We start from the raw sequence: 285090 nt of genomic DNA, 5'->3' as shown, positions 1-285090 counted from the left end.
CTAACTGCCGGGTTGCATGCGTACGTTACGAGCCAGATGGTGCTGGTGCCAACAAACTGGTGCGGTCGGATAGACTGGCTACAGAATAAGATATTCTATAGCTGGCTATAGACTGACACACACACACATTTGAGCTCAAAGGAGGTAAAAAACTAGCATTTCAATTACAAGTAAATATTGGTTTAAAGTTACTGATTTATAGTGCTATTGGCTATATTTTAAGTCTATGAATTCAACTTTTTTTATTACATATAAAAGTAGGAATACCCAATATTCAAATCGGTGACGCAATGTCTCAGACAACTTCAACGTTTAAGTGCATTGGAGATCAACAAACACGTGGTAGCAATCCATACCGTGGGTAAAGTTGGCAATGGGTATCCGTGACCCGAAACCCGATAGGTTTTTCTCTGTTAGAGCAGGGGTATGAGTCGCTCTTTGTACCCGTGGGTTTGTTAATGGGTAAAATCTCATACCCAACAGGTTTATGGGTACATATACGTTCCTATTGTACCCATACCCGCGAAGCCGTGGGTAAATTTTACCCGGCTCCATATTATGATTCTTTTATTAGTTAATTATTTTATATGCTCACTAAATATATTTACAAACTTTTGGATAGAAGTGAAATATTGAACAATTGTATAGACAAAAAAAAGAACAAGCCAACTCTTCTTGCTTGGTGGCCGAACCATCGGATCCTATTGTGGGCCGGCTTGGCCTCCTGGCCCAACTGCTACAACGTTTGCTCTACATGCTCTATGCTAGTGCCAAGCATATTTAGGCCTTGTTTAGATACGAAATGATTTTAGATTTCGCTACTGTAACATTTTCGTTTGTTTGTGATAAATATTATCAAATTATAGACTAACTAGAATTAAAAAATTCGTCTCGTAATTTACAGGCAAACTGTGTAATTAGTTTTTATTTTTGTCTATATTTAATGTTTTATGCATATGCCGTAAGACTCGATGTGACGGAGAATCTTGAAAACTTTTTGGTTTTTGGAGTGAACTAAACCAGGCCTTAGTATCATCTCGCTGCATTAAGTGCACGTGAAGCAGCTCACATTCTATAAAACTAAGGGAAAAGGGCTTCAACTATAGAGCTGAAAAATATTCCTTGTTGCACATGGGTAACCCGTGGGTACCCGTTACCTATGCAGGTACGGGTATGGGTACAACCTGTATCCGTCAATGGGTATGAGTTTTTTAATGTGCATAATTTTTTGTCGTGGGTATGTGTTGGGTTCATTGTACCCAGCTGGTATGTGCCGGTTGCCATCTGGAACCGTGAGCCCGCCAGGAGACAGTAGGACGCTGGCCGTGTCCAACATCCTACATTAGAGCGCCGACGTTTTCACTAACACTTCTGTTTGTATTTAATAAATATTTGTCCAATTATAAACTAACTTTAAACATTCGTCTCACATATTATATCCAAATTATACAATTAATTATTTTTTAAATCTATGTTTAATGTTTCATATATGAGGCCTGTTTCAATATGAAAAATCTAAAAAATTTTACAAAATTTATTGGAAACCAAACAAAAGGTAGATCCGACCGAATCCAATAGTTACGACCGTTTTCTTAATTGGTACTGTAGTAGCTCTTTGGTATTGGAGCAACATTACCTATTGATAAATCCTTAACTTTAGGTCTTTTTTAGTTTAGGGATTTACCGCAAAGTCCCCTGCATGAGTATCTAGGAAATAGTTACTTCCAAGAATCTTCCCCAGCAATGCACTGCCGCGCCAGAAACAAATTGAAAGGAACTACCGCGCCAGAAACAAATTGAAAGGAAGAGAAGTACAATTTGAATAGTACTTCCAGAATTGTTCACCACTTCCAGAATTGTTCATAATTGTTCACCCGGCGCACTGGGTAAAACCCCTGCTACTTCCGGCTACTTGTTCATTCCATACTTGTTCACCCGGCGCACTGGGTTAACCCCTGCTACTTCCAGCACATATCATACGTGTTATTCACATAATACTCAGATTTGTTGAGACAATGTTCAAATGCATTTACTGCCCTAGATAGGCCAGAAAGGCCCTGCGAACAGCTTTCTCGCGAGCCTTACGCAGTGTCTTTGGGCTGCCTGCACGGGCGTTATCACCTCCTGGCAAAGTGAAAACAGGACATTCAGATAATAACATACAATTGCTTAATCAGAACTATAAGCAGATTGACTTTTATTGAAAGAACAGTAAGCCACAAATAATGCAGATCAGTGCTATGTTTGATATCATAGCCATGTGACCCTCTGACTATGCTATGGACACCTTTCAACACAGAAAAAAAAGAGACTATGCTATGGACACGTTCAAAGAGCTCACCTTTACAACCGATGAGCTCTTGATTGATGTTCTTGAGTAATTCCTTGTCAGTGGACAGGTCAAAAGTGCCAGCTGCACAAAAAATAAGAACAGTGCAATTGCACATGTTATGAGTATATGCACATTTAAATAATATTATCACTAGGAAGACAACCATAATACTTTTATGTATTGGCACACAATACTTGAGGGAAACAGTGTTATGAGAAATTAAAAGAAATCTATTTGGTTACATCAAACATGTCAAACAAGGACTAAATAAGACACCTCAGATACTTGAAGGAAACAGTGTTATAAGAAAACAAAATTATCCATTTGAGGGAAACAGTGTTATGAGAAACAGTGTTATAAGAAAATAATCTATTTGGTTACATCAAACATGTCAAACAAGGACTAAATAAGACACCTCAGATACTTGAAGGAAACAGTGTTATAAGAAAACAAAATTATCCATTTGAGGGAAACAGTGTTATAAGAAAACAAAATAATCCATTTGGTTACATCAAACATATCAAACAACAAAATAATCCATTTGGTTACATCAAACATATCAAACAACAAAACAGTCCATTTGGTTACATCAAACATATCAAAATGATATTCGATATGCATGTTGGACTAAATAGGTCCATGATCATCTCTTGCTGCAGAAATTTCAATTTACCTAAACCATGCTATTTCTAATATCTAACATAACACATGAGTCACATGAGTTTATTTACAGAAAAACAGGGGACTCGACTCCAAACATGAGTGTATTTACAGAAAAACAGGGGGCTCGACTCCTCACCTGGGGGCATGGGGTACACAAGGTATCCAATACCACCATCCTCACCAACAATAGACCCCTTGGAGACATTGACATGTTTTTGTGCATCAAACGTGACCTCCACAACAGCAGCCATTGTCAACTGAAAACAATAGACAGCATCATGAGTTTTGATGATTTGATGTGCCAGCAAGTATCAATCTGAACAGAGGCATCAATCAAACAGTTCAAGCAAGTATCCATCTCAACAGAGACAAGCAAAGTATATACCATCTAAATAGAGGCATCAATCAAACAGTATCCATCTGAACAGAGGCAAACAAGTATCCATCTGAACACAGGCATGAATCAAACAGTATGCATAGGGATCTGTCCCAGCAAGTATATACCGTAACCCTAATAATGAAAGACCCGACCAGCTTCTCTATATCCCTTCCAGTCAGGCCCCACCCATCGGCGACCTCCCTCTCCTTGCAGGCCCACGCGTCAGGTGCATCACCTTCCCACCAGCTCCTATCTCTACCTTCCAGGCCGGCCCACCAGTCGGCGACCTCCCTCTCCTCGCGGCCCCACGCGTCAGGTCCATCCCCTTCCTCCGGCTCCTTCCTATCCGCCCGCCGTGACCGGCACTGACCGAGCCCCGACCACGTCCCCCGAACCACCGAGCGACCCGCGCAGAACCCTTCCTCCGCGCCGCAGCCACTCGCCACGCCGGTCAAGGCCGCCATAGACGGCATGACCGAGATCCGCGGTCCTCCCTCTTCCACTCGTCTCCACCCTTCTCCCCGCCATAGACGGCATCCCAGGGATTGGGGGATGCCCTATAAAACCCTCACCCCGGGAAGCCCTATAAAACCCTCACATGGTCCGCATAAGCACGCCGGCGAAGCAAGGAAGCACGACGGGGAAGCAAGGAAGGGGAAGCCAGGAATTGGGAAAGGCGAGGATAAACGAAACCTTTAGGATGCGCAGGCCGTGCGAGAGACTCTAGGGTTTCTGCTCCCGGCCGCCGTCCTCCTTGCTTCCCTAGGGTTTCTGCTGCCGGCCGTTCGAGAGAAGAACTGTGTCATCCTATCCCTATATCTCTACAACTAAAAAGACTCGGATGATATCGTCGTACCGATCCATCGGCCTGCCTCTCCCGCACTGCCCTTCCCGCAAGGCCATTCCTCTCTCGTCCAGCTCCACCACGAAACTCTCCTACCACTTCCTCTCTGCGCGCGACAACCGCCGCGGAGCTCCCCCACGCAACTCCCCTAACCCTTCCTCTCCGCGATTGCTGCTGTCGCCGCCGCCGGACGGCGCTATCCGCCGCGCAGCTTCCCCACGGACCTCCTGTATCCCGCTGCCGTCGCGGCCGCCGAACGCACGCCGGGCTGCCCCACGGTTCAGGTCAATCCGCTCCTTCGCGGCCGCCGGACGGACGCACGCCAGGCTGCCCCACGGTTCAGGTCAATCCACGCCCTCAATCCGCCGCACCGCCTGGAGGGCGCACCGGTGACCAATCCGCGCCTGCATCGGAGCTTCGAACCGTCGGTGCTCTTCTTGCTCGAGGTAAATCCGCCCCCGCCCCCGCCCTTCCTCTTTGTGCGCGCTGCCGTCACGGCCGCCGAACGCACGCCAGGCTCACCCGTGCTCGGGTCAGCCCTGGTCGCGCGCCCTTCGACTTGGTCCCCACCTTTGCACCGGCCGCCGTCTCTCGGATCCGCTGCCAGGCCTTAACCCACAGCCAGACCCACGCACACGGCAGATCCTAGCGGCAGTGCAGCTCCATCCACAGTCCACCCCTGCGCTCCAACATGACACACCTCCGCAGATCAAGCAGAGTCACACAGCTCGTCACCGGCACCAACAGGCAGGCGTATGCATCTCTCATCCTTCCCTGTCCTTCTCCTAATTTTCCTCCCCTTCTTGCTATGTTTGAATCGGTTGGTCCTATGCCTGATCTGCAGCATCCGTGTAATTCTAATATGTGCTTCTTAAGTGTTCGATGGTATTCCGCTAAGAAGAGGCTAGGTCCAATCCCATGTGCATCTTGGAGGCATGAGATGTATAACCAGGTCTCTTGTTTGCCTGTAATTGATTCTTTAGACTGCCAAACAGAACGTATGTGAAACCCTGCAATTAATGATAATTTCTCTAGAACTATAGTTTTTATCCATACGAATTTGCAATACAAACTAATGTTTAGTCATAAAAAAAGATATATCCTTTTGCTTTTCAAGGAAAGTAGTATTATCTTTGGAAATAAATTTTATTAATAAAGTGTGTGTTAAAATTATTCTAGCATTTTTCAAAATGCAGATAGCTTTGCAAAAAAAAAAGATAAAATGGGTTTTGTAAATGGTCCTATATGTATCCTTTTCCTGGTAAAGATGAAGCACGTGTGTATTCTGAAAGTTTTATATGGAAATCAAAGAGGTCGATTGAGTTTTGGTCCGAAGCGATTTCATTTGACTCCAGAATGCAATTTGACTCCAAGGCGATTTCATTTTTCTCTAAACTTCACTAAACTCCTGGTATAGAGGTCTTTGGAAAAACTGGGGACATATATGAGTAGCTGAAAGATTATGAACAAAAGCAATATTACTATTATATGATTAAAGCATACATTTACTGATATATTTTTTCGTCCATGCTGGCTGCAACGCAGATGCCTCAGGAGGCTGCTGGTTGGTTTCAGGGCACAATAGATGTTGTTAGAAAATTTATATGGGTACTTAAGGTAATATATTTTATTTTGTAGGCTCATTGTTTCCAAACTATAACTGCTGTACTTTGGAGGTTGTTGAAATGACTCTTCATGTGATAGATTTTTTTGGGAGCTTTGTCTAGACTCTGGAACAAAGTTTAGACCATGTAAGGTGATCTAAGTATCAACAATGATCGTCTGGAGCTGGCCATAGATTATTGTTATTTAATTCATTCCTTTAATTATTTTAGTTGGTAACTGACAGGTTGCAGATATACAGTATTAGATTAGATGTGTCTGATCCTGAAGACTGGTTTCTTTTCTCCTTTTGTGAAGCCTATTGCTGCACTTTGTTGATTGTTTTTCCTTCATGGTTTGCAGTTCGTTAGCATGGAGACACACTATCTACTCTCATGATGTGCTGATGGTACTATTGTAGCTAGGAAGATCGGTCTAGCAAAGGAGAGGTAACTTTATTATTTATTCGCCTTATTTAAATTGTATATACTGTATTTTGTACTTACATGGCAGTGCTCATTGATTTGTTGTATGGCAATTGATCGCAACCTTCCAGTATACTTGCTGGGAAATATTTGCCTAAGAAACTTAAAAGTGGACTCCAATGGATATTGATGCCTAATTGTTTCATTTACTGTTTACACCTTCTTTGAAGGGGTCTCTACGTTGCACCTCTAGGATGCATAAAAGGGATCACCTGCCGGAAGGATGGTGTACGATACTATTGCAATTTTTGCTTGTACTTCTTCGGATTGTATTGTTGTTATTTGGGAGATGGCAATTCAGCCCACCGCCACTTGTAAGATTTTCTTCCTTGTGGATTGACATTATTACTATTAGGAGCCAAAATTTTTGCGGTGCTGGTTTCACTATTCAAACTCAAATTATTTTTATTTTATGATTTTGACGGTTCTTGGAAATATGGACTGCATTTGTACCTAACTTTGCTCATCTCAGGAGAGAACCACTCGGATATGGAAAATGACTTCACAAGCTGCTTCTTCTGGCTTGCTCTATTAGCCAATGAAAATGTTTGATCTCAACACTATTGGACCATATACTTCATATTTTAAGTGGTGTTTACCCTTGCCATGAAAATGTTCTATATCTTCAGTACTAGATATTGTGTTCCCTGATATGCTTTTTTCTTGACTTTGAAAATGTATACTTTGAGAAAAGGTATACTTAATATGGCATAGGATTCATAAGTTAACTTTAGATTTAATATAGTCGTAGAGTTAGCACGGGCAGTATACTATTAGACTAATCAGTGACTGTCCCCTAGGATTAGCAAGAAAGAAAAAGCTTGCATAATTTAAGGGTTCTGTGAGTACTTTGAAGACAAGTGGATTGTGGACATGATAGGGTTTGGCACTTCGTTAACTGCATTTTTTACAATTTCATATATTGTTTTTGACTGGAATGTTATATATATCAAATTACACTAGATATGGAGATATGGAGAATGTTATAATATATATGCAAAGCCATGATTAGTCACCAGGAACCACTTAGTGGCTCCTAGAAACTATCCACGACTTAGGCAACTGACCACTAATAACTATGACCAATCACCCACTAACACCACACACCTGTCCTCCTAAAGACTAGCTAGGACATTGCTACCTGTAAAACTGAAACAGACAACTATTTACACTTTACTCTATCTACTGCTATTGAATAATGTGCATGGAGTACAGCCGACAGATTGTTGCTGAGCAGAGAGATATTATGAAGAAAGCATAGTCCAAGCAAGGAGTTTCTCAGTGCTCAAGATTTACAGATTTGCAAGATATACATTTGCTAACCATATTGGTCAATGTTATCAAGTTGTTTTCCATCTAAATAGTATCAATTTTGTTAGTTAAAGGTGCTAAGTTGGGCACATTTAGAGTATTTAGTCACATTGCAGGGATTGATTTGGTAGAAAGATTATCCTACTGTCTTTGATTAAAGGATGTAATGTTGAAACTCTTAGCTGGACAGGAGTAGGGGGGGAGTAATTAGATCCTTGATATAGTTTAGTGATTTCTTGTGGAGGACAAAAAGAAATGGTCTTTTAGCGTCAGGTGAACTGAAGTGTTATACCAATGAGTTAGTATTTGCTTTTTTTTCTCGGGTTCAATGATGAGGGAGTGAACTACATGATCCACCTTTTAATTTTATTTTACTGCTTTGTCATTTTTTGTGAGACTTGTAGGCTGAACTTGCACGGTGAAGTGTAGAAGTTGTTCTCATGGTAAAAATATGTTGCTCTTGAGTTCCTTGGTATATTTACATTGGCAAGTATATGATATGCAATATCTTATCCTTCGTTTAAATGAATACATGTCTATCACATATATGATGTTGTAAAAAACAGAACCACGGCAAAGTTTTTTTTAATTAAAATACTGATTCATGCATGCATATGCGATGACCCGTAAGTGATTCCCGTAGCAACGCACGGGCACTTAACTAGTATATATATAAAGATTGGAAGGAGGGAGACTTCGATGCCCTCCATTCCACCCAATCGGACGGCTGATAAAATAACAAAGCCGACACCACCTTCCCTCTCCCACGCGCCCGTTCCTTTCCTCACCTGGGCCGAGGCCCATTTCCCCAGCCGAGCAGCCAGCCCGCGCCGGCTCCCTTCCGCTCACACTGACAGCCAGGCCCTACCAGCGCCTGTCCCTCTATCTCTGCCAAGCGGGTCCCACACGTCAGCCCCGTCCCAACCTCCAGCCAGCTCCTCCCCTCCGCCATCGCCGGCGGCCGCGCGACGATGCGCGCCACCAGACCATGAGACCAGTCCCCGCTCATCCCCGCTCATCCTCTCCCTATCCGTCCGCTATTTCCGGGCAGGCGAGCTCGAAATCCGCTCGGACTGAGCCGCTCCACGTCCCAAGCCACCCGAGTCACCCGCGGGGACCTTGCCGCGCCCACTCAACCCCGCTCCACCATGGCTTGCGACCCAACTCCCCCTTCCTCCCTCACCGCTCCCTCTTCTGCCTACATCATTGGCCCAGAGGCCTTGCGCGCTCATCCCGCATCCACCGCGCCCTCTCTGACCGTCTCCCGCACCGCAGCGACGGCTACCGCCGCCGCCGGAGCCATCGTCGAGCTCCAAATCCCGTCGTCGATCTTCTCGGTTAGCCGTCTCAACTTCTGGTTATCCCTTCGTTGGACTCGCAGAGAGTCGCGCTCACACTTCAATCATCTTTAACAAGGATCCGTGGCCAGTTGTGCAGGAACCGTGCTCGCCGGAGCCCTTCGGTCACCATCACCTGCCTCCGGTCGGTGCACACTCTCTCCACGCCCCTCCCATCTACGAGATCACCTTTTTCGGATTCGCGTTTAGCTCTTATTTCCAGCGCACCGTAGCTCGAGTTTGAGTTCACGCCGGCGAACTTTCGCCGTGTTGGCCATAGCGCCGCCGCGCTGTTTGCTGCCGGCGGTGACCAAAGGGCAGCGACGCTCCGTGGGCTGTTCATCCAGAGATCTATGGCTCAGATTAGATTTGCCACCCCAACCGGTATACACCCAGTCCACAGAACTGTGGACTCGGTCCACAGTGCCCGCGCCCCGCGTCCACACACACCTGGTGCACCATACCTCTCAGCGCGCGTTACATGGTGCACACGTCAGCAGAAGCACCGCGTCCCCAACGTTTTACATAAAAGCCCTCCTATGTTTACTTAATATCGACGAACCATCCACCCCACTATTTTATCAGTCGTGCTATTCTTCCTATCAAATCTGTTTTCTCTAGTCCGCAGTCTAGACCCTTATTTTTTAGTTTATTTATTTATTATTTAAACCAAAAATAAATTTCTTTTATTTACATCGTCGGTCGTGCAGAGAAAGTGCTTTCGCTGCGGTAGATGGCCAACGGGTACGACATCAAGTCGTGCCATAACGGTGATCAACGTGCCGCCACTAGCCACCGTGTCTGACAGGTCGTGCCTGGCCTAAAGGCACGGCCCGTGAGGGCCATGCCGCCTGTTGGGCATGGCAAAAAATCATGCTGGGCCAACCTGCCAGCACACTAAACACAAAAACATCTTACCAAATTCAGAATCACAAGTTCATAATCATTTTCTCAAAATAATAAAAACAAAAAACATAACCAAGTCACGACACCAGAATCATCATTCATAACCAAGTCACCACTTACCAGAATCCTCATTCATAAGTCATAACAAAAAATCTCATCTCACAGGCTTAGAAGTCAGAACACACACAAGAGATAATATGAAAATGATAATCAAAATGAGTTGTTTTGTGCAATGCTGCCTCACTAAAAATCTTTCTAGGTAAAACTCATCCTGTGAAAAACTCTAGAAAGAAAAAAAGAGAGTGCAGCCAGCTCTAAGTCTTAGTGTCTTACGATTACAATCCATAGTGGCATGTTCAAATCGCTACACAAAATGACGTTAGTCCACATCTCTCAGACTCTCACTCATCTCACAGGCCTCCAGCACAGGCGCTTTGGTGGCATGGGCATGTCTACTCTAGAGGAGGAAGACGCGATGTCAAGCACCAACCTGCAACGCGAAGGAGGAGTGAGAAACAGAGAGAAAGAGAGAGAGCAGAGCAGAGCAGATCTAGGGTCAACACCAGGCAAGAAGGCTGGAACTTCCTCCTCGAGTTGACCAAGCGATGGTGACACCCTCTTTTTCTCGCTTTCTTCCTTCTCTTTCTTCTCTTCCTCTCCCTCTCCCATCTTCTCCTTCTTTTCTTCCTCTCCATCTAACTTCCTCCTTTCTTCATCCTCTTTCTTTTTCTCCTCCTCGGCCACGCGAAGCCCGATGGGCCATGGTGCCCACCCCTCAGTTCGAGGAGCCTCGACGTTCCTCGCCATGGGATGCTCTTCTAGCGAAGGCGATCCCACCATCTTCTCACTACCAACATCGGGCAAAGCGACCTTTGCTCCTAACTTTGGGGCCTTGGGAGCTCCTTCTGGGCGCTCGGAGTGAGAAGTCTCGGCTTGACTCGAGACGGAGGGGTCTGGCATCGAGGCCCTAGGGATGGCCCCACCTTCTGACGCTTATGGCAGAGCAGTATCACTCCCGGTAGCAGGCCTCGAGTCGAACGGTCCTGCGGCCAAAGTAACACCCATTTAGCTCGCCTCGAGCCAAAACATCCCGCACCAGTACGTTTCTAATCAAAGCGCGAGAGAAAAAGAAAACCATACCCTCGAGACCACCACACGTCTTGGCGTCCGCCCCCATCTTGAGCCTTTTAGTGGGAGAATGCCGCGCCTCCTCCAGTTGTCGTTTGAGCCTAAACCATGAGCAAACAAGCAAGTCACATGAGTATCAGAATGGAGACCCAGAGGCAAAACGAAGATAGCAGACTTCGAAACCTTACCCCATAGGAAGAGCAATTCTCCATCTAGTGTCATGAGAAGCGTTGGGGGGCCTCGAGGAAACGCCACGCGTTGGGCCTTGTTGAAGGCCCGAACCGACGATGGGCGCTGGCCTCGATCGCATTCCACGGTGTGCTTCAAGGCTCGAGCTCTCCCTGTGCGCCTCCCCTTGGCTTTAGGATGTCGTAATCCAATCCTCTGAGGTGGCCTGGCCTCGAGTCTAAGGCTGTGGCGCTGAGGTCTTAGGCGGACGCGGGGGCAGCTCGGTTTGGTCTTGGATGAGGGCAGGAGGAGTACTACCATGCGGGCGACGAGATGAAGGGTGGAGCCGCCTTGCCTCTCTTCTCGTGGTTCCACGGGGACGTCTCCCTGCATGGACGACATAATAGCCCGAGGTGGAGGTTGAAGGAGATGCTTGAGGCGCGCCACCATCCCCTCGACATCCTCGCCATCGTTGCCACCATCGCCCTCGTCCTCATCATCATTAGGGGATTCCTCTTTAGGTTTGCCCTCACGCCTCTACTTGGAGCGACGTTGCTCGAGCTCCATTCGAGCAATGTTCTTCTTCTTCTTCTCACTGTCCAGCTCCCTTTCACGTTTTTGAGCGGAAAGACATCTCGCCTGACGCTCCGCTTCGTCCTCCTTCACTGGCGGCCTCGACGTCTTGAAGTCAATATTCCCCTGCACGGAAATATCTAGACATGAAAAAAAGGGAGCGAAGTAGTATGGTAAACTTGGAGAATGTAGCTCGAAACATTGTGGCTCGAGCCACCCACCAGACCGAGATGACCCTCCTCAGACATCATGGGGATGCACTTGACCCTCTCAGCTTGGAAAGCGCCAGCGACAGCGGCTCTGACCCTTGTCGCGATCTCCTTGTCGAGTAACACCCTCCTCGACATGCGGCATGCCTCGAGATCCTTAGACGCCTCGCGCAGCCCCATCGTGTCCAACCTCAGTGGGTGCGCCATCAACGGGAGCACCACTGGTGATGGACGGCCGAGAGGACGATGGTCGTCGTCAACCCTTCCTCACAAAGCCTCTTCAGAGCGTTGTGGAGGGGCCGCAGCCGAGATCGGTGCTCCACAACCACGCCGTACTTCCAATGTTCCGAGCACGCTGTGTTGACGCGTCCGGTGTAAGGGGGGAAGAACCCCTCATCGTTATGGAGATAAAACTACTAAGAATCCCACTGGGAGTGGTTTAACGTCAACCCAGTGGGGATGTACTCGCGAGGCTCCCCGGTGCGGCCGGTCTTTAGCACTAGGTTGAGGCAGCCCGCCCGGATAGACTTTTTCACACCTCGCTACCTGGTAGGGGCCTGGAAAAGCTCACCCCTAAATAGATGGAGCCACAGCTCTAGTGCGACATTGTCCCCAGATAGCCCTCACAAACCACGACAAAGATGGCAGCGTTAGAGATGGCATTGGGGGGGAGATGCTGGAGCTCGACACTATAGTAGTCGACGAGCGCCCACATGAACCTGCTCGGGGGACATCCGAGCCCGTGGTGGTGAAATTTGACGAAGCTAACCACGTAGCCTTCTAGCGGGCATGGTTCCCACTCCTCCCCCAATGGCACGATCCATTCTGGCCGACTTGTTGAAGTAACGGGATGGAGAAGTCCCTTGCCTTTTCTCTCTTTCTCTCTCTTTCTCTCTCTCGCACGTGCAGGAGAATAGAAGGAAAAGGCAAGGAGGCAATGGCGAAAAGGAGGAAGTGGAGGCAGCGAGCCCAACCCCTCTAATTTATAAAGACCGGTCACAACGGGTAGATCTGACATCAAAGAAAGGTAAATCCCCGCATTAAATGTTCCTAGATTCCCGTGACAGGTAACTTGCCATTTCCGCCTGAAGAAAATCGTGCCACAACAGTTCCCACCTGAAAAGGCACGCCCAACAGGCAAGGAGGCAGATCGCCACTACGTTTCCTTACGTGGGAAGGCAGGGCAGGCTCCGGCCCACACCAGAATCTTGAGGGATCGGGGACTGGCATCCATGCATCCGCGAGTCTAGCGTCAATGGGAATGCCTCAAGGCCAGCAGCCAACCCCCATCGAACGGTGCATGGATTCTCATTTAGATTCCCCGCTACCAGCTCAATGAGAACGTCAAGGCTCGCCCGATGTAGCACTGTGTTTCTCACCTCACATCCATTCGAAAGGACTCATGGGATGAACGTCAGAATCGGTAAGGCCCTGGACATACGAGGCTCGGGGGCTCCACAAGGTCCGACGCCCCTCGACGAAAGAGGGTCGAAAATGCCAAGGCTCGACGTCCCAAGGGACCCGTTAGGTAAGGTGCGATGACCCCAGTTCATGCTATCTAAACTACAAGGAATCACAAAGAAGTCCCAGAACCGAGAAGCATCCCTAGGAAAAATAAACACAGCCCTCGAAGGAGTCTATCGACTCTTCCGAGGCCTCGGGGGCTACCTCCGTGGGGGACGCTCGCGCGTCCCCCATGGAAACTTGATACCCATAACTCCGATTCGTGACCATGACCCCCTACTCGAGCACTAGTGCTCAAACAGGGGCTCGAGGGCTACTATCGATGATATCAATAAGGGGGTAGCCATATTATATACCAAAGGAAATAAAATCCCCACCCGCTATGACAGGTGAAAAAAGCCCAGCGTGCAAACCATCATGGGCTGGCCCAGGAACAGGTCTCGACATCCCAGACAGGTGTATACCTATTATATCCTCTACTCGAGGTACCGTGGACACAGTCAGTACGCCACTCGACATACGCCTCGATGACGGAAAGTGGCTCGAGCAAACATGAGGTCCTCGAGTCCATGTACCTCTCGAGTATGGGATCAGGGTCGAGCGAGTCACGCCGCCTCGAGCGCGGGACGCGTCTCGACTGCCTGTCATCTATACGGGATCTAGGGCATTTAGTGTGTCTGATAGGCTCCCACCTAACACCATGGTAGCCACAGCTGTGATGATATGTCATACCCCCATCACGTCCTGTTTTTTACCAGCTTTGTCGTGGAAGTTGGGGAAAAGTACAAGGCAGTTTTGTAATGCCCAGTGTAACATCTCGTCGAGCGACCCCTCGAGACGTAATTGTTAACGCTTCCCTATACGAAGCCTGTCCAATCTGCCCGGCCCTCGAGACCATTGGATGCCCTTCTAGGAAAGACCCCTCCAGGCCAGTCTACGCTCCAACTGCTCCTGACGCGACGCCTGAGTCTGTATGCGCATGCGTATGAGTACAAGACTGTTGCCAAGTGTTATACAGAAACTCACGCAAGAGAACACATGCACCATCATCGCCAAGTACACTGCAACAAGACCCGTCGAGCCACGCCGGTACGGAGGCCTTGGATTGACCCGTGCACTCACCTCTATCGTAACCTACACTAGCCCATGCACCGTGTAACCCTAAGCCTCCCCTTGACCTATAAAAGGGGACACCAGGGCCTAGAATAGGGCAAGCACTTCACGTGAAAGCCACGCTCACACGCGCAACACTACCAATACCCTAGCCACGCACTGCTAGGTCCTGAGGACTTAGAATCTCATGCCCTTTCATACTTGTATTCACCCCCTGTACAAGCCCTTTGGTGCAAGATAATACAGACTCCTTCCCCCGCTGGATGTAGGGCCTTCTTTTGCCCGAACCAGGATAAATCACTGTGTTTTTCTTGCATCACCATCCGGAAGAGAGAGCACACACATAAATTCACTCGTTGGTGCTACTCCGGGTAAAACACCGACAAAACCAAATGGGGCCTTACTACTGGAGTACTACTACTGACCATGCTGGAAGCTAGAAAGCAGCAATTCACCTGCTACGAAAGAACATGCAATTTAAGTCTCCCTCAATAAACACATAATCAAAGAAAATCGACAGTAGGGAGTGCCATCTAAATTGGCATTTTAAAAGAACCGAGATCAATGATTTAGTTATTTTGTTTAAACAAGATATTCAGTGTGGCAAGCCAGAAGCATGCGTAGCATGTTTACAGTATTCTGCAGAGTGCAATTTCGTAGATCTATGTAGCATTTGCAGTAATATAAAGATAAGAATCTTGGAAGCCATAGACTCAAATTATACTCTAGACTATCATCCTATTGATCTAGATATAGTAGCTAATGAGGTACAACAGAGATATATTGGAGGCTTAGTAACTCTCGTTTTTATTAAATGTTAGTAACTCTGGTTAAGTATGGGTCGTAATTTGATGTTGTCTTTTTCTTGCACTTAAAATTTGAAAATATATCCTACTGTAAGTAGGATATCCAAACAATTCCAATGTTTTGGGGAAATGAAGAATTTTTTTACTTTGTCAACGAAACCATGAAAGAAAGTGACATGACCACTAAACAATTCAATTAAGGAAATGGTCCTGAAGAAACCTATAAACTGAGTAGAGATTAAGACAACTGCACTAATCAGCAATGCCAATAGCGAGGGCCCTCACCATGCATGTTTATGGACCAAAACATATATTTTCCTTTATGGACTAAAGCATATATTTTCCTTTCACCTGTAATGCTCTGCAGGTACACTAAAAATAACTTTTTCCTCTGAAAACAACTTTGAGGGGACTAAAAAAACTCATGCTTCTGTAATCAGTCATTTGTAAAATTTTCCTTATAGACTATCCATACCTTCAGTTCAATAAATAGGAATAAAATCCATCTAACCCCTGCGCAGTTGCGCGGGCTAGCGAGCTATAACATATATAAGTGTACTCTTGAAAGCAGTAGAATATAGTAGATATATTAGAATTTGCGGCACTGCACCAAAGGGAGCAACACATGGTATAAAAGGTAATGGTTTCAGGTGGAATTTGGTTCTTAATTTCTTCAAATAATGGATTAGTCACATATTGTACAATCAACCACTATCTTGAGTCAACAGGTAATTTGCTTCCCCGAACTAACAATGATGAATCATTTAATTGGGAAAAGAAACTTCTGCACGATTCACTTATCTCATCAACTGAATCGTGAAAGAGAAAGTAATGCTGATCTTAGTCACAAATCTTCATGGGAATAGGTCTCGTTCTGAACCAACCATGGCATTTCTTTCCTGCATTGAGTTCTATTCCGTATAATGTAGAAGTCTATGTATATTCTGGCACCAAGGTCCCAGTCAGCAATTTCAGAGCTATGGGTGTCCAAGGCACTTGTGATCTTCGAGACCTCCTGATGGTTAGCTGAGCCAAAATAACAATGAATAAAGTGATTGCATATTCAGACCAACAATGGCATGTTTATTTAAACAAAAAGAAGAGAAATGAAAATATAACTACAGCAAGCATATGCTGAAGAAAGGATGCAAATTAGGCAACTTATAAAGCAATCAGAACCTGTGATTTTAATAGAAGAACATAAGGGTTTAGTGTAAAGTAACAATGTATCATTTTATACCTTGTAAGATAAGTTGTTTGACTTAGAACAGAGGTTTTATGGAGTTGTGGTGGCAGGCACAATCTAAAGATAAGAGAACGTGTGGCCACGACGCTGTCCGAGGGTGGCCACGTTAGTGAAATGAATGAAGGCCGTTGGATTTGGCGATCGACGGTGCTATTGTTTCCTCCTATGTTATATATATACCGGCTCTAACCCTAGCTCTCTCACTTTCCTCCCATTGCATCCTCTCTGCAGCGGCTAGTGCTGACCTAGTGCGCGGGCTTCCGAGCAAGGGCGCCTGAGAGCCAATAGGTCTCTGGATAGTAGATTGATAATCAAGGGTACAGGGTACATATATAGGCAAGGATCCCCTAAGGGTTTATAGAAACACCCAGATTACGGTGATCCTTGTCTTATCAATCTAACTTAACCATTAAGGCATTAGGCCCATAACAGCCCAAAGGGCGCCTATTCTAACACACCCCCGCAGTCCAAACGTCAGCCACTTTGCACGTTTAGACTGGACCGAAACTCCGTGAAGACTGAAGAAGGCAACCCTTTGGTGAAGATATCCGCATATTGTGAAGAAGTAGGAACATGCAGGACACGAAGATCACCAATGGCAACTCGCTCTCGAACGAAGTGAAGATCAATCTCAATGTGCTTTGTACGCTGATGCGGAATTGGATTGGAGGACATGTAGACTGCGCTGATGTTGTCACAATACACCAGCGTGGCGCGTCTGAGGGGCGTGTGCAGCTCAATGAGAAGCTGTCGCAGCCAGGTGGCTTCTGCAACTCCATTAGCCACTGCGCGATACTCAGCCTCAGCACTGGATCTTGATACTGTGTTCTGCCGCTTGGATGACCAGGAAACCAAGTTATCACCGAGGAACACTGCATAGCCCGAGGTGGACTTACGAGTGTCTGGACAACCAGCCCAATCAGCATCAGTGTAGACGACAAGATCCGTAGAGGAAGATGGACGCAACAGTAAACCAAGATGAAGTGTGCCTCGGATGTACCGGAGAATTCGCTTCAGAGCAGCAAGGTGAGGCTCTCGAGGGTCATGCATGTGAAGGCACACCTGCTGAACGGCATACGCAATGTCCGGGCGGGTGAATGTCAAATACTGTAAAGCACCAGCAAGACTGCGAAAGTCTGTGGCATCAGACACTAGGGCCCCGTCAGCTGCAGCAATCTTCGGATTGGTGTCAACTGGAGTGGAGCAAGGCTTGCACTCTGCCATACCGGCGCGATCCAGAATGTCCAACATGTACTGTCGCTGGGAGAGGAGTAAACCAGCACTACTTCGTTGAACCTGCATGCCAAGGAAGTGATGCAGTGTACCCAGATCTTTCATGGCAAACTCTCGCTGCAGGGCTGAGATGATTCGCCGGAGGAGACCAGCGGAGGAAGCTGTGAGGACAATATCATCCACATAGAGCAACAGGTAAGCTGTGTCGGAGCCGCGGTGGTAGATGAAGAGTGATGTATCTGACTTAGCTTCAACAAACCCGATGGACAGAAGGTAGGTAGCCATGCGAGTGTACCAAGCACGGGGGGCCTGCTTGAGACCGTATAGTGACTTCTTCAGCAGACAGACAGCCTCGGGACGAGTAGGATCTTCAAATCCAGAGGGCTGCTGGCAGTACACTGTCTCATTCAGAGTCCCATGTAGAAAGGCATTCTTGACGTCGAACTGGTGTATAGGCCAGGTGCGAGAAAGAGCCAGCGAGAGCACTGTGCGAACAGTAGCAGGCTTCACCACCGGACTGAAAGTCTCAGCGAAATCCACTCCAGGGCGCTGAGTGAAACCGCGAAGTACCCAACGGGCCTTATACCTCTCAAGGGAACCATCAGACTTGAATTTGTGCCGGAAGATCCACTTGCCAGTGACAATGTTGGCCCGAGGGGGGCGAGGTACAAGATCCCATGTGTCGTTCTGCAGAAGGGCATGGTGTTCTTCTTCCATAGCAGCTCGCCAGTTGGGGTCTGCAAGGGCACTGCGGAAGGTCTTCGGCACTGGAGAGAGGTAGCCAGTGTGGTAAGCAGCCGGCATCCGAAAACCACTCTTTGACCGCGATCCCATGGCATGCTGGTTACTCACTGGGCGAACAGGAACGGCTCCCTTGGGCAATGGAGCAGCAGACACCGGTGGTGTGGGCGCGGGCACAACTGAGGGGGCTGGTGCGGGCGCTGGTGCGGGCGCAGCCAAGGGTCGAGGTCGGCGGCTGTAGTGGTGCACGAAGAGGCGCTCGGGTCGAAGAGGTGGAAAGCCAGGCGGAGGCCCACGGGGCGCCAGAGGTGGCGCTGAACCTGTCGTCGTCGGGGAGGCACCAGCACGAAGGGCTGGTGGGACGTAGAGGTGACGAGGCGAGGTCCCCATCTCTGGTGCCGCGCGTGGCGCGGGAGAGGAGGAACTCATGGCCGCGCGTGGCGCGGAAGGAGGCCCTGGAGACCGGAGCGCCGGTGGGACGTAGAGCGCAGGCACCGGGGCGTCATCATCAGCAACGTCAGGCGCCCCAGGCACAGTCACAGAGGGACCGGCAGGGGCGCTGGTAACACCAGGGGGTGTCCCAAGCTCAGCCACACGAGGACCGGCAGGGACAACAGGAGCGCCGGAGGTGCTGGGAGACAAGCCTGCAGGAAACAAAGTGGGCGAGTGTCCAATAGGAGCTGGCACCACATCATCAGTAAAATCAAGAAATTCCAGGTCGGCTGGGGTGCTGGGACCATGACGCTCAGCAAATGGAAAGGCGGTTTCATCAAAGATGACATGCCTAGAGATGATAACTCTATTGCTGGAGAGATCAAGGCAGCGGTATCCTTTATGGTGAGCAGAGTAGCCTAAAAAGACACAAAGAGCAGACCTGGGAGCGAGTTTGTGAGGTGCAGTGGCAGATAGGTTGGGGTAACATTTGCATCCAAAGACCCGAAGATGATCATACGTAGGCAACTTTGTAAATAATGCAAAGTGGGGCGTAGAAAGCTGGAGGGTCTTGGTAGGCAATATGTTTAGAAGGACAGTGGCGGTGGAGAGGGCCTCCACCAAATAGGAGGGAGGCATGGAGGCCTGAAAGAGCAGTGAGCGAACGACATTATTAATGGTACGAATAATGCGTTCAGCTTTACCGTTCTGAGCTGAGGTGTAGGGGCAGGACATGCGAAGATGGATGCCCTGAGCGAGGAAAAAGTGACGGGTACTCGAGTTGTCGAATTCTTTCCCATTGTCGCACTGGACCGACTTGACACGTGTGTCAAACTGAGTGGAGACATGGGCGATGAACTGAGCCAGCGTGCTGAAAGTGTCAGATTTGAGTCGCAAAGGAAATGTCCACAAGTAATGAGTGCAGTCATCAAGAATAACCAAATAATATTTATAACCAGAAACACTGACAACTGGGGAAGTCCACAGATCACAGTGAATAAGATCAAACTTATTTGACGCACGAGAGGTGGACGCAGAAAAGGGCAAACGAACATGACGCCCTAATTGACAAGCATGACACAAATCTGAACAATCACTAATATGACACGAAGTGCTGGACGCAAGCTTGGACAACGCTTCATGGCCGGGGTGGCCAAGTCGCCGGTGCCACAGCGGGGAAGAAGCCTGGGCGACAAGGGAGCGAGCTGGAGGTAGGCGCAGAGGGTATAACGGCCCGGAGCTATTGCACCTGACGATCTCGGTCCGGGAGGGAAGAACCTTCACAGAACAACCAGCCGGGTCAAACTCCACAGAACAATTATTGTTGATAGTAAATTGACGGACAGAGATGAGATTCTTAATAAGTTGTGGTGACATAAGAACATTATTAAGACGCAAGGAAGGAGACAACTCTATAGAGCCCGTGGCAGTGACAGGCATGATCGAACCATTACCTACGACAATAGATGAAGGAGTAGGATACCGCGAAGGAAGAATATGTGAAAGAGAGGAGGACTGAGAGGTCATGTGGGAGGTAGCACCTGAGTCGAAGTACCAGTCGCTGGACGGTGGTGGAGTCAGGGACGTGGTACTGAAGGCGGAGGCAAGCGTCGTCGGATCCCAGGAGGGAAGGCCAGCCACGGGGTTGTAATACCGGGGGCAACCCAATGTGCAGCGCCGTCGGAGGCAGCAGCAGCCGGGTTGTGGTTGATGAGGGCCTGCTGTTGCTGCTGCGCAAGTAGAGCCTGCTGCTGCGCCTGCTGTTGCACCTGCTGCTGCGCTGTAGGTGAGGGGGCACCGGGATCGGTGCCAGCGGAGGACGGGGGCCTCCTGGTCACATCTGCATGGAACCCATCCATGGATTGTAGTAGCTGGGCCAGGAACGACCACCAGGAGCAGGCTGCTGTTGCTGAGCGCTGGAGGACAGCTGCTGGGCACCACCAGCAGGGGGTCGCTGCCCCTGGCCACCTCCACCATTGCTGCTGCCTTTGTTGTTGCCGCCACGTTTGTTGCGACGGTAGTTGGAGGACTTGGAGCCACCCCCAGCGCCACCAGAGCCCGACGCAGAAGTGGTGTTGGAGGTGTTCGGCGTAGAGGTAGCAGTGAGAGCGGTGGCAGGGGCATCCTTCCTGGTTGCCAAGGTGAGCTCTTCTAGGATGAGGTCATCACGAGCCTCCAGGAAGGTGGGGAAGGGTCGTGCGCGACGAAGGAGCGTGCCGACGTGACTGAAACGCTCGTTGAGTCCGCGAATGACGTTGAGGACAAGAGTCTGGTCAGGCACGGGCTCGCCAAGAGCGATGAGGTCGTCCGCCATCTTCTTCAATTGGCGGCAGTACTCGGTGATGGAGAGGTCGCCCTGGACGAAATTCTGGAAGCGTGTCTCCAGGTGGATGGAGCGGGCCTCCCGATTGCCAAGAAACTGAGACTGCACAGCAAGCCAAGCATGGCGGGCGGTGGAGCCTTAGGCGGAGATGATCTCTGCCAGGTCGTCGGTGAGGGTGGCGATGATCCAGGCCTTGACGACGCAATCCATCCGGTCCCAGTCAGGTGACATCGGGACTGGAGGCTCCTCGCGGACGTGATCCCGCAGGGAGAACTTGCCGAGGATCAGCAAGAACTGATCCACCACCGATTGAAGTTGCCGGAGTCGACGTCCAGAACCGTGGTGACGTGATTGCGGATGTTGTTGACAGCGACCGCCTGGGAGTGGAGTTGCAGCAGAGCCACGGCTTCATGATGAAGCATGGCGGCACGGAGATCAGGAGAGGGCGCACCATCGGCTGGAGGAGGATCAGGGGGCCCCGTAGGTGCAGCAGCGGCCTCAGCGGCAGCGCGGGCCTGGGCGGCGCGATCCAGGGCATCGCGGGCGCGCTGGGCGGCCGCATCGCGCTCCTCGGCGGCAGCAGCGGCCTCTGCCTCGGCCTCCTGGGCGCGAGCAAGAGCAGCGTCGCGTGCGGCCAGGCGCTCGCGCTCCGCGCGTTGGGCTTCCGCGGCGGCGGCGTTGGCCAAGTCGTCGGCCTGGCGCTTGGCGAGAGCTTCCGCCTGAGCCTGGGAGGTAACGGAAGATTCATCTGCGGCCTTGGGGGAGGATGAAGGCGTCGCCATGGAGAGAAGGCGCGCGCGAGGGGAAGAGGTGCGCAGCACGGCGAGAGCCGGCGCGCAGGCAGCGGAAGAATAGGTCCTTGACCTAGACGGCTGATACCATGAGAGCCAATAAGTCTCTGGATATTAGATTGATAATCAAGGGTACAGGGTACATATATAGGCAAGGATCCCCTAAGGGTTTATAGAAACACCCAGATTACGGTGATCCTTGCCTTATCAATCTAACTTAACCATTAAGGCATTAGGCCCATAACAGGCCAAAGGGCGCCTATTCTAACAGCGCCGTAGCCCCCCAGTGAGAGAGACCGTGCGCGCCTCTCCCCCTCCACCTCTTCTCCTTTTCCATCCCCCTCTCGACATTAGGGTGCGCTCCGTTGCACACGTCCCGGCAGGCGGACGGCGGCGCGGCGACGCCTCGGCATGGCGACCCAAGACGCGCGGCTGCCCCTAGCCCGACCTCCCAACGGCGTGGCAACCTCAACACGGGCGGCGCCGTGGCGGCGCTGTCTCTACTTGGCTTCCATCCTATTTGTCTCACAGCCTGCTGGAGCTGCTCCGGTGAACCCACTACTGGATCTGGTACCTCCGTGGACGGATCAGTTGATATGCCCACCACATCCAGAGGTGGTGCCGGTGAGGCTGTCGCCACCTCATCCAGGTCAGTTGTCACACCATCATCCTCCTCGTTCTTCTCTACATCATCTTCCTGTTGAACAAATTACTGTGCTTTGGTGATGTGGTTTTCTTGTTTGATGTAACGACGGAAGATTAGCCGGCAACGATGGCCTCATGGTCTGCAGTGGAAGGGCATGCCATAATGTATGGCCAATAAATATATCTTCTAATTTGTTATTGATGATTTGAGTAATTAGGTATGTGTTGCTTAACTGACTCTGTTCAGTGTCGCATGTAGAACTACAACCAGCAGAGGTCATTTCAGGAGCTCAACGCCAAGGATCTACACGACACGGAGTGGAAGTTAAGACATATCTACCGAGCTGCGCGACGGAGTTTGTATATATTGACTGAGTTAGCTTGGCTTAGGGACTCATTATTAGCCATACGGTTCTCTACATTATGTTACTTAGGATTCTCTCAGCAAACATGTGTTCTATTTTCTTAGCATATTATTCAGGCTTAAGTACTGAATGATACTCGATTTATTAGGAGGGCTTCAGTTCTGGTCAGTTGAGACTCTGCATTTTTAGTTAATAATAATTGACCAGATATTGCCTTTAGTTTCCAAGTAATGGAGGCTATTGCATTTCCATTTAGTCTATAATTTAAGCAAATTTCTGAAAAATATATATCCAACCTAATCTAAGTGGTGAGGAAAATCAACTAATGCTTCAGGAAAAGATCATGCAACTTGCTGACAACGAAACTGATGTTAGTAATTGTATGAAAGATAGAAGAGGATTAATAATATTGGATTTTGAATATCTATCTTTAGCAATTTGTGATCCTGGGTTTCTAATAGACTTCCACTTCTACAGGCTAGCCATGAAGGCATCTCTAATAGAGCGCATTTGTTAATAGGAAGCTTGTTTCTGAAGATGCAATTTTGTTCCTTTGGTCTCTGATTGTTCCTCAACCTCACAACATTTTGAATCTTCTGAAAGGCTACTGAAATATATTTACTCCAGTGTCCATGGCATATTCTGGAAGTTGTTTAGTTTTCATCCCTACATTTATAGCTCATTTCCAGTTTTCCAAGAGTGTGGAATGGTATCTGCTATCTATATGAAATTGTCATATTCGGCGTCTTTGTTTGTCTTGCATGTGCCTAACATAGCTCTCTTTCAGAGTTTATTAATATTCAAGTTTTTCAGGTCTTACATTTTGTTGTCTCATTATCTTTTCTTTTTCTGTTCCTGATATTGCCAAGGGGTATATTAAATACTTACCAGTTGCTTAGAGGTTCGCAATTTTTTTATGGTGTTTTATATTGCTTTTTGTTTTTGCAGCACTATTGGCACGACATGTGAATTCCTTGTTTTGAAGCCTCCCTACCTTCAGTTCAGTTTTTTTTTCTTACCTACATGCTTCCTAAACCAAATATGTAGTGATTTTGCTCTGTCATAGTATATAATACATGTATCAAGAGGAATATTTTTGGCAGCACTGAAGATTAGAGTGCAGATTATCTGCTACCAGAACTAACTGAACATGAAGGTACTCAGAGCTACTACGCTTACTGATAGTGCCTAACATGATTCATACTTTGTATTCTTACCATTTGATGATAAATAGGAAATTTGACCTAGGACAGTCAGGCATACATTAGATGAAAACATGTTCAAAATATACTCTTCAGGTATATTGTTTACAACACCAATTCACTATTATTATGAGCTATGATGTTGCTACTTTCTATAAGCTCTACTGTCTCTGTATTCATGCAGGCAGCTGAGAGATTTAGACCTTGAGAATGATCTGGTAGCTAAAAGGTTTACTTTGACTTATAATACCTCCATGATTTTCTAACATGAGGAAACTATTTATCTAAGTCACAGTTAAGAAAATTGCTCACATGCTCGATGGAAGAAGAAAACGTTATGCCAACTCTCTAATGTGTGCTGGCTGCTATCAACCCATCCTTGTGTTTAGCTGCAAACTGAAGCTACATTTATGTTAGTTTCCTTGGAATAGAATGGGTGATGAAGAGGGAACCTTCTACAATCCAAAAGCTGCAGCAAATATTGTAACATTTTAGACATCTATTATAGGTCATTGTATATTTTCTGCCCATTTGTAGTGGCGTCATCATGTTCTTTATCATTCCAAACAGGAAGTATATACTCAGGATGCTATGGAGCTACATGGTCCAGAATTTGATGCGATGAATGCCTCCATTGACAAAGTTAGTGTGTACAGGGCTGGGTATGCCCAACAAATGTATCCTGTACTAACCATTCAAATTCTTGTATCGACATGCTACCTTCTGAAGAACTATAGCCTATCTATGTTGGCTTATTGACAAGTGCCTTGTGTAACGTGTGTTTAAGTCAAACTATTATATATCAATGTAATGTGCTGGCACCAAAATATGTTTTTGAGTCATATCTATTCTTTGTTATATCTCATATGTATATCTATTATTCTATTAATCAAATAGTCATAAAACTATCATGTAAAATTATCACGCGCACATGGGTGTGCACAAATTTGGACCCGTATCCAACTAAGGATTGCATTATTGCAGCGTGTGTTCTCATGTTAGGTGACTGCGGTGGCTAGATATCTTTACTGGTATAGTCCTCCAGCCTTATGATCACATATCCAACCGGCTCTGTTTTGTTTCAATGGTCTTACACACGACTGGCCAATTCCCTGCGCGCATGGGCGCGCGCAAAAAGACTAGTAGAAGTCATGATGACACTATACAGAGGTTGGCAAGCTAAGTTGTATTTCTTTGTTTTAATTAGCAGAACCATCAATCATTTAAGTATGGTATATGGAGTATTGCCGAAGCTTTAGGCGGTCCACATAACATTAATGTGTTATGCAGACCACTTGCAAAGTTTTCAGAGCCTAGACTAAACATCACTGTCGTACATAAATAATTAGAAAGTTTGGATGGCTCGATCCCCTGGGAAAAAAGTAACTGGTTTAAAGAAAAAATAATTGAGGCTGAAGGAAACTAACAAAGTTAGGTGATTGTGCTCTAATAGGACCAGTTAGAAAGGTTTATGGAAAAATATTACACATTTTGTACTGAGTTATTGAGGTCAAGAACTTTTTTTGTAACGAATCAGTTGAAATGGCAACTATTGTTCTGCATTAGTTGTCAACACTGCATGCAATAAGTCTATATAAAGGATTGCTGGATTGGTATCAAACCGGAGTAAATAATTAGCAGACCAGTTCGGAGTTGACAAATTGCAGGCAAAAAGATTAAAAGAACTCCAGATATTGTGTAGATGCATAAGCCATTCTGTAGGAGATAGGAATATTTGGTCTTATCATACCGATGTACTTTGGTTTTTTTATTTAAAAAAGAGGATAAGATGAGTATGAGGCTTTCAGCTGCCTGTTCATGCAAACCTTCTTGGAATTTAGGCATACAGAATTCTAATGCCATAGAACCCCCACGTGGTAATGCAGAACAGCCAACATAAACTTAAGAAGAGGAAGCTAGAAATATGGTCGGACATATTGAAGATTATTTAGGAAATTAATAAATTACTTGAGTCTAATAAACCCAAAAGAAACTGTTTGCAAAGTATGAAAAGCACTTAAGGAATCCTAGGGACTATCAAATATGTTGAAGAGATTAGCCGAAATAGCAATCCCTATACAGACAAGAACAGATAATTAAGTAAATAACCATATATGTCCTACGTAAGACAAATAGCAACAGCAAATCACTAACTGAATACCAAACAGTGTCGACAAAATGTGAGTACAAAAGCATGTTTTTTCTCTCCATTCTTCTAGCTCAGAGAGTTGTATCTTCTTCTTATCTCCAACTGCTTCTAGGTCCATGTTCTATCTTTTGATGGCCCAATGATCTTTGAATTCTAGCTCAACTGGTAAGTGACAAGTCTTCTCATACACTAGCTCATATGTGATATGGTGACATCCCGATGGGTGTCTTGTATGTTGTCTGGTATGCCCAGAGTGCATCATGAAACTGGTCCTTCCATGCTGCCCTCATCTCATTCACTGTCTTCTATAGAATATTCTTAGTTTGTTTATTTGATGTCTCTGCTTGACCACTTGTCTGAGGATGGTAAGGAGTAGTGACGTTGTGATGTATCCCATGCTTTGACAAGTATTGCTCGAAGCGTTTGTCGATGAAGTGTGAACCTTTGTCACTTATCACTATCTTTGGAACTCCGAATCTTAGAAAAATATTTTTTCGAACATCTTCTTTGAATGTATGCTGTTAGCATACCTGCATGGCATGGCTTCAACCCATTTGGAGACATAATCCACTGCCACCAGGATATACTCATATTTCTTCGATGGCGGAAATGGCCCCATGTAATCAATCCCCCAGACATCGAAGAGCTCAATCTGAAAATTATTGACGAGTGGCATGGCATCTCTAGAATTGATATTACCATGTCTTTGACATGGGCCACATCTTCGGATAAATTCTCTTATGTCTTCATACATTGTTGGCCAGAAGAATCCGCACTGCCATATCTTTGCATGTGTTCGGAATGCCCCATAATGCCCTCCATATGGTGATGAATGACACCTCTTAATTATTTTGATTCCTTCTCCAGCTGCACCTATCTTCTGAGTAAAGCCATCAGAGCATATTCGGAAGAGGTATGATTCATCCCATATGTGGGAACGACTCTCTTGGATGAGTTTTCTTTTATTGCCTCCTAGTGGTACATAACCTGTAACCATAAAATTAACAATATCTACATACTAGAGGGTCAGATCTGTTGATTCTTAGAGCATGTCGTCCCGGAGTGAGTTATCGATGGATAGTTCCTGTGGATTCTCAAATTGCATTCTAGACAAATGATCGTCAACTGAATTTTCTACTCTCTTTTTATCTTTTATTTCTAAGTTAAATTCTTGGAGTAATAAAATTCATCTTATCAAATGGGGTTTAGCATCTTTCTTAGTGAGCAAATATTTTAAAGCAGCATGATCAGAATAAACAATTACTTTAGCTCTCACTAAGTAAAATCTAAACTTATCAATAGCAAAAATAACATCCAGGAGCTCTTTTTCAGTAGTAACATAATTAAGTTGAGGTCCTGTCAGAGTTTTGCTAGCATAAGCTATTGCATGGTGCTTCTTATCCTTAATTTATCCTAATACTACCCCCACAGCATAATCACTGACATTACATATAATTTCAAAAGGTAAATACCAATCAGAGGGTTGAATGATTAGTGCCGAGATGACTGCTTTCTTAAGAATTTTAATAGCTCGTAAGCATCCATCATCAAATTCAAAGGAATATCCTTGTCTAATAAGTGAGTAAGAGGTCTAGCAATGAATGAAAATCTTTTATAAACCTACGATAAAAACCAACATGGCCAAGGAAACTTCTAATTCCTTTTACATTAATAAGTGGAGGCAAATGCTCAATTACTTCTATTTTAGCTTTGTCTACCTCAATGTCTCTTTCAGACACTAGGTGTCCTAGCACTATTCCTTCTCTTACCATGAAACGACATTTTTCTCAATTAAGGACTAAGTGCTTTTCTTCACACCTTTGCAAAACTTTATCTAAGTTTTCTAGACAATCATCAAAGGTTTTTCCATAAACATAAAAATCATCGATGAAAACTTTCATAATCTTTTCAATCATATCAGAAAATATAGGCATCATATATCTTTAAAAGGAAACTGGTATATTACATAGCCCAAAAGACATTCTACAATAGGCATAGGTTCCATAGGGACATGTAAAGGTTGTTTTGCTTTGGTCATCTGGATGGATAGCGATTTGGTGATACCCTGAATATCCATCTAAGAAACAAAAGAAGGAATGGTTGGCTAACCGCTCTAGCATCTCATCAATGAAAGGCAATGAAAAGTGATCTTTCCTAGTTACCTTATTAAGCTTTCTATAGTCTATGCACATCCGCCATCATATGACACTTCGTTAAGAGATTAACTCATTCTTCTCACTGGACAACAGTCATACCTCCCTTTTTAGGTATAACTTGGACAGGGCTTACCAACTTGCTATGCGGCACAACATATATAATGCATGCATGCAACAATTTTTGCATTATTGAGTCTACGTTGGGGTTCTCTAGATGGTGGAACATCAGAATCTATGAGAATGCGATGGGTGCAAAGAGTATGACTAATTCCTTTGAGGTCCTAGAGTGAGTAGTCAAAGGTTGAGTGATGTTTTTCTAAGACAGCCATTAGGCGAAGAGTCTATTCCTGAGTGAGTTTATCACTTATAATAATAGGAGACTCTGGATCATTGCATAGAAAAGCATATCTAAGACTGGATGGTAAAGGTTTAAGCTCATTAGGAGGTTTAGGTGATATTGCAAACTCATCTAAAGGTTGATCCTCAGAAGGGTCAACTTCTTCTTCTATGAAGAATCTAGCTTCATCTTCTAATTCTGGTTTGGTTAAAAAGCCTAAGAAAGCAGCTCTAAATTCCTCCAAAGGATCATATTATGGATAGGGTTCGGTCCTAGAGTTTAAAGAGTGTGAAATGGACATCGAGAACTTGAGTTTCTTGCCTAAACAAATGTTTAGCTTCCAAATTATCCTTTATAGAGAAGTCGTCTAAATGGTTGTTCTATCAACAGGTCAAAGTCTCATGTGTTAAAGATATAAAAGCTTAAATGCACTGGGGTTCCTTCTGCCTGAATGGGTAGGACATATAAGATTCCTGAACTAGGGATAATTTGTCCTGAGAGACTTCTCATGAATTTCACTGTTGCGGTTAATGTCATGTCTTGTAATAAATATTTTGCAAGAGACATATACATGGTATTTATTCCCACAACTGGATTATAGAGAGTATCTATTTGATGTGTATTGATTATGCAACGAATCAGAATAGAAGATGAATCCAAACGGATTACTTCAGAGGAAAGCTCTGATTCTTAGAACCATTTATTACTCATAACAGATACTAATTCTTCTGAGGTTCTTCCAAAGGGAATGTCCTCGAGGGTATTAAAAGACTCTAAGATTTCTCTATGGCTCCTTCACAGAGTAATAATTCAAAACGTTTCCAAATCAGAAAAGAGATCGGGTTCTATATCTAGCATAAAATCTAGAAATGGAATTTCTTCCTTTTTTGCTCAAGACATGTGTTAGCTGAAATAGGTGGTATATCTGGCAAAGAGTTGGTTTCAGCTACGTGAGGTTTTGGCTCTATGTCTAGGAGATAATCTAATTCAGTCGATAGGATTTGATCTAGGATTAGTCTTGCTTTTCTCAGAGGAGACATGCAATAAAGATCCTCCTAAAGTGGTGTCGAGCAACTTTCTACTATCTCTACTCAGACCTTTATAAATGTGTTGTAAAAGAATAGGGTCTGGTAGACTAAGGTCCAGGTCTGATGCTAAGAGTGTAGTAAAATGATTCCAGGATGAGGTCAATGATTCTCTAGGTTCTTGCTTCATAGTGAGAACCTTGACTCTAAAGTTGATAATTTGGGAGATGAGATAGAAATCAAAACAAAAGTTGGAACGTAAGGATCCCCCAATCTCCTTGTTGCTTACCTACAGCTCTATCATATCATTGTCTAGCTTTTCCCTTTAATGAGAAAGAAAATAGCTTCCAACGGAGAGTTTCATCGGACATGCCTTCTATTTGAAGATAGTCACATATTTGCTCAAAATCTCTAATGTGAAGGTAAGGATTTTCATCTCCTTCTCATGAAAAGGATAGGCTTTGGACCAATGCAATCAACCGCGGACTCAGCCTATAGCTAGGTGTTTGTATGGGTTGTGATGACTCATGTGGCACTAGGCTGGTCTCTGTGGGTACAAAAATTTAAATGATAGGAATGGAATTTTAATTACCCATAAGGATAGAAAAAGGTAAGATGAAATAACATAAAAAGATAAAAGTATAGATACAAGGAAGAGCAAGACTTAGGTTATCTAAGTAGACCGTCTTTCTCCCCTGCACTGGCGCCAGAAATGCTTTTTGTACTAGATACGCACACAGAAAAATAATCCGCAAGCGCATGGATATTGGTGAGCACTTCACCCAGGAGATAATTCCAGAGTATCGTATTTGTTTATCCGTAAGGAGAAAACGTGCAAAAGACTAACCCGGTCTTAACTACTGTAACACCCCTGGTGTTACGAGCTCGTTTAGCACCTTGTTTAAAACTTAAACAAAATCAACGAATCAAACTCTAGTATTTTAACTTTTGGTTGTCATGAAAAGCAATTTCTATAAACCAAAAATACGACATAGTGCATGATTAGAAAGTTCAGTTTTTAGAGAATTATCTTGTGAAAAATAATGAAATAATGTCTACAAGTTGTGCTTCCATCAGTTAGTAGGGAATGTGAGCTATGTCGTGAAATGCTCGGTAGTTAAAAATAGCAATGTTTAAACCTTTTAAGAAATTGATGCGAAAGTGCTAGCGTATAATATGTTTACCTGCATATCTCGAATTCGTTAAGACCGAGAAGATTAATGGCAATGCTTGTTTGGCGTCTAGTTTATGAAGAAAGTGCTTAAGTGCTAGCTCCATGTTCTTGCACCGTTAGTTGCATCAAGGTGAGTACTCGAGCTTGGTATAATCTATGGTTGTGATGGGTGGGCTGTTGATCTCATAGAAATTGCTCGAAGCTAGCTAGAACGCGCCATAACCCCATTTGGGCTCCCTGTTCGTGAACCAGGGTATTGGTGTCGAGCTCAAGTTGACACTCGTGTAAATCCCTCCCCGATCACTCTTTTGGTGAGGAGAGAGCTTCTGTGTGTAGATGGAACTGCCAGCTTAGATGTAGGTAAACTCGTGGAACCTCAACTGCGGTCCTCGGCCTTTCCCCTCTAGCTTTAAGAGTCGTGCACGTCACCTTTGGCGTCCGTTTTGCTCGCGTCCGTGATCACCGTGTGCTCTCGCTTCGTTGGCACCTGGCTTAGTCCTTGAGTGACTGTGGTCGCTCCCTTCGGGCCAGCGCGCTTGCGGTTGTCGTTGCGGTCGAACCATGGCGAGTCTCTACATCACGCACGAGGTCCGGCCATGGTCACGGTAGAGCCGAGTGCTCGACGTGGCGCTCGTTCCTCCAATTGATCTACCGATTCACTAAGGCCTTGTTTAGTTTGCAAAACTTTTGGGTTTTTTGGCTACTGTAGCACTTTCGTTTTTATTTGACAAATATTGTCCAATCATGGAGTAACTAGGCTCAAAAAATTTATCTCACAAATTACAGATAAACTGTGCAATTAGTTTTTATTTTTATCTATATTTAATGCTCTATATATGCGACTAAAGATTCGATGTGACGAAGAATCTTGAAATTTTTTGCGAAAACAAGACCTAAATCGTTGTCTGCTATGTTGTCGCATCGCGCTTGTCCTCGTTTTAGGCCTTGTTTAGTTCCCAAAATTTGCTAAAATTTTTTAGGATTCTCTGTCACATCAAATCTTTAGACGCATACATGAAGTATTAAATATTGATAAAAATAATAACTAATTATCTGAAATTTACGAGACGAATCTTTTAAATCCAATTAGTCAATGATTAAATAAAAATTACTAAATACAAACGAAGTATTACAGTAACCAAACTCAAAAATTTTCTCCAAATCAAGGCCTTAATGTCGCCGTAGTACTCTCGTCGTTTGCGCCTTGGCTTTGTGCGAGGAGCCATGTGCGGTCGCTGTTCCCCTACCGTAGCCGCATCCAGCCAAATCGAGCCGTCACCTCCGACTCCGAGCACCCCACGACGAACCCCCTCTGTGACCCTCGTGCGCGTGCCAGGGTCACCACCGAGCTGCCTTGCCTTAACTCGCCCCGCTGCCATGCGTTTCGCGTCATGACCCAGTTAAACGTTGCGCCCTCCGCTCTTCAAATTCGCTCGATTCGCAGCATCGCAGTCCAATTCCTTGCACCCACAAGCTCGCCTTGATCCTATTGTGTCGGTGCTCGCCCTAATTCCAGTGTTCGTCTCGCTGGAGGGGTGCGAATGCGGCCGTGCCACCCGCGGAGCACCGCCGACTCTTCGGGCCGCGCGTGGTCGGGTCGCTGTGGTTCTTCACGACCTCATCCATTGCCACGGCGCGACTCGCAGTGAGTCCCTGATTCTCACACGCTACCTCTACCATCTCCAAGAGCTCGTAGGCCGCTAGAGCCGCAGCGCCACCGCAACGATTAGCCGCTCTCCGTTGCGGGGCACCGAAGGGCGTTCCCCAGGGCTCTTCCGCTTCCTATCGTCCCCACGGAGTCTGTAGGCGGTGACCGACCCTCTGGTTTGGGTATAGCAGGGCTCCGCTGCTCGGCGCTTGCACCAATGTCGTCGGCCGCGGCGCCGTCGTGCCTGGGTGCGTCGTGGACTGCCCCGTGGTGAAGAAGGCTTCTTTCAGGGTGCTTAGTGCAAAGATTGAGTCTGTGGCAATAGGGCGCCTGTGCATTTCGATTAGCATTTAGTGCGGGTACTCTTTTGCAAAAGAACACCATGCACGCCAGGCCTCCCCTCCATGGACCGCTGATGGGCCGGCCTGCTGCGCGAGGGGGTCGACTGCGCAGGCCGAGTTGGGTCACTGGGCTGAAAGTGCTGCACCAGCCCATTTTGTTTTATAAATGCTTTTCCAATTTAGTTTACGAATTAAACCTGTAAAATCTATATCAATTTGTGTAGATGTCTACAAATAGTGAAACAAATTTTTTTAGCTTCCTAAAATTATGATCTATCCACTGGTATAGTTATTTTACATGTTGTTCTAATGTTCTCAGAAGCTACTTAATTAATTAAAAGTGCTTATTATTGTTAACATATGAAATTGTGGGAATTTTCATAGTTAATATATGTTAGCAATAAATCCAGAAATTTCACAGTAGGTTCCTAGTATTAATATACACTCTCTGTAATTTTTGTAGCTCTAGAATAATTAATTTGTCATGGTAGTAATAAACCCTGATATGAATACATATTAAATAAATAAAATATAGTAAACTACGTCTTGGGTTTGTTGGGATAAATCGTTTAGTCCTATAGCGTGGATCCACAGCCTAGTACGTTAGTCGTTACGCTAGTTCGTTAGCACGAGAGGCGAATTTGTTTCTAAGTTGTGATTTCCGTTGTTATTTACGTTTCTGCGATTGTCTCCGCGAATGCCATAATAGGAATATGTCGGATCGTGGAAGTCATCTGGAGTAGGAGAAAGGTGATGTCTTGCTGATCATGTTGCCATGATGAGATGCTAACTTTGGTTATAAGTTACCCAGACAAGCCCCGGTTCATAACCCCTATTATTCTGCACTTTATTTTATGCTTGTACCTTAAGTTTTAAGGAGTTGAATGAAACCCACTTGCATATATATCTTTATCCCATGAGTCTTACTAGTATGACAGGATCCTGTAGCTTACTATGCTATAGGATCCTCGGCAGAAGTCGAGTGATTATCTGTCACTCGCGAGAGATAGGAAATTTATATTAATGTTGTTATCTCATTATATATATGGATGATAATTGGAGACCGGGCGGAACGGTATTTGGATTTGGATTGTGAACTTGAGCGAGGCTCTGGTTGCACGTGTTCTGCCTAAGTCGTTTGAGGACCGTCCGTTGCTGTTGATGGTAGTCAGGTCATAGACTTATTATCCTGGGCACATACTTGCTTATAGGAGTGGGAAGACTCATTACTCTCTTATCGTGGGTTCCGGCTCTTTTCGGACTGACTGATTGGAGGCGGGGACAGGTGAAGGCCTAAGCACCGTAGTAAGGCCGGGCCTTATGTGCGGGGGCTTAGGGTCCAAGTTTGGACGGGGTCCTGGACCCCTCGACACGAGTGGAGTGGGTTGGTCTTGTTTGTACCTAGGGTGCAGGCGAGGCATGTGTTTCGGGGTACCGAGCCGGGATGCATTGATTCGTGAATCGCTGTTGTTATCAACAGTCCGACTTGGCTATGGTCTAGCACCATAGTAAGAACTGGAACTTGGAAGATGGTAAAATGGTTCTGATTGCTCAACCCTTACTTGGAATAGCATAGGTGCTTACATAGAATGTTTATTTAATGAACAAATCATGACTGCTAATAAAATGAGCTTTAAGGATGCACTCTTAATAATGCTTCTGCTATGCAAATAACCCACAAGCCAGATAGCCTTGCATAATCCTTGGAGTCTTTTATTTTCTCCTAACGGGTAAGTCTTGTGGAGTACAATTGAGTACTCAGAGTTTGTTCTACCCTGTTGCAGGTGACAGGTGCTGTGAGCTAACACTTGTGTGTGCGGGTTCCTCCTGGTGGGCTCAGCGAGGATCTCCTTTGCGATACGGGTTTAGAATTTATTTCTTATCAACCTTCACCAAAAATGTTTTACAAAATAAAGAACTTACACTCTAATATTATCTCATGCAAATAAATGATCATCTTGTTGATACTTAAATTGCCATTAAATGAATTATTATTTCCACTCATGTAATACTCTGATATTGTAATACAAATGATGTAAGAAATGGCTAAGAATGTTGTAAGACTGTTCTCTCATTTATGATCTTGCCGGCAAAATGTGGTATATCGAGTTCTCCCACTGGGTGTGCTCGACGGAATTGAATAGTTTAATGGTTTCTCTAGAGTACTTAGTGTCTAATGGAAGACGAGTACTCTTGGGAGATCATTAAATTAGGTGGTTCTGCCACAACAACTACCCGCAGGTTGCAAGACAAGATAGCGAGAATTAAGCGATATAAAGAGAATTCCTTCGTCAGTCTTCCTCTAACCTATGGTAAGTTGTGTGGTTATTGTTCTAAGAGGGTACCTAGGAAAAAGAGACACCTAGAGGATGCTTAACCCTAGCACACTAATTTCTATCGTACCTCCTGATGGACGTGGATTATGGAGACACCAAGGAGACTGTCACTTCCCCCCACTGTTATCACAAATCCTGTCAGATAGGAAGTATCTACGAGTATTCCTAGCCCAAACACCATGCTTACACTATGAATAATTACTTTATTCCCTATACGAAGCGAATAAAGTAAACCCGTGAACCAAAGAACAATAAGGACAATAAACTTACTAGTATCAGAAGTTGAATTGCCGATTGATCCTAGAACCAAGCCTCAAGTTAGGAGACTTTGATCCCGTACAATTGGAGAGAAGACATCGACAGGCTGGGCTTCCTCCACTTCTACCTCCACCCTATACTTTCTCAATCTCTCTTGTTGTTAAAACCCTAAAGAGATAGATCCATTCAAGGGACCCCTCTGTGGCTAATTTTTTCTAAAAAATATGAATTAGGGTTTCTGAATTGGTACTGATCCAGGGGCAGGGGCTCTGCTTATATAGCCCTCTTGAATGCAACACAACCCTCGGATTAAAATGGCCTAAACAGGTGGTCAGGATTACTCGTCAAAATCGATGAAGGCAGGATCTACGAGACTCCCTTGATTGGTCCAAGGGGAGGGGCGACCGCCCCTATGGCCTTGGGCGCTCGCCCAGGCTCACTGCCAGGTGGGCCTTGGCTTCGTGGTGCTGCCTTCCCGAGTCTTCTAGATTGTTCTTTGATTACCGACGTGGTCTTCTCTCTATGTAAATCCGACATGTGGGTTATCTTTGGTTGTTTTTTTAGCTGACACCCTACATAAACAGATATTCACCAAAGCTCGTAGAATTCTGTTAGTGATAACCCTATATCTACTAGGTGTTTGCATATAGATCTATTTTCTTGTTTAGTTGACGGTTAAAATTAGGAGTTATCTACCGTCAATAATGTTCTACTTTTTTTTTCTCCAGCAGTTCCCAATATCTTTCCCTATTTTTGGTGACCATTAATATTTCTTTCATCTCCCCTCAGAAAAGGAGATATAACTCTCATAATAGCATGCAGACCATCCTAACTATGACTTTTTAATCATATTTCTCTTATATTTCTGTAGGACCCACCTTTCATATGATTATTGAAGGAGATATATATTGATGTACTGCTACAACATCTTTTCAGCAAACCTAAAAAGTAATACTTACTACCCATGCCTACTATTTGGCAACGGATCTAGTGCAAACTCATCTTCCGTGCAAACTGTGTAAACTCTAATCTGGACCACAAGATGTTGATCCAAGGAGCGCGGAGAGATTGAGTAATTTTGCACTTAACCGCCCCGCTCTTAATCACACTTTTACAAATCCCTCCTTCCACCTCTCTCATGCACCCCCTTAGATCAACATCCGGTGGTCTAGATTAGAGTTTGCACAGTTTACACGGGAGATGAGTTTGCATTAAATCCTTTGCCATACTATTTTACCGGAAAAGTTGTACTGTAGGACTCATGGAATGCTATAAGCCCCGGACCCGCAAATGGTAAACCACTAAGGCCTTGTTTAGTTCCAAAATATTTTACAAAATCGACACTGTAGCTTTTTCGTTTGTATTTGACAAATATTGTCCAATTATGGACTAACTAGGCTCAAAAGATTCGTCTCGTCAAATTCGACCAAACTGTGTAATTAGTTTTTATTTTTGTCTATATTTAATACTTTATGCATGTGTCTAAAGATTCGATGTGACGAGGAATCTGAAAAATTTTGCAAAATTTTTTGGAACTAAACAAGGCCTAAACCAAGGTAGAGAACCCGTTTCAACCCATCCAAACAAGCCCTCAGCATCAATATATCCCCACGCGCGAAGCGAGGGCCGTCCTGTTGACTCCCCATGTGGCGCGCCGGACCACCGATCCGCCTCGATCTGCTTCGATTCCTCCCGCTCGCCCTGCTATGCGGGCTGGGGCTTCGCCTGAAAACCCTCGAGCCGTCGGAGTTGGCCGCCGGCGACTCCCCTGATCCGCCGCCCCACCCCGCCCCGCCCCCTTTCTTCTCTGTAAGATTAACCCTAGCTAATCTCTCTCCATGCGTCTCTTGCCCTTGTGCCTCCAATCCAAATCTAGACTAGGACGAACCCGACTCAATCCAGAGTCCGCGTCCGCCTTTTCCCTACTCCTCCTACTCCGTTTTGGAGACGGAGGAGGAGTAGTTGCCCGTCCTCCTCCGTTTTGTAGACGGAGGAGGAGTTGTCCGTCGGCCCGGCAACGTCGTCTTCTCCTTATATACAGGAGGAGCTGACGTTCACGTTCAACTATCCATCGTAAACAATAAGCGCTACTGCAATAAACAACCAAGGAAGTCCAATTCATCAGCCAAGCTAACACCATGAAGAATAAGAAGGGTAGTCGCCGCAACCGCAATGTAAGTCACTTGCCTTTTCTTCATTTTGCCCTTGCGAATTCTTTTCCCCCCTCAATTTACTTCTTGTATTTGTATTCCTGCCACATGCATATGCACTGTTTAATTTTGTTTCGCAATTATATAGATGCAGAAATCAGCAGCTCACGATAACCACTTACTAGTAGTGGATAGGTTCACAAAGCTTCCTGATGATCTCCTGCTCAATATCCTCGACCGCCTTGACACGCCCGACGCTGTCAGAACCTGCCTCCTTTCTAAGAGGACGCTCTACCTCCGACATTTGCTCTCAAAATTGCACATTTGGGTCACTTCCTTTGTGCCTGATTGTGGTCATGCCACTTTCAAGGATACAATTCAGATGAATGCTGCGGTAGCCGATGCAACAGACAACATTCTCACTTTCAGAAGCCAAGAGATTCCCCTTGGCCAACTCAGCGTAGGCTTCTACTTGAAATACTACGACTGTCTCACCATTGGTAAAGCTGTTGCCCGAGCCATGGCCACCCACAACCTCCACAGTGCTGAATTCATTATTATGCCAGAGAAGAAGCTACAATATTGCACTATTGATGATCGCCGCCGCAGTGGGAAGCTTCTCATGTCCTTTTTTTATGCCTGTACTGATGCATTTGCTGGCCTTACACGTCTCTATCTACGCAACTTAAAGCTTGCTGAAAATGACATTCCCAACATCATTGCCACATGCAAACGACTAGAGTATCTCCGTTTGTCCATGTGTGAAACAGAAGATAGTGTGTTGCACCTGCAGGTGGAACACCCACAGCTTGTTGAGCTTGATATCTCCGATGCAGGCTTAGAACTAGTTGAGCTCAACTCCCTACCGAACCTCAAACGGCTGGTTTTTAGTGTGTGGGTCTGTCCCCAAGAACCCTTGTCTTTTGGCAACATCCCATTGCTTTCAAGCCTAAGCCTCACTAATGTAAGCATGAGATGGCAGAAGGTTATCAGATTAAGTCAGTTCCTTCCTAGTGTCCCCTCCATAAGAGACCTGCACCTCAGCTTCCTAAGTGAAAAGGTAATTACTTTAAAGCAAGCCCTCTCAGCATCTTATTTGTTCCTCATTCTCAACTTAATCTGCATCCTTCCATTATTACTTGTATTGCAGATTTGGGTTCAGCCAGAGTGTCCGAAACTTTTGTCGCCGGTTCTCCAGAATCTGCAATTTTTGAATCTGGAAGAACTCCCTGAAGGATGTGATATAGCTTGGACAAGATTCTTCCTTGAGGCTGCACCTAACCTAAAGGAGGTATGCATCACAGTTTGGGACCATTGGTGTGATATGGAGACAGACAAGGTGGAGCGGGAAGAACAGGGTTACTGTGACAAAAGAAACGTGGAGTGGGAGTCATCTGCCCCTGATGGTTTCAGGCATTACAACCTGACTAAGCTCACCATTTATGGTTTTCAACCAAATGAGAACTTTATGGGATACACAAGGCACGTCATGGAAGCCGCAGTTAACCTAGAGGAGATATCCTTATACGACAGGAAGGTCCTCCAGTGCTGTGAAGACTTGGATCCAAAGATCGAGGTTGCTCCATCAAGATATCCCCAGACCGTGGAGGAACAGGAATTGCTGAGGGAGCAGATTACAGAGGGATTGGTGATGGCGTCACCTCATATAATTCACTTCCGGTCTTAATTCCTCAGCGCAAGATGTGATTTGCCGAGTAGCAATAATATATGCTGACTGTTCTGAATTTTTTTTGGCAATGAAATACTTTTGTTTCAAACGTTTGAACGCATAATTAATTTTCTCTTGTTTCCTGCAACTTGGTTTCAGGCCATATGTAAGCATGGTATACAATAGTAATATATTTGAATGTTCTGAATATTCTGGTTTCCTTTGTTTTTTGTTGCAATGAAATATTTTCCCTTATCCTTTGCCGTACAACTACAAGTGAGCTTGCCATCCAGCTCAGCTGAGGCAACTGTTTTGTTGACAAAGGAATTGTCGTTCAATCTCTTAATTGGTTAAATCAGAGAAGTTTGGACTTTGGTCCAAGCCCTGGTGGCGGCAATAAAGTTTGGCTTCTGAACAAAGGATGCTCTTTCTGTTTCTTCTGTCCCAAGAGATGCACTTCGGGTGCGTTGCATCGATGGTTCTGCTGATTGCTAGAGTTCTTGCCAGTGGTCGGATTTCTCCCTCGCTGTTTAATCAAGAGGGGTTGTACTTGGTGGCAGTAGGGCGATTTGACAGGAAATGGAGACCAGACTCCTCAGGTGAGGATGACAAGCAAATATCAACTTCAATGAAGGATTTGAGGTTTGCAACATTTGGAGCTTCCAGCAAAAATATGTATATTTTTTGTTTCTATTTCAACTGGGATCATTGCCCGTGCGTTGTTACGGGAACGTAATGATACTGTGACCAAGCTCATCAGAGCCAGGCCGCCACCTGTGCCAAGGCCGCCATTGTACTCACGCTGAACTACCCCTGCCGAAACCTTCACCCACGCAAAGAGGGATGGAAGACAACAAAATGACATTGCTTAGGATGACCGCGCACCTCACCTTTTCAGGGATGTCTGGGTCACCGCCTTTAGGGACAATTCCACCCACCGTATCTTTAGCATGCGTTGTAATAGAAAAAAAATATAATGCCACAACAATTCAAGTTGAAAGTATTTTATACTTTTACACAAAAAAACAGGTACTTCAAATTGATTTTTGCAACATTTTGTTGTAGCTAGTCATTAATATTACATGAGTTTTCACAAAGCATGAACAATTAGAGTAGTAGAAACACATCTCTAAGAATTGCTTCATCTCTAAGAATTGCTTCTTCCTATGGATGTTTGTAAAAGAAAGGACTTCAACCTCCAAGAGAGCACATGCTCGCCGTCTCAGTGGGTTCCGTCAGAAGATCAACACAGTCTTGCATTGGTCTATCTGCTACTATTGACATTTCCTGTAGATAAGCTGCAGGCACCAATGCAGCAGCCAGCAGCTCTGCGGCGCTGATCATTGGGTAGTTGCTGGACAACATCGTGTTCTACAAAGTTGAATGATGTCATGCTCTACAAAACTTTGCAATATTGCTGAGATTGGTGAAAGTACCAGACAATTAATATGTTCATCATGTGCAGCTGCAAAAGCTTTGCTCTAAGAGGGACTTCATTCTCAGCGTCACCAAGTGTATCGCCCTTGATGGTTTGATCACTAAAAAAAGTCTTCTTATTTTAGAACACCAATTTCAGTCCCACTTTAGACAAACAAACATGAGAAACTGAAAAGCAAACATGCCGCCACTAACAAAAAAGTTCTTTTTCTTTGAGAAGGCAATAAACCAATAGCTCCCAGATGGCCATTGCCAAAGCGAATACAGCTTCTTCTTTTAACATCCCATAACCTCACCTGAGTACAGATGATCACTCAAAACACGAGAAAGCATTTGACAGCAATGGGGATTATCAAAATAAAGCACAATCAAAAGTTATGGAGAAACTACCAATATAAAAGTTGTAGATCTTGAAAAGTTATAAAACTTTGTAGTTGACAACTTTTCCATTTGAATCTGTTTAGAACCTCAAATAATCAATGTTTGCTTAGTTTAGGATAATATGTGGGGAACTAAACTCTTAAGTATAGATATGTTTGAGTGATAGGTGGAGTGGTAGATGAGGTTATGCGTGAGGGCGATGTCTCAGGTTCGAATCCCACTAGCAGCCGCGTAGCGCGTGATTTTACGTGAAAAAAATGCACGACTTTTCTAGAATTAAATCTTTTTTTCTATTTTTAAAGTACGATTTCATATTTTCTATAAAAATAATTTCACAGACGGTTGAAAATTACCAACCGCCTGAGTCTATCTCTGTACTAGTGAGGCGCTCCTCGCGCTCTCCGCCTCACGCACACTGCGCCGCAGGGCCCTCGTCACGCTCTCCACTCACGCGCAGACCACCAGGGGCGCTCGTCGCGCTCGCCACCACTCCACCTCGCGAGCTGGCCGCCGCGGACAGGCTCGTTCTAACTTCTAACGAAGGAGACGGGGACTTTGACGTCTATACGCTTTGTTGTATGTATATGTTACTGTAAGTAGGTCCATATGCGCTGCAGACGTATAGCAGACGTATAAAATGGCATGAAGGAGGGGGAGATAGAATTGTAATGGTAGTTCTATGAATAGATGAATTGTAATGGTGTATCTCTAAACTTACAAAATTGCAATGGTATGAATCAAAAAAACCCCATTTTGTTTGTATGCTACAGGATAATAGTCAAAGGTAGAAGAGACAATGACAAATTAGAAGCATAGAACTATAAGGGTGTCGTTGTTTGTTTAGTTTTTCTAAAAAAAACAATCATAAGCTGTATGATCTCTGAACATATGTAAGTAAGAGCATATATAAACTCTGCATCGTGTATTGGATTGAAACTAAATTCACATGACGTTATATATTTGATAGGGATTTGCTAACACCTGAAACTGATATGGATCAACATGTGTTTAATAATGTCAGGTCATGATGAGGGAACTTTATTTCCTATGTTAGTTCGTCCTATCAATTCCTTTATTTTCACATGCATACTGATAGAAAACTAGGACACAAGAAACATACAATTTCTTCTTACCTGAAGCTACTCTCAAAATATCTGTCAGATAGAAGGAATCATGATGTTGTCACCTCTTTCATCTTAGATAAATATTTTAATTGGACTAGGTAAATTAATCCCTACTGATTTTCTAAGAAGTTAACCAGCAGCGAGAAGTTATTGTGGGAACACCGACTACAACCCTGGGGTGAAGTTTAGTTAAACTTTTTTGTGTTTAGGTCAGAAGCAAATCAATTCCTCCTCACTTTATTTTTGTGTTCCCCTATGTGTCTTCTTCGGGAATACAACCAATCTAGCATTGATATGTAGTCTGATAATTGTTATATCATATTCTATGGTCTCACTTAGGCCTTGTTTAGTTCTAAAATTTTTTGCAAAATGGGCAATATAGCACTTTCGTTTGAATTTGATAAATATTGTCTAATCATAGACTAACTAGATTTAAAAGATCGTCTCGCAAATTACAGATAACTATGTAATTAATTTTTTTTCTTTTATTTATATTTAATGCTTTATGCATGTGCCGCAAAATTCGATGTGACAGGAAATCTGAAAAATTTTGCAAAACTTTTTAGAAACTAAACAAGGCCTTATCTTTGAAGACTGGACCAGTATTCCAACAGATAACAAGCCCACCACGTGTTTGTTGAATTTAAGTTTTGGTGACAAAAATTGTTAATTCATTCCTAGCATGAAAAAACATTATTCCAATTTTCCTTGCTATTTATCGTGATATACTCCCTCCATCCTAGTGAAAGTGTCATCTACTTTTAGATTTCTTATTTGATCGTTTGTTTTATTCTTTTTTATATAAATAGTAAAATAAATAAATCATTGTTAAATATTTTTAGTGACAAAGCAAGTCATAACAAAATAAATAATATTTATATAAAAACTAGGTTAATGCCCATACGTTGTTACGGGTTTTAAAATTCACATACTCCTAAGTAATTTTCAGCTAACACATGAAAAAAGAAATGTCTTATGGCATTATGGTTTTAGTTTGGGTAACCGAACACCTTACATAGTCAAACATCTTGAAACACCTTGTATGGACAAGCAACTTGCAAGCGAAGAGCTTAGTGCCGCCTTGGAAACCAATGATTTAAAGACTACCATCAACACCTAAGTTGTTTAGATTGTAGTGAAGATATCACCTCTATGAACTACCAACCTTCCAGATCCAATCTTCAAAATTTAATACTCAAGTAATAATAAGTAAAATACATGAGACATGCAATGTTATATAGACATAAATGCTCAAGTAAGTCTAGTTTGTAAGATATGATCTTTTACCTGGGCCATGATCAATCAACTAAAAATAACTGATTTACTCAACATAAATGGTTTGTTAAATTCAATAGGAACACACGCAAGGGCAACACTTTTTCTTTGGTAGCAATTTACATATGCCACATGCTCATTTAACCTTTGTCTACTTATTTTCATTAGTTTTTTATTCACCCCTGCATGCAGCTAGCAAAGGACAAATTGCCTGACATGCAAAGTCGAGAAGGCATCACTAAAACTTTAAGTGGGTTATAGCAAGGCCAATGACACCTGAAAATCGAACCATCCAACATAGGAAGAAACACTTCATGAGACACTAAGGATAGAACCGGATTAAAAAAAGGTACAAGATTATTTTTTTAGTTTAAACCTCAAGGTCCCCTTAATACCCTATAAATTTTCACTGAAAAACAGAACCACAAGGTTAGACATGCTCATTAACAACAATAATTAATGCTTAATAGGCATAACTCCTACATCTACATGTCATTAAAAAATCACAAAATTTCATCAGGAGTTAGGTATTATAATACTGATATCAATAGTTAGTCATGCAAGAAACCAAGATGGAGTACAATTTCTGAATTTTTGGCACCCCACCACAACCATCATGGTTCTTTTTTGGATAATTCACTCAAGAATCATAATCAATACACATCCCATATCTAGTTGACGGAAAAGCCTATTGATTGACTAACCATTGCCCGTTTAATAAATTTCAACACATCTAATGTATGGCTGCACAAATTGTGAAGGACATTGGAAAAAATAATTACTTTGCAAGAGATTGTCTTAATGTATTTATTTTACTGGAAACTTGCTAGCTTAACTGATCTTAAAAACCAGAATGTTAACATAGTCAATGGCACATAATAACACGTACTGAAGTGATGCACCTAATACGCCGTAGATGTGCTACCTCATGTTGTGGTGAGATGCAAGCCTAAAATGAAGCCTTTTGTAATAGTCTAAAACTATATTTACGATATTTGAAAAGTAACATTTTGTTATTATTTAAAATTTTTCTCCATTATGTGTTTTATTTTTTTTCATATGTTTTTTGCTCTAGTTTTTTTATTTTTATGTATATCATGTATTTATTTTTTTATGTATATTGTAATATCAGTTTTATAAACCTAAAACCAAAATATTATTCTTCTAAATTGATAATATTTTTCTTACAAAGACGAAACATTCTCTATTGAACCTAGAATTGTCTCTACTTAATAAAAAAAAATATTTATCTTTATAAGATAAATATTCATTAATAAAATTTTATCTAAATATATCCATGGGTGATCTTGTGTCAAAGGATTTATTATAAGAAATTTAATGGTGCAATTGGAATTTAATTTAGATATCTGATTTAGAAGTTATGATTTTTTTTAATTCGTTAAAAAATGTGTTTGCACGTGTGGATGAGTGGGTCCTGCTTTGATGGGATAGTCTATCTCTTCGTAATTTTTATTTGTAGAGATAGAGATTTTGAATAAGACGAACGGTACAAGAAAGTCAAAAATAACACTTTTAATAAGATGAAGAATATATATGTTCCTATTGTAATGCACGGATATTTACCTAGTTAATATAAATGTTTAATTGTCGCGTACCGACATACTATATAGTATATACACAAGCCACCGTCGCCCTCTCATCGTCGTGTGAGGGGTAGGCGTAGATCGGGGCCTTGTTTAGTTTCTAAATTTTTTTAAAAAAATTTAAATCTTCTGTCATATTGAATCTTGCGGAGCATGAATAAAGTATTAAGACATTGTTTAGATCTAAAAAGTTTTTTAAATTTTAACATTGTAGACATTGTTCAATCATGGAGTAGCTAGGTTTAAAAGATTCGTCTCGTAATTTATAGGTAAACTGTACAATTAGCTTTTATTTTTACTAGTAAATATACCCGTGCGTTACAACGTGATCCAATGCGTTTTGAAACTGGATTTTATATTTTCGCTAAATATAAATTGTTCTAATTCATACGAGCATGAGTTATTCACTTCTTCAATTGGGAACAGCTTCCCAAGCGGCCACGCTAGCCACGTTAGCGTTTTTTTCCGGACCGTTCGATCTTTGTTTCGGTGGCTAGATTCATATGTATATTCTGTTCCTGTCCAAAGTGGCTCTTTGTGCGTGTGTGTCCCGATACGATGTTGGCAGACTCTAGTCAGTTGGTAGGGTCGCTGTGCAGAGTGAAGGGTCGAGATGGCGGACTAGAGGGGGATGAATAGTCATTTCTAAAACTTATCACGCCGGCTAACCGAAACAAATGCGGAATTAAAACTATCGGTCTAGCCAAGACTATACCCCTCTATCTAAGTTCTCTAGCACCTTAAAAAGATCCTAAACAAACAAGCAAGGTGCTACCTTAGCAAGAGCTCACCTAACCAAATCTAGAAGCAAGGTCACACAAACCTATGCAACTAGTACTTTGCAAACCGGGGAAGCTCCTACACAAACTAGTAAGCAAAAGCACAAAGCTCCTAAACTCACTAGCAAGCTCAATAACAAGGCAACTAATGTCAAATTAGAGAGCACAAGTTACTTAGCTACCCAAACTAAGCAATGTGACTAACAAGGTTACACAAACCAAATTAGTCACGCAAGGGAACTACTTCTAGCTACACAAGCAAGAAGGTAACTAGAAAGCTACACAAACTAACTAATTACAAGAGCAACTACACAAGCACAAGTATATGAATGTAAGAACAAGCTTGTGTTAGGGACTTTGCAAACCAACGGGAAGAACAATGTTGACACAATGATTTTCTCCCGAGGTTCACTTGGTTGCCACCAAGCTACGTCCCCGTTGAGACAAGCTCCAAGGTTGCCGCCGATCCTCTTGCTAGTGGTGACCCGCAAGTCACACTCTCCCACGTGGAGTGCTTACCACAAGCTCTAGCACATGACCCGGCCGGACCACTTGTCGCTCTTCACGTCTCGCTCAACTAGAGTTGCTCTTCGCGATCTCCGCGGGGTGAGCACCGTACCTCTCACAATCTCTTCTCCGGAGCACCGCACAATCTCCTTGCGTGCTTCGACGGAGTCACAAGCCACCAAGCCGTCAGGAGGTGGCAACCTCCAAGAGTAACAAGCACCACCGGCTTGCAACACAAACACCTAGTGCCACTCGATGCAATCTCTCAATGCAACGCACTAGAATCACTCACTCGCTATTGATTCACACTCTTGCAAGCACAAGTGAGTTAGAGGCTTTCCTAGCACTCTCCAAGCATCGACACTAAGTTCCAAGGGTGCTCAGCACCAGCCAAGGCCGGTCACCACTTCTATTTATAGCCCCAAGGGCTAAACTAGCCGTTGCCCCTTCACTGGGCAAAACACGTGGGCACCGGATGCTCTCAGGGAGCCACCGGACGCTCAACTCCTAGCGTCCGGTGTTCAGGCGTCGGCCACGTGTCACTAACCGTTTGAACTCGACCGTTGCCGCCAACGGCTACTGCGCACGCGCGCCTGCACAGCACCACCGGACGCTCAACTGCGTCACACCGGACGCGTCCGGTGCACACCAGACCCGTGCGCAGAGAGCTCTGCAAACTCGCACGGTCACCGGACGCAAGCCACCGGACGCACCCTCAGCGTCCGGTGCTCACCGGACTCATGCGCAGATAGGGTCGCCAAACCGCCCGCACACCGGACGCTGAGCACCGGACTCTCTCCGGTGCGTCCGGTGCACTCTGTTGCACCCGACAGCACACCGGACGCTAAAGGCCAGCGTCCGGTGCCTCCGCGCAGAGCGTCCAGTGAGTGTTTCCTACTGAGAAACACTCCCGCGACTTCTCTAAATTTTCCACCGGCGTAATAGAAAATGTACGCTTAATTTTCTCAAAAGCGCCGAATCCCGCCGAGCAATTCATATCATATCACATACAAGATGTATAAGATGTGATGACAGTTTAAGAAGTAAAAAAGCGGATCCCCCATACAAAGATGCACAAGCGCAGCTTTATTACAATTAAAAAAGTAGGTTCCTAATACGTCTTCGATGAATGCATCGCTATGTTGTTGGACGCAAGTTACTATAGCTTATATGAGCACGAGTCATGTGAATCCGAGTGACACATATGAGACATGGAGATATATATAACAATGTTGCTAGTATATGAGATACCTAATATGTTTTTTTACCAGAGCTGTATTTTTTATTTTGTTCTCAGAAAACTCACCTAGCACCTGAAAAGCTTAGCTTCGTGAGGCTTGATTACTTCACCGCTCTCTGATGCTCCTCTCCCAATCCTTGCTCCGACCTTGCCTTGTAACGCTTTCACGTGAGTAGCAACACTCAATCTCTCTTATGGTCTCTATTTTTTAAGTGGAATTAAGATCAACCAGATCCACGATAAATATACGTAAAATAAAACAGTGCAATAATTAAAAATGAGAGCTAATTGGAAAATATATAAGAGAATGAAAGCTTATTCGGCCAGTGATTTGCTCTGATCCAGCTGAAGACAAACTGAAGAATTAAAAACATAACCTGGGCCTAGATTGGGAAAGCTCCTTTGAGCCTTCTAAACCGCAGGCCTAGCTGAGTCACAAGCTCCCTCAGCCATTGATCTACGTCCGACGGCCAAGCTTCTCCTCTTCGTGAACAAAACCACTGTGCAGCCGATTTCTCAGAAACCCTAGATTCATTTGTTTCTTCTCCCTGCCTCCCTCGAGCACACCAGCAGCCACATTGCCTCCTCGCCATCCCTTTCTCCTTTGGCCTTCATCATTCTCCCCAGGGCTTGCAGGCTACACGGGTGCGAGCTGCGAGCGTGCTGGCGCCAGCGTGCTAGCGTTGGGGCACCATCAGCCAAGGGACTTGGGGACACCTGCCTCGGGGTCAATCGCGCCGCGCATGCCGGCCGCGGGTACGCCGGCCTTGGGTTCAAGCGTGTCGAGCACAGGGACACTGGCCTCGATTTCGAGCGCGCCTGCCGCGGGATGCCAGCCTCGGGGTCGAACACGCTGGCCTTTAGAAAGCGGCTGTGTGCTACAAGCCCCGTCTCTCCCCGCCTGTGGGGGTATAAACCCCTATACCCTTACGGCTAGACTTCAGCCAGGAAGCTTGACCCACTACGAGACAAGTTCAAGGCTCGATCCGACAAGCCGAGTTTCGCGCAAGGAAACAAGACGTGGAGATCAAGCAGGATTCTAGTCGGTTAGAATAGGAATTGATATCGAATTATCTATGGCAATTGTAACCGACTAGGATTAGTTTCTAGATCTGTAACCCTGCCCTCCAGACTATATAAGGAGGGGCAAGGGACCCCCCTAGGATAGATGATCTCTCAACACAATCCAATACAACCAGACGCAGGACGTAGGTATTACGCCAACTCGGCGGCCGAACCTGGATAAAAAGCTTGTCCGTGTCTTGCGTCACCATCGAGTTCGTAGTTTGCGCACCGTTTACCGATAAACTACTACCGTGGGTATACCCCAAGGTAGACTGCCGACCAGCTTTCGTCGACAGTGGCGCGCCAGGTAGGGGGTGTGCGTGCAACTTTTCCGGCGAACAAGATGGTCACGATCCCAGCTTCCGCGACCGTGCCCGAAGGCCTCACGTTCACCGTCGGCCAGATCACGTGGACGACGTGCAGCGGCGGCTTCCCGACCACGGTTCCGAAAGAGATCCAGATCCAATCTGAGATCACGCCGTCTCCGACCACACGCATGACGGCACCAAGCTCCCGACCACCGTTCCCACTCTACAAGGGAAAGGAGATCGACTGCTCGGACCTCCTCCAAGCGCTCGATCGCGCCGACTCCAAGCTGCTCGAAGTCTCCCAACTAATAGATGGAGTTCTGCCCCGGCCCGACCAAGCCACTCGAGCGGATTTTTCGAAATCCCGCCGGCCAACTCGTGTCACCACACACGAACGGCTGGAAACGTCCCTGACGATAACCTCAACCCCCTCAGGACGATCCGTCAAGCTCAAAAAGGGAGACCATCCTTGCGGCCTGAATAACTCAGCCTCTGTTTACTCACAGCATGTTCAATCCGTTTTCAGCAAAGCGGGCTGGTCGCCGACAAGAAACAATCGTCACCATGTCAACATGGTGACAATCCGAGAGCTACGGGACGGCCAGGTTTCCAGCACCAACTCAAGCACCGGCTCCGTCCCCACCGAGGTTATAAACACCGAAGACGAGGGCTACGACCTGGATTTTCCTTCACACCCTCCGGGTTTCGACCGATTCCCGATATTCCCCCCCCCCGGCGAGGGGATATCGTGTTCAATGTCAGCGCCGACGAGCCGGTCGTCGACGGAGAAACAGATGACCAGAGGCAACTCCGCGAACAGCGTAACGCCGATCGCGCCCGTCGGCGTGCGGACGAGCAACAACAGATGCCGCCAAGCAACCTCAACGATGCCTTTGACATGGTCGGGGACCAGCCGGTCTACAAAACGCCAAGCGCCAACGTGGCTGTCGCCATGGCCAACCTGGATCGGCTTCCTGACACCCCCGAATGCCAGGGAGTCCGGACCAGTATCCGAGCACACCTGATCGCCGCAATGGGACAGACAGCCACTCTGCTCAAGAGAGTCCAGGACGTCTCTTATACGGAAGCCGCCTCCGACCAGACTAATCGCAGCCGGGCCTCACCCAGCAGGCGCCGCCGCAGCCGCTCCCCCGACAACCGTCGAGGGGACTCACGGCGCGACGATGGTGGTCGGGACGCCGATGGCCGCCGCCAGCAGAACCGTGTACGCGGCCAAGAAGAAGAAGATCAACACAGGGATCTCCGCCACAACATCCCTCCCAAAGATGCCCGGGATCGCATCAACAGGCGCGCCGCAGAGAGAGCAGTCCACGAAAACCTGCGCCGCATCGAGTACGACACGACCCACGGTCCCCCGGGCCTAAGGCAGTTCTCCTCGCACCTCCGCCAGGTCGTGTGGCCCCGCAATTTCAAGCTCGAAAAACTTAAAAAATACGACGGCAAGGAAAATCCAGAGAACTGGATCACTCTTTATGAAATCGCCGTCCGATCAGCGGCAGGAGATGAGCACGTCATGGCTAACTACTTCCCCGTAGTCCTCGACCAGGCTGGTCATCAGTGGCTTCTCGGCTTGCCCGAGGACTCCTTCGAATCTTGGGAAGAGCTACGACAGGCTTTCATCGACAACTTCATCGCCACATGCGAGCAGCCCGGGAACAAGTATGACCTTGAAAGGATAAGAGACAAGAAGAATGAACCTCTGCGCGATTACATCCGACGATTCTCGGATATGCGCCTCAAAATCCCGAAGATTTCTCACGACGAGGCCATATCAGCGTTTATCAAGGGCTTGCGTTTCCATGAAGCGCTGAGGAACAAGCTGTTGCGTAAACGCCCATCAACGGTAGCAGAGCTCCTCGTCACGGCTAAAAACTACGCCGATGCTGATGACGCAGAAAAACTAATCCGAGACGACGCGAGAGGCCCCGACCAGCCTTCTCGGCGGGATGACGGTCGTGGTCGCTACGACAACAGAAATCACCGCCGCTCCGACAACCGCGATCACCGAGAGGGTTGGGATCGGCGGCGCGACAGCCGCGACGACTTCAGAGGAAAGCGCCCTCGTGAATACGACCACGAAGTAAATACGGTCAAACGTCCCAACGGACGACGGGACTACCAAGACGATTACAACAAAACATTGAAGGGACCGTGCCAGCTACACCCGAAGTCTAACCATACCATGGAAGAGTGTCGCGTCCTCAAAAGTATCTATACACGGCGGGCCGCCCAAGAGGACTCCGCCAAGAAAAATAACAAACACGACGGGCACGACCACGAAGATGAGGATGAGGACCAAGACAGGGACCCCCGACACCAATACGTCAGCCCCACCGACGTGGTCCACTCCATTTTCGGGGGCAAGGTCTCCACTGAGTCCAAGCGAGAAAGAAAGCTGTTAAAGAGAGCCTGCCTCAACATAGACAGCACGGACGGGCTGATCGCAGATCCAAAATTTCCCGCGTGGTCCCACAGGGAGATCTCGTTCAGCAGGAAGGACCAGTGGGCCGCTATCCCAGAGCCGGGACGTTTCCCACTGATTCTTGATCCCTGCATCAATAGCATCAGATTCGAGCGCGTGCTCGTGGACGGGGGAAGCTCCATCGACATTCTCTTCCGCAACAGCCTGCCCGCCCTAAAGATATCACCGGCGCAACTAAAACCTTACGACGCCCAATTCTGGGGGGTTTTGCCGGGTCAAAGTTCTGTGCTGTCACACCCTGGCTTTTAAAATAAGACCAGAGTTGTCATATGTGTGCCCAGGAAGTCCACACATACAACAAAGAATAGAAATATCAGAAACAATGTTATTTATAGCGGAAAACATATTTATATTAACACTTACAAAACATCAGAGTACGCGGAAACAGTAGCTAGAACTTCTTAGGCTCCATTCTTCTCAGGGACGGTTGACTGGGGGCTCCGTACGCCAAGCACTTCTCATAAGCTTCTAGAAAACTCCATGACATCTTTATCCTTCTTCTGAGCAGCACTTTACTACACACTGGGGGTGTGGAGGAAATAGCAAGGGTGAGTTCATGTCGAACTCAGCAAGCACAGACGGAAAGTAATGACATGCAAGGCTTAAAACAAGGTAAAGCTGACTTGGTTTGACTGCGGTAGCATTTTAGTTGATCACTTTTAATTATGACTATTATAAGAACAACCTATTACTAATTATGAGTAGCATAAACCCAACCCTTAATTAGTGTAAGTAGTAATTAGCATCTTTTAAAGGACTATCCTAATTAATATAGAAGCCTAGGGATTAACCCCAATTATTAACACAGGATAGCAATCCTACCAACACGGAATAGCCATTCCGCCAAAACACGAGGTAGCAACCTCGCCAAGTTCCATCTCCAAGTATCCAGTGAATCCAATTTGCTCATCAAGTGAGGGTCTGGGCCGCTCGTGACCGTGAGCACGGCTGATATATCAGTTTTACACTCTGCAGAGGTGTGCACGTTCACTCCAAGTCGTGATTCCCATTTGCCCGGGGTCGCGACTCCCCAAAACACTACCAAGGTGAGCAGGCAGGGTTTCACTACGAGACCTTTCACAGGGTCCAACTAATAGGATGCCACTCGTAAGTTTTTGCCGGGGCGCGCGGCAGCCGTGCCCATAGCAATGGGCCCCCGAACTGACCGACCTCTTAATATGAATACCCAAGCTACATTCCTTACGCCTACCCGGAAAGTAACACCCTACCAGCGGAGGTCCTGATAATTAGTCAAGCCAGAGCCCATATAGCTTGGAGCTGCACTGTAAGTCCCAGGGGGCCGCTCCCTGACTAAGTCCTTACGGAGAGCAGAGACGGGTACGCCCGGCAAACCGGACCACCAACGGTACCCGCTCCCCCTGTCACCACCATCATCACGATGCTCATAAGCATCCAACATCACCATCACCGCAGTGACCAAAGATTCAGCACAATTTAAGCATCAAGTTGAGTAGAGAGTAATTCTTGTTTAAACATGTGTATAGGATGAGTAGAGCAGCTAAGCAAAACTAGTATGGCCTAGTCTACCCATATACATAACCCCAGGTGAACAAGGAATAATAAGTAGAGCTAGTCATGTCCTTAGGGTTTGCATTCATTGGACACATGCATAAAAAGTAAATGACATTAATGAGTAGGTTCAAAATGATCAAACGGTGTCTGCACTTGCCTTTATTTCCAGTGTATAACTGCTCAGAATTCTTTAGCTTCTTTCTCCTAATCTCCAACTTCTGCTTCGACTGTCGGTCCTCAGCTCCTGGTCTTCGGCGCTAACGAACACGCTTCTTCTGCTCGTAGCAACCAAGCGACACAAACAGACAAACAACAATCACGACTAAGAACAAACGACAATAAAAAGAGAAGCTTAGAAAGAGCGCTCTAACGACACGACTTATTGCTATGATCGAGACAACGCAAGAACGTTTAAGAACGGAGCTATAGTTTATCGGACACGACTTTCGAGGTTCGAAGCGCAACGAAGAAGACCAACTATTCGCTTGATCTATTTTATTTGATGAAGAGAGGTGATAGACTTTTTAGAGAAACAACTCAAAAAGTGGAATTAAACAAATTATAATTATAAAAAGATGAAGTATAGTTCTAGTCATACTCTATTTATAAATAATTATAGAAAGTATTTAAACTATTTTAGCATTCATAGCTTAGAGAATATAAAACGAGTGATAACAACTTAATTAGAATCACTATTTATTTTCAAAGTTAAACGGAGCAAGTCATAACTAACAAGGCATTTATGTTGATATTATATAATTAATATGATTTATGAAAGATCGGAGATAAACCTAAACTACTTCAAATTCAAAAAGACATTGAATAACTACTAATTAAATTCATTTAAAACAACTTTATATGATCATATTTGAACAAGGCAAATTAATAATTGATAAATACATATTTAAGTTGACAAGTAATTATAAAAAGGTCAATATTTTCATATGTTACTTTTATTTAGAAACAAATATGTGCAATCATTAATCAAATTATGTTGAATTATAAAAACCAGAGTTAAACTTTAGTTATATTTTAATTGTAGATGATTATATATCATTTAAGCCTTTACGTCTTTGTAATTTTAGAAACATAAAGCAAGTGAGAGCAACTAATCAAATCCTAACATGCTTCCATTTATACTAAACAAGTTATAATTAATAAAGAATCATTTAAGTTGATATTAATAATGTTATCATTTATTTATTTATAAAAGATCTAAATTAGAAACATAAGTTATTTTTAATCAAAAAGACATTAAATAAATATTAAACAAATTATATACTTTATGTCTAACTAAAAGAATTATAATTAATAAATATTTAAGTTAACATTAATCAAATTAATAGTAGATTATAAAAAAATACCGAAGTGTAAACCTAAATTGTTTTTTTAATAATTAAAAAATGGCACTCAATAAATATTAATTAAACTAATTATATTTATAAACATGGGACATGGAAAACAGTATCGCTAACAAGTCATTTTCGTTGCCATGATCACAAAACAATAGAAAACATGATTTTAACTGTATAGTGCATTTAATTATAAAATTAAGTACATATATTAATTAATCTAATATTCAACTAAATATATATCAAAATATATGACATAATAAAAGTTAGCACTACTGCGTAGAGCGCGACGTTACGAAACTAACGCAATTGAAACGGAATGAAACGGAGTTAGAACGATTAAATAGCGAAGGATTAATGACCAGTGGCAAACTTGTAATTAAGTCGTCTTCTACCTTGGTTCACCGTGTTCACGTATGCATCTATGGCTGTCCGCTGCTGCTCTTGTCGAGGCGCTTGTGCAGGGGCACAGAGGCCTCGGGCGTGGGGCCTTGGCCTGCTGTCCGGCCAGATGGAGGGCTCGCACGCGCCCAAGCTGGGCCACGCGCCCTCGCCCGTGGTGCTAGGCCACGCACGGCCGGTGCATGAGCACAGCGTGTTGCTGCCCTTGGCCTGCAGCCACGCGTAGGGCCAGGCGACGTAGGTTGCGCGGGGAGGTGGCTAGCAGAGGGGAGGCACGAGGCTTGGCGCCGCTGGCCTGAAGGGTAACGTGGCCGGCCGATGGAGATGATGAACGAGCTCGTCCATGGATGACCTCGCCGGAAAAGAGAAGAATAGATTAGGGAAACGATGAACGAACACGGAATCGCGAAAATAAGGGCGTGCCGGTGTAGAGGAGATCGAGACGAACCTCGGAGTGGTAACGGTTTCTGCAGAGGACGCCGGAGTTGGCCGGAAAAGCTCGCCGAACTTTCACCGGAAAAGTTCACCGGAAACGAGATCCGAAACTTCGGTGATGGATCTACGGAGCTACGAGCGGCGGCTCGGAAAAAGGGTCGTACTTCTGAAATCAGCGCGTCGAGGGCTACGCCGGCATATATATAGGTCTAGGGTTTGGAAAAGTTTTAGAATTTCTTAATTTCGGGATTTTAAATAAATTATTTTCAGTTCTAAAACAATTCTAGAAAAAGCTGAAATCATTTTAAATTCCTGAAAAATATTTCCAAAATTCTAAAAATTAAAGGAAAACTTTTAGAGATATATTGAGAGTTGATCAATCCAAATAAAGTTTTTGGTGTCTATAAAAAAGAATTTTAGAGCATCTAAAAAAATAGTTTTTGTTCTAGGAAAAATAGAAAAAAAAAGCCCGAAAAAGTCTAGAAAATTTCTAGGAAGGATCTATCAACGTCTAAACGTATTTTTGTAACTTAGCACATACAAAAACAACCAACTCAAGCAACAAAAAAGCTTCACATCAACTAAGCTCGTCTAATTAATTCCACAATATTTAAAAAGCACTATTTTTCTTTGATAACCGTATATGAAAATCTAAACAATTATTGGCAAATTTTTATCCATATATTAAAAACCTTCATTTTATTTAGTATTTTCTAATAACAACCCAAAATTGAAATTTTGGGGTGTTATAGATCTACCCCACTTAACATGAATCTCGTCCCGAGATTTGAAAAGACTTGGGAGAAAGATAAAGCAGATCATCAAGGTTGTTTCGAGGCTTTTGACGAGATGAGATAGAGGATTTCAGATTAACAAAAGTTGCTAGGAAAGTCAAAGTTTGACCTTCAACTTCTTCTTTAAGATTTATGGTGCGACGAGGAAGGAATTATGTACTAACAAAAATTGATAAGAAGGATATAGGTAGGTCACAAGAAAGACTGGTCTTTCGTTTATCTTTTGCAGAGGCTAGAAGAATGATAAGGTTGGGGTTCAAGTCTTGACATTATGAGGTGTAAAGACAAGAAGCAAATATTAGCAAAAGATGGTATAAAAGATAAAGATAAATCCAATAGTGCCTACAATTTCCCTCATTCAAGATTTATGGGATTTATGATAAAGAATGAGAATTAGCCAAGCTTGACCAAGATGAAGATTAATCTTTAAGGTTATTTTAAGCTCTATGGTAACTAATGAGAGATGATAAAAGGACTATAGATTGACAGTGGTTGATAAGAAAATAAAGGTTGTTCTTTAAGATTGTTTTGAGATTTTATGAAATTTAATAACCATCAAAGATCGCAAAGGGTGATAAGAGAGATGAAGAACGATAAGTGAAATGATAAAGAGAGATTGACAAGAACGATAAAAAAATTGATGACAAAAATAGTAGAGATAAAAGATAAAGATTGATCTTTAGTTCTTAGTGTCTTGAAACTAGAGATACTTGAGATAGATGACGGTAGCAGACGCTACCCCACTCTGGCAAAGTATGGCTTATCTTCGAGAACATATATGTGAACATCATCTTGTAGGAAAACTAGCTTAGGGGATTCTCCACTTGAAACAACATGTAACACCCTCCAAGTTAACAAGAATCTTGTCTTGAGATTCGAGGAGGCAAACAAGAGACAATCTTCAAACTTCCTTTCGTTCAAGATATCAAGAGTGGCAGAGGATCATGATTGACAATAGATGGATAGGATAAGAGAGATTACTACCCCACTTAACAAAGGTCAAACTAATCCCCAAATGATTTTCTTCCAGACCTCCTTCAAAACACTAGAGCAGAAACAACACACAAAACACAAACCAAGCAAGACAAGCACACATCACATCAACGATGCTACACGTGCTTCTTCAACGGTGGTGGTCATCCTAAAGGGTAATTCCGATATGATGAAGGGTCATCGAATTTTGGAATAAATAAGTTTTCAAAACTTAAGTAAAACAACTAAATAAAAGCCAAGGAGATAAATAGAAATAGCTCAAAGGAAGCTATTCAAGGAGAGGATACAAAATGACAAGGGGGAGGAAATAGTCAGAATCAAATAGTCAAGGGATGAGAAAATAGTTTTATATTAAAATATACTTTAGAAATCGACCAGTGCTATCTAGGCATACGTCCTACACTCAACATCGCTCTGATACCATTCCTGTCACACCCTGGCTTTTAAAATAAGACCAGAGTTGTCATATGTGTGCCCAGGAAGTCCACACATACAACAAAGAATAGAAATATCAGAAACAATGTTATTTATAGCGGAAAACATATTTATATTAACACTTACAAAACATCAGAGTACGCGGAAACAGTAGCTAGAACTTCTTAGGCTCCATTCTTCTCAGGGACGGTTGACTGGGGCTCCGTACGCCAAGCACTTCTCATAAGCTTCTAGAAAACTCCATGACATCTTTATCCTTCTTCTGAGCAGCACTTTACTACACACTGGGGGTGTGGAGGAAATAGCAAGGGTGAGTTCATGTCGAACTCAGCAAGCACAGACGGAAAGTAATGACATGCAAGGCTTAAAACAAGGTAAAGCTGACTTGGTTTGACTGCGGTAGCATTTTAGTTGATCACTTTTAATTATGACTATTATAAGAACAACCTATTACTAATTATGAGTAGCATAAACCCAACCCTTAATTAGTGTAAGTAGTAATTAGCATCTTTTAAAGGACTATCCTAATTAATATAGAAGCCTAGGGATTAACCCCAATTATTAACACAGGATAGCAATCCTACCAACACGGAATAGCCATTCCGCCAAAACACGAGGTAGCAACCTCGCCAAGTTCCATCTCCAAGTATCCAGTGAATCCAATTTGCTCATCAAGTGAGGGTCTGGGCCGCTCGTGACCGTGAGCACGGCTGATATATCAGTTTTACACTCTGCAGAGGTGTGCACGTTCACTCCAAGTCGTGATTCCCATTTGCCCGGGGTCGCGACTCCCCAAAACACTACCAAGGTGAGCAGGCAGGGTTTCACTACGAGACCTTTCACAGGGTCCAACTAATAGGATGCCACTCGTAAGTTTTTGCCGGGGCGCGCGGCAGCCGTGCCCATAGCAATGGGCCCCCGAACTGACCGACCTCTTAATATGAATACCCAAGCTACATTCCTTACGCCTACCCGGAAAGTAACACCCTACCAGCGGAGGTCCTGATAATTAGTCAAGCCAGAGCCCATATAGCTTGGAGCTGCACTGTAAGTCCCAGGGGGCCGCTCCCTGACTAAGTCCTTACGGAGAGCAGAGACGGGTACGCCCGGCAAACCGGACCACCAACGGTACCCGCTCCCCCTGTCACCACCATCATCACGATGCTCATAAGCATCCAACATCACCATCACCGCAGTGACCAAAGATTCAGCACAATTTAAGCATCAAGTTGAGTAGAGAGTAATTCTTGTTTAAACATGTGTATAGGATGAGTAGAGCAGCTAAGCAAAACTAGTATGGCCTAGTCTACCCATATACATAACCCCAGGTGAACAAGGAATAATAAGTAGAGCTAGTCATGTCCTTAGGGTTTGCATTCATTGGACACATGCATAAAAAGTAAATGACATTAATGAGTAGGTTCAAAATGATCAAACGGTGTCTGCACTTGCCTTTATTTCCAGTGTATAACTGCTCAGAATTCTTTAGCTTCTTTCTCCTAATCTCCAACTTCTGCTTCGACTGTCGGTCCTCAGCTCCTGGTCTTCGGCGCTAACGAACACGCTTCTTCTGCTCGTAGCAACCAAGCGACACAAACAGACAAACAACAATCACGACTAAGAACAAACGACAATAAAAAGAGAAGCTTAGAAAGAGCGCTCTAACGACACGACTTATTGCTATGATCGAGACAACGCAAGAACGTTTAAGAACGGAGCTATAGTTTATCGGACACGACTTTCGAGGTTCGAAGCGCAACGAAGAAGACCAACTATTCGCTTGATCTATTTTATTTGATGAAGAGAGGTGATAGACTTTTTAGAGAAACAACTCAAAAAGTGGAATTAAACAAATTATAATTATAAAAAGATGAAGTATAGTTCTAGTCATACTCTATTTATAAATAATTATAGAAAGTATTTAAACTATTTTAGCATTCATAGCTTAGAGAATATAAAACGAGTGATAACAACTTAATTAGAATCACTATTTATTTTCAAAGTTAAACGGAGCAAGTCATAACTAACAAGGCATTTATGTTGATATTATATAATTAATATGATTTATGAAAGATCGGAGATAAACCTAAACTACTTCAAATTCAAAAAGACATTGAATAACTACTAATTAAATTCATTTAAAACAACTTTATATGATCATATTTGAACAAGGCAAATTAATAATTGATAAATACACATTTAAGTTGACAAGTAATTATAAAAAGGTCAATATTTTCATATGTTACTTTTATTTAGAAACAAATATGTGCAATCATTAATCAAATTATGTTGAATTATAAAAACCAGAGTTAAACTTTAGTTATATTTTAATTGTAGATGATTATATATCATTTAAGCCTTTACGTCTTTGTAATTTTAGAAACATAAAGCAAGTGAGAGCAACTAATCAAATCCTAACATGCTTCCATTTATACTAAACAAGTTATAATTAATAAAGAATCATTTAAGTTGATATTAATAATGTTATCATTTATTTATTTATAAAAGATCTAAATTAGAAACATAAGTTATTTTTAATCAAAAAGACATTAAATAAATATTAAACAAATTATATACTTTATGTCTAACTAAAAGAATTATAATTAATAAATATTTAAGTTAACATTAATCAAATTAATAGTAGATTATAAAAAAATACCGAAGTGTAAACCTAAATTGTTTTTTTAATAATTAAAAAATGGCACTCAATAAATATTAATTAAACTAATTATATTTATAAACATGGGACATGGAAAACAGTATCGCTAACAAGTCATTTTCGTTGCCATGATCACAAAACAATAGAAAACATGATTTTAACTGTATAGTGCATTTAATTATAAAATTAAGTACATATATTAATTAATCTAATATTCAACTAAATATATATCAAAATATATGACATAATAAAAGTTAGCACTACTGCGTAGAGCGCGACGTTACGAAACTAACGCAATTGAAACGGAATGAAACGGAGTTAGAACGATTAAATAGCGAAGGATTAATGACCAGTGGCAAACTTGTAATTAAGTCGTCTTCTACCTTGGTTCACCGTGTTCACGTATGCATCTATGGCTGTCCGCTGCTGCTCTTGTCGAGGCGCTTGTGCAGGGGCACAGAGGCCTCGGGCGTGGGGCCTTGGCCTGCTGTCCGGCCAGATGGAGGGCTCGCACGCGCCCAAGCTGGGCCACGCGCCCTCGCCCGTGGTGCTAGGCCACGCACGGCCGGTGCATGAGCACAGCGTGTTGCTGCCCTTGGCCTGCAGCCACGCGTAGGGCCAGGCGACGTAGGTTGCGCGGGGAGGTGGCTAGCAGAGGGGAGGCACGAGGCTTGGCGCCGCTGGCCTGAAGGGTAACGTGGCCGGCCGATGGAGATGATGAACGAGCTCGTCCATGGATGACCTCGCCGGAAAAGAGAAGAATAGATTAGGGAAACGATGAACGAACACGGAATCGCGAAAATAAGGGCGTGCCGGTGTAGAGGAGATCGAGACGAACCTCGGAGTGGTAACGGTTTCTGCAGAGGACGCCGGAGTTGGCCGGAAAAGCTCGCCGAACTTTCACCGGAAAAGTTCGCCGGAAACGAGATCCGAAACTTCGGTGATGGATCTACGGAGCTACGAGCGGCGGCTCGGAAAAAGGGTCGTACTTCTGAAATCAGCGCGTCGAGGGCTACGCCGGCATATATATAGGTCTAGGGTTTGGAAAAGTTTTAGAATTTCTTAATTTCGGGATTTTAAATAAATTATTTTCAGTTCTAAAACAATTCTAGAAAAAGCTGAAATCATTTTAAATTCCTGAAAAATATTTCCAAAATTCTAAAAATTAAAGGAAAACTTTTAGAGATATATTGAGAGTTGATCAATCCAAATAAAGTTTTTGGTGTCTATAAAAAAGAATTTTAGAGCATCTAAAAAAATAGTTTTTGTTCTAGGAAAAATAGAAAAAAAAAGCCCGAAAAAGTCTAGAAAATTTCTAGGAAGGATCTATCAACGTCTAAACGTATTTTTGTAACTTAGCACATACAAAAACAACCAACTCAAGCAACAAAAAAGCTTCACATCAACTAAGCTCGTCTAATTAATTCCACAATATTTAAAAAGCACTATTTTTCTTTGATAACCGTATATGAAAATCTAAACAATTATTGGCAAATTTTTATCCATATATTAAAAACCTTCATTTTATTTAGTATTTTCTAATAACAACCCAAAATTGAAATTTTGGGGTGTTATATGTGCCCCTCGGACAGATAACATTGCCTGTCCAATTCGGCACACCCGATCACTTCCGGACGGAGTTCATCAACTTCGTAGTCGCGGACTTCGACGGGACCTACCACGCCATACTGGGCCGCCCATCGCTGACAAAGTTCATGGCAGTCCCGCACTACTCATACCTAGTGCTTAAGATGCCCACGGAGAAGGGTGTCCTAACCGTCAGAGGCAACGTCTACACGGCGTACACCTGCGAAGAAGAAAGCTTCAAGATCACCGAGGCAATTGACCTCTCAATCCGCATGGCGGAAACAGCAAGCCAAGCCGCACAGCTGCCTCCCGACCAGCTCCGATTACCTGAGCAGGAGACATCCAGAAAGAATTCGAAATCCAAGGAGTACAAAGAAGTGCAGCTGGTCGAAGGCAACCCCGAGAAGACAGCCCTCATCGGGGCTAACCTGGATCCAAAATAGGAAGACGCGCTCGTCAGGTTTCTAAGGGACAACGTGAGCGTTTTCGCATGGAAACCCGCAGACATGCCCGGTGTCCCACGAAACCTGATCGAGCACTCCTTAAACGTCTCGAAGACCGCAAGACCAATCAAGCAAAAACTGCGACGGTTCGCTCGTGACAAAAAGGAGGCCATTAGGACAGAAATAACACGGCTTCTAGCAGCCGGATTCATAAAAGAGGTGTATCATCCCGATTGGCTCGCCAATCCGGTTCTTGTACGCAAAAAGAATAATGAATAGAGAATGTGCGTTGATTACACCGATCTCAACAAACACTGTCCTAAAGATCCTTTTGGTCTTCCTCGCATCGACGAGGTGGTCGACTCAACGGCCGGATGCGAACTCCTCTCCTTTCTAGATTGCTACTCTGGTTATCACCAGATCTCGTTAAAGGAAGAAGATCAGATCAAAACATCCTTCATCACGCCCTTCGGCGCATACTGTTACACTACCATGTCTTTCGGACTTAAAAACGCCGGGGCCACTTATCAAAGGGCCATCCAGCAATGCCTCCACGACGAGATTCGCGATGACCTCGTCGAGGCCTATGTGGACGACGTAGTCGTAAAAACAAGGGACGCGAGCACCCTAATCGACAACTTAGACCGAACCTTCAAGGCACTCAATAGGTACAAGTGGAAGCTCAACCCCAAGAAATGCATTTTCGGCGTCCCTTCCGGTCTACTGCTCGGCAACGTCGTCAGTTGCGACGGCATACGACCAAACCCTTCAAAAGTCAAAGCCGTACTCGACATGCGACCACCGAAGAACGTCAAGGATATTCAGAAGCTAACCGGATGCATGGCCGCCCTCAGTCGTTTCATCTCAAGGCTGGGAGAAAAAGGCCTCCCTTTCTTCAAACTATTGAAAGCATCAGAAAAATTCTCCTGGACAGAAGAAGCCGACGCTGCGTTCACTCAGCTTAAGACCTTCCTCACTTCACCGCCTGTCCTCACAGCGCCTCAGCCCAATGAAGACCTGCTCCTTTACATTGCTGCAACCGACAGGGTTGTTTCCACGGCAATAGTGGTCGAGCGAGATGAACCAGGTCACGTCTTCAAGGTCCAGAGACCCGTTTACTTCATAAGTGAAGTTTTAAACGAATCCAAGGCCAGGTACCCACAAATACAGAAGCTTATATACGCCATCCTGATAACGTCCAGAAAGCTGAAGCACTACTTCGACGGCCATCGAGTCCTGGTGACAACCAGCTTTCCTCTCGGGGACATCCTGCGCAATAAAGACGCCAATGGCAGAATCGTGAAATGGGCAATGGAATTATGTCCATTTTCCCTAGAGTTCCAGAGTCGCACCACTGTCAAGTCTCAAGCCCTGGTCGATTTCATTGCCGAATGGACGGATCTCAACGAACCTTCCGTCCCAGATGTCTCAGACCACTGGTCAATGTTCTTTGATGGGTCCTTGAACATCAACGGTGCAGGCGCTGGGATATTGTTCGTATCACCAAACAAGGACAAACTCCGCTACGTCCTTCGGATCCTTTTTCCGGCGTCAAACAATGTCGCCGAATACGAAGCTTGCTTACATGGCGTACGACTAGCCGTTGAACTGGGGGTCAAGCGCCTCTATGTTTACGGCGACTCCGCTTTGGTCATCAACCAGCTCAACAAAGAGTGGGACGCAACCCACGAGAAGATGGATCTCTACTGCAAAGAAATTCGCAGATGGGAAACTAACTTCTATGGCATAGAGTACATCCACGTGGTCCGGGATAAGAACCAAGCAGCAGATGCGTTGTCAAAGTTAGGCTCGTCTCGGGCCCAAATCCCGCGGGGTATTTTCGTCCAGGACATCCATGAGCCGAGCGTAAGCTCCCCCCTGGTCGACAAGCAACCCACCGAGGCAATGCTCATAGATGACGCCACTCCGACAACCGGTGGGCGTGACTGGCGTATCCCGTTCATCAAATACATCTCGGACGGGACAGGTTTTCAAGACAAAACAGAGAACGAACGTCTCATCCGGCGATCAAAGAACTACATCCTGGTTGACGGAAAACTCATGCGGAAAAACGCAAGCTCCGAGGTACTGCTCAAGTGCATACCCCAAGACGATGGTATCAAGCTCTTAGAGGACATACACGCCGGATCCTGCGGCAACCACGCCGCATCTAGAACGCTGGTCAGAAAGGCCTTCCGAGCAGGTTTTTATTGGCCAACCGCGGTTAGCGACGCAGAAAAACTGGTTCGACATTGCGAAGGATGTCAGTTTTTCGCTAAGAGGACCCACGTACCTGCCCATGAAATTCAAACCATCCCGTCGTCTTGGCCCTTTGCTTGCTGGGGGCTCGACATGATCGGACCATTCAAACCAGCCCCGGGCAACTTCAAGTTTGTCTTCGTGTTAATCGACAAGTTCTCCAAGTGGATTGAATACATGCCCCTGGTCAAGGCAACCTCCGAGAAGGCTGTGGAGTTCCTCAATCAAATCATACACAGATTCGGCATCCCGAACAGCATAATCACCGACCTGGGCACTCAGTTTACTGGCACCACTTTTTGGGATTTCTGCGATGACAGAGGCATAGTCATAAAATATGTGTCAGTGGCACATCCACGTGCCAACGGTCAAGTTGAACGTGCCAACGGAATGATCGTCGACGCCCTAAAGAAAAGATTGTACACCGAGAACGACAGGGCACCCGGTCGATGGATGAAAGAATTGTCGGCAGTGGTCTGGGGCCTCCGAACTCAGACCAGTCGAAACACAGGGGTGTCTCCCTACTTCATGGTGTACGGTGCAGAGGCGGTCTTGCCGTCCGACATACACTTCGGATCTCCCAGAATCGAGCACTTCGACCAGGCGACCGCCGACAACGCCAGAGAACTCGAAATCAATTGCATGGAAGAAAAGCGTTTAGTTTCATGTCTCCGAACAGCAAAATATCTCGCGGCAGTCAGGCGATACTACAACAGGAACGTCAAGGACCGTTCCTTCGTGGTCGGCGATCTGGTACTCCGATGGAAAACAAGTCAGGAGGGAATGCACAAGTTATCCACTCCCTGGGAAGGACCCTTCGTCGTGACCGGGGTCACACGACCTACGTCCTACAGATTGGCATACCCAGACGGAACACGAGTACCTAACTCTTGGCACATCGACAAACTGCGACGTTTCTATCCATAAAGTTTTAATGACTTTCTTTTGTAAGTATCTTATAATTTTTGATAATAAGATTTTCTATTTTTCGCCTATACCTTGTCATACACAGCACTCGGCAAAACTCCTGCAATGGATGCTCTTGGCGACAACCAAGACAAATACGGTGACACGTCACTCAGATATTGTACAGCGCTCAAAACAACAGTCATGACAAAAAAGAAAACTTTATTACAAACTTTACATACAAAGTTTACAATAAATACCCTGACGGGCAGATACTAGTCTATTCCTACAGACTACTTTATTGGCCTAGCTGCTCGGGCTGATCACCCGCCTGGCCCTGCTGCCCGGACGAAGGGGTCGGGGCCACCGGCGCCTGGCTGGTCGAGACCGCAGGCGTCGACCGCCCATCTCCAGCAACGGACGCGCCCGACAACTCCCTGGCCGACCTATCTGAGCTCGGCTGGTCTGGAGGAGTGGCCGTTCCGCACAGGTTGATGTCGCCGATCACTGTCGACGACAAGTCCAGCAGACTACCCCGAAGTTCGTCCGCTTCCTGTGGGCCGACTTCCTTCGGGTACCCCTTCTCCAGCCTGCTCAAGTCGACCAGGGGGTAGTGGGCGCGTACCATGCTGAGGACGTGCGCGCCGGCAAACTCCCCGGCATCCTTCACAAACTGCTGGAGCCAGTCCCACGCCCGTTGCGCCTTCTCGACCGGGGTCAACTGCGGCACGCGGGGCTGGCTCTCCGGGAGCTCGGGACTGATCAGGTCCAGGACCGGGGACACTCCCTTCCAGATCCTGCAACAGTTGACCTTCCAGGAGTCCCGGTCCTTGATCAGGTCATCCAGGTGCTTCTTGGTGTTCACCTTGAACACTGCAAACGAAACGAAACGTTACTTTCGGCATACCAGACAAGCAAAGGGGCAGGCAGCAACCAACAAGGCGGCACCCATTACCAGCTAACTCCCGGTCTTTTCGACCCAATTCCTCTTCCGCTCGCCGCTCGGACTCCTGTGCACTGGCGAGCTGTTGGCCGAGCTGCTCCTTCTCTTGTTGGAGGCTCGCCACCTCCTCCTCCAAGTCTGCGTGAATCCTAAACTGGTCAGCAAAGCAAACTATACAAGTATGCGAAACTGCTCGGAGCGTGTGACTAACCTTCCTGCAGTCGGTACTGGTCGGCCAGACGACGAGCGAGGTCGAGACGACGCTCCTTTTCGGCGCTCATCTCGACCACCTTCTCCCCGACCTCCGCCCGCAACCGGTCTACCTCCGCGGCAAGGGCCTTGTTCTCGGCCATGACGCCTTCTATCTGGTCAAAGCACCGTTTCCGGTACTTTGCCGTTTTCATTACGTCCTACAAAGCAAGCATGTCACGATCAAGCAAGACAAGGCAAAAGAATGCGCAGTAGCACAAAAGGCCGCTTACCTTGACTTCGTCGACAAGGCGCTTGGCCGCGCGCTCCACCCTGGCGGCCTCTTCGGACTCGGCAAGCTCCTCATGACCGATAAAGTGATCCCCGCGTTGGCGCCACACATACACGTGTTGGCGGCCATCACGGGGACGACCCTCGATCTCTTCCACCTCGTCGTCGGAGGCCGCCCTGGTCTCCTCCTCCTGGGCTGCGTCACCCCCGGTGGTGGTCCCAGGCATCACTGGCCCTTGGACCAGACCTGGGGAGCCCGCAGCCGGAGAGGCTCCTGCTCGGGGCGGCGGGGGGACTTCACTCCCTCCGGCAGGAGGAGCGGTCGGAGATCTTCCCTTCTCCGAGGAGTCAGTTGGGGGAGCCTCTCCAGCCCTGGTCGGGCTGCTTGTTGTAGTCGGCGCCGCGCTCGGGAGCCCCTCGGTGCCCCCAGGCGCGACTGCAGCTGTTGCCTGCTCTGTGGTCTGGGGAGCCGCATCCCCAGAACCGCGGGCAGGCTCGCCCGTTCCCTGGCCGGCAGTTTGGCCAGGGTCGACATCCGATGCCGCACTACAGGACCAAAAGTAAAAAAAAAAAGAGAGAGTCCAAAATTCGTAAGTCGAACACTTACAGGTCTGACCGACGATGGGTCGCGGTAAACCTCCTCCTCGCCCGGCCGGTCGGCGCCTGTGCCCCCACCTCGGCAACCTGCGGGGCAGCGGCGCCGCTGGCCACTCGATCAGTGGCGACCGGCGCAGTGTCTGGGCGGTTCCGAGGCCGTCAGACCAACGACGGCGCAGCCTCCTCGTCGTCGTCGTCGTCGACGATCCGCACGAGCCGACGACGCTTCGGCGCTTGGCTGCTCTCCGCCGGTAGGTCTGCCGGCAGCTCCGGTGTCGGCAAGGGATCCGCCGGCAATGGCCTTTTCCCCGCTACCCTCTCCTCGGAGGTCGGGACGGGGCGGGCTCGGTCTTCCTCACTGCTGGTGTAACGAGTACACCGAGCAGCGTCCTCCTCCGGCGGAACCTCTCCCACAGGATCTTCCATTCCCAGTGCCAGTGATACATACACTGCGCACCGGTCGACATCACGGACCTGCAAAAGCAACAGAGATGAGTTAACTGCAGACGATATACGAATGATCAAACAGACTCTGCTACATACCTTTGGTGCTGGTCGTCCTAACTTGAAAGCTTGCACCCGATCACTGCCACGGATGAAGCCCCCATCTGCGAAGTTAAACAGCTCGTTCAACAGCTGTTGTACCTCCGCTTTCTCCAGGATCTCCGACCGCATCCTGGTCGGGTCTGCGCTTCCGGCATACTCGTACGCCGAGTGCACCCTCTTCTGGCAGGGCATCACCCGGCGGCAAATGAAGTTGCCGACCACGCCAAGCCCATCCAGGCGCGACCAGTCGATCAGCTTCATCAGATCCGCCACTTGACCGTCGAACTCTGGGCGGTCGGTCCAGCTCGACCTCTTCTCGGGAATGTACCCCACGTCGCAGAACGTGGAGCTGCCCGGTTCCTCCCTCACGTAGAACCACTTCCTGTACCATTCGGTCAAGGAAGTGTTCCATGGGCAGTGCAGGTAGCGATTCTTCATCCCATCACGAAGGTTGAGGTATACTCCACCTGCAACCTTGGAGCCTCCAACTGCTCCCTTCTTCCTCAAGCAGAAAAGGTACCGGAAAAGATCGAAGTGCGGCTCTATGCCAACATAGGCCTCGCACAGATGGATGAAGGTGGAAATAAGGAGAATTGAGTTCGGGTGCAGATTGCAAATCTCGATCTCATAGTACAAAAGAAGTCCTTGAAGAAAAGGATGGACAGGAACACCAAAACCTCTCTTAACGAAATCTTCAAAAACGACGATCTCACCGGCGCGAGGGTCGGGGTAGCTCTCCCCCTCCGGTGCCCTCCAGCTGCCGAGCTCTGCGTCGTGCAGAAGCCCCATATCGACGAGGTCACCAAGAGATTTTGTGGTGCTGCGAGACTTCTTCCATTCCTTGGCCATCAGTTCGGCCCTCTTCCTGGAGTCGCTCTTCGCCATTAGAGGTGCGAATGTGGGCTGGAGTTAGGAAGATGCAGGAGATTGGAGAAGATGAGAGCGGAAGGTTTGAAGGCAATGGCAGGAGAAGCGGTACAGGCGGTCCTATTAGGCCCTTATAAACCCGCGACCCCACCTCTCCCACTTCCTGTATTCTCGGGAAGTGGGCAGGCCATGCGGCGGACGCGGCGTTTCAGTTTACAATGATTATAGACAATTAATGCGGCGGAGTTTTCGTACCAATTGATGGTTTCCTTTTCTCAAACCATGCAAAGAGCGGTTGTACAGTTGCCAGGTACAGCTTTTCATGCATCCGTCTGACATATCGTCAGGAGACCCCGTCACGTCAACTTTAAATTTGAAAGACCTTTTCAAAAGTAAGAAGACACATGCGCCAGTGAGTCAGCAATCCGGGGACTGCACCGACCACCGAGCACTCGACGCTCGGGGACTGGTTGCCCAGTCTATCAACTCGGAACTTCAAGGACTGCACCGACCACCGAGCACTCGACGCTCGGGGACTGGTTGCCCAGTCTATTAGCTCGGAACTTCAAGGACTGCACCGACCACCGAGCACTCGACGCTCGGGGACTGGTTGCCCAGTTTATCAGCTCGGAACTTCAAGGACTGCACCGACCACCGAGCACTCGACGCTCGGGGACTGGTTGCCGAGTTTATCAGCTCGGAATTTCAAGGACTGCACCGACCACCGAGCACTCGACGCTCGGGGACTGGTTGCCCAGTCTATCAACTCAGAACTTCAAGGACTGCACCGACCACCGAGCACTCGACGCTCGGGGACTGGTCGCTCAGTCTATCAGCACAAAGCTTTAAAGCATGCTTAGGAAACTGAGCACTCGATGCTCAGGGACTGGTCGTACAGTATAGTAACATATAATTCCAAGCAGCACACTAAGTGCCTGGGGACTGGTCGATTGGTCTTTTCGATTGCAGACGAGCATGACATGCTCGGGGACTGGTAAATTCAATTTTTTAGACCTTGCTACAAGGCACATACTTCGCCTTCCAGCAAGCTCGGGGACTACATCGGTACGATGCATCTAGCGATGCATCTCAGTCTCAAAACTACTTTGGGGAATTTTCTTTTGACCCTGGCACTACGTGCCTACGCCACCTACTACCAGGCTCGGGGACTAAGTGGGCACACTTCACCTAGCGGTGAATTTGCTTGCTTTTTTGATACTTCTACCTTTCAGAAAGGCAAAGTGGGCACACTTCACCAGGAAAGAAATTTTTTTTAGAGCACCATGCATTCTTCGAACAACCTGCTTCTTCGATGTCAACATTGATCAACTGTCTTTCGAGTTGGACAAGGAACCGTTGCAACTGCTTGGGCGATTTCCCCGCTTATTGAAGACGACAAGCCTCGCTGATCGAAGAAGCTCAAGACGGCGTGTTGCATCACAATACATGGCGCTCGGGGACTAGCTGTGGGGGTATAAACCCCTATACCCTTACGGCTAGACTTCAGCCAGGAAGCTTGACCCACTACGAGACAAGTTCAAGGCTCGATCCGACAAGCCGAGTTTCGCGCAAGGAAACAAGACGTGGAGATCAAGCAGGATTCTAGTCGGTTAGAATAGGAATTGATATCGAATTATCTATGGCAATTGTAACCGACTAGGATTAGTTTCTAGATCTGTAACCCTGCCCTCCCGACTATATAAGGAGGGGCAAGGGACCCCCCTAGGATAGATGATCTCTCAACACAATCCAATACAACCAGACGCAGGACGTAGGTATTACGCCAACTCGGCGGCCGAACCTGGATAAAAAGCTTGTCCGTGTCTTGCGTCACCATCGAGTTCGTAGTTTGCGCACCGTTTACCGATAAACTACTACCGTGGGTATACCCCAAGGTAGACTGCCGACCAGCTTTCGTCGACACCGCCCGACATTGCTGTCCTGCTTCAGCGCCTACCGAGTACCCACACCTCGACGCTAACCTCGTCTACGACAGCCTCGCTCACGCCGTCGTCATCTTCCCTCCTCGCGTCGTCGTCGTCACCCTCCTCGCCCACGCAGCCCTCTCTGCATCTCTTGCCATGTCCGTCTTGATTTTGTGCTCGAGTTTTTATTATGTAATATAATATATGGTTGGTGTCCTTTATTTGATACGTGATTTTCATGTATGTGATTTCGTTTTGGACTTGATCTTGAATTTAGATTTGGTTTGGTGCATTGTTGGGTACCAGGTGGTGTCATTTTCGCGCTGGATTTGATGTTACGAAGGAGATCCCAGAAGATCCGGGTGCTTCCTATGTTTTTTATCCTGGTTATCTTGGCGGACTCAAGTCTCCACCGAGGTCTGGGTCCAATCTCTCCATCCTTATAAGTAGGCAGACCAAAAAAAAACTCCAGACCAAAAAAACGGCTGGAATTTTACCTCTTTATTATTAGGTATAGATATAGATTTATATTTAATGTTCCATGCATATACCATAAGATTTGATGTGACAGAAAATCTTGAAAAATTTTCAGTGTCCATTTTTTAAAAATTTCCTCCTTTGTGGAATTCTGCTAGTTCAACAAAGGTAATTTTGCTAGTTCTCGATCATGGACAATCCCATGAATTCTGCTAGTTCAACAAAGGTAATTTTGCTAGTTCTCGATCATGGACAATCCCATCAGATCGAACGCATCAGCCTGCAAACAAACACCGATTCGCATAATCCGTTCAGAACCGTGCATGACTGGGCATGCTACTCGATGTACAATTCCGCGAATCCGTTCAGAACAACTACTGAATCTGGGGCAGTCCTACGGACGAACCACGGATCCTTGCCATCCACTGGTCAGCTCACCGTCAGCCACACCCTCATCACCACCTGCGTGCATCCCCACAAATTAGGAATAAGCTCGCAAGTCGCAACCCTCTCGAGATATCAAATTGACATGGTAGGAAGCCGAATTGGGAGAAGAGATGGATGGCACGGTATAGCTGTGGTCGTTGGCACTCACGTCTGTTAGTGAGACAGCCCAGGCAGCCGCCCAGAGTCGCGGGCCCTAGGTCTGCCTATTTTTTTTCTAAGGCCTTGTTTAGTTCCGAAAAGATTTCGGATTTCGGTACTGTAGCATTTTTGTTTTTATTTAACAAACATTATCCAATCATAGACTAACTAGTCTCAAAAGATTCATCTCGTGATTTACAGACAAACTGTGTAATTGGTTTTTGTTTTCATCTATATTTAATGCTTCATGCATGTGCCACAAGATTCGATGTGACGGAAAATCTTGAAAACTTTTTGAATTTCGGTAGGAACTAAACAAGGCCTAAGTGCTCCTAGTCATCTTTATCAAAGAGCTACTCAATGGACACAAGTGGGTACTCTAGTGCAGAAAATGGAGGGAAGAAATCAATGAATTTGTGTTTATATGCTTCATCTCTAGGCATAGGTCAGCTTCTTGCAATACTACTAATGAAGGATGTAATTAACTAAAATATTCCCTGCCACTTAAATAGGCAAATATAGTAGTAGTTTAGAACAGGAATTCAGAAAAGCAATCAACTTCTTGCAATACTACTAATGCAGGCTGTAATTTTAGACTGTTACTTTCATTTGTTCCAACCAAAACGAAGAAAGTGTTACCATGGTCTTGTTTAGTTCCGAAAAATTTTGGAAAATTGACACTGTAGCACTTTCGTTTGTATTTGACAAATATTGTTCAATTATAGATTAACTAGGCTCAAAAGATTCGTCTCGTCAATTCCGACCAAACTGTGCAATTATTTTTTATTTTCATCTATATTTAATACTTCATGTATGCGTCTAAAGATTCGATGTGACGGGGAATATGAAAAATTTTGCAAAATTTTCTGGGAACCAAATAAGGCCCATGTGCATTTTTTAAAAAAATTTCAGAACTAAGGCCTTATTTAGATGCACCCAAAAACCAAAACTTTACAAGATTCCCCATCACATCGAATTGCGGCACTTGTATGGAACATTAAATATAGATAAAAAAGATAACTAATTGCACAGTTTACCTGTAAATCATGATACGAATCTTTTAAGCCTAGTTACTCCATAATTAGACAATGTTTGTTAAATAAAAATAAAAGTGCTACAGTGTCAAAATCCAAAAAGTTTTTGCGTCTAAACAAGGCCTAAACAAACCCCGGCCTCACAGCTCGCAAAGTACTGTCTCGGTGCAGGTGGGCTACCTGCACGGCCGCGCCACCAACCTGTCCCCTACCCCCTTTCCCGGTGTGATCTACCACTCCTCGTCAGTGCTCCCACGTGACTCTCTCACTCTCATTCACACTCATCATCGTTCACACTAACAACCCCGGTCCCCCGCTCTCTAAAATCTTCTTCATTTCTCACAGTCTCCACCACCACCGCGAAAGCGAGGAGAGAGAGAGAGCAGGCAGCGGCAATGGCTGGCGCTGGGGACGAGTACTACTACGGCGGGCCAGGCCCGCGCGGCGCCCCTCACGGCCTGCTGCTGGCGGTGGTGGTGGGCCTGGTGGTGGCGGGCCCGCTGTTCCTGGGCGACGGCGGCGAGGTGCTGACGGAGGCCGTGGCGGAGCTGCTGAGCCCCGTGAGTCTGCTCCTCCTCCCCGTCTGCCTGTTGTTCCCCTCTCCTCCGACCGCGGCGCCGCGACGCTCGCCGACGTCTTCGCCTTCGGCGGGTCCCCCGACGCCGTCCACCACGTGGGAGGCTCCCCCGTCGGCGTCGCCTTCATGCTCCTCATCCTCGCCCTGCTCTACTATCGCTCCTCGCTCTTCGGCGGCGACGGCGGCGACGACGAGTAGAGCAGGAGCCGGCCGCGGCGGGTTGCTTTGCAGGGGCCAGGGGGCGGTAGTCGGCGCGATCTCCGGCCGGCTGTGTTGGGTTTGTTACGAGTGGAATGCCAAAGTACGAGAAGAGAGAGGAATAAAATGAACTCGGTGTTTCTTTATTCATTGATCACGGGTATTTATACAAGTCGGGGGGAGAGGAAACTCTCGCCCCAAGTAAACTCGAGCCCACGATGAGTCGTGGGTGATATCCCGTAGGCGGTCGTGGGGGATGTCGTAGTTAGGATAGATCTCCCGTAAGAGGATCCGAGGAGATGAGATCACCCCGGATAAAATATCCGTAACAGGGTTGTATTAGGGTGGTACATAAAACTGCTATGGATAATTTTGTATCAGGGTGGCCTTAATGTGGATATTGTTCACTGATACCTTGTTTTAATGTTGAACTCATGGATTTGGTAGGTTGTACTTGGTGGGTTGACAGGTCTCGGCAACCCTTTCTGGAGTTTGGTTGAATACTTCCAGCATATGTTCCCTGCTGTTGACCCAAGCACTGTAAGTATCGGATGATAGCATCATGATGAAACTTAATAATGTCTTCTTTCTGGCATAATCAGATAATTAAACAGTATTTTGCATAATAGGTCAAGCTGGCAACATGCCAAAGGATTCTGTTGTTAAAACATGATAAAGAGAAGATGTTATTGAATTCCGGCATTACTCCATCAAGCTCCAGCCTGTTGGTGTCAGTCACAGGATTAGAAAGCTCATGCAAAACAATCAAGTGCCTGATCTAGGAGAATATAAAGATGTTAGTTATTTCGTGACAAAGTAAGCACTATCATGCCATTTCACTATTATATTGCAATGAGATATTTTTGATTTCTGAGAAAAGATGATTTGCATAGACGTGAAAGCTAAGAGCACAGATTTAAACTAGTACATGGGATGCCAGTAAATGCTGTGATAAATTAATGCTCCTTCTTGGGGGCACAATAGAAGTTCAACATAACAACAGTCAGAAGTGCAGATGGTTTAGTGAAATAACATGAAATACACCATATTATGTTAATATCATTATCATCTTCCAAATATTATGTCAGTGCTCTCTGGTTTGTTTGTTTTTTTTTTTGTTGAGGGTTGGGGGTGGGGGTGTTTTTTTTGCTTTAGCTTATTTATTAGCATTTCTCTCAGCTAAATAGGCAATAGTAACCCTCATATATCATCTGAATAATGCTGATAATATTATTTTCATACTATACACTCGTTACTAATGTTTGTGAAGTTTGTAGTAGTCAACCCAGTTAAGTCCGAAAAAGGGTAGAGAGCAAGTTACTGTAGAGCATAGAATTTGGGGAATGTGCTGTGCTAATGCAGCTCTAGTTTTATAGTAGCACAACTTGCTGTAAAGGAACAACTGAGATGGGCTCTGCAACTTGAATAAGTTGGTGTTTTAGTTTACATACAAGTTGTTATAGCACTAGAAGGGTTGCACTTAGGCCTGGTAATGGATCATGAGCCAGCCCTAACCCCACCTCAGCTCTAAATATTTTAGAAGTGCCTTGATCCTAATCCAGTTCATATTTTAATGGGTATATAATCCGATCCAGTTCTATCCGTTTAAAAGTATATCCTGCTCCCGTTCTGGCCCTTTTAGATCCTTGGGCACGATCCTTTTCTAGTGTTTGGGTCCAACCTTTTACAATGTTTGGAATCCATCTAGTCTGCACTCACTGGTTGATGTGTCGCTAGGGCTGGCCACATACTAGTAAATCTATGCATCCGTTGAGCACCTGTGCAGCGCATTGACTGCCTGCTTTCAGTTTGAGTAGTGCTTACTTTATTAGTCACAAACAAAAATACAAAAGTGCTTATTTGCTTACATTCACAAATAATATTATGAAATTACTACAACAGTCTACTTAAATTTTGCATAAATCATAATAGCAAAAATAGAAGAACGAAAGGCCATGAATGCTCAAAGTTTCACTCCTCCTAAGCTCCAATTGAAACTGAAGAAAGGGAAAATAATTAAATAACAAATTAATACTTGCTGGCTAGTGGCATAAATAAGGCACGGATTGCCTGAATGTATAGTAAGGCATACCTTTGTCCTTAGAAAAATGACCAGTAGTGAGTTACAATGTTTATTGTATTAGTAGCATTGAAAAAGATCAGCAAGGCTGTGCAAACATACACATCTTCTCCATGACCATGAGTGAGGTGGCAATTGGCTCCATCAACAGCAACAGTACATAACATGTAGTATTTATTAAAATATTTAAAAATATAATTTCTAAACAGCATCCAAAAGGCACCAGGGAAACTGCTTTGTGGTTTTTGAACTCCTGGAAGGCTGGAAGTGCTAAAAGCGAGCTCCAAAGTCTGAACAAATGAGCAGCAAAGAACAAAGACAAGCTGGAATGTATTTTTATGGACACATGAATATAATACAAGACCCTGAAGGAAAGATATAGCTTTTAAAGAAAAGTATATGGGAAAAGAGTACAAGTACTTCTTAGACATCACCAGATCTTGTTTTAACTTTTGTGCCAGCACTAGAGAGGAAAATAGTCTCCCAGCTCTAAATTGCTAACACATGGTCAGGGGATCAAGAACACGCAGTTGGATTTTGAGAGCAATTAGTCTCGGGATTGATTGATTGATTGAAGAGGTACAGGGGTACATTATATAGGCAAGGATCCCTAAGGGTTTATAGAAACACCCAATCAACGGTGATCCTTGCCTTATCAATCTATCTTAATCCCTAAGGTGCTTAACCGCACCAGCCCATAACAGCCCATTAGGGCGCCTATTGCTCAAGATGGCAACGGGGAATTCCCCGTCGGGTAATAAGCCACCATCCCCGTCCCCGCGGAGAAGAATTTTCCCCGTCCCCGTCCCCGTGAACATCAACGGGGGATATTTCTTCCCCATCCCCGTTCCCCGCCGGGGATTTAGTCCCCGTGGAGATCCCCATCCCCGAACACGGTGACAAATAATTTCCCAGAGAAACCAAACCACATCAGAAAATAAGAAAGTTTACTCACAGATTCACAGTACAGATTAGTCTAAGCAATCCATTCCAATAGCAAGGCAACAAGGTTTATCAGTTGCATATAGTTGTTGAGGCGTCCAACACATACGCAACAAAAAAGCATGGCCATATGCTCACAAATCACAAGTTTTCATGATACATACACAAGCATAGGACACAAACACTAAAGAACAAAAGAAAACACACTTTTTTTTCTCGAACAGCGCAGGAGAACTGCGCGTCATTTCATTAAGGTAGAAGAAACAAAGTCCAAGGGTCAACAGACCCACACACAAACACAACACACACACAAAAACACACAAACACACCCACAAACACACAAATACAACGCCACACACACACACCCGTCACCTCACAGGCCACCCAGGCCAAGGGTCGACCAACATCCTTCAAGCCTTAAACTTCGGAGGACAGCAACCTGATGACAAGTTCCTAGAGCTTACAAGCACCAGCTGAGCACCAAAGGCTCCCCTCTGCGCTAATAGACCTTAGAACATCCTGGACACTTGGTTGCCCATTATCGAAGACACATGAGTTTCAATGCTTCCAAATTTCCCAAGCCACTAGGATTATCAAGGAATTGAAGCCTTTTCTCACTTCTTTTGGGGCAGCAGCAGAGGACCTCTTCCACCAACCCAAAAAACGGTCAACAACAGGTTGTGGAGCCAAATGAAGCAGGCCAAATTGCTGCAGAACTTGGGCCCAGACCTGGCGAGCAAAAACACAACCCACAAGCAAATGGTTTATGGTTTCATCCTCTTGATCACAAAGGGGGCAGGATTCAGGATGTGGCAGATTCCTCTTCGCAAGACGATCGGCAGTCCAGACATGTTTGTGAGACACAAGCCAAAGGAAGAACTTGCAACGAGTAGGAGCCCATGTTTTCCAGATTCTTCTCCAAGACCCAAATTTGATGGATCCTACAAAGAAAGCTGCATAAGCAGACTTGCTGCTATAGGACCCATCCTGCATGAATCTCCAATCTGGGTTCTCAGGCTGTAATATGATTCCATGAACCAAATCCCAAATGCGGAAAAAATCAAGCCAGACCTCCACCGTGAGAGCTCCTTTAATATCCTGGACCCAACTCATATTATGCAGGGCCTGCGCCACGGTCCTTCTTTTCGTTGTACGTTTTGGCACAGCACTGAACAAGTTAGGAGCTAACTCATTCACTGTGTGCCCCTCCAAGCCACCTGTCAGACCAAAATAAACTATCTTCTCCATTTCCAACAATAGCATTGTCAGCAATATTGAAGAGGGCTTGAGCCTTTGGAGGAACAGAAATAGCGAGGCCAACCCAAGGTCGATCAGAGTTTGTTTTTTGCGCCCACAGCCACCGGATTCTAAGAGCCCATCCAAGGAGCTCAAGATTTAGGATTCCAAGGCCTCCAAATTCAACCGGCCTCTGAACTTTTTCCCAGGCAACCAGGCAATTGCCCCCATTAGCATTTTGATGACCTTTCCAAAGAAAACTTCGTCGCTTTTTATCAATGGCTTTGAGCACCCATTTTGGGAGGTCCAGAGCAATCAGATTATAAATAGGGACAACAGTGAGAACTACTTTAACCAATGTTAGTCGCCCAGCCTTGTTCAAGAGGGAGGCCTTCCAACCAGGGAGATAGTCTGCCACCTTATCAATCAATGGCAGCAACATCTCCTTCTTTGGTTTACCAAGAGAGAGAGGGAGGCCAAGATATGTACAAGGGAAGGGCCTTATTGAGCAAGAGAGGATGCTAGCAGAGAGCTCCAAGTCCTCATTGGAACAATGAATAGGGGAGGCCGAGCTCTTGACCAGGTTAGTTTTAAGACCAGAGGCATGCCCAAAGCCCCAAACATCTCCAAGAGCTGTCTGATAGTGAGCAGATCCAAATTCTGGGGCCTTAAGAAAATGACAGCATCGTCAGCATAGCAGGAAACCCGGTGTTGCGCCTATTGAATAGCCAGTGGCTGCAAACTAGTCCAGCACTCCAGCTCCAACGCCAGTACACATCAAGCATCTGACGAGGTAGAGGCAACTTCCTGCGGACCAGCCTCCAGCATTGCTGGCAACCAGACACGGAGAGGTAGGAGCACGGCGGCCGAACGCGTCATTCTCGTCAAGACTCAAGAGCAACTGCGTATTGTTGGCTAGAGTAGAGATCTAGTGAAGACGGACTGCAGACAGGAGAGAATGGACAAGATAGGATTGTTGGGCACCGCACAGCCACGCAGGGAGAGCGGCGGCTGATGGAGAAAATGGATAGGATTGGGGAGTGGGGAATTAGGTTTAGAAGATGCTGCGTATATATACTCTGAGACAATAGTTGGGCCTTTACATGGGCCTGGTCGCCTGGTTGCTGGTGCGCGGTGCCTTGATGCCTGCTTGACGGAGCGGGTTTACGGGGATCGGGGATGGGGACTAGCATACCATCCCCGGATCCATCATCCTCGACGGGGATCGTTTTTCTACCAAATTCATCCCCACGGGGAATAATTTGGCCCCATCCCCGTCCCCTAATAGGGGAATTCCCCGCGGGGAATCGGGGATCGGGGCCCCATTGCCATCTTTACCTATTGCTAACACTCCCCCACAGTCAAAACGTTAGTCACTTTACACGTTTAGACTGGACCTAAACTCCGTGAACACTGAGGTAGGCAGTCCCTTGGTGAAGATATCAGCATACTGCGAGGAAGTAGGAACATGCAGAACTCGTAGATCACCAATGGCGACTCACTCCCGGACGAAGTGATGATCAATCTCAATGTGCTTGGTGCGCTGATGTTGCACTGGATTGGAGGTCATGTAGACAGCACTGATGTTGTCGCAGTACACCAGTGTGGCGTGCGGCGTGCCTAAGCGGGGCATGCAGTTCCAAGAGAAGTTGACGTAGCCAGGTCGCCTCTGCAACTCCATTTGCTACTGCGCGATACTCGGCTTTAGCACTTGACCTTGATACTGTATTCTGGCGCTTGGAAGACCAGGAAACAAGGTTGTCACCAAGGAACACTGCATAACCCGAGGTGGATCTGCGAGTGTCAGGACAGCCAGCCCAATCAGCGTCGGTGTAAACAACAAGATCAGCCAAAGTAGTCGGTCGCAGCAGTAGACCGAGGTGAAGTGTGCCCCGAACATAGCGAAGAATACGCTTTAGAGCAGCAAGGTGAGGCTCTCGAGGGTCATGCGGAGCAATTAGTCTCGGGATTGATTGATTGATTGAAGAGGTACAGGGGTACATTATATAGGCAAGGATCCCTAAGGGTTTATAGAAACACCAAATCAACGGTGATCCTTGCCTTATCAATCTATCTTAATCGCTAAGGTGCTTAACCGCACCAGCCCATAACAGCCCATTAGGGCGCCTATTGCTAACAGATTTGTTCCCGTCTCAAGAACATGGGAGCAATCATGTGTACCTGGGTCGGTCACTAATGGTGAGAATCTGATCCATGTAGAGTCCTTCCAAGACAGTCTGATCCAATCCAGCCCTTTCTTTGTATGGCCATATATAATTCATAAAAGGCAGTCCATGAGTTGTGGTTCGAGTTCGGCCCTCGGATTTTGACAGCCCGTTACCAGGCCTAGCTGCATGGTAGATATTTGACATTGCCCAAACAGATACTGATCAATTATGTGCATTCACTATATTTGACATTGTTCCATAACACACCCAAGCTCTTCATATAAGAAGTCTTGAAGGCCAAGCAACTGAGCAGGCCTTCCATTCATTAGCTACTGTGGTGGCATGTTAAGGGGGTGTTTGGGACTGCTCCGGTCCACGTTTTTCAGCTCCACTCCATATTTTTTAGCCAAACGGTTTCAGCTCCACGCACTCTGTTCGAGGAAAAAGGGTGGAGTTGTGAGAGCACCTAAAGAGGTGCTCCACAAACTCTATTTTTTTGTGAGCTGCTCCACGGTGGAGTTTATGGAGCAGTCCCAAACACCCCCTAAGCTCTACATGTAAAACTACAATTGATCTCAACATAGAATGCAGAAGGCTTCAGTCAAAAAGACTAAATTGTGTTCATGAATGCGACGGAAACTATCAAATGCATTTGTTTTGAGAATACAATATTACTGACACCTCCATAATCTGAACTTATGATCCAAATAGATTTGCTATAACCACTTATTGTCGAATTCTAGAGCTATATATGTTGCACCCATTGCCTGAACTTTAAGAAATTGGATATGTTTTGTTTTTAGCAAAGAACAGAGGAGTAATGAAGTAGAAAAAAAGGAGTAAATTATATGCCCAACATGATTTTATAATAATCATTCCATTCAGTGGAGGCAAATTAGCATGCAAAATTTATATTTAGATTAGACATGATAAAATATTGGAAATACTAAAGTAGGATCATGTCAGTGTATGAGATGGAAACTACGAGGTAATCACATGGCTAACTATGTACAGTTGAGCATACATTTATGAGCCAGAAAACTAAGTGAAAAGACTGACTAGGCATCGGACTTGGCATCTAGCAGGCATTGAACTTCAGATAGTGGATTTTATGTTTTAGAGAAATGGTAGTGAGTAAAGATCTTTTGACTTGAGTCAGCAAGTGTCTCATTTTTCACCTGAAATGCTCTCTGGCTGTGCATGTCCTATAAACCATTAATGCCATTATCTTTTACCTTTCAAATTTTCATTTGCTAGTTTTCTGTCCACAGATTATTTTGGTCCAGGTTGTTACTTTTATAGTTTCAATAACTGCGATCCAAATATCATCACCTGGTGTTGTGTTTTTTATAAATAGCAGCGCACCAATATATATTGTTGCTCAGATTTAATTTTGTGTACACATTTGCCAGAGCTGGGTATGGATCAGAAAGTGAAGTAGATGATGAAGCAGCAATGGTAAGCCTGCCAAGTGATGTTGACAAATTAAACCGGGCATCGAGAAAAAGTGCTGTCAGACTCCAGGAGATTGGACCAAGGATGACTATGCGCCTAGTTAAAGTTGAAGCTGGGCTATGTTCAGGAGATGTCTTATACCCATGGCCTGGTGAGTTCCACTTAATGCTTTGAACACCTTAAATTATTCCAAAGTATTGATGCATTTTTTTTTGTTGACTGATTTCCTTTTTATGATACAGCGGAGAAGGAAGTGGTGGGAAAGAACGGAACAGAAACTGGGGAAGAAGTAGGACAAGAAGATGAGGATAATGCTGAGGCCACAGATGAGTCTGAGGATGAGATGGAGGTATAGGAATTTACATGTATCGGACAATGCAAAGGCAGACGCAGGTGTTTTGACAATCCTGGATGTTTCATGCTGAAACCAACGGGCCTTGTGCCCTATAACGTGATGCATTCATGTCAATTTTGCGACTGAAGGTCCATGCATTCTTTGCAACAAAGTGTAACATTGTTTTGCGGATGGTTACGACTCAAGTTTGGGAATAGTTTTTGGTTCGCGGTCTAAGATTTCTTATTCTTGTCGGGGGTTCACGGGGATGGACACAACTAAGGCCTTGTTTGGATGTAGTCGGATTCACATCAATCCACATGTGTTGAGGTGGATTGGAGTGGAACATTCCACCTCAATCCACACCAACACACATGGATTGAAGTGAATACGACAACATCCAAACAAGGCCTAAGGCTTTGTTTGGTTATGCTGGTACTGGACTACTGATAGTGGATTGGCATGATGTTCTTCCTCATGTTTGTAGGGTTTGTTATGGCCATATGGTGGGCCTTTTTTTTGCTGTATTCTCTGATGAGTAGGCTGAGTGGGGTGCTTTAGGGTCTGTCTGGGACTTCACACCAAATTTAGTTCTGCTCAACTCCACCATGAGCAGCTTTAGAGTATTTGGAGTACCATTAGATGTGCTCCATAAAGTTCTTAACTCCAGCCTTTTTATAGAGCAGTTGAGCTTATCCCTGTTTGGCTAACGAAATTGAAAGCAGAGCTCAAAAAGATAGAACGTTAGCAGTACGTGTTTAGCTGTCATGTATTGTTATGTTTTTACCTCGAGAAGCGCTAGGGGCGACGAGGCAAGCTCACATGCTGGAAGCTGAAACTGTGAGAGGATCCGAGATCTGAAATGTCATGCTAATTGTCGGCTGGTATGACAGGTAAGGGCTGCTTGTGCAGGCAATGAGTAGATTCTCAAGCTTGAAGGCCTGAACTGTCATCACTCCTCAGGATTAAGAAATGCATGCAGTGTAACTAACCTTGGGATCAGGATTCAGGGTGCATTGACGATTTGCATTTTCCTCCTACTTATTTTTTTTGAAAGATCTTGTCCTCCTATTATATTATATAGGGCCTATTTAGTTCTTGGTTTGGGCCAAAAAAATTTAGATTTTGGTCCACCATTCTGCAAAATGGAAGTAAACACCATCTAAATTTTTTGTCAAAATAGTTGCCATTTTGCATTTTAGATTTTACCTCAAAATAATAATAAAAAAACTCAAAAGAGCAGCTCCGGGCTTGTTTAGTTCCTCATGGAATGCAAAAATACCAACTACTTAACGATGAAGGGCTTGTTTAGTTTTCCATTTGGGCAAAAAAAAGGTTTTGGTCTACCATTCTGCAGAATAGAACTAAACATCATCCAAAATTTTTAGCAAAATGGTTGTCATTTTGTATTCTGTATTTTGACCTCAAGAGCCCCTAAAAAAACCAAAAGAACAACTTCATATATTTTGGACTCTCAAAATTTTGGTATTTTAGATGTAACTAAACACACCATTCATGTATTTTGGACCCTGAGAAATGGGCTGGCAGCTCGCACCGCCCCCGCCGGCTCGCACGCTGTCTCACTGCGGGTGGGCTACCTGCACGGCCGCACCACCAACCTGTCCCCCCTTTCCCCTCGTCCCCGTGTGATCCACAACTCCTCAGTCCTCCCACGTGACTCTCTCACTCTCATCTTCTTCACTTCCCAGTCTCCCACCACCAACACCAACGACAGAGAGAGAGCAGGCAGCGGCAATGGCTGGCGCCGGGGACGAGTACTACTACGGCGGGCCAGGCCCGCGCGGCGCGCCTCACGGCCTGCTGCTGGCGGTGGTGGTGGGCCTGGTGGTGGCGGGCCCGCTGTTCCTGGGCGACGGCGGCGAGGCGCTGACGGAGGCCGTGGCGGAGCTGCTGAGCCCCGTGGGGCTGCTCCTCCTCCCCGTCTGCCTCCTGTTCCTCATCCGCGTCCTCTCCTCCGACCGCGGCGCCGCGGCGCTCGCCGACGTCTTCGCCTTCGGCGGGTCCCCCGACGCCGTCCACCGCGTGGGAGGCTCCCCCGTCGGCGTCGCCTTCATGCTCCTCCTCATCCTCGCCCTGCTCTACTACCGCTCCTCGCTCTTCGGCGGCGACGGCGGCGACGACGAGTAGAGCAGGAGCCGGCCGCGGCGGGTCGCTTTGCAGGGGCCAGGGAGGGGGAGCGGCGGGGCGGGGCGGTAGTCGGCGCGAGCCTGCGATCTCCGGCCCGGCTGTGTTGGGGTGTGTTTTTTGTGTAATGCGTGGTTTGCGAGGGGCGTGGGTGCAAAAGTGCGTGCGTGCGTGCGTGTGTGTGTAAATCGTGTGGAGCACTGGAGTAAAAGTAATTAATCTACTGTTTGCTTCGTCGGTTTGTGATGAGGGGTTGCTGAAGCTTCTGTGCCGCGTTGGACCATGTGCGTGCTTGTACTCTTCTCTTCCCCACTGCCTCCCCTTCGTCGGTGGCCTCTGTCTCTGATCAGAAGCAGTTTACGCGTACACAAAACACACTATACGAGTGGACACCAATGTGTGCCCGTGAATTCCATTACATAGGAGTACTCCGTATAGTACAAAACCAGCAAGGACCGCTCCTATAAAGTGTGCCTCAGAATTTCAATCAGAAAACAAAAAGAAAGCGGTAAAGTTGTCCTGGTCGGTGCCTCCACGGGCTCCATGTAGTCATGTCCCCTAAAGCTTTTAGTACTTGTATACTAATAGTACTGTCCTCTGATGTGTTTTTGGTTAAGCTGAAGCGAAATCATCAACTGGTGCGAAAAACTGCCGATCATTTCTACAGTACGTTGCAACTTTCGACCTTATGTTGCATACTCATGGTCACGTGGGACGGCTGAGGTGCATTCGGTTTTGCTCTTCTTCTTTTTTTGTCCATTCATTCACGCCTACATGTATGTTTCATCTGCATAAAAATTGGTTTATTTGCCCTCCTACAATTATGGCATTGTTTAGTTTAAAAAAAATTTGGATTTTGACACAGTAGCATTTTCGTTTTAATTTGACAAACATTTTCTAATTATAGAGTAATTAGCTTAAAAGATTCATCTCGCGATTTAGAGACAAACTGTGTAATTAATTTTTATTTTTGTCTATATTTAATATTCCCATGTAGCACGAGATTTGATGTGACGAAGAATCTTGAAAAGTTTTTGGTTTTTGAAGTGAAGTCGATCACGATTTACTTTCTTCCTCGTTTACAAATTGTTACGTTTACTCATCAGTGACCAAAGATACTGTTGAGTGCAGACAACGGTCTTGTTTGGTTTCTGCTTCAACTGCAGTCCCACCGATACTCGATGGTCGTTGGAGCTTAAACCCAAAAATTTTCAAATTCGCCGTCTCTAACTTCGATCCCACCGGTCAAGCGGTGCCGAGTGCATCCTTGTTTCGGTGTATGTAGTGAGAGCGGTCGATCTCTTCCAGACTTACCTGTGTACTTGCCAATAAAAACCGTGTTTGATGTGTGATTGAAATATTGCTTCTTTTTCAGGCAACAGTTATCAGCCCTTAAATTCACATTAACGATAACAATCTCCACGACGTAGACTGTGCAAACGTATATGGCATACGTGTCGCAGCTGTGGCACAAGTGATACGCGACCACCTACGCATGCGTTGCCCATGCCCCCTCCTATCCTTAGGTCTTGTTTAAATCCATTTTTTAGATTTTGATACTGTAGCAATTTTGTTTTTATTTAACAAACACTGTACAATTATAAAAAAAACTAGGTTTAAAAAATTCGTCTCGCTATTTACAGGTAATTATTTTTTATTTTTATCTATATTTAATACTCCATATATGTGCCGCAAATTCAATATGACGGAGAGTCTTAAAAAGTTTTCAATTTTTAGGGTGAACTAAACAAAGCCTCAGTGTCCTTGCGAAGATAGTAGCCACCGACAAACACAAACGTCGCCTGAACACAACACACAACAGCCGGCTGACGAATAGGAATTGCGTGGATCTATTGCTCTATTGCCGTGTAAAAAAAAATTTCATGCATGCTCGCATGACCATCTTATGTGATAGATTCAACAACGAATTTGGTCTCCTATTCTCCGTCCATAGTTCGCTCTAGCAAGCTGAATTGCTGAACCTCCTCCACATTTCAACATTGGAGATGTTTTTGCGAGTTTGCATTGAGGACATGAATGCCCAGTGAACTGCGAATGCCTAATCAGTGGTAGAAAAAGAAGCAAGGATATGTGGGAGTGTCCGGTGGGCCTATTCGGTTGAGATTAAAGCCAGCGGCTGTAGCCTTATTAATTATTATGGAAATACTTAAAAGAAAACATGCGGTATTTGAGGGAGACGCCCATAGACTCCATTGACGCCCAAACACCTCTCCCCCTCTCCCCCAATCTTTCTCTCTCTCTCTCTCTCCGGTGAGCACCTCATTCTGCCGCGCCCTACCACTCCACCATGCCCGTGGAGATGGTGGATTCAGCGGCGACGGCGGCGGATCTGCGCAAGGTAGGCCTTCTTCTCCTCTCCTCCACTGTACTCTCTCAACTGCTTTTTCCTGTATCAGTGAGCTAGGATTTCGACGAGCTCTCTCTATCACCTTTTCCAACTCTGATGGGCTATAGAATGGCCGACCAGGGGGAGGCAGTTAGGCCAAGTGATGGGGATGATCGATGGGCGGTTTAGGAGGCTGGCAGTGGGAGCTAGGGTTTAGCTTGCCGCGACAGGGCGGTGGTGGCGTCGGGGGTGAGGGCGCCATAGTCAGGGAAGAATATGAGTTTTTTGTTCCACTAAAAAATGGTGAGGAGATGTGCATGATGAAAGTCCAAAATCCTGCGCGTGGACACTCTACAAGCGACCTACTTATTATTATTAGTTTGGTCTAAGTATTTTTGAAGTTTGAGGCTAGAACCTTGTTCTATTATCTTATTTTTTCTGAAGGATGCAAATCGTGGCCGTAGCTGCAACGAACACACCTTGTATCGGTAGTTTTTTCTTCTCCAAATACTGAATGTAAATGCTCACACCCACGCATTCAAGCTTTTAATTTGAGTTCTTGTGTCACGTCTGAACCATTGTGTACTACTTTTAACTAAATCGATTTTTGGGCTTAATAAGCAATACCAAAAGTGACATATGAGAGGCATACCTTCACCTGCTACAGAACTTCATTATGGGCCAACCTGACGTGCCCACGGCCCATACACAGAAACGAGCCCAAAAAAATCCAGAAAAGTGAAGAGGCGAGCGGGCTTGCCGTACCTGGCCCACAGTCATAGAGAATTCGGACCCAAACTGGATGCGCTCCGGTTCCGGTCGTCTCTCTTTCTTTCGGGTCTGCCCACTTCGACTTCGAGTGGTCATAAACCCCCGCCTCCCTTGTGTCATCCCCATCCGCCTCGACCTCGCGGCCGCAACAGCGAAACCCTAGCCTCGACCTCTATCTCCTCCGGCCACAGCTGTTCAGGTAGGAATCTCCTTTCCTCTTGGTTCCTCGGGTGGTTCATGCCCCGCGCCTCCGCTGCTTTCTGGATTTGTTTTGATTTTGAACCGTCTCTTGTGGGGGTGCTGTGTCGGGTTGCGGAGATGCGGACGCGGACGCGGTGGGGGCTAGTTTGCTGATTGATTCTTTCTTTGTTGGTAGGTCAGCGGTGAAGGATGAGCAGGCGCTGGAGCCGCACGATCTACGTCGGCAACCTCCCCGGCGACATCCGGGAGAGGGAGGTGGAGGATCTGTTCTACAAGGTGGGGAATTTTTTAATTGTTTGATTGATTCCTTGCTACCCTATTAGTCCTACCAAAGAGCGCAACCCGTATTACTGTATTAGGCCGGGCTCGGTTACCCTGTGCTTCTTAGAGTCAGTATCTGATGCCTATACAACTTTCCTAATGCAATAGGATGCGATGCACTGCTATGCTCTTATGGCCATGCCCATAAATCGCAGAAAACTGGTGGCTTGGATAACCTTGTGCTATCAGGGCCCACCTAATTTCACTGCTATATTTGCTTATAGTTGTTGTTTATTTGAAAGGTCACATGATTTTGTACTAATAGTGTTCAAATTTATAAAACTTGTGAACGCAGTATGGTAGAATTGTTGACATTGACCTGAAGGTCCCCCCAAGGCCACCTGGTTATGCTTTTGTTGAGGTAAGATTCACTTGAATGTGTTGAATAACATAGTTATCTTTTCCGCTCAAAGATGATCTTGGTTGGTTGATGACTTAGTCACGAACAGCAAACCTAAGGTAGTTAGCTAATCTTGTAGTTTGAAGATGCTCGTGATGCTGAGGATGCAATTGCTGGGCGGGATGGATACAACTTTGATGGACACCGTCTAAGAGTAAGCTAATCAGTGCTTTGCTAAGCTACATGCTTTTGCTCTCTTTCCCTTCAATCTGTTGATCCAATGCCTACTTTTGTGGTCAGGTGGAGGCTGCTCATGGTGGTAGAGGTAATACTTCCTCGTATGATCGTTCAAGTGGCTTTGGTGGTGGCGGTGGTGGAGCACGTCGTGGTGTGTCGAGACACTCAGAGTATCGTGGTATGGTTTCTATTCATTTTGAACATCAGTGATTGCTTCTCTTCTGTCTGCAACCTTTAACTTGAATCACTGCAAACAGTTCTTGTCACTGGACTGCCTTCTTCTGCATCATGGCAGGATTTAAAGGTCTGTGTCAACTTTTTCCCTCGTGTTCTTCCCTAAGACTGCATCTTTTATCTCATTAACACAAAATATTTTTTTTCCTAGGATCATATGCGGAAGGCTGGTGATGTCTGTTTCTCTGAAGTGTATCGCGAAGGCGGTGGTAAGTAGCATTTTGGGTTAAAAAGCCACAGCCTTTATTACAATTTTAAAATGTTCATCAGAAATCTTTATAAGCACGGGTGCACAAATATATTGGGGGTGCAATTTTTTTTTCAAAAGCAATAAGGTTTGATCCTTTTGCCCCTTTGGTGCTATTTTCATGACAGAACTAACGACACATATCCTCTTACATACTGGGACTACATGAAGTGCCCTGTGTTCAATTTTTTTTTCTCTCTTAGTATTCTCATTTCCCAGAACAGAAAAACTAATAGCTCTTTGATATTATTAGGTATAGATTGATAAAATACTACTCCCTCCATGTTCCTAAAGAAAGTTGTTTTGAGGTTGTCTTAAAGTCAAATATTTTAAACTTTGACTATAAATAAATTCTTTTCGGCCGAGTTTGAAAATATGAAAGTGATATAAGTAGATTCGTCTCGAAATGTAGTTTTATAAAATTATATATTGACTATATTCTATAAATATTTTATAACAAAAAGTAGTGGTCAAAGGTGTTTTTTGTAGACGGTGTCGATGTCCAAAACGACATTCTTTATGGACATGGAGTAATTATTTATAAAAGCTAATTTAGGAACAGTTGAAAAATGCTTGGGATTGCAAGAACGATATTGCCACAAGAAAGTTCAAACTTGCTTGGGTACGTAGTAACCAAATGTACTACAGTAACAATTTTAACATGCTAGCACCATGTGAATGGATCAAATGTATTGGGACAATAAATAAATCTCATAGCCATTAATGAAGTAATGTGCCTGCCATACTTAATCCCTGTGGTTCAAGCAAATCGAGAACTGAATTCTTGAGTTAAAGGATATTGCATTCGAAATTTGCAAATGGACCTATTTAGTTGGTCACATCTGTAAGCTGCACATACTTTATAGGGACATTCATCGCACATTCTATATTCTCAATCCCAATAAAAGACCATCTGCCTCCTATAGCTATGACAAGTTCAGTCATGATTTATATGACAAAAAAATCCATTCATCAATAGTCTCTCTCCCCTTGATTTGGAATATGGACAGCCATTTTGATGACTTCTTATCAATTCTTGCAAAGAGCACCTACTTAGCCTTCCCATATCTAGGATTGGGCGCATATAAATGCTTCATAACATAATACTACCATCTCTTATTATTTATGGTGAAGGTTTATTTCATTTGGTTGCTTGTTTTTCAACCTTATTTTCTTCAAGGAATGTGATGTAAAGCTATCTTTGTTCATACAGTTATTTTCTTTGGCAAATTCGTATCATATATTTCTATTTTGTTACAGGCACCGTAGGAATTGTGGACTACACAAATTATGATGATATGAAATATGCTGTAAGTCCATAATACATTTCCCTTCTGTCTTGTGGCATTGGCTGGTCAATTTGTGTTAATCATTTCATTCTATAGTTTTTTCCCTGTGGATCTACTGTTTGACCTTCTACAATACTTGATCTTTGATTGTTTCCGTATCTGTCACCATTAGTTCGATCTCTTCTACGATAGCCATAAAAATGTGCTCTTAATGCTTTGAACTATCCTCTTGGCATTGACAATCCATTGCAGATAAAGAAGCTGGATGATACTGAATTCAGGAACGCCTTTGGGCGAGCCTATATAAGGGTAAGCATTGCATCCTGTTACTGGTTTAGTCCTGGGGATCACTTGTGTAGTTTGTTGTTAAGTATGCACCTTATTATTCTTTACAGGTGAAGGAATATGATGGCAAACGTGGTCGCTCCTACTCACGTAGCCGAAGCCCAAGCCGTAGCTACAGTAAAAGCAGGAGCCCGAGGTATGCTGCTGTACTGTGATGTCAGGTAACCTTGTTGATAACTAATAACTAATACTGAATATGCTTTGCAGCAAATCACCCAAGACTCGCCGTTCATCATCTAGATCCCGGTCGAGGTCTGTTTCTTCCCGTTCAAGGTCTGCATCAAAAGGACGTTCTCCGTCAAGGTAACATACACTGTTCCAAAGTTTGAGCTTTGAATCCTTATATATGTCAAGTTCTTTTCTACTGTTTTCTCCAAAGCACAATATATATGCATTAGTAGAATATCTGCACAAATTACAAATATACCTACTTCTGTTTTGTATAATTATTTGTTGCCTACTCTGTTGGCCTTTTTTTCTTTCCAAAGATTGCTTCTGTTTTGTAGTCTAAAACAGTGGTTAACAATCTTGATTAAAGTATCGTCTTTGTTCTGCGACCTTCATTGGTCTCAATATTTGGTATCTAGTCATTCTCTAATAAGCAAATCAGTTAAGTTCAAGTTAACACAGTTACACTCCCAGGCATGTATACAATGATGATGGCTTGCTGTACAGTCTGATTGCTTTGGGGTCCCTTCTCAAGTGCTCGGAGTCTCTAATGAACGATATGAACTGCTTAGTCTGTTCTGTTTTGTTTTTGAAGACTCAATTATCTCGCCCTTTTAACTGGGATTGTGTGGTGATCTGGGGATTGCGCATTAGGATATTGAGGATGGGATTTTCACAATTTGCTACAATTCAGTTGATTTTATAAGGTATGGTTATTAATTGAGAGCTTGTATGGAAAGCTAAAATCGTCCCATTATTTTACCTAATGTCCTGTAACTGATTGACATCAGAGCTTGGGCATAAGCGCATTGTTTGGAATACTGGACATAGGAGCGTTAAAGATTGGTGGTCTGGATTATGGTGGTACAGTGACTAGGAATGTACTTGGAGTTCAATGCTTGGGGAATGAGTTTTCTTCCTACCTCGGGCACACTTCAGATGGTTGCTGTAGTTCGTATATGCACTGTTGACATTATTATACAACATTCTTACAGTTGCATGGAACTGAACACTTCTATTTTCATGAGCTTTTATTGCTTTCGTTCGAAGCGGCGTCATGGCTTTTGGAACCAAGTTGTTAAAGCTGCATTTTGGATATTGAATCAGTTGTTTGTGGAACGTTTTGCAGATCACCAGCAAGATCCAAATCTCCTAATGCTTCTGTAAGTTCCCTTCATCATTTTGATAATAATTTTTTGCTATTTTTGTTGCTTCATTTTATATCTGCTAAAATGTCTATGCAGCCGGCAAATGGTGAAGCAGCAAGCCCCAAGAAGCAGAGCCCAAACAGGAGCCCATCTGGCTCACGCTCTCCTGATGTAAAATGATTCTGCTCTTATTTGCTGTACTTGTTAATATCAAACACAGCTGAACTGACAACAATCTATCAAAATTTGCAGGCGAAACCTGAATAAAATTGCTATGCTATTAAAGGATTGCAGATGGAGTCCAGAGCTCTTCTTTTCTGGACACTTTTCCTCCATGTTGTTCTAGCACCATCTTTGTCTTAGCAACAGTACGAGATTGGATGATATTAACTATCAGTATCAGCTTGTATCGATGGATCCCAACCCCATTTGCTTTTGCTTAATTTTTCTATTGTTAGTGATTGATGAATACATGCTGTGTGGATTTGTGCTATGTTGACTAAATCATGTTCTGGACCTCATACATGTTTTCTTCGTTTCCGTTATTTAGTTTGGTGGTTGCTGCACAATTTTGCACCTTGTGAAACACATACGCTCGTTGGGCAATGATGCTGTCCAATCTTGAGCTTTATTTGATTAGTGAAATAATGCTGTCCTGTCAGTATAGTTAAACAACATTTACTTGCACTTTGGGTCTGTTCTATTCATTCACTGTTGCATAGTTAGTTGCTAGTCCGATTTGCAGTTTGCTCAGTCTCCGGCAGTCGGATGAAAATGAGCTAGTGCAAACTTGATGGGGGTTGTTTGTTACGGTGGGCGTGATTGGTTCCTTGAACATCGTAGCCTGTCTGGTTGCAGTCGTGATCGGTTGGGAAGTAAGGTACGCGTCCCCTCTAGTCCGCACAGCCTACCAGGGCTGTGTTTAGTTACGAAATATTTTGTAAAATTGCTACAGTAGGTGTTTTGTTGGTATGTGACAAATATTGTCCAATCATAGCCTAACTAGGCTTAAAAGATTCGTCTTGTATATTTCGACTAAACTGTGTAATTAGTTTTTATTTTTATCTATATTTAATATTTTATACATGCGTCTAAAAATTTGATATGATAGGGAATCTTGAAAAATTTTGGATTTTGGAGTGGAAGTATTACACAATACCGGCCAGGCCAGACAGTTTGGAGCAGCACTTGTGCACCGGGTGAGACAGGCCCAGGTGCCAGTCCAGGCCTGTTCGTTTCCTGATGAAGCCAGCCGTTTGGGCAGCTGCGGCTATAAGGTTTATTTACGGTGTTAAGTGTTCTCGTAGTCAACTCATATAATGGTGAGCTTATTATTATTACTTCCTCCGTTCACAAAAGAGTTAATTTCTAAAGTTGTCAAAAATTTTAAACTTTGACCAAATTTTTAGGAAAAAATCCTAAAATTTATGGTATCAAATTAATATCATTAAACTTATCATAGAATATATTTTCATATGATGTGTATTTTATGTCATAGATGTTGTTATTCTTTCTATAAAGTTAGTTAAAGTTAAAAAAGTTTGACTGACACTGATTCTAAGAATTGATTATTTCGTGCACAGAGGGAGTAATACATGGTCTACTTATCTCTCTCATAAACTTATTTAGTTTTTGTGTCCACTTTTAGCCGGTTTACAACCTGCTATTATACTTGCTCTTAAAAAACTCTTTCATCTTTACTACTTGAGAGAGATGCAGACAATAGTTGTGGTCCCAAGCAACCAAACATCATTGAGATTGTCACTCATCGTCCCAACGCATGCTTGAGGCCTTGTTTAGTCTGAGGTCCAAAAGCTTTTGGGTATCACATCAAATATCATATGAGGGTATAATACAAGGTTTTTAGATACCAATAAAAAACAAATTATAGAATCCATCAGCAAAGAGCGAGACAAATTTATTAAGTCTAATTAATCCATCATTAATATATATGATTATTGTAGAAATTAGTGCCTAATCATGAATTAATTAGACTTAAAAGATTTGTATACACTTTATGCATGTGTCTAAATATTTGATGAGATAGGATAAAAAATTTTAGATAGAAACTAAATAAGGCTTGAATTCTATTTCCTTTCAAGATTCGGATTGCAAGGCCGCCGCTCGTCGCGACATGGATGTACATTGCAAACGTGGAAGTTGGGGGCAGCACGCCATAGTCATTGGCGAAGTCCTATAAAACACTAGCTAGTAGTAGGAGATAGTGTTCTAGTGGGATTTTATGTAGATTTCATTTGCATTTGATATTAATAACATAACATATCAACACATTTAATGTCTTGATTGACTAATTATGAAGAGATAGAAAAAGTTTTATATGGATAAAACCATTGTCACCAACACATAAAAGCTGACGTGGTAGTGTTGAGACTAACCTCTAATAAGAATCCCTTAAAACTAATCACTGATACAGAACTAATAAGAATCCCTTAGTATTTTTTTTATAAATAATCCCTCAGTAATTGAAATTTGCTTCGGACAAGACAAGGAACGAACTCGTGCGATCCCCGCCCATATCCCTGAGGTCTGGGCCCACCTGCAGACTACAGCGTTCCCCTCCTCCCTCCGCTTCAAAGCCGTGCACTGCACCGCACGCCATCGTCACCAAGAGGAAAGCGGCAAGCCTATTCCGTCCCATCTTCCGCCGTCCGGTTCCGCCGAACACGCCGCCAGGTCTCCTTCCGCCAGAGCACGCCACCTCGGATCCCCCTCCCTGCTCACGTGCCCGGCGACTCGGCACCTCCGCCCTCCGCCCTCCACCGACCACCTGCCCCCCACCCCTCCTTGAACGGCGTCGAGTGGGGCATTCATCATCAGGACTGGTTGGTGAGCCCTTGACTCGCTCGGATCGTTCTAATTTGTTCTGATTTTTTCTCTCTCTCGTTTGCTTGGCCGCGAGCAGTCGACTCCGATTCTTCCATCGTAGGGGTTTACTCCCAACTCCAATGCATGCAGTTGGTTAGTTGTGGAGTTCTGGGGTACTAACCTGATCCTTCGACGGTTAGATTCGGCTCGTCTCCTTTGCACAAGATCGTTCTGAGTGTTCGAGTTCACGGATTAGGGCGCCAATTGCCATTACCTTAGAACTAGATAAACTTTGTTGTTGGTTTAACTGAACCCCCATGCTCCACGGTGATGCTGCACCTACCAGTTTGTGTTGATTTTCATGGCATTCTATATTTGGCAATATGGTGTTTACTGAGCATTATGTTGAGGAAGCCTCAGCAGTGACAATTAGTTTTATCCCCACAAAGACCTTGTTTGGATGCACATGTATCCATCTCAATCTATGAGTGTTGGAGCAGATTGGGAGTGGAACTTAGTTTAATTTCCATCCCAATCCACTTCAGCGCACGTAGATTCAGGTGAATGCATGTGCATCCAAACAAGCCTTAAAGATGGATATTCAACTTTTATCATGCAATCTGCATGTAGAATCGGTGTGGAAACCACATGTAGAGCAGTGGGCACTGGGCAGTGGGTGTAGTTTTCTTAGTTAACGGAGTGAAAATTCCCAACCTTCACATCATGAGATGTTTGGCCGTTTCTTATCACAATATCTGCACTTGCAGCAAGAGCAAACACAGATCATATAGAACAAAACACTGAATAAAGAGATCCATAGCCTTAGTTGTTTGGTGTGTCATATGGTTGCTTTTTGCTCCTGTACCTGGAACTCCTTTACTGATTGTAGGTTCTGTTTTTTACTCTTGGTATAACTGGAACATGAGATCCTTCAACAGTCACTCATAAGCCCTTTGTGAATGTTACCATTAATTTGCCTACTACAGTAGAAATACTGTGTTGCTGTTCACTGATGATTTGCCTGTACCATCTTCTATTACATAAATGCAGATTTTTTTGGCTAGTTTTTCTGTAGACATTTATCCAGGAACATTGATAAAATCTTTCAGCCAGAAGGGTTTATTGATTACCTCAGCTGTTGCATCGTTGTATCCGTCAAAGAATCCAACTCCTGCTTATACTGAAAAAGAGCAAACTCATATACTTCATTCTTGCGTTTTTTAATAGAAATGCACATCTACTAACCCATTATTTGAAGAATAAACCATAGTCATTAAAATACGTTAACATATTAGGGAACATGCAGTTATTCGCTGACCTCATTGTGAGTTTCCATAGAAATATAGCATTTCCAACAATTTGTTGGCCATGTATGTTTCAAATCCTATAGGACTACAATATAATAGGACAGACTATCTTGGCTGGAAGAATTGTTCAATCTTATATGCATCTGCTTACCAAAGATTCTAATATGCTGCATTTTTTGTTGTTACACTCTAGAAAATTTTAAAGAAATCTGCTTTTCTATATAGGGAAGGACCAGCATGCTCTACAGAGAAGTGTTGCAGAGCATTAAAAGCAGTTTGGGAAGACTACAGAAATACCAAAAAAGATTGCCCCTTAGCTTCTGAATCCTTCAATCATCTAGCCTGTAAAAGAACAAAACCAGGAGTAGCTAAAGACGACAATCCCAACACTTTGTTGTTATCTTTACTGACAGTATGGCACTGAAAAATGTGATCCGGTTCATTTTGGTGCTGGCCCATGTGATCAGTTGTCTGGCTCGATCAGGGAACGTGTTCTTTCCTGGCTTCGTTTCAACATCAAAGCCATTACCAAGCTGGCCAATTTTGAGTGCAGGAACATCTGTAACTGTGGCTCTTGTTCTGTCGTTGTTTCTAACCTTTGAGCATCTGTGTGCATACCATCAACCTGAGGTACTTTGCTTTCATACCTTGGCTTTCATTTATTAATATTGTCCTAATAAAGATTTTATACTTGTGCAAGATGTTCGACTATTCGCCCTGTTTTCTTATCCATTTCACTTTCTGATTCAGTTAATCACTATGCATATTTCAGGAGCAAAAATTCATGATTGGTCTGATTCTGATGGTTCCAGTATATGCTGTTCAATCAGTAAGTAGATACAGCAACTTTTGCTTTCTAACCCAGCATTTCTGCCAATAAGTTGCCATCACTTCCTAAATTAGTTTAATCTTCATATCAAAATTATGATACTTGGAGAGAATCTAAGTGCTGAATATATTTGGATGGTACAAAAATTCAATCTTGTTATTTTTCATCTTACGTAATTTTTTACAAAGTTGTCTGTTCTCCTTTTGTTTATTGATAGTCATACTATTATGTTATTTGGTCCACCCCTCTTTAGTTTTTTATATATAGTGATATAAGATGAGATCACATTAACGTTTACATACATGTTCAGCTACTGCAACCCTCTTTAAAAATATGCTGTCTTTGATACACTTTATAATACTTGTATTCATTTATTGTAACTTGTTTTGTCTTTCACCAACTTGAACTTATATATGTAACTAATAAGCAACTTCGACTGAGCTTTTGGAGTAATGCATCTGTACAAAGTTACAGACTATTGAGATATTGTACACTTAAAGTTGTTCCCATAGCAAACTTATAATGGTATACTATTTTCATAACATGCAGCTAAATATTTTCTTTATATATCAACGGTCAAAGTTTGTCTGCTGAAATTTTTAGACATCATATATTTCTGAGTAGAGGGAGTAAATTCTGAGACAACCTTGATTTTGTTTCTTCAGTGTTGGCAGCATTCTTATTTACTGCTGGAAATATATAATGTTTCTTGTGTTTTTTGCAGTTCTTTTCATTACTGGATTCAAATGTTGCATTCATCTGTGAACTGATGCGTGACTGTTACGAGGCATTTGCCATGTATTGTTTCGAGAGATATTTGATAGCATGCTTGGGTGAGTATTTAAATATCTGTTGGAATTCTGCACAAGTGAAATATCTTCAGTTAACCAATGGTTGAAAGTAAGGCACACCAATACTTCCATTCTCAGCAGCAGAATAAAGAGGAATTTCGCTCTTAAGCAGAAGGTTCTTATTTGTGTTCTCATCTGTGGTAACGACCAGGAGCAGCAGCTGTACAGTTGTGGTGTGTGGCCATAGGCAGAGCTTAAAATGTGGATCAAGGGTCCCTACTATAGAAAGTTGTTTAGGAAATACTCCCTCCATTACAAATTATAAGATGTTTGGGCTTTTCTAGATGCATTTGCCTTTCCTATGTATCTAGAGATATTGTATATCTAAATGTATAGCAAAAGCTATGTATCCATCAAAGCCAAAACATCTTATAATTTGGAATGGAGTACTAGTTTACAAATTATGTGATGTTTCATTTTTACTGGCAGTCACCCTTCAGTACGATGCAATTTCAGATTTTGCTTTGGTTACTCTATTTCTTAAATATTATGGTCCTGTTCATGTTGAATACTTGCTCTTAATACTTAGGGCACACCACTAAGTTGTCCTGATGCAAGATAAGCCTTTTCACTTCAAAAAATTGACTGGTCAGGTTCATGTTATTTTCTTTCTTATAAAAATAAAATAGCTGATTGTTCTGCATCTGCTATATTGTTTCCCGCTATCTGCTATCAAACCACTTCAACTTGACCCTTGCATTATCTGCCACATAAAACATTGTGGTGTCTTCTCCATCACTTGGTTAATGTCACAACTTACAAAATGTATGTGATCATAAAAGAAATATAACTGTATCAAAGTATTCATGTGGAATGATAGCCTTTACGTTCTTTAACTATTCAAATTTACATAAATAAAAATTTGATCATAAATAAGTATGAGAACTTGGTGAAACTTCTAAGTCTATTCCCTGTTTCAGTTTGAATCATGCATGGGCCTGCATAGTTTGAATGATGGTTGGCTCAAATCTTGTTTTCTAACTTATGTATTATATTTTTAGCTTCCTTGTTTCCTTTATCATATTTATATGACCATTTTTTTTTGTCATTTAAGGTGGGGAGGAAAGTACCATTAGGTTTATGGAGGGTCGGCTCCAAATCAGTGAGAGCTCACCTCTGCTAGATGTTGATTATGATTATGGCATTGTGAAGCATCCTTTCCCATTGAGCTGCTTTATGAGAAATTGGTACCTTGGTCCCGACTTCTACCATGCTGTGAAGATTGGTATTGTGCAATATGTATGTATGCATCAGGGGTCACATTTCTCTAATTTGCTTAGTCCTGTTTAATCTGTTCTGATTGATTGTGGTTTCCTACTTTCTAGATGATCCTCAAACCTATCTGTGCTGTCTTGGCAATTTTCTTTGAACTTCTTGGAATCTATGGAGAAGGAAAGTTTGGGTGGAAATACGGGTACGAGTATGAATCAATTACATTGCTTGTGTGCTATTGTTCTTTTGACTACTTTATTTTGGAATTATAAGTATACTTCTGTCAAGAACAGTCTAACACCTAGTCAATACTTTCTTAAACTTTTCAAAATTTGTACTCAAATGACTGAAAGATCTCAAGTTTTGCATCATCATGAATTTTGTCGATTCATCTGCAGGTATCCATATTTGGCTGTTGTCCTAAATTTCAGCCAGACGTGGGCATTATATTGTCTTATACAGTTTTATACTGCTACCAAGGAGAAGCTGGAACCTATAAAGCCCCTGTCCAAGTTTCTTACTTTCAAATCTATTGTATTTTTGACCTGGTGGCAGGGTGTTGCTGTTGCGTTTCTTTTCTCAACTGGGCTTTTTAATGGACATTTGGCACAAAGGTTTCAAACACGTATCCAGGATTACATTATATGCCTTGAGGTGTGTTTTATCTGACCTTTTCTTTGTCCACTGTCATGGTTTAGCTTATGCCCAATTTTGGTTGCTTCACTTTTCCACCAGAACAACAAAGAAAAAAACTTTAATGTTAACTTGTTAGGTCATTCCATGCTCTCTTTTCTTAGCACGGCTCCAACTAAATGAGCTAGCACTAGCTCTAAGATGATAAATATGGAGGAGAGAGAGACCATAGCAAGTAGCCCTGAACATTGTGCTGTGAGAGAAGGATGCATCGTGAAATGTGTGTGACTATCTATTGAGTCTATGCTAGTCTCTTGCTTTTTGCACTATTAAGTGATTAAAAAATTGATTCAGCTAGCTCTAAGCTAGACCATTAGAGACGCCCTTACGAAGTTATATCTATCCATTAGTTAGTTATATGAAAAATCTAGATCAGTGCTAATACTCGTGTACCTGCTTCTTGCCTGGAAAGATAAATACTATATACTTGTGCCAAGTATTATATTGAATTGTCTTATGTTATTCAATTTAGTCCGTTATCCTGATATTAGCTGTACTGTGTCGCTGTTAAAATTTTGGTGTGCCTCCATCTCAGTGAATATTTGCTGTAAATTAATTTACACAACTTCCTTTTATGCTCTGTGCAAACATTGTGAAGAGAGAGGCTGCGAAACCTGCTAATTTCATGTCTCAATATTGTTGGGTTGTTTTCCCTATGAATTTCTTGTCTTAAGTAGATCTTGTCACGATAATACTTCTGTTCATCGTATTGATGATTACTATTGATGCTCATATCCTGGCCTGTTTAAGTTCATTCCTGTAACACAAATCTCTTCAATGACAGATGGGGGTTGCGGCAGTGGTCCATTTAAAAGTGTTTCCAGCTAAACCTTACAGCCGTGGGGAAAGAAGTGTTCGCAATGTTGCTGTCATGTCTGATTATGCATCACTGGGAGCTCCAGATCCTGAAGAAATCGGAGGAGGGATCGACAGCTTAACAGTCTTGCAAACTCCTGCCACTAAAGACAGGCGGTTGAGTTTTTCTCAGAGTGTTCGTGATGTTGTGTTGGGCAGCGGTGAAATCGTATGCTTCTGACACTCAAGTCGCTTCATCCTGACATATTCAACCCATCCTAGCTATTGACTCGTTTGTTTATGTTGCAATTTTTCAGATGGTTGACGACGTCAAATATACAGTTTCCCATGTCGTGGAGCCTATGGAGCGGAGTTTTACAAAGATAAATAAGACAATTCATCAAATCTCAGAAAACGTCAAGCAGCTTGAGAAGAAAAAGAGGAAGGCAAAGGATGACAGCCATCTTATTCCTCTGGAACCATGGTCAGAGGAATTTTCAGAGGCTCATGATCATGTTGTGGGCGGTAGCGTCAGTGATAGCGGATTAGCTAAGACAAGGTACAACAGGACCTCAAATAGGCCCCGGAGGTCATTCGAGTCCAGATTGCGCAGATGGTTCTAGCCGCAAGTCGGTGCTAGTGGGTTAATTGATTTTGATTTTTGGTCAAAAGAGGGGGTTAACCTTTTAACTCCGGTGGTCTATACATTATACATTAGAGGACATAACGAGGACAAAATGATAGCAATTCTGACAACTGGTAGTTGGCACGAAGTGGAGGCAGTAGCTACTTCCTGTTGTTTATAGCTGACCCTGGGCTCTTTCCCATTCTGGAGGCAGTAGCTATATGAGTTTTTGAAGTTAGCGTCCTTGTTTAGATCTTAGCTCTTAGGACCCTCAAATACGGATGTAACCCGTTGCTTCCCAGAGTTAGTGGAAAGTAGCATGCATTAAACTGAGACTTGTTTAGAACTTACCTTTTAGGACTGGCAAATACGGATGTAACCCGTTGCATCCCAGCGTTCGTAGAAAGTAACAAGCATTAAGCTGAGAGATTTGTAATACGTGTTAAACATGGTTTCAAATTGAAATAAGGAAATCAAATCCTCCAGTGGTTTAGTGCTGTGCATAATGTTTTTCTAAATGTTAAACGATAAGTAGTTGGGCATCTGCTGTTTAGCCTATTTTTAAGCTAAACAGTCCACCACTGCGTAGCTTTTATATGGTGTTTAAACGGAAAAAGTCTACATCCCCTAAACTATAAGGTGGTGTCTACTTTACCTTCGGAACTATGAAACAGTCTAATTTACCCCTTGAACTATCCAAAACCGTTCAAATCAACCTTCGGACGGTCTTTTATGGCGGTTTTGCTACAATAACAATGGTTTTGCTGCTGTAACTGTGGTTTTGATTTTTTCTTTTTTCCTATTTATTTTCATATAATCTTTGAAAAATCATAGTGAATCACAGAAAAATCATAGTAAATCATAGAAAAATCATAAAATAGAAAATCTAATTTTGTTAGACTCCGCATGAGTAGGTCTACGCAATGAATATATAATATGGTATACTTTAGTACAAAATTTTTCTATAATTTTAAATTAGTTAGAAAAATCAAATTTTATCTATAATTAATTGGAATAATTCATAGCTGCAACTTCTATGGTCCAATTGTGGTGAAATTTTTATGGTGGACTAATTATTCTATGCTTGAACTATAGTAAATAGTTCATACTCATCGGATCATGTATAATTTAGTTATAGATTTATTTATATTTAATAAGCATAAACCTAAATAAATCTATAACTAAGTTATATATGATCAATGAGTATGAAATTTATACTAAAGTATACTATATTATATATTCATTGCGTAGATTTACTCATGCGGAGTCCAATAAAATTAGATTTTCTATTTTATGATTTTTCTGTGATTTACTATAATTTTTCAAAGATTATATGAAAACAAATAGGAAAAAAAGAAAAGTCAAAACCACAGTTACTGTAGCAAAACCGCCGTAAAAACTGTCCGAGGGGTGATTTGAACGGTTTTAGATAGTTTAGAGAATAAATTAGACCGTTTCATAGTTTGGGGGTAAAGTAGACACCACCCCATAGTCCAGGGTGATGTAGACTTTTTTCCGTTTAAACGGTTTAAAGTAGGGCACGACGATATTTACGGTATGGTTAGTTTAGTGCCTCATTTTGGCGTGTCCGCTTTCATTTTTCTTTAGAAATATATTTTTTATTGGAGCGTTCGATATTTTTTTTGTTTTTAGTTTTTTTTCTAAAAAAATCTCAAAAGCAGCACTGATTTCGTTGTTGCCTTGTCTAAATTCTGGCTCTGATCACGTTCAGTTCAGCTAGCCAACCGACTAAAGAATAGGATCGAACGTCTCTAATACTATTGGTGCCCAATTTTGCGAAACCATCATTGATGTTAGGGGTGTTTAGTTTCCTTTTTTTTCTCAAAAAATTGGTTCATCATTTTACAAAATAGAACTAAACACCATGCAAGATTTTTGGTAAAAATATAGTTATTCTCCGTTTTGGATTTTGGCCTCAAGAGGCCAAAAAAACCCAAAATGAGCCTCAAGAAGCTCTTATGAGGACAATAAATTCTACATTTTGGGTGGAACTAAACATGACCCTAAAATTTTTGGCATTTTACATTTCATCACTCCAAAGGAGTTGGTATTTTGCATTTTAGATTCTATGGGGAACTAAACACCCCTTAGATATTTTTTTTAATCTCTCATTTCAATGAAAATACATTTTTCAATCTTCCCTTAATATATAAATGATAAGCATATTTGACTGAAGAAAAAGTCATATAAAATAGTTTTTATCTTTAACTTATCATCTTTAAATCTATTTATCTTGCATATATTTTGAATCATTGTTAGTCAACGTTTATCAGGTTTGACTCGGACAACACATGAACACATCGGATCGGACACCGCAAAAGGAAAACGGGGACGGACTCGAGGGTCCTCAACACCGACGGCCACGCAAGGCCGCGTCGCGTCCGAGTCCGGCACGGCCGCCTGGCCAATAAAACTGTACCTCCTCGCCAGGCCGTCTCATCATCAATCAAACGGTACCAAAGTCGAAAGTTGTTCAGCTCCATCTGACAACGTAGTCGAGATGGGGCGCATGAGACACACGGCGACGCTTCTACTCGCCGTCGCCCTCGCGCTCTTGCTCCCGGCGTCGTTCTGCGCCGCCGAGCCGATCAAGACCACGTCCACGCTCTGGAGCTTCCGCCTGCCGCTGCCCGACGGAGTCACCGGCGCCGAGAGCCTCGCCTTCGACCGCCGCGGCCAGGGCCCCTACGCCGGCGTCTCCGACGGCCGCGTCCTCAAGTGGGGCGGCAGCGCCCTCGGCTGGACCACGTTCGCCCACAGCGCAAACTACCGGAAGATGCCCCTGTGCACGGCGTCCGTGGTTCCCTCGGAGCAGACGGAGAGCATGTGCGGCCGCCCGCTCGGGCTGCAGTTCTACGCCATGACCGGCGACCTCTACATCGCCGACGCGTACATGGGGCTCATGAAGGTCGGGCCCAACGGCGGCGAGGCGCAGGTGCTGGCGACCCAAGCGGACGGCGCGCCGTTCCGCTTCGCCAACGGGCTCGACGTCGACCAGGGCACCGGCGACGTGTACTTCACCGACAGCAGCGCCACCTACCCGCGCAGGTTCAACGCCGAGATCATGATGAACGCCGACGCGACGGGGCGGCTGCTCAAGTACGACGCGCGGACGAAGCGGGTCACCGTGCTCAAGGCCGACCTGCCGTACCCCAACGGCGTGGCGGTCAGCAGCGACAGGACGCATGTGGTGGTGGCGCACACCGTGCCGTGCCAGGCGTTCAGGTACTGGCTCAGGGGCCCCAAGGCCGGCCAGTACGAGCTCCTCGCAGACCTGCCTGGGTACCCTGATAACGTGAGGCGAGACGCCAGGGGCGGCTACTGGGTAGCGTTGAACCAAGAGAGAGCACGGCTCGACGCGACGGCGCCTCCGGCAAAGCATCTCGTTGGCGTCCGGCTTGGCGTAGACGGTGACGCGGTGGAGGAGCTGACGGCGGCCAAGGGCGTGACCCTGAGCGACGTCGCCGAGAAGGACGGGCAGCTGTGGCTCGGATCCGTAGAACTGGACTACGTGGGCCTAGTTTAGATTACTAGTTTACTACACTACTGTTTTTTTTTTTTGAGAAGTCTACACTACTGGATTAGATAGTAGCTACAGTTATTTGTTTTGTTTTGAAAGGAATATCCTAAAATTCAGATTACACAGCACCTTTAGTTAGACTGTACTCTATTTAAATAAACAATATTATTTTATATTTAAAGCTAAGGGAGTATCTTCTTATGTACAAACTTGTTTATGATGTTAGATTTTATAAGCGGGAATTTCATGTTTTATCTGGGTTTGTTTGCTTTTGTGTTTTTTCTAAAAAAAGAATTCTTTTTTGCTTTTGTGTTCAGTTCAAGTTAATCCATAGCATAGAGGAGCGAACATGATGAAAATTTGCCGAAAAGCAGCTGCGCAAACAAAAAACGCAGAACAATCAGTGCCATATACACGGGTAAAGGCGGGCTACGCGTATACGATAATACGAAGGGCACGTTAGGGCCCAAATCAGTAGACGGGCCTAAACTCGATCCCTTCGACAATGAGCCCGCGCTTCGGGTACCACCCGAGCACCACGAAGCTCACCACCACCACCTCCTCGTCCTTGCCCGCGACCGCGGTCTCCCTCTCGCCGTCGCCGGGCGTGCGCAGCCGCCCCATCTCCATCTCCGACCACCCGTTCTCCGGCAGCCTCGGCGGCCTTGGCTCCTCGGCGCCGGTGCCGCGGGACACAGCCCTGAACTTGCGCTCCTCGGCCTCGTCGGGATGGAGGCACACGGCGTGGCGCGCCGCCCCCGCCACGCGGCCAGAGCCCAGCGCCACCGTCGTCTCCTGATCCGGGAAGCTCAGGCCACGGTGCCCGTCCGCCAGGCCGTACACCAGGTACGCGGCGTAGACGGTTGCCGGCGTCAGTTCGGCGACCGGGAGCCGGCCGGCGACGTGCACTCAACCAGCTGGGCCACGTCCTGGTCCTGGAACCTGAAAAATTAACGCGTACGTACCCGGTTCTTGCGTTCAGTTCTTATTATAGTATCGTATAATCGTCAAATCAGAATAATTAGTAAACCAATCGGATCAAAGATTAGCAGTCTAAGGCGATGTGTGTGTATATACACATAGTTATCCACATTCACCAACTAAGGTCTTGTTTGAATGTAGTCGGATTCATATCAATCCACATGTGTTGGAGTGGGTTGAAGTAGAAATTGAACTAAATTCTACCACAATCCACTCCGACACATGTGGATTGAGGTGAATCCGATAACATCAAACAACACCTAATGGTGATGATATTACAACTTTTTTATGGTCTGATAGCAGACGAGACACTGATGTCAACGTCGTCGATAGAACACGAGGACAAAATTTGTACATATTGAATTGTTTTTACCAACAGCATCTCGAAATTTAACCAGCTGCTCTATCGAGCTTAGTGCAAGGCTAGAGGCTAGTAACCGTCCATCCTGCAGGTTGACCTGCTTGCTTGCAGACCCGTGCCGTGCGTGTTTATCACTTGTTATTATTTAAGCGCAGTAGTAGTTCGTTTGCCCGGCGTTGCCCGTAATTTCTACACGGTTTCAGTAATTTCTTCTGAACGATGTGAATCGGCTGAAAGAACCTTTACATGCTGTTCATGCAATTAGTCCAAGACAGAGGCAGGGTTAGGCGACGTAACCACATCACATCAGCACTAGACATGTACTTGCCGTACAAGAACTTCATGAACAGGATAATTATTTCTAAAGATGATCTTTAACAATGGTTTTATGCTTGTGGTCCTTAATAATGATGATTCCCCCAAACAAACATGTAGCAGAGAGTCTGAACTGAATTTCGCTGGAGGAGAGCGAGCGATAGATGCTCGTGACTCGATCCTGAGAAGGAAAGGAAGGAAGAACCTGGAGAGCGGGTGGGGCGTCCATCTCCAGCTGAACTCGCCGTCGTCCCATGGCAGGCTCAGCGCCCTCGCCGACAGCACGTAGCACTTGGCGCCGCTCGCCTTGTCCACCCACATCCTCTGCACACACGCACAAGGTCGATCGGGCTCGTGTGAATTGTGATCAATTAACCATGGGAATGAAGGGAACGGAAGCTTGAAGCGGCGGTGCCGGTGCGGCCTTTCATTTGTATGATGATGATGATGATTACCAGGCGTTGCCTTGGCCGTCGACGAGCACGACGCCGGTGTCGCAGAGGCGGAGGTAACCGTCCTTGCTCGTCGTCGACTTAATTGTCGGTCGCCACCTGTCCCTGCGGGAGGAAGCGGCGCCAGACGTGGTCCGAGTCCGCGGCGGCGCGGAAGGCCGGGGAGACCGCGGCGCAGCGGCAGGCGTCGCGCGGGGAGGTGAGCGCGATGGCATGCGCCAGGCAGACCTCCGGTCCGGGAGGTCTCCCACCTTGGTCACCTCCTGATGATTTCCGGCCATCGCCGATTTGCCGCCGTATGTCTATAGGCTTTCTGCTTTGCAGTATGGGGGTATGGCTGTATGTTTGCTGTTTTTGCGCCGTGGTGACTGAAATGACCAAGCATGTAATTACTATGCCTGCTGATAGTGATCGAGAGCACTGTTGTGTTGGTTTGACTGAAAAGCTACGACTGTTCACTAATGCAGCTGATAATCTCGAGCGAACGGTATGTGAGTCTACATACACTTAAATAAATATTCTCTACAAACTAGCAACTGTATGTGAGTCTTATGTAGTACTCCCTCCGTCCTAAATTATAAGTCATTTCAAGAATTTTAGAGAGTCAAAGTTTTTTAAGTTTAACTAAATTTATATAGCAAAATAATAATATTTTTGGTACCAACCAAATATTATTAGTTATATTTTTTATAGTGTACCTATTTTATAATATAAATCTTTATATTTTTCTCTATATTTTTTGTCAAACTTAAAAATATTTTGACTCTCTAAGATTTTTAGAATAACTCGTAATTTGGAAGGGAGAGTATATGAATTACCTTACCCATATGCATTCCGTCGTCCTCATCCTTACGCCAAGCGCTAGGTAGACTTGCGGAGCCTGGTTGGTGAGAAATAAAAATGGAATCCGCTTGACTCGGCCTTGTTTAGTTCCGAAAATTTTTGGGAAATGGACACTGTTGCATTTTCGTTTGTATTTGACAAATATTGTCCAATCATGGACTAACTACGCTCAAAAGATTCGTCTGGTCAATTTCGACCAAACTGTGCAATTAGTTTTTATTTTCGTCTATATTTAATACTCCATGCATGCGTCTAAAGATTCGATGTGACGGGGAATGTGAAAAATTTTGCAAAATTTTTTGGGAAGTAAACAAGGCCCACAAAGCGAGGCCTGGCCGCGCTGTTGGCTGGGCAGTCTAGGGGCCTGTTTAGATTGAGAACGAAATTTTTTTTTTGTGTCACATCGAATGTGTCAGAAGGATGTCGGGAGAGGTTTTTAGAAACTAATAAAAAAACAAATTACATAGCTCGTCAGGAAACTGCAAGACAAATTTATTAAGCATAATTAATCTGTCATTAGCATATGTGAGTTACTGTAGCACTTAAAGCTAATCATGGAGTAACTAGGCTTAAAAGATTCGTCTCGCGATTCTTAACTAAACTGTGTAATTAGTTTATTTTTTTATCTACATTTAATGTTCCATGCATGTGTTCAAAGATTCGATAGGATGGATGAAAAAATTTTAGGTAGAGAACTAAACAGGAGGCTATCCACATACTACGGTAAGCAAATCACGCCATAAAGTTGCCCGGCAGCCACGTCGCGGGACCTCCACATCCACATTGGCCTACGTGCCGCAGGACCGCAACGCGGGCACCGCAATGGCCGTCGCATCCGCTGCGATGTCAGGGCGCACTTGCCGTGGAAAAAAAAATTGGTGCATACAGTATGCACCGTGCCTCTCTACAAGTCTACATGTGGTTGCCTCGTGTTCGGTCAACACGACCCAACGCCCGACGCCACTATTTCACGAACGTTCAGTGGAAACAAAAACAACGATCAATTTCCGACAGCACTGATATAACCCCATTACTTCTCTCGCTTCGTTCTCCTACTTCTCTCGCTTCGTTCTCCTTCTCTGGCTATAATGTCAGCATTGACATAACCTACAAAAGCTATTTTTTAAAATGCTATAACTTAAAAACGGTGTGTCCATTTTTAATTTCGATGGCACTAGTGTGTTCTACACGATGAGATGAATAAAACTAGACCCCACTTACATATGTTTCGAAGAATTTTGTTCTACAAATAACTTATATATACTAACTTAGGATATATAATTTAGAACATATAAGTTAGAACACACCATTTACATGTAATAGCTTATGTGTACCAAATAATCAGATATAACTTAGAAAGTATAACTTAGAATATATAACTTATAATGTATAACTTATAACTTATACGAAACCTTGAAAAAGCAAGAGTTATGAAACACATTTTATTTATAAAAAGTTATTAAACACAAAGGAATGAACTAAGTTATATCTTATGACAAAATTTGCAAACACAAAAGTTATTAACATACAAAGGAACGAATTAACTTATAACTTATATCAAAACTTACAAACACAAAAAGTCATGAAATCTAACTTGTGTACACAAGTTATTCCATGTAACTTGTGTATATAAGTTAATCAATACAATTTATGTGCATAAGTTGTAAAGTTATATGTTATTATAATTTAACACATATAAATTTCTACGTAAAAAAAATCTTCGAAATATATGTAAGTGGGATCTAGTTTTGTTCATCTCGTCATGAAGAATACATTGGTGCAAACAGAATGAAAATTGGATAAACCGTTTGGAAGTTATAGCAATTTAAAATAAATGGTTTGCAATTTTGAGATGACGTCAGTGGGACGTCAGCGGCGTGGAAGACGCTGAGATCGTTCGCTGGATTAATTTCTAATGAACGTTCTCTAGAATGGATCTGGGCCCAACGCCTGTGGTCTTTCTCTGGCCAATTGCATAGATCCTTTGGCTCATAAGTCAGTACTTTTATCATACTTTTTATATCAGCCAGTAATATTTCTCTCTCATAATAAATCAGCTAACATTACTTGAAGACATAGTCGCTAATGCCTCGTAGGCGGCCCTACTCCAAGTTATTAGGACCGGACTGGAAATCGAACCGACGAGACCGTCGGTTCAATGGTTCATTGGTCCAACCGTTTAGAACCGATTGAACCGTCGGTTCAATTATTTTAGACCGGTTAAATTGAACCAGTCACATATACTTTGAACCGGTATATACAAATATGATATAACTAATAATTGAGCACTGAATCAATATATTTATATACATGATATAATTTAATAATTGATAAATAAAACAACATAATTTAATTGCACCGCCATAAGGTGCATACATCATGTAAATATAGAATGAAAATGGTCTCAAATTGAAAATACAAAGTGTGTGGTAAACTGATATCGTAAGGTTCATCTTCACACACACAGTTCGTACATCACAGAAATATATAATCAGTCACAGTCTCACAGATAGCAGACTAGTATACAAAACCCAAAACCAAAGGTTAAATCTTGAAACTAAAAGCTCAGGCTCAGTAGCTTACCATGGCCATGTTCTCTAGAGCCATGTAGCCGTGGAGGTGGAACAGAGCAACTCGTAGAGCAGAGTAGCAGCCTGCAGTCGCCAGCCGTAGTAGTCCACAAGCAGAGCACAGATCCGCCCGCCTGCTCGCCCGCAGCGGCAGCCCCCGCCAGCGCCCACTTGCTCACCAGTAGCAGCGGTCTCCACCCCAATGGCGCCCGTCTGCAGCAGGACCAGAGTAGCAACCGCCGCCAGCCTGCCGCTCGCTTGCAGGCACCCTGCAGGCCGTAGCAGCCGCCCCCGCCGGTGCACGCGCAGCAGCCGCCGGCTCGCCTTCCGCTCGTGCACAGGCCGCAACAGCGGCTCCCCACACGGCCGCCGAGCCTGATGCGCCGGCGGCCCACCCCTGCTATGCGCCGCCACCACCCAAAATGCAAAAGGCACAATTTTTCCCTCCCTCACGCGCCCAGTAGCCCTGAAGGGGCACATTGACACACTTTTCCATTCGTACCCCCGAACGGATGATCTTCTCTTGTGCAGGCAAAAGGTATTTTTGGGTAATTTACAAAACCGCTCCGGTTCATATGGAACCGGCCGGTTCACCGGTTTCATAGAAAACCGACAGGTTTAACCAGTTTTTAGCGGTTCGATTACATGGACGGTCTATTAAGTAAACCGGACCGGTGTAGGCTCTGGTTCGGTCTTTTATCGGTCCAACCGCCGGTCCAGCCGGTCTAAATAACTAGACCCTGCTGCCGTTCGTGCATGCCACATCGGGCGAGCTTCCTGCTGCGCTACCACAGCCAAGCAAGTGGCACACCACACCACTGGAAGCACTTGTCACCATACTACATGTGCGTCTACAAAGTTACCAAAGTAACGATAGAGTTTCTGATGACCTGGGTGACCTACCCTTTAGCGCTAAATTAGATTTCTGATACACCCATTCTCCAAGGAGATCGAAAGGTAACTTATCAAGTTAAGTAATACAACCATGGATGCAATCTTGTCAAAAAAAAACATGGCTGCAAAATAATACCCCTTGAACAAAATAATCTGAAACAACCTATAACCAACAACGAATATCAGTGTAGCTACACCTATTTCCCCCTCACTGCTTCTCCAAGCCAAATCCCTAAACAAGATTTCTCTACAGAAAATCTATGGTATTTACATTATCAGGGCCACATTACCAATCTTCTCAGGTACATGACCCCGTGACAAACAACCAATAAAGGGTTTACAGGTTAGAAGCATGCTCAACAATGCACATTGCCTTGATTTAGCAGCTTTTATTTATTCTAATTCCCAAAACACAGTATAAAAAGTCAGCTTCTATTCCAAAAAGAGATGGATGTCCATCCCATCAGTCAGCTCTTAATCTTAAGATCTCCTTCGCTGTCCTCTTCCTAAAATATTCCATGTGTTCCTGTGCAGAAAGAAACAATTCTTTTGGGTAAGTATCATTCTGCATAATCACACCAAAACAGACAGATCTTTCAGGTGGGCATGTGGTTATACAATGTTGATAACTAAAACAAGCATCTTCATGCAGGTAAAAAAGGTTGGCAGAATAGTCATTTTGGTCCCTCAACTATTACTCCAGGCTCAATTTTGTCCCTAAACTTTCAAAACGACTGTTTTAGTCCTCAAAGTATACTTTTAGGTTCAGTTTCATCCTAGAACTATGAAGATGGTCGTTTTAGTCCTCAAACTTTGTATTCTGAGCTCAATTCATTTTAAAACTATTAAAGTATATTTTGTTCTTTAAACTTTTATTTTTTTTAACTCAACTTCGTCTACGTTGTACGTGGAACGCTGCACTATTGCACATCATTAGCTCCAACACCACCAGCAATTGAAGATAGAAAAATAATATTTATCCAAAAACTCTTTCATGGCCATTGATAATTCCAAGCTGTTATTTTTAGTGTTACCTTATAATTGTACCATTTATATATATCCAACTAAATTGATATTTGTGGGAGCAATTATAGTTACATCGAACACTATTTATTCTTCAAGAATACATGGATATATTGAAACAATAGCAGATCTATAATTTTGATGATTTATGGATGAAATTATGCTTAAAATATAATGTTTTATTTTTGAATAAACAAAATTGAGTTGAAAACAAAAAGTTAAATGCACTTTGGTAGTTTATGGATGAAACTGAGCCCAAAATACAAAATTTAAGGACTGAAACGATCATCTTCATAGTTGTAGGATAAAACTGAGCCTAAAACTAAAGTTGACCAAAATGGCCGTTTTAAAAATTTAGGAACGAAATTGAGCCTCGAGTAATAGTTGAGGGACCAAAATGGCTATTGTGCCTAAAAGGTTCGTATGGTCAAGTGCTAGACCTAGTCTGCTAAAATTTTAGTAAGCATGTTCACCCACCTGACTAAAAGACAGGGGCAGTCCTCTGCTGTGGAAATCAATGTACTTGAGCATAAACATACCGCAGTCCCACCTGTTACATGAAAAGGTCATTTCGTCACCTACATTTCCATCACATGTTACAATTCAAAAAAAAAAGCTTCTGCTAGATATAGTTATATATTTTTTTGCATCTTTTTCCATCAACACAACTCCATAAGTTTCCCTATTAGTACTTGGGTCACAGAAAATACTCTACATATGTCTAGTGGAAACCACATTCAGTGGAGGTATGGAACCATTTTGGTGTGGCACGCATCTTAGCATGAACTACTATTTCATAAATAAAATGTAGTCGCATAATCACACACACATACCTTTCAATTTAGGAAGATGCGCGAAAAAAAAAACCCTTCAAGTACAAACTATATATGTTGACAGTACTAAAAATGACAAGACCAAAGTAAAATAGAACAGCATAAAAAGTTTTTATTCACTTAAAACTACCCATACCATTGCTTCTAACACATTTGACTCTATAGTTAAATTCTATGGGTGCGACGAAATTCCATAGTTCCATGAAATACATGGAATGAATTCATAAAAATTACACTAAGTTGAAGTCATCTAAGCAAGGAAGCCACACACTAACTAGCCTACTGAAGGGTACACGAGTTAGAAGGAAAGAATCATCATTACTATAAGCAAGACATACCCATTCTGCTGTAAAGGAATACCATCTACTAGCTCTTCATGCCACGAACTGGTGTTGATTACTCTGTTACTTTTGTCCTTCACTTCCTCTGAAATATATCGAGCCTACATATGAAAAACACATGTATCATTAACTCACCACGCTGATTTAACATACAAGCCTACCAACATACCCAGCTAATTTTTACTTTGATTTAGAATAGATTAGGTTGGAGAACAAGGACTAGAGGTCAGGCTGGGCAAAAAAAAAAAGACCGAAAAACCCGAGACCGAGACCGAACTACCCAAATTCTCAGTTTTCGGTTTTCAATTCAGTAACAGATTTTCATAGACCAATCTTTTAATCTTGTCGGTTCCTTGTCTCGAGTACCCGAAACACGAAAGTACCCGATTTCCAATACCTATCCCTCGTATGTTACCTGCTGTCCCTATCTCCGAAGCATCAAATCCTATGTTAGGCAGGCTGAGCCTCATCCTTCATCCATCAATCACCGTGCCTATCCTGTCTCTAAGCGGCTGCACATGAGGACCAACCTTCACGCAGGAGCTGGGGCACAGGTGAACACCACCACCCCAGGCCCCCAGCAGCACGGCGAGCCATAGCAAGCTAGCAGCACACGGCGGCTAGGCGCAGGTGCAAAATGACGCCAGCATGCAGCAGCACAAGGGGCCAGCCTTGAAGGGCGAGCAGCACAGGGGCACCGCCGCACCGACGGGCAGCACAACGTATTGTGGGCGTCGCAATGCCCAGTGGACCGCAGCAGCACAGGATTCAGGTGAAGACGGTGCACCTGCGAATCTAGCGGAGACGGCGACGGGAGCCTATTGCGCGCTGTCTTGCTTCTCGGTGTTGTTCGGTTAAACCCGAGAAACCGAACCAATAGCTCGGGTCGGTCCATTGGTCATCGGGCACAACTTTGGTTCTCATTTTGTAAAACCCGAAATAAAAAACACCAAAAAAAACCGGACCGAAAATTCAGTTAAAGCCGAATGCCCACCCTGAACTAGAGGTCTCAAGGATCATGTGAAAGTGCATAACAGATGTGCCGAAGTCTAACAAACAATAGATGTATATTGCACATCGGTTAAAATTGGTGAATTGCTAGACTTAGATGGCTATGGACTTTGGCGCATCTATTAATAGAAAGAAATGCTCACATAAATAAGGAACAATAGATGTGTAGTTAACAACACTTCTCAAAGAATTAGCATGCAAGAATATAAGATCTAATGGGCACAGTTATCTTGCTGTCAAAGCTGGAATTTATTTTTTAGGCCAATTTTTATTCTGGACAAATCAGTTATGCTTACCAGTACTCTTGGTACATTATGATCCATGCCACCAAGGGAATCAAGATACTGAAACGTATTTTCCTTCATGTTTATAATTGCTAAACACCAATGTACATCTTTATGCACAGGGACAAATATCTATAAAAAAAATCAGAAAGCACCATGAGATACATGCAAGCCAAACAAGAGTGGAAACAAGTAACAAAAGAAAAACAAAGTAACATTTACATTACTTTATCGCATTCAACGAGTTCATATCCCAACTTCTTATGGGAGGTCCATCTTTTAACAGATTTGTAGTCATAACCATTTTTTCCACAAGCAAGCTGAGCAATATTCAGGAAGTCAGTAAGGATCAACATTCATAGGGTAACAAATTTTGTCCATGAATAAAAAACCAAAGGCACAAATGCAAGGCAGAAGTCCATGTTATCAGTGGAAAGGGGTTTAAACAAAAGTGAATATAGCTGACATACAGAGAGGTCCAAAATGTGATTTCATTAAATACAATTTGGCTACACCCAAACCAAAAAAACAAAGATACATCAAATACATCAGTCTAAGGAACCAAGAAGGCAAAGTGGCAAACAACTCAGAGGTTCAGGAGGGCAGTTATATCTAATTTCTATATCCACAAATGTATGCCACCATGACAAATATGTAACCAATTTTCCTAATTAGAACGACCACATACCATTATAGATTGGTCACAGTAAAACTATAGCAACTACCATGTATATATAGTAATGCAAGTTCATAACTGATATAGATTTGCGCAGAATTAGCAGTCAAAGGTACAACTTGACAACTAATTCTCCAAGCGCTACAATATCCACACATTTATAAATATAAGAGGGACTAATACTCAATGTAATATATGAATCACCACAAAACTAAACTATAATATGGTACCATTCAAACTTGATTATGTCATCTATAATTCTTATTCTTATAAGAATTAATACTGAAAATTCAAATCAACAATTCAATGTCAACTAGTTCATGAAGAAAAAAACAAAAAACTTCTACAGGGAGAATATATGCAAACACATGCCGATCTTAGTATGGAAAAGAGATGTAAACATCCTGCAGATGCAATATTGAAGCATAAAGAAGAATACAATCTAACCTTCTTATAAAAGAATGTATTAAAGAAATGGCATTTCAGAAACCTTATTGGTTCTCTTATCTCTCTCTCCTTCAACAATTCAAGGTACAGGTTAATAACCTACAAGTATGAGAATATTTATCATGATCAAGCATGGAAACATGTAATCACTCAAACTTGTCAAGGATAGAATCAGTGAAGTGTGTTTAGGATATACAGCGGGAGTATGACCTCATCATTCAACCAGCAACGGGGCCTCAAGCACTGGAATTTCTCTTTGCTAATCTCAATGTTAGATGGTTCATGCAGCACTAGGACTTTGCTACTGAAATGAGGAAACCAGGGCACTCAGTTAAGCTTATATGGAATATAGAAAGCTTTAAAAACATGCAAGCAAGGTCGTGAATAAGTACCTCGGGCCTCTACCATAGAAACAGTCATGAAGTTCCTTTTCCTCCTCAGCAGTGAGAGGTTTAAACAGATCCTAGAATAGTCAGTAGTTAGATAAAGCATAGAAAATTGGTGCAGAGCTGCCATCAAACATGTGCATAAAATGGTCAGTAGCTTTTTATATAGGTAGGCAGTTTCATCGAAATCTTTAAAAAAAATCATTCATGCCTCTTCTAAGTTATTTATCAATTAAAAGACCATTTAATCATAGAATTGTTGAAGCTTGCAGCTAGAAATAATTTCAAAGCAACTCAATGAATTTTCTGTTCCAGAGCACCAATTCCATATAAGCCCCATTATCAGTGCAAGATGGAAACTTGATCACACTCATCTTTTTTTTCTTCCAAGTCACCTAGCATGACAATAGCAAAGCAGAGTATAAAAGGGCCAAATTACCTCCTTGACAGCCTTGTCTGACTTCCGTATCTCAGAAAGCTTCTCCCCATAGAACTTCACATCGGTCCCTATTTCCTCCAACCTCCTATTGCGCTGTGTAGCCGCCTGGTGTGCCTCCTTGTAGTAGGGCTCCGTTTTCTTCGACTGCTGAGGCTTCACCGCCTCCGCCTTCAACGTAGCCTTCCTCGGATCCGTAACCCTCTTGTCCACCAAATGCAGTCGCGTCCCCGCCTCCTCATCCATGGCCACCGCGAGACCCCGCCGCGTGCTGACCCAGCGACTGAAGAGCCCCAGCCCGTCATCACTGGGCCAGCCGATGGCGCTGGAGCTGGAGATGTAATTGCCCATGTCGAAAGCGAGGAACCTCGCCTCCGGTGGTAGCTGCAAGAACCGGTGGAGGCGCTGGCTTAGGCGGGTGTGGCTCTGCGGGCCGTTGAAGTGGCGGGGCAGGGGGGGAGCGTCGAGCTGGCGCTTGCGGCTGTAGTGTAAGAGCGCGGAAGCCGAAGCGGTCATGGCCAGCAGGAGACGGCTAGGCCATGGAAGGTGGTGGCTACAAGGAGATCATGCCCGGAGCGCAAACCCTAGCAGGGGGTTTGGTTTGGTTTGAGCCCGAGCTCGCAGGGAGGAGGGGAGAAGGCGACCGGCGAGGCGGGGAGAGGAGGGAGGACGGACGGGGGCGGGGGGCAGACGGGGCGACGGGCACCCGATGCTCCGTTTTTTTTTTTCCCCACTCGAGAATTGGGAAATGGCAAATAAGTCCTCGTATATGGGAGAGGACGAAAGTTTTTCCTACACGGCCCGTGAGGCCCGGCCCATGAGTTACATCACGCGACTGTCAACGGTCAGTCGGTCACTCCTGTGTGGGCTCGTGGCTTCGTCCCCTCCTCCACGCGTTCCCGCGTGTTAGGCCCTGTTTAGTTTCCACCTAAAATTTTTTCATCCATCCCATCGAATCTTTGGACAGATACATGGAACATTAAATATAGATAAAAAAATAAACTAATTACACAGTTTAGTTGAGAATCGCGAGACGAATCTTTTAAGCCTAGTTACTCCATAATTAGCCTTAAGTGCTACAGTAACCCACATATGCTAATGACAGATTAATTATGCTTAATAAATTTGTCTTGCAGTTTCCTGACGAGCTATGTAATTTATTTTTTTATTAGTTTCTAAAAACCCCTCCCGACATCCTTACGACACATCCGATGTGACATCAAAAAATTTTCGTTCCCAATCTAAACAGGCCCTTAATGAACGGGAAAAATCCGTCCTTGACAACTTTTAAAAATACATTGTCAACCTTAAATCGACTGACGATTTTGTATAGGTTATTTTTAAAATCTAACTCGTGTGGTCACACCCTCTTTTTAGGATAGGTTTTTTAAAAAAAAATATTGATAACTATATTGCGCCGCGTGCACCGGTGCGCAAATTTGCCATGGTGAAGGTGTGTGCTGACAAGGCTGCCGTTCTCGCGCTAGCCGGAATAGGGCGACAGCCACAACAGTTGGCGTGACAGGGTTGCCACAGGTCTTCTCCAATGTTGTTTTCTCATCTAAATAAATACTAGTAGTTCAACTCTAAAATTCACAAAACTTGCGAGCCAAAACATAAAAACCACAGTACATAGAAATTATATAAAATTATAACTGCAACATAACAACAAATATATCACATGTATATTTATAATAAATAAGAAAATATAGGGAAAACTAAAAGACACTAAAGAATAAGACACATACATTCCACTTTGCTAACATACACAATGCAAATTTATATATATTTTTATAAAAAAATTTGCTCCCCAAAAGTGACCCTTAAGAAATCAACACTCTAATCTAATTTGAACTTCTTACATGGTAATAAACTTGTTTTTTTTTTTGCAAAATTGGTAATAACTTATATGATATTACTTCTTCCATAGACCATATATCGATATTGATGAAGAGAGTCGATGTATGCTAGTATGAGGAGACTTTTTTTTAGAATTATATAGTTATAATGTAGTCTGTAGATGTCCACAACACTCTAGAACAAAATGTAAGATCGACTCTCTAACTCTTTACATCATAGTAGAGAGTCAGTACAGCATACACCATCACCTTGACAACTTGTAAGTTGTCGACTCTCTAACTCGCTAGCATGATAACGATAGCCTCATCATCATACACCATCACCTTGACGAATTTACCGTGTTAGCGCATATGGGTATGATAGTGCTATCTTATCACGTCATGTTATGGCGTGACTAAACCGATTAGATTCAAAAATATTTTTTAGAATAGATTATTTTAGAAAATATTATTTAAAAAGGAAATAAAAAATCACGATTCCAAAACTATAGAACAACAATAAATCATTCTAAGTGATAGGTTTCATGAATCTGTTCCCTTCCATAAGTATAAATCCAGTATGATCATGTATCGCTAGGTCATACAGTTATTTATTTACCATGCATATAAGGAACCAAACAACATCTGTTTTTTTCCTTAGCTCATGCAATTTCACCAAAGACTCTTTTTTTCTGAAATATGATTCCACTCGACTTGCATCGTATGCAACCGAACCCCTGTCCAGCAATCAAACACACGCTATACACCTCGTTGCTGTACTCCGGTTTTCAGTCTCGAGCACTAGACACTAGCTGTTGGTCGTCAGCTCATCACATTGTCACAAACGGCATACTCCTTCAGGCTTTACTTTCTCTTTTCCTTATTGGGCTAGTAAGTCAGCATGTGGGCCGCTTGGTTATATCGGGCTAAAGCCCCAAGACCTGTGAACTATATGACATTGCTGTGTGGATGGTTGGGCGGACAGCAATAATAATAAACCAAATTTCACTTCTCTTCTTCCTCACGAGCTCTCCCTGCTTGAGGCGGCTCCGCGTGCTCCTGGCGGTGCCTATACGCCGGCAAAACCTCCCTTCTTCCGGCCGAGATCGCCACAGACATATATGCATGGGGGTGTAAAACGAGCGCTCACAATTTCAGATGGACGCGTGACGACCGAAGCGAATCGAATTGAATAGGCAAATTAAAATACTGTTCCTAGATGGTGACACACACACTACAACATGGATGGCGCCGGAGTATATATTATCGTTGTATCTAGCTGGGTATATCAAAATAAAATATCATCATGCTGAGAAACACACGGAGTTAGGCCTCGACGACAATTAGTTGAAAAGGGCACTACTAGCTAAAAAGGGAAAAGAAAAGGGCACTAGCAGTAGATATATATGCATGTATGGTGACGAGAAAGTTACAAGGAATGGTACGAAAGGAAAAGTTCACGATTAGGTTCTTGAATTGTACCACGTTTGTGCATATATATACTATATGTCTATATATGTGTGCATGGTGACGACATGGACAAATATTTCTAGTCGATCCAGAGCTAGCAGTGCCTGGCTCCATTGTTTTGTGTTAGCTCGCCGTACGGCCGGCTTGCTTCAATTAAATTGTCTTATCCACCTGTTTCCGAGATACTTAAGTTCACTTTGCACATAATTAACGCGCGAAAGTGCAAAAGAGTCCTTGAAAGGTTTCGAAAGTAAGAGTTTAGTAGCAGTGTTCATCATCAGCATATATATATATATATATATATATATATATATATGCAATTATCCTTTTGTCCTTTCAGAGATGCCCCCACATCTGATCAAAAGTAAGAGTTTAGTAATAAGAGATGTGCAGTACGTGAGCACACAACTATCGTCGGTTAAGTTCTTAACACGTACTGTACGTACGGGCATGCTTGAGCATCTCAGCTGGGCCAATAGTTTCAACGGTGTGTCCTATACTATACTGCTAGGATAAGAGTAACAAATTTGGCAACTGACATTATAGTGTTGGGTTCGTCAACATCATCTCAGAGCTCCATGTTGCTCTAGTTTAATATTTTGCCGCGCCCAAACGATGATACCAGAATATTAATCTGCTGTATATATAAAGCCATGTATCTCAGCCTATTGTTCGCTAATTTTTGCGAGAGAAAAATATTATTGAATGATTGATAGATTTGGCAGATAAACTCAAGCGAACAGACTTTGAATCACTTCGACACAGTAAGGGATGAGCACAAAGTATATACGTAGAGGAGCATAACTGCATATAGCTAGTACAGTATCTCTGAATGTACTTTGTGCAGCAACGTAAGGACTAATAAGCATAGCATAATTAGTCCCTCACAATTGCCGGGTGCTCTTATTAGCTGACGAGATATTGCAGTTGATTGTGCGCACGACGAGCACCAACGTCTTATTACCAACTTACCATACAATACAATTTATTACTATATACAAGTGCAAATGTTAGGTATCATCATTTGGCCATTCGCACTTGCGAGCAAACATTGTGTCCCATAAAAATACTTTAGAGCAACTCCAATAGTTTGCTAAAAGTACTTGGCATTTTAGGATTTTTGCCAAAACCATAAAAAATAGTCTCCAACAAGTTGGCAAACCTACTTGGCAATTTTATGAGCTTGGCAAAATTCCCCCTTCACTTGGCAAATATGCCAAGTCCTCCATCGCTTGGCATTACGTGTATCCCAATTTGCCAACTACTTTTGCCAATTTGTTGGAGGCTCAATTTTGTGATTTTGGCAAAAATCCTAGGATGTCAAGTTCTTTTGCCAAGCCCAAATAGCAAACTGTTGGAGAATGCCTCTTTTTTTCACTTGGCATTTGGTTTTGAGACTTGGCAAAACTATAGATTTGCCAAGTGAGTTTTAGCAAAGTGTTGGAGTTGCTAATATCGTTGTCCAAAACAACTTAATTTTTTAGTAGGGAGGAAAAACATCATAAAACACTCATCGCTTCGGTATCGATATCGTATACAAATGTAATTTTTAATCATTATTTTGAACGCTAGTATAAAGCAAAATTGCAATAATGTTATGAAAAACACCTTTATTTTCATAATAAAATTAAGAGAATTTTTATAATGGTTGTAAGAAAATAGATTGCTCACGAGAACCGATCCGATGGCTAAAAAGGCAAAGGAATCAAGAGGAACCAATCGAATAGGCACCAAGTGCATACTAAACGGTGGGGCCATATTCACTAATTGCGTACTAAAATTGGTGGGAGGAACCCACTAGGATAATTCTATTTTTGAGATTTGTTTATGTAATTAAGGGTAGAATGATAACCATATACTAGAAAAATAATGTCTGACTAGTATACGGATGATTGAATTGAATTGAAGTAATATAGTTTGTTTTAATTCCTACAAAGGGAGTTCATTTCACGATGGAAAGGACAATGGAAACTTGCAGAATCGCCTCAAACTCCAAAAATATGAGATATATTTATTCTATTTAATTCCTTTTACAAGTACGTAGCAAAAAAATATGAGATATATTTATTGAGATTCTAAAGATAAATGGGACTGTAACGTGACATGGCTATGTAGCGAAAACTAGGTTCAGCAAGATGCTCAAGGATGGTTCTACTTGCAAACTGTTGTTTGATTTTAGAAATTAGATTTATAATTTGGTTGCATAAATCTTCTTGCAGTAGTCTGACATACAAAGCATAGTCAGAAATCATCATAAGTTGGCTCTTCTCGAGGAACTCCATGTTCGTCTCCGAGTACGACTCTAGGCAGAGGTACCGGGTGGCGTGCTAGAACGCTTTAGAGCGCGGGTGAGGGCAGGCCACCGGCGGCGTCGCTCCACAGGGACGAGGGCAGGCCGACTGCAGCGGCGGCGGCACCGCAGGAGGACAAGGCCACGACGCGCGATGGCGAGGGCAAGGCGGCTACGGTACTACGTGAGGGCGACGGGCGGCGACGCTATGGGAGGACGAAGACAGACACGCGATGGTGAGGGCGAGGGCGAGGCGGCGGTGATTGAGAGTGCGAGGGCAGGGCGGCAGCCTCGCCTCTATCTCCTGGGCGAATGTGTCCAGGTTTAGGTGCGTATGGGCGCTGCAAGGGGTTGCGGGAGGAGGAGAAGCATAATTATCGTATTGAACTTCCACTTCCACTTATAAAATTAATTAGAGCTAATTAATTATTTAGGAACCTATGTATCGTCGAGTTTTGATATAGTCTAGGAACTAAAAATATGCATGTAATGACGGAGAGAGAAACGTTGGACGCTTTAATTTGCTCTCCGTTGATTCTTCGAAAAAAAAAGAAAGAAAAAGACAAGAGATCATCGGCATGTACCTGCAGTGAACGGCCACCGTAGTGAGTCCTACTCACCCATGCATATCCAATACGGTGATATGGTTGTAACTGCATAAAAAAAAAACGGTGATCAACGGTGGATCTGACGGGAGGCTGGTTTCAATTTTCAACGGTCGTGTGCATGGTTTCAGTTACTCCGGAGTACTTCCCAGCCGGGATTAGCGATCGTTCTCTCTCTTCGTCTTGCTCAGCCAATGAGATTGCGCAAAGCAGCCAGAACCGCACAAAGCATTGACTATATGCAAGCCAACTTGATAAGCATGCATGAAACCCCAATCAAATGCGGTAATTCACGTATATTAAACAGCCGACGAAAGCGATCCCCTATCTACCAAAAAGAACACATTATTTAGCTCCTCGACGTGTATGTCATCTCCTACAAGTGCACTTTAACTAACCGAACAATTTAGTACGTAAGCCTAAGTGTGTGCAAATTGCAAAGCTCTCCTCTAGTCCTCCCCTGTTTAGTAGTAGTGAGTTGTATATATATACATAACTCATATACACATAGTTGCAACTTGCAACAGCGCTCGATAGTCAGCTAGCTAGCTGCTAGTGGTAGCTAGTACAATCACATTTTGAGGTGCAAGTGCAATGTGCACCAGCAGCTTGAAGCTGTGGAGGGCGATGGTGAGGGTGCACTCGGCGTCGTCGCAGGGGCTGGGCCTCGGCGCGGCCGGGCCCGTCGCTCCACCACCTGATCATCACCAGCCAGCGGCAGCGGCAGCGGCGGCGGTACGGCCACGGCCACGGCGGGTGCACGGGCAGCCGGAGGTGTTCACCATCTGGATGAAGTCGCTGGTTCTCAACGGCAGCGGCTGCACCGTCTACGACTCCGCCGGGAGCATCGTCTACCGCGTCGACAACTACGGCGCCCGCCGCGCCGCCGACGTCTGCCTCATGGACGTCGCCGGCAACGTCGTCCTACAGATACTCAAGAAGAAGGTGACCAAACTTATATTTATTAATTAGATAGCTAGAGAGCTCTTCAAAGAACGTAATAAATATAATCTGACACGCGAGCTTTGGTCTCTTATTTGGTTGTTGATTGATCTGGCAGAAGCTCGGGTTCGGGAGGAAGTGGGAGGGATACAGGTGGGCCGGCGACCAGGAGCAGGAGCAGGAGCAAGAGCAGGAGCAGGAGCGGCGGCGGCCGTGGTTGAAGGTAGCCAGGGCATGGGCGTGGCGCGGGCCGTCGTGCTGCACCTGCGACTGCGAGCTCGGCCTCGGCGGGAGCGAGTCGACGACCACGACGACGACGACCGTGCGCTACAGGATGGACGACGGGAGGATCGCGCCGGCGCGCGGGGCCAGGATCGTGGACGGCGCCACGGGGCTCGCCGTGGCCGAGGTGAAGCGGAAGACGACGGCCGAGGGTGTGGCGCTGGGCGCCGACGTGCTCACCCTGGCGGTGGAGCCCGGCGTGGACCGCTCTGTCATCATGGGGCTCGTGCTCGTGCACGGCCTCATCAACCGCGCCATGTGATGTGAGACACAGACACTGATCAGCAGATGGATACTAATACGTACAGTATATTTTCATGAGAGGAGGAGAGTGGTCCCGTATTTGACTACAAAAAAAGAGAGATAGCCACTTAAAAGAAGTAGTAATTACGGAAAGGAAGAGTGATTATGTATAATAGGAGGTGATCGTGATATTCACTTCTCTTTAGGCGTTTCTTTGTTTTTGGGAGTACTGCATTGTAGTTTTCCAGTTTACTGTACAAATGGATGTAGATGATCAAAGTAGCAGTAGCTTGCAACGGGTATGATTTCTGCGGGTTTGCATATATCAGCCGATTCTGAGGGATACTTCCTCCATACTCATAAAGAAAATCGTTTTAAATAAGATTTAAATTTAACATTAAGAATATAAATTATGAACAACTTCCAAATTATTAAATTTAAAAATATAAATAGATTTGCTTTGAAAAATACTTTCATAAAAATATACATATACTACATTTTGATAATTTTTTATAAAAACAAAAGGTTAAAATACCTTTAGAGACCGTGTCAACGACATTTTTTTTTTTGAGTATGGAGGGAGTAGCTTTTTTTTCCACCGCTGCTGAGTTCGAATTCTCAAATTTAAAAGGCCACCACCCACCAGGCAGCATTTCCAGCAGACTTGCAGAGTACGGCCATATGTTCACAAGACCATTTGGAAAAAAGGAAAGTATTAAAGAACAAAGATTTGCGTTTTGCGCTCTCGACAGCGCCGGGATTGGGCATCGGGCTTGCAAACTAAGTAAGCACTTCTGCACTGCAGGTGCACGTCTAGCATACCCTAGACCTAGTATAGAGCGTAAAGGCAAAGATACAAGGAACAGTAACATAGGCAATGTATTAATAACAGTTTACATTGCATACATCCTTGGTAACATGATATAAACGCATGTAGGTACAAAATAATCATTGCATGTTAAACGATTCTAATTAATAAACTGGGATTAGGCATAGACCATCACAGTACGTTAATAGCCCTGATGCTCATACTGTACACTTGCACAGGCTATACTGACTACATCTTATACAACCTAAGGAATGAATTGTTTCTAAGAAGCGAAAAGAGTGGTTGTGGCAAAAGGATCGCTGTCGTCTCCGTGCTTCCTGGGGATTGGGGAAAACACAACTGATATATTTTCTTTTCTTTTCTTTCCTTGATGGTGATCCGTTGCACTCAAAACTGCAGTAGGGCAACTGCAAGCCAGACCAGCCGTCCTGTCTAGATGCATGATGCATGGCCCAGAGTGAAGGCAGCAACCAATGTGTACTATTCCATTCCAGTCCACCTGAACCATCAATTCTCTTGATATGTATGGCTGGCAGATGAGCATAGCTCTTTTCCAACTATGCACCAAATACAAACCCAACTGCCTCCAACCATTGCTGCTTTGTACCAGGGCACCTCTATTATATTTACAGCATAAGCTACATGAAGTAGCTTAGCGTTGTCTTTTTCCTCGACCCGCCTTCTCCATAGAGATCATTCCATTGCACAAGCTCGTTCATGTTACTGGAATCTGAGGAAACACTTGCACACACCTACAAGAAAGTCATATTGTGTGAGCAATTGACCAGCTCAAATGGGTAAATCACAAACACTACAAAATTTCATATCTCATTCGCCTCAAATGTAGACAATGAAACATTGGAACAGCAATGATAGCATTGATATGGAGGTTGAAATATCCTACATGATTGAAAGAAAAAAGGCACAAACCTTCTATGTGGTTAGGTTATGCGTGCCCTTTTTAAAGAAATTGTAACAGTAATTTTCTTTTTATAAAGAAAAGGAATGATCATGTGGCCCATCCCCTCTCATAACTTCAGTAAACTATAAATACTTTTGTCCACAAATACATATTATCATTCTAGATTAGGTACAATTATCATGCAATGTTTATATCATAATAAAGAATTTCAACTGACAGAAGCACAAACTAGTGTGTTGAAATAAATGAAAACAACGTTAATACTTATATAAGATCATACCTGTTCGTGTGCATGTATGAAATCACCTAATCTTAATGCGCGGACATCATTGCTAGTGTGTGACAGAGGCAACGATCTATTTTCTGCTTCTGCTGAAGCTCTCTCCTGCAGATGGACAATGCACATGAAACTCAATTGCATTTTTCATATTAAACAAAAAATCCATCCACGTATATCAAATACAACCAGTATCAAAATAATTCTGATCCATTGATTTTTGCTACTACTAACTGATAATACAGGGGAAACTCAAGAGGTTAAAACAAACCTTCTTCTCCTTTTCAAGAATCTCCCTAATAGGACGATGAGCAGCAGTAACACACAGGTTCTGAAAATAATCAGTCAAGAGGTTAACAACAATCAATATTTGTTTGCAAAACTAAGTACCATAAAAAAAGCATAGCATTAGTAGTATCATACCTTGAGATCACTACCAGAGTACCCTTCTGTCAAGTTAGCTATAGCTTCTAGATCAACGTCATCTGCCAAATCTTCCTTGGCTAGTATTACACTAAGAATTTTTCTCCTATTTGATGCATCTGGCAAATTCACCATCAACCTAGAGAAACCATTGTCCCACAAGACTGAGGTCAATAAACTATTGACAGGTGTGTATTAGGCTATAAACAAACAATAAATCACCTCCTTGGAAGCCGCCTAACAACAGCCTCATCAAGATCAAATGGCCTGTTAGTTGCAGCAAGTACTAATACACGTTCTTTCTCCTTGGTTCTTAGACCATCCCAGTTCACCATAAACTCATTTTTCATCTTACGCATGGCTTCATGTTCTCCAGGGTTCTCCCGCCTTCCCAGCATGCCATCAACCTAAAAACAAGGGCAGGGGCAGGATAAATGAGCAGGAAAGTATGCATCAATACGGGATTAACAAACTACAGCTATGGTGGTGCCCTGGTACAGTTGAAATAAAATAGAAATGTTCACGGATCACGACACTACTATAACTTACCTCGTCCACAAAAATTACACTTGGAGCAATTTTACTTGCCAGCGAAAACACAGCTTTCACAAATTTTTCTCCTTCACCAAGCCACTGGAAAATAGGTTATTTAGATGCTATAATGCAGATACTCAAACTGCCCAAAAGAACAGAGGCTTATCTAATTGATAAGTACCTTCGAAGAGATGCTTGACATTGATATGTTTATGAAATTAGCACCAGCCTCAGTTGCCACAGCCTTAGCAAGCATTGTCTTTCCCGTACCAGGTGGGCCAAAAAGTAAAATTCCTTTACATGGCTGGTATAGAATAGAATATAAACAACAGAAGTTAGCTTTCTATCAGCTCAACGTAGTCTTCCAATTGCTGGCCCACAAACCAGGTGGGCCAAAAAGTAAAATTCCTTTACATGGCTTGTATAGAATATAGAAATTAAACAACAGAAGTTAGCTTTGTATCAGCTAAAGGTAGTCTTTGATTACTGGCCTAGCATTAAAAAAAAACAAAAATATTGCTATTATAAGAACATTCCACCATGTCCAAAAACAGAAAACAATCAGTGATAAGTAACATGCTATAAAAATGCACTTGCTATTCTTTTTTTTTTCTCCAATCAAACCTCATACAAGGCAGACTTCATTAGGCTCATCTGATGCATTACTAAAATGGATGTCCTCCACAAGATACTACAATGATGTTTTTCATGGTCAGTTTCACCTCATTTAGCAAGAATTGGATTGTCTAATTCAATCCAACAAGATGGAAAAGTAGTGAAGTATTGTCATGATAATGAACACATCCATAGAAGCTTGTCATGATAGTGAAGCTAAAATTTTGAAATATAAAGAATGCCTACCTTCATAAGTTGTCCTCGGTTGAAAAGTTCAGGTCTTTGCAAAGGAAGCATCACTAACTCCTTCAGAGTATCTTTGACACTTTCTAAAGCTCCAATGTCCTCAAAGGTAACACCAATTTCATGTGGAGGGATAACATCAGCAAGAAGCCTCTTTTCAAATTCGTTTTCCGTAACAATATCCTGACATTGTTAGAGAACAGTAAGCTCCATGCAGTAAAACCAAAACTCCAAAAGATCAACATAGAGACTGAACTGGATTAACAACAGGCTCGAATCATAATATAACAAAAGAAAATAAGTACCTTCAGTGATTTCCTTTTGGTGCTACTCTTCGAGCCAGACTGGATACTTTCCAACATGTCAACACCATGCTTAAGGCTGCAATGGTAAATAGTGGAACAATAAACATTTCTCTTGAGAAGAAGTAATCTTATAGAAAAATTGGTGAAGCACTGGACTAGATCTGAAACCTTTCACTGGATAGAGCAAACTGCACACTGCTCAAAGAGGGGTCTGGATTTGTACAGTTCTTAAGTTGATGGCTCAAAGCAAAACCAATAATTTTATCAATGCCTGAAAAATAACACAATTGGTATCAATGACACCGGCAAATTTGATATCTTACATTAAAATGAATATGAATGGCACTCACACTCATTTGTAAGAATGCGATCCTTGACCAATATTGCCTCAAGGTCAGTGCATTCCAGACCAACCCTTGTTAGAAACTGAAAGCAATGGCAAAAGGATGTAATGAAACCGATAAAGTTATTGTAAGTCCTATGCAGTTACAAGACCAAGATGCAACCATAGTCAAGCTAAGATGCAAGATGCAACAAAACCATTGAACTGTGCACTTCAAAATAGCAAATTTCTCAATTCAGATATCATTAAGTAAAGTCAACTTCCTCTAGCTCTAAATGAAGTTTCTAAAGCTTGTAAAGTACAACACAAATCAAGAAATAAAAAATAACTGTAATGCATTTGATTCACAAAACGAGAAATAAATATAACTGTTACGCATTTGACTCGCAAATCAAGAAATAAAAATAACTGTAATGCATTTGACTAGCCAAAGTATTCCCTCCAGTCAATAATAAACTACACTATCATTTTTTTGCAGTCTTCGAGACATGATTTTGGCTATTTTCTTTTAGAATATATCTGCAAAATCTAATAAAATGATGAGGTTAGGGATGTATCCCTATAATTAATTGATCAGGTGATTCGAGGACTTTTCAAAACAAATCTACAAATGATTATCCATTTTTTTGTAAGTTTGGACCCAACCTTACTCTCCCCCCCCCCCCCCCCCCACCCCAAAAAAACAACTTCAAGTATTTGTGACTAGAGGGAGTAAAGCTCAGAGATTCACTATATCACAGTACACAATATTAACTAGTTAGAACAAAGAAAGAGTTGGCATTGATTAGAACAGTCATGTAAAAAATTACACAATTCACTAATAATAACAGAATTTGTACATAGCTAAATATAAGCAATGGGTTTTAGGCTTTTAGCACTAATACTTACAGAGCGTAATTTTGAAATGTTTGCATTTCCTTTAAGGACTTCAATATCTCGGTTTAACATCTGGTTCCACCGCGAAAGCTCCGTTTCATCCTGCAGCATTTGTCCCAGGTATATTGAAATTGAATGTCAGGAGCTACTCTAAATTAATCATCTTGGAAATAAAATTGAATGTCAGAGGAGCTACTCTAAGTTAACCATCTTGGAACTACTACAAACAACATACTTGTGGTGCCTCGAGTGTCACTTTATTCGGGAAAAGTTTGATCAAATGCTTCATTGCTTTTGAAGTTTCTTTATTATTATCATTTCCCCCATCAATGTCCTGCATTTCCATACATTAGATTATAACATGAAATGCACCGATAAAGTAGAAACTAGACAACATATGATTAGTGCAAATAACATGACTGCACACAACCTCCAGTAGTACAATAATGGAAGTCACAGTGGAAGACAAATTGATACATACGAATATAAACCCTAAGCTGGGAGTACAAAAATGGATATCTGGGTATGAAATAAATAAAATTTTATGTAGTTCTCTGCGTATAAGACAGCACGTAGGAGCTGTTTGGATCATTGCCTGGCAGGCAGCTTGCCAGCCAGGCAACGATCTCAGCCCCAGGCGACCGAAATAGAATGCTGGGGAATCGTGCCTAGCAAGGCAGCCTTGCCTGGGGACACAACAAATCAGGCCCTAGATTTGTAACACTATGATGGCAGCATGCCAACAAATGGTCATGCATTCTGGTCATAATTTATAATCCAGACTAGTCAGTTGGACCATACAGTACTACATATACAAGCAATAATTGCTCATAAGATCATAACCAAATTGGTAGGAGTAGACGTCCATCAGAAACCTTACAAAATATAAGGCTCCCTTTGCTAGAGCTTCGGATGGCTCCGGCTCTGGCTTCTTCGTACATTATAGTTGGTCTGGCTCCTCCGCAAACTATAGCAAGGAGACGCCAGAGCCGTTTGAAGCCGTACCAAACATGCCTAATAACAAAACTAATGATATACTCCTCTTGTAACAAGTAGTTTATTTTTTAAACAAAATCAGGTCAAAGTTTTGAAACTGACTATATGAAACTTTTTGGACATTTTTTACGTGTATGAAAATTGTATGCGTTGATTTTTCAAGAAAATAAATACTTCCATAATGTCACAAATTTATTGGACCATACTGGATTTTATAAATATTCAAGAGATCATGCCTTGTCCAAAACATCCACATATTTATTACCAAAGGGAAAAATAATGTATAAGCTTCATATTCAATATAATTAAGATTACCTGTAATGCGAGGTCAAGTATAGCTTGGCTGTACGGGAACTTCGAAAGAAAAGGAGAACTACCATTTGCCTGCACGTAGAAATAAAACTTAATTAGGTAAAAAGTGATAAGCAAACAAGACAATATTGCATGGAACATCTGTAGTCTAGTATCATCGAATGTGCAAAACAGTACCTTCTCTTTGCGATTGTCAGGCTGGATTTGAGATCCAATTATAAAAGCACCAGCTGGAAAATGTTTTAACTTGCTCTTCAGACCATGATAGGAATCATTATTCCCACAAATTTTCTCTGTGTCCTTAAGAAAAAGGATTAAAGGACCTTGCCGAATTTCTTCAGAGATGAACTGTATAGCACAGCAAGTGTAAGGAAAGCAAACTAGCATAATATCAAATCCTGGGAAAAAATAGAATACAACTGTTAATTACCTCAACTATCACATCAAAGGGATGTTTGGATGTAACCTCCCATCCTGGAATGTCGGGGCATAATGAATCAACTGAAAAACAACAGGTACGAACATTACCCAGACAATTGAAGTGTTAACATAACAATGAAATAATTTGAGTGTAACTGCATAAGTAACATCATGTAATTTGTTTTCATGAGAACTTGCTCAAGACAGCAGAATGTACTAACCTGGACAGAACAAACCATGATCAACTTCACAATTGCCTCCAAGATCATTTCCTCCCAGAATTTTTTTATCAAACCTTACACCAACCTTCGATGATCTATTTTCTTCAAAAGGAAGAAATATTTCACCCTGTGAACCAAAATCTGGAGGGCTGCAGGTTGAACAATTTAACAAAAGGCAGAAACAGATATTAATACATCAACGGAGTTGTAACATGAACAACAATCTCTGTTTGATTTCAGTAACAAAAAACCCCAAATCTTTGCCAACAACACAAATCGCAAGTCATAGTCGGACTACTATGGCTCTGTTTGGCTGCCCGGCTTCTGAGCTTTTACTTTTTTAAAGCCGCAAGACGTCCCAAACACCACACTCCTTGTGCACATTAAAAACCAATGATTTTCTCATTTAATGTGAAACCAGATAAGCTGAGAAGCCACCCCCCACCCCCACCATTTGTGGTTGTGGGAGATGGGTCTGGAATCTGAATGAAAGGAATGACGAGACGAGCCCACTCATAAAAAAGCTAATTGGACAAAGCTGGAAGCCCAAAAACCTAGTTTTTTTTTGCATAGCTATACCTAAAAAGTGGCTTCTCCACTGCTAGAGAAAAGCATCTTAGGCATAAGTTTAAGCTGTGCCAAACAGGGCTTAAATCGGATAAAATGTCAAACCCTTTTCTTTTACTTGACAATACAATTTAAATTCAGGCAATATCATTTGAAAAATAAAGTTTATAAATTCAGTCTCAAACTGCAAGTTGTACCTCTGTCCATCAAGGATAATGCCTGTCGACTGTAATGAACCAATATACCTCACTCTATCACCTGAATAAATAATAACAATAAAACCATTTATTTAGACAACATTACAGAATATTAGAACCTTATCACTGTGCCAGCTAGGCTAGTTTGTGGGCAAATATATGAATGAATTTTGTCAGCTCTTTCCTACATTGCCCGTGGTAATGGTCAGTATTGTGGATAAATGCAAGCCCACTAGGAATGCATAAAAAATGAAAAGGGGATCACCAAAAATCTGAATTAAATTTCAACTAAACATGAAAATCACAAAGTGTCAACATTCGTACCCTTTTTGTAGGACTCTGACTCCTTGGAAGTTTGCCCCTGAACAAAAAAATATAAATGAGTACCAAGTACCAGCAAATAAACAGAGTACTCATAGAGTGCACAGTCAAAGCAGGTTTTTTTTCTTTTTCAAAATAGTAAAGTAAGATGGCAAGACCATGAGTATAGATAGAATTATTTATAAGATAAAGAGCACAGAATGATAGGATAAAGAGAGTACAGCCATGTCATGAACTCATGATGTTAAGCCATAGATTTGGAAACATCATAGTTATGATTGTCACAAGTAGAACTCAAAAGAATAAACATAATAGCTCAGGATCTTACACCAAACAGCATGGAAGAATCTACAGTGAGCAATCTAGCACCAAAATACTTTGCAAGTGCCTTCACCAGATATTCTTGATAGATATCAGTTCCTATAAAAGTTACAACGCTTAATAAAAAAACAGAAAAATTAATTACGAGTTTCAAATAAAGCTAAATAATACACATGTATATACCTGTTGGGCCAGATAGCAGCACTCGTTGACTAAGAGAAGATATATCTTTTGTAAACTTGAAGTAGTTCTTGCAGTGTAAATGTACATATGCTGATGACATGAGAGCACATTTGGTATGCTCACTGTGGGGAAAATAATAGAAAACAATTATTAACAAGCACATATACATCAATCAAACTTAAATACTGGAACTTGAATGTGAGCAGTAAAGTTTCAGAATTTCCACCATATACCAAAGTATTTAGATTTCTAGCATAAGGACAATATCAAAGATTTATCATAAAAAATATTTCATAATTACTGAGATTTTGACAATTTTCAATCATATGTAATGTAGCAGGTGCTAGAAGACTTCGTCCACATCCTAAATCATAAATAACAAAGTAAACCAGACCAAAGACAGTAAACTACTACTTGTCTACTGCAATGATAAGCAGTATCAGAATGCTATCTAGTACAACTATTATTTTGAGCACTATCACTTGCAATTTTCTGAAGACTAAAAGAATTTGAAGCTCTGTGCACAATGAAATAATTGTTCACAAAATATTCAAGAAATGGAATACAGGATAGAGAAAGCCAATTGGGTGAAATTGGCTGAAACCATGAGTTGTAATATATTTGTTCAACAGGCAATTACGGTTAATCAATAATTATTTCCAGAAGAGAAAAGCAACAGAAACCAAAAAAAAATAAGGAACTACAATCTACTCACTGCACTTCATAGTTCCAAACAGTACAAAGACTTTTTTTAGAAATCTTATAAATCCTGCAATCTTCAGGTACAGACATACAAAATTACAAATACAAATGTATGCAAGATTAAAACATGAGTGCTGAATGAGCAAACATCTTGTTAAGAGTTCAAATTATGATAGAGATGACAAACTCAATGCACCTACATGGGAGGAATAGTATCACGTCTCTTGGCCTAACAAGTTTCAATAAATCACAAATAACACAACAGTCTAATGAGACAGCTGATAGCTGAATGTATGCTTACCTTAGATAATATGGGCAACTATCAAATGACTCAGAGATGTCACTCGCATCAACCGTTGCATTGATCAAATCCTCCTTTACTAGCTGACACCGACCAGATGAAATATTATCTTCAGAGCTAAACTGGCATCGACCCTCCATAGTTTTACATGAATTAAGCATAAGTGGGTCTGCTGATGGACCTGCAACAGTGTTTAAATAATAAATGTTAAATCAATTGCGAACAAAAATTACTAATCAGCAAGCACTAAAGAATACTTTGGGGGTGAGGGGTATGTCTGTACTATCCTATAAACAGCAGTGAGTTTCAAAACTCTGGGACTAAGAATCAATAGTTTACAAAGAAACAATGATGACAAATATGAAGTCTCACCACTAGGCAACAATGAAGACCGACCTCTTCCAAAGTAAAAGGTTGAGACTTTGCGCCCTTTTGATGACAAAAGATCCTGAATATCTTTGAAATGTGAGCGTTGCCCCTGCTGTACACTGCAAGTGGAGGATAACACTGGAGTGCTAGATTTCTCCTGATGAAGTTGCTCAAATATCTACCATCACATTAAGGACCTTCAATGCCAAAATGTTACTTCTCTGACCATCGTTACATTATATTTATTACAAATAAGTCTAACAAAAAATAAGGTTCATTTGTGTTTAGCCGATTAGCCCGAATCGTAAAAGTAAGATGCTCCCTTTGTTTTAAAATATGACATTTAGGACATGGTACTTAGTTCTTTTTTAACTATTTAACCTGTCCTAATGTCGTATAAACATATGGAGTATTCATTAGATAAAGCAACAGGCAATAGAAAAGGATACATAAGCATGCCTCACTGGTGAACGGAATATAATTTCATCTCCTCCATTCAAGGTAACCTTGGCAGCCTTGTCCAAAGATTTCCCATTTACACGAACAACTTTGGATTCAAAGACTTCAAGGAGTGCACCTCGCTAATACACAATGTCAGAATAAAAGGAGAACAAATGAAGGGAAGAACTAATATTAATTTCACAGTACCTTAGCCTGCTTCAGTCTACAAACAGGTGAGGCAGTGGATGACTCGCCCAGTCTGAAATCATGATGCGCTCCATGACCAATAGTGAAAAGCGCACCATAAATAGAAAGGGTAGGGTGCTGTTGAAAAAAAAAATACAGCAGATGACAAGCCATTGGTATATGATAGAATGTTCAATCATTTTAGTTGCTCAAAGAGCAATAATGAAGTTAGTTAACTCACTGAAGGGCACCTTAAATCCTACTTTTATACAATAGCATATGCACACAAGCACTAACAATGGAACATTGAAGTTTCCCAACAAATGCAGCCAAACGTCACATCACATACAGCCTATCAAATAAAGAAAAATGAAACACAAAACATCTTAATAACCTTAGCATTGAGATGGAACTATGTATGAAATTATTTTTCCACAAATAGAAGGTAAACAGAAAGCGCATATTGCAATTGAATGGGGTTGGATGGTGCTTTCTTCTTTAAGGTTACACAAGAGTTGGGGCAGATAGGGAATAGGTAAGGTTCAAGGTACTATTGCATATTCCTGAGTGTTGATATGAGGTTTTATATAGCATTTCTATAGTAATTAGACAGAACACGATTAGCATGTGCCATAAGTTCTTGGTAATTAAGGTCTCATCCAAAGCACGAGAGGTCCTGGGTCAGTTCTACTGATTGAAGGAGAAGTGAAAGGACATAAGAGAAGTCGCACCATGGAATATTGTGAAATTAGTCTGCACCAGGGCTCCTGACGCTTGCTGGTGCCTGCAGCCTGTGGCTTATTCAATATCCCAGCCACCTTATCCTTGGTTTTCTTTATCTTCGCCGATAAATCCTCGGACAAATCCATGGCTCTCTTTATCGCGGATACATCTTTATCATTATTAGTGCCCCGTTTATGCCCTACACCAACAAGAGAACCCATCAAACCCTAAGGCCCCAACGAAAACCGAAAGAACGCCTTAGGCACATCGTAGGGACAAGGCTCATACCTGCCTGATTGGACTGAGCCTCCTTGGACCTCAAGAGGGCCTCCAGCTTGTCCATGGCGCCGGTCAGCGCCTGCAGCCCAGCCGTGTTGGGCAGACCCACAACGGCGCCGGCTGCTGCCGGCGCCACCGATGGCTTCACGGTATCCGCCTCCGCGCACCCAACCTACCACCATAACAACAAAAACCAGATCAAAACCAAAGACCTGAAGGGGCCACATGCATGGAGGATGGAGGGAGATCCGGACCTTGGCGCGCTTCGGGGGCTGCGACGACGCGACATCGTCAGCCGCTCCCGGACCCGCCGCCGGGTCCTCCGTGGGCGCCGGCGCCGGCGATGCCGGCGCGCCCTTGTCCTCCTGCTCCTCCCCCGCCGCCGGGCGCTTCGCCGCGGCGCTCCGCCTCGTCTCGACCATCTCGCACCAGCGGCGACGGCGACGCGAGAACACGGAGAGAGAGAAAGAGGCGAAGGGGAAGACGAAAGGAAGCAGAGAAGAATACAAAACCGAAGGATTCGTTGGATTAGTAGCAGTAGTAATGCAATTAGCAGGGGAGGAGGAGGAGGAGGAGGAGGCGGAATAAAATAAGGCGGCCGCCGCGACCACCAATCGCACGGCAGCGGCGCGACAGGTGAGACTGTGCTGTCCAGTCGATACTCGATAGGGAGGGAGAGAAAGAGGCCGCCTCGTGCAATTTGTTTGCCAAAGGGGAAAGATGGAATAGGAGATGGGATCACGTTTCTTTCTTCTCGGATTTGGATTTCATAATAACACGGCACGAAGTCACAAACCGACTGTCCAAGGGGGGCAACCGGAAGAGATGGCAGAGGGATATAGGATAGAGCGTTTGTTTGGTTCGTGTTCTATTCCAAGTCTGGCTAGCTTTTTGAGCCCGGTCACATTTAACTAGATTCACACAAGCTAATACCTACTTGTTTAGTTGGAGTGATTGCTGAAGTCTGACTAAATTTTGGTTTGTTTGGTTGTTAGCTTTGACTTGTATAGAATCACCCTATCCTAACAGCGGTAAGTTTACCCCGTTGACACATTTTGTCAAACGCATTACCTTCGCCATGGCCACTGCAACATCTCCAGCATGGATCAAGGCACCACTGTGCACACGCGCATCAATCAGCGAGGCACCACCCACCACCGCTCTTGTCTGCTTCGTCCTGGGCTCCACCTCGCTGGCGGCATGAGATCGATGAGGCAGCGGCGAGGCGTCCTTCGTCCATGCACACTGACGACGAGGAAAGCCAAGGACCCCGCTGTCCACCCGCGGCGGCGAGCCGTATTCGAACGCAGACGCCGAGGACGCTCGGACTCGGGCACGGACAACCATCGCCGCTAACCTTCCTACACGGGCTGAGGAGATGCAGCAAGGGTGGTGTGGAGGAGATGTGCGGGGCGGGCGGATGAGGAGGGATAGGGTGAGCACGGAACGCCGGGAGGGGGAAGACCTACCGTGGCAGACTCGGAACGTCGGGACCTTGCCGCGTGGGTGAGCATGCCTTCCATGGCAAACTCCATAGGTCGCGACCCACCCGCCGGATCTGGAGAAGGAGGAGGAGCCCTGCCAGCGGCTTGGGGGAGTAGCGCGAGCGTGCCCTGGCGGCGTGTGGGAGCGGCGCGCCCTCTCGACGATGTTGGGGAGCGGCATGCCCTCTCGGCGGCATGGGAGAGCAGCGCCCTCTTTTTGTTGAGGAAGAAGGGTCATGAGGAAGAAAGAAGGGAGGAGGAGGTGAGCGGATGCGGCAGTGGGGACTAGCCAAGCCAAGCTTGCGGAGAACAGTCGAATCGGCCGTTTCCAGCAAGCCACCCAAATCCTCCAATTTGGGCTTGCTGAAGCCTGGCTAGCAGGCTATCCAACCAACTAAACAAGTCCAGGTTGCATTCCACAAGTCTGGCTAGGCCCTTATGTAGTCAACCGAACACTCTCTATATGCTCTCTGCGTCCTAAATTATAGAACCTTTTAACTTTTCTATAGATATATAGATAAATATAGTATATAACAAAAGATATGTATCTAAAAAATCAAACTATCTCATAATTTAGAATGAACAAAATAGATTAATAAAAATACAACAAAAACCAGAAATAAAATATAAATGCATGTAAAAGTTACATGATTAAAAATAGGATTTTTTTAAGAGTAATAATTATTAAACACTAGAATATATGACTATCTATTCTGATCCCACACTCTATTGTGTCTCAACCAGCAAAAGCAAAGCCCGAACATATACCTTTTTTCGTCTGGCTTGCTCCTCTCTTCTTCTCTCCAATGTTGGACAATTCAACAACTTATGGCCTTATCTATCTCCACCATGGATACCATCTAGCTCAACTCTTGGCGTGGACTTCACCAAACTTAATCTATACCTAATAATAAAGAGACAAAATTTCAGTTCACCACGAAATTCTGTTCACCAGTTCATTCATATAGGACTATGATTATATATAAAAAGAAAGTAAATGTTACATAAAAGTAGTATCGGAGTATCGGATTCAAATATATTAACATATACTATATGACGTCAAGTTGTTCCGTATCAGCTTTATATGCAGTTCTATTGAGGAATCCAAGCCTATCTCTAATCTAAAATCAAATAGATTTTTGATCTGTCTCCCTAATAAATTTAAACAAAAAAACATAATCCATATTTATTTTCTAAATATATGCAAAGAACGACGCAGCCGGGCAACTAGCCGGGCGGTTGGTTGGTGTTCCAGAAGTACCTTGAGTACATAGTCACAGAGGACAAAGGACGTAAGACACGTTCAAGAAGAGCACGTCCATGGCCTTCGTGAACACGGCCACCGCACGGTCCGACGTGACTACATTAAGAAGTTCAACGCTCAGATAGGGCATGTGCCTCCTTGGACATGTATTGTGTCAATGAATTCGTCATCACCGGTAGGGAGGACTACACTATCGACGAGGTCGGCCACTTCAAGCTCGCGACCGGTATTATAATACTACCCGAGAGGTGGGCTCATGTTGTAGTACCTGGATTCAGCCTGTTCGTTTGAGCTTATCTGCCGAATGTGTTAGCCAATCATCGGCATTTTTTTGTTTTAATAATTTGTACAATATTATTGCCAATATAGATATATTTAATATATATTATAAATGTTGTGGTCCTTTCAAAATAAATTGTAGCTTCTCTTTAGGAAGTGTGAAACATAAATAGATATGTAACATTCTTAATGACTTTTTCTTTCCATAACAATGTACGGACATATTTGCTAGTCAACACTTAAAGCAAAAAAAGTTACTCCACTAGTTGTCACTTAATTACCAAAATCAGAGGCTTTTCGCACCATTGGTGATTTGTTTTTTATTTGTTTCTCTTGGATTCTTAAATACTAGCCGACAAAGGTGTTGTCTGTTGAAGCACCCATCCCTCATAAGAAGTTTGTATCACCCACTTTGTTCTAGTGAATTTTCTGACTTAATCTTTGTGTTTGCTTAGCAAGATAGGAGTTCAAAGAGACTCTAAAGACCTTTGTGGTTGCCTGAACAACAGGGACATAGGCACAACTTTATGGTGTGGTTGAACCTCAAATAAATCTTATGTCTATATGTGATGTGCTTGTGTTCCTGTGCTCTTTATTTTTTGTGTTATTTCATATTTTCATGTAGATACTCGATCTATGTTTGTGTTGGTGTTGATGTAAATCTTGGTGTGGAAAATATGAACTTTGTTAATAAAATTCGTACATCTAGATTTTCACTCTCTAACAGAGCCCATAAAATCAGTCCTTCCCACAAATTCTGCACAAGAAATTTCAATCAGGATTGGAATTGCTGGTACATGGGGTTTTAATCTGTTGTAAAGTTTTAAATTTCAAGTTATGCCTATTCACCCCTCTAGGCATTGTTGATCCTTTTAATATCGCATTTGTGTGAGATTAGGAGTGATTTGCATTGAGAGTTTGGATCTTGTGGCAGTAGAAGATCGTTGTTTCTAATGTGTTCTTATTACTCTTGATAATTGCTACCACCTAGCCAGCTTGGAGCTGTGATGGATCACTGGGCACTGCTTGGTCACTGTGCTAGCTCCGCTCATTGGTCTGTGAGAGGCTTGGTGTTCATCCTTGTAGATATTACAAAAGCAACCCTTAGTGGGATCAAGAGGCTTGTTGGAGTGCCTTGGCAACTTAGCTGGCTCATATATATAAGCACTTATGTTGGGGCCAAGCTTGAGGGCTTGCTATGCTTATTGTGAAGGACCGGCTTGAACGGACATAGGTTGTAGCTTGTGCTTGACTAGTTGCTTGTGTAGCCCTCTAGTCGATTAGAGTAATTCTATTAGCCGCTTATCTTGTGTAGTTCACTTAGTAGTTTAGCTAGCCTCAGGTAGCTTGTGCGTACTAGTGTAGCTTGTGTCTTTTTTGCTCACTAGAATCATGTAGGAGGCTTGCCTATTTGTGCTAGGCTACACACGTAGAAGTATCAGGGATCACCTCCCTTATTAATAAATATTGTGCCTAGTTGTGTCCTCATCTTTAAAGAAAACTAGTTAAGCTATTCACCCACCCGTCTAGCCTGCTAGCGATCATTGCGAGAAAATACTAAGACCCACTACTTTCCACCTAACTCTCCAAGTCACCAAGTTGTCATCCATTATGGAGCTTCATCTAGAAATGGGTCTCCTTAACCCCCACCCCACAAACACTCGCACTGTCATCGTGCTCCATAACAAGCTTGGAGTGTTGACGTCATCAGGGAGATGTCAAGGCTCTAAGTGCTCTAACTCACAGAGATTACAAGGGCACACATCCTATGCACTCAAACTCTCAAGCTAAAAAGCCTAGCTCTCACAAATGTGAAGTCTATGCACCATCTTATGCCTTCAATTTCAATGTAACCAATGTGCACTTATATGGTGGATAGAGTGTTCCAACACTTGCTCTAGCTTCTCATGATCTTAAGGCACTTGAATAATCTCCAAACAGCCGGTGGAACTAAGTATATAGCCCATTCACCTTATTAAACTGTTGCAAAGAGTGCGAAAAGGTATAATTGACCAGGTGGTTAGGCACTAAATATGTCAACACTAGATAGTCGAGCTCATTAATAATTATTGAACTAGTCGTTGCCTTCTTGTCATTTGTCCAACACTTCCATTTACTTCATCATTAAACCATCCACCTTGTGTATTTGCTCAATACTTCACCTTCATGCTTCATCGAACTACAATGTGACTATCCGACGCTCTCATTTACATGAGATGTGGGCTATCCGGCCTATTAGTCTCCACCAAGGTCGCCAAACATCGTTCTATGGGTTGTTCAACCAAATATTGATTCTTCGTCGCTCGATTCCTTCACTGCTCAATAGTTCAGTCCATTCAAGTGCAAAATTCTCTTTAGCCATTGTATTAGACGAACTCTAAAGCCATTTGTCTGATGCATACATTTCCCTTGTCATCGGCCAATAGGCCCTTCTTCATTGTTTTTTCTGATATCATCATGGTTTCCTCTCCAATGTGCGCACCCTTTGTTTCCTTGCATCCATAAGATCTAGGTGAATCTATCTAACACATGTGTTAGCCATAGTTATTGAGTTGTCATCATTATTACCAAAACCACAATAGAACATGGACATGAACACATGATCCTTACACCATCAACATTTGACCCCATTCTAGCTCAACCGCCTTCTTCAACCCAACATCATCACCACCTCATTGCCTCGCCTCGCCACATCTATGCTCACTCGTCGACAGGTTGCCATGTTGCAGCCTACATGCTTTCTAATCCTATCTCTTCCCACTAAAATCTCACCATCAAACCTTTGAAGCCCCAGCATAGAATGTGCTAAACCCTACCTTGCGAGGCTTCTCACCAAAGTTAGGGAAGACGACACAGTTGCTTAGCGATCGGTCCCCAAAAAAAAAACATAAAAGTGGCAAAGTAAGCTTAAACAGGTCAACCTTTCCCTTTCACTTCAAATTGGTGACACAAACTGTGATTGCAGTCTAATGGATTATGGATAACCTAAGTTTAATGATAATCTTTTCAATCCCCGGAAGACTGGTATTATGGACATCAGGACATGTGATATTTCCCATGTCACTTTCTCAATGGATCAAATAATCAGTTGATGGCATCCAAAATGCCAACCATTTGAGGCCCCATCAGCCTATTTTACAATTTTTCAGTGTTCGCGAAGGGCGACATGGTCCCACGCCCCAAGGCCAGAATTGTTTAGGTTTACGTTTAATCTGTGAGCAACAAAATTTACATATCTCACGTTGCGGAAAGCGTCCATTAGGAGAAAGTATCCATGCATTGCCGGAACCAGAAGCCAGTCACATGTCACATCCAAACATCAACAGCAGCAACCACAACGACATTAGCTCAGTTTATTCTCCGTGTCTGCCTGAAGCTATCGGTGATTTTGGTGCAACTTGGGGTGGCCCTTTCGGAAGGCCAAAGGCCAGCCGGCTCAGCAGGACCGCCAATAATGCAAAACTCTGGATCAACAAGAGACTCCTTTTAACAAAGACAAGCTGCAAAGCCATGATGCTACCCGTCATCCATCAAGAAACAGCTGCGAATGAACCTTGTTACTCACATAATATAATGTCGAAGGTTTCTAGTTTAGCTAAAACACCACAAAAAAAAAGATGTCTAGTACTTTGATGGTTTTTTTAGAGTATTGAGTGCTTTGATGGTTGAAAACCATATATGATCCATACATAGGATTTCCAACGTCCAGAACACAAGGACAAAGGGCAACCGCGCAAGGGCCATGTTAATTTCAACTACCATATGCTCATCGCGTCACGTGCTGATAAAGTGATAATACTATGAACTTGGCTAGTTCAACCACTGGGTCGATCAAAATATGTGGACTATATACTAATAAATACCAAAATCTGGGCTAGAATTGATGTGGGGAACAACAATAATTCATGAGAAACACGTGCTTGCTCTCATCCAGAGACCATTAACAACATCTTGATGGCCCAGCCCCCGTCACTGAGCTCTAAGTTAAGTTTACCTAGTTAAACAAGTATCCCTTGGCTCTTACCAACCATTATCATTGATAATCAAGCATTATTGTTCAGCGCCAGCTGTTTCTGTCCCCTGCAAGCTTTGAGCCTAACCTGCACAATGTCAAACCAGAAGTCAATAAATATTTCATAATCTTGGTGACCCTGAATCGAAATGAAGACTGTAATAACAACCGCAGAGCAGTGTAAAATCTTACTAAATGTTGATCTTTCATGTATAACATCACATTGGATCAGGACGTCTGACTCCAGCAACTTTGTCCCACTCATCTGGGGAGAGCATGTCCGCCATGTACTTCTCCTGACCACGCCAAAGGATCTGACAAGCACAAAACCTTAAAATCAACACGTTTTGGATAGACCAAGAGTCTGCATGTAGCTATCGTCTACTATGCTGCCTAAATAATAATAGTAAATATTTGTTCACACTTCAGATATGCCATGAGCTAGATTAGGAAGCCACTGGTAAAGAAGCAAAACAATAATACCTTGTCGATGACCCCAAACTCCTTTGCCTTCAAGGAATCCATGTAAAATGGTCCTCTCATTACCTTGTCTATTTTCTCTGGTGGCTGTTATAAAACACAATTATGTCTGAACTGACAGAAACACAAGTGATATAGAGTATATATAATAAAAAAAGATCCAACAAGTTGTACATACATTTCCAGTATGCCTTGCCAAAAGTTTGACCAACGTGTTCCTATTGTGCACAACCTACAAGCAGCACATAATAATGTGAAGATAGGTCGTGAGTCGTAACTGAAAAATGTCTGTTCACCTTTCACAAATCTAAAAGTGAACATAAATAACTAATGTATTCATACATACTTGATTAGCATACATCAGAATATGAAATAATACTCAAGAACATAAGCAACTAAAAAAAGAAACCAGGGCTCGTACCTCCTTTGCACGAATAACAACATCTGATGCTTGCATCATCCCATAAGAAGGAATACGTGGTTGCTGAATCATAGCTGACATAGTATGATCCAGAATTAGCAGGAAATGATGAGCATAAGCGAGTATTTCCCAACAAAAGAAACAGGTATGGCAGTTAGCAAGTTACTACCTTTGGCATGAGGGAACATATAGCGTTTGCCTTTCTTTCCAGCCGCAAGCACAAGACATGCATGACCTGCTGCAGCTCCTATACAAAGTGTGTGGATCTGCATGGCAAATAGCAACCTCATCATGATGTCCGTAAATGTAGAAAATTGATAAATTTTAACAAAATTCACAGTTTGGGGTTTGGACACTGAATTCAATTCGTACAAACATCCAGTCCTAATCTTATGTTGGTGAAACAGGGATCTCCCAAGTTATTGGTATCAGTGTTAGTGCAAAGTTTGCTAAACTGTAAATCTATTTGATACAAACATCCCAACCTAATTTTATGGTGATGAAAACAGGGAGCTGATCAGTTAAAAATATCAGCACACTGTGCAAAGATTGTATTTATGACCACTCTTTTGTTGAACAAATAAATACACAAATAAGTTTATCTTTCGTCTTTTACACGCTCCATCAGGAACTGGGTGTAACTAAGTTGGTAGGGGCTGCTGGTGAAGACCTCCATGGTCCAAGTTCGTCCTCTTCATCTCGAGTTTGGAAGCCTTTTTCTTCTCATTTACAATGACATTGCCACCTAGTTCCTCCAATGCTGGTCAAGTTTTTTTAGATGCTCCATCCAGTTCAAACAAATGATCAACAAGCTATTCATTAAATCATCTGTACAGAACTAGGCAGATCAAGATTGCATACATGGTAAAATTCTTCTTTTTAAAAATAAATTATGTCCACTGAGGGCACCTTTGCATAAACTAGATATTCCAGTAAATGATTAGCACCAATCTGTACCAAATGATCAACATTGAACTACTGAACCGCAGATAGTAAATGTAAGGCATAACACCTCAGTATTCATACGCATCATTGCATCATAGATTGCAAAACCTTCGCTCTCCATTCCGACCTGACAAATATAGACAATCATTTTAAAAAACAATTTGATTATATAGCAACCATGACACATGATACAAATGCTAAAGAGGCCTTATAGTCTACCCCAGTTAGAAAGACATGAATAGGCCACATTCTACCGGTACTGACCCCAAGATACTTGACTGAAGTTACCAATCGAATAATCTTGCTTACCGGTTCACCATCATCGCGAGCCGTTCCAGTTGAGTTGATGTATATATAAACAGGTTCTTTACTGTTCATCCATTCAAGGTACATCAACTGGGCAACAACGAGCTCAGTCACTGCTGGTACCAACTATGAAAACAATGAAAGACAATCTTGTGAGATTATGGAATATGCTGAAAGAAGCATCAATTCTACTCTTACAGCATGGTGTATGAAAGAAATGCGTTATGAATAAAAAATATAAACACACCATTTTGTTATATATCAAGAACGAACTATTTACAATAGAATGAGTAGAGGTATACTGAAAACAAAATTTATCCAACCATCAGATGAACAATGTTCATCAATCGGTTTTTAAATAAGGTTCTTCTGCATCTCTTACAAAAAGCTTGCCATGTTTATTGAATGTGTAGCGGAATCGAACGAACACCAACAATAGAAAAATTAATGAGCATTCTTTTGTCACAGTATCAGTGCAATACATGTGAAGGAATGTTGTCTTGTATAAATTAAGAGTTGAAACAATATGGCAGAAATATATATGTACTCATATACCAAAATTAAGTATCCACTTTGATGAGTGAAGAATTGGTGAAACATAGGCATAAATGTATGCCAATTGTAATTGGCCGCTAGTACAATCCACACCATTGATTCCAGAGTTGAGATGTGTGCCTGGAGGGTGGGTGGAAAACTTATAGCTAATAGTGCAAGGTAGTATTGATTCAATGCAACTTGCATGGTGTAGATAGTAACAACAGCCACATGTACAAATGGTACATCTGCTCCCAAAAACATGGAATTATTTTCATTTGAGCCCAAACTAGCCCTACCAACATTTGGCTAGCGAACAAATTGGTGAAGGAATTGGTTGCCCATACTTGGCCAAAGTTTGGCAGAAAAAGGTGAAGGGATATGATTGAAAAGCTCGGGCTCGGCAAAACTTCAGTAAGTATTGCGACAATGAAAACCAGTGTCAAAATTCTTGGGGCTTCACAAATTGTCGCATGGTTGGCTTGGGCACAGACCAAACAGGCATATAATATTTTACTGGAAGTTGCAAGATCAACCTATAACACAAAGGTTCCTTCACATGTAGTCATGAAGGACCAGGTAGCAATCTGAACAGCCTGATTAGGTAATATGAACAACCCTTTACAAATGGAATATTTCTTTGTAATACTAAAGAACAGTAGGAGTTGAGAAAACATTATTATGCATCATTTTTTTTACCCTCTTTTGGTCACCAGAACTCACAGGAATGCTCCCTTCTTTTCTTATATGTGGAGTGCAGGAGTTGATATTCGAAATACAAACTATATTGGCTAAAATGATCTAACCTGTGCAATCATGCCTTTGCTATTTCATAGCCCTAAATCTAACACCAAGTCAAATCGCTTATCAAGCCTAGCCAAGCTCCCTAATGTTTATTTTTTTCCATGATTGGCATCCAAATGCAGAGTAACAACAAGAAAGGAAACTTGGCATCAAGAACCTTGGTGCAGATTCATACCGGCATGCCAATATAAACAATTCGGCCATGAAGAAGCAATGAAGGCAAATCTGGAGGAGGCCTTCTAGGCCTGTGCTGACTGTATGAGCTGCTAGACCGTTCCACCTGACAATCACAAAGCATAGGCGAGATATGATTAAGTGAAATGCAATTCATATATACTACAAATACTAAAGATCATCAAGGTGCATGCAGAAGATAACAAGCAAGCAAAGGTACATCGTACACGTAAAAATATTAGCACAGGTTGATCTTCGGAGTTGTGTCATGAATGATATATCTCCAAGTGGATAAGTTAGTACCTCTAATTTCTCAATTCCTATATTCTAAACCTTTTAGAAGAATAGCAAATAGCCAACCTAATTTAACATGCCAGGTAGTGTGGACATCAGCATTGCTAAAGATAGGATTCAGATGGGAGGGTTAATTCATGAGAACTATGAAAACTGAAGCTATAATGTTTTCTTAATTTGCTGCTAGAAATACACGAACGACGGAACGATCACAATCAACTCATATACAAACCATAAATTTCCCCTCTTGCCAATACCACCATCATAACAGATAACAGAAGCTCCATTCCCGCAGCCGATACAAGCGCGGAACCCTCACCTGCGCGGGCGAGGCCATGAGCTTGGCGTTCTGGAAGATCTCGAGGAACGGCAGATGGTCCTCTCCACGGCGCTCGCCGCCAGCGGCGGCCGCAAGGTCCTCCGGTGAGGCGGCTGCGAGGGTAGACAGGAACGGGTCTCCCCGGGGGTTGAATAGCGGCGACGGAGCCCCCGCCGCTCCCGCCGGCCCTGCCGCCCGCGCCACCAGCGCCGAGGACGCCACGCCGCCACGCGCCTGCCGGAGCAGAGGCGAGGGGAGGGAAGGGGAGGACGCGGCGTGGGAGGGAGAGGGGGTGGGCAGGCGCAGAGAGAGGAAGGCGGAGGTCATGGTGGGCGGCCGCGGTGGTGCTCCGCCGCGGCGTGTGAGCTTGGGAAGTTGGGAGTGAGAACCGGAGGCGCGTGCGTGTGGATAATTTGGTCGGGACTCTGGGAGATGAATGGAGTGGTCCATGATTTGTCGTGGGCTTTGAAAATATATGGGCCTAGTGGGCTTTCAAGAGGTGGGCTATTCAGGTTAAGCCTAAGGCTCTGTTCGCTTGGACTTAGTAGTTAGCACTAAACATTAGCATCAGGATTAGATTTTTTTTTTGTTTCAGGAGAGAACCTAAATCCTGCTCGAACCATGCAGGAGGCCACGAGCACACGGGTGAGCTCCGCTAAAAAAAAAAAATAAAACAGGTCAGCAGTAAAAGAGACACGGCAAATCCAAATGTGTTTTCTCCGGTAACATTTCCAAGATTGACTACAATAACACAATGTTAGATTATTGCTCCCAAAATCAGTCAAGCCTTTTTTTTGGTCCGAGGAAATCTGGTCTAACCCAACTCTTGGTTTGGTTTACTGCTAAGCATTTTTCAAGATGCAGTGGGCAATCGAAGGAAGAAAACTAGCTTGATCTTTTATGTAAGTTTATTATTATCTTGAGGTCATGTTGTGTTAAATTGTCCTTTTATACTAGGCTATTAACTAATTGCTTTTCTTGATAATTATTATTTATGAAAAAACTTTATCTCACTGCCAGTAATATGAAAGAGGTTATCTTAGCAAACGTTGCTGAGGTAGAATCGCTACTCCTCCTCTACCGCATATACATGGAGCCGTTGTCAAATAAAGAAAAAAAATGATACTCCTATCCCACTAATTGTCATTTTGGGTTATTACTGAAGGAATATATATTATAGGATTTCTGCTTTTTAACTTCTCTTGTACTTCCATTCCAAAATATTTTTCTTAGCTCAACATATGCTTATAGTGGCTGAATAGGAGAGGAGCCGGAAAAGTGAGCTTAGTTCGTCTTTGAAGGATGGATTGAGCATGTCCTTATATTTTCTCTTCCACTAAGCAGGTGAAGCCGACGTCTTCTTCCTCTGAGCCCCTTTAATTTGTCTCTGGTGTAGTGTGCTAGGGTGTCTCTAAATGGTCAATGGAGCTTGCGAGACTATATCAGCCTTAGAGCAAGTTTAATAATCCAGTCCACTTGCTAGCTGTAAGGTTTCTTGCAGCCTTTTCCCAGCTCACCCATACAATAGTTAGTTATTCACTATTAATACATGGCCCACTTGTCTCTCTCACAAAGTTTTTTGGTTCCTGTGCCTAGGCTGGCTGTAAGCTTACAGCCCGCTTCTCCTTTCTCTTCTCACTTCTCTCCTCCACCTCAGCATTTAGCCAGCTTACAGCCCACTATAATACTTGCTCTTAAGTACTAGCCATCACCTTTCCTTAATCTTTGCACCAACCAAGCTCCCGAGATATATAGCCTGGCATTGTTGGCTTCCTTCCAAACTCACTAGACTGCAATAGAACCCCCAATCAATCCCAAGCCTTTAACCCAAATTATGACCTCGCAGAAGTCGAGATGACGAGCGAGTTGATGTGTGAATGAAGAAGAAAAAATAGGTGTCAACGGGAGATTTATCCTCCACAAAAGTTAAAATCCCTTGACTTGCTCGGTTAGCTCCAATCCAAAAGGATTGAGATAGGACCAAGAGGTTAAAATCTCCCTCAATCCTCTTAGATTGAAGATTAACCGAATAAGCTCTCAACTCATCAATCTACTTCAATCCTGCGGGTTGAGGATTAATAACTAAACAAGACTCCGTGTGTGTTGTGGGGATGGGAGGCTTGGGGTCGGGGATGTGTGTGAGGTCGTGGGACTTTAGGGTCGTATATAGCATCGCAGCTTTTGACCGAGTAGCAGTAATCGGGAGAGAAATGCAGTGCCCATCGTGAGTAAATCAGGCAGCTGATAGAACAACAAAAGAAAAAAAACAAAGAAAGAAAGGAGAGAACTTCGCATGTCTTTTGCCCTGCAATCAATTTTCTTTGATCTGCTTATCAGAATATCAGGATGGTAAAAGCACCTAATAACCATCACCCTCTCGAGGGGATGAGGCCATCCAGCAGATGGCCATACGACGACAACGCAACACGCAAGAAACCAAGGCCGGAGAGTGCCGCGCCACGGGAACGCGAAGCCAGCTAATCGCGGCACTGGGTGATGGCGGAGCAGCCGCGTGTATAGGGGTTGGCGTCGGCGCCCGGCTGGCAGTTGTAGTAGGACATCCCCGGCACGGAGCACGGCACCGTGTCCGGCATCAGCACGCTGTAGCTCAGGTACTGCGCCGTCGGCAGCAGGCTGGCCGCGGCGTTCACGTCGTCGTACAGCTGCAGCCGCATCCGGGCCCTCGGCGCGGCCGCGCCGCCGCCTTCGGCGTCCACGTCGTACACGACGGGGCACTCCTCGGGCGAGCCCCAGCACGAGTCGTCGGACGACGACGACGACGCCGCCCCGGCCGCCGACGACCACGCCCACTCCGCCGCGACGCGCGCGTGGATGGTCGACATCATCAGCTCCGACGCCGCCGTGGCGCCGCCGGAGACGGCGAGCGCCGCCATCGTCGCGGCCGCGAGGAGTAGCAGCGGCAGCAGCAGCAGCGTGTGACGTGCCGAAGCCATGGTGGTGGACGCGGGGCTTTGAGACGTACGCGCGCGCGAGGTGGCGGCCGGCACGGTGGAGCTGGCAGTGGCGAGTGAGCGCCTTGGGCGGTGGAGGGCGCTCCGGTTTTAAACGGAGGCCGGGAGGGAGTGTTCTGTTGGGTGCTGCTGGGCGCTGGCTTCGTGTCAACGTTGGGCATCGAGAATGCGTGGTCTCGTGGCGAGGCACAAACATCTAGCAGCCTCCTGCTCCCGCGCGCGATTCTTGCTGCAGGTTGACCTCCTGGCAATCTTCTAACCACAATAAGTTTTAGAAAAATAATCCAGAAACGCCTTGGATTGCTATGGCACCCTGCTTCAACAAATCAAAAGATATTCAATCGTACGATGAAAAAGGCTGCATCCTTTCATGCAGAAATATCAGTGCCACGCAGAAGAAGCACCTTCCAAAACTCCTTTCAATTTTTTTTAGAGCAGCCTTTCAGAAAATAAAACTGTGAAAGACTAGGAAATGAGATAATTCACAATTTCACATCGGACCATTTAGCGGGACAACAGATTCCAATGAATCAATGATAGCCAGGCGAGCTGCACGCCTGAACCAGCATGGCCTCCGGTGCAGGGTACTGGGAAGACGCAAAAACTCTATTAGTAAAAGGAAGCAGTTTCCATGCCAGATCTCAGTTTCTTTTCACCGTCTTCCAAGGCCAGTTAAAGTGAAAGAACCAAATTGTTTAGTCACACTGCTGCAGGAACACAGTCATAATAAACAAACCAAATTGCCATACGCACGTAACAGAGCCTGACAACAGGTGATGATGGAACGGAAGCTAGGTTAGGCGTTGAACTGTTGTACAAATACAAATGATAAGCTCACAGATATGTTGTAATACGGGAACATAATAATCGGCTAAAACTGTCCATGCCCCCCGGGCACTTTGCAGGAATGCGATTTATGGAGAGATGCAACTCAACACATGAACAGGCAGCTGCTTTTGCACGCCCAAAATACATCGGGGATGTAGAAAAATGTGAAGAAATCAGATGCAAATGCGCTGTTTTCTTTTCTTATGGAGAAGGAATAATATTTATGCGAATTGGAACAAATCAACCTTAACGTTTCTCTACATTACAAAAAGAAATGCAAGTCACAATGGATACAGAGTTAAGAGAGTCATTACTGTGTGTCTGGGGAAATTCAGTTAAAGTCACCAACTCCTGCCCTACTAGAACTACTAAAAGTAAACGAAAAGCCTTCAGCTAGTTCCTAATTCGTTGATCCACTGTACACTAGGCTGAAATACGCCTACATATTTCAGAATCAGAATTTATCCTCAGTCCATATAGTGCGGTGTTGTTTGGACTAAAAGCTCCTCGTCATCTTCATTGTCATCATCGTTGTCATCAGCACCTACCCAGTTGCTCGGGTGATGCTGCGATCGAGGAATAGCACTGATAACTTCTGCAACATCATAAAAGCAAGTTAGCTAAACATCTAACAAGGTAGAAATTTATCAGTAACTAATGGATGGTTTTGTTTGATAATTAACCAGGATGTTCTTCCATGTGATCCATTTGTGAAGGCTGCATTCTGTGGTGCAAGCTAGTTAAGGAAGCACAAAGAAATAACTTCACTCTAGCATATTATAGCTACCAACTTATGATTAGGACAAATAGAAAGTCCATCAACACCAAACAAATGCATATATGACTTCATTGAATCAGCCTACCAATTCAGAACATCAGATACACTAGCATTTTAGATAGCAAGACATAACTTTTCCCCACATAGTTAATGCCAGTTTCTTATGGAGTCAACATATTGTGCAAGAAAGTTCATCAAACTCAGACTGTATATCAACATATCTTCAACTAGGTTACTTAGTCCAACTATACAACTAGCATGATTGTACGTTTGACACTAACGTATAATCTAGGCCCTACAAAAATGTTTGCACCATTTTGTTTTCTGCAAGCCAACTTCAACTGCCTAATCAGTATAGAAACATTTACTCCAAGGAAGACAGAAGACAGGTAAGCACACAGAGACTAGTAGGCTTTGTACGTCTAGATCTTTCAAACACAGGGCAGAAATGTCCCATGTCAAGGGATGCTGAAAATCATAGATAAAAAATGTAAAAAGTTTTAAATTTCCTTACATCACAGGAAAAAGAGAAAATCAGTTCTTGTTAATGCGGCAGATCAGTTATCAAGGTGTTGTTAGGTTACCTTACAACATATGTTGTTTAGCTAATTAGAGGATTGAAAAGAAATACAACAGATTCAAAGTTGTGAATTGATAATTCAGGTGGCAACAAATTATAACATTGAATATAAATTAGCAAGGATTAAGTGAAAACAACTTATAGGATACGCATTGTTTGCATTATCTGCAACTGGTGGCCTGCTTGGAGCATTTGCAACGTTGGGCAGCATTGACGTGGCATTCAGCACATTGGTGCTTGCATTTCTGTGCGTCTGGGCACGCTTTTCTCTGTTAGCTTCAAAGCTTTTGGGAGTACTACCTGTTTAAGAAGGTTTTGCTTATATTTAACTAACCTGATGGTATAGCGACAAAGCCAATGCAAGGATTAAGATATGAAAGCACTTTTTCAGTCACCAGCTAGTGTGATTACACCAAGGCATATAACCGTCCATTCATTGTGGTCTGATACTGGCAATGCCAATTGCCAAAAATGGCCATTATGCTCTGCATAGGCCCTTTGGTCCTGCCCTGGTTCCGATCAGACCACAATGATGTCCAGTTGGACATAGGATAGGAAGGCATGCATGTAGTGCAACCATACCAATGGTTACTTGGAAACAACATTTCACAAGAAAGATACACACCTGAAAGTTCTGACCAGATTTTAGTATGGTTGGAGACATTTTCAGGAACTGGTGTGGCAGCAGCCCTTGGTTCTCCCGTATGTTGTGCTGATGTAGCTGGTTGTTGGGCATCATTGCTGTCAGATAGTTGTGATACAGTCATAGTTGCCAGAACTAGAGTAGCTTCAAAATCAGAAGTTGCTCCATCATCCAATCCGAATCTCGGGACCAAAAGAACAGGTCTGCAATTCAATGAAAGCTCATGTGGACCAATCCAAAAAGACAATGAAGTTCCATAAGCAAGATAACTTACTCGCCAGTCTTCTCAAAGAATAGGAGGATGTCAACCTCACATCCTTCACAAAATGTTAAAAAAGCCTAGTAGGGAAGGGGAAAAAAAGAAAGAAAAATGCGAAGACTCCATTAGTATTACAAGATGAGAAAGCAACCGTCGGCATCAAATGTCTCAAATAAATCCACTACAGAATATATGACTTCTAAGCATACCAGTTATCATGACTCATGAAGTAAGATCCTTGTAGCAACTGTGAGATATAAGAACTAACAAACTTCTATCCAAGAGAAATAATAGTATTAGAAATACACTGAAAGAAGTTTTAACTTGCAAACATGTTTCTTGTATTCACAATAGTAGGGAGTTGCAAATGTAATTCATGTGCTGAGTCAATAATTCCTTGCTGCTCCTACAAAGTTATTCTCCAATTAAAGGCATAATATCATATTACAGTCTGTTTCCCATCACAAGAGCAAGGGATAGATCATTGATCACCTTCAGTTCTTTTACCCCAAAGGTGACATCCACCGGATCACCAGCATGAACAAACTCCACGAACTCCTCGGCAGGGTCGATCCACAGTTGTGTGTGCAGTCTAGTGTCACAGTCATCTGCGACCCCATCAACCAGCACAGTTTCAAAGCCACATCCACAACCAATCCAGAAACAACACAAGAGAAGTACCTTTTGTCGGATCATTGTAGCTCCGGAGCTCAACAGCCTTGCCCCCGACGTCCCCGCCGGCATCAGGTAGCCCTGAAGCAGGATCTGTGGCGATGATAGTGAGCTCCTGCAGCGAGGACTGGAAGTTGGACAGCAGGCGCGCGAGCTCCCGTGGCCGGATGGCGAGGCGGCTCGGGAAACGTCCCCGGTCTAGCGACAGCGACTGCACCTCAGGCTCCGCGCTGCACACGATCCAGTACGTCTTCCTCACACCTTAACAACGCAGAACAAAAGGAATTGGAGAAATTAGAGCTTCGAGTGGAAGAAGAGCCGCCAAAACAGTAAAATAAAAAAAAAATCTAAAAAAAAACTGGCTGGAGTGCAGAGAACAGCGCGCCAAAAGCACGAATTTCACAAGATTGGGGAAATGTAACACGACAGCAAAAGAATTCTTAGTGGAAACCTTAGAATGGGGATAGGAAGGAAGAGGGTAGCGTGTATGCGCACCGTTGAGGCAGTGGAGGGTGACCTGGAGCTTGGGTGCGTCGGGTTCTGGGAGGGAGACGGCGAGCCGGTCGAGCGCGGCGTGCGGGGTGCGGAGGACGGCGAGCAGGGACTTGAGGAGGACGCTGCACTGCAGCGGCGTGGAAGACGGTGCCGACGCCGCGGCGGCGAGGGTGTACTGGTCGAAGAAGTCGCGCGCTAGGGAGACCGAAGCGTACGCCGACCGCGAGCTGTTGAGCGTGTGCATCTCCAGCTGATGAAACGTCAGAGAAGAGAGCTCGTAAGACTCAGGCCAGGGGGAACCCCCACGCGGCGGTCGGGAGGCGACGAGAGGGGCTGCGAACCTTGGCGGGGTGCGCCTGGAGCACGAGCTCGGAGGCGACGCGCGCGAGGAAGGTCACGCACCGGCCGAACGTCCGCAGCGAGCCGCCGCTCATCGACAGCTCCATGGCCGCAATCGGCGCCGCCGCCGCCGCGGCCTAGTCTGCTTTTCGTTGGGGTCGGGGAGGGAGAGGAGGGAAACGGAACAGAACCGGGTGTAGGTGGCGCGGGCTGTTTTCGCATGTTGGGCCAGGCCCATTACTGATGGACTAGTTTAGTGAAGAAAGATGCACTGCGACACGGCCCAACCTAAGAAACGTGACGCTGCAGGTGGTCCCAGAGTCGAACACTAGGGTTTACGGCCCGCTCTTCTCTGATATAAATGGCAGCAAGTCTCCCACCCCACGAACCCTCACGCCGCCGCCGCAGTTGTCTTCGGTCTCCCGTGCTTCCTCCCTTCGAGAGATCAAGGTGCGTGCCCTCTCCTTCCTCAAGCCGTCGCTGATCTGTTGCCTATCCATCCTCGCGCGTCTGGCTGGTTGTTAGGCAGGGCTCTCTCCTCGCGTTGGTTTACGAGGATACGTCGTTTTGTTTGCTGCTACCTTCTAGCATATCAACTAGCACGATTTTTCTTTTACCATTTTTCGTGCAATCGTGCCTGAGGTGGAAGGGATTATTAACTATTGGTATGTGGTGATTTAGATGCATGGATGAATTGATTCCAATCCTTTTGTTGAATTGCAAAGAATTACTTTACTTCGAGATCTGTTTAGTTCAGTCTTAGTTATACCTCATCATGGGAGCCCGAATTGGACATCAGTTGTTTTGCATAGTTATGAATAGAGACTTGCCTCGTTCATCAAATTGGAATTGTTACAGAACTGAATGAGTCCTCCGAGTGCATATTGCTGTTCTCTTTTGATGTGCCTGATAGATGGTTCTCATCGATTTCAGTTGCTGTTGCGGTAGTTTCCCCAACTGTCACCATGCAGAACGAGGAGGGTAAGATGGTGGACCTCTACGTCCCCAGGAAGTGGTACGTTTGCCTAATCATCTTGTACTTAGAAAGTGTTTCTGCTCTGCATGGTTGGTTTTGTTGTGTGCTAAGACTGAGTTTCTGTCCGTTTCTGTTATTGCAGCTCGGCCACCAACAGGATTATCACTGCCAAGGACCATGCCTCTGTGCAGATCAACATTGGCCACGTGGATGCCAATGGCCTCTACGACGGTCACTTCACCACGTTTGCTCTCTCTGGGTTTGTCCGTGCTCAGGTGATAGTCCAGGATATGCTTATTGCATTGTGTGTATAGCGCATAAAATTCAGAGCACTGAATGTAATGCCTACATGCAACTTTCTACTGCAAATGTGTGTTTCCTGAGTTTCATATTGTTGGCACCTGATGTAGTGCATTCATATGGAAAATTGTTGTAGCATCTGTTTTACCTTTTCAGTTGAATTAATTCTTTGCCTGTTTGATTTATATGGCTTTGGTATTGGTTAATTCATAGCTTAGGATTTAGGGATTCTGTAGTTTTTGTTCAAATTCAGAGTTGGTTAGATTGATTTTCAGATGCATCGAATGTTATTACCTTTATGTGTTCTTAGATTGATTTTCAGATGCATTGAAATCCTTCACTGTTGTGTTGTTTGCACTCCTAGTGCAGTTGGCAAACATATTTTCTAGTTATGGTTTATATGATAGTCAAGTGGATTATCCAGTTACCTATTTGCTCTGTTTGGTTGTGGATTCTCATTGGCCCTGTATTGTGGTAGATTCTGATTTCATATTTTGTTGTGCACAGGGTGACGCAGACAGCTCCTTGGACAGGCTGTGGCAGAAGAAGAAGGCTGAGATCAAGCAGTAGATCTTACATGTAGTTTACCAAGAATTGGACACTTTGAGGGACCCTGCATAAGCTATGTTTTGATTTCATATCACCATATGCAATGTTGTGATTTCAGTTGGTATCTTAAATCTAAAGACTTGGTATCTTTGCTGGATCATTCTGAGTTCGATGTGTGTGTGGTTCCTTCAATTTTCTTTTATGCAGTGCCATTTAGTTCTCGAGCTGCTATTTGTGATGATTTTGGGAGGCTGTAGTCAGGGTACAGTTCTAATAGCTGGCTGATGTTTCATATTCGGTTGCTAATAATGCATCAGAGTTTACGAGTTTATCTAACCATGTAGGCATTGTTTCGAGTGTTTTGGTGTGGAATTTGGTTTAAATTTAACACTAAGGCCTTGTTTAGTTCGCAAAAATTTTCTAGATTTCCCATCACATCGAATCTTTAGTCGCATGCATGGAGCATTAAATACCAACGAAAATAAAAACTAACTACACAGTTTACCTGTAATTTGTGAGATGAATCTTTTGAGCCTAGTTACTCCGTGATTGGACAATGTTTGTTAAATAAAAACGAAATGCTACAGTACCCAAAAATAAAAAATTTTGTGAACTAAACAAGGCCTAAACTATTTCAACACATGGATTGAGGATAATACATAGAGTATCCAAACAAGGCCGCAGTTGGATTGCTGCATCTCAGAGTTGCTGTGAGGAAAAATGTTTCTGGCTCTCATCTTCACAGCTTGCTGTGAGGAGAATACATGAGTATCCAAGTAAGCTGTGAAGATGAGCTAGTGAGGCGTCCAATGGAATTTCATGTTATTGTCAATCTTCTGGCATATTCGTTCAATTAACCTTAACAATACAGAGACTGGATTGTTATGCTCTAATGTATTTATTAGTGGATTGTTGATTGCTATTCTCTTTTTCCAACTCAGGCCATAGTTGTATCTGGAGGAGGGAAAATTACACTATTTAATATATGCCTTCAACTTCTATAGAAATGGTCCCTATTTTTATAGGGTTTTTTTTGACTATTTTTATAGGTAGTTGGTAACACGGAGAATGATGATTATTTAGAGGCTGATGGTTTTATGAATCGCTGTTGGAATTCAGTTTCTAGAAGCTATCCATTAGCTCCTGATCTCTTTACCGCATTTAGAAGAAATTCAGGGACGTCAGCTGTCTCTCTGTATACTAGTGCTACTGCTACCTCTCTTTTCATTGCACATTTATAAACCATACAAATGAAAACATATTTATGAAGATCTTAATCCACCATTATTTATGAAACTTTGCAAGTTCATTCACATGTTTATGTAGATATTAATCCACCATTAGTTATGAAACTAATTTTGCAAGTTCATCCAACATATATATATGCTCCAGTTGCAGCATGTTTGTGCACGCGACACTTGGTTCAAATCGATGAGCTCAGCTCCGAATATACACACTGATATACAATCGCTTAAATTGGAATTCTTGCACGCAGCACTCGTAGTCGTAGATACTAGTACCAATACGCTACCCGTGACACTGATGGCCACAGACGACAGAGCTTAGCTAGTTTCCAGGCACCCCGTGAGCAGCACCGTGTCCGTGTGGCTTGGCAAGAAACGACCTGGCGATCCTCCCGTTGCCGCCCTCCGGGTAGAATCCGCCGGGCACGTGCTCGTCGCCGGTGAGGTAGAGGATGCTGAGCAGCTCGGCGGGCGTCCGGGCGTAGGAGAGCGAGTCCCTGTCGGCGGAGAGCACGTTGGTGCAGATGGCGCCCTCGGCGCCGAGCGCGCGGGGCACCGTCAGCCCTTCGTCCTTGACGCCGCACCGCCCCAGCTCGTTGCGCAGCGCCGACACGCGGTCCGTGAACTCCGCCACCGTGATGTTCCTGTACGGCGGCACGGCCTCGCCGAGGTGCTCGAAGAGGCGCGCCCGGATCACCGCGTCCTGCGCCGCCTCCACCCCTAGCAGCCCTGCCAGAAGCTGCAAGTATACGTGTATTGCAATGGCGTACGTGTGACTGTGAGCGAGTAATATATACTACGTGACAGACTGACAGATGGAATGCAATGCATGTTTATCTTGAGATGGTCTCATCTCATGGTTCGTCACCTTCTTTGTCTCGTAGCCGTCGATGATGGGGTTGGTGCCGACGTAGCCGTTGATGCCGAGGTAGGGGATGACGTAGGAGGCGAGCATGAAGTTGAGGCTGTTGACGTAGGGATCGAAGGGAGGGTCCAGGCGGTACCCAAACGCCTTGTCCATCAACCTGGCGAAGTTGCGGGCGCTGAGGTCTATCAATGGCCGAGGGATCCCGCCGACCGTGCGCTCGATAGCCCTGTATGCAGTCGTGCACACAAGAAGCCAAAAAAACAACCAAAATTCACAATCACAAGTTCATCAGAATGGTATATAGTTTAGTTCCATGCATGAGCAGCAGAGCAGGGCAGGCATGCATCATCCTCACTCGCTTACCTGATGTGGCCAACTTCTTGGAGGGCAAACTCCGCGACGATGCGCCACGTCACCTCGTCGAGGTTGGCCTTCCGGGCGCCCACCGGCGGCGGGCCGCCGAGCGCCAGCTTGGGCGCGACGTGGTCGAGCCCCACGCCGTACGCGGCGTGCAGGAAGAACTCGGCCTCGGTGAACTCCAGGTTCAGCGCGAACTGCATCGGGTCGACGTCGTAGGGGAACACGGGCACCGGGATGTGCGGCGCTGGCGGCTGGCACCGGCGCCGGCGTGGCTCGGGCTCGCCGTAGCTAGAGGACGACGACGGCACGGCCGCCGACGCCGCCGGCTCCGGAGGACAGGTCGGGTCGACGGGGTGATGGCCGATGGGCAATGCCTCACTGATGCAACAACATACTCCTATCACGAGGAGGAGCAACGGCACGGAAAGAGAGTAGGCACGTGAGGATGCCATGGTCTCTCTGAGTCGATCTTTAGCTTAATTGCAATGCAAAGTATGCATGCTCTCGCTTGGGGACGAACAAGAAAGTGCTGCGTCCCGACTTCATTATTATAGGATTAGGATACAGACTTACAGAGGACAGCGTGTCTAGTCATCTGAGAGTCACAGCTACTCTTCTCTTCTTTCCTGAAACAAGCAGCTAGCTAGCTAGCTAACGTTCCTAGGCTGTGATTGTTGCCAAGCTTCTCTGGTTCTCTCCAAGATAAGATTGCAAGATATATGAAGCTGAAAATAGGTTACTTGTATCAGAAGGCTACGCCATTATGAACTTAAACTGAAAATAGCTTTCTGGAAAGAGATTGGGCTCTTGAAATAGTATCGCCCTGGAACTGCATCCTTACCTGAAACTTCTGTTCATCTTGTTCTCTTGCCTCTCAGCTCCATGTAGTCCATAGTCCATACGGAAGATGCTGAAATGTGCTATTGCCAGGTGGGAGCTGGATAGGCCTTTCATTGTCGCTTCTCCTGGCCCGTTTGCCAAAATTCACTGGTCATTATGGCTGCTGTCAGCGATGCCGTACTAATCCTCCCTTGGTGGTTACTGAGAATGCAAGCTTTTCCTTATTTGAAGTCCCCCATTGGGATCATCCTTCCCTTTTCTAGATTTCTTGACAACCGTGTCTACAATTCCAGTACATGCATCAACTTTGCGAAACCAATTTCCACGCAATTTAATACGAATCAGACTCATCACGAGGCCTAGACCCTAGTGTTATAAAGTAAAGCCAAGTTTATTTCAGTGAATATAAGAGAACTCCCAATGCTAGAAAACATGTATAGTTTTCATACATGTAGAAACTAGTTTCTACGGAATAACATTTTGCCTAATCATATATTTTCTCTCTCCCTTATCTACCTATCATATCTCTTCGTGTCTTAGTTTTTGTGTAAACATAATTTCTTATTAAGAAACCATTTCCTCCTCTCTCTCCTCAGTAAATCGCTTGTCACTTTAGCAAAATGCTTAGCTGACAGGATGATTAATGCACGTAGAAACTATAATAATTTCTGCATTAAGAGCGCCCTAAACATGTGCCAATTAGCAACTGATCAAATGAAACTAGAATACAATCAAATTGTACTTTGTAGCAGGACAACACTACCGTGTGCCGTTCTCAGCAGTCAACATGACGAGCTGTTCGAAGTAGCCGATCAAAGTCGACGTAAAGTACTTGTTCTCCTTTCCCTACGCCACGATCGAGGGGTTTTCTATCTCATCTAATGCAACACGCTGAGCTCAAGATAGGGTCAGCGCTTCCTCCTACTGTGCCGATCTTAATGGTAATCAGAACCATCTGAAAGATTAAATCACAGTAGATCAATCTTCCATTTCCAGCCATCAAACTTCCACTTCCATCCTCCATGACTCTTCTTCGTTCAGAAATCTTCTCGCTTGTCACATCATTGCTGAAAAGCTCACCAAGTCTAGTCACGCCTTATGGAAGGTGCAAGTCAAGCATATACGGCGCTCAGCTTTAGGATCACCTCATCTGATCACTAAGATGGATGACAAAGATCGAAGTGAAGACGCCGAATCCGGCGATGAAGAATCGGGTGTGGCGAATGGACGTTCTCAACCTTCTCGCATCACTGTCCAAGGACATGATGATACAAGTATATGTGTGTGAGACTCCCATAACAGTATAGATCATCATCGAAGATAACACACCCTCACAAAGTTCGAGGACCGGTCATGAACTTTACAATTTTTTTAAATACTACATAAGTGCTCGTGTGTTGCACCGACTTCATGAATTTTTGTACCATCTATAGCGATAGAGACAAGCATCATTCACCGTGGCGGTGAGCGGCAACGGCACCGCCAGTTGCGGCAAAATGTTGTTGAGTGTAGTCTGACATGGGTGTTCCCATGGCACCGCGCACGGTATTCGTGCTGCTCGTTGGTATGAACCATAAAGCATTCTACTGACTAGACCGTGTGCCATGATGTACCGTGGACTGGAGCTTCAAATCTACAGGTTAGGATCGTTTTTTTTTTACGGTCAACGGGGGAGAGTTTTCCCCACCTGATTATATTAATAGCCCAAAATGGCTCGGAGGTTTACAAAGTGGAGCAAAAGCTCATAGCAAAATTGTAACAACATACAAAGAGGAGTAGTGTGGTTAGTTATCCTTGTCCCTACCTAGCCATCGTTAAGATGGAGCACGATGCATCAGCTATCTGCTTCTTTGTTCTCGAGAGTCGAGAGTCTATGTTTTCATTGAGTAGTAGCGTTTTTGCAGAGGAGAAGCATCTGATCGATTGTGAATGTTTCCCCTCTGAACACCTTTGCATTTCTGGCTTTCCAGATCTCCTAGCATATGAGAGCAATGAAGGTCGAGAATTCTTGGGTTGGGATATGGGTTGGAGGGGCGATGGCATGGAGTGAGGCCATGTCCAGAGGGTCCCCAAGCTGGAGGTTCAGTCTTTGCCAAACTGACTTCCCCAAACTGCATCTCCAAATGATGTGTTTCGGCGTCTCATCAGCATTGCTGCAGATCTCACAAGAAATGTCATCTACGACATGCCTTTTGAAAAGAACCAATTTGCACTGGATTTTCTACTGTAGCAGCAGCCACATGAAAAGCTAAATTCTGGGTGGAGCTGAGTTCTTCCAGATGAATGATGCCCTTGGGTCATCCTGCCCACTTGCCTTCTTTAATCGGCTCCCGTGTCAATATTGTTGTCTTTTTTTTCTTCATCGCTGATGTCCTAATGTTCATGCCCTGTGAGAGAGTTACATCATTAAGCAGGATCGTTTGTCATAGTTCTGCTTTACTTGTATAGCAATTTTTATAGCTTTGATTGGTGAAGTAACTTTATTTAGCTTTACTGGTAAAGTAAAGTTTGTTTTAGAAGAGCCTTTGGTCAAATAGCTTCCGGACGGAAGAGGCCTGCGTCCGCCCGTTGCCAAGTTGGCCTCGTGGCCTGGTTGGAGCTCCTCGCTCTGCCTCTTGGGTAGTTCTCAACTTAGCATCCATAAAAATTTAGCAAAACAAGAAAAAATAGTCTCCAACAATTTGCCATCTAGACTTAGTATTTATCCTAACTTGACATATCCCCTCCTCCAGCGCGTAAATATACGCATGCTTATCGAGCTCCCTATTCTGTTTTCGTGCGGGTTTCTAGTTGGCGCGGCTTCATGATTGGTTTTGCTTGTGCTGCTGCCTGTTTGAAGTGACTAGAGTACAGGTGTGGTCCATGCGAGTGCTGCCAAATATGCCAGGTGTTGGAATAAATCACGATGCTCCTTCTTTTCACACGAAACTATTTTTTTGGTAAAATAAACATTGTAGCACTTTCATTTCTATTTGACAAATATTGTCCTTGGATTAACTAGACTTAAAGGATTCATCTCGCAAATTACAGATAAATTATACAATTATTTTTTTATCTATATTAATGCTTCATACATGTGCCACAAGATTCGATAGAACTAAACAAAGCCTAAACGAAACACGTGAAACTGAATGGCACCAAAATTTTCACATTTCTGGAAAAAAACATCGTGGACAACAGCATAGTGGTGGGCCTTTCTTTGTTTTGCCAAGTTAGAAATAGAGAATTATTGGAGAGAGTCTCTTTTTAACTTCACATATTCTTTTAGCAACTTGCTAAAACACAACATTTGCCAATTAAATTTTGGCGAACTGTTGGAGATACTCTTATACGGTTTAGCTATCCTCGATAGAGAATTTCATAACATTGTTTTCACACATAAAATTTGTATGAAACATTTATTTTTATAGAGAGTTTTATTCCATAATTTTATAAACATTTAATTTTAAGACTTATAGAGAGTTGATAATCGTGTGAAAAGAGTTTCACTGTCATGTCATCAAAAATACTTATGTGATAACCTATTTAATATAAATAAAATTTATAAAAAACTCCAACTAAAACTGGTCATAGAACATGAAACAGCAGGTGGGGCCTACGGTTTCCTAGATCCCTACCAGTAATAACTGGTATTGGAGTGGGAATTTTTTGACGGAGGCGCGTGCACCAAGCTGGCAAGCTGTGGTTGGACGAAATACCTTTGTATTTTTTTGGTGATACAAGATACCATAGTGATCAAGGAAAAATTACCAATTCTTCCATTCATTTCTTTCATTTACATTACACTTTAACATGATAAATATCACTTGAAACTTTTACATGCATGGTGCCATCACAATGTGGTCAGCATGGACTAGCATTTGCTGCAGTCAGTTTGGTTCTATAATTATGTCTATGGACGATGATGACAATCCATGGGTGAGTGAGCTGCCTCCTAACTAGGTTCTTCTCTTCCTCATTAATTGGATAGATTAGTCTGAGAGGCACTAGAATCTGCTTCATAGGGTCACAACTTTGACATCGCTCCTTATCATACAGGTAAATTTTCTTCAAAGCCACATCTCGTTCGGTGACAAGCTTAATGTAATCTATTAGCTTCTCTTCCGTTCCAAAACCTTTAATGCCCAATGAATTCAAATTATAATGCTTGAAAGAAGATGCTTCACACAGCACATTGATGAGTTGGAAGGCGCCCCACCATGAACTCATCCTCGAGTATGCATGAGCGGGGGGAGGCGCCTCTCCATCCATCGCCTGGAGAGGGTGGTGGTTTGGAAGGCACTGCGCAAAGCCAGGCGTTCGATCGAGGATGTTGAGCAGGATGTCGTTAGGGTTTTCAATTTTCATTGCATCCTGAATGGAGGTGGATCCATAGCAATAGCGTAGCACGCCTCCTGAGACTTCCAATTTTAACTGTATCTGTACAGATATTCGAGCTTTTTTTTCTATCCAAAATTTTGAGCTTCCTTCGCGTGTGTGCCGTTGGTGGGGATTATGCGAAGGCAACCGGTTTCAGGTAGGAAGTGAAGGCGAGATAACGCAACAGTGCCCTTTGTTTGCGATGCGGAAGATGGTGATAGGCCGAATCGGAGAACGAGCCAAAATCTGTTCCGCCGGAGTTCTTCTCTGTTACGAGACTAGGAGCGATCATGTTCGTTTGAGAATCTTTCGGCCATTTAACAATCGTTCATTTAACAGCTCTCACAATAAATAAATGAACAGTATTTTAAGTCATAATTTTTTAGATAAGCGAATATAAGATTAAAAATACTATTTGTTGGTTTGTTGTGAGTTGTTCAGAAAAACAACCGAAGTCACGTTTGCCATCTCCACGAACCGTTACAAGAGGGGCAGGGAGCCGCCTCCAACGTGGGCCACGCAGGGCTTTCTTGGGCATACTCCCTCCATCCACAAATAAATGTGCATCTCATTTACCGAGATGTGCACTCAATCTTTTTAAAGTTTGACTAGAAATATATCAAATAATATCAATATTTATATCTACAAATAAGTATATTATAAAAGTATATTTCATGCTCAATCTAAATATTAATATGTTTTTATATATATTTAGTCAAACTTAAAAATATTTGAAATGAGATGTGCACTTATTTGTGGACAGAGAGTAGTTGATCCACTCCGGCCCAGTAACGAGCAGGCTTTTCCTCTTGATCCGTGCCGCTCTTTCTCTTCTCGCCAGGCGCCAGCCCAGTGTCAGCAACATCTATCTGCGCCATCCTCCAGGACTCCTTCAGGATCGTCAGCTCCTGAGTTCTTCTCTCCGCTTCAGACGTGGTCACCGGGCAGTGGCATCGGTAACATATTCTCCCATCTTTTTTTTTGAGACAAGGTAGGGAATTTATATTAATTAAAATTGGCAAACGTTTACATCCAAGAATACAGGAGGAGAACCAAGCCAAACATGGCGGCCAGGATCAAGAGTACAAGCATGTTTAGCAAGGTAATGAGCCTCCCTATTAGATTCCCTACCCTCATGTGCAAATCGCACATAATCAAATGATTTTGCCCTCGCATTTATATCCTGAAGTATCATCATATAGGGGCATCTAGTCTTTTCCTTAATGTTCTTGATGACATTTAGACAGTCCGAAGCTACTGTCATTTTCTTTATTCCACAGTCTTCAGCAAGGGCTAATGCCTCCACACATGCCATTGCTTCCAAGGTTTCAGGTTTAGTGATGTTCTGTATCACCAAAACACTTGCAGCAATGAAACATCCTTGATCATCTCGACAAATGACTCCAACAGTTCCTTTGTTCGTACCTCGAGAAACAGCAGCATCTGTATTTATTTTGCATTGCCCGTTTTCGGGTGGTATCTAGTGCCCAGCCTTTAACTTTGGTTGGTGCCTACATTTCCAATTCATTTGAAAACTCTCAATAGTCTTCAATTCATCAATTAGTCTATTGACCATTACCATTATGGATGATGGACTTTGAAATATACCATCATATATTGCTTTTCTTCTTGCCTACCAAATAGCCCAACAGGTAATGAGAATGTGTATCCCATCAATTTTTGGGACATTGCTACACATAAAGAAAACCCAATGCATTGGATCAGAAATACGTAGATTAGCAATTCGCTCTGTTATATCATCATCTAGCTGAGCCCAAGTACACCTAGATACAGTACAATGTAGCAATGCATGGTCCCATGTGTCCTCGTCGGCACCACAGAGTTTACATTGAGGTGTATCGATCATGTTCCTGCTTTTCAGCACACTTGCAGTGGGTATTGAATTTAAAGCAAGACGCCAACAGAAGATTTTGATCTTTGGCGGGATTTTCATATTCCACAATTGTTTCCATTCTTTCTGCTTTTTTCCATAATCAGAACAGCTTGCCCTGCCTTCAAGGTAATCCTCTCTACTTTTCTTTGCTTCAATCATCATTCTATATGCAGATCGTACAGAAAATAGACCATTTCGTTCATAGTGCCATGCCCAGCAGTCCTTTTGCAGGCTCATACTCAATGGAATTTGGAGGATAGCTTCACTGTCTAGATGATTAAAAAAGTGTTCCACTACCTCTTTTTTCCATGTCATGGAAGTATGATTAATCAATTCAGAAACTAAAGTAGGAGGATTTGGCTTTTTTGAGTAATAGGGCTTCAACAGTCTAGTTCTTGGAATCCAATTACATTCCTAAATATTTGTGTTTTTACCATCACCAATGCGTTTGATCAATCCTTGATTTAAAACCTCTATCCCATCACATATAGCTCTCCAGGTCTTTGATGGGTTACTGCCGATAGGAGCATTGAGGAGATCAGTAGAGGGGAAGTAAATTGATTTGAGGACTTTAAAACATAAAGAATCTGTTCTGATCAGCATACGCCATGCTTGTCTTGCAAGCAATGCAAGATTAAAAATTTCTATGTCTCGGAAACCTAAGCCGCCCATATACTTTGGTTGGGTTAATTTCTCCCAAGCTACCCAACATGATTTTCTTTTGCCTTTCTCACTTCCCCACCAGAACTTCCTTATTAAAGAATTTATGTGTTGACACAATCCTCTTGGCAATCTAAAACAACCCATAGTATAAGTCGGAATTGCTTGCGCAACAGATTTTATCAGAACCTCCTTTCCTCCAGCTGATAAAGTTTGCTCTATCCATCCCTGAATTTTATTCCACACTCTGTCTTTTAAATACTTGAAAGTTCCATTAGATGTCCTACCAGCTTCAGTAGGTAATCCCAAATATTTTTCATTCAGTGATTCATTCTCCACTTGAATAATAGACTTAATGTTATCTCGAACAGTCTGATTGCATCGTTTGCTAAAAAAGATAGATGATTTTGCCAAGTTTACTTTTTGACCCGAAGCTTCACAATATTTGGTGAGGGATTTTCGCACGACATGTGCATTACTTGCATCTGCTTTGAAGAATAAAAGACAGTCATTAGCAAACAATAAATGGTTGACCTTCGGGCTTGAGCATGAGATCTAAACACCATCGATATGGCAATCTGCTCCTTCCCCTTTTAACAAACAAGACAAACCTTCAACACATAGCAAGAAAAGATAAGGGGAAATAGGGTCACCTTGTCTAATACCACGAGTAGGCTTGAATTCTTGCAGACGCTCTCTCCATTAAAAAGGACTGAAAAAGAGACCGATGTAACACACCTCATAATTTTGTCCACCCAAATTTGACTGAAACCCAATTTTAGCATTATTGCCTCTAGATAGCTCCATTCCACTCTATCATATGCCTTCATCATGTCCAATTTCAAGGCACAATAAGCATTCCTTTTTGATCGATTTGAGCGCATAAAGTGCAAACACTCATAAGCAACCAGGACATTGTCAGTAATGATTCTACCAGGGACAAATGTTGATTGCTCCTCAGAGATGATATCCGGGAGGATCCTTTTCACCCTATTCGCCATTGCCTTAGAAATTATTTTGTATATCACGTTGCAAAGGCTAATAGGCCGAAATTGGTTCAAGGATACAGGATTCTGGACTTTTGGTATTAGAACGATGAACGTACTATTTATTTCTGTAGGGATCTCATCACCATTGAGTACCTTCAGCACTATCCTTGTTATATCATCACCACAAACATCCCAATTCTGCTGGAAAAAATGTGCAGGGAAACCATCTGGGCCTGGTGCTTTGGTTGGGAACATTTGGTATAGAGCATTCTTTACTTCACTTTCATCAAACGGAGCACATAGGAATCTATTCATCTCATCTGTAACCTTGCAAGGAACATGGTTAAGAACCATACACAAATTAGATATGCCCTCTGTCTTAAACAGGTTACTATAAAAGTCTACTGCCATCGCATGCATTTCTTCAATGTCTGTGCACTCAGAACCATCAGATCGACTCAGCTTAGTAATTTTATTTTTGGACCGTCTCCTACTTGCCCTTTGGTGAAAAAAATGAGTGTTGCTATCCCCCTCTCGAAGCCATGTAATTCGTGATCGTTGTCTCCACATTATTTCTTCTTGGTAATTTAACAAAATGATGCGTTCCACTACCTTTTTTTCCTCTTCAGAAACGTTGCTTCTTGTTGGCTCAGATCGCAATTGCTCCAACTTTTTCTTTTGCAACCGCAGTTCCTTCCTCACAGCGCCAAATGAATTTTGTCCCCAAGACCTGAGTTCTTCTCCAAGATGGTAGAGCCTATCTTTTAGGTCTTTAATAGAACTACAATGTTGTCCATCTTTCCATATCTCCTGGATCAATGAAGATAGGCCCTTATTTGTCTCCCACATAAGCTCATATCTAAAAGGTTTCCCAAGCCCCCGAACAGCCTGACCTCTTTCTTCTGGTTCAAAAGATAACAGAATAGGAGAATGATCAGATTTCACTGCCATGAGGTGTCGAACCACAGCAAGAGGAAAACGAGCACACCAATTAGCTGAAGCTAGTGCTCTGTCCAACCGAACTCGAACAAAATGTCCACCAGCCACTTTCTTTTCAAATGTCCAATCCAAACCAATGTACCCTATGTCACAAAGTTGGCATACATCAATAGCTTCTCGAAAGCCTTCCATAAGGTATTCTTCCCTGTTGTTTGGACCCAATTGTTCTTCCCTTTTGAGAATTTCATTGAAATCGCCTATACACACCCAAGGTAGATCCATGTCGCTTCTCATTTGTTTCATGATATCCCAAGTACGATATCTTAGAGATCTATTTGGCTCCCCATATATAAAAGACATGCGCCAAGGCTCCTTCCCGGGCTTACTTACTATTGTGTCAATGTGGTAATTGAATACTTTTTAATAGATATATCAACATCATTCTTCCAAAAAAGCCCAAGGCCTCCACTCCTCCCAGAACTACTAACTGCAAAACTAGAATCAAAACCGAACGAAAAACGCAGATTCTCCACTCGGTATTTATTAATCTGTGTTTCCATAATGAATAAAACCGAGGGGGCATAATCCTTCGCAAGATCGCGAAGTTCCCTGACTGTCGCAGGGTTGCCAATCCCGTGACAGTTCCAACTTAAGGTTTTCATTGTTCTCGGCGGTACTCCTCATGGGAGCCCGCCGTTTTCATCTCTATGTCATCCTGATCTCCATTTCCAATTTCCTTCCTTAGCCTTTTTGAACCACGAGCATTCAAAAGTTTGCCGCTCACATCTTTGTTTTCATGTGAATCAGTTAATGGAAAAAATTCAGCACTGCTTCTGGATTTAACAAGGATACCTTCCTTTTGTATAGTGGTTGGAACAAGAGCTAAAGGCAGCTTATTATTATCTTCCATTTCTCCTAGTGAAAGCCGCTTTCGATCTAAATTTCTTTTCAGCGTGCTCCTTTCATTATCCTTGAGATCGACATTATCACCAGCATAGATGCTCAGATTGCTATCTTCACTTCTAGGCTCATTTCTACTTTCATGAGCTAACGTCTTGCCTACGTCCTTAGGGTCTGATTCCCTTGTATTTGCTGAATCTGATGATCTACTCTCCTTCAATCTTCCTTTCCTTTCTGGGCTTGCAATCAACCAATCTCCATACTGATAGGCTGTAATGTCATGCACGCCATCACCACATTCAGAATCAATATGACCCAACAGCCCACAAACAGCACAGAACTTTGGCAGTCTCTCATATTTTACACGAAAAGGTAAGCGTCTTTTATCTCCTACAGATACATAGACAATCCTCGTTAGTGGCTTTGTAATATTTAGCTTTACTCTGATGCGTAAATAATCCCGCCACCCACTAGTTTCATCACCCAAATCCACCTTAAGAACTTCACCAATTTTTTCTCCAATCTGACGCCCAATATTTTTTGTTCTGAATCCAGTAGGTAAGTCATAAACCCATGCCCAGATATTCAGATTCTGGAATTTAACAGAGGAAGGCTTTGTGATGCCATCGTATTCCTCTAAAAGCACAGGATTTCCTCTAAAAAGCCATGGTCCATCATCCAGCACCTTGCACCAATCACCCAGGCAAGAAAATTGGAGCACAAAAAGATTTTCATCGATAGCCTTAAAACTAAAATCCTTTGCTAAACTCCATGCATACTTCATGTTAGCTAAGAAAGCAGAATGACTGAAAGGTTTTGGGGACAAGACCTTGGCTTAAGCTGTCTAACGCGCCCCAGCTTTGAGTTCCTCTATATCCTCCTCCAACACAATACCTTGGTCCTCATCTTCTCGTATGTTCAAATGTTTCAGCAGGTCATCCAATGCAGGTTCCATTCTCCTTCTAGAGTTGGGTTCAGACATCTCCCCCAAACTAATCAGTCTGCTCGCCTGAATCCCACAATCGCAATCAAGGCCGAGAAACAAACCCAATGTTTGCCCTTTAACCAGCCCGAATCACGATTGAGAGACTAGAGCAAACAAAGATTGATCAGAAAGGGGAAAAAGAAAATCTCACACTAGATTTAGTGGGAGCAGAGAGAGAACCCTAGGTGTCGCCTAGGGGAAGCTTCCAGCAGGAGATGTTTACGCGTGTGTGCTCGGCGAACCCAGGTGTGCGGCCGTGCGCTGCGCGGGCCGCGGCGACAAGAAAAAAACACCGGACGCCGCTAGAGCTTACTCTACTGTTCACATATTGCTACTACAGGTTGAACTCGAACTCCAAAGCCCACCGGTCCTCATGTACCTGGTGGGCTGCCCAGTATAGAGTCATGGGTCGTGATGTCGTGTGTGTTGGGCCCTTAGTAGTAGTAGAGGTGACCGGTCCGGCGTGAATATAAGCCGGAGACGTTGGTGTGGTGTTTGTGTGTTTCAGACATCGAAGAAGACGGTTGTAATCTCTCTTCTCTCCCCATCTAAATCCAAAACCCTCACGGGGCCAGCCGTGTTCTTTGCTTCCGCCCCAAATTCCTATCTCTCCTTGCTAGTATAAATTCCCAGTCTCCACCTCAGCTCCTCGCCTCGCACGGCTGTGAGCAAGAATGGGACGGGAACCAACCAAAGCGGGCCGGTCATGTTCTGTTTGGTTGGGTTGCCATTCACAGAGAGGCACTGCACGCTGCGCCTCACCTTCGCCTTTGATCGGTTCGTGACTGAGATCAGATACGGCCGGCAGGCTGAAGAAAGTCTGGCGCCGCTTCTTCATTACTTTCACGCTGTGATTTCTCCACCGCAGCTGGGTTAGCTAGGGTCAGCAATCAGCATCCAAGACCGACACATCTTCCTAGCGACGCAAAAGCGATGGGGGGAGAAAATTCGTTCTGGCTCCATGGAGCAACCTGGTAGCACCAAATGGTAGGATTTTTTCTCCAACACACACGCGTGCGCACACACACACACACACAAATTGGCTAGAGAGAGAAAAAAAGAGAGAAACTCCATACAAAGCAACCTCTCCACACCTCCATCACTTAGGTTCCTTACACTAGGTTCCTTACACTGGATCCTCTCCACGAGCCCAAAAAAAAAAAGATCCGGCATCTTCAGTGCTCGAGGCTCCAGCAAGACGTCAAAGGCTGAATTAAAAGCATCTCCAACAGTTTTACATATGTGTTTTGCATTCTTGGTTTTTGCCAAAATTTACAAAATCACCTCTCCAATAGTTTTGCATTTTTGAAAACTTTGCAATTCCCAGGGGAGAGTTGGCATTTTTGCGAGTTCGGTTCGACTTGGCAAACGCTCGTTCCCGTGACTCCCGCGCGCGAACGATTCTCTCTCGCGGCATATCTCTCCGCGACGGAAGCGTTCCAGGAGATCGCGGCGGAAGCCCTGCCCGCCGCGTGAAGCAACTCGATGCCGTGGAAGTCTGATCGGGCGATGGAAGCCCTGCAGGCCGCGTGAAGCCCTGCCTGCCGCCGAGGAGCAGGTTCCGATCTCCACCTGCTGGAGCACCTACCGATCTGCACTTCTTCCACCGTGCACGCACGAACGGCGGCGGTCCAGAACCAACACGGGCTACGAAGGAAACGCGCGACGATAGAAGAAAAGCACGCGCGTCGACACCCGAAGAAAAAAATATCGCGCCAAATAATCACCATCTAGGGCCACACTTTTAGTAAATGCAAAGTCAATTTTGCAAAACTCTTGGAGATGTCTTTTTTTTCTTGTACCCATTTGGTTTTTAGAGTTGGCAAACTCTAACAAATGGCAAAGAAAAAATACCAAACTGTTGGAGATGCTTCGGTTTGGAATGCAGAAATGCATGCATTTTTATACGAACGAGTTTCTTTTTTTATAAAAGAAAAACGTAAAAGCAGTAAAATTTTCTCACATTCCAAACAGGCTCCTTTGGAAAAGTATTGGGCCGTCGGAACGGAATCGTAGACTTGTACTACAGCGAAACACATTTACTCACACGTCCACACCGGCACGGCGGCGCTTGGCCGTGGACCTGCTGATGCGGCGGCGAGGGGAAAGGGAAACGAAGCGCGACTCTCAGCACACCGCCACGTTCAATGCGGTTTGTGAATTATTGGGGGCGCGCTGACGAACTGCGGTGACCACGACGGCAGGGCTGGACGGCTGGACCGAAACCGCCGCGACAGCTTCTCGTGCTTCTTGCCAAAGTATCTCTTGCTTTGGTTTCCGCTGGAGATTTTTCTTAGCGCTGGGGTTGGCCTGAAAAATACTGACATCTTGTCCATGTGTTTTGTGGTTCCGTTAGGGCACTCACAATACAGACTTTATCATAGAGTCTAAAGTTATTTATTACCTCGAACAATGTGGACTTAGAGTCTAAATAAGACTTGTAGTCTTATTTTTTCTACATATTTCTTCAATAAATATGCTGCCACATCAGTAAAACACCATAAATAATGTGTAATTAATTGTCGTGGACTCTGTAATAGAGTCTTCCATTGTGAGTGCCCTTAGTCTAGTGTACTTCCTGAGCAAAGAATGTGGCTGATGCTTGAGGATTCGTGACCGTCAGCAGCTTATGGGTCGGGGGACACTCGCAGATTATGCTATGTCGCTATCCATGAATCCATCCATTCATAAAAAGGAGTCGAGCATCCACCTTGACGCTCTGCACAAATGCAGTTTTTGGTGAAGATATTCAGTTTTTGGTGATTATCACACCATCCGGAATGTACCCACGCCCCCCTGCTTCAACTCCTTTTTTTGTTTCAACGGCTGTGTTGTGTTGCTTTGATGCTGTGTTGGATTTCATTTGTATACGACGACTCCGTACGTCACCTCTTGTGGTTGTGGGCATCTCAACTGTCTGCTGTAAGCCCAGCCCATGCACCGATGTAGGCGAGCCCGTGTTGCATGCAGCCCATGACTAAACTGGGCTGCTATTTCTTTCCGTTTCCCTTTCTTTCCTTCTTTTCGGATGAGCTGCGCCTGCGCGCGCTGCTGTGTTCTTTGGCTGGGGAATGGGGATTGGAGCTCCCAGAAAAATCCCACGGGACTGCAACCTCCGGCGATCTCCGTCTTTTCGTCTGATTAACTATTGACTGATTTTCTCGTAAAAAAAAACTATTGACTGATTTGTTATAAGAGAAAAATAATGCTAAACGACTAATAGATTCGACTGATTGCAGGTTGCACAAGGGGAAAAAAAAAAGGTATAGCAGGTTCGATGATGCAGCCCTACTATTCCTAGTCGAGATACAGAGAACCGCATCAATTTACTCTGCTGCATCCGAAAGGGCATGCTTGAGTTTCACACTGCGTTGAGCCATTGAGGACAACACAGCACGGCGGCGTTTCGTCGTCGACTCTGACGGCTGACGCTGGCTGCTGCAGCGAGGGGAGACGAGAACGAGACCCAACTGGGGCGTTCAATGCGACGAGATGGACGTATCGCGCCGCCGCCGTCGCGAAATGGTCCTCCGGAGGCACGAATTATTGCGAATTATTGAGGGGCCGGAGGTGGAAGAGGAGGAAATGCGGCGACGACGACGCCGGCCTCTCGCCAAAGTATCTGTTTTGGTTTCCGCTCGAGATTATTTTCTTCACTTTTTTTTTTCGGAGAAAATGAGAAATCTCCTAGACTGATGGTGAGACGCTGCTAATCATGTAGCGTTAGTGAAGTCTTCCTGAGCTGTGAAATGTGAATGTGGCCGAGTCAGGCAGGATTCAGGAAATCAGAAAATGTGTCATCATCATCATCATCATGTGATCCACATTCAGGGTTTGGCATGGCTGCATCAGGCCTTGTTTACTTGCTCATATAAATCAAAAACTTTTTCAAGATTCTCCATCAATGTTGCGGTAGATGTATGGAGTATTAAATATAAATAAAATGAATAACTAATTACATAGTTTATCTATAATTTACGAGATGAATATTTGAGTTTAGTTAGTCTATAGTTAGACAATAATTACCATATACAACCCAAAAGGTTTTGTCAACGGAACTAAACAAGGCCTCAGTAGTACTCTGGTGTAGCACTAGCACGTGTGAGCTGTGAGCCTGTGACAGTCTCGGTACGTGCATTTCTCTTTTTTCTTTGAACGAACCAGTACATGCATCATTGCGTCGTAGTACCTTGTTTGTCGGAAAATCACTAGTTCAAACCAGATGATACACAACGGAGCACTGCTTGTTCACGTGGCAGGTACCACACAAGTCAGAAGAGGGACGACGCAGACACATGCATGATTCATTTAGTTCATCTTGAAAACCAAAAAGTTTTCAAGATTCTCCGTCACCTCGAATCTTGTGGCACGTGCATAAAACATTAAATATAGACGAAAACAAAAACTAATTACACAGTTTAGCTGTAAATCACGAGACGAATCTTTTGATCCTAGTTAATCCATAATTGAATAATATTTGTCACAAACAAACGAAAGTGCTACATACCGAAAACTTTTCGCTTTTCGTAACTAAACTAGGCCCAAGGCACGTAGTACGTACTACACACTTGTACTACTGCATGCACTCATGCATGTACTGCGTGCCCGTGACCTGCAGACGGCGCACAAGCACACAACTTTCACCTCTCCAACTCCAACCACGCCACATGTACTACCAGACAGCACGTACGGTGCAGGCATCACTTCCTCCACTTCTCATTTTCTCCCAACAGGGTCAAATCCTAACCCCGGCCCTCCACTGCATGACCTTTCCATGTCTGAACCCACGAGTGCGTGGGCTTCCTGCATGCATGCACGAACTCTAACTGAAACGATATTTTTCTTCATTCAAACGTGACCCCAACTGAAACATTGTGCTATTCAATTCAACCGTCCAGTGGCACCAAAATACTCCAAAAATAACGTGGTCTACTCCTACTCTGGCTGTGAGCGTGCGCATGACACCGATGCCAGGCACAGACTATTCATTCTGGACCAAGAAACCTAACCCCGATCCCGATTGGTGAACTCGGGTAAACCACATTATCGATCTCCTCAGTAAACACTAAACACACCACAGTAAAATACACAAAACCGCGCGCTCCTCGGGCCCAGGCGTTTGACACGCCGGGCGCGCGCTGCCGCCGCCGGCGACGCTTTGCGGCTGGAAAGGTCGCCGCCGGCTCTCGGCCATCCTGGAAGAAGCTTCGCCCCCCCCCGGGCCGCGAGCCGTCTGCTCCCTGACGTTAACCCGTGCGCGCGCGCGCTGAGCCGTGCACGCAACAATTAATATAAATGTCACCAGCAACACCAGTGGGTCGCGGCCTTGTCGCTGTAGGGCCAGGCGGCCAGCCATATGGTCTTGCATTGCATCATCAGAATGCACCGAGCGATCATCGTTTTCACTGCGCAAACCGGGATAATCAGCTTCTAGTTTACTCGTGAAACTACCATCTTTTTCGCCCCTGTCTGTCTGATCTTGCATTGCTTCTGGGCTAAGCCTCCCCGGCCGGGACAGGCGAGGAGGGGACAGCGTGAAACCGAGGGCGAGAAGGGCCGCCTGTCGCTGCATCCATGGCCACCGCCCCCATTCCCCGGCCCGGCCGAGGGCCGACCGGCAAGATCGGTCATGTCCTGCGCTTTCACAGCCTACGCAGCTCCATGTCAGCGCCGTGGATCTTTGCAGCGTAAAGTCGCCACCTACCTGCCACTCTCCTCGTTCTGGAATGTGCGTGCCCATCCGTCTGATTCAGCGCTGAAAGGATCTCCCGCGCCTACCAATTCCCCCAACCAAAAGGATTTCCAGCCTGTGCCGAGCTCACGAACTTCGTTTTTTATTCGTAAATGACTCATGGGTTAGGTGCATTAGACAAAGGTTTCCGGGGGGACTTATGACGCACAAGTTCAGCAATTTACTATTGGCTTTCATTCAGAAAGCTGTTCCTGGAACTGGAGTGATCGAGACAGCATTTGCTGTTTCCAGCAAGGACTGCTATATGCATCTCCAGTCAAATAATACAAAGCCCAGATGAGATGAGTTAGATGACGCAGACAGGAACAGAAATGTGTCCGCCAAAACTCACATTGGTTCAGATTTCCAGCTGTTTCCACGAATAGCCACAGGTTTCAGGCATTTCAGTAAAAGCTAGCTGTGGAAACGTGGAGCCCCTAAACACCAGAGCAGCGACGTAGTATCGTACTCACAGTATCATTAGTCAGCATCAGTGCATCACTCTGAATTCTTTGGGAACTTGTACACGGAGGCGTAACCAGTAGCGGAGCACTCATCTTTTGTAAAGTGCCAAACCTTCAAAACGACTGGGAAATTTGGCCCAACCATTCATCAAAAGGCTCTGAAAATCTTCTCTTAAATCACAAGTTTTGTTTTCCCACAATGGCACACAAAAATTCCTGGACGGCCATCGTGAACGCCTCATCAGCTTGATAACTACGTTCCTGACCTGTTTGTACGGCGCTCTCAACATCGCTGGGTAGCTCCGAAAGCAAGACAACAATGAACCACACTGTGTATGTGTGGAGCAGAGAATTATTTGCCACAAGGTAAAGGCGAGCAACAATTTGAGTTGTCCATGTCTGTTGCGGCTGGCGATGGGATATTACGATATTTCGAGCTCAGAGAAATTTCAAGCCACTATGTAGTTATTAGTACAGAAAAGGTTTTTGAGATAGTTACATGTACATATACTTTGGCAGGGACTAATTGGTTGAGTATTTTGCAAATCATTGTGGCTATTGTCGTCCTTGCGCACTAATCTTTCTTCTTCGATCTTGTTGTTGTTTTGCTTGATGGAGATTATCAGAATGTCACATTCTGAAACGAGGTTGCTTTCACATTAGGTCAGTTGTATATGTTCATCCGATACAGATTTGAATTCATATTTTGAGTGTTTTTTGGATGGGCAAGGGAAGCAGAGATAACTCTAGCTCTTTCTGAGAAATAATGAAAGGTGAACGTGGTTAGGTATCTAGTAGAGAAAGATTTTGCTTTAATGAAAAAACACTAAATGTAATCTTTTCGTCTAACTTGAAATTTAATGCAAAACGTATATTTTGGATTTCAAAAAACCATAATGCAAAATATTTGCATGTAATAAAGCTTATGGAGAACTCATCTTTTGTATTGTCACACTGTCGAATCGACTGAGGAATTCAGCCAAACCATTCATGAATAGCCTCCAAAAATCTTCTAAAAAGTCACAATTTTTTTTCCCGCGTTGATACATAAATTCCTTAACGACCATTGTGAACGCCACATCAGCCTGATAACTACATTCGTCACCAGTTGTACGGTGCTCTCAACACATCACTGGCAGCTCCAAAAGCAAGGCAAAAATGAACCACACTATATATGCGTGGTGCAGAGAATTTTATTTGCCACATGGTAAAGGTTGTCATAAAATTTTTTGTTGTCCAAGGCAGTTGCAGCTCACGATGGGACACTACTACGGGCTATTTTAGGTCATGGTGGGAGACTGCGATATTCCGAGCTTGGAGAAATTTCAAACCACTTTAGTTAGTAAAAAAAAAGGTTTTTTGATAGGTACATTGTCGTCCTTCTTTTAGCGAACAAGGAGATTCATTCATTAGGGGGAGCCAGATTATAGTCTGAAATCAGCAGGTTCGAAACACAAGCCGGGGCATAGAACCACCACCCAACTCACGATTCACCTGTGACTCGCTTAGCAAGAGTATGTGCTACTTTATTACAAGATCTACCAACAAAATAGAATTTAAAATCTTGAAAAAAACAAATTGAGCTTCCTAATCTCATTCAGAATACTCACGATGCTTGACCTTTGGTTCTCGCTAATCTTTCTTTTTCTTCTTCTTCTTCTTCTTCTTCTTGTTAGGTTTTGATTGATGGAGATTATCAGACTAGCACATTTTGAAACGAGGTTGTTTTCATGTTTGGTCAAGTGTAGTTGTTCATCGGATACGGATTTGAAGTCATATTTTGAGTGTTCTTTCGATGTGTCGAGGGAGGAGATAACTCTAGTTCTTTTTGAAAAAAAAAAACAAGAAAGGTGACCTGGTTCAAGGTATCTAGAGAAAGATTTTGCTTCAATGGAAAAGCACTAAATGGAAACTTTTCGTCTGACTTGATGCTGATTTGTTCGGCTCGCTGTTTTATATATATATATATATATATATATATATTCGGCTGTCTGTTTTTTTTGCTGATGCTTATTTATTGCAAGAGAAAAACACTTAACTGATTTTAGCTGATAAGCTTAAGCGAACAAGTATTTTAGATTAAAAAAGCTCCAATGCATAGTGTTTGCATGTAATAAATCTTGTGGGTATAAGAACCATGAATGATATTGCTAAAACTATTGATTTTTTTAGTTTTATAATCTCTAACTGAGTACTATGGGTTTTTTCCTCCCTGAAACTGCAATATCCAAACTGGTCCTAAACGTTCTATCTTACCGGTACCTAACATAAAATTAAAATCAATCTTTTTTGATAGATGGTCACAATCTGCAAAAAGGGCGTGCACCATCTAACAGTTACATAGTGAACAGCAGTTCGTTGGGGCATGCTAGAAAATCGCCGACCGAATCTCATTGCCCTCACTTCGCGTTCTCCATCATGCAAACAGCAAAGTGAAGGAATCAAGAGGGATGCAGCATGCATGCATGACTGCATGAGAAGCCCAAAGGATGACTCAAAAGTCACCTCTGCTGATCCAGCGCGCGTCTGATGCGGTGGTTTGCAACATAGTTAAGCATCTCGTTCACAATACAATAATACTAGCTACCATGAAAAGAAGCTATGTATGTATTGCTTCCAAAGATGTTCTTGCGCGCCATTGCATCTAGTTAGTAAGATTAGTTGCAGTTGCAGGCTTTCAGCTAGCTAGCGCTTAGACCTACCAATGATACTTAACCGAAAGCAAACAACAGCACAAGCTTTACGTTACTAAAGCCAAATTAAGGGGCTGTGCCTGAACCGACTGGTTAGTTGTGGTTGCCCATGACTGACGAATGAGCTCGGGGGCTACCACCAAGGCTCCACGAGATCTCTGGGGGATCTGGCGCGAATTTGACCTGAGCAGGACACGTTTGGGGCGTCATGGCCGGCCCCGTTCGTCCCAAGGAATCCGACGACGACGACGGCCTCCTTGGCTCTCTGCAACCCCCCGCTGCCAGTCTGCCACTGGCGACAGCGACCGACCGAGTGCTGGAGGGATCCCGCCGCGCGCCAGCGGCCGGCCGGCCTGCATGCGGCGGTCCACGCTGAAACTGTGTGAATTCGAGGGGTTTTTCCTCTCGGAAACAGGATAGGAAATGGCAGGCAGGCAGGCCAACATCCATCGTGCGGGGGAACTATTGCACCAACCATATCCTATCCCTTCCCCTGCTCCCTCCCCCTCAGAATTAGGTTTCGTCCAGCACCAGTCTGCGCGTGTGTGTGTCACCGGCGGGAATGCTGTCGCTGTTGGTGCTGAATCGGTGGTGCGTGGTGCACAATGTACAACACCAACTCACCAGTACCAAACCGGCTAAGACAATTGCCTAAGTGCTGCGTGTATATATCTGCACAATGGAGATCTGGCATTGGCATATATATATATATATATATATATATATATATATATACTCCTCCTATATGAGCAAGAGGGCCAAACTTTACACATATAGATGTGTCCTAATTCCTGAAAGATGGTGAGAGTGGAGTCTGAGCTTTTCGGTGAACTGGTTACTCAAAACTGTGAATGCTGATGACGACGGCCCTTTCATTTGAACTTAATCACTAAGAAAACATTACCAACCAGATTTTTTTAGCGTGTTGCCAACAAAACACTGGCGCGCGCACTGTAGTTTTGGCAATTGGCATCGTGCTGGCACACGCGATGATATTCCGGACGTTTTGTCCTGTACTAGTACGTAGGAACTTGTTTGGTTTCAATTCAAGAAAAGACATGCAGCCAAATCAATTAATGAATCAGCGAAACCGACGAATCTTTTTGCTGTTTGGTGAATGGCACGCCATGTGCCGGCTCTGCTACAACCGAAAGGAGACGAACAACGTAGCAGTTTTCAGGTACAGTTATAACCCACGCTTGATCCAAACGCTAATCGCAGGTTTTAGTTTTAGCCCAGATACACTTTTAGTTTTAGAGAACACCTGCTGATGGAACAGACGGCCGCCAGTATCTCATATATATGTTGGATTGAATAGTAGTCACAGAGTTGTCAAACAAGCAAGAGAGAATAGTAGTAGTTGAATTCCATATAGATGGCCGAGCATGCAGAACACAACTAACCCACGGGGCAGGGGAGCCCAGCCAGCAGGTGCATGCTTTTGCCCTAGTCATTGACAGGCATAAACCACCAAAACTTAGAAAAACTATTAGTGAGGACAATTTTACATGTTTGTACACATGTGGATCGAACGCATAAGATTGCTATTTAAATTTAGGAGTACTTAGAAACAGTGGCGAAGCCAGAGTAAATTGATCGAAGAGGGTGCAGAATACATATACTTTTATTGTGGAGGATGCATACATGGTGAAAATTTAGTGATTATAACTAAATTTCAAAATTTTGGAGGGTGCATCTACACCCCCTAGCAACAATCCAGCTTCGCCACTGCTTAGAAAGAAGAGTTGTGTATGAGCACGGATCATGAATCCGCGATAGGTCACCACGCGTGCCCTTTAGAAATTGTCTTCTCCGAATTATCTTTTTTCCTACCAAAACCAGAGCTGTGACCTCATCTGTCTCAGCACATTCCCCCAGTGGAGAGTGCCCTACTTCCGTTGCATCCATTGTCTCCTCACCCCCAACGCAAGTGCCCAATTAACAAGCAAGCATTAAGTTTTAGGCCACTGATTCTCTACTAATATCAGGTACACTCCGTGGGGGCCCACTCCCCACTGATTTGCCCCTCCCCCACTCTCTGATGTGCTCTCATCATGCTCCTCAACCCACAAATAATGAGATTAGATTAGTAGTAGATTTGAGGGGTGTGATTACTTATTAGCGACCGGACTCTTCTTTACATATACAAATCATGTGATGAGCCTGCTGGCTGAGGCACGCAGGGATGAATCATTGGCATGTGGACAAAGCCCCACCTGGTGTATTAAAAGGCCTTCAAACAAACCGGCCAGCTTGGCCGGGTGCTTAAACCTTCGCCCGGCTGAGCTATCACGCTGAAATTAATCATCATTATCGTGCTTGCGTCGTCCATCAGCGGAAAAGAAGAAGGGTTAGCATCAGCGATTAAATTATGGCACAGTAGAGGAGGTAGCGAAAAAGTTTGGACTCTGGTTCGTGTCACGTCTCTCGTGACATATCGGTCGCTTAGTGTAAAAGGGTTTACGACTTGCGACTGACGTAAGTAACCACCCTAGCTAGAGGTGTTTGGATAAGAGAAAATTCTTCCGGTTTAGCAAGAATTTTATTATATATATAAGGGTTCCTCAATCCGGATGCTCTGATCCGCAGTTGCACGAGATGTTACATATTTGATTCCTATAATTGAATAACCGAGAGAGGACTAGGCTTGGAATATTCATATAGCTACCTCTAATAAGAAGGATGGGGAAACACATTTTTGCCGGAAAGCGAATTCCAAACAAACCACGCCCACCTGACTTGTAAAATCATCCAGCTTACGGCAGGTCCAAAGGACCCATTTTTAAGGTTTTTTTTTTTAACAAATGGCAGGTCCAAGACTGATGTTTCAACTGACGAGCAGAATCAGCAAGGCCAAGGATATTCTCTGCAAATGCACCTTTGCTTCTCTTCGTTCTCAGGAGTATATACTGAATAAAATATCCAGGAAATGTTCGGGATCTGTAAAAAGATACAAATACGCCTTTGCCTTTCTCTATCTATAGAAAACTGTTTTTATGTATAATCTGTTATATACTGTATGTATTTGTGGTAGCTCATATACAAAATTCTAGCTAGTAGCCGGCATATATAGACGCGGTGAACAGTAACTACAGGTAAAGGCGAACATTTACATGCTCTAATTACTTGATTAGAACAGTAAAAATATATTAAAAGGAAACGAAAAGAAAAGCTCTGTCATGGAGAGTGGTTTGACCTCTATACTAATTAGTGGAAGAGAGCAGTAACAGGCTACTCCACCTACAACCACAGAGAGGTCTCTATTGCGGTAGCGGCGCCGCCTCCCCAACTACTTGCTGGCCACGGCGGCCGGCGGCGATCAACGCGATCGATCGATCTCACATGACGCTGCAGGAGTTGGGGTTCTCGTCGTCGAAGATGCGGTACGAGTCGTGCATCGGCGACGCGTGCATCCCGGGCGGGCTGTAGTGGTCCTGCTGCTGGTAGTAAGGCTCCGGCGCCGCCGAGTGCGGGTACGGCATGTACAGGTACGACGGCGACCACTGCTTCTCCGGCTGCGGCTGCGGCTGCACGGAGTACGAGTACGACGGCTGCGGCTGGTGCGTGGAGTAGTACGCTTGCTGCGGGTGTGCCTGCTGCATGGAGTACGCCGGCTGTGCCTGCGGCGCGAAGTACGTGTACGAGACGCTCGAGCTCGGGTGCGACGCGTGGTAGCTCACCACCGGCTGCGGGGAGTAGTACGGCTGCCGGTACTCCTGCTCGTACGCGTGCTTCGGCGCCGGCGCCGGCGGCGAAGGCAGGGACCTCTCCGTCGTCGTCCCGGCGGCTGGCTCCGCCTGCTTACCGGCGCCGTCCTTGGGCTTGTCGCTCTTCTTTGCCTCGTCCTTGTCATTGGCAGCGGCGGCGGGGGCGGCGGCGGCGGCTTTCTTTGCCGGCTCTGCTGCGGCCTTGGCCTTCGTGTCAGCTTCCTTGGCCGGCTCTGCTGCGGCCTTGGCCTTCGTCTCAGCTTCCTTTGACGGCTCTGCTGCGGCCTTGGCCTTCGTCTCAGCTCCCTTGCTGTCACCGCCGTCCTTCTTCGCCTCCACTTTCTCCTCCTTCTTTGACTCTGCTTCGGGCTTCTTCTCTGCGGCTCCACCCTCCTGCTCCGGATTCTTCTTCTTCTCCTCGGAGCTCTTGTCCTGCGGCTCCTTCGCGGCAGCCTCCGGCTTGTTGTCCGCCGCGGCCGGAGCTGCAGCAGCATCCTTGCCGCCGTCACCGGCAGGCTTCGGAGCCGGCGGCTCCTTCACCGCCTCCTCCGGCTTCTTGTCCGCCGCGACCGCAGCAGCAGCAGCAGGAGGAGCAGCGTCCTTGCCGCCGTCACCGTCAGGCTTCGGAGCCGGCGGGGCCTCCGGCGGCGCGGGCTCGGTCTTCTTGGCGGGCGGGTGGCACTGCCAGGGCTCTCCCTTCTTGCCGGACTTGTACAGCCTCTGAATCAGCGTGTCGGCGTCCACGGTGCCAACCACGGTCACCTTGTGCTGCGAGGCGTCCACCGTCACGTTCTGCACGCCTGAAAAACAATCACCAACCAGAACCACCCCGTCAGATTCAGCCAAAACAGCCCAAAATGTACGCAGAAACCACGTATTTTTAGACGGCTAGGCTAGGCACGCACCTTCGACGCTCCTGAGCACCTTCCGGACCTTCTTCTTGCAGCCATGGCAGTGGATGGCAACCTTCAGCACCACGGTCTGGAAAGAACAGAGCAATCGAGGGGTTAGCATTTACAACCAAATTGGCAGCTCATATGATGATACGGGATCGAAGAGCATAGTGCTTGTGGGGAGAGGTGAGAGAGGCATGGACGGAGGCTCACCTGAACGCCAGGGGCCGCCGCAGCTCCTGACGCCATGGGGAGCGCTCTGGAGACTGGTCGCTCTGCCTGTTCGGCCACGAGAGGAGCAGAGGAGCTCTCGGCTAACGTGGGTTTTCTGGCCGTTGGGAGGGGACGAAGGCGGCAACCGAGGTGCGCATCTTATAGTCGAAATGAGGAAGGAATGGGCCAAAAAGTATAAATGGGACCTCTGACACCTGGGCCAGTCGGTTCAAATTAGTTCAATTTTTTTTTTCAAAAAAAAATGGGTTCAACTGCAATGCTAGGAGTTTAGGACAAGCAGCTGTTTAGCGGGGCTCCGGTTAGCCGCCGGGCTGCGAAGCCCAGATAGTCAACAGTACTTTGGGTCCGGACTCTAGACTAACCGTGGAGAGGTGGAGTCAGATAGTAGGCACCGTACAAAAGGGTAATCATTTTCATTTTGCGTTAGAAATGTACGAATAAAACAAATCTTCACAAATTTAAATTATTAATCCATATGAGATGTTTACACGATTACTATCTAAACTTGCTAGAGTGCAGTGCAAACAGCGTGGCTAGGTAACGTGTACTATCTTTTATAGCATCAGAATCTATTTTATTGAAAATAAAAGTTTTACCAGATCTTTATATAAAATTAGTATCCTTTATTATTTACATAAGGTGGTCATATTAGCCTCAAGAATAACCCAATACTTATGGTAACTAGTGGTGCCACGAAGATATTGAAGAGTGGCTGTACAACTCTTCAGTTGATATTTATTATGGGAAATAGCACCACCAGAATATTACCATGTCTTTTGGTTCTTTTTTTTTTCTGTTTTCTAGTGTGTATCCTTTTTCTCTTTTTTATGGTTCTGTATTTTTCCCCTTTTTTGTTCCACTTCTTCTTCGTGCTTTCTTTTTTCTTAATTTTTTTTCATGATTTGTTTTTCCGTTGTCGTTTTTTATGGTGTCTTTTTCGATACCATTTTCTTTGTTTTTTCACAATATCAGAGGGAAAAAAACTAAAAGTAGGTAAGTGGGAACAATGAAGATAAAATAGAAGATTCTAACCTAAAAATCGGAGAAGATAAATTGAACCCATGGCTTTGGCTTTAGATAAAGGATTCCACCACTAAATTATTATAGTGTCTCTATTTCTATGCATAAGTCATTCTATTTATAGCATTGTAATCTATTTTACTGAAATAAAAGTTTTACCATGTCTAATAAGTTTAATAGCATCATAATCTAATAAGTTATACATAAATAAAGTTATTAGTATCCTTTATTTACGTAAGGCAAGTAGGCAACCATGACATAGTCGGTCATATTGGCCTAGTGGTGCCACGATGACATTGCTTAGTGGCTATACAACTCCTCAATTGATATTCATAATGGAAAATATGAGTGCCAGAATATGTATACATTTTATAATAAAATGTCTCATTTCCATAGCATTTGTGTTATATGCAAAAAGTTTGGATAGTTACATATTTCACCTTTACAACAATGTTGCCATAGTACCACAAATTATTGTGATTGTTAATTAATATGATGTGGTAGGAACCATTCAAATTACCTCAATGAATTCGGAATATTGTCCATTGATGACCTAACTTGAGCATAATAATCATGGTAGACACCTATAAGATCTCATACAACTTAGGAACAACACACATATATATTACTTGCACAATTAAGTAATCATTATATGGATGGATACATGATAGAGCAATTTTTTTAAGAAGATTACTACATGTCTTAGTTATACTGCAAGTCTCAAGCTAAATCTTTATAAATTGAAACTCTTGGGTAACCTAAATGTGGCGTGTAGATTAGATGGCTATCCTACCATTCACCTAGCTTGAAATTTCCACGTTACAAATTGTCACTTCTCAACTAGTAGGCATCGTTGCCCATAAGCAACATCACCATAAGCTAAAAGGGGGGCTCCTGCCATTCATCCACTTTGCTAATTCTGATGGAACGACATGGCCTCCAATATCTTTAAGTGTACCTATAGGACTTAGCCAAATATGTAAACAAAATAGAATGCTTTAAAGTTTTAGCAAGGTAAAGAGTGATACATTTGCATAAATGATATTTTGAAATAATGAAAACTGAGCATATGATTTGACCTATCTGTATTTAGGTGAGAACATCAATTAAACTCCGAATCATGAGGTATGTGCTTACCCTGAGTCATCATATTCATTAACTCAACATTGAGGCGCCAACAAGATAAGAGATGGCCCTTCAATGTAGCATGCTTGTCGCATCCCATCTATGTTGGATTGTTTCCCTTGCGGTGAGGGTATATGGGCTCAACATTAATGGCAATTATCGTTCATCGTCGCCATTTAGAAGGTGATTAAAAGCTTCCATGATCGGAACAACAATCTTCCAGGTTGTTTCTTTGTGAAAATAAATTTGCCAAACCTACCAATCGCAGGGGAAAATGGATGCGAAATTTTCTATTAATTGTGAAATATAAACTTTTCTGAATTTTAAGTTCATATTCAAAAGTTATGCCTGTTTTACGAACGACCTCTGAATCAGAGGACAAAATGGGAAACAAAGTGCAGAAATTGGTGGCAGTGGCTAGGGTTGGATGGTAATATGAAGAAAAACACATGAACTATACTCAAATATGATCTAACCAGCAACAAGGCCGTAACTAGGACGCAAACTCAGCACAATAGGCTCTGAAACTAAATTATGCAGAGACTATGGCACGAAAGATTCTAGAATAGGAAAACAAATATAGCATTAGACTAGCGGATGAAGACGAAAACACTCAAACTAGGGCAAGATGTGAATCTAATGGTATCACCTAAGGTTTTGATTACAATTTGATAGGGGGAAGGGGCTCCCGATCTTAGGACCACTCCTAACATCTAGAAAAGGAATACAGTGATCTCCTAGATTTTGTAGTGGCTGGGGTGTTACACAATGTTCTCTCCTTGCTTGCAACCCAACCCTAAACCCTAGCTAATTCCAACCTCGACCCCACACCCTTACACCGCACGCACCTACCTCTCTATGCATGCGAACGCGCAAACAAATATTAATAGATATGTCCAATTGCATTAATCATGTGGTGCATTTGTGTTATTCTAAACTATAAGTTATCTACGGACAGATGACAATAGACTAATACTATAAGAGCAACCACGTATATAGACTAAGTAGTCCATATGAGCAGCTTTTGTGTCAGTAGACAATAGCTATTGTTGTCTCCACAATGTGTCAGCCAACAACTAGTCCATAAGGTGGGTCTCATATAAAATAAATAATTATTTCTCTTTATAATCCTGTGCAAAGCCAAGAAAGAGAAAGAAGAAGTGAGAAAAAATAACATTTTTTTATTCTCTATGGGTAGTCCATAAGCTTATGGATATCTTTTGCTATGGACTAGTCTCACAATGTTTCAGTTACCTGATAGCAAATATTTTAATCCTATGGACTACCTTATGGCACACATTATGGTTGCTCTAACAAACCTATGGATGATCTGCTCCCACCGTGCTCAGTCCATCGGAGGCTAGCTGGAGTGGAGAGCGAGCGTTGTTTGTTTGCAGAGACGACGGCTCCACCGCAGAACACGCGGGCCCAGCAGCAGCAGCAGCAGCAGTATACAGTCCGGCGATGACATCAGCGCTTTTGCGGGCGGGGCCTGGGCCTGCGGGTCCATATAGATGTAGGGCAGGACGATGACGTCGACGCCACAGATGCGTCCACGGAGGAACGATGGCAACGGATGATGATGGCACGCTGGACTGCACCTGCACCTCGGCAGCGGCTCGCCCGGCCACAGCCACCACCACCATCCGATCTCAGCTGCTCAGCTCGACGGAAACTTTGGAAAGCCGGCCAGCCCGCCCGCATTATTGCCCCCCTTTTCTTGGCCACTGCGATCTCGATAAGCCTAGTACACAACCGGCAAGGCAGCTCTACTACTACTCGTACACTGCTCGTGCAAGCGCGGTGGCAGCAGATACAAAAGCATTCACATGAAGATCATCTCGCACTCGCACCCCCCAAAAAAAAAAGTAAAAAAGGACGCAGATCAGATTTTCAGATAGCTCCACATCGATGCGCAGCAAGTTGCATTTGCGGTCCCCTTGGCCCTTGGCACGGCAGGCCTGCGTGCGTGGATCGGGATGGCGTTTTCACTCGGTCCTCTCCTCTCACGGCTGCCCCAGCTTTGGCAACGGGGGGCGTGCGGAGTCGCAGCGCAGCGCAGCACGGTGCACGGCAGCAGAGCTCGTCTGCCTGGCAGCCGATAGTTTTTTTTTTTTTCCATCATCATCTCGGGAACGCATCGATCGGATAAGCAAGTGTCGTGTGTCGTTTCTTCGTTTCCCGGCCCTGGATCGACGACGACGACGTCTGCGGCCGCTGCATCATTGAGACGTTTCTGTAGTTTTTTTTTTGGTTTTGGTTGTGCTCCAGTAAGACTCGTCCGCCGCGGGCTGTACTACGCGCCGCAACTCGTTCGCTTGTCTTCTCGTGACTCTGACGACGGGTATGTGTGTACTAGTACGCTTCTGTATAGCGTTTGTTTGTATATAGAAGAATTAAGTGATTCTCGATTCCTTATTGCTAGTAGAGAGATCAGGATTATTCAGAGGAGTCTTGGTTTGCCAGGGCATCCGAGCGGAGATCCTGAGCGCGACGACAGAAAGCCGCAGGGTTGGGCTTGGCTGCGTGCGATGCAGCCGGGCAGCGGTCCGTGCTGTGGACGCACGGGGTTAGGTTTGGCTCGTCGCGGGGCGGGGGAGGGAGCGGCGGACACGCCTCTCCCTCTTCGCCAGTTCGTCGTCGTCGTCGCTGCCGCATTGATGAAGACGATCAGCTGACACGTCTTCCTGCTTGGCGTGGTGTTGGTTATGCCATCCAGGAGCAGTGCACTGTAGTAGTGGTCTGCACCAGCAGCGCTACAGAAGTGTACAGTACGTGCCGGTTCAGTTCAGGATGGAGAAACTCCGAAAGCACACAAGTCGTGTTCCGCTAGCTCGCGCGCGCGTGCGATTATCCGCCGCTGGAAGCATGCATGCATGTAGTGGAACGTATGTAGAGACAGGACCACAGGATTGGAACGGAAGGCTAGTTATGCTATTTGCTACTAGTAACTGCTATGCAGCAGCGTGGTGTTTTATCACTGCGTGGTCAAAGTTCTACAGATTGCGGAAGCTCGCTGATCAGGCTTCCCCAACGCACCACCGTGTACTACTACCTCAGCTTACACGTCTGCTCCTTAGGTCTAAATCATCATGAATTGTAGTTCCGCATAACTTCCTACGGAGGAGTTCATTGCTTCATCTGACAAAAAAACCAAGCATCCTCTAAATACTACAGCAGAGAAGAAGATAAAGCTGTCTACTTATATCACACTAAACCAGTTGTCTCGGTTGTGAGCTTTGATAGCTCTTTTTTTTTTTTATCTACAGGTGAGGCAAACAAAACTTGTAGCCTGCGATGTCGAAGCTCTTGAATGAGCGCCCCGTGCGTACCCCATGTGGACGCAATCACGATGGAGGTGGGCTAGGATAGCTAATGATGATGGCACGGACACCCGCCGCACCCGCAGGCAGCGCCATCGGCGCCTGCGGTGGCCGTTCCAAGACTTTGTGGCGGTCCCGAGGCCGCAAGCAGCAGGGCATGGGTTTGGCACCGGCGATCGGCCTGGTGCACGCAGCGGAGGACCAGCACCGTACCGGAGCTGCCTGTCCGCGACTGGTACCTTCGCCGTCGAACAAAGTCGGTACGGTACACAGGGAGACCGAGATCGAGGCCGGACCGCCGGACCCGGACGCCAGCCCCTTGATTCATCGAAAAGAAGAGTTGCCCCTCCGTCCAAAAAAAAAACGTTAGTCCAAATTCATTTCCAAAACAACTGTTTCTTTTAGGCCTTGTTTAGTTCTAAATTTTTTTTGCAAAATAGGAATACTAACAATTTCGTTTGTATTTGACAAATATTGTCCAATTATAGACTAACTAGGCTCAAAAGATTCATCTCTCGTCAATTCCGACTAAACTGTATAATTAGTTTTTATTTTCATCTATATTTAATACTTCATGCATACGTCTAAAGATTTGATGTGACGGGAAATCTAAAAAATTTTGGAAAATTTTTGGGGAACTAAACAAGGCCTAGACGGAAGGAGTACCTAGGTTTCACACAGTAGGAAAATGGAGCTTAACAAATAACAAGTAATCTACGCCACCAAGTCGATGGGTACATGCACGGGAGACGACGTCGCCGCCGGCGGCGCGAGAGAAGTAGCGCAGCGCATAGGTACCGATCGATGTCTAGCTAGTGGTGTAGAGTCGCGTACGTACGGGCCGGGCGGCGGCCGCCTCTCGCGACGTGGGCCGCCACCCCGTTCAGTTCAGGTACACGGTTCAGCCCTCTGCTGGCCAGCGAGAATTCCGCCGCCGCCGCCCGCCGCCGTGGCTCCGTGCATGCATGCTGCCCGCATCGTGCATGTACGTACGTCATGCGCCGCGCCAAGGCTTGTGGCTTGAGACTGGTTGTGTTCGCCGCATCAGTGACAGTGACGCATCATGGGTCTTGTGCATGCCACCAAGCCTTGACTTCCTGATATCCATGCATATGCACACAGCTTATAAAAGCAAAAAAAAAAAAAAAAAACCTTAATCCGTGCTGAGAGTGCGGAATTGAGGCCACGTACAACGCCAGACGCTTACCTGCAGATGCGTAACCATTTTGTCACGGTGGAAGGCAAACACACACGCAACGCAACATGGGGGGCTTATAAACAAGCTCTTTATATTAGCGATCACAAGGCTGAAGAGAAGTGTATTGTTATAAGCGTACATTCTCTTTTGATGCATTTGGTTGCGTGTATATATACCTAGTTGAATTCTTTTTTCTCTATAATTTTCTGCCAAAACTATAGAGAAAATTGCAATGATTTATAACATCAAATAAGTATACTATAAAAATATAACTAATCAAGAATCTAATAATATTTAGTTTGAATCATAAATGTTATTATCTTGTCATGTAAATTTGATTAAATTTAAAATGGTTTGACTCTTTAAAACTTTTATAATTTGAGATGAGATAGAGAAAATATATCGCTCGTCACAAAAGTATACTGTTCTAATCGTACATGCATTCTCTTTGGATACATTTGGTTGCGTGTATACCTAGTTGAATTCTTTTCTTTTTTTTTTCCTCCATTGCGTGATTAGAGGATACACCACCGCTGTCGGGTACCACAAACCAGGGTACCTCAATTAACAATATAAAAAAACCCAAAGCTGCCTCCTTAAGGTCTAAACATCCTAAGAAATGCCCCAAAGTTGGACCTCAACTACGCTCTTTCGGCCCAGCACAGACCCCGTGTGACAGGAACTCTTCCTCGATTCGCCCGAACCCTAGCCTCGGGCAATTACTCTGTCTCGCCCGAGCCCTAGCCTTGGGCGATTTCTCTACCTCGCCCGAGCCCTAGCCTCGGACAATTTCTCTGCCTCGCCCGAGCCCCGGTCTCGCTGTTCCCCGACTTCCCGCGCACGATGACCATGCCGCGGATGGGACGCAGGGCACGTCTTTACTCATTCCATGACAGAGAATGACGCTCGCTGTGCTACCTGCTCCCATCACTGCAGCACCTGACATCTATCACTGTATGTACGGTGAGTCAGAGGGAATGGGCGACATCTAATCTTAGGCACTGCGGCCACAACGATTACTGCCGTGTCCAAACACAAATCAAGGAAGAGGCTTCGGAAAGGCAGGCCATGACACTGAAGAGGACTCGGCAAGGCAGGAACAGGGCCGAACATCAAGTCCACAGCTTCAGAGATGGCCCGACATAATCAACAGGGGCAACTACACCACGACTACAGCTCCGAGGATGGGGCACCCTGCCGCTACCATATAGACATCACCCCGTATTGAGGGATAAGCTACAACACCAACATATGTACCTCTTCACTCCTCTTGAGCTATAAAAGGGAAGGAAGGGTCCCCTTCATAACGGGTAGAGACACATGAAAGAGACACTCGAACACACTTAGACACAACCGTACCTCCAGCCGAGACCTGGGTCACGTACCCTCTCTCGCAACCCGCTTGTAACCCCTACTACAAGCGCCTCGGGTGGAGGATAATACAAGTCTCCATCTTCACACTGGACGTAGGGCATCGTTGGACCAGTATAATCTCTCTTGTGTTCGTCTTACATCACCATCTAGTTTTCGGGACACGCAAATTCGTATCACTCGTTAGTGTCTGGATCACAAGTCCCGACACCAACAACCACATCCCCTGCTAGCGCTTTCCTAGTAGTAATCCAATTCGATGGGTAGATCAGATGGAGGAATACATACATGACAAACTAGACATGATCATGGTCATATCGATCGGACATGAACACTGTTTCTTCAAAAAAAAAAAGAAAAAAGTCGGACATGAATACACTATTACAAACTTCTTTTCACTTACTTATGCTATCCACTGATCCACACAATACAAGCTGCAGATCTAATAACAAACTAATTAACAACCAAAAACCTATTTTACTTAACACTTAATTAGGGCACTCGCAATGGATGATTCATAAGCTAGCTCTAAACATTATTTTCGATATTGTAATAGAAGAGAGAGAAAAGCTAGCTCTTAATCAAGAGCTAGGCTCATACATATATTTCAAGAACATGTAAGAGTATCATGTGAACCTAATCATGCTATACATCGTTGTTAAAAGCTAATATTATTGGAGAAGTTGGTCCAGAACTAGTACCTGACTTTTACTGTTAGCGTTGCCTTGACGTGTTTGAGTGAAATTGGTTTCATTCTATAGGGGATCCGAAACGACAAACACTTGGTTCCAAAATAAAAATGATCTTCCAAGTTCGATAGCAAGTGATCACCAGCAGCCATCTGTAGCACACGACGGCGCACTTATCACGTAACCCTCCTTTGTCGGAGCTCTCAGAACGCACGCAAGTTGCGGCAGCAGCGGAATTAACTTGTCTGATGTCTGCGACAACATCGATCCATCCTATGATCCTAATCTAGTCTTCTACTCCTAGTAGTATTATTTCTTCGATCTAATCTAGTGTCCCTAATAGTAGTCAGGTGGCACCTGGGTGAATCATCACAGGCTACAAGAAAAACATACAAAAATTTCGGGGCAAAAAAGGACAAACGAACACACACACACACATGGGCATGGCCGCTACCGCTACTGACTGACACGAACCGCTTCAACTGTTTCGGCTTCCACGGCGACGACATCAGGTGATTGGCGCTGTAGTTGGAGAGATTCTCACCACAGATTGCGGCGTTAGACACACTACTAGCAGCTAATGGCCACATAGCATACTGTATCGGCGGAATAGTGCAATTAGTACATGTGCATGAGCTCATGTAACTCCAGAAGGGCTTATTATGAGAAGCTGCCTAGCCTGTTCATTCGTGGAGATTTAGAACATCTCTGATTTTGATGGTTCCACCTCTCATAGCGTCCGTAATAGTGTTCAAATCGCTATCTATTTGATCTCTAGGAAGAATGGTATTGGCTCTCAATGGCAATTTGCAGATAGCTAGCTTAGGAAGTCGCTAGCATTGTGGAGAGTATTCTGAGAGAGTTATTTCTAGAAAATTGTGCTAAATTAGCTATTTATGAGTCGCTAGCTATTAGTAAGTCGCTAATTATCCGATCTCTCTCCTCGATAGCCAATAAGAGTACTAATTTTTTATTATTTTTATACGTCATCTCGCTAGCTATTTGTGAAGTGCTATTGAGAGTCAATAAAATTCTTTCTAGCTAGCTATTTGATAACTATTGCAGATGGTCTCATTTTAAGTTTTTAACGTGTTCCTCAAGAACGCGGCTGCATATGCAGACGACCCGATAAGCAGGCCAGGCACGCCCGGACCCGGTAGGTGTTGCATGCTTTGCCAACGCACAGGCGGCGGGCCGGCGGCTGCTCTGCTTTGCGTTGCGCCTTCTCTGACCCGCGCTCCGGCCGCCCCCATTCATTCAAACCTTGTTGCCTGCCGCCCGAAACTTGGCGGCCGTGTGTGTTCTGTGGATGGCATGCGGAGCACAGAAAAGCTTTGGGCGTCGCCACGTCGGCGACGGCGCGCCATCGGCCATCGCCATACCTGTACAACGCTGCATCATGAGCCGCCGTCCTTGACTCCATCGCCTCCATCCATTCCCGGTGCTTGAGGTCCGTACGCAACCTACAGCCTGCTGCTGCAGGGTGCAGGCAAGGCAAACGACGTCCTCCAACGCCGTGCATGCATCGATCTCGATCGTAATCATCCCTCCTCTCTCTCTCTCTTTCTTTTCTCTCGACAAGATCGGTCCCAATCTGATCCTAATCTAACCAGCCGGCACCTGGGGAAATCGACGACCAACCGATTGATAGAGAGTAGACTACTAGAGCAGGACAAATGATCGCGCCGGGCGCTATTGACACGCACCGTGACGCGATGGCCGCGCCTGTTTCGCCTTCCACGGCGACGTCAGTGCTTGCTGGGTGCTGCTGGCCAAATGCCGCACCTAGCTAGCCCTAGGAAAAGAGGAGATTGTTCGCCAGTCGCCACAGATTGCGGCCACTGACGTTATACAACAATGCTGCAAACAATAGCATAACCTGATCCTGTCTGCATTGTCTCTAGGCGCAGCCAGCCGACCGGTTTGCTTGGCTGATAATTTACGACTAAATATACTATTCGCTGATTTAATGTGAGAGGAAAAATAATGTTGAATGACTAATAGATTCGGTAGATAATCTCAAACGAACTTATGAGATTTTGCAGTTGATAGCCGTATTAGATCTGTCTCATAGTCGTCACAGCTGATGGAAATATCAGAAACTGTCTGGATGGACTCGCCGAGAAATGCAGTTAGTGTCGTCGCCCTCGTGAGTTGGTCAGGAGACCTAAACCAAAACGGACGGATCGCAGAGGCTAATCAACTAACACCGTCGTCACCACGGCACCGTATTGCATGCTCTTTATTTCTCTTCTTCCTTTTTGGATTTCAATTGCCATGCTTTGCTGCTTGCTCCCCTGAAGAGGAGTAGAAGAGAGAGAGGCTGAAGCCTTTTTTTTTTATCTGAATGATGAGTGTTAGGCGAAAAGCCGATGGAGTTGACCGGGATCAGATGAGGATTTGACCTCCCCATTTGCCTCTGCCGGCTGGCTGCTTTTCCGCGACACATGTATCTCGTTGATCTCATTCGCTGTTTAGGATAAAGGAGTGTTTGGTACAGCTCACAACAGCTTTATGAGCTGTTGTGAGTTGTTTTTTTTTTGCCAAACATTTATTTCCAAAACAGTTTTATGGGTGAAGCTGTTTTTCTCCTCCTCTCACAAAGACATAAGTTGGGATGAAGCTGAAAAAAGTAGCTTATTGTAGCTCTCTCTCATTTCTCTCTCTCAACTATGCATGAAGTAGTTTGTGAAGCTATTTTGCCAAATATTTTTTTTAAAACAGCTCAGCTTCATCTAGAAAGTCACTCATGAAGCTATTTTCTAAAAAAAACAGTTTTACTAGTGAAGTTCAGCTATGCCAAACAAGCCCTAAGTAATTGCGTGCGCTAACAGCAGCACCTAGGTGCCATAGGGTTTGACAAGCATTGCGCTTTGCACGGGTGGGAGTGCGAAATCAAACCGGACACACTGACGACCGCAGTCGTGGGTTCTCAAATCTCAACATCGCCTGCCTGCAGCTGCCGGGTGCCGGCCTGCCTTCCCTTCCCTTCACTGTGGCTTCGTCAGTCAGGTATTATTTGATCTGCTCCGATTCGGTCATGAGGTTTGAAGTGATGGCCTAGCCGCTTTCTAATCCGCTGGGCCTAAGCTATTGTTATAGCTCTCGTTAGCCCGCTGTTGCGCCGCAGTTTTTTCTTGGCGCACACAGTACGGCTTCTAGCTTGTGCTTTTCGTCGTGATCGTGCCAGCCTTTTTTTTTTTTGCACAGCCAGGGGCCTGTTTAGTTATGGACAGTAAAGTTTACCATACATCACATCGAATGTTTGGATACATACATAAAGTATTAAATGTATATCTATATCTACTAATAAATTGTAAAAATTTTAATCTGCCCAAAATCTTCTGCCCTGTCTCGTGTCTCAAGATGCATACCCGTAGGCGGGTATGAATGGGCGCCCATACCCGTGCCCGAGCGAGTAACGGGTACCCGCAGGTTACCCATGCCCGATACATTGCAGGCACAAATCCAATTCTTGCTTCTGTTTGCCTTGATTTATAGAGTGTGTGCAGCTTCGGGTGTGTATGACTGAGCAAGGTAGGACTAATATGCTTACTGCCAATGAAGCGCTAGCACTGGAGTCTGAAGAACAGGCTATTCCAACAGTTAGGTCCAGGAGGCCTAGCAGGCCCATAAAGGCTCAAAGCTGTTCGACAGCCTCAGAAGCAAGATGAGAGTAGCAGCTTGTTCTTTTTTGTCTTTCTATTGGTAGTTGGTCCCCGCCCATAAACAAGATGAGGTTTGTTGAATATTTTTCTATGCCACAAATTCTAAATATATTGAGTGAATATATAAAATTATTTGCTAATATAAATTAAAGGATTTGGAACGGGTTTAAAACCCATGGGTTTACGGGTTTGGGTACTATATGCCCAGACCCATGCCCATAAACCCATTGGGTTTGACTTTTTACCTATTGACAAACCCCTGGGTAGAGAAATTGACCTATATTCATGTCCTAATGGGGTAAAAACCCGTCGGGTTTCGGGTCTCGGGTACCGTTGCCATCTTTACTCGTGTCTCGCCCGGAATCGGTCTGTCCGTTTCTTTAACGCTTGTAGGAAAGAAAAAAAATAGAATATTTTCTAAGGTTCCCAATGCAAAATCTCCCTTTACATTTTCTACCGTTGGAATTGCTAGCCTCTACCGTCCGCTTGCACAAGAGCAAAAAGAAAATAATTTTTCTCAGGGTTCCCAGTGCAAAATCTCCTATATTCTATTATTTTTTTCTTTTATTCTTTAATTTAGCTGAAAATTAATAAATGTGTAGTAATTCACATAAAATCTAAAAAAATTACAAAACAAATTTTGTTCAGCTTCACATACGTAGATCCATACAATAAACCAAAAATAGGTGCAAAGTGTTTGTCCTATTAATTTACTTTTCTTTTATTCTTTATATCGGCTGAAAAATAATAAATGCGTAGAAATTTATAGAAAAATCTAAAAATTACAAAACAAAATGTGTTCAGCTCCACATATGTAGATCCATGTAGTAAACACAAAATATCATAAATTTTAGTATATTTTTTTGCTGGAGATGCTTGCCTATGAGTTATCTTGCTCCAAAATTTTATGGTAGCCTATTTAATGTGATGCTTGATTTGTGGTAAAAGTTTTAGCATTATTCCTACATATCTCATTGATTTACTATTTTACCTAAATTTATGCTAGCTAAATAGTTTAGCATCAATTTAAGTGTGTAAAAATATAAAAAAGATGCTTTCACTACCTTTGCACGATGTGTTGTTATATCATATGAACACTTCATAAGCCCATATGTTTATAATCTACATACATTAACTGATATATCATATTTTATAGGAATCCTAATCTAAATAAAAAAATAAAGCTAGCATCAAACTTCTCATGTTTTAATATAATCTATTTTTATTATTAAATAAATATGTCTCCAAGCTACATAATATTGTAAATATTAACTATCTCATACCATAGATGTCATGGTTATCAATAAAATAAATTATGGACTTTAAATTTTATAAAAAAGATAAATATAAATAGATATGTAATATGATGTCATCACTTTTTATGACCATTTGATGTTTTTCTCCCGTTGCAACGCACGGGCATATTTACTAGTTATTTACAAAACTTAAAACATGGCTAGAAGTAATTTGCGAGACGAATCTTTTGAGCCTAATTAGTCCATGATTAGACACTAATTGCCAAATAAAACAAAAATGCTACAGTTGTTAAACTTTAACAACCCTAACCAAACACCCCCTTACTTCCTAAAAAAATTACAAATTTTTTAAAGTTTCTCGTCATATTAAATCTTGTGGCACTAATTGTACAGTTTAATTATAATTTGTAAGATGAATCTTTCGAACATAATTAGTCCATGATTGAATAATATTTATCAAATACAAACAAAATTACTGCATGTCCCTACAAACCCTATCTATATGTTTTATTGATTGACATCCACGTGGTGTTTGGAACGGAGAAATGAAAGTTCACGTTTCCCAGAAAAAAAATTTGCTTTCAAGTGATGATACTCGTATTCCTCTGTACACCCATTGACCCATTTCTGTTTCTGTGAATGTGATCGCTTGGCATGCAGGACTACCGCAGGAGCGAAAGGAACCACATCCACATGGACATGATTATTCCTATTCGGCGGACGTACGGGGGGGCATCGCACGTGTGTGTGCCTGGACGTCTAAAGGAGGGGTCGGTCGAGACGCACAGACTAAAATTGCATTGGGACGCAACACAGCAGCAGGGTGGCACTGCCACGCCTAGTGATTCCTGACTGAACAGGCCGCCGAACGATGCCGGTAGATGTCAGTGCTCACACGGGACGGGAGATGCCGGTATGATGTGCCGCGCGCCTCCGTGGCGGACGGGCGATCCAATGGCGCGCCTGGGACCTAACGAACCGACGGTCTGCCGCCGACCGAGTGCATCTCCCCGCCCCCGTCAGTCATGCGCCGACCGACACCGCGCGACACGTACGCCGGCGCCGGGGCGCGCCACATGCTGCCTTTCGCCGGGGCGTGGCCCTGGTCTCCCCCTCCACGGGACGGGCCCCGGGATGAGCGAGAAAAGACACGCACCGAAGCCTGCCCACCTTCACTGCACCTGCTCGTGCCGCCGGCCGGGGGACGCGGCGCGGGCGGAGGGGGGGAGTATACGCGGCGTCGACGCTCTGGGGATGATGGGATCCAAAGAATCCGCCATCGCGATTTCGTGTTCTCGTGGAGTGGAGTTTGCCAGTTGCCATCGATTGGTTCCTGCTCATGTTTTGTTGGGGGCCCGGGGCAACGCTGTATTTCGGCTGAGCACCTTGCGGCCCATGGTTTTTATAGGCTCGTTTCTGCCGTTGGTCCTACTTTCCAGGCCTGGTCAGTTCAGTTGTTCGGGCGAAGCGCGAGTTGCCGGCTCGCCCTCGGCCCAAGGCGTCCATGGAACGGGGGGCTTCGCGTCCGAACAGCCGGACCGGAGACGTCGGCCGAACAGCTCCCGCTCATTTTTCCCGCCCAAATTCTCGGTCGATTTGTTCCAGATCCGGGTCTGACGTTTCAGGGTCCCACGCGAACGAGCGCGCCTCAATCACCGAGCCACGCAGGAATCGGCTGCATATCAGCGTTGCTGACCTGCTGAGCCATGTGGGTTACGTTAATTTCCTTTTCCTCCCTTTTTTATTCTTTTTATTTCTTACTTTTTATTTTTATTTTTTATTTCTCTTTCTTCTTTTCGTGCTTCATTTTTTCATTTTGTTTTCTTTTATATGTTTTACGTGATTTTTATTATTATTTCCATTCTTATATTTTTATGTTTCTTTTTTCTTTTCCTTTCTTTTTCTTATTATTTCCTTTCCTCTAGTTTATTTTTTATTTTTGTTTATTCTCCGTTTCATGTTATTTTTATTATTCTTTTCATTTTTAATTTGTCTTATTTATTTTGTTTTTCTATTTTATTCTTCTTTGTTTTTCTTCTTTTTTATTTTCCCTTTGACTTTATGTTTTCTATAGAGTTTTTTATTTTTTATTTTTCTATTTTACCTTACTTAATTACTTTATTCATGTTTATTTTTTATTTTCTTTTATTTTTGTCTTCTATTCTTGTTATTTTTCTTTTCTTTTTCCAATTTATTTTTGGTTTTATTTTTCATTTCATGTGATCTTTCATTATTCTTTTCATTTTTTATATATTTTTATTTGTTATAGTTCTTTTTTCTTTTACTATTTTGTTTGTCATATTTTATTTTATTTTAATATTTATTCTTTCTGTTTTTCTTTCTTTTTCTCTTTGCCTTTATTTTTTGTATAGATTTGTTTTTCTGTTTAACCGTACTTTAATTATTTTCATCTTAACTTTTTTTATTTTTCTTTATTCCATGAGATGTTGTGATGTTTATTTAATATTCTGTAATAAAAATTTTGTGATGTTCACATAATACATATATGATGTTCTATGATATATTTTGTGATGTTCCTGTAGTATAAATATGTGTTCTATAATATACGTTGCGATGTTATATGATGTACTATGTTATTACGTCCACATACTATGATGTATTTTGTGAGATTCACATAATATATAAATGGCATTCTATGATGTATTTTGTGTTGTTCATGTAGTATACATGTAATGTTCTATGATATTTTTTTATGTTCGTGTGATATAATGCAATGTTCTATAATGTAATGTTCTATAGTGTATTTAGTGTTATTCACTTAGTATACATATGATATTCTATAGTATATTTTTAGAATGTTTCAAAAGTATTTATGTGATCTTTTTTTCATTTTTCTCTATTACTATTTTTTCTTATGCTTTTCTGTAGATTTTATTTTTTATTTATGGTATTTATTTATTTATTTATTTATTTTATGTATATTATAATAACAATATCATGCACCTAAGACTAGAATATTATTGTTCTAAATCGAGAATATTATAGAACATTATTCTCTAAACCTAGAACACTGAATAATGTTCGTTGATAAAAATTACCTAAATATATTCATGTGAGATCTTGTTTTGAAGGATTTAGTTTAAGAGATTTGATGGTAATATCGAAATTTAATTTGGATGTTTAGTTTAGTAGTTATCTTTTTTTTGGTTCATGCACGTTAAGGTGATTCCAGCTTCATTATCTGCGCTATTTAATTTAGATCCACGCGCGACCGTATCCACCCGGCCCACCCCAGTCCGCTTGAAAGGTCCTAATATGGCTAGAGGGGGGGTGAATATCCTATTTAAAAATTCTACAAACTCACTAGAGCAAGAGGTTAGTAAATAACAAAGCGAAGCTTTTTGCTCTAGCTCTAATGGGGTGTTTGCAAGCCACCTATCCAACAATTCTAGTTGATATAAACACCAGGCACGCAAGAGCTAAGTCACTACTTACACTAGAAAGCTACCTAAAGTTTCTATACAAGTAAGTACGCTACTCTAGTTTGCGGGAATGTAAAAGAGTGGATGAGATAATTATACCACCGAGTAGGGGATGAACCAATCACCAATATAAACAATCAAGCACCGGGAGAATGCCAATCAAACACAATTGAAACGCCGATTTTTCTCCCGAGGTTCACGTGCTTGCCGGCACGCTACGTCCCCGTTGTGTCGACCAACACTTGGTGGTTCGGTGGCTAAGAGGTGTAGCACGAACCTCGTCCTCACTAGGACACCACAAGAACCTACCCACAAGTGAGGTAACTCAATGACACGAGCAATCCACTAGAGTTACCTTTCGGCTCTCCGCCGGGGAAGGTACAAGACCCCTCACAATCACCGGGAGATGGCCACGAACAATCACCAACTCGTGCCAATGCTCCTCCGCTGCTCCAAGCCGTCTAGGTGGCGGCAACCACCAAGAGTAACAAGAAAACCGCAGCTTGAACAATCCCCAAGTGCCACTAGATGCAATCACTCAAGCAAATGCACTTGGAATCACTCCCAATCTCACAAAGATGTTTAATCTATGAAGGAGATGAGTGGGAGGTGTTTGCTTAGGCTCACAAAGATGTCAAGTATGCTAGAATGCCAAGAGAGTTAGCCCCAAGCCAGCCAAACACGTATTTATAGCCCCTCAAACAAATAGAGCCGTTGGCTCTTTTACTGGGTGAAATACGGGGTCACCGGACGCTCTTAAAGGGGCACCGGACGCTCAACACCAGCGTCCGGTGCTCCAACGTCAGCCACGTGTCACGCTCGTGTCAGAATCTAACGGTCACCTGCAGTGCACCGGACGCTGAGCAAGTGAGCACCGGACGGTCCGGTGCACACCGGACTCATGCGCAGAGAGCTCCGCAAACTCGCAGGGTCACCGGACGCAAGCCACCGGACGCACCCTGAGCGTCCGGTGCTCACCGGACCCATGCGCAGAGAGGGTCGCAAAACGCCCGCACACCGGACGCTAACCACCGGACGCTCAAGCCAGCGTCCGGTGCCTATCGTCCGGTGCCTAACCCTAACCGAGTCAGGCAGCCTGCACACCGGACGCTCAGACACAGCGTCCGGTGCCTCTGAGCCAGCGTCCGGTGAGTGTTTTCTCAGCGAGAAACACTCCCGCGACTTCTCCAAATTTCCCACCGGCGCAATAGAAAGTATGCACTTCATTTTCTCAAAAGCCGAATCCCGCCGAGCTTGCGAGGCGGGATTCGGCGCTTTTGAGAAAATGAAGTGCATACTTTCTATTGCGCCGGTGGGACGGCGGGAGGGAGAGAGGAACCCATCCTCTCTCTAACCTTCAAACTCCACCTCCTTCTCAAAGTGTGCCAACACCACAACGTGTAAACCAACATGTGCACGTGTGTTAGCATTTTCACAATCATTTTCTTTGAAGGAGTTAAGTTAGCTCACTAGGTTCTAAATGCAAGCACATGAACAATGACACCTAGTGGCACTTGATAACCGCTTAGCCAAAGCATTCCCCTCTTTATAGTACGGCTATCTATCCTAAATGTGATCACACCCTCTATGGTGTCTTGATCACCAAAACCAAAACCCTAAGCAATACCTTTGCCTTGAACTCCATAGGGTTTTGTTTTTCTCTTTCTTCTTTTCCAAGTTGAGCACTTGATCATCTTGTGGTCATCACCATCATCACCATGATCATCACTTGCTCCATCACTTGGCATGGACCAACCTCATTAAGTCTACACATACTTAGCATAGAGGTTAGTACTAGGGTTTCATCAATTATCCAAAACCAAACTAGGGCTTTCAATCTCCCCCTTTTTGGTAATTGATGACAACCCTTTTTACAAAGATTTTCAATAAAAATTTTCTTGGATTCATGTTGCTTGCCCAAGCATTTTACCATGTGCAAAGGTTATGGACAAGTTTCATAAACCCATATTGGTAGCAATTGCTCCCCCTACATATGTGCTAAGAGTTTGGATTTGAAAGCTTGCACATATGCTTGAATAGGAAATATATGAGTCAATTTCTACCAAATGATGCTAAGGTGTAAAGAATAGACCTTTGAAGCGTGATACCAATCGGAGTTGCCAATGTATACCATCCTTAGCACCATTAGTAACTAGACATTCACAAAACTAGAACACCCCGTGAGATCAACATTATAAACAAGGTTCTAGTATCACTTGTGAAACAACTAAAAGTCTAGTTATACTACCTATGCATGCTAGTTTTTCATTTCATCAATCAAACTTACAACTAGCATACACCACACAAGCAAGGTATCGAAGAGAAAACTTCTAAAGCTAATGCAAATGCAAGCAACCATATGTTATGCACATTCAAATGCAACATACAAGTTTATGAGCTTGCTCCCCCTACTTGTGTGCTTCAAAATTTTAATTGATCCCCTTCTTTTATCATGTTACTCCCCTATCTTAAATCTTTGGGAAATTTTCTCCCCCTTTGTCATCAAAGACCACAAAAGGTGAACTCAAATTTTAGATAGGTTAGTGTGAAACCATGTGAAATGAGATCATTTTCCCAAATTGGTCCAATCTAGATTACTTGCCTAAGATATTTAACTCGGTTTGATCCAAGGACAAGCTTCTTCACGCCTCCAAATAAGGGTTATCTTGTACCATGTTGAGTTAAACACTTATAGCTCATATTCTAGATCAAACACTAGGATTGCAAGCCCACAAACATGTCATATGCTACCACTAGATCAAGTCAAGCAAAAAAAAGCAATAGTGGTACCATACAAGCATAAAATTCATTTGATTTTCATGAATGATCCTAAGACATGTAAGGAATGACTAAATGCACTAACCAAGCCCTTAGCAAAGATGGATGACATGTCAATCAATTTTACCTTGCTTTGCTTGAAGGAGAGGCATGTCATGTAATGGGGGTGCATCAACACATATTTGAGAAGTCAAGTATGTTCAATTCATTCCTTAGCTTGCAAAACCTCTTCTCATCAAGTGGCTTGGTGAAGATGTCGGCAAGTTGATCATCGGTGCCTATACTCTCAATGCAAATGTCCCCTTTTTGTTGGTGATCTCTTATGAAGTGATGGCGGACATCTATGTGCTTTGTTCTTGAGTGTTGAACCGGATTGTTGGTGAGTTTTACGGCACTTTCATTGTCACATAGCAATGGCACTTGTTTGAAATTGATACCAAAATCCTTCAAAGTTGCCTTCATCCATAGGATTTGTGCACAACAACTACCGGCCGCAATGTACTCCGCTTCGGTGGTTGATAGTGCAACACTATTTTGCTTCTTGGATGACCATGAGACAAGTGATCTACCCAATAGTTGACATGTGCCCGATGTGCTTCTTCTTTCAACTTTGCATCCCGCATAGTCCGAATCGGAATATCCAACAAGTTCAAACTTTGCACCTTTGGGATACCACAAACCAACATTTTGTGTATGCTTCAAGTACCTCAATATTCTCTTTGTTGCTTTCAAATGACTTTCTCTTGGTGAGGCTTGGAATCTTGCACACATGCATACACTAAACATGACATCCGGTCTTGATGCGGTCACATAAAGTAGGCTTCCAATCATAGATCGATACAACTTTTGATCCACCATATTTCCACTTGTATCACTATCTAGGCTTCCATTTGTTCCCATTGGAGTGCTAATTGATTTTGCATCATCCATACCAAACTTCTTGAGCATGTCTTTTATGTACTTGCCTTGACTCACAAATGTGCCATTCTTCAATTGCTTGATTTGAAGACCAAGGAAGTAGCTAAGCTCTCCAATCATTGACATCTCAAACTCATTAGCCATCATGTTGCCAAACTCCTCACAAAATTCTTGGTTGGTTGATCCAAATATGATATCATCAACATATATTTGCAACACAAACAAGTCCTTGCCAATCTTCTTGGTGAAGAGAGTGGTGTCAACCTTGCCCATCTTGAAACCTTTAGAGAGTAAGAAATCTCTCAATCTCTCATACCATGCTCTAGGTGCTTGCTTCAAACCATACAATGCCTTTCTTAGCTTGTAAACATGGTTGGGTTTCTTGTCATCTTCAAAACCGGGAGGTTGCTCAACATAAACTTCTTCATTGATGTAGCCATTGAGAAATGCACTCTTCACATCCATTTGGTATAGCTTGATGTTATGAGCACAAGCATAGGCTAACAAGATCCTAATTGCTTCCAATCTTGCAACCGGGGCATATGTTTCACCAAAGTCAAGACCTTCAACTTGAGTATAGCCTTGTGCTACCAATCTTGCTTTGTTCCTTACAACTATCCCATCTTGATCTTGTTTGTTGCGAAAGACCCATCTAGTACCAATGACATTATGATCACTAGGCCTCTCAACCAATTTCCATACTTGATTTCTTTTGAAGTTGTTAAGCTCTTCATGCATAGCATTTACCCAATCAACATCTCTCAATGCTTCATCAATCTTCTTTGGCTCAATGTGAGACACAAAGGAGAAATGCTCACAAAATGATGCTAATCTTGATCTAGTTTGCACTCCTCTTTGAATATCACCTATGATATGATCCAATGGATGATCTCTTGCAATATTTGTTGGTTGGAGTATTTGCACTTGATTGCTTGCACTTGGTTGATCATGAGATGATGTACTAGCTTGTTGATCTTGCACTTGTGTACCACTTGTACTAGCTTGATTTTGATCATGAGAACCACTAGCTTGCACATTAGAGGTAGGAAGCACTTGATCTTTGTCATCTTCAACATCAATCACTTCTCTAGGCCTTAAATCACCAATGTCCATATTCTTCATTGCATCGGCCAATTGAGTGCCTCTCACATCATCTAGATTCTCATCTTCCTCTTGAGAGCCATTGGTTTCATCAAACTCAACATCATGCACTTCTTCAAGAGTACCACTAGCCAAATTCCAAACTCTATAAGCTTTGCTAGTAGTGGAGTAACCAAGCAAGAAGCCTTCATCACATTTCTTTTCAAATTTACTCAATCTAGTGCCTTTCTTCAATATGTAGCATTTGCAACCAAAAACCCGAAAGTATGCAATGTTGGGCTTTCTTCCATTTAAGAGCTCATATGGAGTCTTCTCCATCATTGGGTGACAATAGAGTCGGTTGCTATAGTAGCAAGCCGTGTTGATTGCTTCGGCCCAAAAAGAATGACTCATATTGTATTCACTCAACATTGATCTTGCCATGTCAATCAAGGTTCTATTCTTCCTCTCAACAAGACCATTGGATTGTGGAGTATACTTGGCCGAGAATTGATGCCTAATGCCAAATTCATCACAAAGCTCATCAACTCTTGTATTCTTGAATTCACTTCCATTGTCACTTCTCACTTTCTTGATGGTTGTTTCAAACTCATTATGTATTCTCTTGACAAATGATTTGAAGGTTGCAAAAGCATCACTCTTGTCACTAAGAAAGAATACCCATGTGTATCTTGTGAAATCATCCACTATCACAAATCCATATTTGTTTCCACCAATGCTTGTGTATGTGGTTGGTCCAAATAAGTCCATGTGCAACAACTCAAATGCCTTGCATGTACTCATGATGCTCTTCTTTGGATGAGTGTTGCCAACTTGTTTTCCGGCTTGACATGCACTACAAAGTTTGTCTTTCTCAAACGTGACATCTTTCAAGCCTCTAACAAGATCATGCTTGACTAACTTGTTTAATTGTTTCATTCCAACATGACCAAGCCTTCTATGCCATAACCAACCCATGCTAGATTTAGTGAGCAAGCATGTTGATAATTGAGCTTCACTAGCATTGAAATCAACCAAGTATAGATTCTCATATCTAAACCCTTTGAATATCAAGTTTGAGCCATCTACACTTATGATTTCTACATCATCAACTCCAAATATGCATTTGAAACCAAGATCACAAAGTTGAGCTACGGATAGCAAGTTGAAGTTCAAGCTCTCTACTAGTAGCACATTGGAAATGCTCAAGTCATTGGATATAGCAATTTTACCAAGCCCTTTGACCTTGCCTTTGCCATTGTCACCAAATGTGATACTATCAACACCATTGTCATCATTTGGATTGATTGAGTTGAACATTCTTGAATCACCGGTCATGTGTTGTGTGCACCCACTATCAAGCACCCAATGCCTTCCTCCGGCTTTATAGTTTACCTACAAAACAAATCAATGTTTCTTAGGTACCCATACTTGTTTGGGTCCTTGGAGGTTAGTGACTAAGCTTTTTGGTACCCAAATGGCCTTCTTCTTTGGACCCACAATTGGTGTACCAACAAACTTAGCATGCACACCCTTCTCACCCTTGGTAAGCACATAACAAGAATCAAAAGGAATGTAAGGTACATTAGCAATTTTCTTGTTCTTGTTCATTTTATTACAATTAAGCTCTAGGTGCCCAACTTGCTTACATTTGTTGCAATACCGACCATTGCTCTTCACAAAGCTAGGCTTGTGAGTTGCAAAAGCTTTCTTGCCCTTCTTGGGGGTATAGCCTAATCCCTCTTTGTTGAGAGAAAACCTTTGGCTACCCAAGCACTTTAGCAAGCGGGCCTCACCACCATAGGCCTTGCCTAGGGCGTGAGTGAGCTCATCCACCTCTCTCTTGAGAGTCTCATTCTCAACTTTTAGTGAAGCATCACAAGTGACACTAACACTAGAAATGGAGGTAGAGTTGGTGGTGGTGGATGAAGACCTACAAGAAGAGTTAGTGGCAACAACAATAGGTGGGTTGGGTGATTCTTTAATTAAGTCACATGTTGTACCCACATCACATGATATAACAACCTTTTCCTTGTTCTCTTCTAACAACAAAGAGTGAGCTTTCTCAAGCTTGGTGTGAGCCTTGCCAAGCTTCTCATGGGCTTCCACTAGCCTCTCATGATTAGCATTGAGCTCATCAAAGGATTGCTCAAGAGCTTTTAACTTCTTGGTCAATTCTTTGCACTTCTTGTTTTTAGATTGAATAAGTGAATCGGCTTGTTCTAGCATGTCCATGAGTTGTTCATTAGTGAATTCATTTTCATCATCACTATCACTATCATGTTCATGTTCACTTTCACTCTCATCATATTGTACCTTGTGGCCCTTGGCCATGAAGCATGAAGGAGTGTCGAAGAGTGATGGCTTGTTGTTGATAGCAAAGCTAGCAAGTGCCTTCTTCTTGGATGCTTTGTCATCATCACTTGAATCATCATCCGAAGAGGCATCACTATCCCATGTCACAACATAGGATCCACCCTTCTTCTTCTTCTTGAAAACCATCTTCTTCTCTTTCTTTTCTTTCTTCTCCTTCTTGTTCTTCTTCTCATGCTCATCATGATCACTATTGTAAGGACAATCCGCCACAATATGATCGGGGCTCTTGCACTTGTAGCATAGCCTCACATACTCCTTGTTCTTGGAGTTGTCCCTTCTCTTTCTTGTATGGTAGCCCTTCTTCTTCATCATCTTGCCAAACTTGCGGACAAAGAGTGCTAGTGCTTCATCATCACTATCATCATTGGAGCACTCCTCATCACTTGATTCTTCCTTCTTGGCCTTGCCCTTGTTCTTGCTCTTGGATGAAGAGCTAGCTTTGAATGCTACACTCTTCTTCTTATCATCATCATTCTTCTTCATGACCTCATCATCATCGTTGTCATTGTATTGATCTTCGGTCATGACATCTCCAAGTACCTCATTTGGAGATACACCGGTCAATCCACCTCTAAAGATGATTGTTCTCAATGTCTTGAATCTCTTGGGCAAGCACATTAAGAACTTGTGAATGAAATCCTCATCCTTCACTTTCTCACCAAGGCCCTTGAGATCATTGATAATGACTTGGAGCCTATAGAACATCTCCGGAATTGACTCATCATCCTTCATCTTGAAGTTTGAAAGCTTGTCCTTGAGCATGTATAACTTGGCACTTTTTACCGTTGTAGTGCCCTCATATGTTTCTTCTAGTCTTGTCCACACTTCACTTGCCTTCTCAAGATCTTTGACTTGTTCAAATACTTTTGAATCAATGCCATTGTATATTGTGTTGAGAGCCATAGTATTGCATTGCTTGTTTGCTCTCTCATTGTCGGTGGGGTTAGCCGGATCAAGTATCACAAAGTCATTTTCGGTGACTTCCCACACTCTATCATTTATTGATCCAAGATACATTTTCATCTTTCTCTTCCAATAGTCAAAAGAACTTGTGCCATCAAAGAACGGTGGTTTGCCCCCAACATGGTTGAACACTATTTGAGCCATAATTTGAGCACCGAGGTTGTTAAGCCTTCACAAACGGTGACCACGGCTCTGATACCACTTGAAAGGTCCTAATATGGCTAGAGGGGGGGGTGAATAGCCTATTTAAAAATTCTACAAACTCACTAGAGCAAGAGGTTAGTAAATAACAAAGCGAAGCTTTTTGCTCTAGCTCTAATGGGGTGTTTGCAAGCCACCTATCCAACAATTCTAGTTGATATAAACACCAGGCACGCAAGAGCTAAGTCACTACTTACACTAGAAAGCTACCTAAAGTTTCTATACAAGTAAGTACGCTACTCTAGTTTGCGGGAATGTAAAAGAGTGGATGAGATAATTATACCACCGAGTAGGGGATGAACCAATCACCAATATAAACAATCAAGCACCGGGAGAATGCCAATCAAACACAATTGAAACGTCGATTTTTCTCCCGAGGTTCACGTGCTTGCCGGCACGCTACGTCCCCGTTGTGTCGACCAACACTTGGTGGTTCGGTGGCTAAGAGGTGTAGCACGAACCTCGTCCTCACTAGGACACCACAAGAACCTACCCACAAGTGAGGTAACTCAATGACACGAGCAATCCACTAGAGTTACCTTTCGGCTCTCCGCCGGGGAAGGTACAAGACCCCTCACAATCACCGGGAGATGGCCACGAACAATCACCAACTCGTGCCAATGCTCCTCCGCTGCTCCAAGCCGTCTAGGTGGCGGCAACCACCAAGAGTAACAAGAAAACCGCAGCTTGAACGATCCCCAAGTGCCACTAGATGCAATCACTCAAGCAAATGCACTTGGAATCACTCCCAATCTCACAAAGATGTTTAATCTATGAAGGAGATGAGTGGGAGGTGTTTGCTTAGGCTCACAAAGATGTCAAGTATGCTAGAATGCCAAGAGAGTTAGCCCCAAGCCAGCCAAACACGTATTTATAGCCCCTCAAACAAATAGAGCCGTTGGCTCTTTTACTGGGTGAAATACGGGGTCACCGGATGCTCTTAAAGGGGCACCGGACGCTCAACACCAGCGTCCGGTGCTCCAACGTCAGCCACGTGTCACGCTCGTGTCAGAATCTAACGGTCACCTGCAGTGCACCGGACGCTGAGCAAGTGAGCACCGGACGGTCCGGTGCACACCGGACTCATGCGCAGAGAGCTCCGCAAACTCACAGGGTCACCGGACGCAAGCCACCGGACGCACCCTGAGCGTCCGGTGCTCACCGGACCCATGCGCAGAGAGGGTCGCAAAACGCCCGCACACCGGACGCTAACCACCGGACGCTCAAGCCAGCGTCCGGTGCCTATCGTCCGGTGCCTAACCCTAACCGAGTCAGGCAGCCTGCACACCGGACGCTCAGACACAGCGTCCGGTGCCTCTGAGCCAGCGTCCGGTGAGTGTTTTCTCAGCGAGAAACACTCCCGCGACTTCTCCAAATTTCCCACCGGCGCAATAGAAAGTATGCACTTCATTTTCTCAAAAGCGCCGAATCTCGCCTCGCAAGCTCGGCGGGAGGGAGAGAGGAACCCATCCTCTCTCTAACCTTCAAACTCCACCTCCTTCTCAAAGTGTGCCAACACCACAACGTGTAAACCAACATGTGCACGTGTGTTAGCATTTTCACAATCATTTTCTTTGAAGGAGTTAAGTTAGCTCACTAGGTTCTAAATGCAAGCACATGAACAATGACACCTAGTGGCACTTGATAACCGCTTAGCCAAAGCATTCCCCTCTTTATAGTACGGCTATCTATCCTAAATGTGATCACACCCTCTATGGTGTCTTGATCACCAAAACCAAAACCCTAAGCAATACCTTTGCCTTGAACTCCATAGGGTTTTGTTTTTCTCTTTCTTCTTTTCCAAGTTGAGCACTTGATCATCTTGTGGTCATCACCATCATCACCATGATCATCACTTGCTCCATCACTTGGCATGGACCAACCTCATTAAGTCTACACATACTTAGCATAGAGGTTAGTACTAGGGTTTCATCAATTATCCAAAACCAAACTAGGGCTTTCAGCCTGCAGCGCCACTGCTGTCAGCCGTGAGGCTGTGACCTAGAAAAAAAATTCCCGCGCTGCTACCGGCGCTAGAAACCGGTCCGAACGACCGGACCGTAAGAGCCCCCCCGACGCCGGGGGGGCTCTTCCCTTCCGCTCATCGGACCATAACTTCGCGCCGATACTTTTTCTCGCTTACTTTTCTAGCCCACATAGGTAACTTCCGTAACCTCCACTCAAACGTGCAGACAGATGACAAACTATCCCATGGCATGAGACCTACTCACCTATGCATACTAATAAATTTTAACAAATTTAAAAAAGTTATTACTCATGAACCAAATATCAAAATTAAATTCTAATTACACCATTAGATTTCTCGGAACAAATACTTCAAAATAAGATCTCACATGGATATATTTAGATAAAATTTAATTAACGAACATTTATTTTATAAAGATAGAACATTTTCTTTTATTGAGTAAAGACAATATTTTAGGTTCACATAATAATGTTTCATCTTCATAAAAAATCTCTGTTTAAAAAAATAGTATTCTAGTTTTAGATTTGTGAAATTTGTAATATGATATACATAAAAATAAATAAATAAATAAATAAATAAATAAATGGTATATGTATAAATAATAAGATCTAGAGTAAAACATAAGAAAATAAAATAAAACATGTAACAGAAAATTGAAAGAACATCGTGAAATATACTACAGAACATCACTTGTGTACTAAGTGAACATCACTAAATATACCATAAAGCATCACTAAATACATTATAGAACATCGTATATATTATATGAACATCACTAAATACACCATAAAACACCATTAAATATATTATAGAACATCACATATATATTACGTAAACATCACTAAATATATCATAGAACATTACAATACATTGTGTGAACATCACAAAAAATAACATAAAACATCACATGTATACTATGAAAACATCACATATTTGGAACATTACATGTATATCACGTGAACACAAAGAAAACATCACACAACATCGCATGTATAAGACATAAACATAAAAAAAACATCACTACATGAACATGAAAAACAATATAGAACATCGTAAAAGATAATATAAAAAAAATAAAAGAAATAAGAAATAAAAGAAAGGTAAAAGATATAAAAATATAAAAATAATAATAACCACATAAAAAATAAAATAAAAAACAAAAAAATAAATGAACCACAAAAAGGAAAAAGAAAAGACAAAAAAAGAAAAACATGAATTGAATAAAAACATAATTAGAAAACAAACAAAAGAAAAGAAATTAAAAGAAAAAAAGAAAATATAACAAATAGAACATTACGTGAAATATACTACAGAACATCACTTGTGTAGTAAGTGAACATTATTAAATACACCATAGAACACTATTAAATCTATTTAGAACATCACATATATATTACGTGAACGTTATTGAATAATCATAGAACACAATATGTGTACTAAGTGAACATCACTAAATACACCATAGAACATCACTAAATACATTATAGAACATCGTATATATTATGCGAACATCACTAAATACACCATAAAACACCATTAAATATATTATAGAACATCACATATATATTACGTAAACATCACTAAATATATCATAGAACATTACAATACATTGTGTGAACATCACAAAAAATAACATAAAACATCACATGTATACTATGAAAACATCACATATTTGGAACATTACATGTATATCACGTGAACACAAAGAAAACATCACACAACATCGCATGTATAAGACATAAACATAAAAAAAAAATCACTACATGAACATGAAAAACAATATAGAACATCGTAAAAGATAATATAAAAAAAATAAAAGAAATAAGAAATAAAAGAAAGGTAAAAGATATAAAAATATAAAAATAATAATAAACACATAAAAAATAAAATAAAAAACAAAAATAAATAAATGAACCACAAAAAGGAAAAAGAAAAGACAAAAAAAGAAAAAACATGAATTGAATAAAAACATAATTAGAAAACAAACAAAAGAAAAGAAATTAAAAGAAAAAAGAAAATATAACAAATAGAACATTACATGTGCGAGCAGAAAGATGAAAAAAAAGAAACTAAAAAGTAAACATAGCATGTCGCGAAAATAAAAAAAATGAAAAAGTAAACATGAAAAACAAAACAATTAAATAGGGTAAACAAAACAAGGAGAAATAAAATATATATAGAAAACATTAAGAAAAAAGAAGAAAAAAAAAGAAACATAAAGACAGAAAGAATAGGAAAAGAAAAAAGTTAGGAAAGAAAAAAGATTATAAAACAAAAAATAGAAACTAATATATAGGAAATAAGAAAAAAAAAGAAAAGAAAACAAATTAAATAATAAAATATACAAAGAAAATAAAAAGATAAAAAAGAAAAGTAAATAACAATGAGCGGAAAAGAAAAGAAAACTAAAAACAAAAAAATAAGAAGGAAAGAAAATAAAAATAAAAACAAAGGAAATAAAACAAAAAGAAAAACAAAAGAAAAATATAAAGAAGACATACTTACCTGGAAGGCTGGAACCCGTCACGGAGGAAGCTCGCGCGGGAACCATGGGTGGGAATCGGAACATGTCACGCAGGAAGCTCATGTGGGAACCATGCGCGGGAATCGTCGGACGGTGTCTTCTGTCCGAATATTCGGACGGAAAGATTTCCGCGGAAACCCCGCGCGGGTAGTTTTCCCACCCATTCATTAGCTTTCCCGCTCCCTCGCCAATTAAACGCTCAGGCTTGTGATCCGCCCCGCACCAGGCAAGCTGCATCGCATGTGAAGCCGTTTAGCGCAGGAAGTGGAAGGCCAAAGACAAAATACTTTTTCTCAATATATATATATATAATGCGAACATCACTAAATACATCATAAAACTTCACATGTATACTATATGTACATCAAATGTATAATACGTAAACATCACATATATATAAGAAAAAATAAAAAAGTAAAAAATAAATCATTAAAATAATTTGTTAGAGTAAAACAACAAATTACATGAAATACATAGAATAACTTAAATACACATAATTTGTTAGAAACATGATTAACAAATGATAAATACATAAAGCACATAAAACAAGTGAATAACTTAAATAAGGACAAAAAATTACAAAGAATAATGAAAAATCACATGAAATAAAAAAATTGAAAAACTCAGAGAAAAGAAATTAAAAATAATAAGAAAAGAAAGGAAAGTAAAAAAGAAACATATAAACATAAAAAATAAAAGAATAATAAAAATCACATAAGCAAAAAAACAAATAAAATAAAAAATGAAGCACGAGAAGAAAAAGAGAAAGAAAAAAGAGAAAAATAATACAATACAAAATAAAATAACATTAAACAAAAAAAAGCAGCAACACTATAAAAATAAATAGAATAATAAAAGTCACGTGAACTAGAAAGAAATAAATTTAAAGAAGTAAATAAAAATAATAAGGAAAGAAAAGAAAAACGAGAAAAAGAAACATAAAAAGTAAAAGATGAGATGAAAATTAAAATCATATAAAACGAAAAAGAAATATAAATAAAAAAAATAAAGCATGAACAGAAAAAAACTTGAAAAGAAAATAAGAGAAAAAAAGAAAAAACAAAAGAAAAAAAAGCATACGTATACTTACCTATACGCTGGGGAATCGAAACTGTCATACGGGCAAGCCGCGGTGGCTTCCGTCCGCAGCGGAAACAGCAACTCCCAACCACAGCTCACGCGGGAAACATCGACGGCGCATGCGGGAAAGCTACCGCGCGGGAAACATCGGCGGAACGTTCCCGTCCGAACGTTCGGACGGGAAGAATCCCGCCATGGAACTAACAAGTACGAGTTGAAGCACTTACAGGCCCGTTCGCCCTGGATAAAAGAGTCACTTTTTTTCTTGCGAATTTTCCTTAAAAAAACTTTTTTCCTTGCGAATTAAATCACTTTAGACTTTCTAAACTATGGCAGTGGTCTTTTTTTTTCTTCTGAGTTCTTTTATATCCATATTTATATCTATATAATATAACTACGGCTATTTGGTAGCCATCTAACTTTCAGCGCTAGCCCATCCAAACAAGGACTGACAGGTAAAAGAAATATGTAAATACATGATAAGTTTTTTTTTTGATAAAAAGCATCTATAAGATTACTGAGAAAATCCTAGAGATTATGATACAACAAAGCCAAATAAAATATTCAAATATCATAAAAATATCCCTAGAAATTTGAAACTTTTGGATTTAGCTTCAGAAAAAAATAAGAAAATATGAAGATGTAGAAAATTCTAAAAACCATTATAATCTCTATCTAAATATGTCTTGCGCATTTTTCCACTGATAAAATATGACATGCAAGCAACACGAATGCAACATATAATTAATGATGAAATATGTCTTGCACACTTTCTCAACACGAATGGAACATACATTTAGTGATGAAATATGTCTTGCACACTTTCTCAACAAGAATGGACCATTGTAATCTCTATCTAAATATGTCTTGCACATTTTTCCACAGATAAAATATGTCATGCAAGCAACACGAATGCAACATACAATTAATGATGAAATATGTTTTGCACACTTCCTCAACCAGTGGCGGAGCTCGGACGAAAAGTTAGGTGGGGCAGACTACAATTTTTTATAGCATCGTATGAACGCATATGAATGTTAGGTGTTCCCTCAGCCATGGCCATTTCCTGCCTTCACCATCCTCTCTGTCCAGTTCTCCTCAATATCCTGCTGGCTGCTACCTTTGCCCCTGCCCCTGCGCCTGCGCTGAGCAGTAGCCGGCAGCCCGGCAGCAAGCCAGCACCCCAGCAGCAAGGGGCGTCGGTGTCGGGCTGTCGGCGTCTGGCAGTTAGCAGCAAGGGCCAAGCCGCCAAGGCCATGGGGCTCCGCCGGGCGGCACCGTGGCAGCAGCAAGGAGCACCGGCGGCGCGGTACAGTGACGGGGTTGTTGTCGTCGGTCATCATAGTTCGAGTGTCCTCGGCCCTCTCCCAAAATCACATTCCAGTCGCGCCGTCGGCTGGAACGCCGCACGCGACGCCTTGGTTCGACGCCTGACGTCCTGAGGGAGAAGTGAGGGGCAGTAGGGGCTTCCCGCCGACGGTAGGTGGGGCAGCTGCCCCACCCTGCCGCATGGGGAGCTCCGCCTATGTCCTCAACACGAATGGAACACACATTTAGTGATGAAATATGTCTTGCCCATTTTTTCTCAACACGAAGTGATGAAATATGTCTTGCACACTTTCTCAACAAGAATAGACCATTATAATCTCTATCTAAATATGTCTTGCACATTTTTCCACACATAAAATATGACACACAAACAACACGAATGGAACATACAATTAACGATAAAATATGCCTTACACACTTTCTCAACACGAATGGAACGTACAATTAATGATAAAATATGTATTGCACACTTTCTCAACACGAATGGAATATACATTTAGTGATGAAATATGTCTTACCCATTTTTCTCAACACGAAGAGATGAAATATGTCTTGCACACTTTCTCAACAAGAATGGACCATTATAATCTCTATCTAAATATGTCTTGCATTCATACTATGCATGCATTCAAGTTGGTTGCATCTCGTGTTTTCATTGTGGAAAGTTTTCAAAACATATTTCGACGTTGTTTATAATGTTATGAGAATTATGAGATTTTATTCTAGAGATAAATGTTTGTCTTGTATCGACAAAAAGCTTTTACATGTATCTAGAAAAAGTTAGATAGACTTATAATCAGGAGAGGAGGGAGTATGCAATAAATGTGTGACTTGTATTGTATTTGTTTTTATATGGCCTGGTGGATTTAGAGAGAGTGGTATGTTATAATATATTTTGAGTAACTTACTTGATATATAGCCCTTGCGATCTACTCCCTCCGTCCTATAATATAGTACATTCTAATATTAAAAAAATTATCCTCAAATATAATGCATTTTAAAGAACAAAAACTAGTTTTGCGTGAAATACTTTGTATTTATCAACTAATCACTATTAATACGTTGATGATAGTATCTGATTAGGGTACATATGTCTTTTAGGTTATATCTTAATTTGTCTTAAAAATTTTTAAATACACTATATTAAACGACGGGAGTACAATAACTTTGGTTTTGATCGACAAAACCGATAATTAACTTCCATTAAAAAACGTTGACTAATTGAACAAAGCTACCTCTTACCACTACAACACCCATGTACTGCATGCATGTATTAGCTAGTACAGTACAAGTCTACGACTACGAATTAACCGTACATGCGCGCACACACAGCATTCTGAGCGATCTAAAGAGCAACTCCAACCCACCTTCTAAACAAGTCCCTATTCTAAATCTAGGGACTTGATTCAAAAAATCAACTCACATCTAGAACCCCTATCCTACTTGTTTAGGAGGTGGGTTGGAGTTGGGTCTTAATTTGAGCTCCTACTTTTTTTATCATAGCATGTAAATAAAAATTTAAGAGCTTAATTTAGGGACTTAGGTCGGAGTTGCTCTAAGTTGCGCCATGCGAACTTCATATGCCTGAAACGCTGATCGTCCCTGAATCAGCACCTGCATCATCCTTGACCACGACGACCCTCGCCTCCCAGCTGAGCCCCAAGGCAACTCTGTCGTAGTACGGGACGCATTCCTGTTGTATAATATATGTATGTCTAGTCAATGATGATCGATGCAGAGGGCAGCAGGCAGGACGCTGTAATATAATCTGCAGACTGAAAGATTTGTTAATTAGCGTGCCTACTAGCTCGCTAGCTAGGCCGCTGTGCTACGGTGCTACCTCAAGTTTGTCCATGAGGTCCTGCGCCGTGGGAGCCTGGACTATGATGCCGCGAGCGCTGGAGCTGATGAACCCTTCCTCCACGGCCTGGTCCATGAACGCCAGCAGGGAGTCGTAGTAGCCATCAACGTTCAGCAATCCAACCTGTTGAAGACGATGATGACAGCGAGAAGCTGATATATGTATATATATAGATATTGTCGAGGCACATATATACATATCTAGTCTAGCTATATATATACTGAATGCAGCATATCACTATATGATTGTTAATTACCGGCTTACGGTGGATGCCTAACTGCGCCCATGTGATCATCTCAAGCAGCTCCTCCAGTGTTCCATATCCTCCTGAAGAAAAAAAACCGGTCCTCAGGTTAGTTCAGCCATGTACGACGCACGTCAGAGCTACTATATATAGTTCCGATGACCATTTTATGGAGCAGCTATAGCATATACGGAGTAGGATTTAATTTGTTGCTATGTACTATACGTGTGGCGGTCGTCCATCCGGCCGGCAGCACAACACGTGGAACATATAGTATACACGTGCATACTGTGAGTCATACATAGTACTAAGGTCTGGTTTAGTTCCAAAAAGTTTTTGAATTTAGTTACTACAACATTTTCATTTTATTCAGCAATTAGTGTTTAATTATGAACTAATTAGACTTAAAAAAATTGCCTCGCGATTTATAGGTATTAATTTTTATTTTCGTCTACATTTAATGCTTCATGCATATCCCCAAAGATTCGATGTCATCACTGTTCGCCTAAACGGTCGTTTAGACTATTTAAATGTCGTGTAAACGCTACATAGTGGTACATCGTTTTCGTTTAATCATCTATTTATTAGTCCATTTAACCAGTTTAATAGACTATTTAACCCGAATAATAGCTAAACGACAGGTGACCAACTGTTTACCGTTTAGCATTCTAGGAAAACATTGGATGTCATAGATGAAAAGTTTTTAGAAGAACTAAACGAGGCCAAACATAACTGTCTTGGTCAATAGTCATTAAGGCGCGGGGATTCATGAATCATGACCACTGTGCCTCCTCGTACTTTCTTCGTCCCAAAATAATTGTTATTTTGGTTTTTCATATCGAAAGTTTAACTAGATTTATAGAAAATGCGTTCAACATTTGTATCTCCAAATAAATTTGTTAAAAAACTATATTTAAAAATCTTTCTGATGATAATAATTATATACCATAATATTTAGTTAAAATTATTTTTTGGAAGTATGATACTATCATTTGCACGCACAGCTAGTTAGTACTCACCGGGAAGGGCTATGAACGCATCAGATTGCCTCTCCATCTCTGCCTTCCTTTGGTGCATGTCCGCCACCGCAATCACCTCCCCCGCCGTCTCTCCGATTATCTGACGACACGACGGAACAAAAGGCAGCAGGCAGACAGCAACATGCATGATAAAATTAACAAAAGGTTTGCATTGCATTGTGCACAGGAGCAAATTCTGTATATATGCATGTATATGTATCATGTGTTCCTGTTACTAGTATCTAATAATATAAAAACGCCAGAAGCAAGAACAGCAGTGTCGAAAAATCAAATCACGTAGTACAGCAATGCCAATAGATAAATAAAAATGAAATGTATAGTGTGCTGCGGCAAATTAAACATATATACATATAATAGTAATACCTCAGGAGTGGCCATCAAAGTCCTGGGAATCACTCTGCAGGAGGAAGACGAAAAAGGATGCACGAACAGTACTCGATTAGCTACTAGATTAACACAACACACACGATATATGCTGTATATTATGGTAGTCGTGCGCACATCACGTACGTACCCGACGACGCGCCTGCCGCCTTGGTGGACGGCCTACGAGACGAGCCCCATGAGGCCTATGCCGCCGCCGCCATACACCAGGTCGATGCCTCTCGACACCTGCATATGCAAAAATGCGTCCACCACCGCCGACCGCCTCCACTCAGAAACTAGAACAATCATTTTATTTATATTATAAGAAAAAATAACCCGGCCTGCTCTTTTTTAGTTAGCTTTTATTAATTGCGTGCAGTGTGTTTTATTTTTTCCCTTCAATACAGCTGAAGCTAGTCGAACAACAAGGCAGATGTTCTGGCTAACCCAACAACATTTTTGGGTAAGAGAAGCGCTTCAAATCTTACGACATATATATAGAGCATTAAATATAAATAAAAAATAATTAATTGTGTATAGTTTGTCTGTAATTTACGAGACGAATCTTTTAAGTCTAGTTGGTTTATAGTTAGACAACAATTATCAAATACAAATAAAAATACTACAATAGGAATTTGTATAAAAATTTTACCAACTAAATAACCCCATCCTAACCTAAAAATGGCACCGCGTAGTACACTGGCCACCAGGCGCGCAGACTACGGCCTTGTCTAGTTCCAAAATGAAAAGTTTTCGTCTCGTGATTTACAGACAAACTAGTTTTTGTTTTCATCTATATTTAACGCTTCATGCATATGTCGCAAGAATGTGACGGAGAATTTTGAAAACTTTTTGGTTTTTTGGGTGAACTAAACAAGGCCTACCACAGAAAAAGTCTGCACCTAAAAATCGCGTAGTACAGGATGCTCATCAGCTCGTGTCAGTGCGTGTGTGTGTGACTGTCCAAAGCGAGCACGCACTCTGCTGTACTACTCCTCGTACCGTACCGCATGCATGCATGCAGGTTGTTGCAGCACGCGCTGTACCTCTGCATATGCAGCTATATGGTTGCCGCACGACATCGTCCGGCACCGTCACGTGTTTTGGCAACATCAAGGCCTTGTTTAGTTTAAAAAATTTTGTAAAATTTTTTAATTTTCTGTCACATTGAATTTTTAGACGCATGCATGGAGTATTAAATATAGACGAAAATAAAAATTAATTGCACAGTTTGGTCTGAATTGACGAGACGAATCTTTTGAGTCTAGTTAATATATGATTGGACAATATTTGTCAAATACAAACGAAATTGATACTATTCACATTTTGCAAAATATTTTGCAAGTAAACAAGGCCCAAGCTAGCTACGTGCGAGCACAAGAAGGCGCGCTAGCTCCTTCGGATGGAATTGACCGAGAGCCCTCGTCATGGACGTGTGGATGCATGTGAAAATAATGCTATATACTACTGCACACGGCGCAGGCAAAGCTTTGCTTGTGGCGTACGTACGTAGTGAAATGAAACGGGATAAACTAACTAAGCCTTTTTTGCATATGCTAACCACAACTAGCTATCTACTTGCATTGGATCGATCGTATATCGTATTTGGTGGGGAGAGTAATTATATTACTATATATATTACCAACTGTTGGGCAAGGGCAATGGCGGCGTCGTGGTAGCTCGTCCTGTTGCCTTGCCTGCTGCCGCAGAAGACACAAATCGTCTTGAACCTACTCGGCGTCGTCGGCGAGCTCGGATGCTGCTGCCGCCTCATCTTTCTCTTTGCTTGCCCCTATGAACCCGCCCGAGTACGCTACATATATAGGGGGGTAGGGGGGAGAGAGATTGTCTGGCCCCGCTATATATAATTACTGGTTCTGCACTAATCAGTAAGTATGCATGCAAGTGTGCAACTAAAGGTGTTTTTTGCATACTACCTAGCGGGTTAGTTCATTTCTCAACCTAAATTAATTAGGTGGCATGCCATTATAGTTTAACAAGTTTTGAGTTGATCCAATGATCCAAAACATGTGGGACTTATTACATGACGAAGTATCTACAAGAAAGCTAAAATCCCCCGGAAAGTCTATGTCGTCGATCTATGGTTACAAATTGAAGGTATCTTGATTAGGTGCTTAGCTTTCTTTTGATGCTTGGTTGTGCTGCACTAGTGCAAGGCATATGTGTCACTCCAAACTTTCATCTATCCCATAATAATGTAATGTAAGTAATTCAATGTTGTACATATTGGTGTACTTTTCTACATAGTCAAAATTAGATTGGTTTCACTTAATCAGGAAGAAACTAAATTCTCAATAATTTGGAACAAAAGAAGTAAGAAAAAATGCTAACTTTTCCATAAAGAAAAAGTTTGTTTCTCCATGTTATCTACTTGGTTACTTAGGCTATTCCACAGAAGCCAGATTTATAAGATACAGTTGTAGCGGTATCACAATAGTTGCATGCAAGTGGTCAAGAATTTTTGTTTTTCTCCAAGTCACATGGGTGGTGGTCTAGTTTACAAATTGATAGTCACTACATTATGTTAGGTTGTAGCTCTTTTTTTGGTCATGTCTCGTGTTAGGTAGAGGCCAGAAGTTATTGCTCTCTAAGGCTTTGTATCATCTCAATGTTGCTTATGAGGTTTTAATAAAAGCTTCCTTTATAAAAAAAGCATGCCACGTCTTCGAATCATGATTTCCGTCCAACTTCCTCTTCTCATAATCAAGGGTTCTACAAAAACTAGTCTCAGTGTAGTCTTAATTAGGATTCCTTCGGACAAAGGTAGAAAAATAAGAACATGACACATATGAGGCAACAACTCTAATCTTTTTTTTCAAGAATCTAGCATTACAATGAAAACAGCCTTTAATTAACTTGGTATAGGAACTACTAGTTATTAGAACTCCATCAATGAGGACAACACTGCATATACTATAATTAAGTAGCTGCAAATCAAACATCCTCCCAAGAGATGACAACGTATGATTGGTTTTTGTGAACTTATGGTTATTTTTGTGTTTCTGTTTTGCTCGACCATGCCAAAAAAAAAATGAAGGGGGTCGATGGAGTAAAAACGCATTCATGAGATATGGCAATACGTACGATCTACTACTTACCTAATCTCTTTATTAGCTTTTGCAACAAATTTTAACATCATAAGAGGTTGTGATGTACGTAGTGCTTACAGAAAAAGAATTAAATGCATTACATGAAAAAAAAACAAACGTGCACATACTCACGCACGCACTGGCTAACTTATGTTTTTATGTCCGGTACTCAGGTTCCTATCGCTCGTTGGCATAAATAAATAGTCTACTACACAGCGTAAATTGCTTATATCTTGTCTAGCTAATGTGCAGTGGTAGATGTTCACGTGCTTGCACTTGCACGGCAGTACAATGCATTTTTGTGTAAGAACGAGATAGGCATGCAGCAAACCCCCAAATATGGTGTCGTGTACAATGGCCATCGAGCAGGCGCCCCACTGGACGTCTGCGCCTCTTTATATACTGTCAAAATATGTTTCATAACAAATCTAACAATATCCATTTACTATGATAAATAGTAGTATAATTAAATTTGATAAATTTTAACGTGTAACGCGATTCTACAATTACATTAGGACAGACGAAGTATTAAAGTAGATAGATCACGGAGCAAAACATAGGCCTTGTTTAGATCTATTTTTTTTAATTTTGACACTATAGCATTTTTGTTTTTATTTGACAAATATTGTCCAATCGTAGAGTAGTTAGGCTTAATGGGCCATTTCAATACACTGTTTCCCATAAAAAAATGATGACAAAGCAGCAGTGAAACGCGTATTGAAACAACGTCCACAATGGTGCTGTTTCACTTTGCCGTTTCCCATGCTTTGCAAGGCAATTAATTGCTGTTTGCTTATCGGATCATATGCATCCTTAATTCTGTAGCCATTTCACAGCAAATCGTACACACGAGCAAAGAGAACAGGCCCCAAGAGCTAAACTGATATATGAGCACAAGTGACATACAACAAAACTGACATTGAAGCATGAGACATTTACTTTTCACAAATCACAACAAAACTGCAATACAAACACAAGAGCGACATGATAAATAGCATTGATCGACATGGCGTTCTGGAACTGCATTCACATAGTGCAAAGTCTGAAACTCCACTCACATAGTAGTGATCAAGATAACAGTTCAGATCACAGAACATATAGATAACAGTTCAGATCACAGAGCTCATCTTCAACAAACATCACTTCCAGAACAGTTCAGGTCACAGCAACAGGTTCAGATAGCCTCTCGCAGCAGCAGCAAATCATCACTAAAATATAATATATATGAGCTCATCTTCATCCAACCCTCGCCTCCAAAAAGACAGTAAACTGCACCTCATAGTTCCCTGCATATACACATATATTGTTCAGGTTGTTGATTATATACTCAGGAACATATACTGCTATGTGGTTCAAAAATAAATAAAACAAATGTAGTGATCAGATTCCCAGAAATAACCTTACTCCTAAATCAACAACTTAGATGACTTATCACTGTCACATTGTCACCCTGCAGAAACCAAAATATTTAACAATGAGCACTCAGACAGTAACAAGTGCAGCATGCATATATAAATGATTCAAAAATATGAAACAATTACATGTATTAACTCAAACTCCAGGTGTATGTGGAAGAGGACCAAACTTATTCCAAATATGTTCGATCAAATCATTCTTAAGTCGGCGATGAGTCGACCGATCACGAATAGTAGTATCTTTTTCCAAAACTCTCTCTAAAGGAACATCCTCTTACGGAGAGAATTCCGGTTCTTCAACTACTGATGAACTTGCAGCCACATTTAAATCTAGATCTTCTTCTATAATTTGTTGTTCCTTCTCATCTTCAACTATCATATTGTGAAGTATGATGCATGCTAGCACGACATCACGGAGTACACCTCGGTCATATAGACGAGCTGGTCGTTTTAACTTTTAAGATGCAAAATCGACGCTGCCTGACTACTTGAAATTACAAAAACATATGCATTGCAGTAGCACTAATTAAATTCTGATCCTGGTTGTTTACTTAGTTCTGAATCTGTTTCAGGATTCCAAAGAAAAAGAGGCAGTTCCAATATGACTTCAAAAAATGAAATTTAATTTCATATTAAACTCTACACGACTACACCATAGTGACAGTCTCATGTGAGCATTCTGGAAAACAGGAGGTATGCCTAAACAATCCTCAAAATTAAATTTAAAGCTATGGAAATCAAACATACTGAACATAAAACAAAATTTTGCAGCACAACCATTCTGTCAACGATGGAAATCAAACATACTGAAGATAAAACAAAATTTTGCAGCACAGCCATAGAAATCAAACAATGACAGAGATCGAAAGCGAACATACCATGAGCTAGAGCCTTGTTGGTTTCCATGAAAAGATGAAAAATTTGGGGGAATGGCGCCCCATCCTGCACCTTGAGGTGGCCTTGGCGGCACGGCGAAGGTCGGGGCAGCAGGAGACGAAGCCGACGCAGTACAGGACGAAGCCGGAGCAGTAGGAGATGTAGTCGGAACAGCTACGGTCGGATTCGGTGCCGATGCGGTCGGATTTGGCGATGAAGAAGAAGAAACCGGCGGCGGCGGCAGGGGGACCGAAGGCGGCGGCGTCGATGCGGTCAAACTTGGAGGCGGAGCTGGAAGATGCGGCGATGTGGTCTTCAATCCGAGCTGTTTTCCACCGCGTTGTTTCCCTCCTCTACCAGGTGGGCGCCGCCCAGGCATCGACGGATCCATGAAAGCTGGATCTCGCACCTTTGCCCTAGCTTGATGCGGCAGGCATGGATGATGAATAGCGGCGTCAGAGGGAGGGCGATGGAGGGCAGGCAGAGAGATTGCGCACGATATAGTGGTGGAGCGCGGGAAGATTGCATGGGCGCGCGGGAAGTTGACGACCTCGAAGCTCCGCGCCTCCGCCCGCGCACGGGATCAGGGAGGAAGCCATGAAACGCCTCAATGGCTGTTTCACCCAGTTTCCCAGGTCTGGGAAACCACGCGACCTCGTTTCACCATGGTGAAACGATTCCCCCCCTCTCTCTCCTCTTTTTTCATGCAAAAATACCTCATATGCTGATGTGTCAGTATATTAAATGTGCATGACACTCTGGTGAAATCACCGCTGAGACTGGCCTAAGCACTGCATGCATGTGGTACTACACAGCATCTCTCATTATGTCAGCGACAGCGGCCAGTCGCCAGCGCTTGGCTGCTGGCTGGTACACGATAACACGAAGACATCCGGTCCGGCAGGTGTTTTTATTTGGCAAAAGCAGCTATGGTTTAGCGCAAGGTGCGCTCCTTGGATCGGATTGGATTCTGCCGAGTGCCGACCGAGCGTGAATACATGTGAAAATAATGCAGCTGCGCACAGCGCCGCGCATGCAGGAGAGCCGGCCTGGCAGTGGCAGCTCCCTGACCCGCTACAGCCTAGTAGTACGCAGCAGGACAGGCAGGAAAGAAATCGACCTGGCAGCGTCACAATAACTTTACGATGCATTGAATCGAAGCCGTAGGATATGTTAATTGTTAACCTCTACTAATAGAATAATGGTAAGTATTTTGTCCGTAGAGAATCCGATCTCTGTTTTTTCGTAGAGAATTCTTTCATTAGAGGATAGAGATGGAGAAGAATTGATCCCCACAACCTACGTTACACGAGTACGGGTACGAGTATCGGATACAATACGTACCGGATACGCGGATACACACTTTCTCAAAAGAAAATACACTAAAACGGTGTATCCGAGTATCCGTATCCGCGTATCCGACGAGTATCGGATACGGATACGTCACCCTCCTTGGAGTATCCGTGTAACATAGCCCACAACACGAGGATAAATTTAGTAGAAATATTGTCTCCGTCGGGGATGGCAGGGAGGAGATGGTTTTCTAGTCCCGGACCCCAATCCCCACCTTCTCGCCCCGTGAAAGCAGGCACCAGGCAGCTAGAGCGCCAGGGGCGGCTAGGCCTATGTAAAGCCCATGATTTGGCCCTCTCGTCTCTTCACCCCTAATCCATTTTGGTCTCCTATTTGGACTTGTGTGGAGATGACTCCAAAAGCTGCGTCCGTGAGCTGAACGGCTCGATGAGAGGAGCGAAGCAATCTGGCATGTGTTTTTGTTGAGTTTGAGTGTTTATTTGTGAGTTGTGACTCTTATCAGTATAAACGTATGTATATTATTACTTGTGTATTCAAGTTATGGGAATGTGTGTTGATCTATGGTGGCCTTACATGAATGGTGATGAATAGATCATGAATGGGCCGTGCTCAAACGAATGGGCCCTGAAACGCCGTCATTGCCATTGGCCTCCAACACCTTCCGGCGCTCCGGCCCACGATGACAAAGCCTGTTTGTCTTTCCGTGGACCGCCATCCGTGGTGACGACGACGAACCGACGAGCGGGCTCGATTCGGTGCACATGCATGCTGCTACGCCTGCGCTGCCTTTGTGACTCCCGTGTTGCACAACACCGTACCGGCCGGCCGTTCGGGGCGAGTTGGATGAACTTCTTTTTTTTTTCTCTCGAACGGGATTCATTAAGCGGGAGGAGATTGTTCAAACTTAAGTTACAAGTTTAAGCAGTAGTAATCCAGAGATTTGACAATGTGGTGCTGTAGTGAATATGTGGTAATGATGGATTAATTAGGTTTAATAGATTTGTCTCGCATATTAGCCTTCATCTATGTAATTAGTTTTATAATTATAATTAGCTCATATTTAGTTCTCCTAATTAGCATCCGAACATTTTATGTGACAAGGACTGAATTTTGGTCCTTAGACCCAAACACCCCAAATTTAAGAATTGTCTTTTTGGAACATTTATGTTTATATGTTCTTCAGAAATTTTATGTTTACATGGTACAAATCCATTATAAAGTATTGTTCTACGTTTTTGTCCTGGTCCCACATTTCCGTTCAGTTCTAGGAACATGTCGGTTAAGAGTTGGATGGGCTCTAAGCAAAATTAAATAAACAACTACTAAATCCGTTCTCAATTATAATTTTTTTATTTTGATTTTTTTGTTTTTACTATGTATCTAGACATAATATACATCTACATTTATAGCAAATATAACGTATCTAGAAAAACTAAACAAATTTATAATTTGGAATGGATAGAGTACAAAACAAGATTTAGAACAACTTCAGCGAGAGAAATTCAAGAGCCAAAAAAGAGCATTTATTCAAACAGATAGTATTTAGAAGCGGGAAAAATTGATTGTTTGGGTATCCTTCAATATTTAAGCTGTGTGGTAAACCGAAAACACCCCACTCCCTTTCCCCCTGTTTTGATAAAATTATCAGTATTTAAAATTCACTTTATGTAGCTAAAGCTTATGCTCAAGAAAGACAATGTTGCTATACCCGAATCAAAAATGAAAAAAGCGGCAAAAAGGAACATGGACAAGCCTCGAGTGCAATCATCGCCTCGCCAGAGCCCAGGCCTTGAGTGCAATCAACTCCTCACCCGAGCCCTGGCCTCGAGCGCAATCAACGTCTTGCCCGAGCCCTGGCCTCGAGCGTAATCAACACCTAGCCCGAGCCCTGGCCTCGAGCGCAACCAACGCCTCGCCCGAGCCTCGACCTCGGCGCCAGGCTTCTCACACACGGTAGTCGTACCCTTGACGCGACGTAAGTCATGCCTCCCAAAGTTCCCACGTCACGGCAAGGCACGTCGCCCACTATTTCACCAACTCCCGTCCATGTAACACCTCACCTCTGTCACTGTGAGTACGGCATGACAGTGAGAGAGATGTGAGGAGTTAACCCGCGCCATTATTGCCATACCCTGGCAATTACTGTTCTACTGTTGCAGAAGGAGTACAGGGCCTCGGATCCGACGACCACGACTCAAACAGGGCTCGGCGACGCCGCCAGCAGGAATGACCACGTCGTTGCCCATATGGCCATATCACAAGGACGTGTCGGCCGATCTCCACAGTGTTGACACCGTAACTCCCCTGCACACTGAGGATAGATTACCAAACTTACACATGTAAAAACCCTGCCGCCCCTTGTGGCTATAAAAGGGGAGGCAGGGTACCTCATAGGGGACACAAACACTCCAATTACCACACACACTGTTGGTATAAATTAATTGCACTCCATTTAAATAGATTTAAGTAGAATTATCCACAAGCGCACAGATATTATACAGTTTCACATTTTACCCGGAGGTTTTAAATATCGTATCCATAGGGAACAGTTGTGATAATGACATAGTATATAGACTTAACCCTACAATTAGGCTAGATCATATCAAGAAAAGGAAATAACTAATGCACTCTGGTTCTGACTCCGGTAAACTTTGTATAATACCGTCTTATCATGCAAGTAACCCGAATAGGGGAAGAATCAGAGTAATCTCCTATCAGACACCTATAAGCCTATCAGTCCTATCAACGGGAAGTGGACTACAGAGGAATCAACGCAGCTATAAAGTCACCTACGCGAACTACCACTGTCCGGCTGATCAGGGGGCATTTACAAGTAAACCTAGCCCTAGGCACCGTGCCTACACTACAAAATACTGCTTCAACCAAGTTACGACCAAGATCAAAGCACTCAATATGAGTTGTGAACCAAAGAACGAATAAGAATAAGATGCTTACTTAAATCAGAAGGGTAGACGCGCAATTGCGCGTCTGTAATACTCCTTATTACAGACGTGTTATAGTAGACACGCCCTGAAGCGTCTGTGATTAAGGTGATCGCGCGTCTGTGATGTCTTTTTTTTGATATAGTGATAATATATTTTAACTTTTTATGGGAATGTATTCTCAATTTTAATATATTTAATAATGATCATGAGCAACACTATTATAAACTGATTATATCTGTCATTGCTGGCATGCTGCATCTTCAGACTTCAGGGCGTCACATGCTAGTGCAGTAGTGCTGATCCTTGAATCTGATGGCCGATGGCCGATGGCAGTGGCCTCCTGCTGGTCAGGATGCCAGGCTCCTGCTCACTTGTGTTGCACGCGGCACACCACCACAGCTCATCTGATGCCTGCATTCGCAAGGGGCCATGGTGAATCGACGATCGAGTAGTAGGCGCGGGCGGCGCATGCGGCACGAGGCAACTTGAATCACCAAAAGCACACTGGGCCTTGTTTAGTTCACTCTGAAAACCAAAAAAATTTTAAGATTCCTCGTCACATCGAATCTTGTGGCACATGCATGAAACATTAAATATAGACGAAAACAAAAATTAATTACACAATTCAACTGTAAATCACGAGACGAATCTTTTGATTCTAGTTAGTCCATGATTGGATAATATTTGTCACAAACAAACGAAAGTGCTACACTACCGAAAACTTTTCACTTTTCGGAACTAAACAAGGCCTAGGCCAGTCCAGGAATAGTGACATGAGGATGAGTGGATGGATCATGGACACACGGATGTTTCGTATTCATAATGCTTGGACCTTGCTCTCAATCCAAGCTCGTTTGTTTGTTTTTTTTATCAGCAGTATTTTTTTCAGCAGGGCCTTGTTTACTTTCGTCCAAAAACTCAAAATTTTTCAAAATTTCCCGTCACATCGAATTTTTAGACGCATGCATGGAGTATTAAATATAAACGAAAATAAAAACTAATTGCATAGTTTGGTCGTAATTTATGAGACGGATCTTTTGAGCCTAGTTAGTCTATGATTGGACAATAATTACCATAAACAAACGAAAGTGCTACGGTGTCGCATAATTTTTCACTTCATCAACTAAACACGGCCCAGCTCTCACAGAAAATCAGCCAACATCAATTTCAGCCATGACTTTTTAGACCAGCGAACAGACCCGGTCGCACCCCTTACCCCTCCCCTACGGCTGGCCCCGGTACCTATAAATTCTAGTTGTCTCTAACATAGCCGCACAATGGCTAGAATCTTAGCATGATAAATTTATGAGTGTGTTCGATAGAGCTCTAACTTTAGCCAAAACAGTAGTAGATAAAAATAGTGCAATATGCGTAATACCCTTCTTTTTTACCATTCTCTTCTCTCTTTTCTTTCTTTATTTATTTTCTTCTCTCCTCACCTCTCTCTCTCTATCTCTCTCTCTCGCTCCCACTCTTCTGTCTCCCTTATCGGTTCCCACTAGCCTCCGCGCCGCGCGCATGCCTCCCTTATTGTGACTGCCCTCGCTGTTGGGCCTCCTCCACTGTGCGCCCCTCCCTAGCCTCCACCGCGCGTGCCTCCATGGCCACCGTCCCCCTTGCTAGCATCCATGGTATGCGCCTCCACCGCGAGCACTCCTCACCTGCCTCGCCCTCCTTGGCCTCCACCGCAATCACCTCGCCTAGGTCACAGCCGGCCTCCACCGTACATGCCTCCTTAGTTGTTGCCATCCTCCCCAGGCCTCCACCTCATATTAGGAAGAAGCCGCTGCCAGCAAGGAAGGAGTCGTATATTAGGGTATCCACGTCTAGTTCACCCTTGGCATGCGTGCGCTTCACCGTGGAACTAGAGAAAGCTAGGCTTTCAGCTGCGGTAGCACCCTTCACCTTCGGTTAGTGGAATTTTAGGGGCTTATCATGTGGAGCAGTTTGGTACGAGGTTGTTTAGTCGGGGGAGAGGTAAAATAGCTTCAGAATCCGTTTATGGAGCAGTACCAAACATCCTCTTCATAACACGAGCTATATTTTAAATTGTGCTTGGACCGGCATGAGATGAAAATAGACTATCTTTGGGTGCCTACTTTTTGTATGGTACTCGACAATGTGGTCCTTGTGCATGAGATGTAAAGCCATTTTAATTTGAAAAGGCTGATGCTAGTAGACTAGGCATGGCTGCCTACAACATCATCTAAAATATAGTTGTGAAGCAAAAATCTGATGCAATAAAAATAATGTAAGTCGATGAAGGATCAAAAAGGTTAGTGTAATATCATTTATGATAATAGAGTTTGTAATAAGTAGACCATGTATTAGCAAAGTAAGTCACTGGATGTGGTCAGTTTGAGTGTGTGGCAAGAGGCTCCAACATGTATCCATCATCTACTCACTAAAGGTTGTAAGCTCATTCCACCATGATGAATGAATGAATCTCCTAGTCACAAAAAAAGAAAGTCATGCTTGGATTGATATGGCACAAAGTCAGGCCGACGGGCCATAGGTCGTGCTTGTGTCAAGAAAAAGGCTTGTCGTGCCTTGGATGGCTAGGTGTTATGGTCTTAGGCCTTGTTTAGTTCGCAAAATTTTTGGTTTTTGACTACTGTATCACCTTTGTTTTTATTTGACAAACATTGTCCAATCATGGAGTAACTAGGCTCAAAAGATTCATCTCACAAATTACAGGTAAACTGTGCAATTAGTTTTTATTTTTGTCTATATTTAATACTCCATGCATGCGACCAAAGATTTGATGTGACGGAAAATCTTGAAAATTTTTGCGAACTAAACAAGGCCTTAAGTGACAAAAAGGTTCGCCATGCCTCGCATGTCTACAAGTCATGGCCTATGTACATGAGAAATCAGGACGTGGTGGCGCGACATGGCCCCACAATGTGGTCCCACCACCTCTCCTTTTTATAACCGTTTTCTCTTCGTTATATCTCTCTTAGCTACATCATTTGTCCCATAATAGATGATTTTATAGGGTCTATTTTTGTCCCAAAATACTTGATCTTCTCACTTTCTAATGCAACTTTATCTTTTTCTAATATACATTTCTCTTTTCCCAATAAATCGCTATCTCTACTTATATCTACCACCTTCTTATTTTCCGTGCATTATAGTTTTTATTTTCTCCATAACTCCCGGATCTAGACCTATAAAGCATGACAATCCACATACGTGAGCTCGCATGTAAAGCCTGAATCTGACATAATAAGATAGTTAAAAAGACATTAATACAACCTATGGTCTAGTAACTGTCTATAAATTGTTTAGTGTTGCACAACTATGGACCTGCTTTGCACCGGATCCACACATTGTCACCCTATTGGTCTTCATGGCATGTAGACGGGGCTGCCACCGTCGGCATCCATGGAGGGATGGACGGATCGACTACCATCTCAGTGGAGTGTGCCAATAGAGGGAGAGATGGTGTCATGAAGAAGGACCAGACAGTCGCTGCCATAGAGGGGGTGCCGCTATGGCTGGTAGAGGAGGAGGTGCCGTCGTGGTGGCCGGTGTAGAAAGGATGCCCGCAGCTAGGGGAGAGAATGCCACCACCACGATTTGGCGCGAGATTTCCCTCAACCACGTGCGCAGGATCCACCCTCAGATTAGGGACGCCGATAACACATATAATGCTGTTGGAGACAATATCTCAGCTTCGGGCCACAGAACTGCTCCGTTTTTGTTGTCGACCTATCTCCTAGGATCGGTGGGGTGTTCTATATAAAATTTACATTATGTAGAGACTGGCTCAACAGACTCTTTGTACACGGCCTCATCGGTATCAAACACCATTTCTACCTGACTCTCTTTTCCTTTTTTTTTCTCTATCTCTAGACCGAGGGATTGTTTAGTTGGTGCAATTTTTTGCATAGTGCTACTGTAACATTTTTGTTGTATTTTTTTTGAGCAAAAATCGTGGGGCAAAGCCCCCCGGCAACATATATTGAACAGAGAAGTTCAGAGAATACTTACAAGAGGGTTGACAATTATTGTTTAATCATGGACTAACTAGGTTTAAAAGATCTGTCTTACAAATTATAGACGAACTAATACTCTATACACGTGCCGTAAGATTTAATGTAACGGAAAATGTTGAAAACTTTAAGGATGTTTAGGCCTTATTTAATTTATCCTTAAATCTAAGGCCTTGTTTAGTTCCAAAAAATTTTACAAAATAGAAATAGTAGCACTTTCGTTTGAATTTGACAAATATTATCCAATCATGAACTAACTAAGTTCAAAAGATTCGTCTCGTCAATTCTGACCAAACTGTGCAATTAGTTTTTATTTCCATCTATATTTAATACTAAGAATTATCTGAGTTGGAAGGAAAAAACAATCTTAATCAAGAACAAATGGTTAGAAAGGTATGGCTGATCAAGGAATCCTTGCAGCTCTTGGATCAAGAGGAATCCTACTGGGTTAAAAGATGTCATGAGCAATGGTTGCTCAAAGGTGATAGTAATACCAAATACTTTCATAGCATTGCTAATGGGAGGAAAAGGAAGAATTATGTTTTATTCCTAGAAAGTGATGGAATTGTAATTGAGGGTGATGAAAATCTTTTGAAACATGCAACTAAGTATTATGCAGACCTTTTTGGTCCTGCTGAGGATCATAATATTCGAATTGATAATAGTATTTGGGATGAGTTGGAAAAGGTTTCTGATAAGGATAATTCAAATTTGACTAAACCTTTCTCTGAGACAGAAATTAAAGAAGCTCTATTTCAAATGGAAAAAAATAAAGCTGCTGGATCTGATAAAATTCCTGTGGAGTTCTATCAATCTTGCTGGAATATAGTTAAAGATGATATAGTGCAGCTGTTTGATGACTTCTATGAAGGCAAAATCGACATCAGTAGAATCAATTATGGTATTATTACTCTTTTACCCAAAATTACTGATGCTTCGAAAAATCAACAATTTAGACCCATCTGTCTCTTGAACTGTTTGTATAAACTAATTACAAAAACTTTGACTCTGAGGCTTGAGAAAGTTGCAAATAAACTCATTCATCCTAATCAAACAGCCTTTATGAAGGGAAGGAATATCATGAATGGGGTGATGGTGTTGCATGAAATTCTTCATGAGACAAAAAGAAGGAATCAGGTGGGGATTATTCTGAAACTAGATTTTGAAAAAGCATATGACAAAGTCAAGTGGCGCTTCTTGTTTAGTAGTTTAGCTGCAAGAGGTTTTGATAATAAATGGTATAAATGGATTGAACAAGTAGTTTCGGGGGGGACAGTTAGTGTTAAGTTAAATAACCTAACTGGTCCTTATATCAAAAGCTACAAAGGGGTGAGACATGGAGACCCTCTGTCACCAATTTTATTCAATTTTGTGGCTGATGGCCTATCTCGAATGATTCACAAAGCTCAATCAAACAATCTTTTCTTAGGTTTGATAGATCACATTATTAATAAAGGTGTAGCAGTGCTACAATATGCTGATGATACCATCATTTGTCTTGATCATAATATAGAGGGAGCAAGGAATATGAAGTTGTTGTTATATATGTATGAATTGATGGCTGGTCTCAAAATTAACTTTTACAAAAGTGAGGTTCTGGTTATAAATGATAATGCTAACTGGGCTAAGGTCTATGCTGAAATTTTCAATTGTCAGACTGGTATCTTCCCTATTAAATATCTTGGTGTTCCTGTTAGCCCAAGCAGACTGCATGTTATTGATTGGTTACCTCTGGTTGAAAAAAATAATAAGAAACTGGATCCATGGAAGGGAAGTATGATGTCTATTGCTGGGAGAACAGTCTTAATCAATTCTAGTTTGAGCAACTCACCAATTTATCATATGTCTATATATCTGTTGCCTAAAACTATCATAGCCAGAATGGATAAAGTGAGAAGGAAGTTTTTTTGGCAAGGTGGGGGTACTAAAAAAAATATCATTTGCTCAAGTGGACTAAAATTTGTAAGCACAAAAAGAAGGGTGGGTTAGGTGTTAAGGATTTTAGGAAAATGAATATTAGTCTGCTTTTGTAAATGGTGGTGGAAGCTTGACAATGAGAAAGGTCTTTGGCAAGACATTATACAATACAAATATATGAGGAAAAAAAACATCTGCACTGTGAAACACAGGCAGAATGACTCAGCAGTATGGTCTGATCTCTTGAAAATTAGACATATACATCTACAAGGAAGGAAGTTGAAAATAGGAAATGGTGACAAAACTATGTTTTGGAAAGATAGTTGGCTCTTTGATAAACCTTTTGAATGCTTGTTTCCAGAACTTTTTAAAATTTGCATGCAACCAGATATTTCTGTGAATCAGATGAAGCAGAACTCTGTCAATTTTTCTAGATGGTTAGTAGATAATATGAGACAAGATTGGAACAACATCCTTAGCAGAGTTGAGAAAGTTAGTTTAACAGATGAAGAGGATCAATTTATAAATCTCTTACTTCAAATGATGCAGGCATCTATTATAAGAAAATTTGGAAAGGAAAAATACCTGCTAAAATCAAAATTTTTCTATGGCTTGTGGCAAATAATGCTTTACTTACTAGGGATAATATGACTAAAAGGAAATGGAATGGTGATCCGTCTTGCTTGTTCTGTGATTGCAATGAATCTGTTTCACATTTGTTATTTCAATGTAGTTTGGCCAAAGCAGTATGGGCTATTGTGGCACACTGTTTAGGCGCATCTAATGTACCTAGAAATTTTAATCAATGTTGGGTTTGGTGTGAGCAATGGCTACCGTATGGTAACAAATTTCATGCTATAGGCATTGCTGCTATTTGTTGGGCAATTTGGAAGACTAGAAACAGTGCTTGTTTTGATGGCAAGGTTGTTACAAGTCCAATTCATGTTATATGTTATGCTTGTTCGCCCATGGAGTACTGGGCAGGTTTGTTTTTGGAGGAAGACAAGGAGCAGCTGATCGCTGGAGCTAATACAATGTTGAAGATTGCCATACAGGTGGTGAGTCAAGAGGTGAAAGCTCAAAAACTCCGCTCTCTGGAGAACAACAAGTCAATTGACCAAGATGATAAGCCGAATGGACATAAGTAATCAAGATGTTGCTGGAGATAGAATGCTGTCTGGTTTTTTGCAGGAATTATCCTCGATGAAGGCTGTTTGTCGCTTGATTAAGCTTTTGTGTAACCAAACTTGGTGTTTTCCTCATAGTGTGTTGGCAAGCTATAGTTGTCGTGCGCTTATGACTACTGCAATATCTAGAGTTTCTGTCTACAGAGATACCACTTTCTAGTTTTCTCTATGTGTCTTTCAAACTCTTTGTATGAACGGTATTTCCGTTGTTCATTCAGGCCTTGTTTAGTTCCAAAAAATTTTGCAAAACAGGTACTGTAGCACTTTCGTTTGTTTGTGACAAATATTGTCCAATCATGGATTAACTAGGCTCAAAAGATTCATCTCATCAATTCCGACCAAACTATGCAATTAGTTTTTATTTTTGTCTATATTTAATACTCCATGCATGCGTCTAAAGATTCGATGTGACGGAAAATCTGAAAAATTTTGCAAAATTTTTTGGAAAGTAAACAAGGCCTAAAAACTTCTTTAAGACACCGATGTCCTCCACGCTGCCCTCAAACCCAAAAGTCGCGAGACCAGGATGCCGATGTCATGCAGCAAAGCAAGCGCTGCGGCTGCTATCGTCTCGTCTCCCCCGCGGGTCCCGCCTCATCACGCTACAGGTCGCCTTCCCAATTCCCCAAACCACCCTTCCTCCTCTGCGGCACCCACACGGGCATCACCATGGACACGCCGGTAACTTCCCGCCGCTCGCACGTTGGCTTTCCCTTCCCCCTCGCTCTCCTCCTCCTGGTCCCTGTGCTGTGCAGTGCTACCGCCTGCATCTGCGGACCTGCAGGCAGCGCTCACGCAAGCAGGCACCACCCACTACCGGACTGGAGCTTGGAAGGGAAGTTACGCCGCAGCCAGCACTGCTGCTCGTCTCGTGCTCCGCTAGCTAGCTAGTAGGGATAGCTAGCATCCGCACTGCACACTGCAGCAGCACAACAAGCACGCACTGCACGGCAGGAAGAGGAGAGAGAGAGAGGTGTGGAGGGTCTCGGGGAGGGGAGATGGATGGAGACTTGCAGCGCAGCCCACCCCTGCGCCAGCGCCGCACACACGGCTCCCCCCTCCCCAAATTACAGATCACCAGGGAGGAAGCCCAACCACCACTTAAACCCGACCACCACCACCACCACCACCACCGCCACCGTTATTCGCTCTGCCCCCTCCTCTCCGCATTCCGAACCCTCCCAAACCCTAGATCCCCTCCGCCGAGGGGGTGGCGCCGCGGTGACCCGGCGCGGCGGCGGGGATGGCGGCCGTGCCGGAGGACCTCCGCTGCAAGCGCTCCGACGGTAAGCAGTGGCGCTGCAGCGCGCCCTCCATGCCCGACAAGACCGTCTGCGAGAAGCACTACGTCCAGGCCAAGAAGCGCTCCGCCTCCTCCGCGCTCCGCGCCTCGCTCCGCCGCTCCTCAGCCTCCTCCTCCTCCCCCGCGACCGCCTTCCCGTTCTCCTCCTCCTCCTCCTCCGCGGCCGCTCGCCTCCGCGCCGCCGACGAGGACCCGCCCATGGCGGTCGCGAGGCCCCTCTACGGCAGGGTCGCCGGAGAGGCGGTGTACGTGGCTGAACCGGTGCCGGCGCCCGCGCGGAGGGGGACCGCCTACGAAGGGCTGCCCCGGGGCAATGCGGCTGCTGCGAGCACCGCGGCGGTGAGTTCGCCTGCCTGCCCTCCGCTGCCTTCGTCCTATGGCCGCGTGCTCAATTGGGTTCCTGTGCTGCTGAGCTTGCGTTGATTGCGCGCGATGGTTGCAGGGGCTGGTCGGCAGAGGCCCAGTACGGTTGCCTGGCAGTGGCGCTGCAGGGATAAGGAGTTGCCACCAGTGCCGGAAAGCTGGGGGTGTCATTTGGTGTACCAGCTGTGATAGGAGAGGGTACTGTGCCAGCTGCATCTCCAGATGGTATGTTCATATTAGAAAGTCCCTTAGGCTTTGGGCTTGGCCATTTTATATTTTTGTTAGTGCAGCAGCATCCGCTAGGTGTGCACCTGATCTGTATGTCCATACTGAAACAAACTTTTCCTTGTCAAATTGATAATTACTGTTGGGTTTTGCCCAAACCACCTTCGTATGAAAGTTCTGAACAACATGAACTGTTTTGGGGCATTCTATTGCAATGCATGGTCAGAATGCAAGGATATTTGACTACTAATTGTCTTATTCATTTCAGTAGCATAGCCTCTGGGTTGGCCTCTTAAAGGCAAAATTTGCTGTTACCTCATTCCAAATCGGCAGATGCAAAAGCAACAACTCACTTCTTCAGGTGCAACAGCCATCATCTTCTCATAAAGTAGTATGACTTTTGAGTCATAGAGTTGTATGTTGTTTGGATGGAAACAGAACCAGGATGAACACAAGAACTTCTTTTGTTTATAACTTGAGTTGAATATGGCCTTGTGGTGCAAAATTGCAAGGCTTTTGTATGGTTCCTTGTCGATGATTTTTTTCCTGATTATTTCTTAATAGCTTTTGACAGTTTAGATTGATCATGATTCATGAGAAGGCATGACTAAAACTGTTGAAAAAAAAAACTCTTTTGTGATACTTCTAAAATATACTGCAATACAAGCTAGTCATCCAACTATATTTTGGAGACTATTTGCCTTTTATCGTTTGGACTAAGGTAAACACAAACACAATGCAGGTACTCTGACATTCCGATTGATGATGTTCAAAATGTTTGTCCAGCATGCCGTGGCGTTTGTAATTGCAAAGTTTGCTTACAAGGAGACAACTTAATAAAGGTATGCAATCTCTATTTGTTTTCTTCCATTAATTATCCATATGTTTGAGTTTATGTGGTACTTGTCCAAAATCTAACATTTTTTTTAATCTTTTAAAGGCTAGGGTGCAAGAAATATCCGTTGTTGATAAGTTGAGATATCTTCATTGCCTTTTGGTTTATGTTCTTCCAGTACTGAAGGGGATTTATTCTGACCAATGCTTTGAAATAGGTGTTGAAACAAGATCTTCTGGTGCTCCACTTCCCCTCTTATCTTCTATTGTGCTTTTCTCATCTGAAATTTAGCATTCACTCTGACACTATTATTGATAGGACCAAAGACAGATATCCTCAGAGCAAAGATAACTTCTGATGAGCAGATGTGCTGGTATGGCTTTGTGCCGTTTTATTTGTTTCTGATTTCTTCATCGTTGGAACCTTTTTCACATTCTAACTAGATAAATTAGGCTATAATGGAGCCTTAAAACTTTTCATTATTTGCAGTGACTTTTGCAAAGTGCCAGTGTTTGATTATCACCGATACTGCCCAAGATGCTTGTATGATTTATGCCTTGATTGCTGTCGTGATATACGTCATTCTCGAGGAGAATATACTGAAGGTCATGTTGAAGATAAAGGTAGAGATTCTTTTAACAAAAGAGCAAGGTTGGAACCATCTGCAGAGAGTGTAAATGACAAGTCATTATCTTGGCCAATAGATATAAATAATATTGACATTAGATCTTTATTCCCTACATGGAGAGTCAACAATGATGGCAGCATCACTTGTGGACCTCATGAGGCTGGTGGTTGTGGCTCCTCAAAGTTGGTGTTAAGGCGGATATTCAAAATAAATTGGATTGCTAAACTTGTAAAAAGTTCTGAAGAAATGGTCAGTGGTTGCAAAGTACATGATTTGGAGGATGGATGTTTGTCTTGCAGTGATGGCAGAAGATTGGAGTTTACTGGTCAGCGAAATCTCGGTCTCTCAAAATGCTCAAACAGTGATGGGATTGGTAGGAATTGTGTGTACTCTCCTGTATTGGAGGACTTAAAATACGAAGGCATCATTCACTTTCGTAAGCATTGGATAAACGCGGAGCCTATTATTATCAGGAAAGCATTTGAGCCTTCTCTATCATCAAGCTGGGATCCCTTGAGTATTTGGAGAGGTATCCAGGAGATCATGGATGAAGAAATGGATGAAGATGTCGTAGTCAAGGCTGTGGACTGCTCGAACCAATCAGAGGTGATAAAGAAGTGCTGGTTGCTGCTTTATATTTCTGACTAAAACATTGCTGTCTGTGGAAATTGTTGTGACTTTTTCTTAGGGATTCCCAGGTGCCATGCTATTAGTTACACTGCTACTACTGATCTCATTTAGTTTAACACATCACTGATAGATCTTTGAGGTATATTTTGCTAAAAAGAATACATGATCATTGTGTAATACCACCTTTGCTAACTTATTTTGAGTTTTTGGCCATCCACTACTGTACTACAAGTGGTATTTTGGAGAAGTGAAAAAATTGTGGAAGTAAAAAATTCGAAGCTTCTGTTTGTAGAAAATATTTGTTGTACCTCTATCTTCAAAATGATATATCCTATCTTGATTCATCTGCTCAGGTAGATATCAAGCTCAAACAGTTTATCAAAGGCTACTCAGATGGCAGCAAAGGAGGAGATGGTCACTTGTTGATGCTGAAATTGAAAGAGTGGCCCCGACCCAGTGTCTTGGAGGCGTTTCTGTTGTGCCAAAGACCAGAATTTATTGTCAACTTTCCTCTTGTTGATTTTATTCATCCTAGATGGGGTCTCCTAAACCTTGCTGCCAAGTTACCCCCAGATGCCTTACAGCCTGAAGTAGGGATGAAGCTGCTAATTGCATATGGAAGTCACCAAGAACTTGGTAAAGGTGATTCAGTGACAAATCTAATGATTAACATGAGCGATGTGGTAAGTTTGGTCTTACTGAGTTTTCAATTGAAAGTTCTGGTTAGATTTGAGCATTTGCTTTCCATGAAGGTCGGCTGAGTAACTTGAGTATTATTAATGAAAAAAGTTAAAAACATCAGATGGCTAATGCTATCTGTTTCCTCTTGTAGGTTCACATGTTAATGCATGCAACTGAAGTGCATTACCAATGTCCCAAGAGGGTACGGTCTGATGTATCTGAAAGGATTGCTAATGGAACTAGTGTGCATGCAAATGCTCACACTCCTGTTCAAAATCTGAATCTGGATATGGGGGAGCAAGCGCACAAACATTCAATTTCACACGTCGAGGAGCCAAAAACTAATAGTTCAGAAGGATCCCAGGCTGGTGCTGTCTGGGATGTATTCCGCAGGCAGGATCTTCCAAAGCTTAATGAATATCTAGCTGTTCATCGGGAAGAATTTGCAGCTAGATGTCAAGAAGTGTCTTCTGTAATGACTCCTTCCCTATGTCAAATTAGTCTTTAAAATAAATTCTCAAAGGTGTTTCATGTTACTATACTTCTGAGTTCTGATGCAGGTTAAGTATCCGATTTATGATCAAACTGTGTACCTTAACGATTATCATAAGAAGATGTTGAAGGATCAATATGGTAAGTATTAAGTACCAGAGAGAGGATTACTATTTTTCACTTCCAAATGTTTGACTGCTGTTTGCATCATTGCATCTTATTTCATGTAATACTTCACCATCTTCTCTAATTGAGCCTACGATATGCTTTGCAAACTACAGCAAGATGAGAGAAATTTGACAGTTTGCCACTCCAAACTTTAGGCTTCAATAAGTTTCCAGGATTTGAGTTTCTTTAACATGGTCACTCCATGTGACTCTTGTGCCCTCTGCTGTCTGACTGAAACACCTGACTTGGCTCCCTCTCAACTGGGCCAACATTCCTGAGGCTGTGCTTGTCGCTAGCCAGCAGCACTTACTGGTCAAGGAGAGCAACAGTGACCTCCTTGGCCATTTCCACAGTGGATCCCACTGTCTCCACGCCAACCAATCTTTGGTGTTGTGCCTTCCCCAACTTTGGTCATGGGAGCCAGATGCTCTCTTACATTTGCTTTGTCATCTCTGGCGAGCCAAGGTTCAATTCCTCTTGGCCATGGTTGGTAACCCATAGCATTGCAGGTTGCTCCCTGTTCTTCCCTCAGCTTGTCTTTTCCTCCACAATGAGCCGCATCCCACAGCTGCCATCGTCGTCGCTGTGCTGATGCTGGTCATTGTCACTGGCTAAGAAACCACACGGGTGTACAGGTCATTTTACATAGGCTGATTCTGACCATGTCATTTTTAGTGGCATTGTTGAAGCCGAAGTTTACCGTGGAAAATTGTTGAAACCAAAGGTTATGGTGGCACATTGTTCAGTTGTAAAATTTGGAGTGGCATGTTTTCAAATTTCTCAGCAGATGATTGCACTTTTTTTTTTGAAGAAACAAGATATCTGTGTGCTAGACTTGCTTCTTAGGGAGGTCCAACATGAAATTTTGATTTGCATGCTACATGCTTTTGATGTAGACCTGCAATCACACAAGTGGTGCACCAGACACATGACTGCACCAAAGCATGCAGTATGGCCGTGCCATCAGTGTGGGCTATAGACCCATTAAGTCGTGCACCAGGTGCAGTCTGCACCAAGCTAGGGTTGGTACCAAGACTAGATCCTTATCAATAAGTTCAGCCTAGTTCATTAGGATAGATTATTTATAATTATTATCTGCTAGCTAGATATAATATCCAGTAGTTTGTCAATATTGTTAGGAACCCCTCTATATATGGGAGTAAGTCATCACTACGCAAGCAATAAGAGGATCTTCACGTTCCCTTTATCATTGCCCTTTTGGAGCTGCCATCAGGCATTGCCATGGTTGTGCTGCATCAGAACCATCTAATCAATGCATGAGTTGACATATGCTAATCTCTCTTAGGCTACTCCCAGTGCATCCTCATGTCATGTTCTCCGAAGCTTCCATGCCATATGAATACAAGTGTGATGCGACCCTCCTAGTGCACAGTGTCTTGGTGTTGTTTCTTAGACAACCATCTCAATTAATTGTTCTATAGTGTTGTGTCCGTGACAATGGACCCAAAATAATTGTCATATGAAACAACTTCACCCCAATGCTATTGTGCAATTTTCAATGATTAGATTTCGTACCCAAGCAGTATGGTGATGTAGATATAATTTTTCTCTCGTTAATTTACTGCCAAGTCAGAAAAAAGAATCATATTGTAGCACCTAATTAATTAATGTACATGATGTTACACACTAGGAGTAGCCTTATGAGTTAACTTTTGTTATTGAGAACCATCACATCATTTGCTGTAAGTTTCATTGGGATGTTCTTGCAGGAATTGAACCCTACACATTCCACCAACATATTGGTGAGGCTGTTTTCATTCCAGCTGGCTGTCCTTTCCAATTGAAAAACCTCCAGGTGATGCATCTCGTCCTCATATTTACCCTTTGTCATGCTCAAAGTTTCTGTTCTTATTTTTGTGAGAAGTGGTGTCTGAATGTTCAACCTTAACTATTAGGAATAAAATGACCTCGGGGTTCCATGAATTACTTGTGTTAACACACTGCTTGTATGCTCAGACCATCATTTTCAATGAGCAAAATTTTTCTAAAATGTTTCTTGAATTTGCATATTCTTATGCCCATATGGTATTCCCTCTAGAACATAATGAAATGGTAGGATTTTATATTTTTTTCTTTTGAATTTAGGCTATGAATATAGTAATTTACATGCGAACATACTAGAGAGCTTGGAAAAAAGAAAGAAGCGCTAGTAGCAGCAGTGCTCAGAAATAAAGCAAGAGAGGTTACTGCTGCACAGAATCATGTTGAAACTGTGTTTTCAGTCAGACTAAGTTTCTGTTTCCAACTGTTGCAGTGGCTCATGTGAGCTCATCTCTCACTAACGTGTTGAATTTGACTTGCTTGTTCTTATTTGTTGTGCTTACTTGGAGTAGAATTTAGCTGCTCTGAAGAATTTTGTTCCTCTATCTCTGATATTATCTTTATTACTTCTGTGATAATTTGAACTAGTTATGTACTATCTATACTGAATGTGGTTGTTATGCATTGATTTGTTGAAAATGATATTTTCTTCTATGCTTCTGTGATTGTTTGAATAACTCAACTTTTTTGCGGATATAGTTTACATTTGTTTTTTGTTATATTGACATGATCAGTCCACGGTTCAATTGGCTCTCAATTTTTTGTCACCGGAGAGTTTGCCAGAGTCAGTCCGGCTGGCCCAAGAGATCCGTTGCCTGCCAAATGGCCATCTTGCAAAACTAAAGATGCTTGAGGTATGTTGTGGTGTTGCAAACAGTAACTTAATATATACTAATTATTGAGAACGAAAATGAAATCCTTTTTCCCTTAACGATACAGGTAAAAAAGATATCCTTGTATGCAGCAAGTTCTGCTGTTAGAGAAATTCAGAGAATAACCCTTGATCCCAAGTACGTCCATTGATGCCCGTTCTTACATTTCTGATTCACTGACTGTTGAGTTGACATTGGATCATTATTATTTTATGTTTTGCAAACTGTTGCTTATGATATAACCTAAGATTTTAGGTAATCTCTCTAGCTTCTAATCAGTGTCATGGACATTTCTCTCAGGTTCAATCTTGATTCTAGTTTCGAGGATCAAAATTTGACTAGGGCGGTTTCAGAGAACTTGGCAAGAGTAAACAAGCAGAAGGTATCTTGCAGTTGAGATTCTGGGGTCTCGTGAAATTCTAACATGCCATTCAGAGGATTGAAACCGACGCGGAAGTAGATATAGTGATTGTACATGTATTGTATTGTGTCATATGAAAGGAACACATTCTAATTCTTATTGGGTTACACATTGACTTTACCTGTATATTGTGGGTTAGGAAGAGTAACAGTTAAGCTCATGTAGAACAAGATAAAAAGGCACCGAAAGCTGATTACAGTACTGAGTTCTAGCTTGGGGAATTGTTAGTACAATAATCTCTATACCTATTGGTAACATCTGAACAGTAATTGGACCGAAATTGGTAACCCACAGGGTTAAAGATTCGAATACTGAGTTTTCACCATGGTTTTGCAGTTGTGTTTAGTCTTGTCAACCTACATGGGAGTAGCTTCTAAACTACTCCCTTCATTTCAAATTATAAGATGTTTGGCTTTTTATAGATACATAGGTTTTGCTATGCACCGTGCATAGTAAAAACTATGTATCTAGGAAAGCTAAAAAATATCTTATAATTTGGATTAGTAGTAGTTATTTTATGTACAATGTTTTAGGCAAATTCATGATATTTTGATGTGTGACATCGGATAAACATGCTATTGCACTTGTTGGTTGTATGGATTGTGTAAGCTTGCATTGGTGTGTTTGGTTGTCTAACTTGGCTTGCATAGAATCACCTCATCTTTGTCCTGGTAGGGTAAGTTTACTCACACATTTGTCGAACACTTGTTGGACATACTATGTAGCTAAGTCCATGTTGCATCCATGGCCGATGGGGGCTGGAGCTGAAGGTTGGCAAGGAGCTGGCGGCGCATGGAGGTTGCTAAGTAGGAGATAACCAAGCTAGGCACCAGGGAGGCCTAGGCGGCGGCGAAGAGGGCGCGTGAGCAGAAGGCCGAGCTCTCTCATCCATGGTCACGAGCAACATGCACTGGAGCGAGCAGGAGATGGAAGAGGAGCAGAAGGTGTCGAGGCCGAGCTCTTCATCCATGGTCACGAAGCCGAGTTCTCTCATCTATGTCCGCGAGCGGAAGGTGTTAGAGCAGGAGAGGCGAAGAACGATTCAATGGTGCAGAAGATGATTTGGAGGAGGGGAAGCTTGATTCGGCAGTGAGGAGGCACGGTTTGGCAGCGGGGAAGCACGACTCGGGTGCTGGCACCCTGCCACTATGGTGGAGCTCACGCGGGGCAGGCAGAGCTCGTGTGGTGGCCGGCGCTGCTCACGTGGTGCTCAACAGATCTAGCGTGGTGACTGCGGTGCTCTTTGTGGTGACCGACGGTGGAAGCTCGCGCAAGGCAGGTGGAACTCATGAGGAAGCCGCCGGTGGTGCTCGCGTAGAGAGCGGTGGAAGAGGTGAGCGGATGATGCTATGGGAGCTAGCCAAGCCTCCCATTAGGGTGTCCCCAACGGGGGTTTAAATAGCTAGCGAGAAGGATTTGTTTCTATTACTTATAGGAAAAAGATTGCATAAAACGAACTCGCTAGCGCCGAGCAAAGCGCTAGGCTCGCACAGCTCCTCATAAGACCTGTGTCTATCTCTCTCCACTTTGCATGTTGTGCATGTTGCTACTTCTCTTTTTTTATTCAATCTTGTTTGTATGTTGCTAGCAATTTGAAGCAGTCCATTGCAGACGACCTTAGAGCATGAGAGCAGTGGTGTATAGGAGCGTCCGGTCAACCTTGGTAAATTGTATTGTATCACCGATGGTCAAGTGGTTGAGCCACGACGACAGCCGATGCAGGCATCAATAGCCCTTTCGTGGACGAGTATGCAAAGACCATATATAAGAGAAGTACATGACTGGAGAGAGTGCCAACAGGCGCGCGCGCGAGAGAGAGAGAGTCCCGCCCGAGAGCGAGAGGAGAAAGACAAGAGCATAAAGGACAATTTCCTATATTCTTGCTCCTTAAATCCTAAAAGATAATATTATATAATCACTACGATGTCCTACCACAAACAACGGCAACTCATAATGGTATCTAGCAAATTATGATGACATGTACCATCTGGTGATGTATGGGAGTGCCAACTTGCACAGAATAGCTCACACTAGTTATGCCATCTCCAATAAATTTGAAATAATTTCGTGAATTATTATAGTTCAAATGTGAGGTTTAAAATACCAAACTTTCTTTGCTCGGAGTACCTCCTGCACTGGTTAATTCACCAGTAATGTTTTATACAATTTCATGATGGTCCGATTGTTGACCTAGTAATGTGTCATGCGACATTCTACATTTTCTTCTCTTGTTTATTGACGATCATTCTACGCCTCTTGCATGCCACTTGTATGCACCTGGTCTTTGACTATTTATCAAGCTATACAAGTTCTCCTAACATCGAGCGCTATTACATACTCACACCGTTCTTTATGTTTGGACCGTTGCCTTCTAACAGGCGTGTCCGCTCACGCTCGCCTTCGGATTGAGTGTCCGCTTGCATTGCTTATTCTTTATCAAGCACATCTCTTTTCTACACATACATCGTCTACTGCATAGCGGACTGCATCGACACTTTCTACCCCTAATGTTGTGCGCCTTGGACATTGACATATGGTTGGGGACTTCTACCTGGTATGTCTCATATTGACGACATTGATGCACGACTGAGTTTAAAAATAAGACAAATCTTTTAAGTTTGGCTAGATCTATAAAAACAACTTTAATATTTATATTTACAATTATATTTACTATAAAAATACCAACCGCTGTTTCAAATTACTTGTCACTTTCAACCACTTTAAATTTCTCTAAATACTTGATACTATGCGCTTACTAACATTTCATTTCTAGTTATAAACACAATGATACTTATTCGGTATTATCATAAATATTAGTATTTTATTTTATAGGTTTTGTTAAGTTTAAATTTGTTTGACTTCTTTGAATTGTATTTTTTTATGGAGAATGTAGTATTTTTATATATATTGGGATGTTTGACTCGTTATTAGAAGCGAGATTTCCTCTTTAAAAAAAACAGAAATGGTCGGAATCCGCCTCGCATAGTCGCATGTCGGCATGTCGCAACCGGATCGCCGGAGGCCCTGACCCGAAGCGTCCGGAAAGACAGCGCTCGAAGCAAGGCATTCCCTTTCCCTGACAAGATGGGATTCCGCTTCGCCCGCCTCGCCGCCCGCGCCGCGGCCTCTCGCCGGGGCATGACCCCAGCAGCCTCCGCCCGCCGCGCGCTCGCCCCACCCGCCTTGCCGGCGGAGTCACGCTGCGGGCCCCACTGGCTCGTCCCCGCCCGCGGCCACGTGGGCCACTCGCACCACCACGGCGGGGAGGACGGGGGCGAGACGTCCGAGAGGATCTTCCGGCTGGGACTCGCCGCTGACGTCGTACTCACCGTGGGGAAGGCCGTCACAGGATATCTCTCCGGCAGCACCGCCATCGCTGCCGACGCCGCCCACTCCCTCTCGGACATTGTATGTGTGTGAAAATGAGGTGCCCCGTGTCCATGATGCTGTATGTTTCGTGGAGGGTTGCTAATTGTGCGGGTTTTGGGGTTGCACAGGTGCTTAGCGGGGTGGCTCTGCTGTCGTACAGGGCGGCCAAGGCTCCCAGAGACAAGGAACATCCCTATGGTTAGTCTCAAAATCTCTGCCTGCTCCGTTCCTCATATATATGCGGCTTAGCTGGCTATATCAGGGATGGGTTGTTATGAGATGCATTGATTCACCAATACATGTAGTCTCGTGATCCGTTCTTGTCTGGCTGGCTGGCAAGATTGCAGAACAACCCACACCTTGATTTTACAAGATATCCGGTTTTACATTTCATTGAACATGACAGATCCCCTTCATGTTTGTGCGTGTGCATTTATACATGATCATGTGTATATGCTGTTCTAGAGATACAGGAATTCAGATGTTTTGACTACTTTTCCAAATGGTGGAATGGAACTGTTTAGTAAAACAATCCTTAAGGCTGATCAACAGATCAGCAGATCAAATCCTGGGAAATTCGTGTATAAATCACACTTGTACTTAGTGTGAACCCTGGTAGCTAGAAGATATGTTCAACATACCATCGTGACAAGATATTAGTATCCCTCTGTTGTAATTGGAACTAAACGAGCCAATTTCCAAGTTTAATTATTTTACTTCTATGCACACATCCATAAGATATTGGAAGTCGCATTTCTTACTTTCCTTTTGTTCAAGGGCATGGAAAGTTCGAAAGTTTAGGAGCTCTTGGGATTTCAAGTATGCTGTTGGTTACTTCAGGTGGGATTGCATGGCATGCTTTTGAAGTTCTTCAGGTCTATTACTTCTCATTGACAAGATTTGTTAAAACTTGAATTGTATTTTTGTTTGTGATCTGACATAAGCTATGCCCTCTTAATTTCCTTGCAATGCATGTTATTTTGTTAAAATTGTGAAAATGGATAAGTCTTTTATTATGTTTGTTCATAAGGAGGCTTGTACATTGTAAATAAAAGAGGATGTTATGATATTACTTGCACAATCTGAGACCTCTTGTACATGTCACTGAAGAATTAAAGTAACAACCATAAAAATGAATTTCACTCAAAAAATTTTCCTTGGTACATTATTTTCTGTTGAAAAGCCAAGTTTTACATGCTCTACTGATGCAATAATAATTTGTGTGTGATATTTATTGTTTGTTGGTACTTTTTCTTGTTTTGACATTGATGAATTATATTGGTATTTGGCCATACATGATTCTGTATGGAATTTATATTTTATGTTTCTTCAGGGAGTTATGTCTTCTGCTCCTGATATAATTGGCAACACATTGCATGCCCACCACGACCATGGTAGCAGTGGGCATCATCATGGAATAGATTTGGAACATCCAGTTCTTGCATTGAGCATGACAACTTTAGCAATATCTATCAAAGAAGGGTAAGTGGGAGCTTTGCGTACCATGATATTGTTATGTTATAGAGCTCTTTTCCTCTATCATATTTCATCTTGCAGTCAGAACTCAGAACCTATGTATCACCGCTACGGGATATGGCAATAGGGGGGGGGGGGGGGTATGGGTATGGCAAGCATTTTTCCAAAATCAAGGATACACATACATGAATACATCGAATATATAAAAAAAATATAATTAAAATAACAACATTGGCATGTCTTCAGAGAGAGGATTTAAAGGATTGAAGCAATTTCAAGTTTTCAACAAGACATATGAAGGAAGAAGATCTAAATGAACAAGTAGGCAAGGAACTGACATGTCACCATAGCTAGAGTATTTTGACCTCTGGACCTCCAGCAGCAGTACCGTGCAGGCTCTGTAGTCCAAAAAAGTCCTGATGGGCAAGAGTTTCAATTCCAACTTGCCTGGCGGCATGTGCTCCCAGCAAGGCAGGGCATATCACGCCATATTGACTGGTGTTCGTGAGCTGAACCATTCAATTTTTTATCCCATTTTCCCAATACCTACCGATACACATATCGGGCCATATCAGATACAGGTATGGCAGCCTTCCTGGTGTATTGGTGATACATACGTCAGAAGTGTCGTTACTAACTTCTTTTCTTACAAACCAATTGAATTAATGTTTGTCATATGGTTCTGTTTTTTATTGAATTGCTAACACTATGTAGCATATGTCCTGGAATTTGTTGCAAGATTGCAAGAAGTGTTGTTAACTTCATTCAAAGAATATGCAGCTTAAAACTTTCTTTTCTGTATGAATACATAGCAGCTTTAAGGAACAGTGATTTAACTGTCACCTACATTTTATTTTAATATTTTCAGCTCTATACATTAAGTTTATAGATCATGTGTATGGCTAATTCTCACATGATTAATCTAGTAATCTTGAGCTGGTATATGTATTTTACTGTTTTGGAATTACAGGCTCTACTGGATCACAAAAAGAGCTGGGGAAAAGGAAGGCAGTGGGCTGATGAAAGCTAATGCATGGCACCATCGTGCAGATGCTATTTCATCTGTTGTTGCCCTAGTAGGGGTAGGTAAGAGCTTTACAAATGCTGGTACTTGCCATGTCATAAGAAGGGAACTGCTTTAGAATATGAGTGGTAGTCATCCTCTTGTGTTGAATCAAGGAAGAAATAATGTTTCTGTGCCAAGCACAATTGTTGAAACAGGTTGTTCCTATATTTTATTAGATTTCCAGGTGCATCTTCCCTTTATTATCTTTATCATTTTCTGTGGAACTTTTACAGGTGGTTCCATTCTTGGGTTGCCTCTTCTTGATCCACTAGCTGGACTTGTTGTCTCTGGCATGATTCTGAAAGCTGGTATTCAGACTGGATATGAGAGGTAACTATTGCTATGGTTTAAAGCTGCTTCAGTTCCATCACAATTTAATGATACTGTAGTCTCTAATCAAATATGTTTCTATCCTCTTCTTTAGGAATCTTTTCTGTTTTGTGAAATTCTGCTTGCTTTCCTAGTGAGAAAACTTTTCAGATATCTCACTGCAATCTGATTACATCTTTTTGCTTGTATTAAGTGATTTGTCTTCTGTACTTCCAGAAATATTATTGTCAATGTGTAGCTTTCTGTAGCCCTACGGCTGAATATTCATGAAATAAAAGATAAAAGATGACATATGCTCATTTTCTGTGGGCCTGCTCTGCTAAGATCATTGTTTTTCGGTCTCGTTCAGCTGATATCACTTTTGAACCCAATAACCATAAACCCTTCAAATTTAAACAAATTATCCTTTTATACAATTTAGTATACATGATGATTCACCTTTGTAGTTTGCATGATGTTACTTGTGATTATTCTGCTTGTTTCACTTGCAGTGTGATGGAATTGGTTGACGCTGCTGTGGATCCTTCACTTCTAGAACCAATCAAGGAAACTATTTTGAGGGTTCACGGTGTGAAGGTTGAATATCAATGACTCCCCAAAATTCAGTTTCTTCTTAGGCAGTTCTATATCTTTTAAATGTGCAGTGCTGTGATTATCGAAGTTTTGGACATAATGCTAGGGGTGCCATCGATTGAGGGGAAGAAAAGCTGGGACATCATTATATCTTGATGTACATATAGAGGTATGCAACAATGTGCTTTCATTTTTTTTTGGTGTATAACTGTGGAAGTTGGCAACAGGCCAGCTAGGCCGCAGAAGCAGAAAAATGTTGGATTTATTGTCTAAGTTTATTCCTATATTTTCCTTATCGTGTAGGTATATCCTTTTCTGAGTGTTAGCGCAGCACATGATATCGGTGAAACTGTTCGTCATCAAATTCAAAAGGAGCACAATCAAGTTGCTGAAGTTTTCATACACATAGGTAGCCTGCTCTAACTAAGTTGCTCTCGACACTGCCTACAATCTGTAACCATGCACAGAAATATTGCATTTAAGGATTTAATATTTTCCTAGCATGCATCATAGGCGCACCTTCCAAAGAATTGACTATTTCAAAAATTATGTTTTAATGTATCATGTATTTGACTGGATGTTTTCAATTCTTTTTTGAAATGCATTTCATTGCATCTGAAATAAACAATTTCTGGGTTAAGCTACACTCTATGTATGAGTGTTCTTTGTGTCGTTTAATTTGCTCCTTATATTCAGTGCTACTGCTCTCGAAATCAAGCAGTAATATCCCTTACAGTTATTTATACAGCTGTGTTAAACCTGCAGCTGCAGTGCTTCTAAAGTGCATGATTGCATGAATTGCAGATCCCTCATACTCAGTAGGCCTGAGCATGGACCTGAAAAGGAATATGAAGAACTCTGATGGAACGAATTCAGAAGCTATCCCACGGCAACAGAGTGCAGAAGCCATTGTGTCTAATATTATTTCATCTCATTTTTCGAAGGTAAACCATTGACTTCTGAATGGTTTTGACTATAACTAACTGCAGTATTAAGGATTAAATGTTGTTGAAGATCATAGGGATGCAAAAGCTGTGAAAATTTGGTGCAATGATCTTATAATGTTTTAACATGTATGATATTTTGGAAAATGTCTAACCTATAGAATGTAGCTATGAAATGACTTTACATGGACTCTTGGTGAGGGCAGTTGCTCTTTAACGGCGCGTTTGGTTCCGAAGGCAGACTAGCCTGGACTCACCGGCGCAGACTCCTAGAAACTTGCTAGGCCGAGGGAGCCAAATTCACTCTCTGGCTGTGGCAAAAATTTTGCTTGCCAGCACAAGCTCCTAGGCAGCTTGCTTGTTAACCAAACACTCACCTCTCCTGTATTTTCTTACCAAGCAAAGCTTGGCGATGTTTGGTAAGGAATCCAAGCAGACCCTAAATTATCAGGGCTTACTATTTTGTGCTGAATCCTAGTAATTCAGATTGAAATCCATTTATCCAAGCAGGCCCTTAGGAGCTTGTTTTATCCCCAAGGATGGCAAATTGTGTGTACAGTTCAACCATTATTTGATGCAGAAAATGGCGCTTGAACATCTAATGCTGCATTACGTGCAAGGAAGAGTGTTGCTCCAGGTCCAAGTTTCAATGTCTCCAGAAATTTTGATTCGGTAATTGACCCTACCTATCCAAACACAAGCTGAAACTTTTAGGATTCTAACGGGTCTCTGTCTCCCCTTTACTCAACTTGAAGGGATGCAATGGAAGTCGCAAAGCAAGCTGAAGAGGAGATACTGAGGGCTGATGCGAGCATAAGCCAAGTCAGCTTACAGTTAAGATTGGGCCAACAAATCAAGCAACTTCAGCAAGCATCAAGCAAGAACGTCGCTGGTCTACATGCAGGAGATTACTGATGTCACGTCCTTTTGCTGGCTGCTTCATGAGTCTACTTGGAGTTATTCCTTTCGCTAATCTTTCTGACATACATGAGCTTCATTTGCTGCTGAGGCAGTAGGCTAGGAGAATAGGAACCGACTGTGTTCATTGTAATCAGAGTGTTCGGAGATGTGAGCAGAGTTTGTAATAATGCACAGAAGCAGTCTTGCTCAGAAGTGTGTACTGGGTAACAAACTGGGTGTGTCACATACTATCAATGCAAACCGTATGAACAAGTTCCTCGCTGGCTCCGGTATAAATAATAACCATGAACCACTTGCTACTGATGGAAAACAAAATGAATATTAACATTTTTTTCATTCCATGAAAGAAAATAAGACCAGGTTAGTTCGCTGACATGTGACATCTGATGGTCAGTAAAGGTAGTGCAAAATGGGCAAGAATCAGTGGACGCAAAGGTGAAAAGGCTTTCCTTTCTTATAGAGCTGTGCCCCCCAAATTTAACAATAGCCGAATCAAGCTCATCAGAAGGATCAAACTTCTGTTTGATCCTATAACCAGTATTGTACTTGCCCATACGAAGTATTTCTTCTATAACAAACATAAACCCATTAGAATGTCATCATGGTTTTCAATAGGACATTTTATTAGTACTGTCTACGAAATGGTATCACAGAGTACTATATTTTGAAACTTTGTATGAAAACAGTGTAGCCATACACGGAATGCAAAATGGCCTTGCTTGTGATACTCGGTGCAATATCTTCACTTTGGCCCTTGTTACTCATTTGGAGGTGCTTGCACTTTAACCTTATTCTGCAGAAAGCTAATATCACTTGGCCGTGACTTCATGGTGGTTTTGACAAGATTTAACTTTGAATTTCGTAACTCTTGCTAGGTTCTTGCAGCTGGTAGCAAGACTATCCACTTCAAGCTTGAGCTTCTCATTATCCCATTTGAGGCAAGCAATCTTTCTTTTTAGCACATCATTTTCAATGGCTACCTCATCGCTACAAGTTTCAACAATCACATCCTTATCTTTTGATATGTTCTCATCATGAGATAAAAAGTAAAGGATATCTAGTAAATCTTCACAAGATATGAATTGGGCAAATAATCAAAAGGTTAGCTCAAGATTCTTGTGGTTGGTATGAAGGTCATTGTAAGACCCCATAAGCAAATTGTTCTAATGTTGAGCCCATCATGTGATTCCGCTAGTTTCTCGTGTTTCTCTTCTAGCTCAATACTAGTAGCCTTCTTCATTCCTAGCTAAGAGAACCTCTTTCTCAAGTTAAAGTTTGCCAACTTTTTCATTTGCTCTCTTGATGACTTTAGTGAATTGTTGGAGCAAACTAGCAAGTTCGTCATATGTTAGAGCTTTGAATTCACTATCTTCACAGTTTCTCACCTTGCGACCTCTTTGTTCATGAGGCATATATGTGCGATGATGTTGGACAAGGTGGAGTAGGAAGTGAACTCTTGATAGAAAGCTTTGCAACACCTTTGTCATTAGTATCACAGGAGGAAGAAACCGGTGACCAATTCACCAATATAAGCTTTGTTACCATTCTTGTTCTTGACTTTGTTGTATATCTTGTAATATTTCTTATTTTTGTGGAACTTCTTGTTCTTATTCTTAATTCTTACCTATCATCCTTCTTCTTACAACATATAAATGAGCTAAATGACCAAATTAACTACAATTGTAGCAATTCATTTCTTCAACTGATTTTTTTGTTGTCACTTCAAAAAGAACTCCTTTTTGGAGTGAAAGCGTAACCCTTACTGTTCAACTTCTTGATTATTTTGGTGGTCTTTGCCATGAGAAAGATATCACATGATTAGTATCTTCATCATCACTTGACTCTTGCTTACTCTTCATCTTCTTCTCTTGATCAACCTTGCAAGCAATATCTTTATTTATGGATTATGAAGAGCTTTGACCAAAACATCAAGAGGAAGTGATGATAGAGAGATTAACTTGATGAACATAACCACAATGCCACAATATTTCTCAACTCGAAGGACTACAAGAATCTTCCTTGCTACATTGTCAGGTGTCATTTGAGTGAGATCAAGAGCATTGAATTACTCTACCAGAACATTCAAGCAAGAATACATGTCATTAGCATTCTCATGAGGTAATATTTCAAATACATTAATCTTTTTTAATAACTTCTCACACTCACTACTAGATCCCTCATGGACACATATCATTTCCCAAAAGAGCATGTGTGTCATCTATTGGCATTATTCACACAACCTACTTATACTGCTAGTGCATAGTGATGTTGTAGAACTTTTTCCTAGGGTTATTTCGAGGTTTATATCCAATATAGGGAACAAGAGACAAGAATAAGATAAGTCAAGAAGAAACAACACCCTTAGCCTACTAGATCCTACTTAGAGTGTTGTTGTTTGTCTGGAACATAGACATGTGCAAAGGGTTTATCACAAGGGCTAGTGACAACAAGGCGTCGAGCATTGTGAGGCTAGCTAAAACTAAGGGGTTGAAAACTAGGAGCTGTAGATAAACTCAGATCACAACCTATATTATATCAGTGAGTGTCCAAAGGCAAGTAAAGAGCTACTGATCAACTTGAACCAAACTCTATCAGTCTATTGCTTTATCAAGATCTGTTAGACTCACATTCGGTACCCATTCAAGCTCCTCTCCACTTCAGGTGTCCACAAAATCATTGTCCAAATTGTCATACTAGTTAATCCATACAACTTATGCTACTTGCGTAATTGCTCAAGAGTGACATACTATGATCACCTATCGACTTTCTGGTAATGATGTAATCACCATGACTAGGATAATAGATATACATCTAGTCCTAGAAACTATATGATAAAGGTAAAAGAACATGAACAACACATATCACAATCAAAGGTAATAAGATCACAAGATATATTGTTCAAATACATGTAACTAGATACATGTAGATATCATCATGGTTATACCTTGAAGACTAATCTAGGATATGCCTTCAAGCCATAGATGATCAACCACTTAAGGAGATCGGTAGGTAGGATGGATACTTGTGCCTAGATGAAGTGCTCAGTAGCCACCGCTAGTGGTTCTTGACCTTCAACCTTGGAAGGGTGTAGCCTCCTAATACAAGGGTTCCTTTCAAGACCCTTTGCTTCAATCTTGAGCCCTCATAGATGCATTTCGAATATATAGGAACTAGGAGAAAACCTAACATGTCAAGGGATCGAGGGGTAGGTTGTCAACTGATGCTAGGATTACATCGGGTGGCATAGATTATTTTGTGCTTCACTGTTGCCTTCCTTTCTAATGAGGGTTGCTTGGGTGTCAAGGTTTAACTTGGAATCTTTCCAAGGGCTTGTTTGGTAGAGCTCCTAGAGTAGCTTCTAGGTTGAATCTAGGAGGAGATATGTTAAGCAGTTTTCTACTAAGAAGTGATTATATACTTATTTTCTAAAATAAACTAGAGGGCTATGAGCTTAAAAGTACCTTCTATTGGTTAACTTCATGCATAGAGTCACTATATGCATCAAGTTTACCCTAAAGAATCATATAGAAACATTTTTAGTCATAGAACCTGGAGCGAGATGAGCTCTACCAAACAGACGCTAAAGGTGGTGTTGGACATCATGATGGACCAGACCCGTTAGGCTCCATCATGGGTGCGTATGGCATCCCAATTTCCATAGCTTCAGCAGAGTGCACCTTTTACCTTGTTGTTTTCCTGATTCCGCAACATCAATAGAAAATAGAAAAGACTTCATGGGTTATTCAATGGAATAGCACAAGAGAAATTAGAACAAATGTGTAATTTTAAATAGTATCAAAGTGCCAACATCATCCTTGATGGTCGTCACCCTATCAAACACTTCATTGTCGATGCCTCAAAATAGTGTTTAGAGTCTTTGCGTTCTAGTTTTCATTGGTGGCCTTCTTGTGAGTGAGGTTTTTGAGATCTCTATGTGGCTAGGTCTAGCACAGTTTACCGTGTCATGGTTTGTAAACTCTCAAATTGATGGCCTCAAGATAAGCCTCCATACTTATCTTTTAATAAGGAAAATCATTGTCATGGAACATAGGTGGTGAATCCTATCCCTGAATCGTAAGGCTTTGATGCCAATTGAACAGATCATGATGCCTAAGAGGGGGTGTAGTGGATGGCATGTATCCAACGCATGTGACCACGACCTAGGAGGAAGGTGGGTGAATTAGGTAACTTCTTACCACCCCCAAAGAGTTTTGAAACCTAGGGATAAAACTATGAAGGCTATCTACTGCTCTACAAAGCACACAGTAACACAGAAGCATAAGTACACGAAGTAAAGAATGGCTCAAAATTTCTAGATCATCAACTTTTGGTCACCAACTTTTGATCTTCAATGCTCATGGACAGTTCTCTTTCTACTCGCAGGTCATAGCAAACAAGCAAAACACATATGCAAACAAACATAGAAAACTAATAACAGTACACTAAAGAAAAATATTTAAAACAACATGCTAAGAGACCAGGCTCATTGCTAAGGTCATGATAAGGCCAAAAAACACTGAAACAGAGCTACAATTAAAAGAAACGGCTACCAAAATATTTATATTCATATATTGTAAAAGAGAAGAAAATATCACATGCTTGATTAATTTTAAGTGAGCAAAATCATGTGAAAAATATTAATTCAGATTAATCAACATGCATTAAATGAAAAAAACAGACTTAAAACTAGTCATGTTTTATTTACAAATGCTTTGATATCATTTATGCCTATTAAACTTTAACTTAAAGAAATAAAATATCACTTGAGAGCATATATTTGAATCTAATATACATATTTAGACTAAGAAAATTTATAATTTAAAAGCATATTAATATTATCAGTTACTCATATTAATATTTATATATAAAACATCAAAATTTAAAACCTATGTTGTTTTAATTATATAAACTAGTTGCATGTAAATTTATTAAATTAATATTTAACTACATAGAAAAACCATATGATATATCAAAACTAACATATAGGTCGCATTGCACAAATCTAACGCGATACCTTGGAATCCAAGTATTGGATTATGCAGATCGTGGCCTCCATAGCTATCAGAGGAGTCCAACTGTGGGAAGGGAAGGCCTGTGCGGCTTGATCCATCCATAAGACAGCTCATCGGAAAAGGGAGAGGAACATATGACGCCGTTAAATGGTGTTGGATTCGCTAAAAGGGAGATATGTCAGTGTAGAGAACGACCATATAAACTTTAGGGTAGGATCGGTTTCCATGGGACGTCAAAGGTGGTAGAAAAACCTCAAGTTCATCGGATGTTCATGGAAAACCACGTGGAGAACTTTAGTTTTAAATCTACAGAGGTTTGAGTGATGGCTACAAAAATGGGTTATACTTAAAAAATGTGTTAAGGAGTTTAGCATTTTCGAAATTATTTAATTTTAGGTTAAAAATAATTTCAGAAAAGTTTGGAATTGGCATTTAAGTCACGAAAAATATTCCAAAATTTCAAAAAAAAAATGTGGAAAATTTTTGGAGACGTTGTGGAACATGAGGAGCCCAAACCAAGTATTTGGAGCTCATAAAAATATTTTAGAGCATCTAAAATTTAGATTGTACTCGTAGAAAAATGAGAAAAAAATTCTAGAAATTTCTCGACAAAGATTGCAAAGATAGGTTGATGTACGATGAACTCAATTGAGTTATTTAGAGTGGAAGAAAAAGGATTTTTAGAAGCTTCAAACCAAAGAATTAAGCTAGAAATAAGGAATTTGATTACATAGAAAGATGAAGACATGACAAAGAAAGGTGATCCCCTTGCAAACATGTTTTGAAGACTTTACACTCGACACAAAATCAAGCAACAAAAAAATGTCACATCAACCAAGAGCCCATCAAATTAATTCAGAAAATTTTAAATATACACACTTTTATATATCTAAATTTGTGAAAATTTAAAGTAATCTTAGAAAGTTTTATACAAATACTAAAACTATTCTTTTTCTTGGTGTTTTCTATTTAGTATTTACAACCCAAAATAGATAGTTTGGAGTGTGATGGATACTCTTTTCAATGGTAATTTGCATAAGGTTATGGTGGACAGATTAAACACCAAGACAATGCTTAAAAGGAGGAACATTTCATCTGGGGATGAAGATGAGCCACACTGTGTCACTTGCAATGACGGAGCTGATGAGGATATTGAGCATCTGTTCTTCAGCTGCAGCTTCGCCAGGAATTGTTGGGTGAAGATAAATATTGAATGAAACCTCAGCCTGTCTTCACCTGTGAATTGCACATGCAAGGCAGCAGCAAAATGTACCCTTTTTTATGAAAATAGTGATCGTTGCAAGTTGGAAAATCTGGAAAGTTAGGAATGACAAAATCTTCAGAAACAGGCCGGTACAAGTTGGAACCTGGTTCACTAACTTCAAAAACCAGTGTCGCCTACAATCCTTTAGATTTAGCGATGACCTTCGGTCCGCTTTTTGCTTCTGGCTAGATGCTTATAGTTAAGGGCTGTTTGTCCCCCCTTGTAAGTGTCTCTTAAATTCTTTATAAATACAAAAATGAAGTGCTGTGGGGATCTGCCCCACAGTTTTTGCCTTAAAAAATGGTAATTTGCATAACCGCGAACTTTCAATGGTATTTTCTGAATGTTGTGATCTTCAAATGCTATAAGACCAATTTTTCCTTGGTTAATACTGTTGACTAATGCCACTAGGTGGGGACTAACAATCCAATTATGTTAGGTCAAGTGGCGTGGCAAAGAAGCAAGAGACCTTTGCAAAATGTTTTGAAGCTAAAGGTGTTAGTATTCCTGTGAGAATCCATTTGAAGTTAGCGATTTGAAAAAAGGTTTGAGAGAGGCACTTGGTGGAGGGTTTGCAATTACCCTCGCCCGATCTCTTCAGGGTGTGGTTACTAGAGAGTGAACGTGCCTGTCCAAATGGTCTGAATGCCCGTGAGACTTTCGATGGTCACCGGAGGGGTGCTGCTGCTGGAGCTTAGGTTACAAGCCATGCATGATAGTTTCTTCCTGCATGGACCTATTCTTCCAGTGCCTGCTGGAGTGGAGGCACCGAGTCTTAGGCCCTGAACATGTGGTAGTGATCAGTTGTGCGGGGGAAGTTTGAATCTCAACAGATAGGTTGAGGACTCATCATAGATAGATCTGATGAGGGGCTCCGAAGATTTCCTGTGGGTAAAATTTGGTACCACATAGAATTGAAATGGCTTCTGGAAGCTTCGGTTCTTGGCACTCAAGTGTTCATTAGAGTTTAGGTCAATGCAGTGATTTAGCGGTTGGTGCATGGCGTGGAGGGACATTGGAATCCTCCAGTGGCACTGGAGCACCGAGCTTAGGGAACGTTGGGAGCTCTTGTGGTAAGCTCCGGTGCTACCACCGAAGCTTTCTGGAATTCTGGTGTTGTTCCAAAAGACAACTTTAGTTGGTAATGGCTACTTTCTTGAGTGGGCTTATAAATAAAGGGCACGATTAGTCTTTTTAGCACTCTTGTTACTCCCATCTGATAACCACACCTATTGGAGCTCAAGAAACCTCTCTACTCACATTTACTTAGTTAAGATTGTATTTGAGTGAGATTGGAGAATATTTGTGCATTGAGAGTTTGCATCTAGTGGCACTAATTAATCGTATTGCTACATGATTCTTGTTACTCTTAGTTGTTGTCGCCACCTAGACGGCTTGAACACTCAATTAGAAATTGTGAGGTGCTTAGGACTTTGATTGTGAGGGGCTCTTGTGCTCATCTCCACCTGCCCGAGGCGGAGAGAAACTCTATGGATTCGAGGTTGTTGGTATACTCCGTGATTGGGTTGGCTTTTAGTACAGCGCTCACATTAGAGCCTATCTTGAGGGTTAGTTGATCTAGCAGAGCAGTGGCGATCCTTGTACACGCCTCAATGAGGATATATGTGACCAATAAGTCACCGAACCTCGCGGCTTATATCTCCCCTTGTGTGGTTTGAGCCATCTACACTTGTGCCTTACTCCTGTGCTTCCAATTTCTAGTGTAGAATTGCTCGTTTTGTTCACTAGATTATTTACCTTGTGTTGTTGTTTCTTGTTAGTGTAGTTGCTTGCTCTAGTGTTAGCTTGTTGTTTATCTTTGCTCACTAGACTTGTATAGGAGCTCTCTTGTTTAGCCGTGCTAGTTGCTCTATTGCCTTGCTTGTTATTAGCCTTGCTACTAAAATTGTGTAGAGTGCTCTTGTTAGACTAAATTTGAATAATGCTTATTTGGGCCATCTTATTATTATCTAACAAGTTTTGTTAATGTTATGTCTTGTAAAAAATTTTAATATGTTATTCACCTTCCCTCTCTAGCTACCGGTCCTTCAACAAGTTTAAGATTCAGTTCATTTTCATCCAACAAAAGAATTTATGTCCTTTATCTAATTCATCCAACTTATTTAGTAACCTATTTTTTTCCTTGTACACCCCACTTATATTGGGTCGACCCCTATTTTGGCCTGACACCTTTCCAAAGCGGTATGACACAGCTTTGTTCGCTTGGCTGATAAGCCATGGCTAATAAGCTCAAGCGAACAGTTAATGACTAGCCCAACTCAAATTTAAATAAGGGTGAGTTGTTGATAGACGAGGTTTTTTCATGTATTTAAGAAACAAATCATCTAGTAGCTCAGGCAGTAAATCATCAGCCAGCGAAAAACCATGGAGGAATCGTGGAAGAAAGCAATCCAATTTCGATGTGCATTTGCTTAAAACGTGCAAGCACAAACTCTCTAGTCTCTAGGAGCTATGCTTTATGCACGGGTGACTTGTTAGAGAGGCTCTTTTCCCTTTACCAGGAAAAAGTAATGCATTGGGGTGTGTTTGGTTGGGCTGTGACTTTTAGAAAAGCTACTGTGAGCTTTGAGCTTTTGAAAAGCTGCTGTAGGATGTGGGCTTTGAGAAACCCAAAAGTCATTTGGTTTGTCACTTGTGGCTTTTGAAAAAAAAAACTAAACGGATCCCAAAAGTCAGTGAAAGCAGGGGGTGAGGTGTTTTTGGATTTGTACTACGAGAAAAGCTGCTTTTGGACCCTTTGGTTGGCTTTTGGCTTTTACAAAAGCAAAAGCAGGTTCAAAAGCCCAACCAAAAGGACCCCAAGAAGCGAGCCATGCAAGACTATGCAAGGCCGCTTCACACGACGTGCGACATGCCATCAATGTTAGTTGTGGTTTATGAAGCCGACGAATGCCCTCTCTTCCCTGCAAGAGAAGCTCATAGATTAATGCACCCATGGAAAGTCGATAGACCGATGTACCAAAACATTAATCCCGGTAATCGCATAACTTAATTCGCCAATATGGCGATTTCCCTCCCTCTCTCCAGTACAAGTTGGTTTTGCAAGCCTTGACAGGCATAAGACTCTATTGACTAAAAAAAACTAAATCTTAAGGATCGGTTCCTCGCGCGAAAGGTGACCATGCACCCTGTAAAACCATCGTCACCTTCAGGACCTCCTGAATAGCAGGCATTAGACAATGGTAAGGTAACCACCAGCTTTGGACAGCTTAGCTCCAGGCCTCATGTAGTTGCTTGATATTCACCTTCAGGAAGCGAGTCTTTGCCACCTTTGCGAGCTCGCTGAGAAGGACGGCTTGTCGCCCTGTTCTTCGGCTCGCCCTTCCGCTTCCCACTCCCAAGCAGTCCAAAAGCAACAGCTTCTAAAGCTTTTGCGGTGGGAGGCCTGTTTCTGGTTCCGTGCCTCCGAGCATTCACCTGCAAAGCAGGATCAGGTACCTCGCTAGGTCTTCCTGCTGCCCCTGAAGGATCACAGGCCATGTTCTTGTCTGAACTGGAGGGAGCTTCATCAACCTTCACGCTACCAAGATTTTCCAATGATGTGGTGTCAATGTTTCGGCTTGCCATATCATCATGTAGTGTTTCCAGTTTATTCAAGTCAATTGGACCAATAACCTCAGCTCTTTCTACAAATTTTGGCTTATCAGCAGTGATCTTTGAGTGAACTTCAGCCACAGCATCAACCTTACACTCTAATGACTTGTTAATTAAGTTCTCCATAACCATTCTCTCATTTTGCCCATCATCGGTAAGAGAGTTCAATGCATCTGCTTTCTGCTCAGATGGCTTCTCCTTTGTAGAACAGCTTGCAATTGTTTTACTCTGAAAAGTGTCGCCAACTTCAACAGCAGCTGGTTTGGACAAGGTCAATGGTGGCTTGCTTTTCTCTTTCTCCAAACCACCACCTTTTGAGAAAGAAAAACTGCGCCGGCTGGCCTGTTCATTACTACAGCTATTTAATCTTCTGCGCTTTGACACTGGGGACAAATACTTGCGCCTTTCAGGTTTTGTTTTGATGCCATAGATGCCTGTCAGATCAACTTTGTCATCATTGTCATTAGAAGAGTGGCCATTAGCAGTCACCATGTTTTGCAGTGAACCAGCTGAAACCATTTCAATTTCCTTGACCTCAGCTTTAACTCGTCCACATTCTTCCTGGTCATCTGATAATCTATCATTGGTACCTTCCTCTTCAGAGGAGCTGTAACCCACCATATTAGATGAATGTTGTGAAAAGAGAAGAGTAATATTTGCATCTGCAGGTAAGTTCCTCAGTTCCCGTACATTGAATGGTTCTTCCCCTTCGACTAAGCTAGTATCAATTATTGTGAACTTAGGAAGCTCCTGATATCCATCTAACGGACTATCCTGGTTCAGTTTCACATCTGTGATACTGCCATTTTCCTCAGCAGTTAAACCATTGTTTATTGCATCAACCTCCAACTCAAGAAGAACAGGATCTGCTGCCACTCTTTTAAGGACATCACTGACAGAATCAAAATAATGAGTACCTTTAGTGAGTTTACTTCTCGAGAACTTCTTTATACCCGGCACAAGAAATACAAGGCAATTCTTAGTTGTGCTAACATCCTTTGGCTGCTCTGAGTGCCACCCTTTTGCAAGCAAACGGGGCCATACAGCTTCCCAGAAAATATCATTTGATCTAGTCTTACTTCTTCTGAAATCACCATTTAAGAACTTGATTATATCTTCTGAAGCAAGTGAAGAACAGTCTTTGCCTGTAGGCAAGTCACTGTGAACAGAGAGAGCATGATTGGGTTTAGATTGGTCTGTAATGAATCCAGTCAAATCATGCTTCCCTTTACCAACCCCAACCGCCTCCACAAAAGTTTCTGCTCCAACAGTGGATTTCAGACTGAAGACAAATTCCTTCAAAGACGTTTGGCTATCACTGAAAGATTTGAAAACCTGCAATATGTGAAAGCAAAACAAATCATATGACGATGCATAAAAAAGAGCAGCATCCTTCAATATTGTTGACAAATATCTGATGTGTGCAGGTTAGTGATTCTTCTGTGCAAGTAAACTAGACACATTAATTGTGCTTGGATATCACAACTTAGTCGTACAGTTATGAACAGAGAATCACAATGGCCAAATGCATGCCTACAACAGCTTCATTTTTTCAGTCTGATGTTTATAATCATAATTCATAAACACAGAAGTCCTTGAAAGCATATTGAAGATCTGAAGGCATTAAGGTTTGCTATGGATGTATTTGAGAGAAAAAAAAAGTTTGCCATTGAGGACCAGACCAATCAAATATGCTTGGATAACCCTTCATATGCTGATAGCTCTATGAGACTAAGGGTGAGTTTGGATTATCTGCTCTGCTCGTATTAGCCATGTACTCCTGTATACAACGTATATTTGGACATGTTGTACACGACTATACATGTCTAATAGCTCGCCTCACCACACCAGGCAAGGACAGGCAAAAACAAGGAAGTGACTGAAAATTGAAGAAATATAAATGGTGCAAATCAAATGTAAGAAATGAAACTATGAGAAATATGTGTTTGCTTTATAGAACAATAGGAATATTTAGGATCCATATGTAACAAGAGAAACTACAAAGAAAATTAAATTTGAAATATCATGAGAATATTTAATACTCCATCTGTTCCAAATTATAAGATGTTTTGACTTTTCTAGATACGATGCTTTTGCTACGTATCTAGATATAGCATATATCTAAGTGCATAGCAAAAGCTATGTATCTAGAAAAGCCAGAACATCTTATAATTTGGAACGGAGGGAGTATTCAACCAAGTCAAATTAATAAGTGAACAAACAATGGAATGGCAAAAGAATCGTTTTTTTTTCTACCAGTGCCACTGCAACATACCTCAATCAACGAATCATGAGCTTCTTTAGGGATTTTAGATTTCAGACGTGATATTAGCTCCTGCTGTCGCCATCCTTGAAAAATGCGTTCGCCAAGAATGCATTTCCTAGTTTTTGCCTTTCTACAGTCCGACCATCTTTTGTATGCATCTCTTCCGTAGAACTTCCCATAGTAGTAAGCAAGCACATCACCAACAGTCTTTGTACCCAGAAACCTGCTCAGCAAGTTGAGATTCTTGCCAAAAATGTAGAGCCCAAGGAGAAAGACTTCTGCCTCAAGATCACTCCAAAGAGCAATGGGTGAATAAGGCAGAGGATTTAATTGTTTGGTTTCTCTCTGCTGCATTATTGAATTATTGGTGACATTCTGTCCTTGAGTGGGGCAAGGGACCATTTTTCCATCATATGCTTGATTACTGTCAGATTTAATTTGAACTACAGGCGCTACTGTATGTGGATCCTGGAATGTTGGATCACATCTGCCAGTGTCATTGCTGGTTGCACAAGTTGAGGTCACCTGACTTTGCGCATCTCCAGTGCTGCCTTTTGTTCCAGATTCTGAACATTTTTGCATTTGTAGTACCTCTTCCGTCTTATTGGCTTCGCTTGGTGATGCCCACGTAATTGGTAAAGCTAACCCAACCACAACAGGGTAACCATAGCCGTGCAATATGGAATCATTATGTGAACTGGCCATGAGCTCACGGCGCTCATCCTCTGTAGCCAGATTGGGGATTTCTGCCTGGTGCTCACTTCCAATGCATGGACATACATGCGAGTCTTCATACATCACATCTGAAGCAAGAGAAGCTTCTGATGAAGGTTGGTGGTCTCCATTGTCTTCAAAATCGAGTGATTCTGGCTCCATCTATCACAATTAGAACAAAAAAAAAGTGCAGTTGTAAAGAGCCATTGCAATAGTCAACAATACAAGAACATGTGCATCATCATTACAAATAATGAAGTTTGTTATGTATTTGAGATAAACTAGGAGCATGCATATGGAAATGTTTGTCCTTTTCCAGAATTCTTGTGACTTAGCATGCATCCCTGTGATGCATAATGGCTGTAGCATTTGAAATAAGTTATCTGCAACAAGAAGGAAACTAACAGTAGTAATTTACTACCCTTGCAGTAAAAGTGAGCATATGAAGTACAGATATAGATGTTGCTATGCCTAGCTGTATCCTGTTCAAGTCTGTAATAATTAAAACCTAGCATAATATCTCAAACACAAGATTAGGGGTGGAAATGTTTTCAGAAAAGGAGTTGACTTTCCTGGCTATTAGTTGCTATCTTACTGTGGAATAAACAGCAGAATGCAATAAGGTTTCCTGCCATGCAAGAAATTGTAGTAGAGAAAACAATACCACAGCAACTCAAGGGTCATCAAAATGGTATACTACCGGTTCGAACAGAAAATTTGCATAACATGGAAATACAGGCACGCTAGCTCTTGCAGGCAGCAAATTAAGTCAATGCCTATCATGTATAAGATTCATCAAAGAGGGGCGATCAATAAACATAGGTCTCAAGTACAAAGTGTGTCGCCAAAGAAACAGAAAACGGCTTGGAGGATTCAATCACTCCACAGACCACAATCAGTGCAAAATTATTTAACAGCAGCAAGCCATCAAGCACTGCACCATCATGAACAGAACCTATCGACCAACATGTTGTCCAGCTCCTCACCGTAACCATGAGCCTACACGACAACAACCAGAGCCACTAGATCAAGCAAACCAAGTAATTCCACAGGCACCGATCAAGCCACGACTTGCATCCTGCGAATCTATCTCAGACCAGGCACCACCACAATCCTACCCACGACTGCGAATCCTGCAGACACCGTGGAAACCAAGCAACCGACCACCAGCAGCCGAAAGGAGAAACCGAGCACAGGCTCGCGGCCAAGAAATACGGCCGACCAAATCGACGCCCGAGCCAGCACCCAAGAACGCGCGCCCACGGGGAACAAAGCACGGATACGAGCCTAGAGAAACACGCCGGGAGCGCGTGATCACGGACGAAATCCTCACGGCCGAACCCAGGAGCGTGCCCCAAGGCAACAACCCCATCGCAAAACGAGGAACCGCGCGACACGGCACCAAACGAGAGCAGCGCGGCCCCCCAAGCGAGAGCACGAACGAATGCGAGATTAGAGGGAACAGGACAGACGGGCAAACCTTAGCCTCCATGCACGCCGCGCTGGCGGCTCCTCCCCAAGGCTCCGGCCACGAGGAGCCCTCCGGCCTCTCGGACGAGAAACAGACGCCCCCGGCCGGTAGCGAGAGAATCTGAACCGGACGGCAGGAGCGGCGAGATTCACCGACGGTTTTCGGGAGGGAAGAGCACGGAGCAGCGCGCGCCAGGGTAGGGCGAGTGGAGAGCACGGCGAGGCCGAGGACCGGCCGCGGGGCGGTGGTGGGTTGGAGTGTAGAGGGAGAGAGGAGGCGGAGCGGAGACGGGGCTGGAGAGGGGGTGCTTCGGGCTTTAAAGACAACAAGGAGAAGAAGGGAGGAAGAGAAGAGAGAACGGTGACAGGGAGAGACACAGAAATTGGTGGTGTGGTGGTCTCGCGGCGCGGTAGACCGGCGGAAAAATGGACCGGGCCCGGGTTTGGGCTGCCTGTATTGAAACGAAACTACAATACGAGGCAAATCAATAGAAGGCAAATACGCGTGGGTCACGCGTGGTAGGAGTAGCAAATACGGAAAAATGGACCGGGCTCGGGTTTGGGCTGCCTGTATTGAAACGGAAACTACAATACGAGACAAATCAATAGAAGGCAAATACGCGTGACCCACGCGCGGCAGGAGTGGCAAATACGCGTGACCCACACGCGGCAGGAGTGTGTGTGACGTGTCGTACGGTAAGAGTGTGGCAGATACGCGTGACCCACGCACGGCAGGAATGTGTATGACATGTCGTGCGGTAAGAGTGTGGCAGATACGCATGACCCATGCGCGGCAGGAGTGTGCGTGACGTGTCGTGCGGTAGGAGTTTGCGTGACCCACGCGCGACAGGAGTGTGTGTGACGTGTCGTGCGGTAGGAGTTTGCGTGACCCTCGCGTGATAAGAGTGTGTGACCCGTTGCGCGGTAGAAGTGCACGTGACCTGTCGTGCGGTAGAAGTATGTGTGACATGTCGCGCGGTAGGAGTGTGCATGACCCTCGCGTGATAGGAGCGTGCGTGACCCTCGCGTGATAGGACTGTGTGTGACCTGTCGCGCAGTAGGAGTGCACGTGACCTATCGCGCGGTAGCAATATGCGTGACCCGTTGCGTAATAGGAGTGTGCATAACCCGTTGCATGATACGAGTGTGTGTGACCCTTACATAGTAGGAGTGTGTGCCATCTGTCACGCGATAGAAGTGCACGTGACCTATCATAGTACGGAGTGCGTGACCCATCGTGCAGTAGGAGAGCACTTGACCCATCAAGACCACGCACATTAGGAGGGTGTCGAGACCGGCGGAAAAATGGACGAACACCAGTTTGGGCCGCCTATATTGAAACACAAACTAGGATCACAATATCAGACAAACCAATAGGAGGCAGATAATGTGTGACATGTCGCGGAGTAGGAGAGCGTGTGACCCGTCACGTGTTAGGAGAGCACGCGACTCCTGTCCTATTCATCTTTCTCCCTGACCACGCGCACAACGAAGGCATCAAGACTAGCAAAAAAATGGACCGGAGCTGGTTTGGGCTACTTGTATTGAAACGGAAACTAGGATCACAATACCAAGCAAACCAATATGAGGCACATAGTGTGTGACCCATCGCGCGGTAGGAGAGTATGTGACCTGTCACGTGGTAGGAGAGCACGTGACTCGTCACTCATTAGGAGAGCATGTGACTCCTATCCTATTCATCTTTCTCCATCGACCACGTGCATTAGGAGGGCATCGAGACCGATAGAAAAATGGACCGAGACCGTTTTGGACGCCTGTATTGAAACAGAAACTAGGATCACAATACCAGGCAAACCAGTAGGAGACGGATAATGTGTGACCTATCGCACGGTAGAAGAGCACGTGACCCATTACGTGGTAGGAGAGCACGTGACTCGTTGTGTCATAGGAGAGTGTGTGACTTGTCGCGTGGTAGGAGAGCACACGCCCCTTGTATTATTCATCTTCCTCCATCGACCACGTGCATTAGGAGGGTGTCACGAGCACCATTCATCTTCCTCCCTTGACCACACCTCCGTCGCCCCCCGCCGCCCCAGCGCGGTGCTGTAGGGTTCGTCGGAGCTCTACGACCGCGGTTGTGGAGCTTTGGCAACACCTATCACGTCTATGGTGGCCGCCTTCTTCCCCTCTCTGTCCTGCAGCGGCGAGCTCCAGCCATGGCACCCTCTGCCTAACCTGGCTTGGACGCCTCCATCATCGCCAGGGCCTCTAACCGCTTGGCATTGCTTCCCCCCTCCCCCCGCCCCCCGAACCCCCTTCTATGCCCACTGGAGATGAAGAAAACTGAAAAAGAGAGGAGAGGCAAGAGAGCGGGTGCTGAACTTACCTGACACCAGTGAGCTTGTTGTCTCCGATGCCGGCGAGGTCCTCGCCAGAACCCTAGCTATGGGTGCGGTCAAGCACAGGCGCGGGCGGGAGGTAGAACTCGAGAGGGAGAGGGTGGGCCAGCCGCATTGTGTCGTCCATTGATGGTCACGTATTTAATTTTTCAAGGGTGTGTTTGCTTTGTTAGCTAAGTAGGAAAATAAACCATGTCGGCCAAAAATAGGTTAGGCTAACAAATCATTTGGCTTCGCTGCTTTGGTAAGGATTGTATTTGGTTGTTGAGCTTGGTTATTAGAGCATGGTGATGCTTTCTTTACCTCTTTGCTTAGAGTGGTGAATGGCGGAATGGTAGCAAATAGTCATAAGTGTTCGTAGAGCCTGATTGGCTCAGATTTGTTTGTTAAACAAATGTGACCAAAGTATGTAATTGGTTGGTTCTAGTTCTCTTAAGAAATAAATTTGTCTAGTTTCCATAATTTGTAAGAATTTGAGAAATATTCTTGTTCTAACTATAAATCCAAGAATCCATTGGCAAGGATTTTCTTAATTGTCTCTAGAACGGTTTTCATTTACTACGAATTCTCCTTTTCCTAGGGAGATGGTTTCTAGAACTGTTACAAAATGGGACTCAATATTGTTCTTATCTCATATTTATTTGTGCCTAATCTTAGCAAATTTCAAACAATCCATAACTAAAAATATTGAAGAAAATAAATATTTTATGATTGTTTTAAAGTTCCAAGTGCATTATGTTTCGCTAAAAGCTTAGATCTGGCTAAAGGCTTTTTTCGGCACCTTCCTGGTCTATCTAAAGGGCATCTGTAGTGATGTAACATATTCCAAAAGTTTATCCACTGAGCAGCCCAGCCGCATGGAAAGTGTACCAAACACATCCGATATGGTTATTATTATGTGACTGCATGCTGACAAGAAAATCCAGAAAAAAAAACTCGTGACGGTCTAGATGGCAAGATTATATGGTGGGTACATGCTGAAATGGAAATGGGGACCATAGAGTTGGGTGTTGTATGTGACATGATAAGGACTGTATTTGATTGTTTAGCTTGGTTAGAGCATGGTTACCTTTTCTTTACCTCTTTAAAGTGGTGATTGACATAATGGTAATAAATAGTCTACAAGTGTTCGTACAGCCCGTTTGGCTAGCTAGGATTTGGTTTCTTAAACAAACTTCTAAAGTATGTGATTGACTGATTCTAATTGTCTCAAGAAACGGATTTGTGTGGTTTCCAAAATACGTGAGAATTTGAGAAATGTTCTTGTTCTAACTATAAATTCAAGAATTGATTGGCAAGGATTTTTTTTAATTATCTGTATAACGGTTTCCATTTGGTACAAATTGTCCGTTTTCTAGAGAGTGGTTTCAAGAATTGTTACAATAGGAGACTAAATATTGTTCTCATCTCATCTTAGTTTGTACCCAATCTTAGCAAATTTCAAACAATCCACAACTAAAAATATTGAAGAAAAGGAATGTTTTTCTATTGTTTTAAAGTTCTAAGTGGCATATGGTTGGCCAAAGGCCTTCTTTGGCACCTTCCTGGTCTATGTAAAAGGCATCTGTAGTAACATAACACATGTGAAAATAGTATCCACCAATCAGTCTAGACGTATGGAAGTGTACCAAACACATGCAAGATGTGGTCATTACTATGTGCATGCACACTCATAAGAAAATCTAGATGCAACGCTGGGAAAACCTCGTGCCATAAATGATAGGATTTGAGCTATCTAGTATACAATGGGCGCATGTTGTAATGGAAATGATGACCATAGAGTTGGGTGCCCCGTGTGACACGATAAGGATTGTATTTGATTGTTTAGCTTTGGTTAGAGCATCGTTACCCTTTCTTTACATCTTTAAAAATGGTGACAAACAATATGGTAACAGATAGTTCATAAGTGTTCGTAGGGTCCATTTAGCTAGGATTTGGTTTCTTAAATAAATTTGAGTAAAGTATGTGATTGATTGATTCTGGCTCTCTCAGGAACAGATTTGTGTGGTTTCCATAATCCAAGAATCACTTGGCAAGGATTTTCTTAATTATCTGTGGAATGGTTTTGATTTGGTACAGATTCTTCTTTTTCTGGGGAGATGATTTCAAGAATCTTAACAGAAGGGAACCTAATATTGTTCTCGTCCATTCTTCGTTTATGCTCGTTCTTAGCAAATTTCAAAGAATACACAACTAAAAATATTGAAAAAAGAGATATTTTTGATTATTTTTAAAGTTTTGAGTCGAATATGTTTGGCTAAAGGCCTTGTCTGGCACCTTCCTATGGTCTATCTAGAGGGCATCTGTGGTGACATAGCACATGCGAAAATTGTATCCACCAAGCTATCCAGTCATGAGGAAGCGTACTAAACACACGTGCCAGATATGGTCATTACTATATGCATGCACACTGACAAGAAAATCTAGACACAACACTAGAAATAAAACCTCATGCTGGTCTAGATGGCAAGTTTTGAGTTGCCTAGTACAATGGATGCATGTTAAATGGAAATGGGGACCATAGAGTTGGGTGCCCCATGTGACGTGGTAAGGACTGTATTTGATTGTTTAGCTTGGTTAGAGCATGGTTACTCTTTCTTTACCTTTTTAGAGTGTTGACTGACAGAATGGTAAGAAATAGTCAATTTGACTAAAGTATGTGACTAAGTGATTCTGGTTCTCTCAAGAAACCGATTCATGTGGTGTCCATAATCTGTAAGAACTTGAGAAATGTTCTTGTTCTAACTATAAACCCAAGAATCGTGTGGCGGGGTTATCTTAATAATTATGTGTAGAACAATTTTCATTTGGTATGAATTCTCATTTTTCTAGAGAGATGGTTTCAAGGATTGTTACAAAAGGGGACTTAATATTGTTCTCATCTCATCTTCATTTGTGCCCAATATTAGCAAATTCCAAACAATCCATAATTAAAAATATTAAAGAAAAGTAACATTTTTCGATTGATTTAAAGTCTCGGGTGGAATATGTTTGGCTAAAGGCTCACATCTGGTTAAAGGCCTTCTCCGACACCTTCCTATAGTTTATCTAATGGGCATTTGTTGTGACGTAACATATGCAAAAAAATGTATGCACGGAGCAGTCTAGCCGCATGTAAGCATACCAAACACGCCTTATATGGGCATTACTATGTGTCTGTATACTGATAAGAAAATTCAGATGCAATGCTGGAAAAACCTCATGCCGTTATGGATGGAAGGATTTGAGTTGTCTAGTATACGATAGGCGCATGTTGAAACATAAATGGGGACCATAAAGTTTGGTGACACGTGTGACATTGTGGATTGCGGGATTTTAAGAAGTCTTGTCTATGATTGCTAACTGAAATGAAAATAAAAAGTTACCGTACAATAGGTCACACTTTTGGGCTACGCATGTCCCCTCACCCAAGACTAGTGAATTGCTTGGTTTGAAAATATTGAAAAAGGAATAATTTTCTATAGTTTGGAAATTAAAGTCTCAGGTGGAATATGTTTGGCTAAAGGCTCAGATCGGCTAAAGGCCATCTCTTGCACGCTTTCTAAAGGGTCTCTGCATTGATGTAACACATGCAAAAACTCTATCCGATCAGTCCACCCTCATGGAAGTGTACCAAACACACCTTATATGGTCATTAGTATGTGTCTACATGCTAACAAGGAAATTTAGAAGCAACATGGGAAAAACATCGTGTCTGTATGGATGTCACGATTTGAGTTGTCTAGTATGCGATGCACCTACATGTTAAAACAAAAATAGGGACCATAAAGTTTGGTGATTCACATGACATCATGGATGGTAGAATTTGAGAAGCCTTGTCTATGCTTGCTAACTGAAATGGAAATAAAAAGTTACCAAGCATCAGTTCACACTTTTGGGCTACTCGTGACCCCTCTCATCCAAGACCAGTGACTTGGTTTGAAAATGTTGAAGAAAAAGGAATATTTTCTTATTATTTTGAAGTCTTAGGTGAAATATATTTGGCTAAAAGGCTCACATGTGGCTAAAGGCCATTCTTGCACCTTTTTGACCTATCTAAAGGGCCTCTGCAATGACGTAACACATGCAAAAGAAATGTATCCACTGAGTAGTCCAGCCTTAGAGGAGTGTACCAAATACACCTTATATCGTCATTAATATGTGCCTACATGATGTGTGGCACCCGATTTTAAGAACAAAACCAGATACACACCATATGTGAGCCCAGGAAGTCAAATCTCACATATAGCCACAAATAAGGGGTAATATCAATAGTCAATGCTTAGAAACTCGGTGCGAACTCACCTGGGGCCGAGATTGGAACCGAGGAAGTCCGTTTCGAGCTCGCGGTGGCAAGGGGCGGACGTCGGGCCTGAAAAGAGGTTCGGCGAGCGTTAGACGAGCGCACAGAGCAGTAGAACGCGAAAAGGAGACCTCGGCGACTTCGCACGACGGAGCCGAAGCTCGGCAAGCTACTCACGAGGCTTGGGACGCGCTGCAAAGGCGAATTGGCCGTGATGCGGATCTCGGCGGCGAACTTGGTGAAATTTGACGCGGCGGCTGCGGCTCGGGATGAGTTGGGGGGTTAGCGGGCATCGGGGCGAGTATTTAAAGGGCCGGAGTCGGGCGAAATCGGGACTGCTCGCGCGAAACGCGTGCGGGATTGAGGTTCGGCTCGTGTCCGGCTCGGACACGAGGTGGAAGACAGGTCCGACAGGTGGGCCCCGCCTGGCAGTGGCACGGGGTGCGGGACCGCCTTGTCAGCGGCTGCTGCGAAGGGGAGGGGCGTGCGGCGCTGGCTGCTCCGTCTGGGCCACAAAGTGGGCCGCGCTGGCGCTGGGCCGGAGCAAGGAAGAGAAAGGGGGAAGGAGGGAAAGCAGGCCGCGAGGGGGGGGGGGGAAGAAGTGGGCCGAGCCCGAGACAGAGAGGGGGAGAGGAAATCTTTTTCCTTTTTATTTTTCCAGCTTTTACTCAAACCCTTTTGAAAAGAATTTGTAAAACCAATTTGAATTGAAAGAACTCCACTCAACAAAATATATGCAGCAGCATGAATGCACATACATGTGTCTAGACCTTATAGTGAATTTTATTTCAATAAAAATTATTTTCTTACTATTTCTCAGTGCTCACATCAAATAATTAAATCAATTAGCCTATTTGGAAAAGTGAAATTTTTAGGGTGCTACAATTCTACCCCCCTTAAGATGAATCTCGTCCTCGAGATTCGGTTGGTGCTTACTCAAACCACTGCGGGTATGTTTTTCTTAGATCCTCTTCTCTTTTACAAATAGCCTCCTCTTCGGTGCACTGATTTCACTGGACTTTGTACATCCTGAAAATCCAACTCCTGGTCACCCTTTTCTGTTGTTTCCAAAATTTCTTACCAGGTACTCTTGTATGTGAAATCTGATTTAACAGTCAATTCTTCTAACGATATCTGCTCTTATGACACACCCAAGTACTTCTTAAGTTGAGGCACATGGAAGACATCATACACTCCTTCTGAACTTTCAGGTAGCTCTATTTGGTAAGCCACTTCGTTCCATATTTTCTACATCTTGAAAGGCCCGACATACCTTGGTACTAACTTTCCTTTCATATTAAACCTCCACACCCTTCTCTTAGGTGACACCTCCAAATACACGTAGTTTCCCACTTTAGATCTAATCCTCTTCTCAGATGTCAACATAACTCTTATGTCGATACTGGGCCACCCTCAGATTATCTCTGATCACTCTCAATTGTTGTTCTGCATCACTTATAAACTCTAGCCCAAACACTTGTGTTCTCCCATTTGATTCCAAATCAACAGGGTTCTACACTTACATCCATACCAGCTTTTCAAAAGGCTCCCACTGAAGGCTCTTCTACTCACTGTTGTTCTAAGAAAACTTCGCATACGGTAAACTCTTTGTATCATACTGCAATACACAAGCTCACAACATATCTTCTAAGTAATCTTTTCAATTCCTGTGGTTCCCAAATGAGTAATTAGTAGAGCTCATTTGGCAGTACTAGTGACATCACCCAGTTCAACACTCAACCCTTCAACTTTCAGTGTCATTTGAACTCCTCTAGCACACTCTTTATGCTCTGGGCATTTGCAAAGGCTTTCTCTCCTTCAAGTGATAGCATTTTTCCTAGTCATACCCTTGATTTACTGAACTCCATCGACAATGTTACCGGCTCAAATCCAACTTCCTAAAGATGCCCTTTAGGTACTTACATTCCACGCAGATATCACTCCTGCATTCAAGAGGATAGTATCTCCATGCTCCACTATGGATACCTCCACATCACATGTCAGTTAATCCAACCCACTTAGTTGACTTATGCACCAGCCACTACTTTCCTTGTACAGAGCACATCTAAGGTCTTGATGGAGTAGAGGAACTCTATTTGCCAATCCTTACAACACCTTCAGTGACCCACTGATAGAATCTTATCATTCCAAGTCAATCTCCTATTCACTCTTATGTCAAGATCACATTGGCCCCAACAAACCTATGATAGCCTCTTGCCATATCTATAAAACTCTAAGTCTCATTCACTTTCCTTTGGTGGTCCAACTCTTGCATCTTTAACTTTCTTAAGTCCATAATTAAAGATGACATCTCCTAGATGAGAACTTCCATTGACTAGAACATACTGGTCATGCTCCATTTAGTAATGAAGTCTTTTGAGTCTCCGTAGAATCAACAGTAGATGTAGCTTATCCACTTCCTAAGTTGTCAAGCGACCAATTTCACTAACTTGAGCCAAGATAGATGATTATAATCGTGGGATATCTCCAGAGACACTTCTTACTTCATGGTGAATCGAAAGGGCATTAATCTATCATATCAAGGTACTACCCCCTTAAGATGAGATAGGTCGGGGGACTGTTTGGACTAGCTCTCACATTCCGTCTTAGATGCTACACATCATATAGTCTTTTAAATTCATTGTACCAAGTCTCATGATCCGGAGTGGGTTTCATCACTAAGTTCCAACTATTGGTACCTCTATCTTAATTGAATTGCTTCGCTCTCACATCCCATGTATAACTTCGTAGACTTTGGTGTCACCTGATTCTCATAAGCACCACTTCCAAGCTATGAGTACTGGCAATGACCTATATCTCCATCCATATTAGCACACTTCAATGGAACAATATCTTGTATGAAAAACCAAATTTACCAACCACTTGAGGTCCTTATCGATGATCCACTGTTAACCAATACTTCTCCTTGTAACTCCTTTGATAAGACTACCCCCCTTAGAAAAGGTAAACTAAGGCTTAAATGGGTAGTTTAGTCCATATTTCAAGTGGGTTTCTTATCATCAGATCTTCTAATACCGAAGAGAACTCATGTGTACTGATATGTACAAATAATCTGAAATTCCTCACGATATGAAAACACCAGCGCAGTAAAATAGGCATAACTCCTTTTCTGTTAATCCAATAAGGTATTAGCTTATACCGCTAGAAACCTTATCAAAATCCCTACAACTTTCATATAGAAGGCTTCCTTAGTTTCTGTCATTAAACCTAGGTAAAACAGTCATACATGATATCCATCCCGACAATGTCTCAGCATCGGTACAACAATTTACAGAAGTCATATCTCGAGCTACTTAGATCATATGGGGACGAGTCTTACATGGCTGAAAATCTTATGAAGTCCTCCACAACTTCTGTATATCCCACTTTTCTAGATTCTGATGTTAAGTTGGCTGAAAATAGGAACTAACTAGAACTGTCCAGATTTTGAACTGTGCAGCAACAGCAACTTGTAGATGTCATAACACAAGTTCTATTAATCCGATAAAGTTGCAGTTTGCATCGTTGGAAAGCTTATCAAAAGACCTAAAACTTTATTGTAGAACCTTTTCCCAAATTCTAGGGTTACATTTGTCCAAAACAGTAGGAAACTGAAACTGGTCCAGATTCCTGACAGCCCAACTGTACCATCTTGGGATTTTCGTAATTCCCAAACCACAACAGCTATGGGGGTGATTCTTGCGGTCAGAGAAGGATCTTGAAGTCTACTATCACCCAGAATTTTCACATGATTTTATGGTCCTCCGAGATTAGATATTTGAACTGAAGAAGATAAGTTGCTCCCAAAAGACAAGGACAAAGAACAAGAGAAACTAAAACCCAACTATTCATTTCATTAATCCTTATACCTTAGGCCTGTAAACTAAATGAAATTATGGAGAAACCCATAAGATCATTGCACTCATTACAAAAATCCAACTCAAACATAAGCACCAAGACAAACCAACTAAACATTAAAGATTCACAAAGCACACATATTGACTAGACTCAACTTTTGCTACTAACGTTTATTACAAAGGGGGACTTCCTACTTCTTAAACACGGTGTGACTACAGCAGCATCTAGGGTAGCATTTCTTTCGTGGAGTTAAGTGAGGTATGTCCTCCACCTCATTGATCTTAGGTAATCCACCACGACTTCTCCACTCATCAATCTCAGCAAGAGCTTCCTCATAGAGTTGCCTTACTTCTGCCAATTCCAGTTGACTATCTTCTAGCTTTTGATGCATGACTTGGATAGTCAAAGCCATCTCCTTTAGTTGTTCATTCTGCTCCAAGTAGGGGTCAGCCATCACACATTGCAAAGTGTCTGGTGGACGACGAGGAAGAAGCTTTTGTTTGTCATTCTTCCTCTCTTCGTAGTGCTTTCCATGATATGCCAGAAGAGCTTGATGGGCAGCATCAGATATGCTAGCATGCTTACTGAAACGGTCACTGAGAGACGAATGAATGGATTCCACCACGCGTGAACCAGTAAACTCATTCCACCTTGTGATGTGTGCTTCTGTGCTCCAGTGGCTCTCATACTTAGGATGAGTCCACTTAGTGCACTTATATCCCACCTTGGCTTGCTGTTCAGGATAATGGTCTTGTAGTATATGCACAAGCCGAGGGTGAAAGAAATCTTCCCCACTAAAGGATGCGGTAAAGTACTCCTTTCGCCAACCAATATGTCTTGATGGGACAGGGCGAGCTTCCTCATACTCCGGTTTCGTTAATCCATAGATTCCCCGAGTCAAGCATGGTCTTCCAGAGTTGCTGCGAGCAATCTTCTCGTTACGAACCATCTATGGAATTAGACCAAGAGGGAGTTAGAATAGAAACAATACTTTTAGAATAGAATTAGATGATAGAAGCATAAGAATTTTAGCAAGTAGCAAGGGTGAGATAGTAAGCATGAATGTAGTGAAGCAAGGATGACTAAAACGACCATTACTATCTAGGCTTGCGTCCTACAGTCAGCATAGCTCTGATACCACTTTGTGGCACCTGGTTTTAAGAACAAAACCAGATACACACCATATGTGAGCCCAGGAAGTCAAATCTCACATATAGCCACAAATAAGGGGTAATATCAATAGTCAATGCTTAGAAACTCGGTGTGAACTCACCTGGGGCCGAGATTGGAACCGAGGAAGTCCGTTTCGAGCTCGCGGTGGCAAGGGGCGGACGTCGGGCCTGAAAAGAGGTTCGGCGAGCGTTAGACGACCGCACAGAGCAGTAGAACGCGAAAAGGAGACCTCGGCGACTTCGCACGATGGAGCCGAAGCTCGGCAAGCTACTCACGAGGCATGGGATGCGCTGCAAAGGCGAATTGGCCGTGATGCGGATCTCGGCGGCGAACTTGGTGAAATTTGACGCGGCGGCTGCGGCTCGGGATGAGTTGGGGGGTTAGCGGGCATCGGGGCGAGTATTTAAAGGGCCGGAGTCGGGCAAAATTGGGACTGCTCGCGCGAAACGCGTGCGGGATTGCGGTTCGGCTCGTGTCCGGCTCGGACACGAGGTGGAAGACAGGTCCGACAGGTGGGCCCCGCCTGGCAGTGGCACGGGGTGCGGGACCGCCTTGTCAGCGGCTGCTGCGAAGGGTAGGGGCGTGCGGCGCTGGCTGCTCCGTCTGGGCCACAAAGTGGGCCGCGCTGGCGCTGGGCCGGAGCAATGAAGAGAAAGGGGGAAGGAGGGAAAGCAGGCCGCGAGGGGGGGGGGAAGAAGTGGGCCGAGCCCGAGACAGAGAGGGGGAGAGGAAATCTTTTTCCTTTTTATTTTTTCAGCTTTTACTCAAACCCTTTTGAAAAGAATTTGTAAAACCAATTGGAATTGAAAGAACTCCACTCAACAAAATATATGCAGCAGCATGAATGCACATACATGTGTCTAGACCTTATAGTGGATTTTATTTCAATAAAAATTATTTTCTTACTATTTCTCAGTGCTCACATCAAATAATTAAATCAATTAGCCTATTTGGAAAAGTGAAATTTTTAGGGTAAATTTTGAATGCAATGCTGGAAAACCTTGTGTCGGTGCGGATGGTAGAATTTGGGATGTCTAGTATGCTATACGCCTACATGTTGAAACGTAAATGATGACCGTAGAGTTGGTGACTCACGTGACGTTGTGGATAGTAGAATTTGAGAAGTCTTGTCTATACTTGCTAACTAAACTGGAAATGAGAAGTTAACATGCAACGGGTTACACTTTTTGGCTATGTGTGACCCTCTCATCCACGACCCATGACTTACTTGGTTTGAAAATGTTGAGAAAAGGAATGCTTTTCTGTTGTTTTAAATTAAAGTCCTAGGTGAAATAGGTTTGGCTAAAGGCTTAGATCTATAGGCCATCTCTTGCACCTTTCTGGCCTATCTAAAGGGCCTCTGCAATTGATGTACACATGTGAAAACTGTATCTACTAAATAGTCCAGCCTCAGGAAAGCGTACCAAACACACACTATATGGTTATTAGTATGTGTTCGCACGCTAACAAGGAAATTTGGATGCATCGCTGGAAACGTGTCAATGTGGATGACATGATTTTGGCTGCCTAGTATGCCATGCACCTATATATTGAAACAAAATTGGGGACCACAGAGTTTGGTGACCCACATGACGTTGTGGATGGCTAAAGTTGAGAAGTCTTTTAAATGCTTGCTAACGGGAATAGAAATAAAAAAGTTACCATGTAGCAGGTCACACGTCTAGGCTACACGTCTCAGTTACTTTTCTAAATTAAATTAAATAATAGATTAATTCTATAATTTTGTCTACACTTTGCATTTAATCCTAGAAATTTCTAAGATGTCATTACAAGATTTTTTATAAATAAAGGAGACACACATATATCATATCATGTAGATAAGCCTTGCTCTTTGTAGAGATCTTACTCTTGAATGGTAGCAACTATTTGTACTAGTGACATGATAAACAATTGCTCCTCAAAGTACATGATCTACGGAACACAATACATCCAAAAAGGATATTTTGAGAACATGGTAGTCATACACCCCATCTGTCACACGTGCTAGTCATACGTCCTATGTTGAAAGCTCTTACACGTGAATATCCGTTTTAGAAACACCCTAGGGCTTATTGGACTCATTGCATTAGCTATTCCTAGATACAGTAGAGATTGATTCCCCATTGTCAATGCACTAGGGAGAATTTGAATTTCAAAGACTATAAGGCCTTTTAGTGAATATATAATGGCATCCTATATAATATCATGGCATGCCTTAAGTTATGTGTTCTTAAGGAAGACGAGACAGTAAACAGGTCGTTGTTTATGATTATTCTAAAATAGTATACCTTGAACTAGAAGATCAAGGGGGCTAACACATAAGTGTTTAGATTTATTATTTGATATTGCTCAATATTAATAAGACACTAGGGATGAATATTAGGACAAGATTGGGTGTGGACTGAGTGATTACCAATGTGTCAAATATGGTCTAGAATCCTAGTAGGTCATATGAAAAACATATGCCATATTCCTAGATGACTTCTTGGTGCACATTACAACTATCTTGAAAGGCATCAAGCTAGAAATATAGAGGTGCAAAGCAAATAGATATGAAATTGGATATAGAAAGCCTTATGGAACATCCTAGAGATAACATCGTCATAATATCATATGTGATTTTTGCACATATGCATAGTGATATTGAGGTATTGCCCAACTTGTATCACCTAGCTAGTATTTTGGTGAACAATTATGTAGTAGTAGTGCATTAAGTACGATTCATGTATGAACTTGTGGTTTGGAGCCAACTCTACAAAGTTGGGGTTATTAGTGTAATTTGAATCTTGGACTCATTTTGTTTAATGCATTTGGGGGTTTATGTTTTTCTATGTTAAGTTTCCTTTTAGGATACATGAGCTATACCACACTCCTGAAGATTACTTAGCTTAGCTCAACTCAACTCAACTCCCAACTAAAGTATAGCCTAAAATAAAGAGATTTAACTGGATTGATTCCTTATTCTTCTTCTATTGGCGTGTGTAACGCTCTAAGGTCTAAATGGCTTAGATCCACTCTACACACCAAGTGAACCACACACTACCACCAACACACTTATGTTTTTGTCCTTGCTTTTCATAATGAGTTAACCTAGGGATAGTGGCATGGACTCTAGAAGTCTTATGTTATTCTTCTTACCCACCCTCAACAACCAAAGAGAGACTAAACCTCACAAATCTCACATAAATGTACACATGGGCCATTAGGGGACAAATCTAAATTGGGTCAAATATCACATGCACACCCCTAAAGGACATGAAGTCCCCATCAGAAAAACACACCAATAATGGGCAAACGATGACAAAAACATTCCCTCTTGGCTCATGTGACTATGTGTCTAGTACCACTAACCCACATGCAATTGTGTCCATGAAGATCATCTCTAATACCATTTGCAATGCCCTAAAGTACAAACAACTTAGATCCACTCTGCATATTGAGTGAACCATACACTATCACCAACCCACTTACACTTCTGTCCTAGCTCCACATAAAAGGTATCACGACCTAAACATCATGAGAATCTTCAAGTCTCTCCCAAACCTCATGTGCCATCTCCAAGTCTTTGATTGACTCAAAGACCTTAGTGTCGAGAACCCCATAGATCACATTGAGAGCTTAAACATTCAATTGCAAGTTCTCCTTTCTTGGGGTGGGATCCTTCCAACACAATGAATGGCTCCTCCTGAACTCCCTAAATATACTGGCTCGTAGCCTTCAAGTGCATGCACATTCTTTTCTTCCAATACTCATAACCGTTCCCATCAAAGTGTGGTTGCTGCCAACATGCTTAGTAGCCATCTTTCAACATCATAGGTTGTTAAACCTCGAAGTTGACAACAACTTGGCTCTAATACCACTTAAAAGGACCTAGATGGTTAGAGAGGTAGTGAATAGCCTATAAAAAATTTCTCTACAAATCACAAACACTAGAGCCAGTGGTTAGAACACAATATGATCCTAATATCCACAACTAGCACTAGCTCTAGTTCAATCAAGAAAGCTCTTACACAATTCTATAGTAATTGATTTCTATCCTAAATCACGTTATGACACCACAAGAGATACATGCTAAACTAGCCACATAGAGAACTAAACTAGAGAGCAACTAACACTAGTTACTACTAACAAGAACAACTAACTACTCAAGAGAGCTACAACAAGAAAGCTACACAAGCAATAGGCACAACACAAGCAAAGTATGAATGTAAATACAAGTGTTGAGCTTATACCGAACCGGGCAAGAGAGATGAACACAGTGATTTTTTCTCTCAAGGTTTAGTTGCTTGCCAGCAACTTAATTCCCATTGTGACAAGTCTCTAGGTGAGTGATTAGTGTGCTAACTAGAATTGCAAGCTAGACCCATAACTTGGGTGCTACAAGAATCATTCCTAAAAGCACTCTAACTAGTAATGAGCAATCCACTAGAGTATCCCTTTACACACCATGAGGTAGGATAAAAATACCTCTCACAAATCAATTAATCAAAGGTGGAAACAATCACCGACTCCCCTCAATGATGCACTAGAGGCTATACATTCTCTCACAAATGTATTTGCAAGTCAATAAAGAGATTGGGGATATTTTCTCAACTTTGGAGGGATGTATATGAGGTCCAACAAATGACCAAGAGAGCCCTCAAAACTGAGCACACAACTATTTATAGACGAGGGGCAAGTTATGGTTGGTGTGGCCTTCCACCAATAGCTAGTGTGCCTTGGCAGTCCAACTATTAGGGGGATAGTCCGACCACAATCCCCAACGGCTACCTATCAGACCCTGATCCCAATAGTCACTTGAAAACACTCATCATTAGTCTAATGTTTTTACTAATAGTTTGATGACCTAAACATAGGATCATTTTAGTATCATCTAGTAAGGTTCAACATCCACAAGTTCATCATCAAATTAGTCTAGTGCTAAGCATTTGATCATACTTTTTATGCATTATAAACACACA

The 285090-nt window shown here is 43.1% G+C and overlaps 18 protein-coding genes, 5 long non-coding RNA genes and 3 pseudogenes across 46 annotated transcripts; 13 read left to right on the top strand and 13 right to left on the bottom strand.

Annotated features, from left to right (window-relative positions):
* LOC110431620 lies at positions 1963-4168 on the bottom strand. Its single transcript, XR_002449028.1, has 4 exons — positions 4068-4168; positions 3132-3252; positions 2342-2413; positions 1963-2124 (listed from the first exon to the last, which is right to left on the bottom strand). It is a non-coding gene; the product is annotated as an uncharacterized LOC110431620 (long non-coding RNA).
* On the top strand, positions 4235-8068 carry LOC8082309. Of its 5 annotated transcripts, none has more exons than XR_002449033.1 (4): positions 4235-4971; positions 5764-5835; positions 6184-6269; positions 6476-8001. It is a non-coding gene; the product is annotated as an uncharacterized LOC8082309 (long non-coding RNA). The 5 variants fall into 5 exon arrangements; XR_002449030.1 differs by having other exon boundaries at positions 4243-4664; XR_002449031.1 differs by having other exon boundaries at positions 4671-4971; positions 5063-5835; positions 6476-8068.
* Positions 22019-25127, top strand: LOC110432011. 8 transcript variants are annotated; one of them, XR_002449464.1, is made up of 4 exons: positions 22099-22896; positions 22979-24252; positions 24331-24394; positions 24483-25127. XR_002449464.1 is itself a non-coding variant. In XM_021451930.1 (3 exons), exons 1-3 carry the CDS (start codon positions 22498-22500, stop codon positions 23198-23200), a joined length of 495 nt encoding a protein of 164 aa, XP_021307605.1. In that variant the 5' UTR covers positions 22084-22497; the 3' UTR covers positions 23201-25127. The 8 variants fall into 8 exon arrangements, 1 of the variants encoding a protein (XP_021307605.1); XR_002449460.1 differs by having other exon boundaries at positions 22019-22735; positions 22850-22896; positions 22979-25127; XR_002449459.1 differs by having other exon boundaries at positions 22023-22735; positions 22845-22896; positions 22979-25127.
* LOC110431874 lies at positions 32219-35202 on the top strand. Its single transcript, XR_002449358.1, has 2 exons — positions 32219-32784; positions 34913-35202. It is a non-coding gene; the product is annotated as an uncharacterized LOC110431874 (long non-coding RNA).
* Positions 37308-39751, top strand: LOC8082308. 2 transcript variants are annotated; one of them, XM_021451773.1, is made up of 3 exons: positions 37308-37896; positions 38027-38932; positions 39023-39745. In XM_021451773.1, the coding sequence occupies exons 1-3, from the start codon at positions 37861-37863 to the stop codon at positions 39557-39559; spliced, it is 1479 nt and encodes a 492-aa protein (XP_021307448.1). In that variant the 5' UTR covers positions 37308-37860; the 3' UTR covers positions 39560-39745. The 2 variants fall into 2 exon arrangements, with proteins under 2 accessions (XP_021307448.1, XP_002467876.1); XM_002467831.2 differs by having other exon boundaries at positions 37309-37896; positions 38021-38932; positions 39023-39751.
* LOC8082306 lies at positions 73145-82243 on the top strand (annotated as a pseudogene).
* Positions 83599-84412, top strand: LOC8082305. Its single transcript, XM_002467828.2, has one exon. It carries the CDS (start codon positions 83762-83764, stop codon positions 84152-84154), a length of 393 nt encoding a protein of 130 aa, XP_002467873.1. The 5' UTR covers positions 83599-83761; the 3' UTR covers positions 84155-84412.
* LOC8082304 (serine/arginine-rich-splicing factor SR34) lies at positions 87314-92339 on the top strand. 6 transcript variants are annotated; one of them, XR_002449540.1, is made up of 15 exons: positions 87314-87468; positions 87646-87746; positions 88087-88152; positions 88271-88345; positions 88432-88546; positions 88626-88672; positions 88754-88811; positions 90110-90159; positions 90391-90447; positions 90534-90619; positions 90691-90786; positions 91306-91358; positions 91443-91814; positions 91896-91970; positions 92052-92339. XR_002449540.1 is itself a non-coding variant. In XM_002467827.2 (14 exons), the coding sequence occupies exons 2-14, from the start codon at positions 87660-87662 to the stop codon at positions 92064-92066; spliced, it is 861 nt and encodes a 286-aa protein (XP_002467872.1). In that variant the 5' UTR covers positions 87315-87468; positions 87646-87659; the 3' UTR covers positions 92067-92339. The 6 variants fall into 6 exon arrangements, 2 of the variants coding, with proteins under 2 accessions (XP_002467872.1, XP_021307722.1); XR_002449541.1 differs by having other exon boundaries at positions 91247-91358; XR_002449538.1 differs by having other exon boundaries at positions 91126-91358.
* LOC8082303 (protein LAZ1 homolog 1) lies at positions 92926-101434 on the top strand. 3 transcript variants are annotated; one of them, XM_021452044.1, is made up of 9 exons: positions 92926-93121; positions 96158-96562; positions 96705-96761; positions 97486-97594; positions 98667-98851; positions 98938-99026; positions 99223-99478; positions 100302-100541; positions 100630-101434. In XM_021452044.1, exons 2-9 carry the CDS (start codon positions 96347-96349, stop codon positions 100933-100935), a joined length of 1458 nt encoding a protein of 485 aa, XP_021307719.1. In that variant the 5' UTR covers positions 92926-93121; positions 96158-96346; the 3' UTR covers positions 100936-101434. The 3 variants fall into 3 exon arrangements, with proteins under 3 accessions (XP_021307719.1, XP_021307721.1, XP_002467871.1); XM_021452046.1 differs by lacking the exon at positions 92926-93121 and adding an exon at positions 94376-94642; XM_002467826.2 differs by lacking the exon at positions 92926-93121 and adding an exon at positions 94376-94646.
* On the top strand, positions 103426-104596 carry LOC8083645 (protein STRICTOSIDINE SYNTHASE-LIKE 10). Its single transcript, XM_002467825.2, has one exon. It carries the CDS (start codon positions 103459-103461, stop codon positions 104482-104484), a length of 1026 nt encoding a protein of 341 aa, XP_002467870.2. The 5' UTR covers positions 103426-103458; the 3' UTR covers positions 104485-104596.
* LOC8083644 lies at positions 104812-107082 on the bottom strand (annotated as a pseudogene).
* Positions 110971-117061, bottom strand: LOC8082302 (ubiquitin-like-specific protease ESD4). The gene is made up of 9 exons (XM_002465246.2): positions 116335-117061; positions 115902-115972; positions 115720-115813; positions 115510-115608; positions 114614-114706; positions 114399-114518; positions 113089-113192; positions 112395-112467; positions 110971-111420 (listed from the first exon to the last, which is right to left on the bottom strand). The coding sequence occupies exons 1-9, from the start codon at positions 116845-116847 to the stop codon at positions 111358-111360; spliced, it is 1230 nt and encodes a 409-aa protein (XP_002465291.1). The 5' UTR covers positions 116848-117061; the 3' UTR covers positions 110971-111357.
* On the top strand, positions 123065-123539 carry LOC8082826. Its single transcript, XM_021451627.1, has one exon. It carries the CDS (start codon positions 123129-123131, stop codon positions 123504-123506), a length of 378 nt encoding a protein of 125 aa, XP_021307302.1. The 5' UTR covers positions 123065-123128; the 3' UTR covers positions 123507-123539.
* LOC8082669 lies at positions 124856-136572 on the bottom strand. 2 transcript variants are annotated; one of them, XM_002465245.2, is made up of 28 exons: positions 136162-136571; positions 135917-136079; positions 135637-135827; positions 134927-135043; positions 134728-134859; positions 134282-134456; positions 133910-134090; positions 132907-133028; positions 132731-132822; positions 132406-132442; positions 132082-132142; positions 131318-131466; positions 131107-131177; positions 130854-131024; positions 130680-130748; positions 129604-129702; positions 129381-129470; positions 128500-128575; positions 128318-128420; positions 128150-128225; positions 127848-128027; positions 127168-127290; positions 127002-127085; positions 126675-126859; positions 126453-126591; positions 126301-126360; positions 126033-126137; positions 124856-125582 (listed from the first exon to the last, which is right to left on the bottom strand). In XM_002465245.2, the coding sequence occupies exons 1-28, from the start codon at positions 136327-136329 to the stop codon at positions 125469-125471; spliced, it is 3333 nt and encodes a 1110-aa protein (XP_002465290.1). In that variant the 5' UTR covers positions 136330-136571; the 3' UTR covers positions 124856-125468. The 2 variants fall into 2 exon arrangements, with proteins under 2 accessions (XP_002465290.1, XP_021307301.1); XM_021451626.1 differs by having other exon boundaries at positions 124862-125582; positions 134306-134456; positions 136162-136572.
* Positions 142553-147640, bottom strand: LOC8082668 (ATP-dependent Clp protease proteolytic subunit-related protein 3, chloroplastic). The gene is made up of 10 exons (XM_002465244.2): positions 147224-147640; positions 146612-146716; positions 145102-145224; positions 144860-144919; positions 144017-144113; positions 143848-143921; positions 143605-143658; positions 143430-143513; positions 143139-143260; positions 142553-143034 (listed from the first exon to the last, which is right to left on the bottom strand). The coding sequence occupies exons 1-9, from the start codon at positions 147548-147550 to the stop codon at positions 143165-143167; spliced, it is 1020 nt and encodes a 339-aa protein (XP_002465289.1). The 5' UTR covers positions 147551-147640; the 3' UTR covers positions 142553-143034; positions 143139-143164.
* On the bottom strand, positions 144369-144853 carry LOC110431883. The gene is made up of 2 exons (XR_002449362.1): positions 144757-144853; positions 144369-144675 (listed from the first exon to the last, which is right to left on the bottom strand). It is a non-coding gene; the product is annotated as an uncharacterized LOC110431883 (long non-coding RNA).
* Positions 149324-150338, bottom strand: LOC8082667 (protein RALF-like 33). Its single transcript, XM_002465243.2, has one exon. It carries the CDS (start codon positions 150175-150177, stop codon positions 149701-149703), a length of 477 nt encoding a protein of 158 aa, XP_002465288.1. The 5' UTR covers positions 150178-150338; the 3' UTR covers positions 149324-149700.
* On the bottom strand, positions 151197-154960 carry LOC8082301 (cell cycle checkpoint control protein RAD9A). Its single transcript, XM_002465242.2, has 9 exons — positions 154792-154960; positions 154451-154700; positions 153965-154216; positions 153776-153891; positions 153299-153363; positions 153007-153227; positions 152531-152681; positions 151707-151747; positions 151197-151618 (listed from the first exon to the last, which is right to left on the bottom strand). The coding sequence occupies exons 1-9, from the start codon at positions 154894-154896 to the stop codon at positions 151491-151493; spliced, it is 1329 nt and encodes a 442-aa protein (XP_002465287.1). The 5' UTR covers positions 154897-154960; the 3' UTR covers positions 151197-151490.
* LOC8082666 (40S ribosomal protein S21) lies at positions 155112-156835 on the top strand. Its single transcript, XM_002467823.2, has 4 exons — positions 155112-155239; positions 155723-155804; positions 155908-156040; positions 156573-156835. Exons 2-4 carry the CDS (start codon positions 155755-155757, stop codon positions 156633-156635), a joined length of 246 nt encoding a protein of 81 aa, XP_002467868.1. The 5' UTR covers positions 155112-155239; positions 155723-155754; the 3' UTR covers positions 156636-156835.
* Positions 157902-159754, bottom strand: LOC8082665 (desiccation-related protein PCC13-62). Its single transcript, XM_002465241.2, has 3 exons — positions 159090-159754; positions 158727-158952; positions 157902-158597 (listed from the first exon to the last, which is right to left on the bottom strand). Exons 1-3 carry the CDS (start codon positions 159536-159538, stop codon positions 158181-158183), a joined length of 1092 nt encoding a protein of 363 aa, XP_002465286.2. The 5' UTR covers positions 159539-159754; the 3' UTR covers positions 157902-158180.
* On the bottom strand, positions 182520-184513 carry LOC110431685 (heavy metal-associated isoprenylated plant protein 6-like). The gene is made up of 3 exons (XM_021451023.1): positions 184354-184513; positions 184153-184228; positions 182520-184047 (listed from the first exon to the last, which is right to left on the bottom strand). Exons 1-3 carry the CDS (start codon positions 184387-184389, stop codon positions 182879-182881), a joined length of 1281 nt encoding a protein of 426 aa, XP_021306698.1. The 5' UTR covers positions 184390-184513; the 3' UTR covers positions 182520-182878.
* LOC8082300 lies at positions 218280-221988 on the bottom strand (annotated as a pseudogene).
* On the bottom strand, positions 224244-226303 carry LOC110431895. The gene is made up of 3 exons (XR_002449368.1): positions 225618-226303; positions 224724-224774; positions 224244-224610 (listed from the first exon to the last, which is right to left on the bottom strand). It is a non-coding gene; the product is annotated as an uncharacterized LOC110431895 (long non-coding RNA).
* On the top strand, positions 237667-245761 carry LOC8082299 (lysine-specific demethylase JMJ25). Its single transcript, XM_021465670.1, has 13 exons — positions 237667-238618; positions 238722-238867; positions 239610-239709; positions 239808-239940; positions 240021-240075; positions 240192-240936; positions 241314-241643; positions 241793-242113; positions 242202-242274; positions 244032-244117; positions 244878-244997; positions 245083-245153; positions 245316-245761. The coding sequence occupies exons 1-13, from the start codon at positions 238220-238222 to the stop codon at positions 245410-245412; spliced, it is 2676 nt and encodes an 891-aa protein (XP_021321345.1). The 5' UTR covers positions 237667-238219; the 3' UTR covers positions 245413-245761.
* LOC8082298 (metal tolerance protein 2) lies at positions 248422-254377 on the top strand. Of its 4 annotated transcripts, none has more exons than XR_002449382.1 (12): positions 248422-248844; positions 248934-249003; positions 249583-249680; positions 250139-250287; positions 251252-251367; positions 251581-251677; positions 252169-252253; positions 252357-252419; positions 252554-252659; positions 253055-253194; positions 253401-253613; positions 253705-253846. XR_002449382.1 is itself a non-coding variant. In XM_021451708.1 (12 exons), the coding sequence occupies exons 1-12, from the start codon at positions 248521-248523 to the stop codon at positions 254107-254109; spliced, it is 1500 nt and encodes a 499-aa protein (XP_021307383.1). In that variant the 5' UTR covers positions 248430-248520; the 3' UTR covers positions 254110-254377. The 4 variants fall into 4 exon arrangements, 2 of the variants coding, with proteins under 2 accessions (XP_002467866.2, XP_021307383.1); XR_002449381.1 differs by lacking the exon at positions 253401-253613 and adding an exon at positions 253950-254092 and having other exon boundaries at positions 248423-248844; positions 253705-253866; XM_021451708.1 differs by lacking the exon at positions 253401-253613 and adding an exon at positions 253950-254377 and having other exon boundaries at positions 248430-248844; positions 253775-253866.
* LOC8082297 lies at positions 263359-268809 on the bottom strand. The gene is made up of 3 exons (XM_002465238.2): positions 268467-268809; positions 266282-267148; positions 263359-265341 (listed from the first exon to the last, which is right to left on the bottom strand). Exons 1-3 carry the CDS (start codon positions 268476-268478, stop codon positions 263635-263637), a joined length of 2586 nt encoding a protein of 861 aa, XP_002465283.1. The 5' UTR covers positions 268479-268809; the 3' UTR covers positions 263359-263634.

This window comes from Sorghum bicolor, chromosome 1, assembly GCF_000003195.3.
Source record: "Sorghum bicolor cultivar BTx623 chromosome 1, Sorghum_bicolor_NCBIv3, whole genome shotgun sequence".
Lineage (NCBI taxonomy): Eukaryota > Viridiplantae > Streptophyta > Magnoliopsida > Poales > Poaceae > Sorghum > Sorghum bicolor.
Note: the sequence above shows the minus strand (reverse complement) of the source record. Positions and strands in the feature narration are given on the sequence as shown.

What these genes read in the sequence shown, in the direction of transcription:
- LOC8082297 (XM_002465238.2), bottom strand. An exon ending in CTCATGATTCGTTGATTGAG is followed by an intron (nt 265,342 to 266,281) that starts GTATGTTGCAGT and finishes CACATATTGCAG; the next exon opens with GTTTTCAAATCTTTCAGTGA.
- LOC110431685 (XM_021451023.1), bottom strand. Translation starts at nt 184,389, where the DNA reads ATGGCGTCAGGAGCTGCGGCGGCCCCTGGCGTTCAG. An exon ending in CGGCGGCCCCTGGCGTTCAG is followed by an intron (nt 184,229 to 184,353) that starts GTGAGCCTCCGT and finishes TGTTCTTTCCAG; the next exon opens with ACCGTGGTGCTGAAGGTTGC. An exon ending in GGTGCTCAGGAGCGTCGAAG is followed by an intron (nt 184,048 to 184,152) that starts GTGCGTGCCTAG and finishes ATTGTTTTTCAG; the next exon opens with GCGTGCAGAACGTGACGGTG.
- LOC8082299 (XM_021465670.1), top strand. Translation starts at nt 238,220, where the DNA reads ATGGCGGCCGTGCCGGAGGACCTCCGCTGCAAGCGCTCCGACGGTAAG. An exon ending in CAAAACTAAAGATGCTTGAG is followed by an intron (nt 244,998 to 245,082) that starts GTATGTTGTGGT and finishes TTAACGATACAG; the next exon opens with GTAAAAAAGATATCCTTGTA. An exon ending in AGAATAACCCTTGATCCCAA is followed by an intron (nt 245,154 to 245,315) that starts GTACGTCCATTG and finishes CATTTCTCTCAG; the next exon opens with GTTCAATCTTGATTCTAGTT.
- LOC8082666 (XM_002467823.2), top strand. Translation starts at nt 155,755, where the DNA reads ATGCAGAACGAGGAGGGTAAGATGGTGGACCTCTACGTCCCCAGGAAG. An exon ending in CTCTACGTCCCCAGGAAGTG is followed by an intron (nt 155,805 to 155,907) that starts GTACGTTTGCCT and finishes CTGTTATTGCAG; the next exon opens with CTCGGCCACCAACAGGATTA. An exon ending in CTGGGTTTGTCCGTGCTCAG is followed by an intron (nt 156,041 to 156,572) that starts GTGATAGTCCAG and finishes TGTTGTGCACAG; the next exon opens with GGTGACGCAGACAGCTCCTT.
- LOC8082665 (XM_002465241.2), bottom strand. Translation starts at nt 159,538, where the DNA reads ATGGCATCCTCACGTGCCTACTCTCTTTCCGTGCCGTTGCTCCTCCTC. An exon ending in CAAGAAGTTGGCCACATCAG is followed by an intron (nt 158,953 to 159,089) that starts GTAAGCGAGTGA and finishes GACTGCATACAG; the next exon opens with GGCTATCGAGCGCACGGTCG. An exon ending in ACGGCTACGAGACAAAGAAG is followed by an intron (nt 158,598 to 158,726) that starts GTGACGAACCAT and finishes GTATACTTGCAG; the next exon opens with CTTCTGGCAGGGCTGCTAGG.
- LOC8082305 (XM_002467828.2), top strand. Translation starts at nt 83,762, where the DNA reads ATGGCTGGCGCCGGGGACGAGTACTACTACGGCGGGCCAGGCCCGCGC.
- LOC8082303 (XM_021452044.1), top strand. Translation starts at nt 96,347, where the DNA reads ATGGCACTGAAAAATGTGATCCGGTTCATTTTGGTGCTGGCCCATGTG. An exon ending in AAGTTTGGGTGGAAATACGG is followed by an intron (nt 99,027 to 99,222) that starts GTACGAGTATGA and finishes ATTCATCTGCAG; the next exon opens with GTATCCATATTTGGCTGTTG. An exon ending in ATTACATTATATGCCTTGAG is followed by an intron (nt 99,479 to 100,301) that starts GTGTGTTTTATC and finishes CTTCAATGACAG; the next exon opens with ATGGGGGTTGCGGCAGTGGT.
- LOC8082668 (XM_002465244.2), bottom strand. Translation starts at nt 147,550, where the DNA reads ATGACCTCCGCCTTCCTCTCTCTGCGCCTGCCCACCCCCTCTCCCTCC. An exon ending in CTCGCGATGATGGTGAACCG is followed by an intron (nt 144,920 to 145,101) that starts GTAAGCAAGATT and finishes TATATTTGTCAG; the next exon opens with GTCGGAATGGAGAGCGAAGG. An exon ending in AGTTTGGGGTCATCGACAAG is followed by an intron (nt 143,261 to 143,429) that starts GTATTATTGTTT and finishes TGTGCTTGTCAG; the next exon opens with ATCCTTTGGCGTGGTCAGGA.
- LOC8082667 (XM_002465243.2), bottom strand. Translation starts at nt 150,177, where the DNA reads ATGGCTTCGGCACGTCACACGCTGCTGCTGCTGCCGCTGCTACTCCTC.
- LOC8082302 (XM_002465246.2), bottom strand. Translation starts at nt 116,847, where the DNA reads ATGACCGCTTCGGCTTCCGCGCTCTTACACTACAGCCGCAAGCGCCAG. An exon ending in CAGACAAGGCTGTCAAGGAG is followed by an intron (nt 115,973 to 116,334) that starts GTAATTTGGCCC and finishes TGACTATTCTAG; the next exon opens with GATCTGTTTAAACCTCTCAC. An exon ending in GTTGCTGGTTGAATGATGAG is followed by an intron (nt 115,609 to 115,719) that starts GTCATACTCCCG and finishes TCATACTTGTAG; the next exon opens with GTTATTAACCTGTACCTTGA.
- LOC110432011 (XM_021451930.1), top strand. Translation starts at nt 22,498, where the DNA reads ATGGCGACCCAAGACGCGCGGCTGCCCCTAGCCCGACCTCCCAACGGC. An exon ending in GCTGTCGCCACCTCATCCAG is followed by an intron (nt 22,736 to 22,849) that starts GTCAGTTGTCAC and finishes ACGGAAGATTAG; the next exon opens with CCGGCAACGATGGCCTCATG. An exon ending in GTGGAAGGGCATGCCATAAT is followed by an intron (nt 22,897 to 22,990) that starts GTATGGCCAATA and finishes TGTCGCATGTAG; the next exon opens with AACTACAACCAGCAGAGGTC.
- LOC8082669 (XM_002465245.2), bottom strand. Translation starts at nt 136,329, where the DNA reads ATGGTCGAGACGAGGCGGAGCGCCGCGGCGAAGCGCCCGGCGGCGGGG. An exon ending in TAATTTCACAATATTCCATG is followed by an intron (nt 135,044 to 135,636) that starts GTGCGACTTCTC and finishes TTTTTTCAACAG; the next exon opens with CACCCTACCCTTTCTATTTA. An exon ending in TACTTGACCTCGCATTACAG is followed by an intron (nt 129,703 to 130,679) that starts GTAATCTTAATT and finishes ATGGAAATGCAG; the next exon opens with GACATTGATGGGGGAAATGA.
- LOC8082298 (XM_021451708.1), top strand. Translation starts at nt 248,521, where the DNA reads ATGGGATTCCGCTTCGCCCGCCTCGCCGCCCGCGCCGCGGCCTCTCGC. An exon ending in GCAATATCTATCAAAGAAGG is followed by an intron (nt 250,288 to 251,251) that starts GTAAGTGGGAGC and finishes TTGGAATTACAG; the next exon opens with GCTCTACTGGATCACAAAAA. An exon ending in TGTTGCCCTAGTAGGGGTAG is followed by an intron (nt 251,368 to 251,580) that starts GTAAGAGCTTTA and finishes GAACTTTTACAG; the next exon opens with GTGGTTCCATTCTTGGGTTG.
- LOC8082308 (XM_002467831.2), top strand. Translation starts at nt 37,861, where the DNA reads ATGAAGAATAAGAAGGGTAGTCGCCGCAACCGCAAT. An exon ending in GTAGTCGCCGCAACCGCAAT is followed by an intron (nt 37,897 to 38,020) that starts GTAAGTCACTTG and finishes GCAATTATATAG; the next exon opens with ATGCAGAAATCAGCAGCTCA. An exon ending in TCAGCTTCCTAAGTGAAAAG is followed by an intron (nt 38,933 to 39,022) that starts GTAATTACTTTA and finishes CTTGTATTGCAG; the next exon opens with ATTTGGGTTCAGCCAGAGTG.
- LOC8082304 (XM_002467827.2), top strand. Translation starts at nt 87,660, where the DNA reads ATGAGCAGGCGCTGGAGCCGCACGATCTACGTCGGCAACCTCCCCGGC. An exon ending in TTGGGCGAGCCTATATAAGG is followed by an intron (nt 90,448 to 90,533) that starts GTAAGCATTGCA and finishes TATTCTTTACAG; the next exon opens with GTGAAGGAATATGATGGCAA. An exon ending in CCAAATCTCCTAATGCTTCT is followed by an intron (nt 91,815 to 91,895) that starts GTAAGTTCCCTT and finishes ATGTCTATGCAG; the next exon opens with CCGGCAAATGGTGAAGCAGC.
- LOC8083645 (XM_002467825.2), top strand. Translation starts at nt 103,459, where the DNA reads ATGGGGCGCATGAGACACACGGCGACGCTTCTACTCGCCGTCGCCCTC.
- LOC8082301 (XM_002465242.2), bottom strand. Translation starts at nt 154,896, where the DNA reads ATGGAGCTGTCGATGAGCGGCGGCTCGCTGCGGACGTTCGGCCGGTGC. An exon ending in TCCAGGCGCACCCCGCCAAG is followed by an intron (nt 154,701 to 154,791) that starts GTTCGCAGCCCC and finishes ACGTTTCATCAG; the next exon opens with CTGGAGATGCACACGCTCAA. An exon ending in TCACATGGAAGAACATCCTG is followed by an intron (nt 151,619 to 151,706) that starts GTTAATTATCAA and finishes ATGATGTTGCAG; the next exon opens with AAGTTATCAGTGCTATTCCT.
- LOC8082826 (XM_021451627.1), top strand. Translation starts at nt 123,129, where the DNA reads ATGTGCACCAGCAGCTTGAAGCTGTGGAGGGCGATGGTGAGGGTGCAC.